Here is a 288,358-nt window from a genome sequence, read left to right on the forward strand (position 1 = left end):
TTTTTATGTTGTATGTTATTAATGTTAATAATAGAATGTATTGTGTTGAGCAGAGTGTGGATGCTCTGATGCGACAGCGAGACATAGAGATGGCTCAGACCAGGGATGTGTTTAACCGTCTGCAGGGAGCCAGGCAGGAGCTGGAGGAGAGCCTGTGCCAAACACTACAAGACAAGGACAGGTCCTTTGCACACCTACAGGTCACTCTGGACAGGAAGAACAAGGACATGGAGGTATAGGAGGACACAATTATGCTTTTGAATGCTATATTCCCCAAAAATGCTACCCAGAAGATTATGGACGTTGCATTTAAAAATGGTTTGGAGGAAACAACAACATCCTAGCGAAGTTGAACATGAGAAAAAAAAGTATTGTTCAAATTAATCTCATTCAGAGTTTCTGTCATATTGCCGGTAATATCTCTTCAGGTCATGGCTGGTCAGTTCCACAGCCAGATGGAGGAAAGCAACAGGGAGCTAGAACGACTGGAGCAGAGACTGAGAGAGACAAAGGGCATGTTGGCTCAAACCAATGCAGATAAGCAGAGCCAGCTGACTGACCACCAACTCACAGTGGAAGAGATCCAGTCTGCCACCAGTATCAATGCTCAAGTGCTAAAGGTAACAGAAACCTCATTGTTCTGCATTTTAGGACAAATCTACAAGGAATGTATGTCCTTATACAAGAGTCACGTAGACTAGGGGTCTCAAACCTAGGAACCTGTTATTTTGTAACTCTTTGTCTATATAAAACTTTAGTGCATAACTCAAGTGACTGCAGTGTAGTGGAGACCCATGTTCTACACATATATGTGACTCATTGAGTTGATAATGTAGGTACTCAACCTACTGCAATACATCTGGTGTTAAGTGATAGAACATCAGATATCATTTCAGGATTCTTATTCCTGTCTCTCTCCTGTAGTCTTTAGAGTCAGTGATGAAGGGCTTGGACCAGGAGCTCCAGGAGAAAGACTATATCATATCCCAGCTGCAGGAGGTTGTCAATAAGAACTCAGAGGATCTAGAGGTAGAGTGACAATTCTAAGTAATTATTTGGTCATTCTTATATAATTACCATTTCACAGTGTAATTTCTAGTTGTTGAATGAAAATGGGGAATGTATTGTACCTATTTCTGGACTGTTTGTCTCATCTCATTCCCCAGATCATGGTTGGCCGGTTGCATAGCCAGGCTGTGGGTAGCAACAAAGAGCTGGAACAACTTGAACAGAGGCTAAAAGAGACAGAAGCCATTTTGCTTCAGACAACCCAGGAAAAGGAGACACAGATGACAGACCATCAACTTGAAATTGAGAAACTGCAGGGTGAAGCTAAAGACAGCAACAGGAAGTTGGAGCAGCTGGAGGAGAAACTCAAGGAAATGGAGGACATTTTGTCTCATACCGCTGGCAAATATCTGCAGGACAATCAACTTACAGACAGGAAACTGCAGGGTCAAGCGGAGGACAGAGACAGGAAGTTGGAGCAGCTGGAACAGAAACTCAAGGAGACTGTGGACATTTTGGCTCAGATCACTGACGATAAGGACAAACTGTTGCTAGAAAATCAACTGGCAGAACAGAAACTACAGAGCCAGACTGAGGACAGTAGTATGAAACTGGAGCAACTGGATCAGATGTTGAAAGAGAAGGACCTGCTGTTCATGCAGAGCACAGCAGACAAGGAGATACAGCTGACGAACTACAAACTCACAGTAGAGAAGCTAATGTCTTACATCACCATCAATGAACAGATGTTCAAGGTAACGAGAATAGATTCCACCAGAACCATATATAGGTGTGCATAATACACTACCTTTGGCCAAAAGGTTCTGTCTCCTCTCTTTCCTTTAACCACACACGTTGAGACAACGCTGCCAGAAACTAATTTATATTTTCTCTTTGAAGGAGTTGAGAGAACATCACAGACAGATTCTGGCCAAGCATACGCTGGAGCTTGAGGACTATGGGAAGAGGCAGGAGAAGCTATCCACAGCACAGATTCAGATCTCTGCCTCCCTGCAAGAAAAGTGCTCAGAGGTCTCTGAACTTAGACTCCTGACTGAGAGGGAGCAAGTCATCAAGGTACTGTAGACCATCAGAACTGAGGTCAATTATATTGTAATTCAATCAATTATCTACAGTTCCCATTTCTAATTTCCTACTCTTATCAATCTTACTGTGTGTTTTTGATTAGGGCCTGGAGCATTTTGCAGTCCAAAGGGAGGGGGGGAGAACTAATCCCTGTCAGAGAGAGACTCTAGACCCTGACAACCACACCATCCCAGAGAACAGTGAAGGTGAGTTTAAGTGGTCTGTCTGTGGTCTGGGGTGGTCTGTAGCTGAAGTGTCATTGTAAAAGACTCATAAAGACTCTTACTCTCTCATTCCCCTTTTCCTTTCTTCCTCCGTCTTCCCAGTTCCTTCAACTGAGGCTGGCCCGGCCAAGTGTGAGAGGTGTCTCCAACTTTTGCAGAGGGAGAATGGCAGTCTGCTGGTCAGACTGAGGGCTAGCAAGCGCCTCAACAAGACCCTGCGTAGCCAGCTGGACCTGTGCAGATCCATTATGGCTCAGAGAGAGGGGAGTGATGGACGCAGTTTCTCCCCTTCCAACTCACTCACAGTGGAAGAAGAAATGAAGGAGCAGCTGCAGGAGATCTTGAGGCTGAGACAGAGTCTGGAGGAGAGCATCCAGGCAAACAGGAGGCTTCAGGAGCATCTGAAGAACCATAAGGCCCAGCAGGCAGCAACTCAGATTGGAGCCCAGCAGGCAGGGACAGAGATGGGCCAGAACCACCCAGGTCAGTCAGACATAGGGATCATTATTTATTTATTTAGGGGCAAATCATAACTTGAGATGCAAACTTATTTTGGACTTTCACGTAAATCATGCATTAATGTAAATGAAAGATTTACACGAAAACTGGAGTTACACTAAAGTTAATGAGCCAACAAATTATTTTACAATAACTACCTAGTTATTCAAGTGGTGAACATACTTACCTTCACACTTAACTGCTTGACTGTTCAGAGGGAATAATCAGGGGTGAACTGTTACTGTACATGCTTTTGTTCTGATGTCCAGGCGTGCATGCTGAGTCAGAGAGACTGAAGGCGTCTCTGGTTGAGACAGCCTGTGAGCTCACACGGCTCCAGAGAGAGAGTGACATGCTGAGGGAGGAGAGAGAGAGGCTGACAGAGGGGCTCGCACACTCTGAGGACAACAACAGGAGCCTGGAAAGCTCACTTAGCTCCACACAGGAAGAGATAGACAGGTTGGAGGAAGTAATAATAAGTATAGGAAATAGTAGGAGTCCAATCTCCAGACTCCTTCATCCCAGTCTTGACTGTTAGTATTCCATTGAATTATAGCCTGGGGCAGAGGTTCTTTGGCTTGACAACGGTACTGCAGAACAGATGGCTAAAACAGAACTGGCTCTCAGGCTGATCGAGTTAATGTTGACAGACAAATAGAAGACTTGATGTGAGTTTATTTCACTGTCTAAGGTTGAAGGGAGAACTCGATGCCTATCAAAAACAGCTCACCAACAGCAATGAGCTCCTCAAGTCATTTTGTGAGGAGATGCAAGGGTCCAAGCAGATGAGGACAGCTGCAGTCAACCCCACTGGTAATGTATACAAGAAGGTCCCTCACTTTTTCTCTCCATCTACAGTTATTCTTGCTAGATAACTGTGTTAGCTGACTAGCTGCTGTTGTCTCACCTGTTGTTTTAGCTAGCTCTCCCAATCAAGACCTGCGATGACTTTATGCCTTACTATATGTCTCTCTCAAATATCAATATGCCTTGTATACTGTTGTTCGGGTTAGTTATCATTGTTTCAGTTCACAATGGAGCCCGTAGTTCCACTCCTAATACCTCTGATACCTCCTTTGTCCCACCTCCCACACATGCGGTGACCTCACCCATTATAACCAGCATGTCCAGAGATACAACCTCTCTTATCATCACCCAGTGCCTGGGCTTACCTCCGCTGTACCCGCACTCCACCATACCCCTGTCTGCACATTATGCCCTGAATATATTCTACCACGCCCATAAATCTGCTCCTTTTATTTCTTGTCCCCAACACTCTAGGCGACCAGTTTTGATAGCCTTTAGCCGCACCCTCATCCTACTACTCCTCTGTTCCTCGGGTGATGTGGAGGTAAACCCAGGCCCTGCATGTCCCCAGGCACCCTCATTTGTTGACTTCTGTGATCGAAAAAGTCTTGGTTTCATGCATGTCAACTTCAGAAGCCTCCTCCCTAAGTTTGTTTTACTCACTGCTTTAGCACACTCTGCCAACCCTGATGTCCTTGCCATGTCTGAATCCTGGCTTAGGAAGGCCACCAAAAATTCTGAGATTTCCATACCCAACTATAACACTTTCCGTCAAGATAGAACTGCCAAAGGGGGAGGAGTTGCAATCTACTGCAGAGAGAGCCTGCAAAGTTCTGTCATACTTTCCAGGTCTATGCCCAAACAGTTCGAACTTCTAATTTTAAAAATTAATCTCTCCAGAAATAAGTCTCTCACTGTTGCCGCCTGCTACCGACCCCCCTCAGCTCCCAGCTGTGCCCTGGACACCATCTGTGAATTGATCGCCCCCCATCTAGCTTCAGAGTTTGTTCTGTTAGGTGACCTAAACTGGGATATGCTTAACACCCCGGCAGTCCTACAAACTAAGCTAGATGCCCTCAATCTCACACAAATCATCAAGGAACCCACCAGGTACAACCCTAAATCCGTAAACATGGGCACCCTAATAGACATTATCCTGACCAACTTGCCCTCCAAATACACCTCTGCTGTCTTCAATCAGGATCTCAGCGATCACTGCCTCATTGCCTGTCTCCGCTACGGGTCCGCGGTCAAACGACCACCCCTCATCACTGTCAAACGCTCCCTAAAACACTTCTGCGAGCAGGCCTTTCTAATCGACCTGGCCCGGGTATCCTGGAAGGATATTGACCTCATCCCGTCAGTTGAGGATGCCTGGTCATTCTTTAAAAGTAACTTCCTCACCATCTTAGACAAGCATGCTCCGTTCATAAAATGCAGAACTAAGAACAGATATAGCCCTTGGTTCACTCCAGACCTGACTGCCCTCGACCAGCACAAAAACATCCTGTGGCGAACTGCAATAGCATCGAATAGTCCCCGCGATATGCAACTGTTCAGGGAAGTCAGGAACCAATACACGCAGTCAGTCAGGAAAGCAAAGGCCAGCTTTTTCAAGCAGAAATTTGCATCCTGTAGCTCTAACTCCAAAAAGTTCTGGGACACTGTAAAGTCCATGGAGAACAAGAGCACCTCCTCCCAGCTGCCCACTGCACTGAGGCTAGGTAACACGGTCACCACCGATAAATCCGTGATAATCGAAGACTTCAACAAGCATTTCTCAACGGCTGGCCATGCCTTCCTCCTGGCTACTCCAACCTTGGCCAACAGCTCCGCCCCCCCCCCCCCCCCGCTGCTACTCGCCCAAGCCTCCCCAGCTTCTCCTTTACCCAAATCCAGATAGCAGATGTTCTGAAAGAGCTGCAAAACCTGGACCCATACAAATCAGCTGGGCTTGACAATCTGGACCCTCTATTTCTGAAACTGTCCGCCGCCATTGTCGCACCCCCTATTACCAGCCTGTTCAACCTCTCCTTCGTATCATCTGAGATCCCCAAGGATTGGAAAGCTGCCGCGGTCATCCCCCTCTTCAAAGGGGGAGACACCCTGGACCCAAACTGTTACAGACCTATATCCATCCTGCCCTGCCTATCTAAGGTCTTCGAAAGCCAAGTCAACAAACAGATCACTGACCATCTCGAATCCCACCGTACCTTCTCCGCTGTGCAATCCGGTTTCCGAGCCGGTCACGGGTGCACCTCAGCCACGCTCAAGGTACTAAACGATATCATAACCGCCATCGATAAAAGACAGTACTGTGCAGCCGTCTTCATCGACCTGGCCAAGGCTTTCGACTCTGTCAATCACCATATTCTTATCGGCAGACTCAGTAGCCTCGGTTTTTCTAATGACTGCCTTGCCTGGTTCACCAACTACTTCGCAGACAGAGTTCAGTGTGTCAAATCGGAGGGCATGTTGTCCGGTCCTCTGGCAGTCTCTATGGGGGTACCACAGGGTTCAATTCTCGGGCCGACTCTTTTCTCTGTATATATCAATGATGTTGCTCTTGCTGCGGGCGATTCCCTGATCCACCTCTACGCAGACGACACCATTCTATATACTTCTGGCCCTTCCTTGGACACTGTGCTATCTAACCTCCAAACGAGCTTCAATACCATACAACACTCCTTCCGTGGCCTCCAACTGCTCTTAAACGCTAGTAAAACCAAATGCATGCTTTTCAACCGGTCGCTGCCTGCACCCGCACGCCCGACTAGCATCACCACCCTGGATGGTTCCGACCTAGAATATGTGGACATCTATAAGTACCTAGGTGTCTGGCTAGACTGCAAACTCTCCTTCCAGACTCATATCAAACATCTCCAATCCAAAATTAAATCTAGAATCGGCTTTCTATTTCGCAACAAAGCCTCCTTCACTCACGCCGGCAAACTTACCCTAGTAAAACTGACTATCCTACCGATCCTCGACTTCGGCGATGTCATCTACAAAATAGCTTCCAATACTCTACTCAGCAAACTGGATGCAGTTTATCACAGTGCCATCCGTTTTGTTACTAAAGCACCTTATACCACCCACCACTGCGACCTGTATGCTCTAGTCGGCTGGCCCTCGCTACATGTTCGTCGTCAGACCCACTGGCTCCAGGTCATCTACAAGGCTATGCTAGGTAAAGCGCCGCCTTATCTCAGTTCACTGGTCACGATGGCAACACCCACCCGTAGCACGCGCTCCAGCAGGTGTATCTCACTGATCATCCCTAAAGCCAAAACCTAATTTGGCCGCCTTTCCTTCCAGTTCTCTGCTGCCTGCGACTGGAACGAATTGCAAAAATCTCTGAAGTTGGAGACTTATCTCCCTCAACAACTTTAAACATCTGCTATCTGAGCAGCTAACCGATCGCTGCAGCTGTACATAGTCCATCGGTATATAGCCCACCCAATTTACCTACCTCATCCCCATACTGTTTTTATTTATTTACTTTTCTGCTCTTTTGCACACCAGTATCTCTACTTGCACATGATCATCTGATGATTTATCACCCCAGTGTTAATCTGCTAAATTGTAATTATTCGCTCCTATGGCCTATTTATTGCCTACCTCCTCATGCCTTTTGCACACATTGTATATAGATTATCTTTTTTTCTTTTTTCCCCCTACTATGTTATTGACTTGTTTATTGTTTACTCCATGTGTAACTCTGTGTTGTTGTCTGTTCACACTGCTATGCTTTATCTTGGCCAGGTCGCAGTTGTAAATGAGAACTTGTTCTCAACTAGCCTACCTGGTTAAATAAAGGTGAAATAAAAAAATAAAGATGTGATGTTGATTCTGTTGAGTTGCTACACTTTCATCCAGCATCAGAGTTTGGAGGCGGTCTCCCGGACAACCCCAAGCTAAATCAACTCCTCTCTGAGATCCAGCGAATCAGAGCACAGCTTGCCGATAAGGACACAATACAGACTAAAGCCACAGAGGAGAAACACCCTGAGCATTCTGGTTGGCCCGAGTGCCCTCCAAAGATCATCAACATCAACTATGTGGAGTGTGGAGCATCCAGACATTCAAGCAGGAGCAGTCCTTCAGGTACAAGTAAGAACTGTGAAATGTCTCAGTGATCATTATGTATTGTGATGGCGTAAAAAGAAATGGCAGCATATTTTCAATCGAAGCTTCATTGAAATGGCTTTATGTCCCTCATATCACCATCAAGATTACATACAGTAAATGTAACACTAGTAATCAAATTAGCTGTCAAAGATAGGTTTCTGCTTAGGAAAATCAACACATTGGTTGACTTGAATGGCAAATTCAACTAAATTCAGTGACTTTATCACAAGTGTTTTTATTATTCAGGGAGAAGAGATCATGCCAAGAAGGACAATGACAACCTCTCACAAAGCAGCCTTACCTCCAGCATAGATGACTCGGTCCCATCCTTATTGAACAGTAGCCTATCCTCACTGTGGGCAAATGACAAGAGCCCTAATGTCACTGGCCAGGAAGATGATTGCATCAACCTGCAGAGACTGATATCAGAAGGGAAGACAATGACCAATAAGATGAGTAGGCTACTACAGGAGTGCCACAACAACAACTCCAATCCCACGTCACAGTCAGCAGTGAGTCCTTCGGAATTTGAATGTATTGTTAGTGGTCCCCAAGGGGGAATTGAAATGCCACAGGTTTCAATATTATGATTATTAATATTTTCCCCAAACCACATTTGAGATGTTATGCTCACGTGATTAAAGCAGTGCTCAGTTTTCATTTCATAATTTTATCTCACACTGGTGCTGTTTGATGTCACTCCGATTCAGGTGGACCAGAAGTACATCAAGCATCTCTCATCTACCATCAGTGCCTGTCATCTTCTGAGGCTCCAAGAGAGGCGTTCTCAGAGTGACTCTGTGAATATCTACCAGAGCCAAGAGGTAGAGATCTTCCCCATGTATCACCAGTCAGGGTTTAAATGTGAACACTGCAGCTCACCTCACATGCATTTTGTCTGAGCAACATTGTCAGTGAAAAATATAGATTTTATAACAGCAATGCATATTCTTAGCTTGTATTCTCTACATGTTGGTTTTCCCCTCAGGATTTCTACTTGGAAAACCTGAAACTGAAGAATAAAATTGAGATAATGAAGAGGGAGCAATCTCAAAACAAGAAGATGCTTTCTGAGGCCGTCAAACGACTGAGAAGAGTGAACCTGGGGAAAGTAGAGAGAGTGAGTGAATAGCAGCAAATGATCATCATTCCACTAAGCCAATCTTTGTTTCATGGATTCAAATAGAAAGAATGAGAGCTTCCCTCATCAGTCTTAATAAAAGTTTGCATTGCAATGCTGTTGTTTCTCTCAATTCTGTGTTGTATTTTTGGACAGATTAATCCATGTAGAAATGTGCCATATAAATTTGACGCACATGATAAGCTTATGCACTGATGCCGCGTTCACGTGCTAGTCGGAACTAGGAAACTCCTAGTGAACAGCATATGAACGCGGCATGTAGCGATTGAACTCTGCTGCTGTGTTTTTCTGCTGCTTATTAAAAAAAAGGATTTCAGTCTTGGGGGTGCATTTAATGCATTTAATTCATTAATGTCTACATTCATTTTTAACAAGTATATTCTATTACAGACACCTAAATGCATAGTTTTAAATTATAATATATGAACTGAACATAAAAATAAAACAAATATATAAAAACGTATTCCTCAAAGTATTATTTTTAAGATAGAACTAATGTTACTGTCCACACTACAACAAAGAAATACTTAAAAACATTAAATTTAGCCTAGATAATTGTTTGTACAGTATGTTGACTTTGGTGTCTATTTCAGATCTTATGGCATTTTCAAGGATGAACATAAGAGCATTGAAAGGGGAGAAGACCACTAGAAGTCTGGCCATGTGGAGAAGTGCAGCTATAGTGAGGGCCAACTTACCGGTTTGGTCAGGGCCAGCATGAGGGATAAAGTTTATCCTGTGTTATGAGTGTAGCTATTAAGTTAAGTTTGAGCATCTTAGCAATACAATGTGTTCTACACAGCTGTCAACATTCTACAAAGAAAAAGACACTTAATCAATTATACTGAACAAAAATATAAATGCAACATGCAACAATTTCATTGACTTTACAGAGTTACAGTTCATATGAGGAAATCAGTCAATTGAAATAAATAAATTAGGCCCTAATCTATGGATTTCACATGACTGTGAATACAGATATGCATATGTTGGTCACAGATGCCTTATATTAAAAAAATAAAATGGGCCTCACAATGGGCCTCAGGATCTCGTTACGGTATTTTTGTACATTAAAATGCAATTGTGTTCGTTGTCTGTAACTTTTGCCTGCCCATAACCCCACCTCCACCATGGAGCGCTCTGTTCACAACGTTGACATCAGCAAACCGCTCGCCCACACGACGCCATACACGTGGTCTGCGGTTGTGAGGCTGGTTGGACATACTGCCAAATTCTCAAAAACGACGTAGGAGGAGGCTTATGGTACAAAAATTAACATTCAATTCTCTGGCAACAGCTCTGGTGGACATTCTTGCAGTCAGCATACCAATTGCACGCTCCCTCAAAACTTTGGAGACATCTGTGGCATTGTGTTGTGTGACAAAACTGCACATTGTCCCCAGCACAAGGTGCACCTGTGTAATGATCATGCTATTTAATCAGATTCTTGATATACCACACCTGTCAGGTGGACAGATTATCTTGGTTGGCAAAAGAGAAATGTTCACTAACAGGGATGTAAACAAATTTGTGCACAACATTTGGGAGAAATAAGCTTTTTGTGAGTATGGAAAACTTCTGAGATCTTTTATTTCAGTTCATGAAACATGGGACCAACACTTTACATGTTGCGTTTATATTTTTGTTCAGAGGTATATTATCATTAACCAGATGACCATGGATGCCAGACTTGGATGAGTGATAACTCAGTTCTAGAATGTTGTCGTTACCCCAGATACCAGCCTGTATTATAGTTTTATGACCAGAGACAAATCTTCAAAGGCACAGTATATATGTATTTGGAGTGGTACATGCATTCACACAGTCTTGATTTATAGGATCTTTCCCACTATATGATTGATATGTCAAGTGATAAAATCTGAAGTTATCAATTAAGAGTTTATGGGAAAACTGCACTTGTCCTCATGTGTAAATTACAGTTTATTAAATATTCTACAGCTGTCATCAATCAAATCAAACTTTGTTTATATAGCACATTTCTTACAACAAATGCATTTCAAGGTGTTCATAGTCATGCATTGAAAGGCATGTGGCACTTAACATCCTTCCTCTTGGCAGGTCTCTACCCAGTAGGTGACAAGGGGATTGTCTGTACCATATGCGAATGCCTCCTTGGAGCCCAACCAGGTGCAGTCAGTTGAGGACCTGTACACGGCCGAAGACTACAAGCCTCTGTCCCGAGAGCCCACAGAGGAGGATCTTCAGTGACTAAGGAACCGTCTCCGGGACAGGTTCAGTGGAATGGAATGGCTCCTTGAACCTGAGCCAGAACAACCGTTAGCCTCCCTGTCATCCCTGTCTGTACCAGACATTGTTAAAAAAACAATGGCACCTGGGGCATGCAGGGATCCTAGCTGGCATGGTGCTGTCGGTGGAGCAGCAGGAAGCTATACGGCAGGCAACAGTTAGACAGCGCACCAACACCAACTGGCACACCATGAGGAGAGGGAGGTTGACGGCCAGCAGTTATGGACCAGTGGTTAGGGCCATGCACGTTACTCCATCGCTGCTAAAATTGGTCCTCAGATCACAGTCGTTGGATGGGGTGTTCTCTGTAAAGTGAGGCACAGATAACGAAGAGGAGGGCATCAAGGCATTCAAAATGGTTACGGGATGGCTGTTCAGGAGTCAGGGCTTAGGGTCACGGGGTCTTCTTCTTCACCGGATGGTCTGGTGGGCACCACAGCAGTGGTGGAGGTCAAGTGTCCCGATGGTGTAAGAGGCAGTCGAAGGATTTCTATATCAAGGAGGGAGGGTCTTACCGCCTTCGTGAAGACTATCCTTACTGGCACCAAGGTCAGCTCCACATCACTGGAAGGGACATCTGCTTCTTCATTGTGTGGACCACCAAAGCCTCCATCACCATCCCCATCCAGCGTGACGGTCTCTGACAGACTCATAATGCTCTTCCTGTCAGTATCTGTTTTCAGGGAAGCCAATGGTCCAAAAATATTCCACATAGTTCATATACACACACTAGGCTCCCAGAATAGGTTATATTACATATTAGTGTTGCTCAAAGCAGCCATCTAAAGTAATGTATTTACCTTTATCATGGGCACAGTGGGAATTTATATCTGTGATGTTCAAATGATTTTTTACTGGCTGAAGGCCCCAGCCTGTACCTGACATTGTTGAAAAACAAGTGAACAATGAATAAATATCATGTACAAACAATAGGCTCCTAGAATAGGTTATATTACATTCAAGTTTTGCTCAAAGCCACCAACTAAAGTAATGTAGTTAAGGTAAGTTAAATCACTAAGGCTGGTCTGAGTGCATCTTCTCACAGTTTCATTCAGTAGTACAACACAATTCACATTGCATTTTATCATGGGCACAGTGGGAATTTATAAATGTGATGTTTAAATTATGTTTTACCTTGCATGTCACGCCTCATGTCTAAAACATAGGGAAAAGGGGACATTAAGTAAAAATGTTGATGCATCTACAAATTCAATGTTTTACACAATATCATATCATATTTGATGAGTTACTGACCTGTCTGTCCATAAGCTCGATGTACTGTACTCTCCACAACTGCACGCTTGCTCTCGGATTACACTCCGCACAGGATGTCCATGCACCGGATGGTCTGAGGGATGCAGGGTTGCCATGTCCATGACTTTCCAATTCAAATTGGACTACTATGAAAACGATGCAGGTGAAAATGTATTGGTCGTGGGTTGAGGACATATTGGGCTACTTCTCAATTGCAACACAATTAAATATATAATTCACTCTGACCTGCTGCTGCTAACTATCAGGTAGAGATGCATAGTTGTGCACGGGTCAGCTGTTTGTTCACCTACACTCGCCAGCAATTGCTAATAACTCATCCGCAACCGCCCAACTACGGCCTGCACCCAACCCTAACCCGCAAATATAAAACATGTGCTATAGGCTACAGTCAAAGACTGCAGAATTGTTTGGGACAGTGGGTGCACAACTTTCTTTTGACTGATTTAGATAAGTTTCTGCTTATAATTTCCAACATTTTGGGAGGCTATTTGTTAGTCAACTTAATAATTAGATACATGTAGCTTCTCTTTTGTCTTTATATGTTGCCCTAGAAGACTAAATAAACCCTTGCTCAACAGAATAATGTAATAGATCGATAGAATGAATGCTTCTAGTTGACATCGGTGAAGTTCTCTGTCATCGCACGAGACTAATATTATCAGAGGACTTTGGAGTTTGCCAAAAAAACAGTAGTTTATTCTGGTTAGTCAATATCCAGATTTCAGTTTCCATTTAACCCATCTAACCAGTAAGCTACAGTTCCTTTAACATTTCCTAAATGATATCATAACCGCCATCGATAAAAGACAGTACTGTGCAGCCGTCTTCATCGACCTGGCCAAGGCTTTTGACTCTGTCAATCACAGCATTCTTATCGACAGACTCAATAGCCTTGGCTTCTCAAATGACTGCCTCGCCTGGTTCACCAACAACTTCTCAGATAGAGTTCAGTGTGTCAAATCGGAGGGCCTGTTGTCCAGACCTCTGGCAGTCTCTATGGGGCTGCCACATGGTTCAATTCTCGGGCCAACTCTTTTCTCTGTATATATCAATGATGTCGCTCTTGGTGCTGGTGAGTCTCTGATCCACCTCTACGCAGACGACACCATTCTGTATACATTTGGCCCTTCTTTGGACACTGTGCTAACAAACCTCCAAATGAGCTTCAACGCCATACAACACTCCTTTTGTGGCCTCCAACTGCTTTTAAATGATAGTAAAACTAAGCACATGCTCTTCAACCGATTGCTGCCCGCACCCTCCCGCCCGACTAGCATCACTACTCTGGATGGTTCTGACTTAGAATATGTGGACAACTACAAATACTTAGGTGTCTGGTTAGACTGTAAACTCTCCTTCCAGACTCACATTAAGCTTCTCCAATCCAAAATTAAATCTAGAATCGGCTTCCTATTTCGCAACAAAACCTCCTTCACTCATGCTGCCAAACATACCCTCGTAAAACTGACTATCCTACCAATCCTTGACTTCTGCGATGTCATCTACAAAATAGCCTCCAACACTCCACTCAGCAAACTGGATGTAGTCTATCACAGTGCCATCCGTTTTGTCACCAAAGTCCCATATACTACCCATCACTGCGACCTGTATGCTCTCGTTGGCTGTCCCTCACTACATATTCGTCGCCAAACCCACTGGCTCCAGGTCATCTATAAGTCTTTGCTAGGTAAAGCCCCGCCTTATCTCAGCTCACTGGTCACCATAGCAACACCCACCCATGGGACGCGCTCCAGCAGGTATATTTCACTGGTCATCCCCAAAGCCAACACGTCCTTTGGCCGCCTTTCCTTCCAGTTCTCTGCTGCCAATGACTGGAACGAATTGCAAAAATCACTGAAGCTGGAGTCTTATATCTCCCTCTCTAACTTTAAGCATCAGCTGTCAGAGCAGCTTACCGATCACTGTACCTGGACACAGCCAATCTGTAAATAGCACACCCAACTACCTCATCCCCATATTATTACTTACCCTCTTGCTCTTTTGCACCCCAGTATCTCTACTTGCACATCATCATCTGTACATCTATCACTCCAGTGTTAATGCTAAATTGTAATTATATTGCCTCTATGGCCAATTTATTACCTACCTCCCTACTGTTCTACATTTGCACACACTGTACATAGATTATTCTATTGTGTTATTTGACTATACGTTTGTTTATGTGTAACTCTGTGTAGTTGTTTTTGTCGCACTGCTTTGCTTAATCTTGGCCAGGTCGCAGTTGTAAATGAGAACATGTTCTCAACTGGCCTACCGGGTTAAATAAAGGTGAAATAAAATGTTTTTAAAAAAACATGCCATAAGCCTATTTGAAGTCCCGTCTTGCGACTGTCAAATTTGTATAGAGCCTCACAATCATCACACATAACATAGCCGGCACTGCTATCATCCTCTACCACTTCACCAAATCTTTTCGGACCCCTCCTTCTCATTATTTTCAACTCTCCTTTAGCAGCTTTTCTTTTTGAATTAAACTTCAACAATGTCCTTTCTGCCTCCGTGGTTTGATGTTCATTTTTCTGTCCTTCCCAAAAACATTATTTGGGGATTGGCTGTTGAGCTTGTACAGTTTAGCCCTAAAGTTTAGATTTGGCCGGGGTAGGCCGTCATTGTAAATAAGATTTTGTTCTTAACTGACGTGCCTAGTTAAATAAAGGTTAACTAAATAAAAAATGCAGTATTAACAGATAGCATAAAATAATTAAATAAAAACCTCAATGTAGCCTATATACTGTAAATTGCACACTAATTATACATTTATGGATTTTTAAAGGAATTGTTTGTCTTTATTCAACCTGCCCGCCGAATGTGGAGAGTGATACATCTGTTGGCCATTAAGTATCCCATTCATTTATATGCAGGCTACTGTAGCCTACCATTTGATACAATAAATATGCTGAAATGGCGATATCACTGGAGTCATTGCAAATCAATTTGTCCCACTTGTGCAGCCTACCTGGAGCTGGCAAACAGATTAAATAAATAGCCCATAACTCAGTTTATTGTTGTTGTAGCCTTGCGTTATTATGCAGTTATTAATGACCATGTTTAGTTAATTAAATTGGAAGTGATCATGGTCACAGTTCTATCGCAAATGCTGATCAGCTGTTGCTAGAATGCATTAGATTGAAGGTAACAGTCTGTCAGATTAGGCTACAGGTAAAAATAAAATAAAAACACTGCTGTTGTTGACAAGCATATGCCTATTAAGTTCATATCCATATAATTAATATATGATTCAGTGATTTAAATCCTCAGTAGCATCTTCTAGCAGGCTATTGAGTAACAGAAGCACTTCTTACCTCAAAATCGCCTTGCTATTCATGTTAAATAAATGAGTCAGTCAATTTGACCTAAGCAAGCTGCTAAATCGTTCATTTCACATAGCCTACAGTAGACTAGGCTATCAGGGGCAATAGGCTACCTGCATTTTATTTGTTTATTTTTATTTCACCTTTATTTAACCAGGTAGGCAAGTTGAGAACAAGTTCTCATTTACAACTGCGACCTGGCCAAGATAAAGCAAAGCAGTTTGACACATATAACAACACAGAGTTACACATAGAGTAAAACAAACATACAATCAATAATACAGTAGAAAAATAAGTCTATATGCAATGTGAGCAAATGAGGTGAGATAAGGGAGGTAAAGGCAATAAATAGGCCATGGTGGCGAAGTAAATACAATATAGCAATTAAAACACTGGAATGGTAGATTTGACAGGAGATGAGTGCGCAAAGTAGAAATACTGGTGTGCAAAGGAGCAAAATAAATAAATAAATACTGTAGGGGAATGGGAATGGCTTTTTGCCATTCTCAGTGCAAGTGGTACATAAATCCCTGAAATCCTTAGATCAAAGAAAGCCTGCAGGTCCTGATCTTTTGGATCCCTGCTTTTTAAATCTGGCAGCTGATTTCATAGCTGAACCACTTACATATCTGTTCAATCTAACCCTGGAATGTAATGAAATTCCAAAGATCTGGAAATCAGCATTTGTCCTACCACTTTTAAAAGGGGGAGATCCAACTCTTTTAAATAATTATTGGCCATCTCAAAGCTGTCACCCCTGGTGAAAATACTTGAAACCCTTATAAGTGAACAGCTAAAAGAGTTTTTATTTACTAACTCTATTTTATCAATGTACCAATCGGGCTTCAGGAAGAAGCATAGCACAATTACAGCAGCCATGAAGGGTTTAAATGATATCACTGAAGCCCTTGACAAAAAACAGCACTGTGTCTCACTTTTTATTGATCTCTCTAAGGCTTTTGATACAGTTGATCATGCTATACTAAGGCAGAGATTGTTGAGTGTAGGTCTTTCGGAGCATGCAGTTGCATGGTTTGCTAACTATCTGTCTGATAGAACTCAGTGCACTCAATTTGATGGGCTTATGTCTGTTAAATTGTCTGTCCTTAATGGTGTGCCCCAAGGCTCTGTACTTGGTCCTCTCTTATTCACTATTTATATAAATGATTTAGACACTATTTAAATGTCCAAAATGCACAACTTCATTTTTATGCTGATGATACTGTTATTTACTGTTGTGCCTCGTCTCTTACAAAAGCTTTCAAGAACTTGCAAACTGCTTTTTATACTGTTCAACATACCTTGTGTCAATTGAAGCTTATCCTCATAACTGACAAAACTAAACTAATGGTGTTTTCTAATGCAAGAAATAGACCTCTGAACCTTTCACCTATTACTACCTGTCAGGGCAAGGAGATTGAGGTTGTAACCTCATATAAATATCTTGGAATTCTAATTGATGACGGCCTCTCTTTTAAATTGCATATTCAACAACTTACAAAAAAATTGAAGCTGAAATTGGGATTTTATTTTAGGAATAAGGCCTGTTTTTCTTTTGAAGCCAGAAGGAGGCTAGTATCAGCTACATTTATGCCTTTACTAGACTATGGGGATATTTTATATATGAATGCTTCCGCTCAGTGTTTGAGATCAATTGACACTCTTTACCATGGCACTTTGAGATTTGTTTTAAACTGCAAAACCCTTACGCACCACTGCACTTTGTATACCAGGGTTGGCTGGCCTCCTCTAATCACTCGTAGGCTCAGTCACTGGTATACTTTTATTTACAAAGCCATTTGGGGTTTACTACCTTTTTATTTGGGCATTTTTATTGTTCAGAAATGTGGTGGGTACTCTCTTCGTTCGCTGGACTTTATCCTGCTAACTGTTCCAAATGTCCGAACTGAATTTGGTAAAAGGGCTTTTATGTACTCTGTGCCATCGTCTTGGAACACCTTACAAAATACTTTTAAACTGGAAGAACTTGTCCCGACTGGTGTTTTTAAATCACCGATGAAGGATTTTGAGACTGATTCCCTGACCTGTCAATGTTTTTAATTTGCTGTTTTTGATTTTGTTATACTCTTGTGAATTCAATGGTTTTTACTAGATTACTTGTAGTTTTTCATGTTGTCTGTCTGTAATTTTTGTAATGACTTGGTGCTGCCTATCTTGGCCAGGACGCTCTTGAAAAATAGATTTTAAATCTCAATGAGCCCTTCCTGGTTAAATAAAGGTTAAATAAAAAAAATAAAAAAAGTTGTACATGACTAATCAAATGACCTGGGAAGTCCGTTAGACATGTCAGTCCCTTTCAGACGAACCCTCAACCACTGCTGTTCCTCCTTAGTGATCTCACGGCTCAGAGGGTTTTAACTTTCCTCTTGAGAATCAGAAGTACAGTCGTATAGCTCATCGCAAGACTTCACGTCTTTCGGGCAAATAGTACACTAGACTGCCCTGTTCATCAAGTTGAGCATTGCAGGAAAATCCTCCATCCTAGTAGGAAGGTCCCATCCACATAGTGAGTACTCATATGGTTTTTCAGCTCAGCATTCTTAGGGAAACATTTGCCGCAAGTGGTGTTCTCTGTGTTCCAAGTAAATGGAGTGAGTCAACCCCTTGTGTACTGAGAGAGGCTTGCCTACATAATGTTTAGTTAGTAGCCTAGTTGTGGTTCACTTCCACGAGAAGGACCTTGTATTTCCCACCAGGTGTTTCTTCAGGCTGTTGAGGATGGGCTCAACATTTTTTCCACACAAACGGTTTTGTGCCACAGTGCATCTGTTGAACATGACTAATCAAGTGACTGACTTACTTGACTTAAGCTCATGGCATAGGCCAGTTGAGGCCCTTCTCAGTCATTTCTGCCTGTACATCTCTCCTCCATGTGTTTCTAGGTCTCCCTCTGTTCCCTATGGTGCAAGGGACCTTACCATTGAAGAGGCATTGAAGTTGAATGATTTATATATCCTGGATGAGGGAGGGTCTTAGCAGGTCTATGCTGCCCATCACATTGCTTTCCTGTCTGACTTTAAGGTTTGATGTGTTAACTGGATGGTCATTGACATTACTGACGTACAAATTGATACTCTAAGTCAGATGTACAGTTGAAGTAGGAAGTTTACATACACTTAGGTTGGAGTCATTAAAACTTGTTTATCAACCACTCCACAAATTTCTTGTTAACAAACTATAGTTTTGGCAAGTTGGTAAGGACATCTACTTTGTGCATGACACAAGTAATTCTTCCAACAATTGTTTAAAGACAGATTATTTCACTTATAATTCACTGTATCACAATTCCAGGGGGTCAGAAGTTTACATACACTAAGTTGACTGTGCATTTAAACAGCTTGGAAAATTCCAGAAAATGATATCATGCTTTAGACGCTTCTGATAGGCTAATTGACATAATTTGAGTCAATTGGAGGTGAACCTGTGGATGTATTTCAAGGCCTACCTTCAAACTCAGTGCCTCTTTGCTTGACATCATGGGAAAATCAAAAGAAATCAGCCAAGACCTCAGAAAACAAATTGTAGACTTCCACAAGTCTGGTTCATCCTTGGGAGCAATTTCCAAACGCCTGAAGGTACCACGTTCATCTGTACAAACAATAGTACGCAAGTATAAACACCATGGGACCACGCAGCCATCATACCGCTCAGGAAGGAGACGCGTTCTGTCTCCTAGAAATGAACGTACCTTGGTGCGAAAAGTGTAAATCAATCCCAGAACAACAGCAAAGGACCTTTGCTGGAGGAAACAGGTACAAATGTATCTATATCCACAGTAAAACGAGTCCTACATCGACATAACCTGAAAGGCCGCTCAGCAAGGAAAAAGCCACTACTCAAAAACCACCATAAAAAAGCCAGACTATGGTTTGCAACTGCACATGGGGACAAAGATCATACTTTTTGGGGAAATGTCCTCTGGTCTGATGAAACAAAAATAGAACTGTTATGTTTGGAGGAAAAAGGGGAAGGCTTGCAAGCCGAAGAACACCATCCCAACCGTGAAGCACGGGGGTGGCAGCATCATGTTGTGTGGGTGCTTTAATGCAGGAGGGACTGGTGCGCTTCACAAAATAGATGGCATCATGAGGCAGGAAAATGATGTGGATAGCAACATCTCAAGACATCAGTCAGGAAGTTAAAGCTTGGTCACAAATGGGTCTTCCAAATGGACAATGACCCCAAGCATACTTCCAAAGTTGTGGCAAAATGGCTTAAGGACAACAAAATCAAGGTATTGGAGTGGCCATCACAAAGCCCTGACCTCAATCCCATAGAAAATATGTGGGCAGAACTGAAAAAGCTTGTGCGAGCAAGGAGGTCTACAAACCTGACTCAGTTACACCAGCTCTGTCAGGAGGAATGGGCCAAAATTCACCCAACTTATTGTCTGAAGCTTGTGGAAGGCTACCCGAAGCGTTTGACCCAAGTTAAACAATTTAAAGGCAATGTTACCAAATACTAATTGAGTGTATGTAAACTTCTGATCCACTGGGAATGTGATGAAAGAAATAAAAGCTGAAATAAATCCTTCTCTCTACTATTATTCTGACATTTCACATTCTTAAAATAAAGCGGTGATCCTAACTGACCTAAGACAGGGAATTTTTACGAGGAATAAATGTCAGGAATTGTGAAAAACCGAGCTTAAATGTATTTGGCTAAGGTGTATGTAAACTTCTGACTTCAACTGTAACTGCAGAAGCAAACCTACTCTGTGTACCATTCAATGCACTCCTTCACGCTACTCCTGGGAGTTGCACCTAATGGGGTGGTATCATACAGCAGGGACATATATCCAGGATCTGTGTCGGACAACATTGGATATATAAAAACAACATTGAAACAACAACCATACACATATACAAGATAATGGGATCAGTACTTTTCTATAGTTTTCATATGAGGACTAGTGCAGTTTTTCCATGAACTTTTAATTGATAACTTGGGATTTTATCACTGGGAAGGATCATGCAAATTAAGACTGTGTGAATGCATATAGCTTTAAGACAGTGGTTCACAACCAGGTACAGGTACAGGACCCCTGAGGGTACTTCCACAGGGGGCACTGGTAAAAATGCACATGAGGTAATACTTCAGGGGTGCTCCAGGCAGAGCACAATTCAATTGGTGTTACAGTAACAGAACATTTTTGGGGAACTACTGCTTTATAACAGACCAGTCCTAAAAAGTGAATACTGTGATTTTGAAAATTTGTCTCTGGATGTCTTAACAATACATGTAAAAATTCTGAATGTAAATATGTCAGTAGATTTTTAGATTCATTCTCATCAATGACAACCTTCTAGAACTGTTATCACTTATCTAAGTCTGATATCCAGGGTAATCTGGTTAATGATTATATAATTGATTATTCCTTGTAGAATGTTGACACCTGTACAGAACACATTGTATTGCTAAAATGCTCAAACTTTGCTTAATAGCTACACTCACCGACACAGGATACATTTTATCCCTAATGCTGGCCCTAACCAAACCGGTAAGTTGCCCCTCACTATATACCCGTCGCACGACCCACTGGTTGATGCTTATTTATAAAACCCTCTTAGGCCTCACTCCCCCCTATCTGAGATATCTACTGCAGCCCTCGTCCTCCACATACAGCACCCGTTCTGCCAGTCACATTCTGTTAAAGGTCCCCAAAGCACACATATCCCTGAGTCTTTTCAGTTCGCGGCAGCTAGCGACTGGAACGAGCTGCAACAAACACTCAAACTGGACAGTTTTATCTTAATCTCTTCATTCAAAGACTCAATCATGGACACTCTTACTGACAGGTGTGGCTGCTTTGTGTGATGTATTGTTGTCTCTGCCCTTCTTGCCCTTTGTGCTGTTGTCTGTGCCCAATAATATTTGTACCATGTTGTGTTTCTACCATGTCGGGGTGTGTTGCTACCATGTTGTGTTGTCATGTGTTGCTGCCTTTCTATGTCTTAGGTCTCTCTTTATGTAGTGTTGTCTCTCTTGTCGTGATGTGTGTTTTTTCATTTTTTCCCCCAGCCCCCATCCCTGCAGTTGGCCTTTTGCCCTTTGGTAGGCCGTCATTGTAAATAAGAATTTGTTCTTAACTGACTTACCTAGTTAAATAAAGGTTAAATAAAAATGTAGATATATATATAGCTGCTTTCTCCACATGGCCAGGCTTACAGTGGTCTTCTCCCCATTTAATGCTCATGCTCATCCTTGAAAAATGCCATAAGGTCTGAAATAGATACCAAAGTCGACATACTGTAAAAACAATCTATGCTAAGTAAAACAAAATATTTTGGTATCTACTAGCTAAAGTACAGTTGGAGGCTATCTAAGAGAGAGAGAAGGGGGACGGAAGAAGTTCAACACTTAATTAATCAATTAATTTCACTACAACATATGGATTCTGCATGGATTGGGCACAGAAGGTCTCGCTGGGGAAATGTAGCTGACTGTGTCAGCTAGAGATGACTTGCAGGAGCTTCCTGCAGGAATTTGTAGTCTTGTATGAGGTCTTCTCTGTTGCTAATTAGCATTTAACTTTAAAAAAAAATTAAATGTAGCCGATTATATTGATAAAACTCACCTAGTCCAAGTGAGAATTGTACGGTTATCAAAACGTCACAAGGTAAGCCTACACCAAACACATACTTAATTTGAAGTGCTTCTAAAATCTGCAATGGGAAAAATTCATGGTGAAAAAACGATTGGAACCATTTCCGTGTTTGACCGCTAGGTTTTATGGGCATTATGACAGATCCTCTGTGGGGTTCTATGGTGAAAATGAATGGTGTTTTGAAGTGATTTTGGATAAACGCAGAAAATAAGGTATATGGCAAAAACAGGCGTGGAAGATCTCATACGTTTTGTTTTACGATATAATCTTCATCAGCTAACGTCAGTTTTTGTGAATTCTGAAGAATGTATGTAATAAAAAAAGCACATAACCTATATGAATTATAAAGCCTATGTTAACTGACTGCTATTATCTTATAGAACAAAACGTATAAGGTCTCCTAAGCCTGTGTTAACCTCAGACCTTATTTTCGGCGTTTATTCGAAAACACTATTCTTTGCCCATTAATTTTCTCCATGGGGATAGCTGAACGAACCAGAGGTATCTCATTCCGGGTTTTAGGACTACAAACTGGAACGCTCTATACAAAGATGGTTTAGTATAAAGACGTACAGAAACTGCTTCTCCAATAGAAATCCCCGACCTTGGCTAGCTAAACTCATGCGCAGAAACACGTAATCGGGTCTAACGGTCGTCTCGCGTCGAATTGCGCATGTGCAAGCCGTAAAATCAAAGCACTCCTTCGATATACAGTTGTTTTTGACGAAAATTAAAACGTGTCAGTTTGTCATTTTCACAAGGCTGGAGTAATGACATGTTCAGCTACTTATTACATTGGATCGAATCTAGGTCGTGCCTTTAGATTTCAAGAAAATGTACAACTAAGGAATCCTTTTTGACTTCTCTCATTGTCTTCTCAAACTCCTAACCCGGCCTGCTTGGTCTGTTTCGCAAGCAATCTCGCAAGTCTCGCTATGTTGCGCCTCTGGGTTTAGAAACTCTCCATGCTCTTTGTTTATTGTATAAAAAAACGACAGAAAAAAAAAAAACTACGCCACGCTCTGTCAACGTAAGCACTTACACGTTCGCCGCCATTGCAAGCAAAACGAGTGCACAGATGACGAACAACACACAACACTTCACAACATGCGATTTGGCTCGCTTGTTTGAACCAAAATTTACCGATAACTTTACCTGAATGTGTTTCAACAAAAGTTCCAGCTTCAGCAGATAAAATGTCGGCTTTTATTGTAAGTATTTCGATTGATCAGTCACATTTCTAAAGCGTCTCAAGTCTAGTCTTGAAGGCCACATGATGGATGGACAGTCTTTATCTAGCTAAAACGTTAGCTAGCTGGAACTGCTACACGCATCCAAACTAGCGCCTGTAAAGTTGTTGATTAGCAAGCTATTTAAAGTGTCAATAAGCAGTAGAAACAATAACAAATCCGGATCCCCGTTTCAGTTTCGATAACAATAACTGAGGGATGGCAATTGTCATTCAGCTCAGTATGTAACTAGTGATTAAAATAATATAGCTACTAACTACATTAAAAATGTTGTTAAAATGACAATTGTATGAGGATTAACTTGCAACAGTTATCCTCAGTCTACCTGAATCTCCTTGCCGTGCTGTTTCAGGCCCACCCTTCGGTGCGGATCAGGGGCACAGAGCACACCTACAACCCAGTGTTGTGTCAGGACGACGACTGCTCAGGCAAGGACAAGGGCACTCATATGCACTGTCCTCTCTGCACTGTGGTCGAGGCCTATCACGACCCTCTTATCCTACGGGCTCATTACCGCATTAAACATGTTGACAAGGGCATCGACTTTGCTGGTGAGAAGCTTTTCAACACGTATACATAAAAGTACACATCAGATGCTAGATTCAGTGGTAGTATGACTTTGCCAAAAGGTTTCAGTGAGAGATCTTTCACTCAAATCAGTTAAAATGTTTAAAGAAATAATCAGGCAGGCTCTTATTGATTGTTAGAAAATACATGGGACCTACAACTTAACAGTAAGCTTTTTGTCTTCCCTTCAGGCCTAAAAGTGCTTCGATGCTGCAACCACTGTGAGATCGTGGGCACCATCAAAGGGGAGAAGAGGTTCAAGGGTGCACACTGGCACTGCTACCGCTGCCGAAACGGCTTCAACCGCCGAGACGAGGCCATCAAACACTATAAGACCCACTTCCGGAACCCCCACACCACCTTCCAGATACAGGTCACACAGGTACTACCACCAAACTACTGTAATAGAACATACATTCACCATTGAACACTGTGAGTATGAAGAGTAAACAGACAGGGCACTTATTCTCCATATATACAAAAATAGTCTGAGTAGGAGTGCTGATCTAGGATGAATTTTGTCCTTTTAAATCATAGTCAATAAGAGTCCTGAATTCTAATACTTGATTAGCTCGCCTACTCTGAGAATCTTTGTGAATACGGACCAAGGCAGATATCTCACAATCCCCTCCCTGTGCATTCAGGAGGTGAACAGCCGACAGTATTATGACCAGAGTCCGGAGGCCCACCCTAAAGCCTATGGAGGGCTGGAAGTGTGTACGGGCTCTGGGGTGGAGGGGGGAGACATGGGGACTATCATGGCGCAGCCAATCCTCAACACAGCCAACACGGAGACTCTGCTCACTGTGGAACCCAAGGTGTCATATATGTCTCATGATTTGTGGTGGGTAAATGTGGATAGTAGGGATGTAGCAATTCACCGATACGCATCTGTCCCAGGTTCAAATGTTTAAGTTATATGTGCATAGGTCCTAGGACCCCAAACCGTTCCAAATGTAGCACGCATCGGTCAGAAAATCTATTCAAACGTTACAAGTCGCTGGTTCACGAAAAAATTTGGCCTCAAATTACTTTCTACCTTCCGAAAACACCTAATCTTTTGTGACAACTGTGTCCTGTCCTTCAGTGTCGAGCTAAGCATGTCATTGATCTACAAGTCATTTTGCATGCCGAACAACCCCAGGCAATATTAGTAGCCTAGTCAAACTGTGTGCTGCTTCGTGTGCTGACAAACAAGAGGTAGACCTATTGCTGATTTTGCGCATCACCTTCAGAATTCAAATGTTTGTATTGTCAAATGTGCTGTTAAATTGTTTTACCGGAAGAAAAGTATCCTAAGCTACCACCAGAGACACAGCTCTCATCTGGCTCTACATGCTGAACGGGGCTTACATTGGATTCATTTAGATTTCAGGTTCACCATCAGCAAACATTTTACTTGAAACAATCAGTGTATGGGGTATTTTTTAGAAATACAGGGTAAAGTTGATCATTTCAATACGAGGACAACAATCACTTGCTACCCGCACTGCATGGGCGACGCAAGAGAAGCTCACTCAGTCTGTCAACTTGTAAATGGTCTAAACCATTCGATTAGGAGACGGGTGAAATCCAAAGTTGTGCTATATATTCATTGGCTATGTCATAGCATAATTGTGTAAATGATAAATATTGATAAATTAAAACTCTAAAAGTTTTAATCTGCAAAAGTTACTAATTAATTAGTGAGATGGTGATTTCAGATCAGGTGTGTGGGGGGGGAGACAGATCAAGTTCATGTGCGCCATCAGCAGCAGATTTTAATTTAGAAATGAAAATGAATGTGCTTATGCAACAAATATCAGTGCATCGAATCTTATCGCATCAAACTAAATCATTTCAAACTAAAACGTATCGTTCCTGTATCAGATCTATAAAATTGTCTTGAAAGGGATAGATGCACATCCCAAGTAGAGAGGGTTGTGGTGGGTTGATATTGTGAAGTGGTGTAAAGTGTGTAAGTTGTATTGTGTGATCTGTACAATATGGCCTGTTGCTTGTGCTATCAAAGTTTATATTGGTGTCGCTGAATCTTCAATAGCGGTAGTGTCACCAGTGTTAAAAAGGTTCATCTCAAGCCCAGCACAGGAGGTGTATATGTCAAGTAACTTGTTTCTGGTCATTGTATGGTGATTGGTGCCTGCTCTGGTTGAAGGACAGCAGCGTGAACAACGGGATCCTAGTTGCGGCCGAAGAGGAGGTGGGGCCTTCCCAGCATACCCTGGACCAGACCCAGACGCTGGTTCTCATGGACCCAGATGGACAGGGAGGCAACCTGATTTACGAGGAGGCGGCCAGCATTATCTCTGAACAGGTGTCTCCATTGAGTTATCTTGCTAATACTGTGCTTTAGTAAGTTCTCACATCCAATGTTTTTCTTACCAGTATCAATTACAACCCTCATCAATCTACATACTTTTATGCAAGCAGCCTGCATGCCCTAATGCTAACCTCTGTTACCCCTCTACCCCCTTCATGCCATGATACTAACCTTGGTGTACCTGTGGTTGTCTATTGTAGGGCGGGGAGAGTCTGGAGCAGGCCCTACATATAGAGAAGCATCTGCTGGAGCTCCACCAGCAAAATGTGACCTTGCGGCAGGAGAAGGACGCCATGGAGAAGAGGCTAAGGGCAGAGATCCACAGACTTAACGAACAGGTACACTAACAGCAGACTTGTGAGCTGAGATACAGACTCAAAGACCAAGTACACTGACCAGCACACACATTATGTAACCTCAAAGAAAGGTTATCAAAACAAGATGGCTTTTTTGTGTAGGCTAAGATGCTTTGTATGGTGAACTTTGTGTGAAGGATAGATATTAGATCTAGAGAGATACAGCATCTCAAAGACCACCAGGTACAAAAATGGGTAACTTAACGTGATATCTTTTTGTGAAAGAAACTTATTTGTATGATGAACTTGTCATAATTTGTGTCTGTGTGAAGAATAGATGTGTTCATTTTTAACATGTTTAGCGGCAGGAGAGGACAATTGGAGAGGTGGATGGAGGCAGAGATGCCGAGATTCTTTGAGCTCATTCAGGAACAGGTATTTTTGGCACCCAGAAGCAAACCTTGCGTGTGCACTGGCTGGCCAGAGACTTGAGGGTAGACACAATGACAGAAGGCTGAAGGCAGAGATGCTTACAATTCTAGACTCCAGGCACACAATGTTAGTAAATGGCAAAACACCCATGGTTTTCAACACTCCCCCTTTCCTGGCTTTGCACTGATGTTTACGAGTGTTTTAACTGGGGCAAAAAGTGTGAAAATTAAGAGTTGTGGGAGTCACTCAATAAATGCAGCAAAACACTTATGTGAAAGATGGATTTCAAAAACGTATAGGCCAGAATCATTCAGCAATTGACCGGGGAAAGGATACGCAATCTCGATCAGCAGGTACACTGACCACGGTATGGAGCAGCAAAGACATGGTTAACTTATCAGGATAACTTTTTATTTTATTTATTTTTGGCGGAGGAAACTGATTTGTATGTGGATCTTCTAAAAATGTGTATTTGTGTGAAGGATAGATGGGAGTTAAAGCGCTTACCTTATGTCTCTTCTCGTAAGTCCTCCATCCTTTCTGTATTTGACATTCTTGGTGGAATGGAAAACAGACCATTCTGACGTGACCATGTTGTCTCCCCTGTGCTGAGGTGCCCCCAGGTAGCCAGTGTGGTGCAGGCCAACATCAAGATGTTTGAGGAGCTAAAGCTGTACCGCTCTGCAGAGAACAGCCAGCAGAGAATCGATCAGCTGGTGAGTGGACACTTGTAACTGCTACTGTAGTGATGATCCTAAGTGATTGTTAATAGGGGTTAGAACTGAAATTATTTTCCAATTGTTTCGTTCTGAACAGAACCACCATTTTTTTTGTTCCGTTCCACTGTTCCGACCAGAAAAATAAACCAAAAAACTACGGTTTTATATCGTTCCCTTTTCAACCTATGAAATCAAGTTTTTTATATTTAGCTCATTAAATTACATCACCGATCAGTGCGGATAGAGCAGGCAAGCTAGTTGTTTACATGCATGATGGACAGACTAGTGTAGCCTATGGCACACGATGCAACTGAAATTTTGCGGGTGGGGAGAGATCGAGAGTGGGTTAAGGAGGATGCTTGAAGTGCTGGGCATCTTGTTATGACATGCATTATCTGACTTGGGTCCACATAATTATACTTATGGAAGAGTGGCTTCTATGAAGGAACTTGAATGTCCTTTGAGCTAGCTAACAAGCTTGTGTGTGCAGAGCGGTACCAGAATTAAAGACATGTCTTACCTTTTTGTAGTTAAATACAACGTGATAGGCCTATGGTATCCTTATCTAGCATTGGAAAAGTTAATCCATTCTTTAGCTAATAAAAAAATCCTTCTGCCTATCTTCTGAATCACGATTGTAATGTCAGTTATGCTCCGTAGGGGGAGGGGCAGGTAGCCTAAACGCATACACACTGGCAAAGATTTTCAGTTTGCAGGCAGACACTGGAATACGTTTCTGAGTGACAGAGTGGGGGTTTGCATAGGCGCTTTGTTGCATTTTTTTGTGGGACTAGAAAAAATGACTGGAACGTAAAATAATGTTATTAACCAGTTCCCATGCTTTTAAAATAATGGTTCTGTTCCTGAACAGTATGGATCACTTTCGTTTCTGTTCCTTGAAAATGTTCAATATTTTCTGGTTTTCGGTTCTGTTTCTAGTAGGGCTGACCCCATTTAATCAACTGGTTGATTGTTTGGTCGATAGGCTGTTGGTCGACCGAGATTTCTTTAGTCGAGCAGTAGCAAAAAAATATATAGATCTATCATGGTGTACAAGACACCTGTCTAATTCGCGCTGAGTGGACTGATCCATTGTGGGGATGCACAGTCCATCAGTCTAAGACATGTGCTACTGAAATTGTATATGGTTATATTACATAAGAACAATGGTGCAACACTAATAAAAATAATAGTATTTAAAAACAAATGCGCTTTCTCCCTCGTTGGATAGCGGTCGCTGTCTCTGCTTCTGAAACACATTAGTGCGCTGTTGAATTGGCGCCTTTTCCTAGACCATGTTGCTATGTGGATAATAGCAACGTTAACCAGCACATTGGTGTTGAGAGCAATGCCGCAGAGGCATCAGCAGAATGAGGAGATGAGAAAACAGCCCTTGCCTTATTATCTAAGAAAAGTGTGGAGAGGGGAAGCCCAAACTTTATTAGGTATATAATCAATAGCCTAACTGTTAAATGTGCCTGGCTTTATAAAACAGCAATATATCTACAGAAATAAGACCGTGTTTATTTAATAGCCTACTGATTTCGCCTCAAGCAATGACATGTCAAGTAAGCAATTTCACAAATTGGGCTGTTTTTAATCTTTGCTTTACTGTAATAAAGGCTTTACACAGCCTCTCTGGTATTATTTCTAATTTATGTTTACACTGTTCCAAATTGCCTGAAATTATATTTATAATAATAATAATGCTCCATTTTCTTGATCATCTTATTATTATTAGAATAAGAAATGTCATTAGTAGGCTTAGTATAGCAGCCTTGTATAACCACCATTGAGCTGTAGGCCTAAGGGCACATCCTGTTTAGTCTTAATACTATAACTTAGGCCTGTATGTCAATATATATAGGCTACTGTATCAATCAACCATTCATTTGTTCATGTCATCACACAGCATTTGAGTCATTCATGATTTGAAATGCAATCAAGCATTTTAGTTTTAAAATAAAGCGGGCCCAGGGGGCCTCCCGGGTGGCGCAGTGGTCTAAGGCACTGCATCGCAGTGCTAGCTGTGCCACCAGAGACTGGGTTCAAGCCCAGGCTCTGTCGCAGCCTGCCGCGACCGGGAGGTCCATGGGGCGACGCACAATTGGCCTAGCGTCGTCCGGGTTAGGGAGGGTTTGGCCGGTAGGGATATCCTTGTCTCATCGCGCACTAGCGACTCCTGTGGTGGGCCGGGCGCAGTGCACGCTGACCAGGTTGCTTGGTGTACGGTGTTTCCTCCGACACATTGGTGCGGCTGGCTTCCGGGTTGGATGCGCGCTGTGTTAAGAAGCAGTGCGGCTTGGTTGGGTTGTGTTTCGAAGGAAGCATGGCTCTCGACCTTCGTCTCTCCCGAGCCCGTACGGGAGTTGTAGTGATGAGACAAGACAGTAACTACTAACAATTGGATACCACGAAATTGGGGAGAAAAAGGGGGTTAAAAATGTAATTTAAAAAATAATAAAGCGAGCCCTGAATAATTAGCTTAAGCAATAAATAAACCGTTCCATTTCGGAAATTGCATTCACAAATTAGTGCGAATGTTTTTAGTCTTTGCTGTAATAAAGACTTAACAAAAAATGTTACAACAGGCTCTGGTACTCTTATACTTTATTTAGTGTTAACATTGTTCCAAACGGTCAGAAAAAGTATATTGCAATCTATACAGCACCTGTTTGGCACACACAATATGCACACAGCACTTGCGCCTTACCTTGTTTTTCTTGATCTCTAGTATTTTCCACAATTAGTCACATTTATTCCACACATCTGACTTTCCCTTTAACTCCTGAGCAATCTGTTAATATTCCCCCGTTTTGAGGTTTATTTGTCACATCCTCTGCATCCATTTTGCTGTCACGTGTTACAGTTTTGAGTATAAAAAAATATATATATATATTGTTTTTTTGGGGGGGGGGGTGTAGATCAGCTTTGATGGAAGCTACAATATTAATGTAATTGTCTGCATCACTTCAAATCACCCATATCCTTTTTTGCAAATACGCATACATATACACATACAGTACCAGTCAAAGGTTTGGACACCTACTCATTCTATTTTTTTTCAACTATTTTCTACCTTGTAGAATAATAGTGAAGACATCAAAACTATGAAATAACACATGGAATCATGTAGTTACCAAAAAAGTGTTAAACAAATCAAAATATATTTTAGATTCTTCAGAGTAGCCACCCTTTGCCTTGATTACAGCTTTGCACACTATTGGCATTATCTCAACCAGCTAGGGCAAGGAAACACGAGCAAGCTACATTAGACTGGTGGAAATCTGTCCTTTGGTATGATGAGTCCAAATGTGAGATTTTTCGTTCCTAATGCCGTGTCTTTGTGAGACGCAGAGTAGGTGAACGGATGACCTCCGCATGGTTCCTACCGTGAAGCATGGAGGAGGTGTGTTTGTGTGTGGGGGGGCTTTGCTGGTGACACTGTCAGTGATTTATTTCTGAGGCTGGTAACTCTAAAATAGTAAAAATAAAGAAAAACCCTGGAATTAATAGGTGTCCAAACTTTTGACTGTATGTGTATGTATATATTCCATTAACTTTCTAACCCTAATTGGAGTGAACTAGTGAACAATGCTTAGACCTCTACTTACAGCTTATACATTTTATGGACAGTCTATTTTACAGTAGATCGACTTCCTTTGTTTTTACTCCTGTCCTTCCTCAACCTGTCCCATCTATTTCTGATGTCCATCCGGTTTGATTTCTATTTGCCATATCTTTCAAACTTTTCTCTTTCACAAAAGTTTCACAATCTATATATGTTTTTTGGACACAGTATGTTTTACATTAGTTATCTTGTTATTAGTCCCAACCTTCAGCTCCATTCTACCCATCTATCTCTTAACACCATCCATATTGGATTTATATTTGACCTATCCTTTTCAACTGTGCTGTGATGTTTCAGAAAAGTTCTGAACCTTTCTATTCTCATTGTTTCTACATATTGAAAATAAAACATTTTGCAAAGTATTTATTATTAGGGTTGCACATTTTGGGTAATATTCAGAGGTGGAAACTTTCTGTGGGAGTATATGGGAATTACTGGAAACATATGCAAATTAATAATGTTTAAATGTAGATGTTTTTTGCATTGGATATATTTACCATATCATATGGAGACAAACAAACCTTTTACCTTATCATAAGGAGACATAACTGCAAGTGATTTAAATCCTTCTGATAGAAATTTAAAAACAATTTAGTTACGAATTGAATTTTAATTGAGTTGACTCTTCACATGGGATTATTTCACTGAACAACAAAAGGGAATATTGAATGATCCATCGCATCTCCCAAAAACATTTTCAACATACATCTGTAAAATGATAGTCTAGAAACTAAAGCTTTGGTTGTCTACCTCTCAGGCTTCCATGTCTTCTCCCTGGACCTCAATGTCCACCTCTTGAACATCAGACTCTGGGGCCTATTCTTCACTGTCACTTTCCAACCTTGTTGAGGATGGCTCGTTGTCAGGCTCAAATTTGCCCGGATGGACACCAATTTTTCAACCCTTGTATTGGTCAGCCTGTTGCGTGCTTTGGTGTGTGTGTGTGTTCCCAAACAATGACCAGTTGCGCTCTGAGGTGGCTGATGTTGGTGGGATTTGGAGGATGATGGAGGCAACAGGGGAAAGAGCCTCAGATCCACAAAGTCCCTTCCACCAGGTGGCTGATGAGATATGTTGGCACAACTGCCATATTGCATCTCCATCCCAAAGCCCTTGCTTGGAAGTGTACTTCGCCAGACCATGGCCTCATCCAGGCCAAGGTGGCGAGACCCGGTAGTGATGACACCATTGGCCTTGTTGATCTCTGCACCAGACAGGATGCTCTTGCCAGCATACTTGGGGTCCAACATGTACACTGCGGCGTGTATGGGCTTCAGGCAGATGTCTTCACCCTTTTTTATGTATTTCAGAACTGCAGTTTCCTCTGCTTAGAGCAACAGTGAAGTGAGCAGGGCAGTACAGATTTCTTCTCTTACATCTGCAAGCAGAGTCTGAACATCAGACAGGATGGCATTGTCTCCCTCAATCCTTGCAATGGCTACTGCTATAGGTTTCAGGCTGCTTACCACTCTCCCAAAATACATCATCCAGGAGGATCCTCTTGATGGGGCTGTCCAAATCGGCAGACTGGGATATGGCCATTTCTTGGAGAGACTCCTTCCCCTCCAGGAGACTGTCAAACATGATGACAACACCACCCCAACAGGTGTTGCTGGGCAGCTTCAATGTGGTTCTCTTATTCTTCTCACTTTGCTTGGTGAGGTAGATTGCTGCTATAACTTGATGACCCTTCACATACCTAACCATTTCCTTGGCTCTCTTGTAGAGTGTATTGTTTTCAGTGGCATGATGTCCTTGAGGAGCAGATTCAATGCATGTGCAGCACAGCCAATGGGTGTGATGTGAGGGTAGGATTCTTCCACTTTAGACTAAGCAACCTTCATGTTCGCGGCATTGTATGTCACCAGTGCAAATACCTTATGTGGTCCAAGGTCATTGATGACTGCATCAGCTGATCTGCAATGTAGAGACCGGTGTGTCTGTCCCTTGTCTGTGCTCTTGTAGAATACTGGTTGATGGGTGGAGATGATGTAGTTAATTATTCCTTGCACACGAACATTCGACCACCCATCAGAGATGATTGCAATACAGTCTGCTTTCTTTATGATTCGCTTGGCCTTCACTTGAACTCTGTTGAACTCTGCATCCAGCAAATTAGTAGATAAAGCATGTCTGGTTGGAGGGGTGTATGCTGGGCGAAGAACATTCAGAAATCTCTTCCAATAGACATGCCTGTGAGCGTCAGAGGTGAAGCAGTTGCATACACAGCTCGAGCAAGACATTCATCAGTATTTCTCTGACTACGTTCCTCTGACTACTTCTTATTCCAGGAGGACCATGAGCTGTTGCTATCGTTAAGGTGTCTGATTCATCATTTTTCAACCCAACTAGAAGTAGAGGGACTTTTGTCAAGAGTTTGCTTGTTGTGAGCACTGAGGGAACTTTATGCACTTGGCCAGATCAAATCAAATTTATTTATAAAGCCCTTCTTACATCAGCTGATATCTGTAAGTGCTGTACAGAAACCCAGCCTAAAACGGCAAGCAATGCAGGTGTAGAAGCATGGTGGATAGGAAAAACTCTCTGGAAAAGCCAGAACATAGGAAGAAACCTAGAGAGTAACAAGGCTATGAGGGGTGGGCCAGTCCTCTTCTGTCTGTGCCGGGTGGAGATTATAACAGAATATGGCCAAGATGTTCATAGATGACCAGCAGGGTCAAATAATAATAATCACATTGGTTGTCGAGGGTGCAACAGGTCAGCACCTCAGGAGTAAATGTCAGTTGGGTTTTCATAGCCGATCATTCAGAGTATCTCTACAGCTCCTGCTATTTCTAGAGAGTTGAAAACAGCAGGTCTGGGACAGGTAGCACGTCCGGTGAACAGGTCAGGGTTCCATAGCCGCAGGCAGAACAGTTGAAACTGGAGCAGCAGCACGGCCAGGTGGACTGGGGACAGCAATGAGTCATCAGGCCAGGTAGTCCTGAGGCATGGTCCTAGGGCTCAGGTCCTCCGAGAGAGAAAGCGAGAGAGCATTCTTAAATTCACACAGGACACCGGATAAGACAGGAGAAATACTCCAGATATAACAGACTGACCCTAGCCCCCCGACACATAAAATACTGGAGGCTGAGACAGGAGGGGTTGGGAGACACTGTGGCCCCATACAACGACAGGGCCAAACAGGCAGGATATAACCCCACCCACTTTGCCAAAGCACAGCCAGGAATCACCACTACAGGGATACCTTCAACCATCAACTTACCATTCTGAGACAAGCCCGAGTATAGCCCACAAAGATCTCCGCCACGGCACAACCCAAGGGGGGGGGGGGGGGGGGTTATTCTGATGATTCTGCATCTTTGTTGCACTCTTCACATGATTTGGGACATTATTTGCAAATGTCCACAGCTTCTCTTTATACATTCGCTGCAGTGAAATGTCTCCACACATCAGATAGTGCCCGTGGCATTTTCCTGTAGAGATTAGGGGAAAAAATTGTAAAAAAAAACCCAAATACAATTCCATGTATAGATAGATAAATAGTAAAGCAGTTTGATTAAACAACTCCTTTGTAAGATAAATGTTTTTAAATGAAACATGTATGGAAATAGGTAAATTAACACTCAGTTAGCAGGCTCAAGCAAGCTAAAACCCACATGGTAGCAAAAACGAACTAGCAGAAATTGTTAACAAGTTATAAATGATTTAAACACACTTTGCTGTAGGCTACTATTTACTAGTTAAGAAAAAATATTGTATGTCATATAAAATATATTCACCCCACCCAATATTGTAATCAAAACTTACCAGAAAGCATGTAGTCCTTGGCTCAATAGTATCTCATTAGCATGTAAGATCTTGAGAATCAGCTGTACATGTGATGGAAGAGTGCACTGTGCATGCAGACAGTTGCAATTCCATTGAATTGGGGATAGTTTAACCAAAATATACCACAAGACCGAGAATTGCCTTATGTGTATCCAACAACAAAAGGTGCACTGTTATAAGTGAACTTTTTTGATAAGTTTAAGCAAAATTCCAGGGCTTAACTTCCCATGAGAAATTCCGGAAATTTACAGTCAAGTTTACAACCCTTTTGCAACCCTAATTATTTTATTATTGATCGATCGACTATTCCGATCACCCAGTAGTGCTATCTACGGTTTTCAGAGTTTGTTTTAACGATTTTATTGATGTGATTATGTAATGTTATAGGTCAGGCCCTATTGTGCCGTATTCGGACAGGATTGGTTTTACTAGGGGAGGTGGAGTTGTGTTTTGTGCTCGTGCACATAATTACATATCTGTCATTTTAGTCCCGTCCGAATTGACATCCCTGTGTTGAGAGAAATCTCTGAGTTTGACAGGTGTTGCTCGCGGTTTGCACAATAACTGATGTGATAAATTGAACTAAGTGCTGCGCTTAGCCTTTATACACTGCTCAAAAAAATAAAGGGAACACTAAAATAACACATCCTAGATCTGAATGAATGAAATATTCTTATTAAATACTTTTTTCTTTACATAGTTGAATGTGCTGACAACAAAATCACACAAATTATCAATGGAAATCAAATTTATCAACCCAAGTGGAAAACCACATTACAGGCTGATCCAACTTTGTAATGTCCTTAAAACAAGTCAAAATGAGGCTCAGTAGTGTGTGTGGCCTCCACGTGCCTGTATGACCTCCCTACAATGCCTGGGCATGTTCCTGATGAGGTGGCGGATGGTCTCCTGAGGGATCTCCTCCCAGACCTGGACTAAAGCATCCGCCAACTCCTGGACAGTCTGTGGTGCAACGTGGCGTTGGTGGATGGAGCGAGACATGATGTCCCAGATGTGCTCAATTGGATTCAGGGTTGGGGAACGGGCGGGCCAGTCCATAGCATCAATGCCTTCCTCTTGCAGGAACTGCTGACACACTCCAGCCACATGAGGTCTAGCATTGTCTTGCATTAGGAGGAACCCAGGGCCAACCGCACCAGCATATGGTCTCACAAGGGGTCTGAGGATCTCATCTCGGTACCTAATGGCAGTCAGGCTACCTCTGGCGAGCCCATGGAGGGCTGTGCGGCCCCCCAAAGAAATGCCACCCCACACCATGACTGACCCACCGCCAAACCGGTCATGCTGGAGGATGTTGCAGGCAGCAGAACGTTCTCCACGGCGTCTCCAGACTCTGTCACGTGCTCAGTGTGAACCTGCTTTCATCTGTGAAGGGCGCCAGTGGCGAATTTGCCAACCAAACGTCCTGCACGGTGTTGGGCTGTAAGCACAACCCCCACCTGTGGACGTCGGGCCCTCATACCACCCTCATGGAGTCTGTTTCTGACCGTTTGAGCAGACACATGCACATTTGTGGCCTGCTGGAGGTCATTTTGCAGGGCTCTGGCAGTGCTCCTCCTGCTCAAAGGCGGAGGTAGCGGTCCTGCTGCTGGGTTGTTGCCCTCCTACGGCCTCCTCCACGTCTCCTGATGTACTGGCCTGTCTCCTGGTAGCGCCTCCATGCTCTGGACACTACGCTGACAGACACAGCAAACCTTCTTGCCACAGCTCGCATTGATGTGCCATCCTGGATGAGCTGCACTACCTGAGCCACTTGTGTGGGTTGTAGACTCCATCTCATGCTACCACTAGAGTGAAAGCACCGCCAGCATTCAAAAGTGACCAAAACATCAGCCAGGAAGCATAGGAACTGAGAAGTGGTCTGTGGTCACCACCTGCAGAACCACTCCTTTATTGGGGGTGTCTTGCTAATTGCCTTTAATTTCCACCTGTTGTCTATTCCATTTGCACAACAGCATGTGAAATTTATTGTCAATCAGTGTTGCTTCCTAAGTGGACAGTTTGATTTCACAGAAGTGTGATTGACTTGGAGTTACATTGTGTTGTTTAAGTGTTCCCTTTATTTTTTTGAGCAGTGTATGAAGGGCCTACATGTATCAACTTGCACAGTGAATGCTTTTGTTTATATGTTTTGTGTGTATGAATTGAATATTGCCAAATGCATAATAAAAAAATATTGTGCCTATTTAATGCAACCCTTGCTGTTAATAGATCGCAAAGCAGCAGCATAGAACTGACCTAAACATTTGGAAATGATAAGTGAGCTTTTTCATCCATAGCCTTAAAATGCATCTCAAGTGCAATCGCACGGTTTAGCTCACATCTGAAGGCTGGAGGGAATTTAGGACGTACTGCGGATCCCTAAAATATCCTAATGATTATAATCACACTTCCTTAATTTACATATTTTGGCAACACTATAGGAAAGATGGTTTAGAAACTTGGGAACCAAGCTTGAGTTATCAGTGTGGCCCTATCAGCTGGACATGTTGAAATGCTTTATCTTCACACCTAGAATAAAAACCTCCAGGCTTCTGTCATAACTGTCAATTTTTATTGGAGTAAAAAATAAATAAAGAATTACAGGGTGCAGTTTGGATAAAATGAATCCCGTGGAATAAAGGACATTCTGGAGTAATAATTACATAACCAACTTTCTCTAGTAATTAGGGATCAAATTCAACAACATCCGGTGAAATCGGAGCGTGCCAAATTTCAAAATACAAAATCGTAATATTAAACATTCATGAAAATACAAGTGTCATATATGATTCTTTAGCTTAGAATCTTGGTAATCTAACTGTGTTGTCAGATTTCAAAAAGGCTTTACGGCGAAAGCATAGCATTCGATTGTCTGAGGACAGCGCCCCATGTCAACATATCTTTCAAACCAGCACTGGCGACACAAAATCACAAATGGCGATTTAAAATATATCACTTACTTTTGAAGATCTTCCTCTGTTTGCAATCCAAGGGTCCCAGCTACACAATGAATGGTTGTTTTGTTCAATAAAGTCCTTCTTTATATCCCAAAAACGCAGTTTAGTTGGCGCCATTGAATTCAATAATCCAGTCCTTCAACATGCATACAAAGGATTCCAAAAAGTTACCAGCAAAGTTCGTCCAAACGAGTAAAACAATGTTTTTTATTAATCCTCAGGTTGTTTAATATCTAAATAAACGATAATATTTCAGACGGAGATTACTATGTTCAATAGCAAAGGAAAAGAACGGAGAGCGCTCCCACGTTCACGCTCGCAAAAATAATACTTTTGCCCTGGCGCTCAACTTGGAGTGACTACAAATACTTTTTTTTCTTTTTAAAGCCTAAAACCTTGTATAAAGATTGACATCTAGTGGAAGCCATAGGAACTGCAATCTGGGAGGCGGAAATTAGATCTTTCAATAGCATTGCATTGGAAGTCATTCCAAGCTCAAACAATAATAATTCCGGATCGATTTTCCTCCCGTTTTCGCCTGCTATATCAGTTCTGTTATACTCACAGACATTATTTTAACACTTTTAGAAACTTCAGAGTTTTCTATCCAATTCTACCAATTATATGCATATCCTAGCTTCTGGGCCTGAGTAACAGGCAGTTTACTTTGGGCACGTCAGACAGGTGGAAATTCAGGATACTGCACAGCCGATGCGCTAGTTTGACAAACACTTTACTTGCTAGCTACTTGTATGACTGAATAATGGAGAATGCTAGTAAGGGGCTTTTAAATGGCCAATTTCAAATCACTCCCAGATAGCTCTGTGTATAAAACCAAAGTAAATTGCATCTACTGCAAGGCTGAGTTACTGCGCACCACATCAATGGAAACTGCATTCACACGCTCTGGCTGTAGTGAAGACAGAGGCACTATGCTGAAACGTGCGCCGGGCATTTCATGGCTCTAGCAAAGCAGTGGAACATTGAAACAAAGTTACCACCGTTTGCATAGACCGTGCACGGAACATGATTGCAGCTGCCAGACATATGCCTTTTTGAACACCTGCCCTGCATCGCGCACAGTCTCCAAAGGTCCATCACAGTGTCCCTACAGAACAGAGGGTTTGACAATGCCATAGCTAAATGGTGAAAAATTGTTAGGCATTTCAAACACAGCCCACCAAATGCTGCAGAGCTAGGACATCAGCAAATGGACTGAAGGCGTCACTGGCACACAACAAGATGGAATTCCACTCTGGAATTGGTAACGCGTGTCCACAGAAACCAACAACCACTGAGAGATCACCAACAACCAACAGAGAACCATGCCAACCACAGCTGAACTGGAGAAACTGTAGAAGCTGGAGGCACTACTGGAGCCCTGCAGGTAATATTCTTTGTATCACTATTAGTGTTATAATAAGGTGTGTGTAAAGTGTGAGAGAGTCTGGGCATAAGTCTCTCACAATTGACAAGTGATTTTGATTGATCTTTCACTGCAGATACTTGACTGAACTTCTGGGAGGAGAGATGTACATTTCCTGCTCAGTGGTGTTGCCTGCTTTGTCATCTCTTTCGGGTCATTGAGAGCTCCAACGATGACCCTGCCTAAATGATAAGATTCATGCTGACATTCACAACAGACCTGGAGAAATGCAAGGAAAACGCCAACCTAGCATGGCTGAAGGTTGCCACAGCACTCGACCCAAGGTTTAAGGACCTGAAGTACCTTCCCAGACCTGAGAGGGGTGAGGTTTGGGAAGGCACTTCAGGTCCTTAAACCTTGGGTCGAGTGCTGAAGGAAGAGAGGACTGCACAGCAACTGGATAAAGCAACAGAGTCATAGCCACCAAAGACGAAAGCTGCCCTTTAGTTGAGTTCTTCTGAGTCCGATGAAGAGGAGGAATCCATTGAATGTGTGGAGTGTTACAAAGCAGAGCCCAGCATCAACATGGAGGACTGTCCACTACAGTGGCGGTCACAGCATGCAGGGGCACACCAGGCTGGCCTGCATTGCACAAAGGTACCTGGCAACGCCTGTTACATCAGTACCTTGTGAGAGGTTGTTTTCACACTCTGGGCATATTGTACACAAGAAGAGAGCAGCTTTATCATCTGAAAATGTCAGCGGGCTTGTTTGTCTTTGCAATTGGCTCAGTGAAAAGAAATGGAGGAGGATGACTGGAGTGTATGGTCACAGGTTAACGTTCTGAGGGATTCCTGACATTGTTGTATAGGTTTATGTTCTTTGTATCCATTTTTCTTCTTATAGCCAACCCTCCAATCAGTAATTGGGAGAACTATAATTTTGTGTGTTTACTTACCTACCTACTGGGAGCATTAGTAAGTTCCAGGTCTTTTGTATTTAATTTGTTTATGGTGAATATGCCATTAAAAACATTCTGATACTGAAATATTTTTGTTTTCAGTCCCTCCCTACATGCCTATTACTCAATACACTGCTTTTTTTAAATGGAAAAATCTTTATTTAGTACCAAATTTGAGAAAATGAATGATTAATCGCAGAATTTAATGCAATTAATCGCAATTCATTATTTTGATCGTTTGACAAACCTACTAGTTCTGTGTGAATAGGTCTTTGGTCACATGCATGCGATGCATACATGTGTCACGTAAAAAGAGCAAGGGTTGAGAGAATAGGGAATGTTTTTCCTAAACAAATGAGGGATTTCGGAAACAGAACTTTTCAGTCAGAGATGGCTGTAATTATGTTGCAGCTTCAGAAACACGGACAGCGCGATAAACACTTTTGATGTTCTGTGGTGGTCGCTGCAGCAGGGAGGAGAGCGAGACAACGGGTGCTAGTCACTGTCACTCCCTGTTTTTTTTTTTCTTACACAGCACAGCAAGACTGAACCCGGCACAATCAAATAAATTGCTGGTAGGACTCCCTCTAGTCATTTGTGTGTTTTGATTATTTAATCAAACCGTGTGCTTAAAGCATCAGACAAGCTCAGTGAATATAGTTGATTTGATTAAAATACATAGGATGTGTCAATATATGAAAAAATACATGTTAAAAATGTAGACCAATCGATTGGTCGAAAGATCAGACTCTTGGTCGACCACTTATTTTTTTGGTCCGGGACAGCCCTAGTTTCCTGGACCGGTTCCAACCCCTGTTCTTGAATATTCTCAAGATCATATGCCAGATTAAAAACAATGCGTAAAGCCTCTTAGAAGAGCCTCTTGAAAATCTACAGAGCTATGCATATTCTGTATGGTTAGTAAAAAATGACTGAGCTTCAATAGTATTCACGAGCTGGAATGTCAAAGGGCCTTATTGCCCACTGAAGCAAAGTGGTTTCTCGTGTAAAATGCTTGTATACCAATATACATGTAGCTTCCCTGGAGCCATCCTTTTATAAATCTACTGAACATCACTGACAGTCGTTGGATGGTATAAAGCCCTATTCGGACGGGATTAGTTTTACTGGGGGAGGTCGGGTAATATAATTAAGTGCACGAACACAATACACCACATCTGTCATTTTAGTCCCTTCCGAATCTGTCAGTAATTTTACATGGCAGAAGAGTAACAATTTCAGACAGAATAACTCATTTTTTTGGCAAACTCTAAAGTCCTCTGACAATATTAGTCCCCCCGTGCGAATTGACATCCCTGTGTTTTGAGAAATATTCCTGAGTTTGACAGGTGTTGCTCGCGGTTTGAGCAAGTAAACCATAACTGATTCTATAAATTGAACGAAGTGCTGTGCATAGCCTTTATATGAAGGACCTACATGTATCAACTTATACAGTGAATGCTTTTGTTTGTTTTATGCGAAGGAATTGAACATTGCCAAGTGCATCATTAAAAAACAACATTAAAAGAAACATTGCTGTTAACAGATTGCAAAGCAGCATAAAACTGAGCTAAATGTTTGGAAATGACAAGTTCACTTTCTAGTCATAGCCTAACAACACATATCAAGTGCAAGTGTGCTGTTCGGCTCACATCTGAAGGCTGGGGGGCATTTAGGATGTCTTCTACTGAGATTCGCTAAAATATCCTAATGAATATGATCACACTTCCTCAATTCAAATATTATGGCGACACTATACCAAAAATTGTTGGCATGGTTTAAAAACTTGGGAACCAAGCTTGAGTTATCAGTGTAGCCATGTTATCGTGTGGACTTGTTGCAATATCTTCACTCCTAGAAAAAAATAACTCCAGGCTTCTGTCATAACTGTCAATTTATTGAAAAAAATTATAATTACAGGGGGCAGTTTGGAAAATGAATTCCGTCTGAATCGTCCTCTTGAATAACAGACATTGGGGTAATTAATAACATAATCAACGTTCTCTAGTAATACTAGTTCCGCGCAAATAGGGCTTATGAGACTCTTTGACCACTGATGATGCCTGTCTTTCTGTTTGGCAGGTGAAGAGTCTGGAGATGCAACACCGCACTCTCATCCACACCCAGCTAGCCTCCCTGAGGACGGAGCTTCTACGGCAGGCTGAGAGAACAACGCCCGTCAACGGCCACACAGAGCTCACAGTCAGCCTGGTTGGTGAGATAGCCACTCACCCTGGGGAGATGGCCCTCTTTGAGGAGGAACAGACTGAAACAAGGGTAGAGAGGGAGGAAGAAGCATTAACCATGGTGGTGGTTCAGATGGGCCCTGACCCAGGGGACTTGGTACCGATATCGGGTGATGCATGTTTGGTGGCTGGGAAGAATGAGGAATCATCGGTCCCTGAGCTGGACAGTGTTGACTCTGGGGCAGAGCCCTTCAAGAATGCTACAGAATCCCTTGAAGACAAAGAGGGGGAGGAGAAATCGTCAAGGAAGCGCAGCCCCAAAGAGGAACCCGGGGGGGAGAGTGAAGCCAAACTGCAACGCATCTGTTGAGATAATAGAGACGGTGGTCTTTATTACTCTCATCTGTTTTTCCCTTTGTCTCTCTCCAGTCTTTTCCTGGTAGTACTTGTGAGTTTCTTTAAGGGAGGGTAACTTTCCCACACGGGGTTCTAATAGTCTGCTGCAGACTGAGCCAGGCACAGTACAGCAGTGTGGGAAAACCTCAACTGAGAAACCAGTCCCTAATATGGCTGTGAAAGTCAATGCATCCTCCACTCCCTGCAGTGTGTAAGCTGTACATAATGCTACTCCACTAAACCTACTGACTTACTGTTTACCAGTCTGCTCTGTACATTAGCTCTGTTTTAGAAGCTTCATGAAGGATGACGGTCTGCAGTGAATTAGACCTATTCAAAGCAAATAACCAAGTCATGTTATTTTGTTCTGACTGAAGTTTTTGCAATGTGTTCCAATGTTTTCATAAAGCTTGTTTGTTCAACAGTTGGTTCCATTGTTCTACTAAACATTATTTTTACAGACTGGAGGTAACTAACCATCTGTCTTGACGAGACAGCCACTTGTCACACTATGCAATTGTAGTTTGTTATACAATGTGTTGCTCATTAACTTGCATAAGATGTATACAGTACATAGTCTACAAATCATATCGGATACAACAGTACATCTCAAGCCTATGAATTTGCTTTATTTGAGAAAATGACTAAACAAAGCTACTGTGTAGTTTATTGCTTACCGGTATTCAGGCATGGTTTTTCATCCCAAAGTTTTAGACAAATGAAAAGCAATCCCTTGACATGAATTTGTAGTTGCTGAATAAAGAAAACAACAATGTGAAGAATTCTTTGTCATTCTGTCAGGGATCTGAATGCATTCAAACCTATACACCACTTTAACATATTTAATTGGCAGTATTTGTTTTATATGATGTCTATGTATTTATGCATTTAATGGGGAAGAGGTGGAAATACAATTTGACGTGACACCTGTGTACTACAATGCCAACACGAGGGATCTCCCAAAATTGTCCCTCTGCGTTTCCTATAGTCAGCTGATATTGCCAGGTGAAAGTTCAACCGAACTCTGAAGACAAAATGGAAGTAAATCAGGCAAAACAAGAGCATCTACTTGCTTTAAAAGGTATTTTACGGAGTTAAATAAATGGTAACCGTGTATAAAATAATGGCTTAAGCAATATACTCGCTAGGGTTGCGTTAAACATTTAGCTAATGTGGATATCTGAAAAGAGGTTGTTTACATCTGACACTGACAGCTTGCTAACGTTAGCTGATCATGGCTACTGGCTTACAAGCTAGCTGCTAAGCGAACGTCAAATAAGCTTGCTAACTGAACGATAATGAACAAGCTAGCTCGCTGCCGCTGAATACCTAGTATCGAGTGGTGTTGACGGTGTCTTTTTTCTGTTCATTTTCAATAGTTAGGTAGCTCAAATGACCGAATTGTTGTTGATCTGATGAGCGTTTCTTACCTGTCCACTACTTAACTATTCACTCTAAAAGTTAGTTTCTTTGAGACCTCAACGTAGCAACAGTGTGCTGAATACACAAGTCTCAGACATCTTGATAGACCCATTCAAATAGCTAGCTACCTGGTATGTGTTACGGTATTATGACTGGTTACCCTAATATTATCACAGATGGAAGGGGAAGTTATCTTTTGGTATTGTAATAAGCAGCAGCATAATAGAGGATTGGGTGTAGCTAGAACTTTTCCTAAATTATTAATCAGAGAACACCTGACAAAGAAAGACTGCTGTGGCAAGGAGGAATTCTAACATTTATTTGGATAGTAACCTTCAGATGGTTTATAGATCCTCAACTAATCTATCAAATAACTGAAACTAACCACTGATTTGAATCATCTAATCGGGAAAACACTAACCCTAGACCCCTTATTTGAACCTAAACCTAATCTTAGCTATAGCCTCACATGCAGTCTATTTACATGCAACATCTTGCATGCAAGTGAGTTACAGTTGTTAGTTTGTTGATAGTTTGACCATCCGAAGGCCATCTAGGCCTATAGGGGACTATCCAAACAAAGTATGGCCTGAAAAACTTTGTCTGGAAACAATGTTAAAGGAGGCTGTTCTTATCTGGCAGACATTAGGATATCTAGGCTGTTTGAGAGAGGTCTAGATTACCCATGGAATTTCCATCTAAAATTGCAAGCAAGTAAACTAGCCTAAGCCTAACTGAACAATCTTTGCTCCCTTGGCTTTCACAGTGATGCGGTTAACAAAACCCACTCTCTTCACTAACATGCCAGTAACATGTGAAGATAGAGACCTCCCAGGTAAGCCTTGATTTATTTTACCCCAACATGTAGTAGAGTTGTAGAATATTTATTAGGCCTATCCAATTTGCTTTGCTGCAGTGATTCGAAATACATTACATAGGCTATGGCTATAGATATAAATATAGAACATAGAACTAATAGGCTAGTTCCTATGATTCTGTGTGGCTCCTGTGTTGCTTAGTTGGTAGAGTATGGCATTTGCAATGCCAAGGATCGTGGGTTCAATTCCCTCTGGGGCACCCATATTTTCTTTATACACTCATGACTGGAAGTCGCTTTGAATAAAAGTGTCTGCTAAATGGCATATATTATATTTCAAGTCCACAGTAGGCTTATGGTAAAAGCATTGATAGAACTGACTACTTCCATGTAGTGCTGTAAATCCCTGGTCCATAACAACACATTCACATGTCATATTTCTCTTTGAAATCAGTATTCCTCAGAGAGAAAAACAGATGCACGATTCTACATTTCACTACCCATGGGAACATTATTTATTAGAAAACTGCATGCAATCCTATATTCATTGGAACGATATGTATGAGGACATGTAAATCAGCTAAGCTTTCCTTTACTGGGGTTAAGCCTCCAATTAACATTCTAGGCATGACGACAGTGAAATGAATTGAGCCAATACATTAATTAACCTGGGGAAATTATGTGAAGTCGGCGATCAGTATTAAAGCCAGGCAGCCACATCTGTCTGCCTCCTCCACTGACTCACTAAGGGATCCCAGGAATGGCTTTGTCTAACCGGCTCCCAAGTTTAGTCGTGCAGGCCTAAAGAGAATTTACAGTGTTTATTTTTCCTTCTGCCGGAGACCTACCTACTGCAATGTGAGCGCTGTGCTGGTAACCCAACTCCACTGAACCCATAAATCACACTGACACTTCTGGGTAGGGATGCTATTTATACAGGGGGGAGAATAAAGGCATATCTGGCTGTAAATCGAAATAAACTACTAGAACACGATATAGGAGAAATAAAAATAAGTTGTGAAAGTTTTTATGCCACCCAGCTCTCGTATCTCCCACGCTGCTCCTCTAAAGGCTGCCTTTCACTCAAATATTTAGAATGTTGACATTGATCATCAATATTAAAGCTACAAAACGTACAGGGCCCATATGAGGAGACTGACTGATAATATCTGGGAAAAATGTATAGATATAGTCAAACATTTCTGGCATTGTGTCAAGTTCTTTATGTGCCTCAACAACACTTAGCTAGATGCAGTGCCTTCAGAAAGTATTCTCCAAAATGTGTTACAGCCTTAATTGAACATTTATTAAATTGAGATTTTGTGTCACACAGTACCCCATAATGTCAAAGTGGAATTATGTTTTTAGAAATGTTTACAAATTCTTTAAAGATTAAAATAATAAATGTCTTGAGCCAATAAGTATTCAACCCTTTTGTTATGGGTGTGCGGCTCTCCTTTATTTTTAAGTTTTCTACTCCGCTAGCCAGCACCTCGCCTAAATAGGTGTGCGTTTCTTTTTCTTCTAGCCTAAATAAGTCACAATAAGTTGCATTGACACACTCTGTGCAATAATATTGTTTAACATGATTTTTAAATGACTACCCCATCTCTGTACCCCACACATACAATTACCTGTAAGGTCCCTCAGTAGAGCAGGGAATTTCAAGCACAGATTCAACCACAAAGACCAGGGAGGTTTGCAATGGTTGGCAAAGAAGGGCACCCACCTATTGAATAAAAAAATAAATAAAAAAAACAGATATTGAATAGCCCTTTGAGCATGGTGAAGTTATTAATTACACTTTGGATGGTGTATTTATACACCCAGTCACTACAAAGATACAGGTGCCCTTCCTAACTCAGTTGCCAGAGAGGAAGGAAACCGCTCAGGGATATCACCATGAGGCCAGTGGTGATTTGAAAACAGTTACAGAGTTTAATGGCTGTGATAGATAACTAAGCATGGATAACAACATTGCAGTTACTTCACAATACTAACGTAAATGACAGATTGAAAAGAAGGATACCTGTACAGAATAAAAATATTCTATAAACATGCATCTTGTTTGCAGTAAGGCACTAAAGTAATATTGCAAAAAATGTGGCAAAAAAATGGTTTTGTCATGAATACAAAGCATTATTTTTTGGGAAAAGCCATCACAACTCATCACTAAGTACCGCTCTTCATATTTTCAAGCATGGTGGTGACTGCATCATGTTATGGTTATGCTTGTCATCGCCAAGGACCAAGGAGTTTTTCAGGATTAAAATAAATGGAATCGAGCTTAGCACAGGCAAAATCCTAGAGTAAAACCTGGTTCAGTATACTTTCCAACAGACGCTGGGAGACAAATTCACCTTTCAGCTGGACAATCACCTAAAACACAAGGCCAAATATACACTGGAGAGTTGCTTACCAAGACGACATTAAAAGTTCCTGAGTGGCCTAGTTACCGTTTTGATTTAAATCTGCTTGAATAGCTATGTCAAGACTTGAAAATGAATGTTTAGCAATGATCAACAACCAACTTGATACGGTGCATTCAGAGTATTCAGACACCTTGATTTTTTCCCACATTTTGTTACGTTACAGCCTTATTCTACAATGTATTTAAAATAAAATAAAACATTCTCATCAACCTACACACAATACCCCATAATGACAATGCGAAATCAGGTTTATAGACATTTCTGTAAATGTATTAAAAATAAAAAAACAGAAATACCTTATTTACAAAAGTATTCAGACCCTTTGTTATGAGACTCGAAATTGAGCTCAGGTGCATCCGGTTTCCATTGATCATCCTTGAGATGTTTCTACAACTTACATTCAATTGATTGGGCATGATTTGGAAAGGTACACACCTGTCTATATAAGGTTCCACAGTGGACAGTGCATGTCAGAGCAAAAGAGATGGGAGAACCTCCCAGAAGGACAACCATCTCTGCAGCACTCTACCAATCAGGCCTTTATGGTAGAGTGGCCAGACGAAAGCCACTCCTCAATAAAAGGCACATGACTTCCCGCTTGAAGTTTGTAAAAAAGGCACCTGAAGTACTCTCAGACTCTGACAGAATCTCTGGTGTGATGGAACCAAGATTGAACTATTTGGCCTGAATGCCAAGCGTCACATCTGGAGGAAACCTGGCACCATCCCTACGGTGAAGCATGGTGGTGGCAGCATCATGCTGTGGGGATGTTTTTCAGCGGCAGGGACTGGGAGACTAGTCAGTATCAAGGGAAATATGAACGGAGCAAAGTACAGAGAGATCCTTGATGAAAACCTGCTCCAGAGCGCTCAGACTGGGAAAAGGTTCACCTTCCAACAGGACAACGACCCTAAGCACACAGCCAAGACAACACAGGAGTGGCTTCGGGACAAGCCTCTGAATATCCTTGAGTGACCCAGCCAGAGCCCGGACTTGAACCCGATCGAACATCTCTGGAGAGACCTGAAAATAGCTGTGGAGCAACACTCCCCATCCAACCTGACAGAGCTTGAGAGGATCTGCAGAGAAGAATGGGAGAAACTCCCCAAATACAGATGTGCCGAGCTTGTAATGTCATACCCAAGAAGACTCGATCGCTGCCAAAGGTGCTTCAGCAAAGTACTGAGTAAAGGGTCTAAATACTTATGTAAATTTAATATTCATTTCCCCCCCCCCCCAAAATCTAAAAAACAGTTTTTGCGTTGTCATTGAGGTATTCTGTGTAGATTGATGAGGGGGGACTATTTAATCAATTTTAGAATAAGGCTGTAGCATAACAAAATGTGGAAAAGGTGAAGGGGTCTGAATACTATCCAAATGCGCTGTATATTGTACAATCCAAGTGTGCAAAGCTCTTAGGGACTTACCCAGAAAGACGCTGCCAAAGTTGATTCTAACGTGTTGACTCAGGGGGTTGAATGCTTATCTAGTCAAAATATATTAGCGGTTTTCTTTTTTTTCCCACATTGACAATGTATTTGTGTATATTGTTGAGCAAAAATTACAATTATGTACATTTTAATCCCACTTTGTAACACAACAAAATATGGAACAAGTCAATTGGTGTGAATACTTTCTGAAGGCATTGTATGAGAGTAATTTGTATGTGTGTGTGCATACCTGCGTGCACATGTGTGTATATGTGCGTGCGTGCATTCTACAGGGGATTTGTTTGGTCGGCTAATGAAAGAGGACCCATCCACTATTAAAGGAGCAGAGGCGTTAATGCTGGGAGAGATGCTCACACTACCTCAGAACTTTGGGTAAATAACACTACAGCAACAATCGTTTGAACTCTTTGACATATAGAGCAGGATGAAACATGTAGAGGCACACACAACTAGCATTTAACAATCAGACTGGCAGTTTAAATCTTTCATTCCCCCTGGCCGATCATTTCTGTCAGTATCTCTTGATCTGTTTCAGTATAGAATCATCACATTTCTTGCAAGACAACCTTTCACAGGAATACTTAGCCTTAATTTTGACCATCATTTTCACCGAAAAGCATTGTCTCGTTTTTGTTCTTCAGTGGGCATGTGAGTCCATTATCTTTGTGTGTGACACTTGCGTAACAATTGTCCTCTGCACAGAAATATTTTCCTTGGCGAGACCTTCTCAAGTTACATTAGTGTGCACAATGACAGCACCCAAGAGGTCAAGGACATACTAGTAAAGGTACAGTACAGATATACATCAATCCAATGAAAACATGTTTAACCAATCTCTTTCTCATTGATGAATCCACTTGTCCTATTCATACAATTTTAAGTGAAATCCCCATTTTTGTCATGTCTTACAGGCAGACCTTCAGACCAGCTCTCAGAGGCTAAACCTATCAGCGTCCAACAACACAGTCACAGAGCTGAAGCCTGAGTCCTGCATCGATGATGTCATTCACCATGAAGTCAAAGAGATTGGAACTCACATGTATGCTTTCCTTTCTGACATGGACTAAATCAGAAATAACATACTTTTGACCATTGCCCTATGTAATTCTGGGAAAGGGGTGTCACTCGAGACAACAATGGGCAAGATTTACAGCAACACATCTGCAAAGATGGTTAGGAGTTCATTTGAATGCTAATATTCAAGGAATTTTGGTCTCTCTATTCTAGCTTGGTTTGTGCAGTCAGTTATACCACACAGGCGGGAGAGAAGCTATACTTCAGGAAGTTCTTTAAATTTCAGGTGAGTTTCAAAGCGTCCTTTATATTTGCTCCCCCATGCTCCCACAGAGTTATATTAGAAACCAGACCTCAACTCTGAGCAATGTCACAGGTCCATGACAGAGAAAAGGCAATTAGCAGTAGCACACAAGCTTTGGCTTTTGACTACCGAACTATCTCACTACCTACTTACTGTCCTCAGTCTCAGAAAGGATCTGCTCTAAGTCACACAAAGAAACTAAATCCAACTTCTCTTACAGTAACAATACGTTTTGTATAAGCTATACTGACCGTTTTTAAATCAAATTTCTTGGCTCATGGATTTGAGCTTTTTCAGAGATAAATGGTGTTATTTTCTAATTTTGTGAAGGGAGGTTTATTGTCGCTGTTGAATGGAGGAATCTTTTGAGAAATCATTTGAGAAATCGGCGTCATTTAGCTTGCAATCTATTCTCAATCAGGTTTTGAAGCCGCTCGACGTCAAAACCAAGTTCTACAATGCAGAGGTATGTTTTTTTCCCTCTTTCTCTCAGCTGCACTTACCTCACTCTTTTATTACCTGAACCAAAACAATGACAAATACAGTCATCCTACCGACTTATTCAACTTTCCACCTTTGTCAACATGCTAGCTATCTTCACTCATACATAGTCAGATCTTTTTCCATACATTTCCACTATCAATTCCACCTCTGGTTTTTAGATGACATCACAAACATAGAGTTTGCTGTATATCATGTTTCATTCCATGGTCAGGCATTTTCCATTGGCGACACATAGTCAAATTAGCTTTTTATTCTCTCATTTGCATATTAGTAGCATTTCATTTGTTAGCGTATGAAACAAGATGTATTGTCACTTTCATTTGGCATGTAACCTTCATTTGTTTATGGTCTCTTGTGTTTTTATTTTCTCCATTAGAGTGACCTCAGTTCCGTGGTAATCGTTTTTCTGTTTTCATTGCTCTTAACTCTCGCTTTCTTAATCCTTTTTGTTGCAGCAACCTCTGTCTGTCTTTCTCTGGAGCCAATGAACATGAGCAATGGCAAAATAAGGGAAAAGCATGCAGGGGGAAAAATATGAAGAATAAAAACCCATATAGTAAGACTTTACTTCTCACAAAGGAAACAGATGTGTGATGCTGCTTTAGTAAAGGGTGATCAATGCTTTTCCCACTATTTGGCCGTTACTCTGTTTTTTTTCTCTTCGCCGCTTGAGCCCTCTCGCTAACTCATCTCTCACAGGACTTGTGCAATTGGGTAGTAGGTGGGCGTGATGCCAGAGAGATTCATGGGAAATAGAATGGAAGCGCATTGATCAAACAATCCATCCTCATAGGGTGAAATCAACATCATGGGTCTAGGTTAGGGCTCTAAATTGTACCCTATTGCCTATATATGCACTGCTTTTGACCAGGGCCCGTAAGGCTCAAAAGTAGTGAACTATCTAGTGAATAGGGTGCCATTTCAGACATAGCCTAGGTCTGTATGATTGTATTGGGGTTTCCATTTCTACAGGTCTTTTGAATGATTGGATTCAAATGTAGATTTGAATGATGGTTTTCAATCAAAATCCAGTACCAATCTCTGATGGGAAGGGATGTTCATTTTAATGATGATTTTAGTGTTGGTGATTATTAATCTGATTTTATTAATTTATATGTTCACTCTTTATCTAAAATAAACTCTTTCAAGAGTCTGAATAAATCAGATCAAGTAAAACATTCTTCAAATAAGGCTCTGGACAAAAGCTATTTGAGATGTGTCTGATCAGTTTTTTGTGTTGGGTTTGATGACAGGTCTGTCTCGGCATGGGAGATGTGGAGAGGTGCTCTGCTCTGTAACAATAACCCCAGTCTGTCCGTCCGTCTGGCAGAATGTTTCTGTCCATGGTCCCTACTTAATCACTAGCCTTTGAATTTCAGGCATGAACTAATCTCTGAGCACTCCTCTGTTCAGTTGAGTACTAATCCACTCCTCAAAGGTAAACTGAGCAGACTTTGCTACTCCATTTTGGCCCTGCTGGTTGATTTTGATAGGACTGACGAAGGTATGAAAACCCTGTCTTACCGGGGTTCTAATGATGTCTGAATATTTCGGACACGTTCATACATGCCAAAATCTAGTGTAAGTTATACAGGTACCTCATGGTGTTTTCTAGAATCTAACTGTATAAATCACATGCTTTCAGAAAAATCTGACACACACTAGGCCTAAATGAAATCTACAGTTTCCCCTTGAGGGGCCAATATGTTGTAAAGTACATTGAAAGGAATTGAAGTCAAAGTGCTGCCCAGTTAAGTCCTTTTGAGGAGGTGTTCCTCTAGTTAGCGTTAGCGGCTAATGTTAGCGCTGACCCCTTACCCCCACCCCCAGACAGACGAGGTGTTTCTCGAGGCCCAGATCCAGAACATCACCACGTCGCCCATGTTCATGGAGAAAGTGTCCCTGGAGCCCTCCATGATGTACAATGTCACCGAGCTCAACACCGTGGAGACTGGGGACGAAGGGTAAGGGGGACACACACACACATTTTAGTGTTATGTTTGTATTGTACAGTAAAAAGGCAGTAATATAAGAAAGATAAATGTGAAGAGGAGAAAGCGAATTCGACGAGAGTTTATCTGTATAGATTATGCTAGCATGATATCTTGTGTTTTTCTAGTGTACATTTTTTGTGTTATTTTACTGCTTTTTTTGTTGAGACATTTTGACTGTGAAAGCTGTATGACTATTCTGATTGAAGTCTATGCTGCGTACAAGATACAGCATTCACCAGGTCTTCTCACTGTAGGTCAAGGCGCCCCTACTATGTCAAAGGTAATAGGTTTTCAGTGTCAGCTCAGACTTCTCCACCCTGACTGTGTTCCAGAACTTCTACATTTGGGAAGATGTCTTATCTGCAGCCCATGGACACGCGCCAGTACCTCTACTGCCTGAAGCCCAAATCTGAGTTTGCAGAGAAGGCGGGTGTCATCAAGGGCGTGACGGTCATCGGTAAACTGGACATCGTGTGGAAGACCAACTTAGGAGAGAAAGGAAGGCTGCAGACAAGCCAGCTACAGAGAATGGTACCAGAGCATTCTCAGTTACATGATATGGTTCTTAGTTATAGTATATGGTTGTTGCATAACAGGACATCCTCAGTCTCAATGCTGTGGTTGTCTTTGTTGAGTGGTGTTGATGGTCTTGTCAGTCATACCTGGGCTGTTGACAAAATGTGAGTCATTGGACAATTACAATGACATAGCTCAAAATGAAGATTATATTTTCAATTGGATAATGTAGTCATTCTACAGTTTCCAAATTTGTCAAAATTATGCAAAATGTGATGTCATGAAGCCTGTTGCCCAGGGTTTACCAACCAGACAACCACCCAAAAATACAAAACACAGTGCAATCATGGTCCCAGACGATGCGCTTCTTGTGAGCCTAAAATAAAGAAAATCGGTCCAAAATGTATCTGCTATTGCCTGGATCAGACAGTGTAATAATTACATTTGTGTTGACCCAGCATGAATTGGTTTTCCTCTTATCTCCTTATTAAAAAAAATAAAAACTCCAGCATACCGGTAATCTGGATGCTTCCAACAATATAATGGATCTTATTTATCAACGTTTTGGTCTCAGTCGACCTTCAACAAGGTATTGTTTTTCCACTTGTCTCTGCCAGGCTCCAGGTTATGGAGACGTCAGACTATCACTGGAGATGATCCCAGACACCGTCAACCTAGAGGAACCCTTCGACATCACCTGTAAAATCACCAACTGCAGGTATAATCATATGGATGGATGGACCTACAGTACCTGTCCAAAGTTTGGACACACCTACTCATTCCAGGGGTTTTCTTTCTTTTTACTATTTTCTACATTGAGAATAATAGTGAAGACAAAACTATGAAATAACACATATGGAATCATGTAGTAACCAAAAACGTGTTAAACAAATCAAAAGATATTTTGTGTTTGAGATTCTTCAAAGTAGCCACCCTTTGCCTTGATGACAGCTTTGCACACTCTTGCCATTCTCTCAACCAACTTCATGAGGTAGTCACCTGGAATGCATTTCACTTAACTTCTCTGGGATATGTGGGACGGTAGTGTCCCACTTGGCCAAAAGCCAGAAAAAAATGTAGCGCGCCAAATTCAAATATATTACTATAAAAATCAATCTTTCATGAAATCACACATGAAAGACACCAAATTAAAGCTACATATGTTGTGAATCCAGCCAACGTGTCTGATTCAAAAAGGATTTACGGGGAAAGCACACCAAACAATTATGTTAGCTCAGTACATATCCACAGAAAAACACAGCCATTTTCCCAGCAAAAGATAGTAGTCACAAAAAGCAGAAATAGAGATAAAATTCATCACTAACTTTTGATGATCTTCATCAGATGACACTCATAGGACATCATGTTACACAATACATTTATGTTTTGTTCGATAATGTGCATATTTATATCCACAAATCTCGGTTTACATTGGCGCCATGTTCAGAAATGCCTCCAAAATATCCAGAGAAATTGCAGAGAGCCACGTCAAATAACAGAAATACTCATCATAAACTTTGATGAAAGATACATGTTTTACATATAATTAAAGATACACTTGTTCTTAATGCAACCACTGTGTCAGATTTAAAAATAAATTTAAAAGCACACCATGCAATAATCTGAGACGGCGCTCAGATTTAACAACATTTCTCCGCCATGTTGGAGTCAACAGAAATACGGAATTACATCATAAATATTCCCTTACCTTTGATGATCTTCATCAGAATGCACTCCAAGGAATCCTAGTTCCACAATAAATCGTTATTTTGTTCGATAATGTCAATTACTTATGTCCAAGTAGCTAATTTTGCTAGCATGTGTAGTACACGTGTCGAAACGCTCGCGCAGATGCAGGCAAACGTCGGACGAAAACTTCAAAAAGTTATATTACAAGTCGAATAAACTGGTCAAACTAAGTAGAGAATCAATCTTCAGGATGTTGTTATCATATATATCCAATAACGTTCCAACCGGAGCATTCCTTCATGTCTGTAGAAGTTATGGAACGCAAGGCGATATCATGAGGAAAGCGCGTGACCAGGAACTGGCAATCTGCCAGACCACTGACTCATTCCCCTCCCATCCGGCCCCACAACACAGTATAAACTTCATTCAACGTTCTACCGACTGTTGACATCTAGTGGAAGGCGTAGGAAGTGCAAACAGATCCATATATTACAGGGAATTGAATAGGCGAGGAGTTTAACATCGACCAGCCTCAGAATTCTCACTTCCTGTTTGGATTTTTTGGGGATGTTATACTCACAGACATCATTCAAACAGTTTTGGAAACTTCAGAGTGTTTTCTATCCAATAGTAATAATATGCATATATTAGCATCTGGGACAGAGTAGGAGGCTGTTCAATCTGGGCACGCTATTCATCCAAAAGTGAAAATGCCTCCCCCTATCACAAAGAAGTTAACAGGTGTGCCTTGTTAAAAGTTAATTTGTGGAATTTCTTTCCTTCTTAATGTGTTTTAGCCAATCAGTTGTGTTTTGACAAGGTAGGGGTAGTATACAGAAGATAGCCCTATTTCGTAAAAGACCAAGTCCATATTATGGCAAGAACATCTCAAATAAGCAAAGAGAAACGACAGTCCATCATTACTTTAGGACATGAAGGTCAATCAATCTGGAACATTTCAAGAACTTTAAAAGTTGTTTCAAGTGCAGTTGCAAAAACCATCAAGCGCTATGATGAAACTGGCTCTCATGAGGACCTCCACAGGAAAGGAAGACCCAGAGTTACCTCTGCTGCAGAGGATAAGTTCATTAGAGTTACCAGCCTCAGAAATTGCTGCCCAAATAAATGTTTGAGTTCAAGTAACAGGCACATCTCAACATCAACTGTTCAGAGACTGCGTGAATCAGGCCTTCGTGGTCGAATTACTGCAAAGAAACCACTACTAAAGGACCAGTAAGAAGAAGAGACTTGCTTGGGCAAAGAAACACGAGCAATGGACATTAGACCGGTGGAAATCTGTCCTTTGGTCTGATGAGTCCAAATTTGAGATTTTTGGTTCTAACTGCCTTGTCTTTGTGAGACGCAGAGTAGGTGAACGGATGATCTCTGCATGTGTGGTTCCCACCGTGAAGCATGGAGGTGTGATGTGTGAGGGTGCTTTGCTGGTGACACTGTCAGTGATTTGTTTAGAATTCAAGGCACACTTAACCAGCAGGGCTACCACAGCATTCTGCAGCGATACACTAACCATCTGGTGTGCGCTTAGTGGAATTGTCATTTGATTTTCAACAGGACAATGACCCAACACACCTCCAGGCTGTGTAAGGGTTATTTGACCAAGAAGGAGAGTGATGGAGTGCTGCATCAGATGACCTGGCCTCCACAATCACCCGACCTCAACCCAATTGAGATGGTTTGGGATGAGTTGGACCGCAGAGTGAAGGAATAGCAACCAACAAGTGCTCAACATATGTGGGAACTCCTTCAAGACTGTTGGAAAAGCATTCCAGGTGAAGCTGGTTGAGAGAATGCCAAGAGTGTGCAAAGCTGTCATCAAGGCAAAGGGTGGCTACTTTGAAAAATCTAAAATCTATTTTGATTTGTTTCACACTTTTTTGGTTACTACATGATTCCATATGTGTTATTTCGTAGTTTTGATGTCTTCACTATTATTCTACAATGTAGAAAATAGTAACAATAAAGAAATAACCTTGAATGAGTAGGTGTGTCCAAACTTTTGACTGGTAGTGTATGTATAATTCAATTATATGTTTTATTTTACCAGGCACGTCAATTAATAACAAATTCTTATTTACATTGACAGTCTGGCAAGAGGCAAAAGGCCTTGTGGGGTGGGGATTAAAAGAAAGTGTAAGAGAAGATTGACAACATGGACAGAACAGACTTGGCAAAGTACATATACATCAGCAGACAGACAGTGGAAACAAAGCACAACAAGACAATAGACACAACCACGCTACACGAAGGGAGACCTATGGCAACAACACAACATGGTACAAGCATTAATAAGGGCAGACAAAGGCATGAGGGACAAAGTAGGCAGAGACGAAGCACATCACGACAAGAAGGGATTTCACAAAACATGGCAGACCACAATACAAGCAGCATAGCACAAATAATAGCGGTGCAAACATACAGTCGTGGCCAAAAGTTTTGAGAATGACACAAATATTAATTTCCACAAAGTTTGCTGCTTCAGTGTCTTTAGATATTTTTGTCAGATGTTACCATGGAATACTGATGTCACACCCTGACCTTAGAGAGCCTTTTTATTTCTCTATTTGGTTTGGTCAGGGTGTGATTTGGGTGGGCATTCTATGTTCTTTATTTCTAGGTTTGTGTTTCTATGTTTTGGCCGGGTATGGTTCTCAATCAGGGACAGCTGTCTATCGTTATCTCTGATTGGGAATCATACTTAGGCAGCCTGTTTTGCCACCTTAGGTTGTGGGATGTTGTTTTTTGTTAGTTCTGTGTAGCCTTTAAGACGTTACGTTCGTTGTTCTTTTGTTCTTTTGTTTGGTGTTCGGTTTTAATAAAGAAGCATGAGCACGTACCACGCTGCACCTTGGTCTCGTCCTTCCGTCGAGCGTTACAACTGAAGTATAATTACAAGCATTTCATAAGTGTCAAAGGCTTTTATTGACAATTACATGAAGTTGATGCAAAGAGTCAATATTTGCAGTGTTGACCCTTCTTTTTCAAGACCTCTGCAATCCGCCCTGGCATGCTGTCAATGAACTTCTGGGCCACATCCTGACTGATGGCAGCCCATTCTTGCATAATCAATGCTTGGAGTTTGTCAGAGTTTGTGGGTTTTTGTTTGTCCACCCGCCTCTTGAGGATTGACCACAAGTTCTCAATGGGATTAAGGTCTGGGGAGTTTCCTGGCCATGTACCCAAAATATCGATGTTTTGTTCCCCGAGGAACTTAGTTATGACTTTTGCCTTATGGCAAGGTGCTCCATCATGCTGGAAAAGGTATTGTTCGTCACCAAACTGTTCCTGGATGGTTGGGAGAAGTTGCTCTCGGACGATGTGTTGGTACCATTCTTTATTCATGGCTGTGTTCTTAGGAAAAATTGTGAGTGAGCCCACTCCCTTGGCTGAGAAGCAACCCCACACATGAATGGTCTCAGGATGCTTTACTGTTGGCATGACACAGGACTGATGGTAGCGCTCACCTTCTCCGGACAAGCGTTTTTTTCCGGATGCCCCAAACAATCGGAAAGGGGATTCATCAGAGAAAATGACTCTAACCCAGTCCTCAGCAGTCCAAGCCCTGTACCTTTTGCAGAATATCAGTCTGTCCCTGATGTTTTTCCTGGAGAGAAGTGGCTTCTTTGCTGCCCTTCTTGACACCAGGCCATCCTCCAAAAGTCTTCGCCTCACTGTGCGTACAGATGCACTCACACCTGCCTGCTGCCATTCCTGAGCAAGCTCTGTACTGGTGGTGCCCCGATCCTGCAGCTGAATCGACTTTAGGAGACGGTCCTGGCACTTGCTGGACTTTCTTGGGCGCCCTGAAGCCTTTTTCACAACATTTGAACCGCTCTCCTTGAAGTTCTTGATGATCCGATAGATGATTGTTTTAGGTGCAATCTTACTGGCAGAAATATCCTTGCCTGTAAAGCCCTTTTGTGCAAAGCAATGATGACGGCACGTGTTACCTTGCAGGTAACCATGGTTGACATAGGAAGAACAATGATTCCAAGCACCACAAGCTTCCAGTCTGTTATTCGAACTCAATCAGCATGACAGAGTGATCTCCAGCCTTTTCCTCTTCAACACTCACACCTGTGTTAACGAGAGAATCACTGACATGATGTCAGCTGGTCCTTTTGTGGCAGGGCTGAAATGCAGTGTAAATGTTTTTTGGGTATTCAGTTCATTTGCATGGCAAAGAGGGACTTTCATCTGATCACTCTTCATAACATTCTGGAGTATATGCAAATTGCCATCATACAAACTGAGGCAGCAGACTGTGTGAATTAATATTTGTGTCATTCTCAAAACCTTTGGCCTCGACTGTACAGTAAACAGACACCACAATCAGCAGCCTACATTATTTGTTTGTGTAACAGCTACAGCTGTCAGTGAAAATGTCCATGACTGAGTCCTTCAAAGCTGAGACAAAGACATAACTTTCCAGCTTAAATGTTTTTTATAAATTGTTCCAGTCGCTAGCTGCAGCTAACTGAAAAGAGGAGCGACCCAGGGATGTGTTTGCTTTGGGAACTGTTAATAGAATGTGAATAGCAGATCAGGGGCTGTAATTAGAGGATGAGGGTTGCAATGGGTATCTCAGCACACCATCTTAAGTCGTGCAGTAGAGTTTAGTCGGCTAGGGGGAGTGAGGCCTAAGAGGGTTTTGTAGATGAGCATCATCCAGTGGATTTTGCGTCTTGTGTAAAGAGATGGCCAGTTTACAGAGGAATACAAAGTACTGTGATGTGTTCTTTAAGGAGCATTGGTGGCAAATCTGATGGCCGAGTTGTGTGTGTTGTTGCAGTGAAAGGACCATGGACCTGGTGCTGGAGATGTGTAACACCCGCTCCATCCACTGGTGTGGTGTATCAGGGAGACAGCTGGGCAAAGTCAGCCCCAGTGCCTCGCTCTCTCTGCCCCTCAAACTCCTCTCCTCTGTCCAGGGCCTGCAAGTAGGTGCCCACTTCTTCACATTAGAATACATTGTAACACTAAGCATAGCCAAGGCTTATTACAGTATGTTATGCTATTACTGTTAACATTTGCAGTTGGTAATTGTAGCTAATCACCATTTGCTTGTGTTTCAGAGTATATCTGGCCTGAGACTGACCGACACATTTCTGAAGAGGACTTATGAATACGATGACATTGCACAGGTGTGTGTGGTCTGTCCATACATGAGCCGTGAGAGCTAAGACTCTTCTAGAACTGAGCACTATACATCTCAATGGACCAACTACCAAACTTTGCACCTATATCATCAGTACACACCCCAAGCTGATCATGTTTTAACAGATGTTTTTAATGTTTTCTTTGCAAAACAATTATGATTTTAAATTAATGTGCATTTAAATGTGAATAAAAAAACAACTTAATCCCTAGTTTGTTGTGCTTCGCTAAAGTCTTTATCAAGTACAAATCTGTCTCCAAAGTGATTTAATTATATGATTTCACTACAAGACTCAGAACTCAACAATGATCAATTTCAAGACATTTTATTGAGACATATATTTGTTGACCAAACATTATGCTGCTCTGTTTTACACAATATTCATTAGCTTCAGTTAAGTGTCTGACAATAAATATCAGATGGAAAAGCATGCAAAATCATTAAGGCTGAATAAGTCCCATACTATCAACATTGTTTCAGTGATGTCAAATGAAATAGAATCAAAAGAGAAATGGCATTGACATATTTGTGTGTTTGCTATGGTTGCAATCATTAGTAAATACAGGGTGAGGGTAGGGGTGCAGACATGGTCACTATACATACTTTCAAGGACACATTTCCTTTTATCTTCAAATTAGCAGTCTGATAATTGCTATCCAATGCAATGATAGAGATCCACATGATCAAGGCTTAGGGTCTTTGTTTCATCCAACAGTAACTATAACAAATAATTTGGTACAAAAATAACTGTCTGAACATGATAGGATAGAAAACAATGTAACCCTGCTGTCGTGTGTAACTCATGTAGTCATGAGAAAAAGGAATGTGCTCCCAGTTCAAATACTTCACAGATGCATCCTTTATCCCTTTCACTCCTTCCTGAACAACCCCTTCCTCCATTTCTCTCCTTCCTTAACTCCTTCCTTCCTTAATTCCTTCCTCCCTTTCACTCAATGCAATTACTGAAAGCAATTTTAAGTCAAATCCAGGGGTCAGTTCTGAAAGGAGCAATGTTACAGAACGTGAAGATGTATCTGTTATACACAATACAGTTCGTATTGCCTGTCATGTACAGTGCCTGTCCAAAGTTTGGACACACCTACTCATTCCAGGATTTTTCTTTATTTTTACTATGTTCTATTATTGTAGAATAATAATGAAGACATCAAAACTATGAAATAACACATTTGGAATCATGTAGTAACCAAAAACGTGTTAAACAAGTCAAAATATATTTTATGTTTGAGATTCTTCAAGGAAGCCACCCTTTGCCTTGATGACAGCTTTGCACACTCTTGGCGTTCTCTCAACCAGCTGCATGGGGTAGTCACCTGGAATGCATTTCAATTAACAGGTGTGCCTTGTTAAAAGTTCATTTGTGGAATTTCTTTCCTTCTAAATGTATTTGAGCCAATCAGTTGTGTTGTGACAAGGTAGGGGTGGTATACAGAAGATAGCCCTATTTCGTAAAACACCAAGTCCATATTATGCCAAGAACAGCTCAAATAAGCAAGGAGAAATGACAGTCCATCATTATTTCAAGAGATGAAGGTCAGTCAATCCGTAAAATTTCAAGAACTTTGAACATTTCTTCAAGTGCAGTCGCAAAACCCATCAACCTCTATGATGAACCTGGCTCATGAGGACCGCCACAGGAAAGGAAGACCCAGAGTTATTTAGAATTCAAGGCACACTTAACCAGCACGGCTACACAGCATTCTGCAGTGATACACCATCCCATCTGGTTTGCGCATAGTTGGACTATCATTTGTTTTTCAACAGGACAATGACCCAACACACCTCCAGGCTGTGTAAGGGCTATCTGACCAAGAACGAGAGTGATGGAGTGCTGCATCAGATGACCTGGCCTCCACAATCACCTGACCTCAACCCAGTTGAGATGGTTTAGGATGAGTTGGACCGCAGAGTGAAGGAAAAGCAGCCAACAAGTGCTCAGCATATGTGGGAACTCCTTCAAGACTGTTGGAAAAGCATTCCAGGTGAAGTTGGTTGAGAGAATGGCAAGAGTGTGCAAAGCTGTCATCAAGGCAAAGGGTGGCTACTTTGAAGAATCTAAAATGTAAAATAGATTTGTATTTGTTTAACAATGTTTTGGTTACTACATGATTCCAAATGTGTTATTTCATAGTTTTGATGTCTTCACTATTATTCTACAATGTAGAAAATAGTAAAAATAAAGAAAAACCCTTGAATGAGTAGGTGTTTCTAAACTTTTGACTGGTACTGTAGAATAGGGAATCCTATCAGCTCTATTAATTTAATTTCTATCTAAATGTTTCACCTCACTGTATACACCCCTGCATTCTCCTACGTACAATTCTTTTGGATCAGTGAAATCAGTGCGGACCAAAGGATCAACAAAATATACCAAAGTATAGGAACACGGAAATGGTTTCCACGTTGCTACTACAACACACTATAGAAAAACACAGAAATCCATTTGGAATGGAACATTATTGAGGAAAGATTAAATATTTGCTGTGCACTGGGTTGGATATTTAGAATAATTAGTTGAGACTGTCTCCTGATTGGGTCTCGAACTGTGTAGAATATTCTTTCTCCAGATTGGTGGGAATGTTTTTGAAACTAATTGGGTGTCTAGAATGTGGTTGATACTCTATTTCCTGTTTGAGTATCTACATAGAATGTGTTGGATACTTTCTCTTCTTATTAGGTATGTAGAAGGTGTAGACTGTTTCACATCTCTCCCGTCCTCTCTGAAGATACAGTCCCAGTAAAGTGCCATCATCCCCATCTCCGTCTGTCTCTTCATTCCAGCTCTGCCGGTGATGTGAGTTTAAGGAATGGGTGTAGAGATTGTAATCACGACATATGGTTGCCCTTCCTCTATTGAAATGTAAGCTGAAGGGAAGAAACATGCATGTTATTCAAACATCCTTTTCACCTTGTGTAACAACATTGTAATAACATTTTGTCATTAATAACCAGATCCTGATCCATCTATTGCTGCTAAAACAAAAGCACACGTAGAATCTCTGCTATTAATATAACTGGACAGGTAAAAGCAGGTAAAATCTCCATGTTGCTTTTCACCATTCCATTAGAGCACATGAAGGGGAGGAAGCCTCTTTAGACTATGGAGATGCACCCTGTAAAAGTGAGCCCTAACCTCTGTGTTCTAGTACACAGACCTGTGTGGATCACGAGTGCTCCTCAGCGCTGCCACTGAAGGAGCGGCTGCGGATGTGGTTCCTCAGCTGTTCGATCAGTTCTGGGTTCTGCTGCTGGATCTGCTGGGCAAACTGCTGACCACTGCAAACAGAGGCCAGCCGGGCTGGCATTTAGGGTTTCTCTGCTTTACATACTAGGTTAATGTGGTCCTTGTGTCAAGTAGATTATCATACAGATAGATGAAGCATGCTACTTTGAGTCCCTCACAATTCTGAGCAAAAGAAATGTTGGACCAAAATTTAGCCTTTACTTTTAGGTAATCCTTGATCTGTCTGTTGCTTTTTAAAATGTGTAATTTGAGCCCTAAGGTCAGGAGCAGAGAGTCCCTGTGTATGTTACAGTCATGACCCTGTGGTGCTGACGTACGCTTCAATCAGGCTGGAGATGTCAGACAGTCCTCCCACTCCTGCTGCTGGACCCCCGACCGCATTGGACATCATCCCTGACATACTGCCCACAGAGAGAGCGAGGACGAGAGAGAATCCAAGAGTTATAAACGTGTCACACGCCATTTCAACAAAAACATCTGAGCATAATTGAACAGTAATTCCTCAATTCTGACTTAAAGCAATGATAACAGCATTATGAATTAGGGGGATGGAGGGTATTTTTGTAAACTAAAACATCTTGATGGGCTGTGTCTCAATAGTTTCAGTGGGGTGTCTTTCATCTATTTAATAATAACACTTTTGTGGGCGCTTACATTTGTCCTACTTTCACACAAGTGTGTTTGTAGCATATCCCACCTCTGAGACACCCTCAGAGAGTGGGGGTTATTTATCATAATCAGTGCAGATTAAGGAAAAGTTGAGGATGTAGCTTCACACTATTGAGCCACACAGCCCTGGGTATGCTGCTTAAACATGCAGAACACTCACAGCTGTTGCACTTGTTGGTTCTGCATCACACTGGCGGCCTGTGAACGCGCACAAAGCCAGCAGAAAATCACCATGTCGCCCATTTAAATGTGTGAAAAAGACAGTTAACAGTGTTAAAGAGGAACGAGATGCATTCTCTAGTAGCATGGCTACTTAGCATCACAACAATGTCATAGCTGTCTAGTAAAACTATTCAAGGTTTCAGCCCAGCTGCTTCCATGAAGGATCGGTATGCTTATAAAGACATGCACTCTGCCTGGCAGGCATTCCTACTGCCAACTGTTCAATCAACCAGTCATGATCAGCCCCTTAAAAGTCCCCTGGCCCCTTGACAATGGCATTGGTGGAAAACCAGGCCAACCGTGTCAGGCATGGGGTCAATTTTAGGAAGCATTCTTCACTAGTAACTGTATCACAAACACTCATAAAATAAGTATGAGGAACCAATGTCTAGGATTTGTCTAGACAAGGGATGGCCCTGGAAAGACTGCAATGTGCGTCAGACCTGGGTCAAATATAGTATTAGTTTTCTTTCAAATACTGCAGGTAAGCTTGATTTAGCTTGCCCACTGTGATGGAACCAATGGAATAGTCCTAAAGTGCATGCCCCCACCTACCACAACTGGTGCACCGTGTAAGCACACCTAAAGTACCTTAAAGTAAACTAAATATTTTTCCACCCAGGTATGCTGTGTGCAGTTGTTTATTCTAGCCCATCACTAATCTCAGTCTTACCATGCTGATGAAGGCAGGGTTGTTGATAAGGCTGGCCATGTCAAATCCCAGTCCCATAGCCATCTGTAACAAGAAAACATTCAAAGGCTTCGTTAAGTTAAATCTGACAAGATAAATCTGTCCGTATATATAATATCATTACTTCACACTGGAAGAAGTTAAGCTACACTAAAGCTACCTAAATATAGTTTACTGAACTAAAGTTACTTTGAAATAGTAGTTCACTACATCCAAACTACTAAATCTGAAATGTTATAGACTACAAATTGCAAGAACAATTCACTCTGGAGTCAGATGTCAACAGAATGTGCAATTTAGCTTATCAAACACAAAAATTATGTTTCAAGTAATAATTAGGCATGTCTGATGCCATAAAAAAAGGAAATTCTTGCCTACTTCACTCATATTTTCTTTTCAAGAAAAAAGTAATGTGTAGTTCCAGTGATTTCTACACTGCTCCATGGCAAAAAATAAATGAACTACTAAAAAACACTACCTAGAGTTGAATTTAGTTCAACTACCACCAAGCTACTGCTAAATGTAATTAAATTACTAGTTGAACTATATGTAGTTCACTACTCCCCAACACTGGCTGTTGACACAACTGGGACATCTTGATACACTTGGGTACCCGTGGGATATAAGATAAGTGTAATACATGAAGAATCCTTCTGAAAGTTTTGTTCAAATGTAAATAAAGTGTATATTCTTGGAGGTGTAGTGACCGTATTTGTAGGGGAGTAATGACACATTATTACATGCAGTGTTAATGCTAACAATGTGAAATTGAGTTAAAAACTTCAGCAGCACTACTTACAGGACTGGATGCCTCTTTTTGTTTCTGCTCAGCGATCTTCAGGTTGGATTTGTAGGTGTCATTCTCTGGATCTAAAACCAGAGCTTTCTTGAAGTAGGAGATGGCCTCTGGGTACTTATTCATAGCAGTCAATGCCAATCTAGAGAAAAATGGAATAAGAGACATTGGAGCAGTGCAGTGAGTTTAACTCCTGAGCAAAATAATGACTATTTTCAAGCCATATTCTTGCTCTATCATCTCATACGAACCATACCAGTCAACAGATGCTATTGCTCCTTAAACAGTACCAAAAAGAAATGTCATATTCCTCAAAAGATACATGACCACAATGGAAATAAGTCCTGACTTTGTGTGTTATCTTGGTGATTTTACTCATGTACATGTATGCCTTTTTCAAGTTTTATGTATGCTTGTTTTTAAAATTGTCAAAATAATAAACTAAATTAAGACCAGACATTTCCACTCCCTCCCATGTCTAACTCACCCCATTCTCCCATAGGCTTTACTGTAGCTAGGGTCGATCCCTATGGCCCTTTCACAGTCTCCCGTTGCCTCTGTGTAGTTCCCCAGTTTACTGTGTGCTGCAGCCCTGCGGTGATGATAACAGCAACAGCCAGCCACACAACCAGACGCACTGGTTCATTTATTAGGACTCAGATCAATAAGGCATGCAAAGGCTGCAGCAGCTTGGTGTTCCTATAGCTAGTAGTCTAGTTCACCAGACCTACTGTATGTCTGACAAGGCACGCGAGGCTGTTGTGTGCCATGTCTTTCAGCTCAAACATACAGCAATTATGAGGGCATTGTGTATGCATGAAACAAGTCTATCGTAAGAGTTATACTCCAACTGTTCACAATAGGGACTTAGACATACATACACTACCGTTCAAAAGTTTGGGGTCACTTAGAAATTTCCTTGTTTTTGAAAGAAAAGCTATTGTTTTTGTCCATTAAAATAACATCAAATTGATCAGAAATACAGTGTAGACATTGTTAATGTTGTAAATAACTATTGTAGCTGGAAACGGCTGTATATTTATGGAATATCTACATAGGCTTACAGAGGCCCATTATCAGCAACCATCACTCCTGTGTTCCAATGGCACGTTGTGTTAGCTAATCCAAGTTTATAATTTTAAAAGGCTAATTGATCATTAGAAAACCCTTTTGTATTTATGTTAGCACAGCTGAAAACTGTTGTTCTGATTAAAGAAGCAATAAAACTGGCCTTCTTTAGACTAGTTGAATATCTGGAGCATCAGCATTTGTGGGTTCGATTACAGGCTCAAAATAGCCAGAAACAAATAACTTTCTTCTGAAACTCGTCAGACTATTCTTGTTCTGAGAAATGATGGCTATCCCAAGCGAGAAATTGCCAAGAAACTGAAGATCTCGCACAATGCTGTGTACTACTCCCTTCACAGAACAGCGCAAATTGTCTCTAACCAGAATAGAAAGAGGAGTGGGAGGCCCCGGCGCACAACTGAGCAAGAGGACAAATACATTAGAGTGTCTAGTTTGAGAAACAGATGCCTCACAAGTCCTCAACTGGCAGCTTCATTAAATAGTACCCCCAAAACACCAGTCTCAACGTCAACAGTGAAGAGGCGACTCCGGGATGCTGGCCGCCTTTTCTTTCAAAAACAAGGTTATTTCTAAGTGACCCCAAACCTTTGAACGGTAGTGTATATAATATAGGTGTTACACATATGTTCTGCATTTCTCATTTGAGTACAGTGTTAAATCTTGACCAATTCAGAAGTGCTTATGTGTACCTGTTACAGTAGTAGACAGCGTTTCGGAGGTCTAAATCGATGGCTTTTGTGTAACACTCCACCGCACAGCTGTAGTTCTCCTCTTTCATATGATTGTTCCCTGCGTATGAAATGGAGGTATCGCTTTTTGAGAGAATGCCAGTCTGATGATCAGATCACGTCTACTGACAAATGTTACTACAAAATTACCAAACAATGTCACTATGCAAACAAACTGTAGTACACTTGAACTTATCCAACGTGTATTTATCAGAAGTCTACAATACATATTCAAAGTGTCAAGTACCTTCATTCTTCAACTGTTCTGCCCTTTCTGTGTCTTCTGGTGACGGGGATGTCTCTGGTAGCACCAGGTTATTCTGGTCATTCTAATGAAATGCAGTCACATTTGTCTATCAAGCATTATACACACCTTTCCTTTTGTAGTGTACTGCATTTGCGAGATTACAACTGAATTGAGCATGATTGATTAACTGCACACAGACAGATGCATGTTGTAGATTGGGTAAAAGAGTTTGAAACAAGGTAGTGAATCAGAGAGTAACCTTCCCACCTTGAGGAGAGAGTTGAGGAATATTTCAGTGAGAGGTTGTGGTGCTGCGAGATGACAGTCACTGGAGTTGATCTTGAAGGTGGTCTCCAAACATTGTATGGCAACTCCAAGGGCAAAAACAGTGTTGCAATAGCATAATAGTAAACACTGAGTAGCTTCGATTCAATTGAACTGTTTATATTATGGTTATAGGTCCATCAGATAACATAGTGCATATGTTATTATAGTCCAAATGTGTTTACAAATCCTTGAATTGGAGAGAGCTGAATGCAGTATTTTATAAGCAGTTTTAGCAAAAACTTTGTGAACAGACAGTGATCCCACACTGACCTACCTTCGAGGCTTTCCTGCTCATCGGAATTCAAAGCAACACAGTGTGTTTGATCTCGCAGGAACTGCACAATAGAGAATGCCAAGCGCTTCTCCACTGCCATTTTCACTTCAAACAACTGGGCATGAGAGGTTTGGAGATAAAGAAGAATAGAATAGAATATTAAAGTTTGGGGACACATAGAATAGAATAGTATAGGAAATGTAAGGGATACATACAATAGAATAGAATAGAATACCACACAGTGAGAGGCTGCAGAGTTCCTTCAAACTAAAGAAGTGTCATGAATGGTTGTTTTATGACAGTTGAACAGTTCTATGGTTACTGGACTCCCTTACTTATGGTATCTCAAGTCACTGTAATGTGGTATGTTGGACCCAAGTTGTTAATACATGGCACCAAATATAGTATGTTACTCCCAGCGGAAAGATGCAAGTCTGTTTCCAAGACAACTCAAGGGAAAATTGTGTGTGTATAAGCCATTCTGTATAAGCAAAACACAGTTCAGTAATCATGAAACCCTCGGTATCATACACACATCACACACATACATTTGATAACTCTTCACTTCACTGTAGATTTCCCAAAATACGTTACTACTGTTACTTGCAGCTGGACATTCAACGGAATTCAGATTTTGATGTGATACACATTCCACGTGATTTGATTGTGAGATATTGTATTACCGTACACTACAGTAATATAATTACTGCACTGCATAAACTTGCCAGGGGTAACATGTGCCATTATAAATTACACATAACCTACACAACAAGGGTGGGAGAGACGGACCCCATGCTTTCCCATATTATAAGATAAACATGGCTTTGAAATAAAATATGACAGTATACAATCAATGTGTGGCAAAAAAAACAACAACTTTGATTTCAATTAAGTATCTCTTGTGTGATCAATAGTTTTGCAACCATGCATAATAACCTCACAATGTTGACATTTGAAAAGTATAAAATTCATAATCATGCCTGTTTGACATTTCAAGAACAGGCAACCTCTGTTCTGTTGACATAGTCCCTTCTAATAACAAAAGATGTAGTGTTGACATGGGATGATGCTGTGTAGCTATGTGATGTAATGCCGACTAGGGACTTGAGATGTCATCATGTCAACCTAATGCATCATCATCTAAAGTAAATAGCAGTCGTTGATGACAGACATATATTGATTATTTACATAGCGTGTCCAAATACATCATCATCCATGATGATCACCGACAGTGCGCCCCTCTACCCATAGTCTGCAGCCTATAATAATGACTGAGCATCGCTATAATGAAGCAGCCATTCACCGGAGAAAAACAAAGGCAGGCTGATATCTCTTTCCTATCCTTCTAAATATAGTACTGTAACATTGTAAATAACAACATTGATTCAAGGGATGTCATTCGACGCCCCCGCCCACCTACCTGAGATATTTTCCAGCAGACCCCGCTATGGTGTCATGAGAACTTCTGTCAGATTGATCGCATCTCCGGCGCCTGCGCATTTCACAACGGAAGTGAACAGATTCATAATAGCACGACTGGGGCTCATTTTAGTTCAATGCTGGAGCTGTCAAGTACAGCAAAGGTTGGAGGAGAGAGGGTTTGCGAATTGCACGCAAAAAACTGCATGAACTAGCTGTTGGCATGTTTTTGATAATAATTGTAGTGTGCCGAACACCTTGCAGGTAGGCTACTGTCAAAGTCGTGCTCGTGTTTGTTAATTCCACATTAATTATTGATGTTGCTGTGTTACTAGTTGCCATAGCTAAGGGAGGTACTATAATTAACCAAAGGCATGAATCATGTGTGACTTTTATAGGCATACCGTGCAAGCTATGAAACAAGAGAACTATGAGCTCTCCAGGTCTTATAAAGATTTAATGTATGGAGAGTATAACATTATTTCGTTGTTGTTAAAGCCGTAAAACTACACCTTACAAGTCCAGTTACCATTTTTTTTTGAAAGATTGGACATTGAGTATGTAATTTATGTACGCCAGTCCATTTTAAATTTTATGAGCGCATATCAAGTTTCCATCTCATTGCTGTTGAGGTCATGCCAAATAAGTCGGCTGGCTGGCTGGATGGACATCGTTAGCCAGGAAAAAAATGCACAGCATTTGTCTGTATTGGAGTTGTTGGGTGGTTCAAGTTCCGTGGCTTTGCCTATGACCTTTAATAATGTATTGTTTGTTTACTTAATCGGTTTCGCAATGACTCAAGGGTATATAGAAGCTACAGGCGCTTACACTTGATAGGATACATGTGCTTGATATTACAAAAACTGTGTTAGAACTACTGTGTAGTACATTGTTAGAACTACTGTGTAGTACATTGGCAATGTTACATTCTCTTAAGCCCACAGAACAGCCCAGAGACAATCTAACAGTAAGTTCTCACACTGCACTGCAACACTGTAGAGCTACTAGTTGTTACAGTGTAGCTAAAACAGTTAATAACAGTGTTTCATCATATATAGCTTTTATAACCTTGAGTCATTTGAGGTAAAAAGGAGAGACACTTTTTCTGTGTACTGTAACATTGGCAATGTCACATTGTCTATTCTTGGAATGATCACACACTGCAACAATCTAATTGCTATCCCTTTCTGTCTGAAATGACTGCTACAGTAACCTATGGCAACTTAAGCTACATTTAATTCATTTTATTTTATTTTAACAGCCAGTACAAAAGCACAACAAAGCCTTTTTATGACATAGACTACTATAATCTCAAGGTTATCTAGGCCTGTAACCATTTTCACTAATATGTGTTGTGGGATCAGTTATCTGGGTAAATGTAACCAAGTGGTAGTGACGATCGTGCGAAAGTCTTAAAGGCCATTAAATAAAAGCAAATAGCATCTGACAGTCTGTAAATACTTAATATTTTCTAACCCAGTGGTCACTTTCTCAGTCAAAAAGCAAGCCAATATATACCGCTCAGATTAAAAAAAAAAAAAACATGACTTAAACAATGTAACATTAACCTAATAAAAACTATTCTGTAGGAATGAGGTTTGTGCAGTAGGCCTAATACATTATCATAGCATATTGGCTATATGCCTAGCCTGGCAATTGTTCTTTGTTCTTCAGACCAAAAATATATTTCAAAACTCAAGCTTTGATATTAAAATAGATCAGTTGGTGTAGCACTTGCAAGGTACAGCTGAGGGGGACGGGGGACGAGGTCAAATCATGACGTCAGTGATCTTCAGCTCGGAAAGTCGGAGCTCTATAAAACAATCCAGTTGTCTTGAATGCACTGACGTCGGAAGTAGAGGATTTCCGAATTCCCAGTGGTTTTGAACATGGCATTAGTCTCAGCGGAGGGAGAGAAAGAGCAGCAGAGGGTCCGCCTCTCACGGTTCTTGTTCTATCCTTCCTTTCCTCCGGTGAGACTGACCAGAGAGCGGACACCGTTTTCCACCAGATGGCGAAACTCGAGTCGCACGTCATCTGCCTCATGCACAACTTCATGTTATTCCTAAAACCAGAGAAAGTGAAATATTCCTCGATATTAAAATATACATGACGAGCTGCTAATAATAATAAAAACGCAGGGCTATCGATACACTTGTCTGCTCATTGATTGGACGTAGGGAGACGCGCATTTTATGTTTTGCAGCCAAAAACATTAATGGCCTCTTTAATGTTGAATAAAAACAGTATTGACAGTGCTGAATAAAAAGATAGACATGTACTGACTCATAAAAACAGCAACTCTTTCCTTTATTATTTGACAGTCTCTCTCTGGTCATGGTTTTACAAGTCACGAAATTTCAGGTAGGCTAGTATCAAAACTTTGGCGCGGTGATTTGAGATATGCGATTGGCCAGCGCAGGAGGCGCACTCGATTTAGCCACAGATCTCCCGGTCCACCCGGTAGCCTGAGTTTGTTTTTTCAGACAAATTAAATGGTTCCAAATGGGAACACTTGGTCTCACCGGTGTACAGGGCTTCTGAATCAAGTGCATCTACGACCAACAGCGCAACACGAAAAAAAGGAGCGCAAGCCTTTGTCGTTGGCTTTTCTACAGAAATATTTGGTGATTGACTAGGAATGCCAGTCGCGATCGATCGGTTGGTGACTACTGTTTTAACCTAACGCAATCGTTGCTTAATATGGACTGGTGCCATTTAGTCTAACTATGGGTGTGTGTGAAGATTAGAGTTTAAGATACATCTTTCCTTGTATTTCTTAGCATTCCAGTATGTTTCCTAGAATTTACAGTATTTCAAGTTAATTAAATCACCCTGAGGTTATATGAAATGTACAAAAAGTTGCGAATGTCATGCACATGATTTTGTCGTTTTTTGTAATTATTTTATTTTCTCCAGAGTGTTTGGTTCTAAACCCGGTGTGAGAATGACGCTGCAGAATGGGCTGGTGTTACCTGTTACCAAAAACTGTTCCCATGCAGTCGCAGTAGCTAGCACAGCAGACTACAACAACAGGAACACCCTGAGATGGGACCTGACCCCAGACCAGATCAAGACCATGACAGAGAGCCTGGTCCAGAGGATCAAACAGGTCTACGATGACATTGGATCTCTGGACATAGAACAAGTGTCCATTGAAAACACCTTAAAAGCCCTGGCCAATGCCAAATTAGAATATGCAGGTAAGTTATTGTCTGATCTGGGCCACACTGATCTTGGTTAATTAAAAGGTCACAAACGTGTTTTTAATGTTGAAACAGTAAAATCAAACTTTTTATATAGAGATGTCTCTCGCTTCACATTTTTTTATGCAGTAATTACACATTTTTAGACAACACTTCTGCTCCAGTTGTTTGAACTCAAAGCTCTTTTTGTTTCTTCCCTGGACCACTAATCTATAATGTATTTCTATAGTCTTCCCTGGACCACTAATCTATAATGTATTTCTATAGTCTACCCTGGACCACTAATCTATAATGTATTTCTATAGTCTACCCTGGACCACTAATCTATAATGTATTTCTATAGTCTACCCTGGACCACTAATCTATAATGTATTTCTATAGTCTACCCTGGACCAGCTGAATATGCCACCTTTATCTTGCCTGCATTTGTTCCCCAGCACAGCGCCATGTTCTGGATTTCCCCCAATACGTGTCTGCTTGTAAGGAGGTGCGCTCAGCGAGCACAGAAGCAGACAAGAAGCTGTCTGACTTTGATGTGGAGACAAGTATGAGGGAAGATGTGTTTCACAGAGTGATTGCCTTGCAGGTACAATTAACTAATTAACTACCTATTAACTAACTAATGTAGGTACAATATATACATACACATATGGCCTAAATAATTTATGACAAAGTATGGAGGGAGCCAAATAATATTTATTTCAAGGTCATTTTGAGGTGTTATGTAATTAAATTGTTGGCTTTGGCTAGTTGGTAGCGTAGCATACTGAGTGTTCATTCGTTCTAAATGTGCCCTCATTTGATACCATTGGTTCATATTTAGCCTACAGTAATTTGATCCCGATAACGGTCTGGCACCAGCTGATGCCAAGTGGCTTGATCCCGCTAAAAAACACTGTTAGTCCACTGACCATCATTTTCACATATCATAGATAGTGAACTGGTCAATCCACACATTGACACATTATTTCATAATCAACCAATTGATTTGGATCAATAATCTGGAAGAGGTTTGTACTCCCAAAACACTGAGATGAGACAGTGTTCTCTCCAGACTATTTATTGCCCTTTGTAATGAAGTTGTATCCATGGCCACAGCTATTTCATTGAGAGACCAGATTAAGTCCTCACTGTCATTGGGGCCCTGGAAGCAGTCAAGGTACCGACAGACATTTGACGGTGGAGACCCCTCCAACCGCTGCCAGGTGGAGGCCTAGCGGACTGACAGAACCACACAAACACACACACCACACACAGACAGACAGACAGACACACACAAACAAACACACACATAAATCACACCAAAGGTAGTCAATGGGACATATAGGTAATATTAAATGTTCTGCCAACATGGCACAAGTGCATCCTCAGAGAGTGGTCTGATTTTTTTCTTGCAGGAGAAGCAGCTGGACAATCTAACGCCTGAGGCCAAGAGATTCTTAGACCGTCTTATCACATTAGGGAAGAGGAATGGATTGCACTTGTCAAAGGATATACAGGAGGTAATACAAACTGTGGAGTTTCATACACATAAGGGAAAGGATTCCTCAGTGGCGCTTAAGTGCTGAAAACAACATTACATTTGTTTGAAGATTTGATATGAGGCTGTTATGTGATTTGTAGCGCTGAAAGGCAAACAGTCTATACTTTCGGCATTGTAGAGTTCTCATAACAATGTGGTAATTTCTTCTCTCTCTAGGAAGTCAAAAGATTGTCAAAACTCATCAGTGAACTCTCAATCGACTTCAACCAAAATCTAAATGAGGAAAACACGTATCTAACATTCAGTGAAAATGAACTAAGTAAGCAGAACCAGCACTAAAAGAAATGAAACGACTATCTATGATTGTCCTTCATACAGTGCATTCGGAAAGTATTCAGACCCCTTGACTTTTTCCACATCTTATTACGATACAGCCTTATTCTAAAATGTATTAAATTAATGGTTTTCCTTATCAATCTACACACAGTACCCCATAATGACGAAGCGAAAACAGGTCTTTAGACATTTTTGCAAATGTATATATTATGAAACAGAAATGTACATAAGTATTACATAAGTATTCAGACCCTTTGCTATTAGACTGGAAATTGAGCTCAGGTGCATCCTGTTTCCATTGATCATCCTTGAGATGTTTCTACAACTTGATTGGAGTTCACCTGTGGTAAATTCAATTGATTGGACATGATTTGGAAAGGCACACACCTGTCTGTATAAGGTCCCACAGTTGACAGTGCATGTCAGAGCAAAAACCAAGTCATGAGGTCAAAGGAATTGTCCGTAGAGCTCCGAGACAGGATTGTGTCGAGGCACAGATCTGGGGAAGGGTACCAAAACATTTCTGCAGCTTTTAAGGTCCCTAAGGACACAGTAGCCTCCATCATTATTACATGGAAGAAGTTTGGAATCACCAAGACTCTTCCTAGAGCAGCAGGGACTGGGAGCCTAGTCAGGATCGAGGGAAAGATGAGCAAAGTACAGAGAGATCCTTGATGAAAACCTGCCACAGAGCTCTTAGGACCTCAGACTGGGGCAAAGGTTCTCCTTCCAACAGGACAATTGCCCTAAGCACACAGCCAAGACAATGCAAGAATGGCTTCGGGACAAGTCTCTGAATGTCCTTGAGTGGCCCAGCCAGAGCCCAGACTTGAACCCGATTAATCATCTCTGGAGAGACCTAAAAATAGCTGTGCAACAACGCTCTCCATCCAACCTGACAGAGCTTGAGAGTATCTGCAGAGAAGAATGGGAGAAACTCCCCAAATACAGGTGTGCCAAGCTTGTAGCGTCATACCCAAGAAGACTCGAGGCTGTAATCGCTGCCAAAGGTGCTTCAACAAAGTACTGAGTAAAGGGTTTGACAACTTATGTAAATGTAATATTTCTGTTTTAGATTTTTAAAATAAATTTGCAAAAATATCTAAAAACCTGTTTTTGCTTTGTAATTATGTGGTATTGAGTTAAGATCAATGAGGGGGAAAAAACAGTTTAATCCATTTTAGAATAAGGCTGTAGTGTAACAAAATGTGGAAAGTCAAGGGATCTGAATACTTTCCCGAAGGCACTGTGTATTCTTGTCATAATATGTTCTTCATATATCCTTGATATATCATTACCATGTTTCTCCGAATATTTGGGTGTTGACTCCTGCTTTTTGCCTCAAAGGTGGCCTAGCGGATAGCTATCTGAATGGTCTGGAGAAGACTGAGGACAGGCGGTACAAGGTAACCTTGGCATACCCTCACTACTACCCCCTGATGAAGAGGTGCCACATGGCTGAGACCAGGAGGAAGATGGAGACTGCTTTCCATAGCAGATGTAAGGAGGTAAAACCACCTGCTCTTGGTCCACATGTATTTTTAAAAAGAGTTATCCAAATAAAATGTGTAATGGATCAATATATTTATTTATTGTTTGTTTGTTTGGTTGGTTGGTTGATCAATTGATTGATTGATAGTTTTTTTAATCAGCAGTGTTGTTTTGCCACTTGGCATCAATAACAACGTTTGGAATTATAAGGGTGCCAAGGTGTGCAGTTCCTTCAGAAATCAAGGCACCCTAAAAAAATGCAATATTATAATAAGTTTAACCAACTTTTTCAGGGCATCCCCAAGACCAGTTTACTTATTGACAGAGTTCAGAGAGTTCTCATGAAAGTCAACATACAGTGTTTATGACCACGTGTGCCAGACTTCCTGAAAGTTTTCTATTTCCAGGTAAAAGATTGTCTTGTTGCAGGTAAACACAGTCATTCTGGAGAAGCTGATTGAGCTGAGGTCAAAGGTGGCACAGCTACTGGGTTTCAGTACCCACGCCAACTGTGTGCTTGATATGAACATGGCCAAGAATACCAACAATGTGGCATGCTTTCTAGGTATGACCTCTTACTTGACTAAACAACTTGACCCTCCACTGTGTGTCAATATGGCAAAAACTCTTATTGCTCAACAGTAACCTCATAGAGTTGGAAACGTATTATATCATTTTTCTGTATGCCTGACAAATATCAATAAATCAATGTAGAACTTTATTACACAGTATTCAGATATGTAACAAACAGGTAATGCCTTACCAATAGTCAGATTCGAAAAATGTTGGTCAGTCAGCTGCCTCTGTTATTCAAATTGTGTGCTTCATTAACTTCTCTAGCACTGATAACAAAAACACAAAAAACACTTTTTGAAATTGAGGTGAGGTGTCATTCACTCAATTTTGATATATTTTCCATGTCCCCTACTTCACAGATGAGTTCTATGCGACACTGAAGCCGGTGGGAATCAAGGAAAGGAAGTATATCCTGGCCCTGAAGAAGAGGGACTGTGCCATGCGGGGAAAGGCCTTCGATGGACAGATCAACGCCTGGGACCTGCCCTACTACATGAACCAGGTGGAGCAGGTGAAGTTTGCTGTAGACAAGGACAAGCTGATCGAGTACTTCTCTCTGGAGGTGGTGACGGAGGGGTTGCTCAGTATCTACCAGGAACTGCTTGGCCTCAACTTTAAGCGGGTAAACAGCGCCCACGTGTGGCACGACAACGTCAGCCTCTACTCTGTACTGGACACGGCCACTGGGGAGGAGATTGGCCGGTTCTACTTGGACCTGCATCCCAGGTGAAAGGCCAGGGAAATATGAACATCAGCAGGACTGTGGGTGCTATCGGGGCTATAGTTGTACACTCCTGGTAGGGATACAGGGTTAATTGCTCTCGTTGAAGCTACCATAGCACACTATTGTGGCTAATTTTAAGGTTCAGAGTGTGATTCACACTGTGCTTGATGTTGAGTCATTTACCTTGTGTCCTCTCTCCAGAGAAGGGAAGTACGGTCATGCTGCCTGCTTTGGGCTCCAGCCGGGCTGCCTGGGGCCTGATGGGAAACGTATGCTGCCGGTTGCGGCCATGGTGGCCAACTTCACCAAGCCTACAAAAGGCTGGCCCTCTCTGCTGCAGCACCACGAGGTGGAGACCTTCTTCCATGAGTTTGGCCACGTCATGCACGAGCTCTGCTCTAGGGTAGGCTTTTCTGCTGGGGAGTGATATTCAGTAGCATATCAGTAGCATATATTATGAAGTCAAGCACACATGGGGTGCATACGAAACACTAGCCTCGATTAAATTATCACCAGCATGGTCCTGAAGTGATACAGTGTATTATGATCTCCACGGCCCTCCCTAGACGACGTTCTCAGAGTTCAGTGGGACCCTGGTGGAGACAGACTTTGTGGAGGTGCCATCTCAGATGCTGGAGAACTGGGTATGGGAGAAGGAGCCCCTGAGGAGGATGTCTCGGCACTACAAAGACGGCAGCCCCATCCCTGACAACCTGCTCAACAAACTCATCGCCTCCAGAGTCGCCAACACAGGTCAGGGATCACACATACACTGTAATAAGGTACCTAAGAAGGGTAGTAGTGCATTTATCCCATTGGATCTATCGTACTGGATATACAGTGCATTCTGAAGGTATTCAGACCCCTTGACTTTTTTCACATTTTGTTACGTTACAGCCTTATTCAAACATGTTAAAAAAAAATGTATTCCTTCATTAATTTACACACAATACCATTGCTGCACAGCTATTTTCAGGTCTCTCTAGAGTTGTTCGATCGGGTTCAAGTCCGGGCTCTGGCTGGGACACTCAAGGACATTCAGAGACTTGCCCCGAAGCCACTCCTGCGTTGTCTTGGCTGTGTGCTTAGGGCCATTGCCCTGTTGGAAGGTGAACCTTCGCCCCAGTCTGAGGTCCTGAGCGCTCTGGAGCAGGTTTTCATCAAGGATCTCTCTGTACTTTGCTCCTTTCATCTTTCCCTTGATCCTGACTAGTCTCCCAGTCCCTGCCTCTGAAAAACATCTCCACAGCATAATGCTGCCACCACCATGCTTCACCGTAGGGATGGTGCCAGGTTTCCTCCAGATGTGACACTTGGCATTCAGGCCAAAGAGTTCAATCTTGGTTTCTTCAGACCAGAGAGTGCTCAGGAACTCAGACTGGGGCGATGTTTTACCTTCCAACAGGACAACGACCCTAAGCATACAGCCAAGACAATGCAGGAGTGGCTTCGGGACAAGCCTCTGAATGTCCTTGAGTGGCCCAGCCAGAGCCTGGACTTGAACCCGATCGAACATCTCTGGAGAGAATTAAAAATAGCTGTGCAGCGACACTCCCCATCCAACCTGACAAAGCTTGAGAGGATCTGCAGAGACAAACGGGAGAAACTCACCAAATACAGGTGTGCTATGCTTGTAGCGTCATACCCAAGAAGACTCAAGGCTGTAATCGCTGCCAACGGTGCATCAACAAAGTACTCAGTAAAGGGTCTGAATACTTATGTAAATGTGATATTTCAGTTTTTTTTTTTTGTAAATTTGCAAAAATATCTAAAAACCTCTTTTTGCTTTGTCATTATGGGGTATTGTGTGTAGATTGATGAGGGGGAAAAAACTATTTAATCAATTTTAGAACAAGGCTGTAATGTAACAACATTTTGAAAAGGTCTAGGGGTCTAAATACTTTCCAAATGGATAGCATCCATAGTCTTTGGTAGCATGCATTTCTGTTCCCTTCAAATCCAAAATATTTGTTAAAATACCATTAAAATAACTTGACATCCAATAGACTCCCACTCATGTGCCTGTCTTGTTCAGGTCTGATGAACCTGCGTCAGGTAGTGCTTAGTAAAGTGGACCAGTCTCTGCACACCAAGTCCCATGCCGACACTGCCGAGGTGTTCGCCAAGCACTGCCAAGACATCCTGGGGATCCCCGCTACTCCAGGTCTCACACCAGTGATAATATAATGCCATTTAATTAGAATATTAATGTACATTACAATTCAAATATTAAAACAATGTTCCTCCCGTAAGGATTTATTGTTCTTTAAGAATACAACATGATTATTTTTTACTCCAGGTACAAATATGACAGCTAGTTTTAGTCACTTGGCTGGGGGCTACGATGGCCAGTACTATGGCTACCTGTGGAGCGAGGTCTATTCCATGGACCTCTTCTTCAGTCGTTTCAAAAAGGAAGGAATCATGAACCCCAAGGTGTGGAAAAATCAATCCACTCCCCATTCATCTTGAGTTAACATATTTAAAAATTGGTATGCTTCTATACTTTTCATAAAGAAAGAATTTAAGCCTTCAAGTTCCATTTGATTGGCAAGCATCTTTGAGTGCTACCTTGTGTGTGAGTAATATTACACCATTTATCATACTCTACTCTTATGTACCCAAAATGTACTTGAATTTAAGCCTTAAAGTTTGACTGACATGTTTTGTATGCCCATCTTATCATCAGGTGGGGAAGGAGTACAGAAGGGTGATTCTGGAGGCTGGTGGTTCTGTGGATGGAAGGGACATGCTGAAGACCTTCCTGGGTCGTGAACCTTGCCAGGATGCCTTCTTTCAATGCAAGGGATTGGCCAAAGCTGAGGGAACACTGAATGGTCGTCACTGACTCCCTCTCACTCCACATTAAAAGGATATTTTGGGATTTGGGCAAAGAGGCTCTTTGAAGAACTTCCTTCAAACTGACAATATGATGACAATATTTTTTGCTTTTTGTACAGTTTATATACATGCCTTCAGAAAGTATACACACCCCTTGACTTTTCCAAATGTTGTTGTGTTACAGCCTGAATTTAAAATGGATTCAATTTAGATGTTATGGCACTGGCCTACACACAATACCCCATTATGTCAAAGTCGAATTCAGTTTTTCTATTAATTAAAAATGAAAAGATGAAATGTCTTGATTCAATAAGTATTCAACCTCTTTGGTATGGCAAGCCTAAATAAGTTCAAGAGTAAAAATGTGCTTAATAAGTAACAAAATAAGTTGCATGACTACCTCATCTCTGTACCCCACACATACAATTACCTTTAAGGTCCCTCAGTCGAGCAGTGCATTTCAAACACAGATTCAACCACAAAGACCAGGGAGGTTTTCCAATGCCTCAAAAAGAAGGGCACCTATTGGTAAATGGGTAAAAATAAAAAAGCAGACATTGAATATCCCTTTGAGCATGGTGAAGTTATTAATTACACTTTTTGTCCTGAATACAAAGTGTTATGTTTTGGGCAAATCCAATACAACACGTTACTGAGTACCACTCTCCAAATTTTCAAGCATAGTGGTGGCTGAATGTTATGGGTATGCTTATAATCGTTAATGACTGGGGAGTTTTTCAGGATAAAAAAGAAACAGAATGGAGCAAAGCACTGGCAAAATCCTAGAGTAAAACCTGGTTCAGTCTGCTTTCCACCAGACACTGGGAGACCTTTTTTAAATTTTATTTAATCATTTTTTACTTCAGTTTATTTTAGTAAATACTTTCTTAACACTTTTTCTTCTTAAAACTGCATTGTTAAGGGCTTGTAAGTAAGCATTTCACTGTAAGGTCTACACCTGCTGTATTCGGCGCATGTCACAAATAACATTTGATTTGATTTAAGACACAAGGCCAAATCTACACTTGAGTTACTTACCAAGAAGACAGTGAATGTTCCTGATTAACCGTTTTCACTTAAATTTACTTGAAAATCTATGGCAAGACCTGGAAATATTTATCTAGCAATGATCAACAACCAATTTGACATGGCTTGAGGAATTTTGAAAAGAATAATGGTCAAATGGTGCACAGTCCAGGTGTGGAAATCTCTTAGGGACTTACCCAGAAAGACTCACAACTGTAATCGTTGCCAAAGGTGCTTCTGCAAAATATTGAAAACTTATGTAAATGAGATATTTCTGGGTTTTCATTTTCAATAAATATGAATACATTTCTAAAAACATGTTTTCACTTTGTCATTATGGGGCCTTGTGTGTAGATTGGTGAAGAAAAAAATCTATTTAATCCATTTTCAATTCATGCTGTAACACAACAAAATGTGGAATAAATCAAGGGGTATCAATGCTGTCTGAAGGCACTGTATCGGTTGTTATTGTATTGGAGTTGCCATGTTTAATTTTAGCTCCCGAGTGGTGTGCGGTCTAAGGCACTGCATCTCAGTGCTAGAGGCGTCACTACAGACCCTGGTTCGATTCCAGGCAGTATCACAACTGGCCGTGATTGGGAGTCCCATAGAGTGGCACACAATTGTCCCAGCGTCGTCCGGGTTAGGGGAGGGTTTGACCGGGTAGGCCGTCATTGTAAATAAGAATTTGTTCTTCACTGACTTGTCTAGTTAAATAAAGGTTAAATTAAAAATTAAAAAATTATAATTCTGTTAATTGTTTGAGTGCCATACAAGATGGTGCCGAAAGAGATAGCAGCTTCGATTCAAGTCCTTAGGAAAATGTGTAGTATTTCGTTTTTTTATGTATTATTTATTACATTGTTAGCCCAGAAAACCTTAAGTGTTATTAGAATTATTTGATATCAGAGAGACGTCAACTTACCAGCACAACCAGCGCCATGACCAGGAATCCGACTTTCCCAAAGCGGATCCTTTGTCTGCACCTCCCAGGGCATTTGAACAGATTCCAGAGGCCGACCCAAAACAACGCCGCCGGAGGAGAAGGTGCCGGAGCGGTCTTCTAGTGGGGCTTCGGATGCGAGCACACAACCCACCACTCCTGTGTATATTACTCACTAATGTCCAGTCCCTAGTTAGCAAAGTCGACGAAATCTGGCCAAGAGTTGCTTTCCAAAGAGATATCCGGGATTGTAATATACTCTGTTTCACGGAAACATGACTAGCGGGGGACATGCTGTCGGAGTCCATACAGCCAACGTGATTTTCAGTGCATCGCGCCGACAGGAATAAACATCTCTCCGGTAAGAAGAAGGGCGTGTTTCATGATTAATGACTCATGGTGTAATTGTAACAACGTACAGGAACTCAAGTCGTTTTGTTCACCTGACCTAGAATTCCTCACAATCAAATGCCGACCGTATTATCTCCCAAGAAAACTCCTCGGTTATCATCACAGCCGTGTATATCCCCCCGCAAGCGGATACCAAGACGGCCATCAAGGAACTACACTGGACTTTATGCGAACTGGAAACCATATATCCTGAGGCTGCATTTATTGTAGCTGGGGATTTTAACAAAGCTAATTTGAGAACAAGGCTACCTAAATTCTATCAGCATATCGATTGTTGTACACGAGCGAGTAACACGCTCGACCATTGCTACTCTAACTTCCACGATGCAAACAAGGCCCTCCCCCGCCCTCCTTTTGGCAAATCTGACCATGACTCCATCTTTTTGCTCCCCTCCTATAGGCAGAAACTTAAACAGAAAGCGCCCGTGCTTAGGTCTATCCAACGCTGGTCTGACCAATCGGATTCCACACTTCAAGATTGCTTCGATCACGTGGACTGGATATGTTCCGGGTAGCCTCAGATAATAACATTGACGTTAACGCTGACTCGGTGAGCAAGTTTGTAAGGAAGTGTATAGGAGATGTTGTACCCACTGTGACTATTAAAACCTTCCCTAACCAGAAACCATGGATTGATGGCAGCATTCACGCAAAGCTGAAAGCACATTCCACCGCATTCAATCATGCCAAGGCGACTGGAAATATGACCGAATGCAAACAGAGTAGTTATTCCCTCCATAAGGCAATCAAACAAGCAAAGTGTCAGTATAGAGACAAAGTGGAGTCGCAATTCAACGGCTCAAACACGAGACGTATGTGGCAGGGTCTACAGACAATCACAGATTACAAAAAAGAAAACCAGCCCCATCGTGGACATCGACGTCTTGCTTCCAGACAAATTAAACAACTTCTTAGCGCGTTTTGAGGACAAAACAGTGCCATCGACGCGGCCCGCTACCAAAGACTGTGGTCTCTCCTTCTCCGTGGCCGACGTGAGTAAAACATTTAAACGTGTTAACCCTCGCAAGGCTGCCGGCCCAGACGGCATCCCTATCTGCGTCCTCAGAGCATGCGCAGACCAGCTGTCTGGTGTGTTTACAGATATATTCAATCAATCCCTATCCCAGTCTGCTGTCCCCACATGCTTCAAGATGGCCACCATTGTTCCTGTTCCCAAGAAAGCTAACTAAATGACTATCGCCCTGTAGCACTCACTTCTGTCATCATGAAGTGCTTTGAGAGACTAGTCAAGGATCATATGACCGCCTCCCTAACTGTCACCCTAGACCCACTTCAATTTGCTTACCGCTCCAATAGGTCCATACACTGCACACTGCCTTATCCCATCTGGACAAGAGGAATACCTATGTAAGAATGCTGTTCATTGACTACAGCTCAGCATTCAACACCATAGTACCCTCAAAACTCATCATTAAGCTTAAGACCCTGGGTCTCGACCCTGCCCTGTGCAACTGAGTCCTGGACTTCCTGACGGGCCGCCCCCAGGTGGTGAAGGTAGAAAACATCTCCACTTCACTGATCCTCAACACTGGGGCCGCACAAGGGTGCGTTCTCAGCCCCCTCCTGTACTCCCTATTCACCTGTACTCCCTATTCACCCACGACTGCATGGCTATGCACGCCTCCAACTCGATCATCAAGTTTGCAGACGACACAACAGTGGTAGGCTTGATTACCAACAACGACGAGACAACCTACAGGGAGGAGGTGAGGGCCCTCAGAGTGTGGGGTCACCTCTCACTCAATGTCAGCAAAACAGAAGAGATGATCGTGGACTTCAGGAAACAGCAAAGGGAGCACTCCCCTATCCACATCGACAGGACAGCAGTGGAGAAGGTGGAAAGTTTTAAGTTCCTCTGTGTTCATATCACCGACAAACTGAAATGGTCCACACACACAGACAGTGTGGTGAAGAAGGCGCAACATCGCCTCTTCAACCTCAGGAGGCTGAAAAAATGTGGCTTGTCACTGAAAACCCTAACTTTTACAGGTGCACAATTGAGAGCCTCCTGTCGGGCTGTTTCACCGCCTGGTACGGCAACTGCACCGCCCACAACCAAAAGGTTCTCCAGAGGGTGGTGCGGCCTGCGCAACGCATCAACGGGGGCAAATTACCTGCCCTCCAGGACACCTACAACACCCAATGTCACAGGAAGGCAAAAAAGATCATCAAGGACAATAACCACCCGAGCCACTGCCTGTTCACCCCGCTTCCATCCAGAAAGCGAGGTCAGTACAGGTGCTTTAGAGCTGAGACAGAGAGATTGAAAAACAGCTTCTATCTCAAGGCCATCAGATTGTTAAACAGCCACCACTAGCACAGAGAGGCGGCTGCCTACCTACAGACTTGATATCAATGGCCATTTTAATAAATGGAACACTAGTCACTTTAATAATGCCACTTTAAGAATGTTTACATATCTCGCATTACATATCTCATATGTATATAATGTATACTGTATCCTTCACTATTTATTTTTTACTATCTATTGCATCTTAGCCGCTCTGTCACTGCTCATCCATATATTTTATACTTATATATTCTTATCCCATTCCTTTACTAGATTGTGTGTATTAGGTTTTGTTGTTGAATTTGTTAGGTATTAGGCTTTGTTGTGGAATTGTTAGATATTACCTGTTAGATACTGCTACACAGTTGGATCTAGAAGCATGAGCATTTCGTACACTCGCAATAAAATTTGATTTGATTTAGTAGTAAGGTGGGAGGAGTGTTCCCTCACATGAAAGGGCTTGTTTTTATGTGAGAAATTCTGTCCTACCTTGATATTTGACGACTATATAGTCTTATATACTGGCAAAGCTGGGAACAGAAAAGGCAACTGCAAAAGTATGATCATTTTTAATTAGTCAATGTGAAAAGGTACAGTATCTCAAAAAGATGACAATACTTGGACATACCTCAATTGTTATTTGTGTGTCCACAAGAGGGAGACAAAACATCATACATCATCACATTACACTGACCATTGTATATTTGGGCCAGTTTCCAGGGTCCAGACCCAGATTAAGCCTATTCCTCGACTAAAAAGCACTTCAATTGAGATTCTCAATTGGACATGCTTTTCAGTCCAGAGTTAGATGTAATCTGGGTCTTGGAAACTGGCCATTGGTTTCCACTAGGTTTCCAATAGGCTAGGCTAGGCTGGAACATCGTGACAGAATCCTCTCTTGTAATGTAATTTGCCCACGAGGTGATGTATAAATCATATTCTTTCAAATGCTGTTCATATTCGTTCAAATACAGTATATGCTATTGCACTTGTAGCTACATTGATGGTCTTCAGTCGCTCTGTTGTATTTGGGAGTCATTTATTTAACCAAATGTTTAGGATGATCCCAGTCCTTCTAGGCACTAGTCTAGTAGACGACATTTGATGTATAGACGTGTCAGCCTCAGAATTTTTATGTCATGTCACAACAACCCTTATTCCCCAATTCATCTTCACAGGCGGGACACCTTTACATGGGTGACATTTTCCCTACAAGAGGAGATTATAATTTATTCACAAGGCCCTGTTCCAATATGGCTGTGTTCAGACAGGCAGCCCAATTTTTTTTCACTAATTGGTCTATTAATGAAATTGGTCAAAAGGCCAATTAGTGGAAAAAAATATCAGAAAGCAGCCCAAGATCCTTTTCCATTTCCTTACATCATTCCCTCCTTCCTCTTTTGAAGCTATCACTGATGTGACCTTATAAAGGATTGATGAAAGCTATGCAGTGTATCATTACTTTAATCTATTGAAATGGTATCAGTGATTACGTCAAGGAAGGGAGGAAAATCTAGATCATGCGTCAAATTATTATTGGAACATTCCATCACCACCATCACTTTACTCTGGGATAATCTCAATTGAAATCTTCTCGTGTCCTCTATCACTGATGTGACCCTATAAAGGATTGATGAAAGCTATGCAGTGTATCATTACTTTAATCTATTGAAATGGTATCAGTGATTACGTCAAGGAAGGGAGGAAAAATCTAGATCATGCGTCAAATTATTATTGTAACATTCCATCACCACCATCACTTTACTCTGGGATAATCTCAATTGAAATCTTCTCGTGTCCTCTCAGCGCCTCCTTCTCAAAACCCATTGGAGGAGAAGATCAGAGGGGCGGGACCTCTGGGTTTCTCATCCAATGGGTTTTGAGAAGGAGGCTAGGAGAGAGGAGGCGCAATAGAGATTCTTCCACTGAGTGAATGTACCCTATGTCATGTCTCTCACTGGAGCTAAAACAAGTCTTGTTCACACAATACCAAATGTACATTATTTTCTGTTGTTAAAATAACCTTCCAAATAATTGTGAGTATCAATATAGCAGCAAATAATCAACTAAAATATGTCCTACCTCTCCACAAACCGTATTGGTGAACATAATTTACAAACGACTAAAACACAATTTTCATTGGTTATATTAACATGCCTATCAGGTAAGTGCACTCAGATGCAAGGTTGTCGCCGTACTGGGCCAACGATACAGCAACATACACTGGTGTTGGCTCGGTAGACTGTGGCCAACGCTGTGTTCTTACTACAAACGAGATGTATGCATACATTTTTGAATTACAAAAATAACAAGAGATTAGGACTGAAAACATTTGGGTGCGGCGTTCTTCAGAAGAAAGGATTCTGCTTTGGATGTGGTGATTTTTTTATTATTTTGCCTTCTGTATTTCCTTGGCTGTTGTGGACATTTTGGATTCCTTTTTAGTTTTAATGTTCGTTTTTATATTTTTACCCAAATACAATTATTTTTGATAACTATTTCCCCCGTTGATTTTAGTAATCGCTTTTTGTTTATGTATTGTTTGCCTGGACACTTTTTCAGCGAGACGCAAACTCTGAACAATAAACAACTTTTGAGGGGATTGGTCTCGCGAAAGAATGCGTCTGACTGATTAGCTAGCCAGCTAGCTAGCTAGCTAGGTAGGTGTAGTTTAAGTGGATGCTTGGAAGAAACAAACCTTGTCGGCCAGCGAATTTCTACAGTTTAAAACGTTCGTGGATTTAACCATTTTCGGACTATATATCCAATGAGAAACTAAATCGACACCATTGTATGGTAAGTGAAGTCTAACGACACTCGTTATCACTGTAGCTATATAGGTAGCAGTTGGCTAGTGTGTGTGGTCGCGAACAAACGCTTAAGCTAGTTACCCAGTCGGGTCGCTAGCCGAGGGGGGGTGTATTCCCGCTAGCTTGCACTCTTTACAGGTGGATTTCCTTACGAATGGTGTTGGCTAACTAATAATTACTAATGCCGTGGCGTTGGTTGGTTATTGTGGTAAAGCAAACTAGATAGTTTGATGGTTTTACAAGTGGCAATATCACAATCTGGCAATGAACGTTACTCGTTTACTTGTTTTGTTTTCTTACACTGGAATGTCGTTAATGTAACTACTGTTTACTTTCCATTAACGTTAAGCTATCTGACATTAGGTACTTTAATAGCTAGCTAGAAGGCTACCAACCTACAGCCCAATTCATTATCTGACATTGTCAATAAACAGGACTCGTGCCTCTAAACAATCATTATAATGCGGAAATAAGAGGCCAGCAAACTGTAGCTAACGAGATTCAATGTATGTTGTTCATCGCTTCCTGTGTCGCACACCTTCAGTTCGTATTCGAGGACCGATATCCTGCTGCACTCGGCATCTTGGCATTTTCATTTAATTAACTTTTCCCTTTGTTAATACGATTAGCTATCTAGTATCCAAACTAGCTAACTTCAATCAGTTGGCTTTGATCATGTGTTATTGACCCGAGACAGTGAGGCTAATCTCGCGACGGATGTATCTGAAGGTGATAAGAACGTATCTAATGGCATTCTCACTATAGCTACCTAGCTAGAATGATTAGAACCCTGCAATGACTGGGATCTTGGTGGTAGGTGAAAATTCTATCAAATCTTATTTGTTAACCTTTTGTATTTACCCTGGATAAATAGGCTATTACTAGCTTTACCTGTGAGCCATCCTATGCTTAGGTCTATGGAGTAAAGGCTGTCTTTATTTTCTTGAAATAAATACAACATTACTGGTTTGTTACTTTTGTGGTTAGTGAGCCTAGAGAATTAGCAGGTGAGGAATCTAACAGGATATGTTCGAGGCACTTGGTAGGCTCATCTTCACTGTGGATTATCAATTTCACTACTCTGCACCACAGCACCTCCAGGTTATTAGAACTATCCAAAGGTGAACCTGTTGACCTGACAACCTGAGCTGTTCATTATTGTGTGACAACTGGGGAAAATGCCATCCCATAAAGAGCTTTCCTGTGAGGTTGCCATCCTCTTACAGGTAGTCTCTTTACCACACCTGCTGTCTCGACCTCTGAATGCTCTGCTACGAAAAGCCAACTGACATTTACTCCTGAGGTGCTGACCTATTGCATCCTCTATAACCACTGTAATTATTATTTCACCTTGCTGGTCATCTATGAACATCTTGAAGAACAATCTGGCTGTAATTGCTATGTACTCTTATCTCCACCAGGCACAGCCAGAATAAGACTGGCTAACTCTCAGAGCCTGATTCCACTCTGGGTTTCTTCCTGCCTTTCTCGGGAGTTTTACCTAGGCACCGTGCTTCTACATCTGCATTGCTTGCTCTTTGGGGTTTTAGGCTGGGTTTCTGTGTCACAAAGTGCTTACATCTGCTGATGTAAAAAGGCTTTATAAATACATTTCTTTGACATACAGCAGCAGACGAGTGATCCTTTCGAGGGGTTTTTGACTGATCTTGTTGGTTGGATTGATTCCTTTTAACCATGCCTTGCTATAAAGGAAGTAGGCTATTTGCATTTTGGTTAGTATAATATGGTAGCCAAAACAATCTGACGATTCTGTGATATTTTTTCCATGGCAAAAGGAAAACATGAAGCAGATATTACATTTAAATGTAAGAAAAGCAATACATTTGCACATAAAATAAATGTATTCAAATTGGTAACATTTAACAACAAATCATACCATAACCCCACTGCCACCATTGGGCACTCTGTTCACAACGCTGACATCAGCAAATCGCTCACCCACACAACGCCATACACATGGTCAGAGGTTGGCTGGTTGGACATACTGACAAATTCTCTGAATAAAATTATGTTGGAGGTGGCTTATGGTAGAGAAATTAACAATCAATTCTCTGGCAACAGCTCTGGTGGACATTCCTGCAATCAGCATGCCAATTGCACACTCCCTCAACTTGAGACTTCAGTGGCTTTGTGTTGTGACAACTGCACATTTGAGTGGCCTTTTGTCCCCAGCACAAGGTGCACCTGAGTAATGATCATGCTGTTTAATCAGCTTCTTGACATGGCACACCTGTCAGGTGGATGGATTATTTAGGCAAAGGAGAAATGCTCACTAAAAGGGATTTTAGACAAATTTGTGCGCAAAATTTAAAAGAAGCTTTTTGTGCATATGGAAAATTTCTGGGGTATTTTATTTCAGCTCATGAAACATGGGACCAACACTTTACATGTGTTTATATTTTTGTTTAATGTAACAACTGTATTGACAATAGAATTAATTGATATAAAATTGATATTGTGTGCCTGGGTGTGTGGGAGAGGGAGTTCAATTGGGATTGTGTACAATCCTAGATCTATGATCAGGGGCAACTTTTCAGGGTAAGGTGGTTCAGAGGCCGTGAAACAACTGGGCTGGAGAGCATCCAAGTGAGAAAAGTCAGCACAGCATCTTCTCACCCTTAATTTGAATAAGCATAGAAAAATAAAGAATAGAATGAGAGACAGAGTGCACCAGGGCTGTTACTCTGTGGGTAAAAAGACTGGAGAGACCTGAAAATAGCTGTGCAGCAACACTCCCCATTCAACCTGACAGCTTGAGAGAATCTGCAGAGAAGAATGGGAGACATTCCCCAAATACAGGTGTGCAAAGCTTTTAGCGTCATACCCGAGAAGACTCGAGGCTGTAATCGCTGACAAAGGTGCTTCAGCAAAGTACTGAGTAAAGGGTTTGAATGCTCATGTGTAATGTGATATTTTAGTTTTTTTGTATTTTATACATTTGCAAAAATGTCAACCTGCTTTTGCTTTGTCATTATGGGGTATTGTGTGTAGATTTATAAGGTTGGAAAATATAATCAATTTCAGAATACGGCTGTAACGTAACAAAATATGGAAAAAGTCAAGGCGTCTGAATACTTTCCGAATGCACTGTTTATCTAATGTAGTTTATGAAATCAATTGAGACATTGAGCAAATACAAATATGGCCGCTACATACACCTACTTCAAACCCTACACAATAACACTGATTATTTTACCAGACACAGATTTTCCTTTTTTTCCCTGTGCCACCAAAGTTTAGCATACTACTGGTATCATGAACAGGTTTACTAGTTCTGTAACATTATATGGAACAATGTTTAAATTGAACAAATGGTTAGCGGGGAGAGGCTATACAGACACTCCTGGCCTGCAAAGCGATGATGTATGTCGCACAGCTTAGAGCCGAGTGAACTGAATCACACGGTTGTTGCCATTCATTCTCTCCCCATTGAGTAGACTATATCATAGTGACATGTAGATGGCTACCAATATTAGTTATTTCTTGAGTAGGCTGCTATCCTACTATCTAATCATGGTAGGGTAATTTTTCTCTCTCACGATACTAACTACCGCAGACAACACTGATAGGCTACAGTTTCACCTGAGGTTGGTAGGCACCTCACAACACCGGTCATTCAATTTCGGCTTTAGGGTTTGCTTGTAGGTGGCCCACAACATGGTTTGTGGCCCGTCAATCTGGAAAAACGTTGCGCCGGTAATTTATGGGTCATATATTTTGAACTGCTAGAAACAAGTCATTTTCTCTAGTAATGGTAAAACCATACCTGTCACTTTTTCTAATTCGCACAAAAATATATTTACGAGCAATTTAGAGCAGACCAACTTGAGCAAGCTAGCTTAGAGGTACCTACCCAGCAGCTGCTGAAAATATTATTTCACTTCACAGCCGTTTCAAGAAAAGGTTTACTAAAATAGTCTGAGCTTCATGTCTCCCCCGAAAGCATGAGGTTAGCGCCTGAAACGGATCATTTAAATCTACAGTAGGCATAAGCAATTACTGTAAAGAAATACAATATCTTAGACTAGTTTTTACAGTAGGTTTCCAATTACTGTGAAGTCTTTTTCAGCATTTTACCCACAATGCAGTGCAATCTACAGCATAAATGCTGTAAAACAAATTTACGGTATTTTACTGTTCATTCTACATTGTTTTACTGTTGAAATTCCAGAAAGTCTTAGTGTACCTTTTGTTCATGCCAGTTCCACTGGCTCGGTAAATATCCAGCTGTATAAAATGATTTAAGTGGAGAGATTTGATGTGAAATTGACTTGAATTTGACAAGACTCTCCACAAAACGCAACAAACAGTTCTCCAGAGGACACATCGTAGGCTATTTTTGGCAGACTCGCACATTTCCAATTTGAGGAAGATGATATTGTATGCTCGATCGCAAAGAACTTGTGATGGCCCGTATTTCTCTAACAACCCATGCATGTCAAGCAATAGGTTAGTTGCAAAACAACTTAGAAGAACATCAAAGGACATTTCCAAAATAGGACAATCGATGGAGCAAGGCCTGGGTGATATATCAACATAGTGGACAGGCTAGCATGCTGTTCAAACAGTTTGAGACAGACAGAAGGGGTGTGTTCTTAACAATTCAAATGTTCCACCTTGGTAGCTAGCAAATAAATCTGAATTGGCTAAACTTGAAACATATTGAACAAAATTATAAACGCAACATGTTAAGTGTTGGTTTCATGAGCTGAAGTATAATTTTGTGCACATTTGTTTACATCGCTGTTAGTGAGCATTTCTCCTTTGCCAAGATAATCCATCCACCTGACAGATGTGGCATATCAAGAAGCTGATTAAACAGCATGATCATTACACAGGTGCACCTTGTGCTGGGGACAAAAGGCCACTCAAAATGTGCGGTTTTGTCAAATAACACAAGGCCACAGAAGTCTCAAGTTGAGGGAGTGTGCAGTTGGCATGCTGACTGCAGAGGAATGTCCACCAAAGCTGTTGCCAGAGAATTGATTGTTCACTTCTCTACAATAAGTCGCCTCCAACGTCGTTTCAGAGAATTTGGCAACCAGTCTCACAACCGCAGACCATGTGTAACCACGCCCCAGAACCTCCAAATACGGCGGCTTCACCTGCGTCTGAGGGAGGATGGGTAATTAATTGTCTATTGACTGATTTCCTTATATGAACTGTAACTCAGTAAAATCTTTGAAATTGTTGCATATTGTGTTTTATATTTTTGTTCAGAGATTTGTTTATGAGACCTGTGTTTATTTTCTATAATGCCTACTACAATAAGGTAGTCATTATTAGTGAATGTGAATTGTGCATGGTTCTGGTTAAATTTGTGACAAAAAGGGCATTTTCATAGACTGACTTGAAAGCCAGATCAGTGATTATTGTGAAAAAGCAGGTTAAACTATTTTGATAAAATAACAATTGTTTGTGGAAGGCTGATGTATGGCCTAGGTATAAGTTAACAAGCTCTGACTTCATTAGATTATAGCTGACTGTTTTAAATGCAGTGGATTTGACCATTTTAATTGTACAACAAAGCTTATTTAGAGAGAACATTTAAAAAAAACGGAGATGTATATTGTGAATTGCCCATGAGTTTGAGATGATTTTCAGGCCATATCGCCCAGCCCTACTACACACTAAAAACAAGACTGTTATGTCACTGACAATGTTGTAAGCACACCCTGTGTATTTTCCCCTTTGCCTTGCTCATGATGACTAACAATCATAATAAGGTGAAATGGATCGGTCTCCTGTCTCGCTCTCAAAACAAATAGTTTGAGATTCATTGCTTCCTTTGCATTGCAAGCAACTGACAAGGCAGGCAACAATGATCTTTAGGAGTTAAGACCCCTCTCACTGGTCAAACCTTACAGTATTTTATTTTTATTTATTTCACCTTTATTTAACCAGGTAGGCTAGTTGAGAACAAGTTCTCATTTGCAACTGCGACCTGGCCAAGATAAAGCATAGCAATTCGACACATACAACAACACAGAGTTACACATGGAATAAACAAAACATACAGTCAATAATACAGTAGAAAAAAAGAATAGAAAAAGTCTAAATACAGTGAGTACAAATGAGGTAAGATAAGGGAGTGTATGGATATATATATTTACCCCAAAAAATATGGGGGATTGGAAATGATGCAGACATTTACATTGGAAGCAACATTCTTTCCGCAATATTAAGCTGATCCACCCCTAAAAAAATAAAATAAAAATAAAAAAGATAAGGGAGTTACGGCAATGAACAAGCCATGGTGGCGAAGTAATTACAATATGACAATTAAACACTGGAATGGTAAATGTGCAAGTAAAGATACTGGGGTGCAAAGGAGCAAGATAAATAAATACAGTATGGGGATGAGGTAGATTTTTGCAGTTCGTTCTAGTCATCGGCAGCAGAGAACTGGAAGGAAAGGCGACCAAAGGAGGAATTGGCTATGGGGGTGACCAGTGAGATATACTTACTGGAGCGCGTGCTGCTATGGTGATCAGTGAGCTGAGATAAGGCGGGGCTTTACCTAGCAGAGACTTGTAGATAACCTGTAGCCAGTGGGTTTGGCGACGAGTATGAAGCGAGGGCCAACCAACGAGAGCGTTCAGGTCGCAGTGGTGGGTAGTATATGGGGCTTTGGTGACAAAACGGATGGCACTGTGATAGACTGCATCCAATTTGTTGAGTAGAGTGTCGGAGGCTATTTTATAGATGACATCGCCGAAGTCGAGGATCGGTAGGATGGTCAATTTTACGAGGGTATGTTTGGCAGCATGAGTGAAGGATGCTTTGTTGCGATATAGGAAGCCGATTCTAGATTTAATTTTGGATTGGAGATGCTTAATGTGAGTCTGGAAGGAGAGTTTACAGTCTAACCAGACACCTAGGTATTTGTAGTTGTCCACATATTCTAAGTCAGAGCCGTCCAGAGTAGTGATGCTGGACGGGCGGGCAGGTGCGGGCAGTCATCGATTTGAATAGCATGCATTTAGTTTTACTTGCATTTAAGAGCAGTTGGAGGCCACGGAAGAAGAGTTGTATGGCATTGAAGCTCGTCTGGAGGTTAGATAACACAGTGTCCAAAGAGGGGCCAGAAGTATACAGAATGGTGTCGACTGCGTAGAGGTGGATCAGAGAATCATCAGCAGCAAGATCGACATCATTGATGTATACAGAGAAGAGAGTCGGCCCGAGAATTGAACCATGTGGCACCCTCATAGAGACTGCCAGAGGTTCGGACAACAGGCCCTCTCCGATTTGACACACTGAACTCTATCAGAGAAGTAGTTGGTAAACCAGGCGATGCAATCATTTGAGAAGCCAAGGCTGTCGAGTCTGCCAATAAGAATGTAGTGATTGACAGAGTCGAAAGCCTTGGCCAGGTCGATAAATACGTTAATAGTTAATAGTTAGTAGTTAGTAGTAGTGATTCATGGCATTTTCCATGGAGCCCTCTTCTGCTTCACAATGGTCCGATCCGTCCCCCAGGAAAGGAAATATTTAGACGGATCCTCCAGATCCGTTCCACCAGGGCCATGCGTCAGGACTAAGTGTGTGTGAAAATGCTATGGAATGTTTCCATTAAGACGTAGAGAGCCCGGTCTCTCGAGTGCTACTGTATATTCACTGCCTGACTGTATAGCCATGCTTATATCACATGTTCTTGGTACAGACTGAGCATCAGATATACTGTAGATCATTTTATGTTGGTGAGTAAGAAGAAAGCACCTCATGAAACCTAGGCCGTACCCATTGGTAAGTTATTGGTTTTGTGTTGTTTATTACGTGCCACTTGGAAACAACAATAATTTAGAACGATATAATCTTGAAAAGAAAAGGAAACGTATTCAATATGAAGCCTCTGAGGCTGTGTAGCCTAATCTACCCTGTTTAAAGCTCAGTAGGTGACTTGGTTACTGTCATGAGGAATCGATGTGTATTGGAGCATGACTCCAGTGTCCTTAGATTGACCTTCATTGATTACCCACATTTGTGGAAATTGGGATGGTTATTTTAAAGAGCTCTATATTGGGTGCTTTATATATCACCCATTTGACTGTTTTTTTATGTATTGAGCGAAGGGCAGATGGACAGGGAATCAGTCAAAGGGCTGACGGTGAACACGACACTGTCAAAGCCAAATGGAACTGTTTTGGAACAGTTTGATTTTCATCTGCATCCTGAGAATAAGCTCAAGCATGCTCTCTCTTATTCCCTGTCTCTCTTTAATCTGATTCACTTCAGAAATGACACTGAAACCCCTTTCATCATCTATGGGGAGTGGGGGCTGGCCTTTTGGACTGCTAATGTATCTGAGCCCTTCCCCCTCTGGTACAGCAAAGTGACTGTTCCCCCAGTGGCTTCTCTCTAGAATATTTCTATGGAGTTTTTCCTAGCCACCGTGCTTCTACACCTGCATTGCTTCCTGTTTGGGGTTTTAGGCTGGGTTTCTGTACAGCACTTTGAGATATCAGCTGATGTAAGAAGGGCTATATAAATACATTTGATTTGATATCAGTCCATTTGGCTTTGACAGTGTCGTGTTCACCGTCAGCCCTTTGACTGATTCCCTGTCCATCTGCCCTTCGCTCAATACATAAAAAACCAGTCAATTGACATTAATCCAACTGGATTAATGGCCCCAGAGAATGCTTTTTATCTCTATTTTCACTGAGTTGTGTGGTATTGACACAAACTACTACATATCTATAGGGAGACACCATGACAGTTTATTTTTGCTCCTTGTCCCTCTGAGCTGTGTGGGGGGGATTTTGCCCCAGCACTAGGTCTCGACGATTAGTAAAAACAGGTGTTATAGGCTAACGCTAGGCTTGAAGTGGACCAAAGCCTGCATACACCTAACAGCCTGCATAAACTCACAGGACAAGGCGTCGAGTAAACCCCATAGGTCTACTGCTACTGTCTCACAGTCAAGAGAAAGTCAGTTGGACAGTTTCTGTTGATGTCTGGCTTGCTGGTGTGAATGGAAACCTCATACCTCCATCTCCCGAACTTACTCTGAGGATGTCCTAAAACCAGGGCATTAATGCTATTTTCTTGTTGCTGCGGGAGAGCGGCCGTGTTAAGGGGGTATAGGAGGAAAGGGCAATCAACATTTAGAATGGTTTTCATTGTGAGTTTGTGTGTGTGTTGCCAAGACAGCAGGAATGGGAACGGTTGTTGGATTAGTGAGGCGAGGGCCTTGTTCGGTGTAGGACTCAGACCCAAAAGAATCCTGAGTCGGACTAGGACGGCTCCACCACATACACTGACCCTAATGTTGCTGTTTGACAAAATGGCAGTAAGCATGATTATACAGTAAACATCAGTATATTCATTGATAGCAGACACAAAATGTGTCTCTTTTGTAGGACATTTCCGAGAGTGATACTGGGACAGCAATGGAGAAGACCCTTTGATGTGTTTTGTATACAGAGATGAGCCAGAGGCTTTGAGAGAGCTCTGTTTATGTCGGTGTGAAGATGATGATGTGTGTTAGGAAGGGTGGCAGCCTTGGTAGCTGTAGACAAAAGTGGTTGTTGGAGGCAACACAAAATCCCCCTCAGTTTTCTGTATTCGGGCGAAATAAACCATGATCTCACAAGATTACACTGTCAGAACTAGGGCTATGGTGGTCATGACATTTTGTCAGCTGGTGATTGTCAAGCAAATAACTGCCGGTCTCACGGTATTTGACTGTTAATTAACATAAACACTTAGCATCTCCTTTGGAACATCTACATTTTAAAAAGTTTAAGTCCACTTAATATGACCTACACCATAACAATAAATCCATTATTTATTTTAGACAGGTCTAAAGAAACATGATATTAATGAAATGTAGTCTATTTCAGAAGAACAGAATAGCATACTCTGAGTGTCCTTATGTTAGGCCCTGATCTGGCTGTGGTCTGCAAAATGAACTAGTGTAGCCAAGATTTGCTTACAATTCCATGGCATTATTTTGTATTATTTTATAGTATGAAGAATACAATTGAACAAAGCTGAATAAAATAGAAAGGATGTTTTCTCCAAACAATTTCTGAGGGTGCAGCTAGTCTGTGTTCTGCACATGCAGCTAGTCTGTGTTGAGCGTTTAACAAAAACAGGTCTTCCTATCTTAATTTAGAGTTATTTATGCAACTTTAGTTGTGAGGCAAACTTGGGCTATATATTTAGATTTTTAATCCATTTTAAGGCTGCATGATGCGACTAACAATGATTGGAAAAAAGTTGCATGAAAGGAATGAGCTCTGCTTGGTTTCTTGCACAGGCTGTACACACTTCATCAGTCTCTCATTCACAATTTGACAAGCACTAGATAATGCCTCAAATTTCCCGGCGGCATCCACCTAGTGTGGCCGTAATACCCCATTTAAAAAAAAACATCAATGCCTTTTGTGGCCAGTGGCAATTGTGCACTTGGACTGAATATAATAATTATAATTCCCTTCTCCTGGCTGCGTGTTCCGAAGCACCTCTCACTCACATGGCTCTCTCAGATATCTCAAATCTTATTAGCCAATGCCCGTCACGTGATCGGGTTCTCACAGGCATCTGTCTCAGCTCCGAAGAAGGCTTCAAGTGAAGACGGAGACATCGGGACGCAACTGCGTAATTCGCTACGAATTCCGAGGGCATATTGAAGATGTTAGAAGAACTATCCACACTTACTTTTCGTCAGCCAACAACATGAGAAGGCCTAACGAACCGCAAAAGGACTAGCTTATGTCAATCTACTATCTCCCATAGTACAACAGTTTACCTATTCTATTGGCTAACTTGTCATTTTGTGTGAGAAAGACATATCCCAAACATAGTCTGGGAAAGTCCGGGGATGCGATAGATCCCAAATTAATACAAACACTCGCATCAAAAAAACTTTTAAAAGCAATGAGGCTGATGCAACAGATCAGAACTTTGTTCCAAAATGCAATCAATTAACGGGAAAACAGCATTCACAAAAGTGACCATAAATGCGATTATGCATATAATGCTTAATTATAAAGGTGTATTTTTATGGTGAAAATGATATTCCCCAAACTTGAAACTCACACTATGTATGCCAGTTAGGCTCTACACCGGTTGTAAAGCGGGTTATTTTGCTTCAGTTTAAGAAGTGATTTGGCCACTTGAGTTGTGATACAAAGTTTCAAAAATATTTAGGCCTATGGACTAGGCTACATGAGGTGTGGGACTATGATTGGAAAGAGTCAACAACAAAAAAAAGGCATGCACAGTTTCTTGCCTTACTGCACACAAGCTTGGCATCATTCGCAAGTGATAATATACAATTCACAAGTGATAGGCTAATATTGTCACCCATCAGACTATTCTTGATTTAATTTTGTCTTTACGTATACTAAATAATATATGTATTTTTTTATTTTATTTAACATTTATTTAACCAGGAAGGGCTCATTGAGATTTGAAATCTCTTTTTCAAGAGCTTCCTGGCCAAGATAGGCCTCACCAAGTCATTACACAATTACAGACATACAACATGAAAAACTACAGGTGATCATAGAATTCACAAGAGTATAACAAAATCATAAAACTGCAAATTAAAAACATTGACAGGTCAGGAATCAGCCTCAAAATCCTTCATCAATGATTTAAAAAAACCAATCGGGACAAGTTCTTCCAGTTTAAAAGTATTTTGTAAGGCTTTCCAAGCCGATGGCACAGAGTACATATAAGCCCTTAGAATGGACCATTATCATGCACCTGTCTTGGAACAGGGGCAGAGGAAAAAACTACATGTCATCTATGCACTTAAATAGCAAATGGAGGACACTTTTCCCTTGGTTCATTTTCATGCCAGCCAGGAAGGCTTTACTCCTGTTGTAAAGCGAAGCAATGTGCTTAATATTAGGATAGTTGAGAAATAAATATAGTAGGCCTAGCCAATAGAAAGCTGATGGGAACCTCTTTTTAATAGAGGCCATCAAAACTCTGTTTTCTCACGCAATTGCATAACCTATAGAAATAGTGCGCAACATGAGCTCATGGGCTCTCATGAAGTATATGATTTTCGATTACAGTTGAAGTCGGGAGTTTACATAGCCGTGGTATATAGGCCATATACCACAAACCCCCGAGGTGCCTTATTTCTATTATAAACTGTTTACCAAAGTAATTAGAGCAATAAAAATACATGTTTTGTTATACCTGTGGTATATGGTCTGATATACCACGGCTGTCAGCTAATTAGCATTCAGGGCTCGAACCACCCAGTTTATAAATATATACAGTTGAAGTCGGAAGTTTGCATACACCTTAGCCAAATACATTTAAACTCAGTTTTTCACAATTCCTGACATTTAATCCTCGTAAAAATTCCCTGTCTTATGTCAGTTAGGATCACCACTTTATTTTAAGAACGTGAAATGTCAAAATAATAGTAGAGAGAATGATTTATTTAAGCTTTTATTTCTTTCATCACATTCCCAGTGGGTTAGAAGTTTACATACACTCAATTAGTATTTGGTAGTATTGCCTTTAAATTGTTTAACTTGGGTCACGTTTCGGGTAGCCTTCCACAAGCTTCCCACAATAAGATGGGTGAATTTTGGCCCATTCCTCCTGACAGAGCTTTTTCAGTTCTGCCCACAAATTTTATATGGGATTGAGGTCAGGGCTTTGTGATGGCCACTCCAATACCTTGACTTTGTTGTCCTTAAGCCATTTTGCCACAACTTTGGAAGTATGCTTGGGGTCATTGTCCATTTGGAAGACCCATTTGCAACCAAGCTTTAACTTCCTGACTGATGTCTTGAGATGTTACTTCAATATATCCACATAATTAACAACCTCATGATGCCATCTATTTTGTGAAGCGCACCAGTCCCTCCTGCAGCAAAGCATCCCCACAACATGATGCTACCACCCCCGTGCTTCACGGTTGGGATGGTGTCCTTCGGCTTGCAGGCCTCCCCCTTTTTCCTCCTAACATAACGATGGTCATTATGGCCTAACAGTTCTATTTCTGTTTCATCAGACCAGAGAACATTTCTCCAAAAAGTACAATCTTTGTCCCCATGTGCAGTTGCAAACCGTAGTCTGGCTTTTTTGGTGGTTTTGGAGCAGTGGCTTCTTCCTTGCTGAGCGGCCTTTCAGGTTATGTCGATATTGGACTTGTTTTACTGTGGATATAGATACTTTTGTACCTGTTTCCTCCAGCATCTTCACAAGGTCCTTTGCTCTTGTTCTGGGATTGATTTGCACTTTTCGCACCAAAGTACGTTCATCTCCAGGAGACAGAACCCGTCTCCTTCCTGAGCGGTATGACGGCTGCCTGGTCCCATGGTGTTTATACTTGCGTACTATTGTTTGTACAGATGAACGTGGTACCTTCAGGCATTTGGAAATTGCTCCCAAGGATGAACTAGACTTGCGGAGGTCTACAATTTGTTTTCTGAGGTCTTGGCTGATTTCTTTTGATTTTCCCATGATGTCAAGCAAAGATGCATTGCGTTTGAAGGTAGGGGGGGGGGGGTGTGTGCATATACACAGTGTGTACTTTATAGGCCTACTGAATATTAATATTTCTGACAGGTTTATAACATCGAGCACACAGCCATGCCATCTTCGTAGACAAACATTGGCATTAGAATGGGCTTACTGAAGAGCTCAGTGACTTTCAACGTGGCACCGTCATAGGATGCCACCTTTCGAACAAGCAGTTCGTCAAATTTCTGCCCTGAAAGAGCTGCTCCGGTCAACTGTAAGTGCTGTTATTGTGAAGTGGAAACGTTTAGGAGCAACAATGGCTCAGCCACAAAGTGGTAGGCCACACAAGCTCACAGAACGGGACTGGCGAGTGATGAATCGCGTGCCGTGTAAAAAATAGTCTGTCTTTGGTTGCAACACTCACTACCAAGTTCAAAACAGCCTCTGGAAGCAACATCAGCTCAATAACTGTTCTTCGGGAGTTTCATGAAATGGGTTTCCATGGCCGAGCAGCCGCACACAAGCCTAAGATCACCATGCGTAATTCCAACCGTCGACTGGAGTGATGTAATGCTCACCACCATTGGACTCTGAAGCAGTGGAAACGTGTTCTCTGGAGTCATTAATCACGCTTCACCATCTGGCAGTCTGACAGACAAATCTAGGGTTTGGCGGATGCCAGGAGAACGCTACCTGCCCGAATGCATAGTGCCAACTGTAAAGTTTTGGTGGAGGAGGAATAATGGTCTGGGGCTGTTTTTCATGGTTCGGGCTAGGCCCCTTAGTTCCAGTGAAGGGAAATCTTAACGCTTCAGCATACAATGACATTCTAGACAATTCTGTGCTTCCAACTTTGTGGCAACAGTTTGGCAAAGGCCTTTTCCTGTTTCAGCATGACAATGCCTCCGTGCACAAAGCGAGGTACATACAGAAATGGTTTGTCGAGATCGGTGTGGAAGAACTTGACTGGCCTGCACAGAGCCCTGACCTCAACCCCATCGAACCAGGACTAATCGGCCAACATCAGTGCCCAATCTCACTAATGCTCTTGTGGCTGAATGGAGGCAAGTCCCCGCAGCAATGTTCCAACATCTAGTGGAAAGCTTTCCCAGAAGAGTGGAGGCTGTTATAGCAGCAAAGGGGGGACCAACTTCATATTAATGCCCATGATTTTGAAATGAGACGTTCAACGAGCAGGTGTCCACATACTTTTGGTCATGTAGTGAATGCGTGGAGCCATTAGTAAATCCATGATACTTAAAGATTGTATTATGAAATAATACTTTTTCCATAACCAACGATATTGTATTTTCAGCTGTTTTGAAACTGGTGTACAAAAAATAAAGTAAAGACGTAAAAAACTAATCTTAAGAACGGGAAGCATAGAAATAGTGCACATAAAACAGATCCACCGCTTCTTAGACTTGCTTTCGATAAGAATGACAGATCTAAAACACACATTTCTATGTGAATTTGGTTGGGTCACCCAAAAAGTTAGCTATCGCAGCTTTAAGAGAGAACTAAAAGCCCTCCGAAGGAAGTGGAGCAGAAAGTGGCAATGATGATGCAGCCCAGTAGTGTGCTCAGCTGACTGACACACACAGACAGTGTTGGGCTGCACTGTAGCTCCATTGTGCTGTATGGGCTCAGGGAGAGTCAAGGCAAGGGGGGGATGAGCCCAGCGCTGATTGGGTTTGTCTCCGATCAGCTGGCAAGGCCACAGGCCGCAATGACATGTGTAGGCAGACAATACTGGTCTGATGTACTCTGGGTTTAGAGGAATAATGATGAACCTATTGAGGCCTTGTGTGGATACACTATGTAGTCTATAGCCACAGTAGATTAGGCCTCACTGGCTACACTCTAGGCTGTATGCTAATGCTACTTTATTTCTGTGGCTTTCCAAGAGGTGTAGGCTATGTGCCTATAGATCCTTTTCCAGTGCACAACACACTAACGTCATGGACAAAGGTGCTCGACTCTTGGCAGCAGTAAGAAAGCCATCTCCATCTGCGTCCATTCAACATAGCCTAGATTTAAGTTTTTATTACTTCTAAACAAAACCCTTTTTGGGCTATCATACGCTTACAATTATGTTTTGATTCTTTCTTGAACAGTCGCTAAGATTATTTTTGTTTGTGATCTTTGCAAAATAACTATTTTGGATGCAGCCGTTGTTAGCTAGAATGATAACATTGATATAGGCTTTAGCAAAAGCTAGCCATTTTACTTGGAAGTGTTTCTTAAGTATAATGCATTTGATTTGCAATGATGACACAAACATTATATTAAGCAGGACATTCATACGAGCCTTAAAATCCAATTATAATCCAAAAGTAGTGTGAAATGCATTCATAAGCAACATGTAAATAGAGGCTTTTTTTGCTGCCGTTCTATAAGGTAGTTTAGGATAGGCCAAAAGCATACACTAGCCTCATTCTTGACAAAACAGACACCCAATCTAGCAATGTTTTTCAGACCGCAAACAACAAGATAGATGCACCCTAAACAAGCCAAATTGTTCCTCCATAAAATAATAACTAAATTGATAGTATTAATTTGTCCACAACAACAGTGGAGGATTATTTTAGATTAGATTTCTTTGTGTTGTGACAAGTTAAAATGATGCAGCAGTCCTGTCGGTTGCATACAAAACAGAGATGTCATGCGTATTTCCCACTCCCTGCCTTAGTCATAATAATACAGCTATTGTCATCTGACATCTCACAAATGTTTCATTAAGCAATAGTCTATTCATGCATGTCCTTACAAAAATACAATAATGGGCAAATTGAATTACCATTAAACTCACATGAATTTAAGATTGATTCTAGGAATGTTAATGGTTAACCGTTAATCGGTTAGCTGGAGAAAATACATTTGATCAGTCATGCTTATCGGTCTATAGGGTCAATTTTGGCGCATATGTGTTTTTGTTAGTCGTCATGCATTTTATTTATCACACGCCTACAGCAAACAGAGAGCCGAGTTTGAGGAGTGGAATAGTCTTCCATCTGCCCTACTGCACAAGAGTAGCTCCTCAAAGCCTGAAGACTACTGAAGTGAAACCTGCTTTTGTAAACCCAGTCATTGCGCAACAAATAACAATTCTAAATGCAATTGCGTGTAAAAAATGTTTAATTTAAAAGGAGCTATTTTATCTCTCAATCTCAACTCGTAATTATAGCGCACCGCCCATTCGCCATTCGGGTGTATAGGCTATAGCCTGCCTACCGTTGACTATCAGCGCGTCACCCACCACTTTGCAATGTGATCTTGAGGCAGTATAATCAAAGATTTTTATAACTAACCCAAGATAGACCACACACCGTCGTTTCAAATGGGAACAAATGAGTAATAGTGGGCAGAACAAGCAAGGAGGTGGGCAGAGCCAAGCATGAGCTAGTGAGATACATGTGGGTAGAGTTATTAAAGTGACTATGCATAGATGATAACAGCAAAGCGTAGCAGTGGTGTAAAAGAGGGGTGGGGGGGGGGGGGGGGGGGGGCAATGCAAATAGTCTGGGTAGCCATTTGATTAGGTGTTCAGGAGTCTTATGGCTTGGGGATAGAAGCTGTTTAGAAGCCTCTTAGACCTAGACTTGAAGCTCTGGTACCGCTTGCCGTGCGGTAGCAGAGAGAACAGTCTATGACTAGGGTGGCTGGAGTCTTTGACAATTTTTAGGGCCTTCCTCTGACACTGCCTGGTATAAAGGTCCTGGATGGCAGGAAGCTTGGCCCCAGTGATGTACTGGGCCGTTCGCACTACCCTCTGTAGTGCCTTGCGGTCGGGAGGCCGTGCTGTTTCCATACCAGGCAGTGATGCAACCAGTCAGGATGCTCTCAATGGTGCAGCTGTAGAACCTTTTGAGGATCTGAGTACCCATGCCAAATCTTTTCAGTCTCCTGAGGGCGAATAGGTTTTGTCGTGCCCTCTTCATGACTGTGTTGGTGTGCTTGGACCATGTTAGTTTGTTGGTGATGTTGACACCAAGGAACTTGAAGCTCTCAACCTGCTCCACTGCTGCCCCGTCAATGAGAAGGGGGGCGTGCTCGGTCATCTTTTTCCTTTAGTCCACAATCATCTCTTTTGTCTTGATCACATTGAGGGGTTGTTGTCCTGGCACCACACGGCCAGGTCTCTGACCTACCTATAGGCTGTCTCGTCGTTGTCGGTGATCAGGCCTACCACTGTTGTGTCATCGGCAAACTTAGTGAACAGGGAGTACAGGAGGGGACTGAGGATAGCGTGGCGGATGTGTTGTTACCTACCCTTACCACCTGGGGGCGGCCCGTCAAAGTCCAGGATCCAGTTGCTGAGGGAGGTGTTTAGTCCCAGGGTCCTTAGCTTATTGATGCGCTTTGAGGACACTATGGTGTTGAACGCTGAGCTGTAGTCAATGAATAGCATTCTCACATAGGTGTTCCTTTTGTTCAGGTGGGAAAGGGCAGTGTGGAGTGCAATAGAGATTGCATTATCTGTGGATCTGTTGGGACGGTATGCAAATTGGAGTGGGTCTAGGGTTCCTGGGATAATGGGGTTGATGTGAGCCATGACCAGCCTTTCAAAGCACTTCATGGCTACAGACGTGACTGCTACAGGTCGGCGTGATCACACAGTCTTCCAGAACAGCTAGTGCTCTCTTGCATGTTTCAGTGTCATTTGCCTCAAAGCGAGCATAAAAGTAGTTTAGCTCATGTCACTGGGCAGCTCTCGGCTGTGCTTCCCTTTGTAGTCTAATGGTTTGCAAGCCCTGCCACATCCGACGAGCGTCAGAGCTGGTGTAGTACGATTTGATCTTAGCCCTGTATTGACACATTGTCTGTTTGATGGTTTGTCGGAGGGCATAGCGGGATTTCTTATAAGCTTCCGGGTTAGAGTCCTGCTCCTTGAAAGTGTCAGCTCTAGCCTTTAGCTCAGTGCAGATGTTGCCTATAATCTATGGCTTCTGGTTGGGGTATGTACGTACAGTCACTGTGGGGACGACGTCATCGATGAACTTATTGATGAAGCCAATGAATGATGTGGTGTACTCCTCAATGCCATCGGAGGAATCCCGGAACATATGTCAGTCTGTGCTAGCAAAACAGTCCTGTAGCTTAGCATCTGTTTCATCTGACCACTTTTTTATTGATCAAGTCACTGGTGCTTCTTGCTTTAATTTTTGCTTGTAAGCATTTCCGTTAGGGAACGCATACTCTGTGAAGTGCTCTTGTGCAATTACTCAATTTGCCTTTGCACTCCTAAACAACACATAGTTTTTTAAAACTTTGGCAATGGGTAAAGTCTACAAAACTTAGTCCACTCTGTTCGTAACAGATGGTAGTTTTGGGAACTGCAAACTGTATTGAGATCAAATGTTAATCAATGAGAAAATTAGCAGAATGTCGGCCAAAATCCATCTCGTTCCATCTTCTCCCACTGCCGGCCACTGGGCTTCCTCTCACTACCATATATTTGGTAGTAATATCTGTCACATTGCTCTGTCTGTGGTTTAATTGTTTGAAACCTGAACGTTTCACTTTACTTCAAATAGTGAGGCATGTCTTACCTTGCTTCAAAGTAGCCTTGCAAAAATCCATCCGTAGAAACGAGGCAATTATTTTATAAAGACTTCCTCATGCCATTAACCAGAATTTCTCTCCTGTTCTATTGGATTTCATATCAACTTTCTTTCATTGTCCAGAAGCCAAAGCAGAATCTTATATTAGTGTTACGAATCCCTTTGGCCCTGCAGTCTAGGGGGGATGGCAACGAGACCCGTAACATAACTCATGCAAATTATAACAGTGAAAAAGTAACAGTGAGAACGAAAAACCACAGACAACTTACATTTACCGTCAAACACTAATGGTTTATCTTTAAACACACAATAAAGGGGGGTGGGAAAAGGGGCTGAGCTGGACCCAAGGAAAGAAACAAATATCCCAAAACACCCCTAAGCTAGACTAGCCTGCTTCAATACAGCTAACTACCTAACCAATAAAATACAGCGGGTGGTCCGCCCAGTCTTAATGAGGGTATTTAGACAAAGTATTCCTACGTGTAATGTAGGCCCATGGGCGACTTGGCTTGGTACCCCCTTTTCCCACCATCAAACAAACAGTCAAACACCATAAAACAATACTCACAGGATAACAGACAAAGTGACATGTAGTTGCAAAAACAGAGAGATCTCTGCATACAAAAAGAGAGAGGGAGAGAAACAGCGAGAGATTGAGACACAGAGAGATTGAAACACAGAGAGATCGAGCTCCAGAGAAAACAACTGACTGGGTTTTTAAACCAAGGGAAAGGGGAAGTGATTGGGTAAGGGAAAAGGAGCATAAGTCTTCTGATTGCCGACTGATTGGGGAAGGATGATTGCCACCTGTGAGGGGAGAAGGAGAGAAAAGAAATACACACACAGGATACACACTCAGGATACCTGTATCCGTAACACTCCCACCCTTAAAAGAGCAACCCTAGATTGCGACCAAAGTATTTACAATGAATACCCACAAGATCAACAAACAAAGTCAACCTTACGAAACATACAAAAATCAGTTTTACACACGAGACAAAGCATCTGCTACTACATTATCAGAACCCTTTTTGTGGCTAATCTCCAAATTATAATTTTGCACAATAAGCGCCCAACGCATAAGGCGCTGGTTCTGGTTGTACATCCTGTGGAGAAACACTAAGGGGTTATGGTCAGTATATACAATCACTGGTAAGGCACTGGAACCAATATATACTTCAAAGTATTGCAGAGCTAACAACAAAGCTAGAGCTTCTTGTTCAATGGTTGCATAATTTGCTTGACATTTGTTACATTTTCGTGAAAAATAACAAACAGGATGATCCACTCCACTCTTGTCCTGCTGCAGTAGAACAGCACCAGCACCTCTGGCACTAGCATCTACCTCAAGTTTAAACGGTCGTTCAAATTCCGGAGCAGCAAGTACAGGGGTATTACATAAGTGTGCTTTAGCAGTATCAAAAGCTACCTTACAATCGGGACCACTCAAACGATCTTGCCGGACTGAGCAAATCGGTCAATGGAGCAACTACCGCAGAGAAGTTTTTACAGAAACTACGGTAGTAGCCAACCATCCCTAAAAAGCGGCGTAGCTCTCGTCTGGTGGTAGGTGCGGGGAATGCAGTTATAGCCAAGACCTTGGCATACACAGGGCGCACCTGTCCATGGCCGAGATAGGTAACAGTAGCCTTCCCAAACTCGCACTTTGCCAAGTTCAGGGTTAGAGAAGCAGCTGCCAAACGTTCACATACTACCCTTAGAGAGTTAACATGATCTGATCACTCTGACTAATAAATCACTAGATCATCAAGATAGGCACTACAATTGGGAATGCCAGCTAATACGGAGTTAACCAGTCGTTGGAAAGTGGCTCGTGCATTCCGCATATCAAATGCCATGACAGAGTATTGTAGGAAGTTAACCCATCATAGTTGTTGCTATTAGATTCACCCTTTTTTAAAGTTTCTAACCGAGATTTCAATTACTCTAACAACTGCTCGCAATAGGTTTAGAACGGTGTTTTCCGAGAACTGCATTTTGGCAAATGTTTGAAGATTACGTTTTATTTTTCATTGCAAGAGTTGCAAATTCAATAATAGGCAGTAGCCTTTTGAACAGTAAAACAAAAGGCTTGCTATTGTTGCATGTTTCCATTAAGCTCTTAATGAAAATTGTCCAGTCCTTGTATCATGCATAGTATCAGATAGGAAGAGGCAAAGCGGGAGGTTTCACTCTCACCAAAATATGTCCAAAATAAGCCCAATACATTTATATGGGTTTATTTTGGGCCTAAGCTTGTCGCCTGCCTGACAGCCTTGGGAAGACTCCCATTGTCAGGGCAGAAACATAAGCATCTCGTCATTATATACAGATCTCTGATAGTATTTTCTGTTGGTCTCTTCATTTTACTGTTTGAAAGAAATGTTAATGAGGGTCAGTTAGTCGGCCGGAATTTGCATCCCTAATTGATTCAAAAGTCAATGTAGCCTAATAAGCCATTTGTAAATGTTGCCCAAGATATGGGTTGTGGTGCATATTTTAAGTATTTTTTTTCAAATTGGAGTCTCACAAAAGTTTATGTAAAACGACACGAGGCCTATGCACTGCCTCAGAGAAACTGTTTATTTTATGTGCATAGCCTCAGAGTGGGGTATGGTGGAATTCTGGACTCCTAGCTCCGAAGTATCACTGAATGCAATGAACAAAAACAGCTCTTTTGCAAAATCCTTACATCACATAACCCCCCCCATCTTTCTCCATGTTGGTTTAAGTAGATAAAGATAATTTGGCTTGGATAATCCTGTCTAATAAGGGTAATGGGCCAATAACGGGCCATTTAGGCTTAACCCTAAGATTATGAGAAGATTTAGCGTAAGTATTTCTGTACTTAACCAACGTATCTGCTTATTCCCTTCTCCAGATAAACACCTGTGCTGCTGTTGGGTCTCTCACCTGCCACCAGCTGGGATCCAGTAGCCCGGGTCATAAATGACAAGGTAAGGTAATGAATGGCCTGCTAGGCTTGACTTTGAGCCCTGCTCTGTGTAATGGCCTGCTTGGCTTGACTTTGAGCCTAGCTCTGGCTAACATCATGACTCTGATCAAGGCTGGTTGATGAAATGTGGTGGTTTTTAATGATAAAGAAGGGTTTTTCGGACAACCTCCATTTGACCCCCCAAAGTGGCTGAATAGACTACCCCTCATGGATCTTTTCGGTAACATGGCAATCTTTGGATCCTCCATAGCCTTCATTGCCTTGCTCTGTTACTTGTCTGACTTTAGCTTTCTCAAGCATATGGAATTTGCAATAAGGCCTGGAAAGGGTTGTTAACATGCTTGTTTCTGTGTTCGCTCATCTACATGATCAAGAGGTCTGACTCAAGACTGCTCTCACGCCTGTTAAATCGGTAATTTAAGAGACTTTGGCCGGGCAATGTGTCCTATCTTTTGACCTCCAGGAGAACAGGGTGGGGTGCTGCTCCTGTTGATGCTTTTCAGTTTTGGGCTCATGTTTTGCATAAGCACGCCAGCAGCACTCCTCTGAGCCTTTTGGGTAAAACACTGCGGTAAATCCTGTTTTGAAATGTGCCATGGTGGTGGTACATTTCCATACAGGATTTACCACAGTGTTTTACCCAGAAGACTCAGAAGGTTTCCATCTATACATGCCAGCATCCGTGTCTCACTTGGCCAAGGCTCCGGCGAACCTGCTCTCACTTGGGGCCAAAGGCAGGCCACTGGTTATACTAAGTCATCGAAGTCCTCCAGGGTGAAATGAGCACCACATACAGTAGACGTGCGCACGGTTCCCATACTCCAATCCGCTCGCTTCAACTGGACAAACCGTTCCGACTTCAATGCTTGCTTCTCATTTTTGGCCACAAATGAGTCATAACCCTGTCCTTGTAGGTATTACTGCACTAGCTACAAATGAAGGAAAACTACTACAACACTCACTTGCTCGATCGACTACCACTACCAAACGCACAGGAGAAAAATAGTTTATATGGTTTCTTCTTCGTGGATGTACATAGTAGCTCACCAGCGCCAAAACTTGGTTTGGAATGTAAATGGAATTACATGCTAACATCGCTAGTAGCTAACGTTAGCCAGCTGGAACTAGCTTCATAGCACCGGTTCTCCATATGACGTTGAGAAATAGTGGTTTGTGGGTAGTATCCGGAAATAAGTTAATAAATATGTAAAAACGCTAAAACATAACAATGTTTAGATATAGGTAAGTCTTTGACCACACTGTGTTGTTACTTTGGTGAGTAAAGACTCATGATTCCCTTTAAGAGTCTATTCCAGGCAGATGGTACTGTAGGCTACACTACAGTACTGTTACTGTTCTATCTGTGGCAGCAGCTGAAATAAGCATTTCTGCCCAGGCCAGAGATTCTCCCCCATGTAGGCCTGCTCCAGAGTGCCCAATTGGACTGGTGTTGCTGACCAATCAGCACCTTTCCGAGAGCCCCACCTGGCCTAATGAATGAGGCTGTACGGGAGATCAAACACTCTGTAAAAAGAGTAGGCCTAGGGGCCTATATGAGGACGGAAGATACATTAAAGCCGGGTCACTGTGAAGCACTTCATGAGAAGAATGTAAATTAATAACATTTGATTGATTGATTGGTAGAAGAGTTCTGTTTCTCCTCCACAATGTTGTTTCTACATTTTAGGCACTCTCACTCCCTTATTAATCAACAAATACCCTGCGCTGCACGTCAAACGCAGCCGGCTTCTCCAGAGATGAATCCTCTTAAGCCACTGTTTAATTTCAAACTTGTTGTTGGCTAAGTGCTGGGCTGCTGAGAGACAGTGATAGTGGGAGAGAAAGGAGGAAAGAGCAGATGAGAAGGAACAATGAGGAAAAGCACAAGATGGAGGAAGAGCCGGGGAAAAGAGCACCAGAAAGAGACGAAGAGACAAATTGAGAGAAAGAAACAAACTGTGGTTGAGATCCAGGTTGAATGCATGGGGTTGCTGCTGAGGAATGCCTTTGCATTAGAAGCTATAAATCCCAGCGGGCCCTTTTAGAACAGCAGCAGCTCCATAGCAGCTCCTCCGTGATGACAACAGAGATCTCTTTTATTATTTTTTTATTCAATAAAAAAAAAAAAAAAAAACATTTTTCTCCTCAATTTCGTGGTATCCAATTGGTAGTTATAGTCTTGTCTAATCCTGTCTAATCGCTGCAACTCCCGTACGGAATCGGGAGAAGCGAAGGTTGAGAGCTGTGAGTCCTCCGAAACACAACCCACACTGCTTCTTGACACAATTCCTCACAATTCCTCACTTAACCCAGAAGCCAGCCACACCATTGTGTCAGAGGAAGCACTGTACGCCTGGTGCCCGGCCCGCCACAGGAGTGGCTAGTGCGCGATAGGACAAGGATGTCCCTCCCGGCCAAACCCTCCCCCAACCCGGACAATGCTGGACCAATTGTGCGCCGCCCCATGGGTCTCCCTGTGATGCAGTGCCTTAGACTACTGCGCCACTCGGAAGGCCCCGACAACAAAGATCAGTGCTCAGTCCACCCTTCCTCACTACACTCCCGTCCAGTGTATTTTCCATTGCAGGAGGTTGCCTGGCCTGGCCTCAACACTGTTGAATATTAACCAGACGTGGTGTTGTGGCTGATCTACGGACATGTTGAACTCTCAGGATACCACTTGATAGACCAGTCGCGGCACACTGGTGTGCCCTGAGGATCACTCAGATGTGCTGCGAAATGCATATGGAATGTTGACTTGTAAGGCTCAGATAATACATTAAATAGCAAATGGTTACATCTGTATCGTTGTCCGTTGCACTCAGGCTCTGAGATTTGTATCATTTGAGCGTCGTGCATCACAAGCAAAGTCATTTGTATCAATTTACTTTGCCTGGCTTGTGAGAATCGTTAGCACAGGCAAGTCTTTTTTTTAAAAGTGCATAGATTACATGTATTCTTTTCCCCTGCCCCTATTTCGACAGGTGCATGATAATTGTCTATTCTAAATCAAAACGAATTTCACATACAGTACCAGTCAAAAGTTTGGACACACTCATTCAAGGGTTTTTCTACATGTTCTACATTGCAGAATAATAGTGAAGACATCACAACAGATTCTTCAAAGTAGCCACCCTTTGCCTTGATGACAGCTTTGCACACTCTTGGCATTCTCTCAACCAGCTTCACCTGGAATGCTTTCCCAACAGTCTTGAAATAGTTCCCACATATGCTGAGCGCTTGTTGGCTGCTTTTCCTTCACTCTGCGGTCCAACTCATTCCAAACCATCTCAATTGGGTTGAGGTCGGGTGATTGTGGAGGCCAGGTCATCTGATGCAGCACTCCATTACTCTCCTTCTTCGTCAAATAGCCCTTACACAGCCTGGAGGTGTGTTGGGTCTTGTCCTGTTGAAAAACAAATGATAGTCCCACTAAGCGCAAACCAGACGGGATGGAGTATTTCTGCAGAATGCTGGGGTAGCCATTCTGGTTAAGTGTACCTTGAAATCACAGACAGTGTCACCAGCAAAGCACCATCACACCTCCTCCTCCATGCTTCACGGTGGGAACTACACATCTCAAATTTGGACTCATCAGACCAAAGGACAGATTTCCACCGGTCTAATAAAAGCAAGTCTCTTTTTCTTATTGGTGTCCTTTAGTAGTAGTTTCTTTGCAGCAATTCGACTATGAAGGCCTGATTCACGCAGTCTCCTCTGAACAGTTGATGTTGAGATGTGTCTGTTACTTGAACTCTGAAGCATTTATTTGGGCTGCAATTTTGCAGGGCCAGAGCCCTGCAAAATGACCTCCAGCAGGCCACAAATGACCTCCAGCAGGCCACAAATGTGCATGTGTCTGCTCAAACGGTCAGAAACAGACTCCATGAGGGTGGTATGAGGGCCCGACGTCCACAGGTGGGGGTTGTGCTTACAGCCCAACACCGTGCAGGACGTTTGGCATTTGCCAGAGAACACCAAGATTGGCAAATTCGCCACTGGCGCCCTGTGCTCTTCACAGATGAAAGCAGGTTCACACTAAGCATATGAGCACATGTGACAGAGTCTGGAGACGCCGTGGAGAACGTTCTGCTGCCTGCAACATCCTCCAGCATGACCGGTTTGGCGGTGGGTCAGTCATGGTGTGGGGTGGCATTTCTTTGTGGGGCCGCACAGCCCTCCATGTGCTCGCCAGAGGTAGCCTGACTGCCATTAGGTACCGAGATGAGATCCTCAGACCCCTTGTGAGACCATATGCTGACACATGCACATTTGTGGCCTGCTGGAGGTCATTTTGCAGGGCTCTGGCAGTGCTCCTCCTTGCACAAAGGCGGAGGTAGCGGTCCTGCTGCTGGGTTGTTGCCCTCCTATGGCCTCCTCCACGTCTCCTGATGTACTGGCCTGTCTCCTGCTAGCGCCTCCATGCTCTGGACACTACGCTGACAGACACAGCAAACCTTCTTGCCACAGCTCGCATTGATGTGCCATCCTGGATGAGCTGCACTACCTGAGCCACTTGTGTGGGTTGTAGACTCCGTCTCATGCTACCACTAGAGTGAAAGCACCGCCAGCATTCAAAAGTGACCAAAACATCAGCCAGGAGGCATATGAACTGAGAAGTGGTCTGTGGTCACCACCTGCAGAACCACTCCTTTATTGGGGGTGTCTTGCTAAATGCCTATAATTTCCACCTTTTGTCTATTCCATTTGCACAACAGCATGTGAAATTTATTGTCAATCAGTGTTGCTTCCTAAGTGGACAGTTTGATTTCACAGAAGTGTGATTGACTTGGAGTTACATTGTGTTGTTTAAGTGTTCCCTTTATTTTTTTGAGCAGTGTAGTTTTGATGTCTTCACTATTTTTCTACAATGTAGAAAATGGTAAAAATAAAGAAAAACCCTTCAATGAGTTTGTGTCCAAACTTTTGACTGGTACTGTATATATTTAGTATATGTAAAGATAAGAAGTCTGATGCGTGACAATATTGTCATTTGTGAATGATGTATTATCACTTGTGAATGATGCCCAGCGTGTGTAGTAAGGCAAGAAATAGCGAATGCCTTATTTTGTTGTTGACTTTTTCAAATCATAGTTGCACACATGTAGCCTCAGTGGTGGAAAAAGTACCCAATTGTCATACTTGAGTAAAAGTAAAGATACCTTCATAGCAAATAAAAGTGAAAGTCACCCAGTAAAATTCTACTTGAGTAAAAGTCTTAAAATATTTGGTTTAAAAAATACTTCAGTATCAAAAGTAAATGTAATTGCAAAAATATACTTACACTAAGTATCAACCGTAAAAGTATAAATTATTTCAAATTCCTTATATTAAGTAAACCAGACGGCACGATATTCTTCATTTACAAATTAAGCATTTGTGTTTAGTGAGTCCGCCAGATCAGAGGCAGTAGGCATGTTCTCTTGATAAGTGCTTGAATTGGACCATTTTCCTGTCCTGTTATAAGCATTCAAAATGTAACGAGTATTTTGGGTGTCAGAGAAAATGTATGGAGTAAAAAGTACATTATTTTCTTTAGGAATGTAGTGGAGTAAAAGTTGTAGTACAGAAGTACAGAAACCCCCCAAAATGACTTAAGTAAATATACTTTAAAGTACTACTTAAGTACTTTACACCACTATGTTTCCTAGGCCATAGGCCTATATGTTTTGATAAGATTTGTATCACAACTAAAGTGGCCAAATATCTCCAAACATAGCCTATAGGCCTAAGACCCCTGGAACACGGATAGAGACCACATAGCCTACAGTGCCTAGTGAAACGTGTTCTTATACACCCAGTCATTGTGAAAACAGTTTTGACCGGCCACTATTTAAAAGAGGATCCCAACTTTCTCGTGCTGCTATATTTATTGCTAAATTCTTCAAATGTAATACATTAATCCGCTTTACAACCGGTGTAGCCTAACTGGCATACATAGGTGTGCGCGTGAGTTTCAAGTTTGGGGAAGATAATTTCCAACATATAAATGCACCTTTATAAATAAGTATTACATGCATAATCGCATTTGCAGACTTATGAAAGAATTCGTAATGTGATGAGTATATTTTATAGTTATAAAGTAGGCTTTTTTTATAGGACAAATTAAAGGGTAGCCTACTCTGCTGATAGTGGCAAAAATATCAATAAAAACGCCTTTGTCCATATAATAGGCCTATGAGAAGGGGAGACACCAATATAATGTGACGTCCATCTAAACTGGAGGAGGAAATTACTGTCCAAAAACAAACTTTTAAGTAGCACTGACCCAACAATAATAAATGGTGAATATGTGCAGTGCGCACTCACCGGGGATATTGCTGATGCTCTCCACTGGTGTTAATAAGATGGGCTATGCTGTTGTTCGCTCAATTAAGTTGAGAATTTTGATAACAAAAAGACTAATCTGTCTTTTAGTTGTCTTCTCTTTACAGCAATAACCATTTTTTCCCCCCGCAGTTGTATTTTGAAATATTGCGATATTCCTGGTTTGGCCTCTACTTTTTAACAGACAGTTGAAACTCAATAATAATCTGCCCAAATAGTGCGCAGTGCCTTTCCTTCCGACTGTAGGCAATGAGATTTAAAACAATCCACAACTTATTATTTTTTTTACAAAGAAGCTAAATATCCTTTCTGGCCAAATCATTTTTTGGTAGCCTATTTTGAATGATTTAATTTATTTCTGTATAGACAGGAGTAGGCTAATTAATTTAGGAAAATGTCCCTATCCTTATGGACGCGCTGCCTATGCTTGCATATTAAAAACGTAACTGCATGTTACCTCCATTCACTACTCGAGTCCAGGGTATGGATGACATGGTTTTTTTTGTGGGCCATTCTAAATCCAAAATAATTACACACGTGCAGTATATTAATAGGCTATATGTAAAGACCAAATTAAATAACAAAAGTTTGATGGGTGAGAATATTGTCTTTGTGAATGCGAGACTGATGAAGTGTGTGCAGCCTGCAAAAGAAACAGCAGAACTCATCATTAGTCGTATCATGCAACCATAGAATGTATAAAAAATCTAAACATACAGTGCATTCTGAAAGTTTTCAGACCCATTCCATTTTTCTAAAATAAGTCCCCTCATCAATTTACACACAATGCCCCATAATGACAAAGTGAAAACAGGTTTTTAGACATTTTTGCAAATGTATTAAAAATAAAAAACTGATATCTTATTTACATAAGTATTCAGATCTTTTGCTATGAAACTCAAAATTGAGCTCAGGTGCATCCTGTTTCCATTGATAATCCTTGAGATGTTTCTACAAGTTGATTGGAGTCCACCTGTGGTAAATTTAATTGATTGGACATGATATGTAAAGGCACACACCTGTCTATATAAGGTCCAACAGTTGACAGTGCATTACAGAGCAAAAACCAAGCCATGAGGTCGAAGGAATTGTCAATAAAGCTTCGAGACAGGAATTATGTGGAGGCACAGATCTGGGGAAGGGTAGCAAAACATTTCAGAGCAAAAACCCAGCCATGAGATCGAAGGAACTGGATTGTGGATTGCTCCGAGACAGGATTGTGTCGGCATAGATCTGGGGAAGGGTACAAAAATGGCCTTGGTCAGGGAGGTGACCAAGAACCTGATGATCACTGACAGAGCTCCAGAGGTCCTATGTGGAGATGGGAGAACCTTCCAGAAGGACAACCATCTCTGCAGCACTCCACCAATCAGGCCTTAACGGTAGAGTGGCCAGATGGAAACCACTCCTCAGTAAAACGCACATGACAGCCCGCTTGGAGTTTGCCAAAAGGCACCTAAAGACTCTCAGACCAAGAGAAACAAGATTATCTGCTCTGTTGAAAACAAGATTGAAGTCTTTGGACTGAATTCCAAGCGTCATGTCTGGAGGAAACCTGGCACCATCCCTACGATAAACGGTGAAGCATGGTGGTGGCAGCATCATGCTGTGGGATGTTTTTCAGCGGCAGGGACTGGGAAACTAGTCAGGATCGAGGGAAAGATTAACGGAGCAAAGTACAGAGAGATCCTTAATGAAAACCTGCTCCAGAGCACTCAAGACCTCTGACTGGGGCGAAGGTTCACCTTCCAGCAGGACAACGACCCTAAGCACACAGACAAGACAACGCAGGAGTGGCTTTGGGACAAATCTCTGAATGTCCTTGAGTGGCCCAGCCAGGGCCTGGACTTGAACTCGATCAAACATCTCTAAAGAGACCTGAAAATATCTGTGCAGCGACGCTCCTCATCCAACCTGACTGCGCTTGAGAGGATCTGCAGAGAAGAATGAGAGAAACCAAATACAGGTGTGCCAAGTTTGTAGCATCATATCCAAAGACTCGAGGCTGTAATCGCTGCCAAAGGTGCTTCAACAAAGTACTGAGTAAAGGGTCTGAATACATATGTAAATGTGATATTTAAGTTTTTTGCAAAAATGTCTAAAAACTGTTTTTGCTTTGTCATTATGAGATATTGTGTTTAGATTGATGAGGAAAAAACTGTAATGAATTTTAGAATATCACAGCTGAAATGACTATGAATAACTCTAAATTAAGCATATAGGAGGGCCTGTTTATTTGTTAACACAGAATAGCAGCATGTGCGCACTCCCTCAAATAGTTTGGAGAAAACATCCTTTCTATTTTATTCAGCTATGTTCAATTGTATTCTAAATAATACCACGAAATTCTAAGCAAATTAACTATTGTAGCCCACAGACATATGGCATAGCCAGATCAAGGCCTAACATAAGGACAACTCAGAATATGCTATTCTGTTCTTCTGAAATAGGCTACATTTTCTTCATATCATGTTTCTTTAGGCCTGTCTAAAATAAATAATAGATTAATTGTGATCGTGTAGGATTTATTAGACCTTTTAAAATGTAGATGTTCCAAAGGTCTTCATCAGTGCGTGGCAGCCAGGGGATGCTAAATGTGTTTATGATAGTTAACGGTCAATTACAATGAGACCGGCAGTGATTTGCATGACAATCACCGGCTGACAATTTCATGACTGCCACAGCCCTAGGTACACACAAATTAATCATCATGAGTAAGGAACTGTGAAAATAGTTCAAATAAACCCTATTTAATCCCCCAAAAAAGTTTCTCACAGAAAATGGATGATTTGCAGTATGGAACAGATGAGATGGAGGTCATTACAACCAAATAAATTAATAGGGGAATTTTAGGTGTGCCTCAGATTTTTCTTCATCCCATCAAGGTGTGCCACGGTTAAAAAAAGGTTGGGAACCACTGGGATAGACTGCTGATCCTGTCGTATGGAGGGATGCGATTCCCTGCAGCTCCAATGGCTGGGCTTGAAAGTCATCTGTCTTGGGAATAAAGGTTGAAACTACCAAACAGCGGATCAAAGAAATGTGCAGAAATAAACATTTGTGCAGGTGTAATTGTTTGATCAGTGTCTTTTTTTATTGGTTTAATTACATACAGCAAGCAACAACACACAGCAGCACTGTAGAGTTAGAACTAGCCTATGTGTGTCTTATCCTGACTTTCTGTGAGTTGCCTTTGTTTTGCATAATCTGCATCCAGTATTGTGGACTGCAGTGAGGCCTCTTGTTTTAATGCATGAACATGCATGATCCATGAATGAGCTGTGCTCTGTCTGTCAATAAACAGTCAACAAGGCCGAGGCTAGGCTACATGCATTGGGAGACAACAAAGACAGCTAGCTGTGCTGCTTATCTGAAAAGGAACTGGCCAAGAACATGACACCTGGCATTTAATATTAGGCCTAAGACTAGCCTGTATGTTGAATATATTTACAAATGTGAATCAGTGCATACATTTCTTAACTTAATGTGCCAACTGGCTAGCGATAGCGTCTAGACAGGCTGGACACATTTCAGGTGAATGAGTTTGTATCCGTGTTGCCTGATGTATTAGAGGGAGGACTTTTTAGGCATTTGGATATCAATTCTGACCGCAAACTCCAAATGTCTTTCTTTACCCTGCGAAATGAACTTGAAGCAGAGAATATGTTCCCATTGGAAGTCTGAGTCTCTGTGTCCCCGGATTGGGTTTCTGCTGATGCTGTTCTTGTGTGTGTGTGTGCGTGCGTGCGTGCGTGCGTGCGTGCGTGCGTGCGTGCGTGCGTGCGTGCGTGCGTGCGAGACAGACATATGCCTTGGGCTGTACAGAAGTGTGTGTACAAGCCAGACAACCAAAGCTGTCTGCGGACTGGCCGAAGGGGCCGCACAATCAATGGACTTAACAGATGTCAGTGTGTACTCGACTGTGTGTGTTATTTTCCCATATAGGATAATCGACAAGAGAAATGTGGCAATGTACAGATCAAATATATTTATAAAGCCCTTCTTACATCAGCTGATATCTCAAAGTGCTGTACAGAACCCAGCCTAAAACCCCAAAAGGCAAGCAATGCAGGTGTAGAAGCACGGTGGCTAGGAAAAACTCCCTAGAAAGGGCAGAACCTACGAAGAAACCTAGAGAGAAACCAGGCTATGAGGGGTGACCAGTCCTCTTCTGGCTGTGCCGGGTGGGATTTATAACAGAACATGGCCAAGATGTTCAAATGTTCATAGATGACCAGCAGGGTCAAATAATAATAATCACAGTGGTTGTCGAGGGTGCAACAGGTCAGCATCAGCAGGAGTAGATGTCAGTTGGCTTTTCATAGCCGATCATTCAGAGTATCTCTACAGCTCCTGCTGTCTCTAGAGAGTTGAAAACAGCAGGTCTGGGACAGGTAGCATGTCCGGTGAACAGGTCAGGGTTCCATAGCCGCAGGCAGAACAGTTGAAACTGGAGCAGCAGAATGGCCAGGTGGACTGCGGACAGCAAGGAGTCATCAGGCCAGGTAGTCCTGATCCATGGTCCTATTGCTCAGGTCCTCTGAGATAGAGAGAAAGAAAGAAAGAGCGAATTAGAGAGAGCATACTTAAATTCACACAGGACACCGAATAAGACAGGAGAAATACTCCAGATATAGCAGACTGACCCTAGCCCCCCGACACATAAACTACTGCAGCATAAATACTGGAGTCTGAGACAGGAGGGGTCGGGAGACACTGTGGCCCCATCTGACGATACCCCCGGACAGGGCCAAACAGGCAGGATATAACCCCACCCACTTTGCCAAAGCACAGCCCCCACACCACTAGAGGAATAACTTCAACCACCAACTTACCATCCTGAGACAAGGCCAAGTATAGCCCACAAAGATCTCCGCCACCGCACAACCGAAGGGGGGGCGCCAACCCAGACAGGAAGATCACGTTAGTGACTCAACCCACTCAAGTGGCGCACCCCTCCTAGGGACGGCATGGAAGAGCACCAGTAAGCCAGTGACTCAGCCCCTGTAATAGGGTTAGAGGCAGAGAATCCCAGTGGAGAGAGGGGATATATATATATACAGAATATGGTGGTGATTAGGGCTGGCACAATTACTGTATAATCGTGTAACCGCCGATTATGGATGAAGACCGCCATGGAAATAAAATAACCGTAAAAACAAAAAAAGCCTGGCATTTGTGAGGTTAAGTGCATTTGACTGACCAATAACCGTCATCCAAAATTCCATGACCATCACAGCCCTAGTGGTTAGGCTGTACATTTCCTTACTTAAGCTGTGTTCAAATACCCATACTAACATACTGTATACTACATACTTAATGAGTATATACTACATACTATTACTATTAGTAATAGTTACTATTAGTAATAGTTATTACTATTAGTTCATTTTAGTATACTGTAAATTTACCGTATCGTTTCAGTTGAGCGTACTAGAGTTTGCCTGTCTACTGGAAGTTGATGCTGTTGCTATGCAACCTCTTGCTAGCTTGTTAGCATAACAAATGACTAGTTAAACATTTTACGTTTTCGGGTGTGTTCGTGAATTCAATCTGGAGTGCCAGAGTGTTCTCTGGGTGTTCGTAAATCCAGAGCGTTGTCAGATTGTCTGTTCGTAAATTCAGAGCGTTTCGACTCTAGGAGCGTTCAGAGTGCACACTGCTGGACGCTCTGGCGAGGAGTAGGGTTGATCTGAGCATTCAACGGGAGTCAAGCACCAAAGATAACTGGCTAGCTACTTCCAGACACAAATGAGAGAACACCTCACTCTGCCCATTTTACTCGCCCTAGCAGAGCTGGTTAGGCTGTTTTCATGTTATCCGGAGCGTTTGTAACTGTGCTACTGGCAACAATTTAATTAAGCTTTTTTTTGCCGACGTTTACTGACGCGGGCCGTACTTAACGGGTGTTGAGCATTCGTAAATTAATTAGTTATTCTGCGCGAGAGAAATCGGATTAGATTGCCATTGAATCGCACGACTATACCACTTAGCTAAGAATTATGTAAATAATCCAGTCAATAAATGTTGGGATGTTAATTAGAAAGCAGAGAGTTAAACTGCCTGGCAAGTTCGATGTATTAGTAGCCAACTAACGTTAGGTAACTAGCTAACATACCGGTACATACTGCTGTAATGCTATTGTTCGTAAGGATAGCGTAGCTAACAAATTGTCAGCCAACATAACATGTAACGTAACTTATTTGAAAAGGCATTACATTATTACATTTTTCAAAATGTTCTTAACATTTGTCATAATTAGTTAAAGCAATGAATTTGTATCCACTCTCGTCGTACTTTCTTCACATCTGAAAATGTATGAAGCCACGCCCATTTTCGAAGAATTACGTTATGGGCCCTAAAAGCACAGAAATAGTGTCCACTGCATGTATACTTCGTATTTTGGTGAATTTAGTATGTCATCCGGGAACTTTTGGCATACTAACTATATCCATACAATGACAAATAAGCATACTATATACTCAATTCACGTCACAAATAGTACGGTTAGTGTAGTTAGTATGAGTATTCGAACACAGCTTAAGTCTTTTTTTTTGCAGAGCCTACGTGGATATTGTCTTGGCCTTCTGTCTCTGTTCATACTACTCTGAATAGTGGTGAAGTTTCACATCCATTAGCCCCTCTGGACTGCTGCTAATGCATCCATTGACCTGCTTTTATGTAAGCTTGGTGATCATAATGTTGCTTAACCTCAGAGGCTGTATTTATCACTAGTGTTATGTAGACAGACTGTAGGCCCCTTGACAAACAAGTCAATGAATCGTGCTTAGCGTGATGTTTCTCTTTTGTCACACAGGGCCAACCAGGAAATTATCATTCCCTCCCCTTACTAGCTCAGGTAGCATATACCCACACCAGTCACTGAACATAGTGAGAGGGTTGTCATTAAACCCTTGTGGGCAGAGAGGAGGAGCAAGAACAAGAAGAAAATAAAGAAAGTGTGACTGCAAGAAATAAAGAAAAAAAGAGCGAGGTAGACCTAATGTGCTCCCCAGTGTTATGGCTGTGTTCAGGACCAGAGAGCGAGTCAAGCTTTCCTCCTCGAGCTAATCACCTGCCTCTTCATGGCCTCTGGCTTTACTGAGCTTCCTACTCTCATCTCTGCTGCTCAGCTTCCTTCTCTCCTTTCGACATCTTGACTGGTGCTCCTCTCCAAATCGAGACTCCAGCTTAAGCAATGTTCTCAATCTTTATTTCTTGCTTACGGTAGAGGTTCCAACCACAGAACTAGGGTCAGTTTTACACAATATACAATCCTTACCGTAGCCATTTAGGCAGATTAATATAAATACAATGGGGAGAACAAGTATTTGATACACTGCCGATTTTGCAGGTTTTCCTACTTACAAAAATCCAGAAAATCACATTGTATGATTTTTAAGTAATTAATTTGCATTTTATTGCATGACATACAGAAACCTTTGTTTGCAATTACAGAGATCATACGTTTCCTGTAGTTCTTGACCAGGTTTGCACACACTGCAGCAGGGATTTTGGCCCACTCCTCCATACAGACCTTCTCCAGATCCTTCAGGTTTCGGGGCTGTCGCTGGGCAATACGGACTTTCAGCTCCCTCCAAAGATTTTCTATTGGGTTCAGGTCTGGAGACTGGCTAGGCCACTCCAGGACCTTGAGATGCTTCTTACGGAGCCACTCCTTAGTTGCCCTGGCTGTGTGTTTCGGGTCGTTGTCATGCTGGAAGACCCAGCCACGACCCATCTTCAATGCTCTTACTGAGGGAAGGAGGTTGTTGGCCAAGATCTCACGATACATGGCCCCATCCATCCTCCCCTCAATACGGTGCAGTCGTCCTGTCCCCTTTGCAGAAAAGCATCCCCAAAGAATGATGTTTCCACCTCCATGCTTCACGGTTGGGATGGTGTTCTTGGGGTTATACTCATCCTTCTTCTTCCTCCAAACACGGCGAGTGGAGTTTAGACCAAAAAGCTCTATTTTTGTCTCATCAGACCACATGACCTTCTCCCATTCCTCCTCTGGATCATCCAGATGGTCATTGGCAAACTTCAGACGGGCCTGGACATGCGCTGGCTTGAGCAGGGGGACCTTGCGTGCGCTGCAGGATTTTAATTCATGACGGCGTAGTGTGTTACTAATGGTTTTCTTTGAGACTGTGGTCCCAGCTCTCTTCAGGTCATTGACCAGGTCCTGCCGTGTAGTTCTGGGCTGATCCCTCACCTTCCTCATGATCATTGATGCCCCACGAGGTGAGATCTTGCATGGAGCCCCAGACCGAGGGTGATTGACCGTCATCTTGAACTTGTTCCATTTTTTAATAATTGTGCCAACAGTTGTTGCCTTCTCACCAAGCTGCTTGCCTATTGTCCTGTAGCCCATCCCAGCCTTGTGCAGGTCTACAATTTTATCCCTGATGTCCTTACACAGCTCTCTGGTCTTGGCCATTGTGGAGAGGTTGGAGTCTGTTTGATTGAGTGTGTGGACAGGTGTCTTTTATACAGGTAACGAGTTCAGACAGGTGCAGTTAATACAGGTAATGAGTGGAGAACAGGAGGGCTTCTTAAAGAAAAACTAACAGGTCTGTGAGAGCCGGAATTCTTACTGGTTGGTGGGTGATCAAATACTTATGTCATGCAATAAAATGCAAATGAATTACTTAAAAATCATACAATGTGATTTTCTGGATTTTTGTTTTAGATTCCGTCTCTCACATTTGAAGTGTACCTATGATAAAAACTACAGACCTCTACATGCTTTGTAAGTAGAAAAACCTGCAAAATCGGCAGTGTATCAAATACTTGTTCTCCCCACTGTATCTGACATACCAGTGGTTGCTGGTTATGGGCTCTGCTATTCTTTTGCATATTATATAGTCACAGTAGACTTCTGACACCATGTTCTCTGTCTTCACTTCCTGTTAGTGGTAGTAGCAGAAGTTTTTTTTCCCACAGAAGTGTTGACAGATCAGCCTCAGGCCTCAGCACTTGTCACTGTACTGTACATGACGGTTGTGGAACACTGAGGGCCATTTATAAGTCATAAGCTGCCAACTAGGGGTGTTGCGTTTAAATGAAACAAATACCTAATGTAACAATCCTGTAACCTTAGTAGGAGATATGCATCATTCAAATTATTTTTCACTGATATAAAGCGGTCCGCACGTCATCCTCGTTAACAGTTAAAAAATAGCAGAGCGTGAGACAGGGAAGCGACAGCAGCAAAGTCCTCTATGGCAATACTTTGAGAAGTTAAATGAGAAGGTTGTGAAATACAAAATTTGCGAGGTGGAATTGAGCTACAGCCCAGACAGTACACATACATCTCGCTGACGATGTAGTATGGAGAGCGTTTGCACATTGGCAAGATGTCGCTGAGACGTCGGCATTAGATGGCATTTGCCATTCAGCCGCTGTTTGGACAATGCATGTCAAAGCTACTAAATTATACTGGCAATAATAAAAACATTATGCTTTACATTTTTCTCATTTAGCATACATCAGTAATGAGTGTATACATTTTCATACTTGTATTTTTTCATACTTCTCCCCCATGGGAATCAACCCACAATCCTGGCATTGTAAGCGCCATGCTTTACCAACTGAGCTACATGGGACTATAGTACAAAGTGATTTTGTTTGTGAGTAAAATGAAGAGAGAAAATTCAAGTTAATGTCAAGTTTATTAGGCTATTGCTATACCATCAAGTTCTTAAAAGAACTCCAGCACAGAGAAGAGAGAAACAAGGAACAGATAAACAGAAACATCACATTTTACAAAAATATAGCTTATGCAGAGGGTCTGCAGTTAGTTCAGTGAAGATGGAATTAAGATTTAATTACAGGCTAAGAGATTAATATATTTATAATTTTTTTAATGTATTTTACCTTTATTTAACTAGGCAAGTCAGTTAAGAACAAATTCAAATTTTCAATGACTGCCTAGGAACAGTGCCTTGTTCAGGGGCAGAACGACAGATTATTACCTTGTCAGGTCGGGGATTCGATCTTGCAAACTTTCGGTTACTAGTCCAACGCTCTAACCACTAGGCTACCTGCCTACTACAGTTTTTTATATAAAAAAGGTAACATTTGAGCCACGTAATGAAAATAATTTATGGGACAAGTACTGTAATCAGAAAATGGGTTTTTATACATTTATTTAAGCCTATAGGCTTTATACATATTTTCTGATAAAAGTATTGCCAACCAGGACCCCAAAATGTTTGACTGTCCATGGGTATGCCTACAAGATGTGAAACGTGCCCCCGTGGGTGAGGAATGATTATGCATCGAGAGAAGGCAGCATTGTGACACTCGTCCCCAGTCAGCAAGTACACATTTGGCCGACGTATCAAAATGCGTAGGGAATATCAATATTTTTCACATGCGCCGAATACAACAGGTGTAGACCTTACCATGAAATGCTTACTTACAACCCCTTAACCAACAATGCAGTTCAAGAAATAGAGTTAAGAAAATATTTACTAAATAAACTGAAGTATAAAATTAAATAAAGAAAAAAGCAACACAATAAAATAACAATAACAAGACTATATACAGGGGTACCGGTACACTGGTACAGAATCAATGTGCGGGGATACAGGTTAGTCTATGTAATTTGTACATGTAGGTAGGGGTAAAGTGACTATGCATAGATAATATACAGCGAGCAGCAACAGTGTAAAAACAAGGGGGGGTCAATGTAAATTGTCCCGGTGGCCATTTGATTAATTGTTCAGCAGTCTTATGGCTTGAGGGTAGAAGCTGTTAAGGAGCCTTTTGGTCCTAGACTTGGCAGTCTGGTACCGCTTGCCGTGCGTTAGCAGAGAGAACAGTCTATGACTTGGGTGACTGGAGTCTTCAACAATTTTTTGGGCCTTCCTCTGACACTGCCTAGTATATAGGTCCTAGGTGGCAGGAAGCTTGGCCCCGGTGATGTACTGGGTCGTACACACTACCCTCTGTGGCGCCTTACGGTCAGATGCCCAGCAGTTGCCATACCAGGCGGTGATGCAACCAGTCAGGATGCTCTCGATGGTGCAGCTGTAACACTTTTTGAGGATGTGGGGACCCATGCCAAATCTTTTCAGTCTCCTGAGGGGGAAAAGGCATTGTCGTGCCCTCTTCACGACTGTCTTGGTGTGTTTGGACCATGATAGTTCGTTGGTGATGTGGACACCAAGGAACTTGAAACTCTCGATTCGCTCCACTACAACCCTGTCGATGATAATGGGGACCTGTTCGGCTTTTTCTGTAGTCCTTTGTCTTGTTCACATTGAGAGAGAGGTTGTTGTCCTTTCACCACACTGCCAGGTCTCTGACCTCCTCCCTATAGGCTGTCTCATCGTTGTCGGTGATCAGGCCTACCACTGTTGTGTCGTCAGCAAACTTAAGGATGGTGTTGGAGTTGTGCTTGGCAACGCAGTCGTGGGTGAACAGGGAGTACAGGAGGGGACTAAGCACGCACCCCTGAGGGTCCCCAGTGTTGAGGATCAGAGTGGCAGATATGTTGTTGCCTACCCTTACCACCTGGGTGGCGGCCTGTCAGGAAGTCCAGGATCAAGTTGCGGAGGGAGGTGTTTAGACCCAGGGTCCTTAGCTTAGTGATGAGCTCTGTGGGTACTATGGTGTTGAACGCTGAGCTGTAGTCAATGAACAGCATTCTCACATAGGTGTTCGTTTTGTCCAGGTGGGAAAGGGCAGTGTGGAGTGCGATTTGAGATCTGTTGGGCCGTTATGCGAATTGGAGTGGGTCTAGGATGATGGTGTTGATGTGAACCATGACCAGCCTTTCAAAGCACTTCATGACTTCTGATGTGAGTGCTACGTGGCGTTAAGGCAGGTTACCTTCGCTTTCTTTGACACAGGGACTATGGTGGTCTGCTTGAAACATGTAGGTATTACAGACTCGGTCAGGGAGAGGTTGAAAATGTCAGTGAAGACACTTGCCAGTTGGTCCGCGCATGCTTTGAGTACACGTCCTGGTAATCCGTCTGGCCCCGAGGCTTTGTGAATGTTGACCTGTTTAAAGGTCTTGCTTACATCGGCTACGGAGAGCGTGATCACACAGTATGTAGATTGGAGAACGTTTGCACGTTGGCCAGATGACGCCGAGACATCAGAATAGAATGTTGATGCCTGGCCGACGTATAAACAATGTAGAACTGTATAATTTCCAATGTAGACATTCTAAATACATCTGCAAGACGTCTTGCCAATGTGCTAACGCTCTCTATACTACATCTTCCTGATGTGTCATGTATATGTTGTGCCTTCGATGGGCAGTGCATTCGGAAAGTATTCAGACCCCTTACCTTTTTCCACGTTTTGTTACATTACAGCCTTATTCTAAAATTGATTGTTTTCCTCATCAATCTACACACAATACCCCATAACGACAAAGCCAAAACAGGTTTATAGATTATTTGCTAATTTATTAAAACAAAAAAACTGAATTACCTTATTTACGTAAGTATTCAGACCATTTGCTATGATACTCAAAATTAAGATCAAGTACATCCTGTTTCCATTGATCATCCTTGAGATTTTGCTACAACTTGATTGGAGTCCACCTGTGGTAAATTGATTGGACATGAGGCAAACACTTGTCTACGTAAGGTCCCACAGTTGATAGTGCATGTCAGAGCAAAAACCAAACCATAAGGCCGAAGGAATTGTCCATAGAGCTCCGAGACAGGATTGTGTCAAGGCACAGATCTGGGGAAAGGTACCAAAACATTTCTACAGCATTGAAGATCCCCAAGAACACAATGGCTTCCATCATTTTTAAATGGAAGAAGTTTGGAACCGCCAAGACTCTTCCTAGAGCTGGCCGCCCGGCTAAACTGAGCAATTGGGGGAGAAGGGCCTTGGTCAGGGAAGTGACCAAGAATCCGATGCTCACTCTGACAAAGCTCCAGAGTTCCTCTGTGGAGATGGAAGAAATCAGGCCGTTGTGGTAGAGTGGCCAGACGAAAGCCACTCCTCAGTAAAAGGCACATGACAGCCTGCTTGGAGTTTGCCAAAAGGCACCTAAAGGACTCCCAAACCATGAGAAACAAGATTCTCTGGTCTGATGAAACCAAGATTGAACTCTTTGGCCTGAATTCCAAGCGTCACGTCTGGAGGAAACCTGGCACCATCCCTACGGTGAAGCATGGTGGTTGCAGCATTATGCTGTGGGGATGTTTATCAGCGGCAAGAACTGGGAGACTAGTCAGGATCGAGGAAAAGATGAATGGTGTAAAGTACAGAGAGATCCTTGAATGAAAACCTGCTACAGAGCGCTCAGGACCTCAGACTGGGGTGAAGGTTCACCTCCCAACAGGACAACAACCCTAAGCACACGGCCAGGACAACGCAGGCGTGACTTCGGGACAAGTCTCTGAATGTTCTTGACTGGCCCAGCCAAAGCCCGGATTTGAACACGATCGATCATCTCTGGAGAGCCCTGAAAATAGCTGTGCAGCAACGCTCCCCATCCAACCTGACAGAGCTTGAGAGGATCTGCGGAAAAGATTGGGAGATACTCCCCAAAAACAGGTGTGCCAAGCTTGTAGTGTCATACCCAAAAGATTTGATTCTGTAATCGCTGCCAAAGGTGCTTCAACAAAGTACTGAGTGAAGGGTCTGAATACATATGTAAGTGTGATATTTCTGTTTTTATTTGTAATAAATTGTTTCCTGTAACATCACACAGATTTCCTTGCTCCCACACAAGTTCACAGAGGTATCTGAGCCCTGTTCTGTCTACCCCAAAAGCAATAGGCGAGTATTATTCAATTGACCAAACAATATGGTTGTTTTAGCCAAAGCAATTTACACATGTATTCATTTCAGTATGACCCATGTAAGAATCCAACTGTTGCAAAACACCATGCTCTAATCAACTAGGACTAGGCCAATGGAACCATTAGACATGGCCGAGAATTCAATCCTCAAATGCAGAGAGATTGACTCTCGTTAGAACAGGGATTCCCTTCTTGAAAAGGGAAATTAGGCCTCTGTGTGTGTAATACCGCATTGTCAGTCTTCTGCATTGTAAATTACAGTCATTTTCCCTGAGTACAGTGTTATCCCTGCTCTAATGGCCCCTTTCAATCCAGTGACACAGCCAGGGCTAACACATGATTACAGACACAGGCCATAGGCTGCAGTTACACTGAGAAAATGACAGAACTTAACCAGCCTCAGTCGTTCACACAGCAATGTTTATCATAGGTTTGGTTTAGGCTACTTGATGTACCATATGTCTGCACCCAAATGATAAATAACTGATAAAACTTATGTTTATCATTATTGAGCGATGCTTTACTAGTACTAACTACAGTCTTGAATGATGCTGGCTGAGACCCACATCTCAATCAGTGGTGAAACAAACAGATGCTGAATCCAAGAGAAGTCACGATGCAACCTGACACCCATACAAACCGTGTCATGCAGATGTAACCCTGGGATAATATTAATAATACAGACAGTATTACTGCTGCTTTTCAAATGCAGCACATTCCCACAGGCAGGCTGAAGTTGGAATGAGAAAGAAAGGCCTAATGGCTTTGATAATGAATGCATTTCAGTGAATACAGAGGGATCAATTAAGTATATCTCACTGTCTGCGCAGCTTTGATGGCTGTAAACAATGAACCTTTTATCGCTTTGAATGTTATTTGTTGTTAATCCTTTCAGCATAATGTGAGTGGCTCCATCGTGGTGTGTTGACAGTCTACTGTCAAAGCCTTGTTTAAATCAAATCACATTTTATTGATCACATACACATATTTAGCAGATGTTATTGCAGGTGTAGCGAAATGATTGTATTCCTAGCTCCAACAGTGCAGTAATATCTAACAATTCACACAAATCTAAAAGTAAAATAGTGGAATTAAGAAATATATAAATATTAGGACGAGCAATGTCAGAGTGGCATTGACTAAAATACAGTAGAATAGAATACAGTATATACATATGACATGAGTAAAGCAGTATGTAAACATTATTGAAGTGTCTACTGTTCCATTATTAAAGTGACCAGGGGTTCCATGTCTATGTATATAGGGCAGCAGCCTCTAAGGTGCAGGGTTGAGTAACCCGGTGGTAGCCGGCTTGTGATGGCTATTTAACAGTCTGATGGCCTTGAGATAGAAGCTGTTTTTTAGTCTCTTTGTCCCAGCTTTGACGAACCTGTACTGACCTCGCCTTCTGGATGATAGCGGGTTTAACAGGCCGTGGCTCGGGAGGTTGATGTCCTTGATGTTCTTTTTGGCCTTCCTGTGACATCAGGTGCTGTAGGTGTCCTGGAAGGCAGGCAGTGTGCCCCCGGTGATGTGTTGTGCAGACCGCACCACCCTCTGGAGAGCACTTTGGTTGCGTGCGATGCAGTTTCCGTACCAGGCGGTGATACAGCCCGACAGGATGCTCTCAATTGTGCATCTGTAAAAGTTTGTGAGTGTCTTAGGGGCCAAGCCAAATTGCGCCACCTTCACCAGACTGTCTGTGTGTGTGGTCCATTTCAGATCATCAGTGATGTGTTCGCCGAGGAATTTTCCTCCTTCTCCACTGCGGTCCGTCAATGTGGATAGGGGCGTGCTCCCTCTGCTTTTTCCTGAAGTCCACGATCAGCTCCTTTGTTTTGTTGACGTTAAGGGAGAGGTTATTTTCCTGGCACCCCTCCGTCAGGGCCCTCACCTCCTTCCTGTAGGCTGTCTCATCATTGTTGGTAATCAGGCCTACTGTGGTCGTGTCATCTGCAAACTTGATGATTGAGTTGGAGGCGTGTGTGGCCACGCAGTTATGGGGGTACAGAAGGGGGCTGAGCACGCACCCTTGTGGGGCCCCTGTGTTGAGGATCAGTGAAGTAGAGGTGTTGTTTCCTACCTTCACCCCCTTGCCGACGGCCCGTCAGGAAGTCCAGGATCCAGTTGCACAGAGCGGGGTTCAGACCCAGGGTCCCGAGCTTAATGATGAGCTTGGAGGGTACTATGGTGTTGAAGGCTGAGCTATAGTCAATGAACAGCATTCTTACATAGGTATTCCACTTGTCCAGGTGGGATAGGGCAGTGTGTAGTTCATTGGCAATTCCATTGTCTGTGAATCTATTGGGGCGGTAAGCAAATTGAAGTGTGTCTCGTGTGATCCTTAACTAGCTTCTCAAAGCACTTCATGATGACAGAATTGAGTGCAATGGGGCAATAGTCATTTAGTTCAGTTACCTTTGCTTTCTTGGGTGGGAGGAGAGTTGTGTGTTTGTTGTGTACTGTATTCTGGTGTGACACATACTGAGTGGTTCATTCTATTTGTCATGAAATATTAATTGTGTTGCTCCAACTGATGCAAGGTTGTTTTGGAGACTATAGTGCTTTATGTTGTTGACGATCAGTCAGAATGACGACTTTGTCGGTGCTTCATAAACCGTTAGAAAAGTAGCCTGTGATTTCGAACTAGGCACTGGAGGAAATATAAGCTGTTTTCTGGTCTCATACTCAGCAGGATTGTGAGAAGTCGTGTGTGTACGTGCGTGTAAACGTTAGCCTGACCTGAATGTGTCTGACCTGGTTACGGAGACTGGGGGAACTGCATCTCTCTCTCGCTCCCCCTGTCTCTCGCTCCTCCTCTCTCTCGCTCCCAAACACATATACACACACACACTTCTGAACTGCATCTTGCTTTCAGTCACTTCTAAGGAAACATCACAGAGGAAGCATTGCCAGGAAAGATTTTTTTAGAGCTGCTTTCACAGTTAGATCCATCCCGGGGTAGTAGAGTCTCTCCTCAGCCTCAGCTCTAAAAGCGTGGAGCTACAGTGCAGGGTTTGAGGGATGTTTTGATTGGTAGGGAAATTACTCCTATGTCTGGTTTGCATACCTTCCAATCAATTCTCTCCAGCTTGCTTGTTCAGTCACAGAGATACACTCAGTCACTCACTCACTCACTCACTCACTCACTCACTCACTCACTCACTCACTCACTCACTCACTCACTCACTCACTCACTCACTCACTCTCGTCCTGGCCCCTGTGTCGGAGTGGATCATCAGATAAGAGCCCCTCAGGTAATCAGTATGAGCTCCAGGCAAGGTGGGCCTCTCTCTTCCACGCTGCTGGTCACTCGTTCACATCATACTGCTACCCAGATGATTAGGTTGTCACTGCCTGGTTGTATTCCACACTGCTCTTGAGCACTCACACTCATATCCCAGAGACTATGTGCACTCATGCACTGACTGCAGTCTGCCTTCCTCCCTGTGTCTTTGTAATTCAAAACAAGCCAGCCAGCCAGTCAAGCCAGCCAGGCGAGGTCTGAGACTGTCATATCATGTGTAGCAGAGATCAGGCCAGCCGTAACATCTGAGATGGGAGGATGTCGTGAAGTTATGTCCTCTCTTGACCCTTGCTTGTTTGTACACTTCAGGATCATTGGTGTCTGCTTGCTCCGTGACTCTAATCTACCTGCATGGGACTCCAGGTATCCATAGGCCAGTGTTGGATGTCTGCACTTAAAATACTGTAACTGGCTATAGGCTATATATTTTTCATACAAGATGAGCCATAGCCAGGATGTTTTTTTGGCATTCAAGCCATTGCCAGTGTGTTGTGGTTGTCCATTCTGTCTCATGTTGACATACTGTCTGCCTCTATGGCTGCTGGTGAAAGTGTTTCTCGTTCACAGATCGCAAACTGACGCAATGATTCATCATTTACCCCCAAAATGGACTCCAGTACTAGTTTCCCGAAAGCCCCTTTTGTTGTGATGACCTTGCTGTTGAAAGCAAGTTATTGTTTATAGGTCTCTGTTTATGCAGCAGGGGCGAGGTGAGCCCATAGGCGGTTGTTTCTGTACGGACACCCGCTCCCTGCTTGGCATCGAACTAAATCGCATATTTAATTAAGGACTTCCCGGCAGAAGAAGGGCTTTTAAACCGGCTGCTATTTATGGACAGCACAGCACCACGCTGTTCTGCTCTCTTTCTCTGCCCAGACATGGGTCTCAATGACCGAGGGAAGGAGGTGAGAGAGAGAGAGAAAAGTGTGTGGGGGGGACTAGCTAAATAAGGCAGCTCTCAATTGATACGGCAGCACAGCACTGCGGGAGCAAAGGGGTCAAATACCTTGTGCTGAATGCTGGTGTAACCCTGTTAATGAGCATATGCTGCCCTGACTGCAGAGGTTGTCGCTACACACAGCGTAAAGAATAGCAAGCAGATGGAATCATTCATGCATTCATACTCCTTTCACTTGCCATAATAAGGCTTTATACATTTATTCCAACCTGGATCCTTTTCTGCTATTAGTAATTGGTACAGTCAATTCAGAACATACAGTAAGTAGTATGCAATGTCTTCAGATTGTCATGATGGATATTGTATGTGTATGACATTGCAGAAATTTGGAGCAAGTAGGTTAAGTACATTTTTTTATTTTAATGCTGTATCGAACTGCAATGCATTTAAATGGAGTTTGCACTTAGACCTAAATGTTGGCCAGGACTTGACTGTACACACTATTGATGGGCGTGAGTACTTCAATACTCGGTAGAAGGTTTGTATTCGATTTACCTATAATCTAATACAAGTACTTAGAATTTACAAATGTAAATAGTTAATCTTGTCAGATACCAGAATTTTGACTGCGATACCACGTTTAGTATCACAGTACTCCATTCCATCCCGATACTCAATACCAAAACGATACCACAACAAACAAAAAAAGAGCATATTAGCCAAAGTCACAGAACGGCACTTGATCCAGACAGATGAACTCAGCTTCTGCTCTTTTCAATCGTTGGGCATCTTTTGAGTTCAATATTATTATATTTTATTTACTTTAAAAAAAAATCAGAGACAACAATGTATGCATTAATGAATCAATTATACAATCATACAGTCAATTTTACTTTGTTTTTACCAATCTAACTACATAACAACATAATGGTAATAATTTAATTGAATGGTAAATCTCTATTGATAAACTGATGTAGCCTAGACCTAACCACAATACAGGCGGATTCATATTCAATAGGAGTGTGTGCATGTTTCCCATCCATTTGGGACTTATTTTATTGTACTCATCAACATTTGCATAGAAGTAGCTATTTTTATAAAAATGTGCACTGTCGCTTTAATGAGTAATGACTTCATTCAGGGAGTGATGTAAGAGAGACCAAATAGGTGAATGAATGGAGGTTTTGGTGGAAATCAGCTTTGAAATCAGCATATTTTGCATTGTGGTTTAAATATCACAAACAAAGTACCAGGGTAGTGAATTTATGTTAGCTTTAGCTGTCAGCTAGCAAGAAAAGTTAGCCTACACATCTGGAAGCTACTAGTATCTTCTTGCATTGTAAAGTTTTCTAGCCTGTATGCCATATCGCATTATTCAAGTGTGTTAACTTCTGTGTAGCATGAGTGGGGAGCTAACATGATGCAGCCCAGACTCACAGTGCAGGATAGCAGTGAGTACGTGGAGCAGGCAGGGTGCAGCCCAGACTCTCAGAGCAGGATAGTAGTGAGTAAGTGGAGCAGGCAGGGTGCAGCCCAGACTCTCAGAGCAGGATAGCAGTGAGTACGTGGAGCAGGCAGGGTGCAGCCCAGACTCTCAGAGCAGGATAGCAGTGAGTACGTGGAGCAGGCAGGGTGCAGTCCAGACTCTCAGAGCAGGATAGCAGTGAGTACGTGGAGCAGGCAGGGTGCAGTCCAGACTCTCAGAGCAGGATAGCAGTGAGTACGTGGAGCAGGCAGGGTGCAGTCCAGACTCTCAGAGCAGGATAGCAGTGAGTACGTGGAGCAGGCAGGGTGCAGTCCAGACTCCCAGTGCAGGATAGCAGTGAGTACGTGGAGCAGGCAGGGTGCAGCCCAGACTCCCAGTGCAGGATAGCAGTAAGTGGAGCAGGCAGGGTGCAGTCCAGACTCCCAGTGCAGGATAGCAGTAAGTGGAGCAGGCAGTGTGCAGTCCAGACTCCCAGTGCAGGATAGCAGTAAGTGGAGCAGGCAGTGTGCAGTCCAGACTCCCAGTGCAGGATAGCAGTAAGTGGAGCAGGCAGGGTGCAGTCCAGACTCCCAGTGCAGGATAGCAGTAAGTGGAGCAGATAGGGTGCAGTCCAGACTCCCAGTGCAGGATAGCAGTAAGTGGAGCAGGCAGGGTGCAGTCCAGACTCCCAGTGCAGGATAGCAGTAAGTGGAGCAGGCAGTGTGCAGTCCAGACTCCCAGTGCAGGATAGCAGTAAGTGGAGCAGGCAGGGTGCAGTCCAGACTCCCAGTGCAGGATAGCAGTAAGTGGAGCAGGCAGGGTGCAGTCCAGACTCCCAGTGCAGGATAGCAGTAAGTGGAGCAGATAGGGTGCAGTCCAGACTCCCAGTGCAGGATAGCAGTAAGTGGAGCAGGCAGGGTGCAGTCCAGACTCCCAGTGCAGGATAGCAGTAAGTGGAGCAGGCAGTGTGCAGTCCAGACTCCCAGTGCAGGATAGCAGTAAGTGGAGCAGGCAGTGTGCAGTCCAGACTCCCAGTGCAGGATAGCAGTAAGTGGAGCAGGCAGGGTGCAGCCCAGACTCCCAGTGCAGGATAGCAGTAAGTGGAGCAGGCAGGGTGCAGTCCAGACTCCCAGTGCAGGATAGCAGTAAGTGGAGCAGGCAGGGTGCAGCCCAGACTCCCAGTGCAGGATAGCAGTAAGTGGAGCAGACAGGGTGCAGTCCAGACTCCCAGTGCAGGATAGCAGTAAGTGGAGCAGGCAGTGTGCAGTCCAGACTCCCAGTGCAGGATAGCAGTAAGTGGAGCAGGCAGTGTGCAGTCCAGACTCCCAGTGCAGGATAGCAGTAAGTGGAGCAGGCAGTGTGCATTCCAGACTCCCAGTGCAGGATAGCAGTAAGTGGAGCAGACAGGGTGCAGTCCAGACTCCCAGTGCAGGATAGCAGTAAGTGGAGCAGACAGGGTGCAGTCCAGACTCCCAGTGCAGGATAGCAGTAAGTGGAGCAGACAGGGTGCAGTCCAGACTCCCAGTGCAGGATAGCAGTACGTGGAGCAGGCAGTGTGCAGTCCAGACTCCCAGTGCAGGATAGCAGTAAGTGGAGCAGGCAGGGTGCAGTCCAGACTCCCAGTGCAGGATAGCAGTAAGTGGAGCAGGCAGGGTGCAGTCCAGACTCCCAGTGCAGGATAGCAGTAAGTGGAGCAGGCAGTGTGCAGTCCAGACTCCCAGTGCAGGATAGCAGTAAGTGGAGCAGGCAGTGTGCAGTCCAGACTCCCAGTGCAGGATAGCAGTAAGTGGAGCAGGCAGTGTGCAGCCCAGACTCCCAGTGCAGGATAGCAGTATTTGACAGACGTATCAAATTCTAGTACTGAACCGTTTTAAGGTTCTAGTATCAAAAAAGTACCAACGTTTTGGTATACCGTGCAACACTACTAGTTAGCAGGTTTAATTTATAAGCACTGACAAAATGTCATACTGTAAGATGTGTTTTATTGTTTGGAGTATGTCAAGTGCAGTGACAATTTTAAGTTTTGTTTTCAGTTGTGTATCATAAAAACGAGTAATTGAATCAAAAGTAGCATCACCAAAACATTTTTGCCTTCAGACCCCTTTCACGCTAACATACGAGTACCGGTACTCAAAATAATTTTCATGAGTACTCAAATTTTTTCTGTGTACCCATCCCTAGTACACGCACCTGCTTTCTTTGAAAACTGACATTTATGTTACTGGTATTATGGTAACATATTGAGAACCAAAGTGAAATCTACTATAGTTGAGGACCCCTGCTGCGTGCTTATTGTTGCCCTGCGGAACTCACACTCTCATCAATGTCTGGTAATCTCAGATAGGAAGTGGTCACAGTGTCACACACGAAGGTGGCTCTGCTCAACCTTTAGGCTAGATGTTATGCAGTCGTCATGATGAATAATCTGTATGTTTGTCTGCCAACTAGGATAAACATTTGCACTCTCAGAAAAAGAAAGACAGAACATTTGTGGCCGCCTCATGTTTTTGTATTTTCTTGTTTGTCAAGTGCATGATCTTTTTTAACGTAGGCTAATACTCTTTCAAAAGCTGCATTTCATATTGCATTGTTTTAACAGATGAAGCACTGTGTGTTGTGCAGAGGGAGTAGGCTATCTGTGCAATAGACACCCCATTGGCATTTAGATCTGTGGATGAGATTCAGTGTGATTTGATGTGCTCCCTCTTCTCATCTTTCTGTCTGTGGCTTTGGCCTTTGGAGATAATTTAGTGTGACTGGCCAGTGCTCTGGTGGTTAGCTTACCTTGAGACAAACATTGTGTTACTGTAGAGCTGGGATGATAAACCGAAAATTATCGACACCGACCACTTATCATGAAAATGTTGCTGATTTTGTTCATTACGATAAATAACCTATAGGGCCCTACTAGAGAAATTAAATGTTTGCCAATAGGGGTGATTATTAATGGGACAATTGATAGCTAGAACATTCAAAGTAGGGCTTACCCCAATTAGTCCACTAGTCGATTGTTTGGTCGATACGCTGTTGGTATAAATGGATCACGTTTACATAAGTATTCAGATCCTTTACTGCTGCTGCAAAACATCCCCACAGTATGATGCTGCCACCATGCTTCACCGTAGGGATGGAGCCAGTTTTCCTCCAGACGTGACGCTTGGCATTCCGTCCAGAGTGTTCAATCTTGGTTTCATGAGAACAGAGAATCTTGTTTCTCATGGTTAGAGTCCTTTAGGTGCCTTTTGGCAAACTCTAAGCGGGTTGTCATGTGCCTTTTACTGAGGAGTGGCTTCCGTCCGGCCACTCTACCATAAAGGCCTGATTGATGGTTGCCCTCCTGGAAGGTTCGCCCATCTCCACATAGGAACTCTGGAGCTCTGTCAGTGATCATCGGGTTCTTGCTTATTGCACATTTACAAAACACAGACTAGACAGCTAGTATAGCACTTCGATCACATCGACAGTGTCATTGCATTTTGGTAGACCAGAATGACATTAATTTCCAATGAAACACTGCGTTTGCCTTGCAGCATTGCATTGCAGAGGCAGTTGCAGTGCATTCGGTGTGGTGCGTACGTTGGATTTATCAAATGTATGCGTCAAACTGTCTGCGTAGAAGGCTTGACAGAAATGGTAGCAGAAAGTGAATGTTGGACTACATATCCAGATGATGCTGCATACTATTTTGTGCAATGACGCTGTCGGTGTGTTCGAAGCGTAACAGTCTTTGGCTTAAATGCTGCTAGCGGAACGTGGTACCCCAATGCCCCGTGTGACAAACTGAACATACATTTTCCAGAATCAATGTTCATTGATACTCCTGTTTTAGTCATGTCTGCTCTGCACGCAATTTGAGTAGTTGAGACATAAAAAGGGTATCGTCAGAAAGGTAAACTTGTCCTCTATTACAATGAAATAATGTCTCAATGTGTTTACGACCGATTCTGTTCGACCAAACCTCAAATGCTAATAGCGAGTTGAAATCACTTGTCAGAAAGGAAGATGTGATCTCTCAACGTTGTTGGTGTAAGAGAGGCATGGGGAGGGGCTTGGTGTATGTGTAAACCATAGAGGAAGCGAGAGGTTTCACTCTTGTTAAAATCTATCCAAAATAATACCAATGCGTTTCTATGGGCTTATTTTGGACCTAAGCCTGTCACCTGCCTTCCCGCCCTAACTCCCATTGTTAGGGCGGAGACGTGCATCTCGTCATTATATACAGATCTCTGGTGTAAATGGGAAGGTGCACACAGAGGAGCGAAGGAGACGAGACCACAAATACAACATGAGAACAAGCGGACATAAGCGCTCATAAAAACGAAAAATAACAAAACCTTGATTCTTGCAATACAGGCATTTGAAATATCGCGCAAAAACATGAATTCTAATTAATTCAATATATCACCTAATTCTACCCTGATTGCGTGTCTTGTAGGGTATGTATAGGTTTTGAGCTGTGTGTTAACTGGCTGAACTGACAACTCTGTACTTTCAATACTTCTTACAAAGACCAGCAGTGATTCATTCAATCTCTCCTCCAATCTGAACCAGGAGAGTCTGACCTGCATGTTATTGACATTGGCCCTCTGTGTACATTTGAGGGCCAGACATCCTGCTCTGTTCTGGTCCAGCTGCAGTTTTTCTAGTTCCTTTTCTGCTGCACCTGACCATACAACTGGCCAACAGTCAAGATGCAACAAAACCAGAGCTTGCAGGACTTGTTTGGTCGCATGTTATGTTATAAAAGCAGAGCTTCTCCCCATCTTTACAACAATAGACTCAATATCCTTTGACCTAGACAGTTTACTATCTAATATAACACCAATAAGTTAAGTCTTTAGTGGAAAAGATAAGCACCACAAATCTGGAAATGATTTGGTGCTCATCTTTTCCATTCATTGGATTGTTTGCATACACCTGAGTTGGATCTACAAAACAGATGGTCTAGGTTGGGGACATTTGTTGACAGAAGACCACTTTTGAATTCTGAAAACATCAGACAAACTTTACATTTTTAAGTGTAATGTGCCTTTAAATTCTACATGTTGACTCAGTGTTTCCCCTATAATTGTTTTTAGCAGTGGTCATGGAAGGAAGGGTGTTCTTCTGATTTTTTTTCTCTCCAACTGTTTTCTCTCAATCACACTTTCCTAGCTAAATTTGACATGCTAACAATGCTTAAACCATGTAGGAGACCATAAAAAAACGATAGTTACCCTTTAATTCAAGTGTGCATGCACCTAACACTGTTTGGTTAGCTGTGTATCTGTTGCGCATATAGTGTGATGGAATTACATTGTATGTGCATCAAACAGTTTGTATCATTACTCTAGCTGAACTTCTAATTACAATAACAGATGACATGGTAATAAGAATTGGTCATTACAGTAATGAGAAACTCTTAGCAAATTTAGGTAACAGTGGCATGAACCATTATTATTCGGCAAACAAAAAATACACAATAAATTGGTACTCTTTCTAATCTAATATTCTGTAAATAGTTTAATCTGTCTTTGCTCAAACATCAAGTATTACACAGTTATAGTAATGATCATCTAAAATGGGTAAATGTGGTGTACGAGGACAATTATCACATTTAAACATAATAAAAGAGAAAAGACTAGCTTACCTTGTAGCCATCTTTGATCTTCTCTGTTCTTAGTAATACATTATGGGTCGAAAAAGATTTATAAAAAAAACACTACTTTGTACAGGAACTTAAAGAAATTCTACAGTAATGAAAAAACATGTTTTTGTCTAAAATATGACTAATTTGTAATGTGAATACCCAGAAATGATAACTGTCTTTGAATATGTACCACTTTAAACAAATTCATTGGTTTTAATTAAATGTTATTTTTATATAATCTGATTAGACAACAAGCTCCAGAATACTAAATATTGTCACTGGTCTGGGTTGGATCTGATATGACTGTCATGGGTCTCGAGTATGTGTAATTTTAACTGACTTGTCCGGGTCTGGGGTATTCAGTTGGATCTGTGAAGACCTCTATCTTACTGTCTGCAAACAGCTAGTTTGTCTTTTCTTAGCAAGTTGTGGCAAAAATAAAATGTTGGCCACTAATGCTAATCGCTAGTTAGCTGGCTAACTAGTTAGCAAATAAATGTACTGAGTCAGAGCAAACGTAGCTAGCTAATAGTGCCTGATACCAGGCATGGTGTCGACCTAAATCAGCATGTTGTTTGTGCAACAGTATCTTCTAAATCAAAGAGGAATAGGAAAGGCATGAATAGAAGTAGCTAAGAAAAAAACATTTATTGTAACCAAAGATTATATGGTCCCCTAGGAAACACTGACCAACACTTTGGTTCCTACCCTGTCACAATAACTCCTCCTTGGCTTTTTCACTCGTTGTCATGTCAAACAACACTGTATTCAAAGTTCCCACTATTATATTTCCATGATTCCAACAGTTCACCCAAGTGTTTTGATCTAAATAGCAAATCAAATTGTAATTGCAATATTTATAAGGCCTAGATTTGTTGCCCATTTCATGCAGCACTACGTGGCAGAGTGGAAATGATCTCATGAGTGCAGGAAATGCAGAAAATAATTTTTGGTTGAAGTTTGATTGTTTTATACTGTTCAATCTGAATGGAGAAAGCCCCATTTAAACGACTTAGAATATATTTGTTGCCACCCTAGGGTCATGCTCTACTCATAAATCAAACTTAGAACTTTTATAATAAAAATATTTAAATATTGTGATACGATATTTTGACCATGTCGCCTTACATTATAGTCACTATGTTTATGCAAGTTTTCGGGGACATGGAAATAATCAGTATGATGCTAACTAGTTTTAGAAAATCACAAGGGGTAACCCCCCCTTTAATATTATAAACGTATCATTCAATTTAGCGTTATAATGATAATTCAGTTAATTTATCGTGATATGGACTTTTGTCCGTACTGCCCAGCTCTATGTTACTGCTAGTAGTAAGTCAGAAAGGACCCACACACAGTGGGCATTCACAGCCTACAAAAAAAGATTGACAGGCTCTTAGTCAACCAGCCTGATTCATGAAGTCTTCACGTTTGATTGACCGATCCTGTGCCTGTGTATCATCATCGGTCTGTGGGCTGCTGTGACATCCCGGCGACCCCATACGTTTTGAGAACCTGGGCCAATGAGGTGAACTCTATGAGGCTACATTCCTCTGCCTGGGGGCAATAACCTAGTGGGAATTATTATTCAGAGTAATTATGAAAAGCATCTCAAAGGAAATTGAAATGAAGGCGTACCCAGGTCAATTTAGGCAGTATTGGAAATCTTATCTTGTAAGCTAGGCTAAATTGTTGTTGTAAATCGAATATACTTTGTGTTTGTCAACCAGATCAGATTACTTAGCCTCATTTTACCAGCAATTCAAAGGAAAACAATCATGGTTTTGTTTTCCCCCGGTCATGTAAGACCGCAGAGAATCGAGGACACTGGTGAGAACCAAAACCTGAAGGGTCTGGAAACTGGAAGAGCCGGTTCCGCTAGGCCCATGCCCCTGCCACAAATACTTACAACAGTGTCATCTTTCCACTTTTCCATTTAAATTAATTTCCATTTTCTCTACTCTGGAACCTTTCTAGTGGATTCCCACGTCTTCAAGTGCCTCGGTGGAGACTTGAGTGCGGTTGTGTTCTTAGCCAGAGTGGTAAGCTGAGGAAGAACTGGAGATGCATGTGTACTGTGTGTGTTTGTGGTAGTAGCCCTACCAAGTGTTATTAGTCTTATGTACAGGATACACATGGTATACACTGTACAAAAAAAGTATTCAATGTAAACACTGCATGAATCCGGCTTGTTGACTAACAACCTGTCAGTCTTTTTTCTAGGCTGCGGATGCCCACTAATACGGATTTGATTCCAATGCTCAAAGCGCTGTACGTTGCAATGGAGGGAAATCGCCTCAGCCACCATAATGCAACATTAACCTGAAGCCTTTCAATCCGGCTTGTACCCCCAAAGCTCAAACTAGCCTAGGTTATATCCATGTGTGTACATTGGTGTGTGGGCCTCCAACCGAGTATCCTCCCTTGAATTATTTAGGAGCTGACTGCACCTCTCCCGCAGTGCCCACTGGCGGTGAATTCCGGTACAAAGGTAACACACATCAGGGTTCAGTGAAAAACACACACCTCCATCATTAGTAGCATAGAGGTAACACACCTGAAAACACACACCTCCATCATTAGTAACATAGAGGTAACACACCTGAAAACACACACCTCCATCATTAGTAACATAGAGGTAACACACCTGAAAACATACACCTCCATCATTAGTAGCATAGAGGTAACACACCTGAAAACACACACCTCCATCATTAGTAACATAGAGGTAACACACCTGAAAACACACACCTCCATCATTAGTAGCATAGAGGTAACACACCTGAAAACACACACCTCCATCATTAGTAACATAGAGGTAACACACCTGAAAACACACACCTCCATCATTAGTAACATAGAGGTAACACACCTGAAAACATACACCTCCATCATTAGTAACATAGAGGTAACACACCTGAAAACACACACCTCCATCATTAGTAACATAGAGGTAACACACCTGAAAACATACACCTCCATCATTAGTAACATAGAGGTAACACACCTGAAAACACACACCTCCATCATTAGTAACATAGAGGTAACACACCTGAAAACACACACCTCCATCATTAGTAACATAGAGGTAACACACCTGAAAACACACACCTCCATCATTAGTAACATAGCGGTAACACACCTGAAAACACACACCTCCATCATTAGTAGCATAGAGGTAACACACCTGAAAACACACACTTGTTTTCCAGAGCTCTTCACACAAGAGCCACCTCAACCTTCTCACCACATCACATCGCATGACCGTCTTGACACATGCCTTCCTCAAGTTAATCGTCTAGATGACGAGATCACAACCTGAACAAGTAGGCCAGATCTAATGTCACCTAACATTAGCCTCATTTTGATTTCATTCAGCTTTGCTTTAAAATGGCTGCTAGTCTGTTTTTACTTTAGCCATCTTCTAAAGAATTGTTTGGCATGGCAGACGTTTCAATGAACATGTACTATAGTGTCTGTGAACAAGTGTCAAGAAGACTGCATTGTCTGCAGTCAAACCATGAATCCACAGGGCAGCCAGGCCTTCTAGCCAATGTCACACTGCTGTTCCTTCACACGTGCCAGATGGAGATGACTCCATTATTATCCAGCAGCCCTCCTCCTTCCGCAGGATGTTTTCTAGCTTTTTCTCATCCCATTTTTTCCTCCCCTTGTTCCTTTTTCTCTCCCTTTTCTTTGGCCTAATTCTCTGGGTGCCGAGTTTCGACATTGACCCAGCAGGCAGGCAGCATTACTGCAGCAGCCTACAGTATCAGGATAAAAAAGCTCCTTTCATAAGACTGTAAGATTTATAGGCTAATCACATTCCAGCATATTAATCAGATGAGTACTACTGCCTGCTATAAATAATACTATACTGTCACATAAGACCTCACATTTCCGCTCCCCACACACACACGTACACATACTACTTGAGATGACTCTCAAATAGCACCCTATTTCCTGGTCAAAAGTAGTGCACTATAAAAGGAATAGGGTGCCATTTGGGGAACAGCCAGGGACACCCAGTCTCTAGCTCCCCCTAGGGTTAGGTTGTAAGGGTCTGGGGAGAGGGGACAGACGGAGCACTAGATCAAATCAAATTGCATTTGTCACATGCTTCGTAAACAGCAGATGTGGACTAACAGTGAAATGTTTACTTAGGGGCCCTTCCCAACAATGCAGAGAGAGAATATAGAGAAATAGAAAAGTAAAACATGTAAATATATATACACTGTATATATAAATATACAGTGAGTTGCGTTAACTTTGCTACCGAGTCAATGTGCAGGGGTACGAGGTAATTGAGGTAGATATGTACAGATAACTAGGAATAAAGTGACAGATAATAAACAGTAGCAGCAGCATATGGGATGAGTAAAAGGGTCAATGCAGATAGTCCAGGTAGCTATTTCGTTAACGATTGAACTATTTAGCAGTTTTATGGCTTGGGGGTAGAAGCTGTACAGGGTCCTGCTGGTTCCAGACTTGGTGCATCGGTATCGCTTGCCGTGCGGTAGCAGAGGGTGTCTATGAATTTGGTGGCTGGAGTCTTTGACAGTTTTTAAGGCCTTCCGCTGATACCGCCTGGTATAGAGGTCCTGGGTGGCAAGGAGTTCGGCCCCAGTGATGTACTGGGCCGTACGCACTACCGTTTGTAGCGCCTTGCGGCTGGATGCCAAGCAGTTGCTAAAACAAGCGGTGATGCAGCCAGTCAAGATGCTTTCAATGGTGCAGCTGTAGAACTTTTTGAGGATCTGTGGGCCCATGCCAAATGTTTTCAGCCTCCTGAGGGGGAAGAGGTGTTGTTGTGCTTAGCGTGGATGTTGCCTGTAATCCATGGCTTTTGGTTAGGATATGTACGTACAGTCACTGTGGGGACAACGCCGTCGATGCACTTATTAATGAAGCTGGTGACTTCACAATGCCATCGGAAGAATCCCAGAACATATTCCAGTCTGTGCTATAAAAAAAACAGTCCCGTAGCTTAGCATCCGCTTCATCGGACCACTTCCGTATTGAGCACGGTACTGGTACTTCCTGTTTGAGTTTCTGCTTGTAAGCAGGAATCGGGAGGATAGATTTATGGTCAGATTTGCCAAATGGAGGGTGAGCTTTGTGTGTGGAGTAAAGGCGATCTAGAGGTTTTTTTCGCCTCAAGTTGCACTGGTGACATGCTGGTAGGAATGAGGTAAGGCGGAGTTCAGTTTCCCTGCATTAAAATCACCGGCCACAAGGAGCGCCTCCTTTGTATGAGCATTTTCTTGTTTCTCTACGAAAAATATAGATGAAAACTAAATTGGTAAATAGTAGATCATGGTCTACAGCTTATTATGAGGTATACAAGATGGCGCCAACAGATAGGGCAGCCGTGCTTCTAGTTCCTAGGCAACTTTGCAATATTAATTTTTTTTACATTATTAGTCCAGAATTATTTTGTGTTATTATATACAGCCGGAAAGAACTTTTGGATATCAGAGTGGCGGTAACTCAACAGCATTACCAGGATTACAACTTTCCTGAATTGGATCCTTTGTTCATACCCCCCCCCCCCAGGACAATTGAACTGATTCCAGAGGCTGATCCAAAACATTAGCGGCAGAGAAGAGGTATCCGCAGTGGACTTCTAGTCTGACTCAGGAGGCGCGCACAACCCACCGCTTTCGAGTATATTACTCGCTAATGTTCAGTCTCTGGAAACTAAAGGTGACGAGCTCAGGACGAGTATTTCCTTCCAGAGAGACATCAGGGATTGTAACATACTCTGTTTCACAGAAACATGGCTCTCTCGGGATAAACTGTCTGAGTCCGTACAGCCAGTTGGGTTCTCAGTTCATCGCATGGACAGGAATAAATATCTCTCCGGGAAGAAGAAGGGCGAGGCTGTATGTTTCATGATTTAACTACTCATGGTGTGATTGTGATAACATACAGGAACTCAAGTCCTTTAGTTCACCCGACCTAGAATACCTCACAATCAAATGCCGACTGTACTACTTCATAAGAGAATTCTCTTCAGTTCTCTTTCAAGTATTCGTTCTGGTATTTCACTTATGGGGTACGCCCCCAGCGTATTCATCAGGAGCCTTTATTACACTACACCTGCCATGATTGGTTGAGACGTGTGCGTTGGGGAAGGGTGTCGTCCTACCTTATAATAGGTCCAACGCAGCATCTCTGAGTCATTCTAATCTCTTCTCGCTTTTCATCAGAAAGCTTACCTCGACACGATTGCATTTTATAGAACTAGCTAAACTGTCCACAGACATGAGCTTACAACTCGCTCGCCGGGCGCTATTCTCTGGACTGTGCGGTGGAAAATTATTAGAGGGAGGAACGGGTACAGCTGTGACACAGCTATCTCGTTCACGACCAAGTTAGCTGTACCCAAACAGTGACTAGTTGTTAGCAAGCTAGCCACCACGCTAGCTAGCTTTTGTGGTTTTACTTCAACAAGAAAAGTTTTTTACTAGCTACACCAAACTGTCTGTTGTTTCGGAAATGATATCCGGCCATCACACCGAGTGCCACAGTCAGAGATAACCTACTAATCGCTAGCTATCGTACTAGCCTACCACGCTAGTTATTTTCTGACAACTAAAAACATAGCATCCAAGCTATTGCAACATAAGCATCTCCCGCTTGCCATGGGCTGCAACATGCCAAGGAAGCCTTAGCCTCCCCTGGCTCCTGTCCACACTGTGCCCTCTTCACTGTGAAGAGCCTCCATCGCAGGCTAGCACGCCTGAGTCAACAGGACCCTAACATGGGGTTCGGTGTCCCAGATGGCTCACCAGAGGCGTTGGATATACAGTTGAAGTCGGAAGTTTACAACCACCTTAGCCAAATACATTTAAACTCAGTTTTTCACAATTCCTGACATTTAATCCGAGTAAGTATTCCCTGTCTTAGGTCAGTTAGGATCACCACTTTATTTTAAGAATGTGAAATGTCAGAATAATAGTAGAGAGAATGATTTATGTCAGCTTTTATTTATTTCATCACATTCCCAGTGGGTCAGAAGTTTACAGACACTCAATTCGTATTTGGTAGCATTGCCTTTAAATTGTTTTACTTGGGTCAAATGTTTTGGGTATCCTTCCACAAGCTTCCCACAATACGTTGGTTGAATTTTGGCCCATTCCTCCTGACAGAGCTGGTGTAACTGAGTCAGGTTTGTAGGCCTCCTTGCTCGCACACGCTTTTTCAGTTCTGCCCACAAATGCTCTATGGGATTGAGGTCAGGGCTTTGTGATGGCCACTCCAATAGCTTGACTTTATTGCCCTTAAGTCATTTTGCCACAACTTTGGAATTTTGCTTGGGGTCATTGTCCATTTGGAAGACCCATTAAGAAGACCAAGCTTTAACTTCCTGACTGATGTCTTGAGATGTTGCTTCAATATATCCACATAATTTTCTACCTCATGATGCCATCTATTTTGTGAACTGCACCAGTCCCTCCTGCAGCAAAGCACCCCCGCAACATGACGCTGCCACCCCCGTGCTTCACGGTTGGGATGGTGTTCTTCGGCTTGCAAGCCTCCCCCTTTTTCCTCCAAACATGATGATGGTCATTATGGCCAAACAGTTCTATTTTTGTTTCATCAGACCAGAGGACATTTCTCCAAATGTCCCTATGTACAGTTGCAAACTGTAGTCTGGCTTTTTTATGGCGGTTTTGGAGCAGTGGCTTCTTCCTTGCTGAGCGGCCTTTCAGGTTATGTCGATATAGGACTCGTTTTACTGTGGATATAGATACTTTTGTACCTGTTTCCTCCAGCATCTTCACAAGGTCCTTTACTGTTGTTCTGGGATTGATTTGCACTTTTCGCACCAAGGTACGTTCATCTCTAGGAGACAGAACACGTCTCCTTCCTGAGCGGTATGACGGCTGCGTGGTCCCATGGTGTTTATACTTGCGTACTATTGTTTGTACAGATGAACGTGGTACTTTCAGGCATTTGTAAATTGCTCCCAAGGATGAACCAGACTTGTGGAGGTCTACAAGGTCTTGGCTGATTTCTTTTGATTTTCCCATGATGTCAAGCGAAGAAGCACTGAGTTTGAAGGTAGGCCTTGAAATACATCTACAGGTGCACCTCCAATTGACTCAAATGATGTCAATTAACCTATCAGAAGCTTCTAAAACCATGGCATAATTTTCTGAAATTTTCCAAGCTGTTTAAAGGCACAGTAAATTGAGTGTATGTAAACTTCTGACCCACTGGAATTATGATACAGTGAAATAATCTGTTTGTAAACAATTGAAGGAAAAATGACATCCTAACCAACTTGCCAAAACTATAGTTTGTTAACAAGAAATTTGTGGAGTGGTTGAAAAACGAGTTTTAATGACTATAAACTTCAGACTTCAACTGTATAAGAACATTCCAAGATTGCCTAGCATTGTTTCGCAGAGGGAACCTGGTCTCTTTCAAAACATGCCTGAGGCTGCTGGGTTTGTTGGCATCGGCTTTAGTAGTCATCCCATTAGGACGTTTGAATATGATGGGGTTTCAACGCTGTGTCTCTTCTCTAGGTCTGAGCCCAATACGTCACAAACATCACCGTGTACAGATCTCCATATACTGCATGGTAGCACTGCACTCCTGGAGACACCGGACGTTTCTGTCACAGGGTGCCCAGATGGGCACGGTTTTATCCAGAAAAATCATCACGATGGACGCATCTCTCTCGGGTTGGCATGCGACTCTCGAGGGCAGAACAGTCAACGGGGTGTGGGGGACCCCCATCTCCATTCTACTCACATAAACTACATGGAACTCCTTGCAGTGTCCCTAGCATTAAAGTCGTTCCTCCAATTTATGGATTGTCGTCATGTTCTAGCCAGAACAGACAATACCACTGTTGTGGCTTACATAAACAGACAAGGGGGACTGCAATCCTCTCACTTACACACACACTGGCACATAGACTGATTATGTGGAGCAGTGTGCATCTCCAGTCACTGATAGCTACTCATGGACCGGGAGTACTGAATCTGGGGGCAGATTTACTTTCCAGGGGGAACCCTCTATATACAGAGAGTGGAAACTCCAACCAGAGGTAGCCAATCAAGTTTGGATGCACTTCGGCATGCCAGCAGTGGATCTTTCTTTACGCGGGTACGGGAGAAGGGTCTATCTCTCATACTAATAGCACCACATTGGCCAGAGAAACACTGGCTAGCGGAGATCACTCAACTACTATGCGGTAATCCGTGGCCCCTGCCCCTATGTCGGGACCTACTGTGCCAGGCGCGAGGGGAGATTTTTCCAGCCTCACCCGGAACGGTTGGCACTCTGGGCCTGGCCTTTGTATGGTTCAACTTGAACACTGCCGTGCTTCCCCAACATGTCATTTAGACTATTCAGAGTGCTAGAGCCTCCTCCACCAGGTCCCTTTATAATTGTAAATGGCGCGTGTTTGAGGAATGGTGCTCTAAATCACAGACAGTGCCATTTCAGTTCTCTGTCCCGGTAATCCTGTTGTTTCTTCAGGAATTATTAGAAAAGGAAAAGGCTTTTTCTACTATTAAGGTATATCTAGCAGCTATTTGATGTGGGTTATCATGTGGGTTTCAGGAGCGCAACAGTGTGGCAACACCCCCTTGTTGCCTGTTTTATGAAGGGTGCACGTCGTTTGTGTCTGGTGTCTAAACAGCTTGCCCCGTCATGGGATGCTCTGTGCCAATAGCCTTTTGAGCCTCTGGATCAGGTGGAACTGAAGATGCTTTCATATAAGATCGCGCTAATACTAGTATTGGCCTCCGCCAAGCGTGTAAGTGACAGTCACGCACTCAGTGCACTCGTCATGTGTACAATTTGCACCCGGAAACAATAGGGTATCATTGTGGCCTAATCCCACCTTTAGCACTAAGATTATTAACACATCAATGTCTTCCCCTTGATCTGGTAGCTTTTTATCCCCCACCGTTTTCCTCTCCGGAACATCAACGGATGGACTACGAGATTTAGAAAATGTGATCAGTTGTTTGTTTCCTGGGTGAAACCTCACACATGTAATGCGCTCACCAAACAACGCCTTTCCCACCGGATCGCTTTGGCCTACACAAGTAAGGGTCTAGTCTCCTGCTGGCCTATGGGCTCATTCTACTAGAGGAATGGCTATGTCCTGGGCTTTATTTAAGGGCATATCTATCCAAGATATTTACTCAGCAGCGAGTTTGGCTTCACCTCAAACATTTGCAAAGCTTTATAGGCTCAATGTCACTGCACCGACCCAGGCACATACTGTTTTACGTGTAGGATCTTCTGAGGGGCAAAGTCAATTTGTGTGATATATCGCACAGGGCGGTCGGTCGTCGGGATAAGCTTGTCCGGCAATACGGGAGTCAGTATATCCCGTAAGTGAACTACCGAAACAAATGCTTGAAAGAGAACTTTAGGTTACGAACATAACCCCGGTTCTCTGATAGTATGAGTGTGCTATTTCACCAGACCATCCTCCTTACATGAGCGAGGAAGAGGTGTTGCTTTTTTTTTTATGACTCAGAAACGCTGCGTGACCTTTATAGGGTAGGAGGACACCTTTCCCCGACACACACGTCTCAACGTTCAGCCAATCATGGTTGGCGTAGTGTAATAAAAGGTTCTGACGAATACGCTGGGGGCATATCCCATAAGTGAAATACCTCACTCGTACTATCAGAGAACCGGGGTTACGGTCGTAACCTAAAGTTATAGTCTCATCCGTGTATATTCGCCCTCAAGCCAATACCACGACGGCCTTCAAATAACTTCACTGGACTTTATGCAAACCTGAAACCACATATCCCGAGGCCTTATTTATTGTTGCTGGGGATGTTAACAAAGCAAATTTGAGGATAACGATACCAAAGTTCTATCAACACATTGACTCTAGTGCTTGCGCTGCTTAAACACTCAACCACTGCTACTCCAACTTCCGGGATGCCTACAAGGCCCTCCCCCGCCCTCCCTTCAACAAATCTGATCACGACTCCATTTTGCTCCTCCCTTCCTATAGGCAGAAACTCAAATAGGAAGTACCCGTGCTAAGGACTATTCAAAGCTGGTCTGACCAATCGGAATCCACGCTTCAAGATTAGGAAAAACAGCTAGATGTACACTACCGTTCAAAAGTTTGGGGTCACTTAGAAATGTCCTTGTTTTTGAAAGAAAAGTACATTTTTTGTCCATTAAAATAACATCAAAGTGATCAGAAATACAGTATAGACATTGTTAATGTTGTAAATGACTATTGTAGCTGGAAACGGCAGATTTTCTATGGAATATCTATATAGGCGTACAGAGGCCCATTATCAGCAACCATCACTCACCAACACTCACTGTGTTCCAATGGCACGTTGTGTTAGCTAATCCAAGTTTATCATTTTAAAAGGCTAATTGATCATTAGAAAACCTTTTTGCAATTATGTTAGCACAGCTGAAAAGTGCCGTGCTGATGAAAGAAGTAATAAAACTGCCCTTCTTTAGACTAGTTGAGTATCTGGAGTATCAGCATTTGTGTGTTCAATTACAGGCTCAAAATGGCCAGGAACAAAGCACTTTCTTCTGAAACTCGTCAGGCTATTCGTGTTCTGAGAAATGAAGGCTGTTCCATGCGAGAAATTGCCAAGAAACTGAAGATCTGGTACTGATCAGCAAGTCCCAGTTTGCCGGCAGAGACTGTTGGAAGACTGCATGCGCCCGGAGTGCGCGTGACACACACACAACAACATTATGAAAGATAAGGAGGTGAATGCCTGGCCATGATCTGCAGAACAAACAGGAAGCTCAATCTGCCCAGGTTCCAGCTGCAGCCCCTCCTGCTGTCTTTATCACCCTGCCCTCTCTGTCCAGACCATTGACTCTAGGACCCTGGATGTCTGTCCGATAGCACTACAGTACTACAGTGGGAGATACCCTCCCATGCTCTTTCCTCCTGCATCTCACCTTGCTACATTTAACTGCCGAAATACACACCAACATAAAGTGTCTTAATAGGGTGTTGGGCCACCACAAGCCAGAACAGCTTCAATGTACCTTGGCATAGGTGTCTGGAGGTGATGCGACACCATTCTTCCACAAGAAATTCCATAATTTGGTGTTTTGTTGATGGTGGTGGAAAATGCTGTCTCGGTGTTCTCAAGTGTTCAATTGGGTTGAGATCTGGTATATTTCTCAATATGCATCCTACTGTACTCCACAGTCATGCTCCGATTGCATTCTTCAAGGACGTTCTCTACAGTACTTTCATGTGAGGACGAGAGTGTAGAGAATGCATAAAACATTACATTTGACAAGCACTCGCGCTCCCCCTACTGTATTACCTCATGTTGCACCTCCCTATTCACTGAATCTTCACCCAGCCAGGACAATGGCAACAATAGAGACTAAACAAGATATACACAAAGCAAACATTTTACCTTATAATTATCAGCTATGTGAATCTTAATAATCTAGCTAGCCAGCTAGGTAAACAGGCAAAATGACCTAAAACAATGTTATGCAAGGTAGATGTCAATTCTTTGTGGCTATCTGGCTAGCTAACAGTAGTAGCTAGCCAGTTAGCCCTATTTACTTACTATGGGCTTGCGATCTAGGCACACTACAGTGGGTATTGTAGGCTGGTAAACATGCCAAAAGGAACACTGCATGCATTTATTAACATACAGTATCAAGATAAAATATTGTAGTCGGGCAACATTTGAGACGTGAATAGGCAACATTTTATTCCGAAGTTGGAGTGCATCTTCTCTCGCTTCAACTCAAATAATGGCCGCCATTGATTTCAAGAAATGTTGCGTAATTTATTACCCGCATGCATCACATTTTTGTGCATACTTTCCGTTGAAGCTTGCATTAATGCATGATTTTTTGCCGACGTTTACTGACACCGGCCATATTCAACGGGTGTTGAGCGTTTGTGAATTAATCCGTTATTCTGCACTCTGGCACACTCAGACGAGAGTGCTCTGAAATCGGAGTAGATGACCAGACTGAATTTAGCTAGCTAGCTAAACAACGAACCATAATCCCAACTCATGACATTACTACCCTGCATGAATCTGCAGGTAGCTAACCAACCAGGTCCAACGTTAGCTAGCTAACATTAGGCTATAACTAGCCAAGCAAATGGCCCTGAGATACGAATAATACGTTCATAAACGTAACATTAGCTAGCGAGCCAGCCAGTTAACATTAGCTACCTAACAGTACATTTTAACTTGAAATGAAACCACTTTCTGTCAAAATTAGAAATTTGTAATATCTGAAAATGTAGCTAGATCTGAAAATGTAGCTATCTTACCCATATACATTATGGATGGATGCGTCTCCTGTCGGATGCCATGGTTGCCCTTAGTTTGGAGATCCGGAGACAGGTGTTTTCTCCATCTCCTTAGCTATCGTCCTCGAATTCCACTGATTTCAGAACTCAGTCCTCCAGAAAGTGGAGAGCAACATTTTTACATTAAAAAAAGCAGCGTTAGACAGGATTACCTAGATATACTGACCAGCTCAAAATGTGGTGACCAATCCAAACTCATCTCTTGGCATCTTTGGGCATTGCCAGGGACCTCAATATACGATATTATCATGATACTTAGGTGCCGATACGATATGTATTGCCATTCTCATAATTCTATATGTATTGCGATTCGAAACTATGATTTTATTGTGATTCGATGTCGGTTAGGACATCTACTTTGTGCATGACACAAGTCATTTTTCCAACAACTGTTTACAGACAGATTATTTCACTTATAATTCACTGTATCACAGTTCCAGTGGGTCAGCAGTTTACATACACTAAGTTGACTGTCTTTAATCAGCTTGGGAAATGCATGCCTTTAGAAGCTTCTGATAGGCTAATTGACATCATTTGAGTCAATTGGAGGTGTACCTGTGGATGTATTTCAAGGCCTACCTTCAAACTCAGTGCCTCTTTGCTTGACATCATTGGAAAATCAAAAGAAATCAGCCAAGACCTCAGAAAACAAATTGTAGACCTCCACAAGTCTGGCTCATCCTTGGGAGCAATTTCCAAACGCCTGAAGGTACCAGATGAACGTACCTTGATGCGAAAAGTGCAAATCAATCCCAGAACAACAGCAAAGGACCTTGTGAAGATGCTGGAGGAAACAGGTACAAAAGTATCTATATCCACAGTAAAACGAGTCCTATATCGACATAACCTGAAAGGCCGCTCAGCAAGGAAGAAGCCACTGCTCCAAAATCGCCATAAAAAAGCCAGACTACGTTTTGCAACTGCACATGGGGACAAAGATCGTACTTTTTGGAGAAATGTCCTCTGGTCTGATGAAACAAAAATATAACTGTTTGGCCATAATGACCATCATTATGTTTGGAGGAAAAAGAAGGAAGCTTGCAAGCCGAAGAACACCATCCCAACCGTGAAGCCCGGGGGTGGCAGCATCATGTTGTGGGGGTGCTTTGCTGCAGGAGGGACTGGTGCACTTCACAAAATAGATGGCATCATGAGGTAGAAAATTATGTGGATATATTGAAGCAACATCTCAAGACATCATTCAGGAAGTTAAAGATTGGTCGCAAATGTGTCTTCCAAATGGACAATGACCCCAAGAAAAATTCCAAAGTTGTGGCAAAAAGGGCAATAAAGTCAAGCTATTGGAGTGGCCATCACAAAGCCCTGACCTCAATCCCATAGAACATTTGTGGGCAGAACTGAAAAAGCGTGTGCGAGCAAGGAGGCCTACAAATCTGACTCAGTTACACCAGCTCTGTCAGGAGGAATGGACCAAAATTCACCCGACGTATTGTGGGAAGCTTGTGGAAGGCTACCCAAAACGTTTGACCCAAGTTAAACAATTTAAAGGCAATGGTACCAAATACTAATTGAGTGTATGTAAATTTCTGTCCACTGGGAATGTGATGAAAGAAATAAAAGCTGAAATAAATCATTCTCTCTACTATTATTCTGACATTTCACATTCTTAAAATAAAGTGGTGATCCTAACTGACCTAAGACAGGGAATATTTACTCGGATTAAATGTCAGGAATTGTGAAAAACAAGTTTAAATGTATTTGGCTAAGGTGTATGCAAACTTCCGACTTCAACTGTATGTATTCACCCTCTTTGCTATGAAGCCCCTAAATAAGATCTGGTGCAACCTTACCTTCAGAAGTCACATAATTAGTTAAATAAAGTCCACCTGTGTGCAATCTATGTGTCACATGATCTGTCACATGATCTCAGTATATGTACACCTGTTCTGAAAGGCCCCAGGGTCTGCAACACCACTAAGCAAGGAGCACCACCAAGCAAATGGCACCATGAAGACCAAGGAGCTCTCCAAACAGGTCAGGGATAAAGTTGTGGAGAAGTACAAATCAGGGTTGGGTTAAAAAAAAAACTGAAACTTTGACAATCTCACGGAGCACCATTAAATCCATTGTTAAAAAATTGAAAGAATTTGGCACCAGAACAAACCTGCCTGGGAGGGCCGTCCACCAAAACTCACAGCCCAGGCAAGGAGGGCATTAATCAGAGAGGCAACAAAGAGACCAAAGATAACCCTGGAGGAGCTGCAAAGCTCCAAAGCGGAGATTGGAGTATCTGTCCATAGGACCACTTTAAGCCGTACACTCCACAGAGCTGGGCTTTACGGAAGAGTGGCCAGAAAAAAGCCATTGTATGAATAAAATAATAAGCAAACGCGTTTGGTGTTCGCCAAAAGGCATGTGGGAGACTCCCCAAACATATGGAAGAAAGTACTCTGGTCAGATGAGACCAAAATTGAGCTTTTTGGCCATCAATGAAAACACTATGTCTGGCGCAAACCCAACACCTCTCATAACCCCGAGAACACCATCCCCACAGTGAAGCATGGTGGTGGCAGCATCATGCTGTGGGGATGTTTTTCATCGGCAGGGACTGGGAAACTGGTCAGAATTGAAGGAATGATGGATGGCACTAAATACAGGGACATTCTTGAGGGAAACCTGTTTCAGTCTTCCAGAGATTTGAGACTGGGAGGGAGGTTCACCTTCCAGCAGGACAATGACCTGAAGCATACTGCTAAAGCAACACTCAAGTGGTTTAAGGGGAAGCATTTAAATGTCTTGGAATGGCCTAGTTAAATCCCAGACCTCAATCCAATTGAGACTCTGTGGTATGACTTAAAGATTGCTGTACACCAGCGTAACCCATCCAACGTGAAGGAGCTGGAGCAGTTTTGCCTTGAAGAATGGGCAAAAATCCCATTGGCTAGATGTGCCAAGCTTATGCAGACATACGCTAAGAGACTTGCAGCTGTAATTGCTACAAAAGGTGGCTCTACAAAGTATTGACTTTGGGGAGGTGAATAGTTATGCACACTCAAGTTATCAGTTTTGTTTTCTTATTTCTTGTTTGTTTTACAATGAAACATATTTTGCATCTTCAAAGTGGTATGCATGTTGTGTAAATCAAATGATACAACCCCCCCCCCCCCAAAAAAAAATTCCAGGTTGTACGGCAACAAAATAGGAAAAATGCCAAGGGGGTGAATACTTCCGCAAGCCAATGTATATCGTCAAATGACGTGTAAGTGTATAGATTATTTTCTCCCATCACTAACACACACACACCTCCCCTCTTATATACCTGATTACTCAGGTGAGTGCGTGTGTGTGTGTGCACACTACAGCTGTTAATGGCTGAAATGTTAATAGTAAATAATCCTCAGTCTGCCAATAATTGGGTCCTGACAGGCCAGTTTATCTGGAAAAACCCCTTGGTAAATGATGATACGGGTAGTTTTCAGTAACAGTAGGTCAGAGAGAGGGAGAGAAGCGAGAGCGGGTAGAAGGAAGTATGGTGATGAGTCTCTGGGCAGTACCGACTGGTACATGGGTTCCTCGGAAACCCCGGAAATATTTGTTATCTGATTGTTATGTAAGGCTGCGACCTCTTTACTCCAAGCCACTAACTTCACTCTGTTTAGCCCTCCGTGTTGACAGACATCGGTGGCCCAGCCAAGTGTGCGTGTGTCACGCCCTGACCTTAGAGAGCTTTTTATGTCTCTATTTTGGTTTGGTCAGGGTGTGATTTGGGTGGGCATTCTATGTTCATTTTCTATGTTTTGTATTTCTTTGTGTTTGGCCGGGTGTGGTTCTCAATCAGAGGCAGCTGTCTATCGTTGTCTCTGATTGAGAACCATACTTAGGTAGCTTTTTCCCACATGGTTTTTGTGGGTAGTTATTTTCTGTTTAGTGTTTTGCACCTTACAGGACTGTTTCGGTTTCAGTTATTCTCTTGTTATTTTGTTATAGTGTTCTGTTCTAATAAAAAAGCATGAACACTAACCACGCTGCGCTTTGGTCCGACTACTCTTCTTCAGACGATGAAAACCGTTACAGCGTGTGTGCTAGCGTGTGTGCTAGAGGTCGACCAATTAATCGGAATGGCCGATTAATTAGGGCCGATTTCAAGCTTTCATAACAATCGGAAATCGGTATTTTTGGACACCGATTTGGCCAATTAAAAAAAAAAATTTTTTTTTACACCTTTATTTAACTAGGCAAGTCAGTTAAGAACACACTCTTATTTTCAATGACGGCCTAGGAACGGTGGGTTAACTGCCTTGTTCAGGGGCAGAATAACAGATTTTTACCATGTCAGCTCGGGGATTCAATCTTGCAACCTTACAGTTAACTAGTCCAACGCTGCATATTTAGTTAATATTGCCTGCTAACATGAATTTATTTTAACTAGGAAAATTGTGTCACTTCTCTTGCAACAGAGTCAGGGTATATGTAGCAGTTTGGGCCGCCTGGCTCGTTGCGAACTGTGTGAAGACTATTTCTTCCTAACAAAGACAGCCAACTTCGCCAAACGGGGGATGATTTAACAAAAGCGCATTTGCGAAAAAAGCACAATCGTTGCATGACTGTACCTAACCATAAACATCAATGCCTTTCTTAAAATCAATAGAAAGAAGTATATATTTTTAAACCTGCATATTTAGCTAAAAGAAATCCAGGTTAGCAGGCAATATTAACCAGGTGAAATTGTGTCACTTCTCTTGCGTTCATTGCACGCAGAGTCAGGGTATATGCAACAGTTTGGGCCGCCTGGCTCGTTGCGAACTAATTTGCCAGAATGTTACGTAATTATGACATAACATTGAAGGTTGTGCAATGTAACAGGAATATTTAGACTTATGGATGCCACCCGTTAGATTAAATACGAAATGGTTCCGTATTTCACTGAAAGAATAAACGTTTTGTTTTCCAGATGATAGTTTCCGGATTCGACCATATTAATGACCTAAGGCTCGTATTTCTGTGTGTTATTATGTTATAATTAAGTCTATGATTTGATAGAGCAGTCTGACTGAGCGATGGTAGGCACCAGCAGGCTCGTAAGCATTCATTCAAACAGCATTTTCGTGCGTTTTGCCAGCAGCTCGTCGCTGTGCTTCAAGCATTGCGCTGTTTATGACTTCAAGCCTATCAACTCCCGAGATTAGGCTGGTGTAACCGATGTGAAATGGCTAGCTAGTTAGCGAGGTGCGCGCTAATAGCGTTTCAAACGTCACTTGCTCTGAGACTTGGAGTAGTTGTTCCCCTTGCTCTGCATGGGTAACGCTGCTTCGAGGGTGGCTATTGTCGATGTGTTCCTGGTTCGAGCCCAGGTAGGAGCGAGGAGAGGGACGGAAGCTATACTGTTACACTGGCAATACTATAGTGCCTATAAGAACATCCAATAGTCAAAGGTATATGAAATACAAATGGTATAGAGAGAAATAGTCCTATAATTCCTATAATAACTACAACCTAAAACTTCTTACCTGGGAGTATTGAAGACTCATGTTAAAAGGAACCACCAGCTTTCATATGTTCTCATGTTCTGAGCAAGGAACTTAAACGTTAGCTTTCTTACATGGCACATATTGCACTTTTACTTTCTTCTCCAACACTTTGTTTTTGCATTATTTAAACCAAATTGAACATGTTTCATTATTTATTTGAGGCTAATTTGATTTTATTGATGTATTATATTAAGTTAAAATAAGTATTCATTCAGTATTGTTGTAATTGTCATTATTACAAATAAACAAAAAAAAATGGCCGATTAATCGGTAGCGGTTTTTTGGGTCGTCCAATAATCGGTATCGGTATCGGCGTTGAAAAATCATAATCGGTCGGCCTCTAGTCTGTGCGTGCGTGTGTGTGTGTTAAGACTGATAAGAAGAGGACCTCTTGAGACGGGCCTACTTTCCCTCACTTAGGCCTTCTCGTTCCATCTTATTATAGGCTACTCTATTGTTTTCTATTTTTTAACTTGCATTCTAGCATCCTACTTGCACTCAGTCAGTCACTCACTCACTGGCTACGTTTCTCCACCCTTCTCTCTCCTTTTTTCTTTCTTTCTCACTTTTCATTTTATTTCTCTCTCTCTCTTCTGCTCACTTTTCTCCCTGAATTATGTGGCCATTAGTGTGATTGTAGATAATCCAGTGAGGAGCGGTGGCAATGGAAGCCTTATACAGTGTCTAATCCAGGAGATCATGGAGGGGAGCTGACAGACCCATGTCTCTACAGCTTAGAGATGGCCATGCACTAGCCCTACATCACCACACACACACGCAGACTCTGGGAATCAGACAGTCTGCGCTACGATGCAGTTCCCAGCTGAAGATGAGGGGAGGAGGAGAAAGTCATATTCTCTAAACACTCCAGTGAACAAGGCCTCCATTAACCAGAGCACATTCCATAGTGCAATACTGTACTACCATAAAGCCCCCAGCCATAGCCAACTCTGGCCAAAGACTTATCAGACCCATAATATCTACTGTGAATCATGTGGCCCCTTTAAAATAAGCAAGTGAAGAGCGTGCCTTGAAAAGAAAAAAATGCCATTCTTTCTTTCCAATCCTCACATTCGTTTCCTCTGGTTTTCTGTCCCTCAAGGACGAGCAATCGAGTATCCCTAGTACAATACACGATATCAGCCCTTTCATACCTGGGCTGACTTTGTTGTTCCATGACAAAAGACGATAGTCAAGGAACTGGATTCTCTGGAGGATGACTCGCATCACAATGCTGTTGGTGTTCATCCTTTGCTACAACACAATTAGGCCTACAGCCATCTGCGCTATTGAGCTGCTGAATGGGCTGCTTGCTATGCCTGCTTGAAAGTGGTGTTTCATTGGATGCGTTCCAAGGGGAACTGCTCTCTCCTTTTTATAACAAGAGGCTCTCACAATAGCAGAGATTGCAGTAATAAAGCCATTAGTGGAGGAAGAAATAGCTGAGATTTAGATTTAGTATTCTGGCCTCAAAGAGCTGATGCTCTGTCGACTTTCACCTTCTAGATGTTTCTCAACCTCAGGTCCTCGGAACAGCACTGGTCCCTGAGAAGATGCTGAGCGGTGTCTCAGATGGTTAGCTGACACCAATTTAGTGCGTTCAAGTGTTAGTTTTGATAGGCCAATAGACCGAAGCAGTCTTTCATGGAGGAAGGACACTAGCGCTCCACTCCCTGCTATTAAACAAGCTTGAGAAACACTGAACAAATGTTTGTTGTTTATCAATACCTTGTCAGACAGCTTTTACACCTTAATGAGATGCTACAGGGATCAGTACTAGGCCTCTGACCTTTTCATAGGTTTTGTCTTAGATAGGTGTATCTTAATGTCCTCATCCACTGAGTGGAGATACATTGTCACTGCACTGATGAGCAACAGCGTACGTGCCAGCTAATTGTCACCGTTTATACCTCAGTTAAAATAATGGGGAGTCGGGGAGGCAAATCCATGAGGTATGCTTTGTTTGTCCAGATAGGACTCTTGTCTCTGGGCCAATGAGTGCCACTGCCCTACTGTGCTGTGCTTCTGTAGCTGTATAGGAAGTAATGTGATACTGTTGTAGCGCTTGCTTTCATTATCCAGTGATGCTTTGGACCCACATGTAAAATCTAAAGAGATTTTAAAGAGGCCCATTTATCTGTAATGAGTTTCCACACTAATCAATGCTCTGAGGGCATTGTGTTGATGAAAGCTGGCCCTTTGTTCTGGCACTGTCAATGCAACACAGTTGTAGCCTAAATGAGCATGCATTGCAGATCCTGCTTACGTGTCAATATGGACACTGAGAACAAACGATTATGTAACTGCTCACAATGTAATTTATGCCAGCAATTCAAGAGGGCTGTGGTAAACAAGCTATCATAACGTATACTGCCTTAGATCCTCTTTGTAACTGGTGGTAAAACCTCTTGGACTGTTATTGAAGTGAGCAGAACCATACAACAAACTGTTAAGATTTTTTTTTAAATAAAGTTGACCTATCTACTCTCTCTAACCAACGACCTACCCCTAAACCAACCTGATGTTGTGCTGCTGACCACATCTCCCTCCCTTTTAGAAAACACCCAGAGTCTGACTTCCCTTCCTGTTTGATTACTTAACTTTGACACTTATCTCTCGGGCTTAGGAGGATACCTGTAGTAGCTTTAGCCCCAAGAAGCAGCAGTAGTTTACTGGCCTGTCTTGACACTGACTCTCCTCTCCTCCCCCTCTCTTACTCTGCAGTGCCTGAGGATGTCTAGCAAGCGGAACCTGTTTGTGCGGCTTGTGCCGTGCCGCTGCCTGCGGGGGGAGGAGGAGACGGTGACGTCACTGGACTACTCCCACTGCAGCCTGGAGACAGTGCCTAAGGAGATCTTCAGCTTCGAGAAGACCCTGGAGGAGCTCTATCTGGACGCCAACCAGATTGAGGAGCTGCCCAAAGTAAGAAGCAGAGACAGACACACACACACACACACACACACAAGATGTACAAACAGACCTACACGTTCATAATAAGTTCATACTGAATTACCCACACAAATCCCTGACATTGTTTATGACTGTGTTATAAGGAAAGGTGGTCTTGTTATGTAGCTATATAATGGTTTATAAACATGAACCTGTCAAAATTGCAGTAACCGCTCTCCCTGGCAAACATTGTATCTCAGTAGAGTGACATAACGAAATCAGTCCATAAGGATAAGGCTATAGGTCTTGATCAAGTTGCAGCTTCTGATTTAATTTGGGCCTTATCCTCCTGCTGCTCACAGCAACAACATTGAGTGCATTACCAAGGGATGACTATAGTGTTTACTAGGGATGCACGGTATATCGGTGAACATATTGGAATCGGCCGATATTAGCTAAAAAATGCCAACATCGGTATTGGCCGATGTCTAGTTTAACGCCGATGTTAAAAACCGATGTCAAAGCTACCGTGCATACCTATATAACGCCACATAAAATGTTGCGCTACTCGTGCAACACAGCATTCCTAACCTAGCCCACAATGTCTGCTGTGTGGATCGAGCAGTCAACAAGTCGAGCAATCATTTGAAAGAGTAAGAACATTTCAGCGAGACAACTCAATGGCGAAATCCATTGAAGCCAAGATAATGGAATTCATTGCCCTTGACAATCAACCTTTCTCTGTCGTGGGTGATGTTGGCTTTCACCGACTGGTTGAGCACCGATACACACTACCAAGTGCGCTATTTTTCAGATGTTGCCCTACCGAAGTTACACAGTAATAGTGTCGATGCTAATAGCTTCACGACATACATACTATGGAACGCCGTTTGGGTCTTTGCGTGTCAAAAAAGATACAGTACTGTAGTACTATAGTACTGTCAAAGCTGTACAAAAAAGTCTGCAGACAAGCAAACACCGGCCACGAATGATGTGTATACAGTACCACGTTGGTAATAAAGCATTATTTGTTTGTTCGCCTATTGAAATTGAACTTCAGTTCATGAAAATAAATAGTTACACAGCTACTTAACCCTGTTGCCCAAAGCTAACGTTATAAGTAGCCAGCTACCTTCATTTGGCTAGTGATGCTCGACCGGACCGAGTTATGTGTTGTGAAGCTAGCCACAATAAGGATTAGGCACAATAGTGGAATTTGCGGTTTGCCTTCAAAATAAAAGTATGTCATTGACAGTGATGCAAATTAATACAAATAGTAGAATTATGCCATACTTTTATTTTGAAGGCTAACCGCAAAGTCCACTATTGTGGCTAATCCTTATTGTGGCTCGCTTCACATAGATCGTTAGCTAGCTAACTATAGCTACTGAAACAGATTATGTTGTGTTATTTGACATGCAAAGACCCAGACGGCCTTCCATAGAAATCCTGGTTGAGAATGAAACGACTGAACTAATGAACAACGAAACAGCACAGCAAGTAAGTGAAAGAAATAGGTTTTGATTATGTTTTACTGGTAATGGGGACATGCGTAAATGCCAACAAAATAACTTTTTGGTCAGTGTGGTGTGTGTGTAACCTTTATTTAACTAGGCAAGTCAGTTTAGAACAAATTCTTACTTACAATGACGGCGCGGACGACGCGGGGCCAATTGTGCGCCACCCTATGGGACTCCCAATCACAGCCGGATGCGATACAGCCTGGATTCGAACCAGGGACTGTAGTGACGCCTCTTGCACTGAGATGCAGTGCCTTAAGCCGCTACGTCCATGTGTGTGTGTTAGCTATTTAACTGTACTAGAATGCTTAACAGGCCGCAAAAAAAAAATTATATCGGTTGTCGGTATCGTTTTTTTTTTTGCAAGGAAAATATTGGATATCGGTATCGGCAAAAAAGGTCATATCGGTGCGTCACTAGTGTTTACGGAAGGTGAGAGTATCTGCCGATTGAACAGAGCCAATCCACAATGCAGCCCTGTGCTTTCCCCGTTCCCTCCACACTTAGTCAGTCTATTATTCTCTGAGTGTTTGTGACTGAGTCAGCATTTGCTGTGAATGAACTGTAGCTTTCTTTACAAACCGGACTCCTGCCTGAGTCATACTGTGAAATCAACTTGTCTTATTCTCTTTCTCTCACTCTCTCGCTCTCCCCACATCTCTCTCTCTCTCTCTCCCCCTTCTCTCAATTTCTCTCTGTCTCCCTCCCATCATAGCAACTGTTCAACTGCCAGATGCTCCACCGGCTGAGCATGCCAGACAACGACCTCACAGTGCTGCCCGCGGCCATCGCCAACCTCATCAATCTCAAGGAGCTGGACGTCAGCAAGAACAGTAAGCAAAATGACCACAGAATGACTACAATGACCACTCTCTCAATACAAGAGTATGACCAGAATGACCACTCTCTCAATACAAGAGTATGACCAGAATGACCACTCTCTCAATACAGGAGTATGACCAGAATGACCACTCTCTCAATACAAGAGTATGACCAGAATGACCACTCTCTCAATACAAGAGTATGACCAGAATGACCACTGTCTCAATACAAGAGTGTGACCAGAATGAACACTCTCTCAATACAAGAGTATGACCAGAATGACCACTCTCTCAATACCACTCTCTCAGTATGACCAGAATGGTTTTGTTGTGCACTTTTAAGAGTTGCAGTCTACCCCTTTTCCCTTTAGAAGATAGTATTTATGCTCAGAATAACTACTGTCTCATCTTCACCATTTACTTTAGGGCTCTCCAAAGTGGAGTTTGACTGAAGAGCCATCTTACTTAAAGAAAAAAATGTTAAAGTTGACAATGCCTTGTCAGGGCAAACATAGAATCAAATCAAATTTTATTGGTCACATACACATGGTTAGCAGATGTTATTGCGAGTGTACGAAATGCTTATGCATCTAGATCCGACAGTGCAGCAGTATCTAACAGGTAATTTCTAACAATTCTACAACAAAACCTAATATCTAACAATTCCACAACAAAACCTAATACACACAGTCTAGTAAAGGAATGGGATGAGAATATATAAGTATAAAATATATGGATGAGCAGTGACAGAGCGGCTAAGATGCAATAGAGAGTAAAGAATAGATAGTGAAGGATACAGTATATACATATGAGATGAGTAACGTGAGATATGTAAACATTCTTAAAGTGGCATTATTAAAGTGACTAGTGTTCCATTTACAAAGTGGCCAATGATATCAAGTCTGTAGGTAGGCAGCCGCCTCTCTGTGCTAGTGGTGGCTGTTTAACAATCTGATGGCCTTGAGATAGAAGCTGTTTTTCAATCTCTCTGTCCCAGCTCTGCTGCACCTGTACTGACCTCGCCTTCTGGATGGGTAGTGGCTCGGGTGGTTATTGTCCTTGATGATGTTGTAGGTGTCCTGGAGGGCAAGTAGTTTGCCCCTGGTGATGCGTGGTGCAGACTGCACCACCGTCTGGAGAACCTTCCGGTTGTGGGCGGTGCAGTTGCCGTACCAGGCGGTGATACAGTCCAACAGGATGCTCTCAATTGTGCACCTGTAATAGTTAGTGAGGGTTTTTGGTTACAAACCAATTTTTTTCAGCCTCCTGAGGTTGAAGAGGCGCTGTTGCGCCTTTTTAAACTTTTTAAATAATTTGTTTGCCCTGACAAGGGCGCCTTCTTCACCACACTGTCTGTGTGCGTGGACCATTTCAGTTTGTCGGTTATATGAACACTGAGGAACTTAACACTTTCCACTGCTGTCCTGTCAATGTGGATAGGGGGGTGCTCCCTTTGCTGTTTCCTGAAGTCCCACGATCATCTCTTTTGTTTTGCTGACATTGAGAGGTTATTTTCCTGACACCACACTCCGAGGGCCCTCACCTCCTCCCTGTAGGCTGTCTCGTTGTTGTTGGTAATCAAGCCTACCACTGTAGTGTCGTCTGCAAACTGTCAGAGATTAATGGTTCAGTAATAGTTCAAGACTGTTCCACCGTCTCTGGCCTAGTCTCACGTGCCAGACAAAGAGAGTAGACAATTCATGCCAGCATGAAGTGGAAAAGCCCTGCACTTGGATTCTCGAAGTTCGTTTTAAGTCTTTTCAAGTACCTATCTGCAGTGTGATGTTCAGTCTATTCAACTAATTGCACCTTACTCTCCATCTTGTTGTCAAAGGAAATTACTGAAACGTTAAAAAGTAGTTTAGATTAAATTATTTAAAAAGTGTCCCTGCATCGGTTACACAAACTCTCCAATCTCACGTTGAGATGGAGAAAATCTAGTGCCAATACCACACAAAAGTACTGTTTCACCATACCTTGATTTAAACATAATAGTAGATCACACAGCTGACAAACCCTTATGTAATAAAATAAGGAAGTTAAGACAGGACAAGTCAGACTTCAAAATAAATACTGTATGCTAGAATACCTAGTCCTTGCACTACCATACAACAGTTATTGCCAAATCTCAAATGACACCATAGTCCATGTATAGTATAATGTAGGGATGTGCACAGTAATTAAAATTTCCAAACGAACGTTAGCATTCGAATACTTGCGTGAGTTTTCATTTTTGAAAGAAAATACATTTTAAGCCTTTTTTAACCACATTTTAAAACTGAAAATGTTAGTAAATTAAAATATCCATGTGACATTGTTACATAGAAGTATATACTATGAGATTAAAAATTATTATTTTAATAAAACAACAATCTTTTCAATTTAGTTTTTATGATGTGCACGGTGCGGCACATAAAAAATACAGGTAGCCATCTGGTAGCCTTCACGTGTGTAGCTTGTTGTTTATTTTGGCCAATCAAAGCATCAAATAGGTAGAAGACCAAGGAGCTCTCCAAACAGGTCATGGACAAAGTTGTGGAGAAATACAGATTAGGGTTGGGTTATAAAAAAATATCAGGAACTTTGAACATCCCATTAAGAATATTAAGAATTAAGAAAGTTCCTCTGTGAAAATGGGAGAACCTACTAGAAGGACAACCATCTCTGCAGCACTCCACCAATCAGGCCTTTATGGTAGAGCGCCCAGACGGAAGCCACTCCTCAGTAACAGGCACATGACAGCCTCTCTGGTCTGATGAAACCAAGGTTGAACTCTTTGGCCTGAATGCCAAGCGTCACGTCTGGAGGAAACCTACTGACTTGAACCCGATCAAACATCTCTGGAGAGACCTGAAAATAGTGTCAAGCTTGTGCCAAGCTGGTAGCATCATACCCAAGAAGACTCGAGGCTGTAATCGCTACCAAAGGTGCTTCAACAAAGTATTGAGTAAAGGGTCTGAATACTTATGTAAATTTGATGTTTACGTTTTTTAAAATTTATAATACATTTTCAAATATGTCTAAAACCTGTTTTTGCTTTGTCATTATGGGGGGTGGTGTGTAGATTGATCAGGGGAAAAAACAATTTAATCCATTTAAGAATAAGGCTGTAATGTAACGAAATGTTTAAAAGGTGAAGTGGTCTGAATACTTTCCGAATGCACTGTATATGTTCACAGAGCTCTCCTGCTGTAGAAAGGCTCTCGGACAAGCTCTCATTATCCCCTTTTCATATTATTTGTCATTTTCTTGTCACATCATCCTTTTGTTTTCTTACTTTTTGCTCCTCTGTCCACCACTTATTGAATCATCCTGCTTTACAAAGATTGGGGACAGTCTTTGAAATTGTAGGCCTAAATGGTCAATTACGGTGGACAGATCTGTATGTTCTTTGTGTCAACGCATTACATATAGGTTCTGATCAGTATATAATAAAACAAGATTTATGTTAGCCTACTACCTTTTGATAAACATTAGGCCTAATTACGTACCTTCATATATATGCTACTGTAGAAGCCCTAGATCATCCAGTTTAATACGAAAGCTGGGGTTGAATGTGGGATATGGAAAAGATCAAGTAAGTTATACAATTTAGAGTCAATATTGCTCTTTGATCTAGGAGATATGAAGATGTTTCATCTTGCTTTGTGGCATATCCCCCAGGAATGGTAATATATGTTTAAATAATTAAACGGCTTATATGTTGACATGCTGTAATTGTACATCTGGTTTATGTTCTAGGTATCCAGGAGTTTCCAGAAAATATCAAGAACTGCAAAGTCCTGGCTATTGTTGAAGCAAGTGTGAATCCCATCTCCAAGTGAGTTTGGTACAAGTTATTTGAAGTCGCACCTGTATATTTACCTACACATGCATAGGGTACGAATCTGCCTTGGTATGTTAAACACCTACGGCTAGACCATTCACTAAATGGTGATTTATATTGTTCTCACGGATCTATGCGGCAATCTTACGTAAATGTTTTCTCTCTAATCGCTCTTGCCAAATAGGATTTTAATTTGAGCTGTTGATACCACTGACAATGAGTAAAGATCATATTCAAACCAAGATGTATCGAACAAGGATAATGCTTGAGAACTATAAAGAGTTGGCAGACATTCACTTTCTTTTCATTACAAAGATCAGATTAACGGTATTGTTCCCAAAGGGAAAAATGTCTTGGACACGCAGTACATTTTGCTTGGCTCCTGTGCCATATTTAGCCTAGAATTGATACCATAATTCCTCTCTTTTTACGATGCTAAACTTAAAGGCCCAGTGCGGTCAAAAACATGATTTGCCTGTGTTTTATATATATTTCCACACTGAGGTTGGAATAATACTGTGAAATTTTGAAAATTATGATAATGCCCTTTTAGTGTAAGAACTGTTTGAAAAGACAACTTTAAATTTCAGCCTGTTTTGGTGGGATGCCGTTTTGGCCTGCCTGGCGACATTAATTCATTAATAGACCAATAAGAAAGAGAGTTCCAAACCTCTCTGCCAATAACAGCTAGCTTTCAGTTTTCTCTCTCCTAAGAAGCTATTTTTGTGTCTTTTTGACCATTTTCATTTAAAATAATCACAGTAAGGTACTTAATGTTCCCCATAAATGATTTGATATTGATATAAAAACGGCTGCATTGGGCATTTAACACCCTCAGCGGGCAAGGTAATAAACCGATGCAACTGGTTTTCATGGGAAATGGACAGAGCCTGTGACGTTACTTCCGCTTTTGGACGTTAACAAGGCGACACCCCATCTTAACTCCTCTACATTTATGGATTGGTTCGAAAGTGCAGAAGAGAACCTTCTCCTGACCAGTTTTATTTTTTATCTTCAGGACCAGAAAGAATCGCCGCTCAGGCATTTATTTTACGCCTGCTACGTTAGTTAGCCCTTTAATAACACCTATTGCTTCAGTATAGATGTTTTGTCTGTCTCCTTGATGATGTTAGTGATGAGGCTAGTAATCTGACCATGTTGCTCCTGTCTCCCCTGCAGGCTCCCAGAGGGTTTCACCCAGCTCCTCAGCCTGACACAGCTCTACCTGAATGACGCCTTCCTCGAGTTCCTACCAGCCAGCTTTGGCAGGTAAGATGTCAGACAATCAATCAAACACAATTCATATATATGAAATATGAATAGAAATAAATATTCGTATACACATATTTTGCACAACCACCATTACCCAGGCCTAAACCCTCATAGAGCAAACCTCAAAACAATTACTCTGTATTTTTTGGCCTATTTGTACATGCAAGGAAGCAGACAGGTATTGAAAATGTGGGTATTGGGTATAATGATATCTCCTCGGTCAGTAACAATAGCATGATGAGGTACTGTAGGTAATTTCCTCGAGACAGGAAGTCTTACAGTGATGTTGGAATGTCAGGCATGAATCTCATCTTCCTTATCTCATCTTCAGAGTAGGGGAGCTTAACCTCCACATGGAAATGCTTTAAACTGGGAAAAGCCTGAAGTCAGGAGAGTGTGTGTTCGTGTGTGCGTGACGTTGCAGTGTGACATTATAAGTCAGAGGAACCAGTGTGTGAATGCAGTGTGAAGTGAAAGTTTGAGATAAAATCAACTGCTACAACCATTTTTTCCCCCAATTGCTTCAACTCCCACCAGGGCCTAAAATGAACACCCATAAATGCAGGTAGATTGGCTGGTAAGAATGTATATCTAATTCAGAAGCCACGTTGGCAGGTGGTCACACTCAGGGCTCTATAGTTACCAGCATTTATTAAAATAGTCAAAAGTCAAGTATAGACACATGTGCGAGTTGTGCTTTATAGCTAAATAAATGCTGCAGTAGCTGTTTTCAAAGTATTTCTGCCGTTTTGTTTCATATCTCGTAATGCACAAAGAAATATGAATCATACCGTCATCCCACCTTGCGCAGCAACACAGCCTGGCTGGGGCACAGTGCGCACTGTGAGTGAATGCTGAAAGATTTGTTTTTCGAAGCAATGTGCACAGGCATAAAATTGTCTAACTACCAATGTAAAACTTTATCCTGGTGTTTCTCTATATATTTGGATTGTTTTGTTCACAAGTTAGGTTGTTTTTCAATGCTTGAGTTTGCTTCCACTACTGCTGAAGAGCAAGACCTCATCGGCCTCTACTAGTCAGATTCTCACAACCACACATGAAGACTTGAGTGGCCCAGTTACCACGGTAACCTTAAAGGGGCAGCTGAACATTTTTGTCCCATCTGTGATATTTTGGTTAGACTCAGGTCACAAAATATTAAATTGAGCAATATACCACATTACTTCTTACTAGTATTGCATTCCTTGTTTTGGAAACATTACTAAGCATGCTCATCCATTTTGTTTTGTGTTTTTTGCTGTAATTAATGCAGAAAGAATATTTGGTCTGACTTTAGGCCCTGACTCCCACACACTCCATTACATCTCCCCTGTCTCTATAGACTCACTTTTTGTCATATGATGGTTCTCTCTCGTGGTAATGGTACTTCATTTAAACCATAGTATTTATATACGGTAGAGTGCGTATACATAAATCATCTGGCAAACCATGCTACTGACCCTATGTAGCTTTTTCTTGGGCTCAATTTCCCCACTTTATGGCTGAATCACAGCTGGGTTTCAAACTAGTTGTGTGGAATCTAGAAAAACATATCTGTAGGGCTCTCATCATTGGCCAGACCCCAGTGATCCAGCCCCAGGAAAACCTTTTGTTTTGTGTCAAAACCATCCAGTAAAACGACACTATCCCTGAAAGCGAGTATCAACATTGAGTGTTATGTCATTGACTTATATTTTCTGTCTGTCTCTGTCTCTCTCTTTCTCTCATTCTCTCTCTCCTCCCCTTCCTCTCCCTCTCTCTCCCTCTCCTTCAGGTTGACTAAACTGCAGATCCTGGAGCTGAGAGAGAACCAGTTAAAGATGTTGCCAAAGTAAGTTGTCCCCGTCTCTGTTTCACGTGTTGTTTTCCCCACATCAAAGCCCTTACAGACCTCACAGGGACTCAGAGTCCCCAGACAAACGAGGTGGCTCTTTGTGAGCGACCATGTCTCTCTCTCTTCCCTAGGCACTCTTGCTTTCTCGGTTTGTTTCTCTCTCACCGTGTTTCTCTGTGGCATTGAATTCCACCGTGTTATATAAGAGTGCTACCTCTGTTGCGAGCTGTGACAGGTTTTATAATCCAGAGTACTCAGACTGTAGCTCATGTTCCGTTTCGCCTTTTGAAAGCCTCCACTACCTACCTACCTCTGTGTGTATGTGTGTTCACTGCCCAAAGAATCCATTGATTATGATCCTGAGTGCTGCAGGTGGTTTTGGAGTCTCATCTCTTTCTGTCATGCTCTTTCTCGTTGTCTCTCTCTTTCCCCTTCGCTCTTCCCCTCTGCTCTCTTTGTCTCATGTCCCCTCTCTCTTTCTTTACCCTCTGTCTCTCTTCTCTTGATCGTTCTGTGTCTAATTGACGCCCACCTATCTAGGTCCATTTCTTCTGTTGTCCCCTAGCTGGCTGGTCCTCTATGCTCTGTGTGTCTATGAGACAGCAGCCAGGCATGTTAGGGTCTGTTGCTCTGACAAACAGAAGGCCTAATGGCCAGGATGGATGCCAGAGAGACGCAAGCATCCCAGGGATGTAAATAAACACAAACACACACAAATTGCAAGCGCAAACACACACAACTGCCCGTACGCACCCTCACACACGCACCCCCCCCCCCCCCCCCCCATAACAACACTCATCCTACCCCAGACACTTTTTGGCGACAGCACCGTCGCGCGTTCCTCACTAATTTCTCTGCCACTCTGTACAGACCCCAGTACCGAGCACTCTGTACCGACTCCAGTGTCTCTGAAAGCAGCTTTGAAACGGAGCCTGGCACTCCTCCTAGCCTGCCAATCACAGGGCAGGAATGTTCCGACGCTCAGCGTGCTATCACCGTCCAAAAATACTGCTGTGTTTTTATATCCAACCCAACATTTATTACGACGGCAACCCTAGAGGTCGCCGTGAAACCGCCTCGTTGTACAGTTTGGTTGTACAGACGGAAAGGTATACATGGTATGGATTAAAGGGTGATGTTTTGAGGAGCAGCGAAGACAAAACAGCCTCCACAGGGGGAAGAGCATTACTGTTAACCCCCAGTACCGAGCAGTGTTTGGTTTGACTGGGAGTCTTGAGGACTCGGGCTGCGTCCCAAATTGCAACCATTTGTCTATATAGTGAAGTACTTTTGACCGGAACCCTATGGGCCGTGGTCAGAAGTAGTGCACTATAAGGGGAAAAGTGTGCCATTTGGAAATCAGCCTACAGGTTCATCCCCACTGAGAAATGACTTAGCTGATCTGTTCCCAAATATAACCAAGCCCTTTTCTTCTATTTATCTTTTATTTCCCCTAGTAGTAGCTGTCATATTAAATAATTAGCCTAACACACTTCATCTGATATTATAGGTTGTGTTTAGACTTTGTTGTTTGTCTAAGTAACACATATATGTATTATCATGTTTTGTTTTATGTAATGGTAATTCATGTTGTAATCATCATATAGCATCCGGCTCTCCTATATCTGTGGGTCTACACAGCATGTCAGCGAAGTGTGTGATAGATGTTGAAATTATCTTTGATATAATGGCTGACCTCACGGTTGTTATATCACCCATCAGTATTATATCACCAATGGTATTGTGTACCAAAGCCCTGTATGAGTACTTCACAGGAGTGTGCACTTGTACAAGGACACTCAGATTAGTGCCACAGAGTGGGACAGGGACTAATGCATTGTATTATGCTCCTGGAGTCCCCTGGTTCTTCCTCTTGTGGTCTCTAAGCTCGCCCCATCCAGTGTGCACTTTAGTGTGTGTGTGTGTATGTGTGTGTGCGCGCGAGAGAGCGTTAATGGGTAGAGGAAAGGTCATCTCTAAGTCATCGCTGTAGGCATCTGGGCCATCAGAGGAGAGGGGAATCTAGTTGTTTGCCCTTGTGGTGATGGTTTGAGTGTACACATCCTTAGACCATTGACAGAATATCCCTTTTAACCTTACATATCATTGTCAACTACAATTGACAACTGTGGCCAAGCACGACTCCAACACCATCATTAAGTTTGCTTACGACACAACAATGGTAAGCCTGATCACCGACAACGATGAGACAGCCTATAGGGAGGAGGTCAGCGATCTGGCAGTGTGGTGCAAGGACAACAACCTCTCCCTCAATGTGAGCAAGACAAAAGAGATGATCGTGGACTACAGGAAAAGGGGGGCCGAACCGACCCCCGTTGACATTGACGGGGCTGAAGTGGAGCGGGTCGAGAGTTTCAAGTTCCTTGGTGTCCACATCACCAACAAACTATCATGGTCCAAACACACCAAGACAGTTGTGAAGAGGGCACGACAGCACATGTTCCCCCTCAGGAGACTGAAAAGAGTTGTCATGGTTCCCCAGATCCTCAAAACGTTCTACAGCTGCACCATCAAGAGCATCCTAACCAGTTGCATCACCGCCTGGTATGGCAACTGCTAGGCATCCGACCGTAAGGCGCAACAGACGGTAGTGCGTACAGCCCAATACATCACTGGGGCCAAGCTTCCTGCCATCCAGGACCTATATACTAGGCGGTGTCAGAGGAAGGCCCAAAAAATTGGCAAAGACTCAAGTTATAGACTGTTCTCTCTGCTACCGCATGACAAGCGGTACCAGTGCGCCAAGTCTAGGTCCAAAAGGCTCCTTAACAGCTTCTACCCCCAAGTTATAAGACTGCTGAACTATTAATCAAATGGTCACCTGGACTATTTATGTTGACACCCTCCCCCTGCTTTGTTTTTACACTGCTGCTGCTCGCTGTTTATTATCTATGCATAGTCACTTTACCCCTACCTACATGTACAGATTACCTCGACTAACCTGTACCCCCGCACATTTACTCGGTACCGGTGTACCCCCTGTATATAGCCTCGTTATTGTTGTGTAATTTTATTGTGTTACTTTTTATTTTTTACTTTAGTTTATTTAGTAAATATAAATGCATATGATATCCCCCAGACCTGAAGAGAAATCTGAAAATCTATTGCTGCCAATTTGTTAGAAATCAATGAAACTCAAAGCAAGCCTGGATGTGGAGGAAAGTGTTAGACCAACATCACGTCCATCCTTATTTGAACAAGTCTTTTTTTTTCTTATTGAATATCCAAAACATACAATATACTTGCAGTGAAGCCACTCAACAACTACACCACCCCAGTCATCCAACAGACTCCCATTCAGAGCGACACACAGAAGCATCCAGGATCAATGCCCTGCTCAAGGGCACGTCGAAGAGATCTCCCACAAGGCCAAAAAAAACAGGGACGTTCCCCATAGCTGTCCCTCAACCATCCGAGACCCCACCCACAGTCACCCCCCCAAGAAAAAATGTAATAAATAAAATAAAATGTATTCCATTCTCCACCCCCAAGAACCCCCCCAATGCACCAACAACCAAGAAAATGAACTCATGAGACAAAATAAAACAGAAAACAACAATTAAAAAAAACAAAGGACATCAAGGACAACTAAAACCATAACAGCAAGGCCAACTGTATATGTTTGAGTGCATGTCTGGCACTATTTACATATGTGTGTATATGTGTGTATTTGAATGAGAGTGTGTGTATATGCATGTGTACAAACACCTGCAAGGCATCAGCCTCAGGCAAATGAGCATTAGCTGTAAAAACACTGCCCTTCAGTGTCATTCAAACTTTTTATTAATTTTTATTTTGACTTTATTTTTTAGACTTAATCTTTGACCATCATTCTATCTCCCGCCCAGCAACTCCACTCCCACTTGTCTCCAATTCCACATCCCAACCCTGAACAAACGTCTTTGCCATGTCGTTAAATTCTTCATGCCCCCCTGGTGTAACATAACCGTCTGAGTATCTGTGTGAAATGTTATGCTGCTTTTTGCTGTGACGAAATCGGCCTTAAATGTGTGAGAGCGAAGCCTGGGCTGGAGACTGCTATAACAGGCCATGGGTGATATACCACATAAAGCAGTCTTTTAAGAAACTAGACTACAGGGACACTGTTTATATATATATATATATATATATATATATACATATACATATACATATACACACACACACACACACACACACACACACACACACACACACACACACACACACACACACACACGAATGAGCACACAAATGCTGCTGTTGTGGTTGACTCCTTGTATTCCCAGCTCCTTTGCTCAACATCAATCTCTTTCTCTCTCTTTTTCCCTTTCCCTCTGCAGAAGCATGCACAAGCTCACCCAGCTGGAGAGATTGGACTTGGGGAGTAACGAGTTCACTGAAGTGGTGAGTGTCTGTCTGTCTTTCTGTCCTCCCAAGGCTGAACCTCAGTACTCTGAAGTCAGTGTCTTCATCTCCCCATCTTCGTTCACTGATCTGGAGATAGAAGACAGGTGACAGCAATATGGAGACAGGCCCTACGGGGTAACCCGTCTGCTTCTCTCAGATCTGTGTGGAGGAGGGAAATTAGTCAAGAAGAGGTCACTTCAGACAAATTATTTGCATCCCTTTAAAGTGTCTGAGAGACTGTATGGCTAATTGTAGGGCTAATATACACAATTATTCCTATATGGTTGTAAATTAATTGATCTAACATTTCTCTCCCTTACCGTCTCTCTATGCGTGTCTCTCTCTCTCTCGCTGTCTCTCTTTTGCTGTCTTGCTGTCTCTCTGTCTCGTTCTCTCTCCATCTCGCTGTCTCACTCTGTGTCGCTCTCTGTGTCGCTCTCTGTGTCGCTCTCTGTCTCGCTCTCTGTCTCGCTCTCCCTCTCTCTTTCTCTCTATATTTTTTCCAGCCTGAGGTATTGGAGCAGCTCACTGGAATCAAAGAGTTGTGGATGGATGGAAACAGACTGACATTCCTACCAGGGGTAAAGTGATGAACTGCCATTCAACTCCCCGTAGGCTAAGTCTTCCTGTACAGTGCCTCAGCTTTCATAGTGTCTGTCCTGTCTTCTCCTACCTACAGTATGGTGATGAGTCATTCCCCAGAGCTGTCATTATAAATAAGAATTTGTTCATAATTAACCTGCCTGGTAAAATTAAGGTAAAATAAACTGTTTTGATCAACATTGCTTTGTTCAAGCAAACATAGTACTATATTATTATAGACGTGAACGATGACGATAATGCAATGGCAATGTTATGGCAACGTTATGAAGTTGTAATAATGCCTCTGTTGCACTCTGGGTAGTTTCATGTCACGAATGACGAAGCCACAGACCAATTAATCTGTTGGTTCAATGTCATTCAGTGATAATTCAAACGATTGTGTTTTGTTATGGTTTACACACCTTCTGTTGTGTAAGGTCTCTCTCTTTCCCCCTCTGTCCCTCTCTTTCTTTCTCATGGATATGCCGAGCTTGTTTGGTAAATAGGTCATAATTAAAGCATTAGCGCGCCGCTAGCATTTTGACAGCACCACCACCAACCCCGTAATTATAGGCTATTCCTCTGTTAAGATTACTGAATTGCAGGCTTTCGGGTTCCTATGTTCAGATTGGTCAGGCCAGGGGTATTCCTGTGACTGTTTTAACCCCTCGATATAATTCCAAGTTTAATTAGCCCCGTCAGCCTCAAACCTCCCCGTTTCTCATTTCAGTAGAGATCAATGCCCTATATATAGCCTAGTGCTAATCTCACCCCATTTGTACTTTCAAGGGAACCTTCGAGAGATTTGTCAAAAACAGTAAACAATATCTAGAAAGGACAAAGACACAAAAGACATTACTATCTCTATGGAACGTAATTTAATAAAGGATTCTGTGTGTGTGTGCGCGTGTCTGTGCCCCTGTGTGTTTGTATTCATACCTGTGTGTGATCTCCAGATGCTAGGCGCTCTGAAGCAGCTGTCCTACCTTGACGTCTCCAAGAACAACCTGGAGATGGTGGACGAGCAGATTTGTGGCTGTGAGAGCCTGCAGGACCTACTGCTCTCTAACAATGCACTCACACAGCTGCCCGGATCCATAGGTGAGCAGCTACATACACACGCGCACACACACACACACACACACACACAGACTGGCACAAATACAGACACTCACACAGACACACACACACAGAGAGACTGACACAAATATGCATGCACAAACATACACATACTAAGTGCCCATCTCTTTACCCCATAATAAAGTCTGTTTGACGTAGCCCAGTGACCAGACATAGGGCCACTGCATCTGTCGTGCCAGCCATTGTGTGTCTAATGAACAGCTTGGTTGTTATTCTGAAGTGAAGAGAAATATTGTGTGTAATAGAATTTCCTTATGGAATGAATGGCAGAAATATACTGTGTATTTGGAAAGTATGCAGAGCCCATGACTTTTTCAAAATGTTGTTACGCTACAGTTTTATTTTAAAATTGAATAAATACTTTTTTTTCTCATCAATCTACACACAAAATCCTATGATGGTTTTTAGACATTTTTGCAAATGAATTACAAATAAAAACTGAAATATCACATTTACATAAGTATTCAGACCCTTTACTCAGTACATTGTTGGAAGCGATTACAGCCTCGAGTATTCTTGGGTATGACGCTACAAGCTTGGCACACCTGTATTTGGGGAGTTTCTCCCATTCTTCTCAGCAGATCCACTCAAGCTCTGTCAGGTTGGATGGGGAGCGTCTCTGCACAGCTATTTTCAGGTCTCTCCAGAGATGTGCGATCGGGTTCAAGTCCTGGCTCTGGATTGGCCACTCAAGGACAGTCAATGACTTGTCCCGAAGCCCCTCCTGCATTGTCTTGACTGTGTGCTAAGGGTCTGTTGGAAGACAAACCTTCGCCCCAGTCTGAGGTCCTGAGCGCTCTGGAGCAGGTTTTCATCAAGGATATCTCTGTACTTTGCTCCGTTCATCTTTCCCTCGATCCTGACTAGTCTCCCAGTGCCTGACGCTAAAAAACATCCCCACAGCATGATACTGCCACCACCATGCTTCAACGTAGGGATGGTGCCAGGTTTCCTCCAGGCATGACGCTTGACATTCAGGCCAAAGAGTTCAATCTTGGTTTCAATGATGGAGGCCACTGTGTTCAGCTTCAACGCGGCATAATTTTGTCTGATGTGGAATAGAGTTCCATGTAACCAAGGCTCTATCAAGTACTGTGCACCTCCCATAGTCTGTTCTAGACTTGGGGACTGTGAAGAGACCTCTGGTGGCATGTCTTGTGGGGTTTGAATGGGTGTCTGAGCTGTGTGCTAGTAGTTTAAACAGACACCTTGGTGCATTCAGCCTGTCAACACTTCTTACAAAAACAAGTATTGATGAAGTCAATCTCTCCTCCACTTCTAAAAAAAAAAAACAGGAGTTTATTGTGTTACATTGTGTTGTGAATTATATTCTGTGAGTGGCGAGGCAGACATAAGGCTACCAGCCAGCTACGCATTGAGAGTGTGTGGAGTCGGGAACTGTCCCATATTTGTGTGGTGCTAAAACGTTCTAATTTGTACACACGTAGAGATTATGTTCCCCCTCCCCACGTGAGAATACGACTTGTTGCCAAGTTTACTTTACCTAGATTGCCTAGCTCACACGAAAATGGCTAATGTAGGCCTAACCGGAGAAATAAAAAGAAAGTGTATGATAAGCGAATAGGCTACAACACCTTCGTGGAGTCAGGTGCTGCACAAGTGAAATCCCCAGTTTGGAAGGACAACAACACAGTAGATGGATACACAGGCTGCACAAAGTGCATAATTCAGTTCATTATCAGTTCATTATTACAAGACTTTAGGCTTTCGTTCATTAGACCATACGCAGGCCATATAAAGTGTAAACCAGTGCGGCTGGTAAGTTTGATTCTACTAAATAAATGTAGCCTATTTTTGCAGCCTATATTCCCCTCAAACTCAACTTTGGACCTCGAAGTCAGTTCCACTGCATTTTTTCATTGTTCCCCTCTAATCAGGGACTGATTTAGACCTGGGAAACCAGGTGTGTGCAATTAATTGTCAGGTAGAACAGAAAACCAGCAGGCTCCGGACCTCGTAGGTTAAGAGTTGAGTACCCCTGTATTCGATTCTGGTAATTCCCTCCCTATAGCTCTCGTAACTTGAGTGCGCTTTGAATAGAATTCAAAGTGCCCTGCATTATAAATATTTTCTGATGTTCCATATTTTATTTGCGTGGCGCAATGATTTTGTCTTGGCGCAGCGGCACAGCTAAATTACTGCAGTGTAAGCACTGCCTCTTGTTATGATATGTTGGTGTCACTCTGAAAAAAAGAGATACAGGGCATGCTCTGCTTTCCCCATCAAATAAGATAAAGCATTGCATACAGTTGGAGTCCGTCTGCAATTTATTCGGCCCCAATCTATGGTCATAAACCAGTTACATAAACCAGATGGTGGTATAAATTCATCTATTGCGTAACTGTAAAGGATACTTCTCTTTAGGTGATGCAGCTGAGAATCAGAATCAATATCTGTGTGCTGTAGCTTAATGCACTATTTATCTTTCTCTCTCTGTCTTCCTACCTCTCTCTTATTCTCTATCTCACTCCTTCCCTCCGTCTCTCTCTCTAACACCCCTCTCGCTGACTTCTCTCTCTCTTTCATGCTCCCCTCTTTCTCCCTGTTCCTTCCCCCTCAGGCTCCCTGAAGAAACTAACCGCCCTAAAAGTGGACGAGAACCAGCTCATGTATCTGCCAGACTCCGTCGGAGGGTGAGTACAATTAAAGCCATAGGTTTTAAACAACTAAACCCACCCTGATTGGTTTGCATTGATCATCTTGGTCATCCAGACATATCACAGAACACTGCAGTACACCAATGTAGGGCTAGGTTTGATTAATTGACCTGTTTCTACAAACGCGCCAGATATGAGACGATTGATGGTTGTGATTGAGGCGTTAGTCCCAATTATATAGGTGAGTGATCTAAGCCTGGCTCCTCCATTGTGAATGGAGACAATGGTAATCCTGACGTGAGGAACCTCCGAATACCGTATTGACAGATTAAAGCCCCTGTTTAATTCTGCTTGGCCAACACTCATTGATTTATGACAGGTGAGGAGGCCAGCTATTGGTTATTGACTGCTGCTGCCAGGGGTGTAATCATTAGCCAAACAGTTTTGCCACTAAAACAAGTGTTTATTGGAAAAATGTGGGTAGGTCCCTCCCCGTTCTGTTTTGTTCCTTTTAAGAAATGTTTTGCATCAGAATTGGAGTATTGATTATGCCCCTGGTAACACAGTCAATACAGGCGGGGGTTAACACTTGATCTCTGACCTCTCACTATAGATGTGATCATTCATATGGAGCGACAAATTCATTTTAATCCACCAACATCTTTTGTGTGGTAGCCAACTAGCATTTCAAGATTGACTGTTTTAAAATGGCCACTTGGTTTATGCTTTATCTATGTTTTAAGTTTGATAGAGTTATAATTTTATAATTTTTCCTTTCTGGTCCATTTTAGTTGTTTTTGTTTTTTGTTTCCAAACATTGCCAATTACCCTGTATGTTAACTTATATTTCCTGGTCCCAGATTAGGAAAAGCTTCTGGGCAGGATTATGAATGTGATTTCAAGGGGAACTGTGGTTTTATCCCAAACCAGGATTGTAAAGCATACTGATTAAATGTATTTAATCATCTTGCATTTCATTACATTTGCTTTACATTTTGACCAATATCGTCGTCGGTTACCTACGCTCTTGTTTGTCCCTGGTCTTGACTTCTGAGAAGCGGACTCAGATTCCTCTCTTTACTCAGTTGATATTGAGCATAGATTGGCAACAGCCGACCCGCGCTCCAAAACCGTCCAGCAAGTGTTTTTTAAAGTTTTTTTTTTAAGTTTTTTGTAAAAAAAATCTATAATTAGGACTGTAAAATCAGCTGAACATGTATTTAATTTAGGAAATAGGTTCCCAAATCCAAGTATTCCCACAAATAAAGAAATATACACTACATGACCAAAAGTATGTGGACACTGCTCGTCGAATATCTCATTCCAAAATTCTGAACATTAATATGGAGTTGGTTCCCCCCTTTGCTGCTATGTCAGCCTTCACTCTTTTCGGAAGGCTTTCCACTAGATGTTGCAACATTACTGCGGGCACTTGCTTCCATTCAGCCACAAGAGCATTAGTGAGGTCGGGCACTGATGTTGGGTGATTAGGCCTGGCTCGCAGTCGGCGTTTCAATTTATACCAAAGTTGTTCGATGGGGTTGAAGTCAGAGCTCTATGCAGGCCAGTCAAGTTCTTCCACATTGATCTTGACAAACCATTTCTGTAAAGACCTTGCTTTGTGCATGGGGGCATTGTCATGCTGAAACAGGAAAGGGCCTTCCCCAAACTGTTGCCACAAAGTTGGAAGCACAGAATTATCTAGAATGTCATTGCATACTGTTGTGTTAAGATTTCCCTTCACTGGAACTAAGGGGCATTAGCCCGAACCATAAAAAACAGCCCCAGACCATTATTCCTCCTCCACCAAACTTTACTTTTGCCGTTATGCATTCAGGCAGGTAGCATTCTCCTCGCATCCGCCAAACCCAGATTCGTCCGTCAGACTGCCAGATGGTGAAGCGTGATTCATCACTCCAGAGAACGCGTTTCCACTGCTCCAGAGCCCAATGTCGATGAGCTTTACATCCCTCCAGCCGACTCTTGGCATTGCGCATGGTGATCTTAAGCTTGTGTGTGGCTGGTCTGCCATGGAAACCCATTTCATTAAGCTCCCAACGAACAGTTCTTGTGCTGACGTTGCTTCCAGAGACAATTTGGAAGTCAGTAGTGAGTGTTGCAACCGAGGACAAAAGGCAGTCCCGTTCTGTGAGCTTGTGTGGCCTACCACTTCACGGCTGAGCTGTTGTTGCTCCTAGACGTTTCCACTTCACAATAACAGCACTTACAGTTGCCCGGGGCAGTTCTAGCAGGGCAGATATTTGACGAACAGACTCATCCTATGACGGCGCCACGTTGAAAGTCACTGAGCTCTTCAGTAAGGCCAATGTTTGTCTATGGAGATTGCATAGCTGTGTGCTCAATTTTATACACCTGTCAGCAACGGGTGTGGCTGAAACAGCCGAATCTACTCATTTGAAGTGGTGTCCACATATGTTTGTATATATTGTGTATATTTTTAGCTGTTTTATTCTAGAAACAATCAGTTTTCGCTGTAGTAATGGTGCAACCATGACAGTAACAAATCTGATCTCACTTTTATCTTTAGGGCACTTAAAAACAACGGTACAAAGCCTATTCATTACAAAAATTATTATCTGGGTGATTATTTTTCTAGGAGCACGGTGCTCCCAAAGTATAATGTAAGGGCGCACAGAAAAATATTTAGTAGCATATGTGACCAAAATGGTCGCACTTTAGAGCCCTGTCTGCAGTTGATAAAAACTATTCTAACTGACCTTGGCCAGCCATTTAAGTTAATGTTGGAATTTTTTATGATGTGAATATAGGCCTGGGCCCGAATTCACAAAGCATCTCAGAGTAGGAGTGCCGATCTAGGATCAGATTCCCTTGTCCATATAATTGTATTCATTATGATCTAAAAGGCTAAACTGATGCTAGATCAGCACTCCTTCTCTGAGATGTCAATATGGCCCTGATCTTGTCTGTTGTTGCTCCATCTAAGAGGATATTGGGTATCATTGTACCTGTCCTTATTTTAACACCAGAGCTCCCATTGGATTCCAGGAGGGAAAACTCTGGCTCAACTCCATCTTAAATTCAGGTCCACATGAATAATTTATGCACAGTATGTATTTTTAAATGAATGCTGGAATAGCAACCCTAGATATATTCAGAGAATGCTGACTTGCATATTCCTGAGCCAAACTCCAAACAGAATAATGAGAACCAGATCTGGAAGAGTCTCAGATGTAGAGTAACCTCTATTCTCCAGCGAGTATCTTTCACTCTTTTTTCCCCTTCTTTTTTTCTTCATAAAGGGTCATGTGCAGTCCTAGACGATATTGGAACCTGACAGTTAGTCAGAAGATTCCTCGGAATGTTGGCTAGTTTGAGCAGGAAAAATACCTTTTTAGGACTTCCATCTTCCCCCACTCGCCCCTTGCGAAAAAACGCCTCTGGAATCAATGAGACATAAACTCTGTTTAGTTGTCCTAAATGAAAAGCCCTCCTCCTCTTTTTCCCCTGTTTCTTCCTCCTCTTTTTTCTCTATAGGCTGGCAGCCCTGGATGAGCTGGACTGTAGTTTTAACGAGATCGAGGCTCTGCCCTCCTCCATTGGACAGTGTGTCAGCATACGCACTTTTGCCGCTGACCACAACTTCCTCACACAGCTGCCCCCAGAGGTGAGCATGGGGGTCAAACACTGTGTGTGTGTCAGTGGGTGTTGGTGTTATTGTGTGCACGCTGTGCTAATGTGTGCTTATTTATAAAACATGAATGCGTGTGTGTGTGTGCGTGCGTGGGTGCGCATACGGCAATTTATTGTGTCCAACCTCAGCTGTGTGCTGATGTCTCCTGGTCTCGCTCTCTTTCTCTCTCTCTCCTCCCCACATCACCCAGATGGGCAGCTGGAAGAGTGCCACTGTGCTGTTCCTGCACTCCAACAAGCTGGAGTCTCTACCTGAGGAGATGGGAGACATGACCAAGCTCAAGGTCATCAATCTCAGCGACAACAAGTGAGTCTAGCCTCCGCCTTTCTCTCCCCCAAGTCTCAGCCCCGTGACAGTCCAGTCAGATTGTTGATGCAATCTGAAGAGCAGCCAGACAGGCAGGAGACCAGATTTGATGGTGCCTCTTTAATTTACAAAGTTTAGCTTCATCGCACAGTCTTATGATTAGTTTGGGGCAACTCATCCGTCTCACTCCCCTATTTTGCCCCTGTCTCTCCCCCTTTTACTCCTGTTTTGCCCCCTGTCTCACCCCCGTCACCCCCATCTCCACCCTGCTACACCCTTATCCCAGATAATACAGGGGAACATGAATCACCATAACACAGGGGTAACAAATTTGTAGAGGCATTGTTGAAAATATTGCCATATACTGTAGGTTGCAAGTTAATCTGTAGTACTATCAGCATAAGGTAACAGATTTGTCAGAGTTGAATGAAGAGTCACATACACTGCAGGAGAGGCTATGCCCGTCCTCTCTTTCTCTTGCTCTCTCTCTCTCCAAACTTGACAGCATCACATAGTGTTTCCCCTATATTAATTTAGCAGATGCCCCCAAGTCCTAAAATTAACACCAGCCACCTGCCAAATGCAGGTAGATTTTGGCAAGATGGTAAGATGTCTATTTTACCAGCCAAGTTGGTGGGTGGTCAGGGCTCCACAGTGCGAACATTTAACTCACATTTGTGAATAAAAATAGTCAAGTATGATCACATTTATAGTAAAATAAATGCTGCAGTAGCAGCTTTCAAAGTTTTCTGCCATTTTGTTTCATAGCTGGTAAATTAATCTCACAATGTCAAAGAACTACAAATCCTATATTGTCTATTCCGACTCGCGCTGCAACACTGCCTGTCTAGGGGCTGTGTACACGTGAATAGCTGAGTGAAAGATCATTTTTAGAAGCGCTGCGCAGTCATGAAAGTTGGTCTAATTTACTTGAAACGAAAGTCTACTTAAGTGGAACTTTGTCCTTGTGTTTCTTGACTATTTACATTGTTTTGTTCACAAGCTAGGTTGTTTTTCAATGTTTGAGTTTCAACTGCTAGGAAAGAGGAGACATCGCTTCTACTACATGCTGACTAGACCGGGCATGCTCGTGCGCCATCGCGCACATGTTGATGACTTTGTCCATCCACACCAGACGTGCAGGTTGAAATATAATATAACTCTGAACCACCTACGGTGGGGAGAACAAGTATTTGATACACTGCCGATTTTGCAGGTTTTCCTACTTACAAAGCATGCAGAGGTCTGTAATTTTTATCATAGGTACACTTCAGTCAGTGAGAGACTGACGGAATCTAAAACAAAAATCCAGAAAATCACATTGTATGATTTTTAAGTAATTAATTTGCATTTTATTGCATGGCATAAGTATTTGATCACCGACCAACCAGTAAGAATTCCAGCTCTCACAGACCTGTTCGTTTTTCTTTAAGAAGCCCTCCTGTTCTCCACTCATTACCTGTATTAACTGCACCTGTCCACACACTCAATCAAACAGACTCCAACCTCTCCACAATGGCCAAGACCAGAGAGCTGTGTAAGGACATCAGGGATAAAATTGTAGACCTGCACAAGGCTGGGATGGGCTACAGGACAATAGGCAAGCAGCTTGGTGAGAAGGCAACAACTGTTGGCACAATTATAAAAAAATGGAACAAGTTCAAGATGACGGTCAATCACCCTCGGTCTGGGGCTCCATGCAAGATCTCACCTCGTGGGGCATCAATGATCATGAGGAAGGTGAGGGATCAGCCCAGAACTACACGGCAGGACCTGGTCAATGACCTGAAGAGAGCTGGGACCACAGTCTCAAAGAAAACCATTAGTAACACACTACGCCGTCATGGATTAAAATCCTGCAGCGCACGCAAGGTCCCCCTGCTCAAGCCAGCGCATGTCCAGGCCCGGCTGAAGTTTGCCAATGACCATCTGGATGATCCAGAGGAGGAATGGGAGAAGGTCATGTGGTCTGATGAGACAAAAATAGAGCTTTTTGGTCTAAACTCCACTCGCCGTGTTTGGAGGAAGAAGAAGGATGAGTATAACCCCAAGAACACCATCCCAACCGTGAAGCATGGAGGTGGAAACATCATTCTTTGGGGATGCTTTTCTGCAAAGGGGACAGGACGACTGCACCGTATTGAGGGGAGGATGGATGGGGCCATGTATCGCGAGATCTTGGCCAACAACCTCCTTCCCTCAGTAAGAGCATTGAAGATGGGTCGTGGCTGGGTCTTCCAGCATGACAACGACCCGAAACACACAGCCAGGGCAACTAAGGAGTGGCTCCGTAAGAAGCATCTCAAGGTCCTGGAGTGGCCTAGCCAGTCTCCAGACCTGAACCCAATAGAAAATCTTTGGAGGGAGCTGAAAGTCCGTATTGCCCAGCAACAGCCCCGAAACCTGAAGGATCTGGAGAAGGTCTGTATGGCGGAGTGGGCCAAAATCCCTGCTGCAGTGTGTGTAAACCTGGTCAAGAACTACAGGAAACGTATGATCTCTGTCATTGCAAACAAAGGTTTCTGTACCAAATATTAAGTTCTGCTTTTCTGATGTATCAAATACTTATGTCATGCAATAAAATGCAAATTAATTACTTAAAAATCATACAATGTGATTTTCTGGATTTTTGTTTTAGATTCCGTCTCTCACAGTTGAAGTGTACCTATGATAAAAATTACAGACCTCTACATGCTTTGTAAGTAGGAAAACCTGCAAAATCGGCAGTGTATCAAATACTTGTTCTCCCCACTGTATATTAATTTGGGGACAGGTATAAACGCATGAAACATTCATGGCTCAAGCATTATGTGCGCGAGCGTTGCAAAATAAATGTACACGGTCATGTTATTCAATAATTTCATCCAAACTGCTCTTTGCGCATTAACGAGCGTCTGCGTAGCCAGGCACTAAAATAGAACATGGTTCTATTTTTTACGCTTGATGCGCTGCAAGTCCCGCCTCTCCCATCTCCTTATTGGTTATTAGGAGCATATACTGAGCTGAACTGAGGTCCACACTCCAGTCGGTGGTGATAATGCACTTTAAAGTTGGTTGCCAACCGCCATATAAAGTCAGAAAAAAAGTAAACTGATGGAGGAGAGATTACTAGAAACTAACTAGGTTTACCCTTTTTTCTCTGTGGGTTAATTGTCAGACTAGAGGACCTTGTGCATTTCAGGACAAATTTGCTAGCAACAGGAAGCTAGCTAAATGGCCATGAATATTTAATGCATTTCGACCTGTCCCCAAATTAATATAGTATGTTCAGAGTTTGTTTTGATATTTCAACCTGCATGTCCTGATCTCGTCTGGTGTGGGTGGACAAAATCAACATGCACACGATGGCGTACCGCATAGCCGCCTAGTCAGCATGTCAGTCTCACAGGCACAAAGTTGTTTCAAGTTGCGTTACCACGGTAACCCCTCCCCCCCTTAAAGGGGCAGGTGAACATTTCTGTCTCATCTTTGATATTTTGACCTCACAAAAAATGAAATGAATCAATATACTGTAGCACATCACTTATTACTAGTAATACAATTATTGTTTTAGGAACATTAGCATGCTCATCTGTAGTTTTAGCAAAATATAACAATTTTTAAATCTACCTGCCACAGTGGCTGGTGGACCAAAAAGTAAATGTTATGTCCTGGACGCCGCTGCTAAATTGTTACTGCCAATCCCAAAAATAAGTCTAAAACCTGATATAAAGTATATCGAAAAGATAATGGAGCAATATATTTTCATAATTTAGAACTAAGAACCACCAAAATATAAACTAGACAGTAAGGAAGAATAAAACATATAGAACAGGATCACTGCATTAACCATGGCTAAATGTGTAGAATTGCAGGAAATTTGCTTTAAAACTGCGCCAGAAAGAATTCCTGGGGGAAACACTGCTAACCCAATCTTTAATCGACACAACTCTTTTTCTTGCTTATCGCCGTAAACATCAGTCAATTCAATATGATTAATTATTTCTGGTGTTCTCAGAGCATTTCATTAGAGCGCTCAAGTAGTCGACAGACTAGTTTAATACAGTAGTTAAAATGGCAGCAGTCTCCCAGCTGCTCCCTTTGTTGTGCAAAGCCACGCTACCGTTGCCACATGTGCCTTGTAAAACATGTCCATCCAGCTTATTGGAACCAGCGCTGGCACCAGAGCAATCTCCCTCTGCTGCGCCCGCCACCAAAGTGGATTATATAAGGCACTAAAAACACACACACACACGGGCCGTGTGTGTCAACAATAGAGGAAAACAATGTCAGAATCAGAATGCATTCCCCCACCTTGCGCATGAACACACATTCACACACTTACACACACACTCCCTGAGATCGTGAAAGTTAATCATTGGTGCATAATGATACAGGAATTAAAGCCTAAGTTTGGACCAGGAAGATTAAGTGGATTGATTTAAGACACTCACAAAACCCCAATTCATTCCTGATGGAGGTTATTTCCAGGGTTTTTTCCAGGCAGGGCCCTAGAAAGAGACACAGTGGCCATGGCCTCTCCACTCGCTAACAGAAGCACTAAATAGTTTTTACCATGACTCGGCAGTAACCCTGCAGCCTGCTGTAATTAAGTTCCCATCCTCCAGTTTTTATAGAGAGGAAGAGACCCGTTTATTACCCTGGGACCACTCGTTTTGCACTCTCCACTTTGGCGTTGGAGACACAACACCTGTTTCCTACCTGTTCAATATGTACTGTAGGCTTATCTGATTCTCTGTGCGCTTTAGAAAGTTATCCTATAGATGTTAGACATGATACTCAAAGATTTGGGCCATTCTTAATATCAGACAGCAGTATCTCTCAAATAAAGTGTGGTTAAAGTCATTATGGATACAGAAACATGGTCATGTGCATAACTTTTATTTGTCAGTTGAGATCTGTCCCATATCTTTCTGAGGTCGGTAATGTGCTTCATGACTTTTACTATAATGCTTTTCTCTGTGTTTCTCTGTCCAGATTGAGGAACCTTCCCAACAGCTTCACCAAGCTTAACCAGATGACTGCTATGTGGCTGTCTGAGAACCAGGTGTGTACACAGCCTCTTGGCTTTCACTATGGGGCTTTCAGGGCTTTATTCTGTTTTTCATACAGGCTTATTTCTTTACTGGTAGGGAAATCTCTTCAGTGAGTGTGGTTACATGCACACAATAATGTGATTATTGTGGCTAGTCAGATTAATATAATAGTTTGATTAAAACGTTTACATGCTTTGCAAGAAGAACAATTCCCCTAATAATTCTGTTCAAATCAGGGTACCTGATGGCAATTTAAAAATGCAGAAAATCACCAACCAAAACAAACGTTCTACCACAGTGAACATTTTATTTTTGGGAAGGATATTTTATTCTTAGTTCAAACATATAAAGTTTGTATGTGAAAACAACTTCTACCTTCAGTTGTTCTGAACACACTTTACTCGTGCTAAAGAGGGAGGCTCGTTCGACTGCTGCTAGCACATGCACAGATCAAATACACAGCTGGAACGCCGATTAACGTGTTTACATGTCCTAATTTGAAAGATTGTTCAGAAAACCAGGTGTTTTAATCGGCGAATGCTTACTTCGATTTAGACCTTAACGCTGATTTAAGATAAGCAGAGTAAGGTGTTTACATGACTATTGCATAATCTGTCTACTGCCATAATCAGTTTAATATCTAATTATTAGTCTGCATGTAAACTTACTCATTGTTTGTATGGAGCGTCGAGGTGCTTGTTGTTTTATGACCCTCTTATTTCAAAATCCTCCCTCGAGTGTCATCAGAATGGTATGAGTGGGAGGGAGAGCTGTAATTGAGTATCTGACACACACACACATACACACACACACACACACACACACACGAGTGGCCACTGAGCTGCTCTCAAACGTGTGGACGGCAGTGCACTTCCTTGTCTCTCCGCTCCTCAAATGGTGTAATGAAACATTTGGCACATTTGGCACCCCTACAGTAACTGTTTCTCGGGGGTTCGAGAGCGGCAAAGTGTAGTTGTGCAACCAGCAGCTCCCGACAGCCAGCCTCAGACTAATCCCATTGGACACAGTACAACCTGTCAAAACACAGCTTAAACCCAATAAAACACTTCCACGGTATCTAATTCCACACACCATATCGCATGGAGGGCCTTTCTCCAAAGCCCCAAGCTAACAGCCATTGACCACTCACTGTGCTGAGAGGATTTGACCAGAGACTGGAGAGAGAGAGGCTCCCCTTAAAACAAAGAGATATGTTTTGATTGAATATAGGTTGGATGGACACGTTAGTCCAGCAGTCCACTTTTTCAGAAGAGTTGATGTTTTAATTGCAGCCCTGGGCCCCTATTCACAAAGCGTTGGAGTAGTAAGGGTGCTGATCTAGCATCATTTGTGCCTTTCTAATCATAATCAGTAAGAAAGGAGAGACCTGATCCTAGATCAGCACACTTTGTGATTACAGGCCCAGTTCTTCCCCAGTGGGTTTTAATTAGGAGGTTGTGGTAATGATGTGAACGGGGGGTTAGCTCCTGCCAGCTGGGTCCTTATTGATTGTTATCTACTGTGGTTTAATTGCCCAACAAAGTCAGAAACACACACACACACACTACAGAGTTTAATAATCAACCCGGATGTCTCTGGTTGAGGTCAGCCACGCTGAGGAAGGCCTACTTTTCCCTCCTCCAGGGAAATAGAGCTCTGATCATCTCCTAATGCTACTGTCCAAAGCCCTTAGTGTACCTGGAAACCAAATTAAATGGATGATTTCCACCAGTGAATATGTAGACCTATTCATGAAAGATTACCTTGGACTGTTCTCTCCCTTGCTTATTTGACAAACTATTATTTGTCAAGACATTTTCATGACAGTTTTCAAAAGCCATCGGGATATTCAACATGTATTATTATACCACTGTCTTATGTTCTCTCTCTCCCCTCCGCCACAGTCGAAGCCCCTCATCCCTCTGCAGAAGGAGGAGGATCCAGAGACCCACAAGACGGTTCTCACCAACTACATGTTCCCCCAGCAGACCAGGACAGAGGACTGTGAGTACTAGACAATCTGGAGTTTTAAACTAATACAAAGACCTACTATCTATGGGCTAGGTCCTGTTCTAACACCTTTACAATACATCTCTCCTTGTGGTGATCACTGATCTATATAGTATGTGTTTAGATACACAAATGTCATGTTTCCCCTCCTATTTCATTAGTCTTTCTATGGCAGATCAGGGATCATTGAAATAACTGGGCCACCATCGAGGTCGGTCACATCCTACTAAATTCCAGGCTGACTGTGTTGTTTCAGTGCCGAACTTCCAGTGTAATCGCTACCACAATGATCATATTTCATTATCTGCTTCTCATTCTTTATCTTCCTCCAATCATAAATTTGATCATGTGATTCCGGCAACCAGGAAGTGATTGTCTTGGATGGTTGTTGTGTTGGCCACATTATCTCCTTTATCTGAGCAGGAGGAGGGGGGGTAGAAACACAATCCGTTACCCCTCCTTCTCTACATATGTTACCTTGGGCACTAGGTTTACTATTACATCGGTTAGCATGGCTGCTCCCTCTTCCTCTCTCTCTGACCTCCTGTTGGGAGAGGATACTGCATCTTACAGGTGCTAGGCCTTGGAGGGGAAATTGTGAATCTTTTATCAATTCACTGCTATTGCGTCCCAATTTGTTTTTGGGGCACCCGCCAGATCTAGCCAGCCCCTTAATTGGAATGTCGGTGCTTTGAACATTTTGGGCCTGAAACAAGCTCTCATTGTTTGCCGGGAACAGGGGCAAATCTCCAAAATTGAAACTAAATGGATTCAGGAGGGGGTGAGATTAAATAGTCTTAACCTGTTTCCTAGCAACACAACTTTTGTACTGCTCTGAAGTGGAATCTTGGCTTCAAACACAGCCCAGGCTTAGAGAGAACTGGTCCGGAAATCATGACTGAGTTGAGTTGTCAAAAACAAACAGAATTCTCACCTGTATTTTTAATACTCTATTAACTTAACTCACACAACCATGTTTGGATATCAAGTGGTATTGATAACACAAACATACATTTACAAAACTGAGAATGTGTTAATTAGTGGTATATAACTGTGGTAAGGTTTCATAACATTTTATTCAATTATTTTATTTTATCTCTAGATGTATGCATAACAAATGTAATTGGAATACTACATAAAGGTTTGTGCAGCTAGAAAGAGGATGTGTGGTGTGTCTCCTCCTCAGGCATCCCTAACTCTGACAGTGAGAGCTTCAACCCCTCTTTGTGGGAGGAGCAAAGGAAGCAGCGGGCCCAGGTGGCCTTCGAGTGTGACGAGGACAAGGATGAGAGGGAGACGCCTCCGCGGGTCAGTACTCAGCCCACACATACACACACTTGCAGACAGCGAGAGGCACCCGCTTACGTACATAAATGCACACACGCTGATACACACACTTACAAACACACACACTTGTGTACACAGTATCTACACACCTCTCTTTCCTCACTGTGTTGTAGATTGTAGCTAGTGTGGTTGACAAAGTGTCAGAGGGTGATATTATGCAAATGTGAGCTAATGAAAGTAGATGAAAAACGATGTCCAGTTAGCGTGCGATGAAAATGAGGGTCAAATAACCTTGCTCTGTACTCGCAATGCTTACGCACATTACACAGTCCTCATTACTAAGTTGTCAAGGTTGTTGAAACACTATGGCAAGGGATACAAATCGACTTTCTGGTGTAAAAGCACGTTTTTTTGCTGTCTCCTGAATGTAAAATCTAGTTCTGTTGAGTCACCTTATGTATCAGAAGGCTTCAAGCTACTGCCACATTACCTATCACAGATTGGCCTTTCCCTCTTCCCTTGTATTAAAGAGAGATGTCTGCATGTTACTGCCTGTACCGGAGTCTCTAAGGAATGTCCAGTTGTCCAATGTCTATTGTCTCACACTGAAATGGAAGCTGCTTGCAGTTCATAGTGAGGAGGTTCTGAATAATTTCTTTCAAACCAATTGTGGTGTTTCACACAGTCTCACACAGTCTCCAACGTGTGCCACTGACACAATATGGCTGTCTGGCTGCAGTGTCTCTCCAGCAGACTGGGAGGACGGGCCTGCTGGGAAGGGCACACTGCCTCTCAAGCTGTCAGTCTGACTGAGGAGCAGCAGTGTCACCTCCATTGGCAGCTGAGCCCAACTGCTCCCCCTCCCTCACCCAAGTCCCTCTCCCCACCCCCTGAGGAACCCTCCTGGTTCACTGTATTTTCGTTTTTTTTCTCTCGCGTTTGCGTCTCTTTAGGAGGGCAACCTGAAGCGCTACCCGACACCGTACCCAGACGAGCTGAAGAACATGGTGAAGACGGCCCAGTCGATCGCTCACAGGCTGAAGGAGGACGAGTCGGGCGACGAGTCGGGGAAGGATGCCAGACCTAATGAGCGGATCCATGTGGGAGTGCAGGACGTGGGAGTCAAGGTTGAGCCTATTGTCTGTAAACACTGGCAAATGTGCAAACTAGACACACACACACACACACACAGACACACACACACGCACACACACACACAGGCAACAAACAACTTGGATACAGTGTGTTGTATTGGAAAATAACCTAAGATAAAATGAAGACTGCTCCACGTGGTGTATGGTTTCACAAGTATTTGCATATTAACATATTCTATTGGAAATATAAGGAATCCCAATGAACCTATTGTACATTAATTCACTGTTACACTTTATTACAGTTCTGTCCAATATTTACTTGCCACCTAATTACAAGTTAGATGGGTAACAAATGACATAACAACAACAACCTAATAATGACTCTGTAATAGAAACAAGTCTGCTTTATATAACCTTCTGTTGGTTTGGGGTTTTGACCAGGTGATCGAGGCTCCCCGCGCCAATGGCAAGCCAGTAGAGATGGAGCCCAAAGCGCCTGTCTGTGTCCAGGACTCCACAGTACCCCTGGAGACCTCTGAATCCTACACCTCCCAGAAGACCTCACTCCGGACCTCGGACAATACCAAGACCATGAACCACGAGGACACCCTGGAGGTACGCTACTCTGAACGGTGCTACACATCACACCTCATTGGCCATACACATTGTGACTCTTGCACATTTATTTTGTGGTCGTTTGTGTCAAGTCTTTTTCTCTGCAGGATTCTGAGGAGCTTTCATCTGAGGAGGAGATGAAGATGGCGGAGATGAGACCTCCTCTCATTGAGATCTCCATCAACCAGCCCAAAGTGGTGGCACTTAGTAAAGACAAAAAAGGTATCACGGCAGACACATGGCTCCTTTTAGGATTAACAACTGGTAGAAAGATGGTTAGACGATGGTTAGACGGTTAGAAAGATGGTTCTACAACTATGTAACTACTGACAAGTAGTACACCCAGAAATCATCCAAAACCCTCTCAGAACTATGAATGTGTACACACTGACCGAGTTCTCCTCTCTTGGTTGGACAGATGATGGTAAAGACGCTGACTCGTTGCTGGACGAGACAGTGGCCAACAGCAATCAGAACAACAGCAACTGTTCGTCCCCGTCACGCATGTCGGACTCTGTGTCTCTGACCACGGACAGCAGTCAGGACAACTCCCTGTGCACCCCCGAGAGAGAGGCCAAGATGCCCTTCCTACCCAAGAGCAGGTGGGTGAAGTCTAGTTTTTCTCAGGGTTTCTTGAGGATGGAGGGTGGGATTTACTTGCTATTAGGGATGTGATTTCTTTTAAAATAGAAGCTCTAAACATCCTAATCAAAAGATCACTAGGGAGCATAGAACAGTGAAGGTTTTTTTCTCATTTGAAATGTTGGCTCAACTAAGGAAATAACTTTGGATGTGTTCATACTAGATCTAACTAAGAGGGTTGGATTTCCTAGTCATTGCGAATGTAGGCCGGGGTTCCTGCGCAGCTGCCATGCTTATACTCTGAATGCCTGAACACTCGACAACAACAACAAACCATTATGTTGTGCTTTCTGTTCCAGGCAAGAGGATGAGAACATGAATCAGCAGAAGGTAAGCACCCCTCTCCTCCAGAACGGCAACGGCCCAGACACGACCCTGCAGGCCCTCCTGAAGAACCAGCAGTGCTACGAGTCCAAGCCAGAGAAGATTGTGGGGGACTACGACCTGTCCATGGAGGAGAGGCTGGCCTTCATCAAGAAGGGCATCAACAACGGCATGGGCGACGGCTACACCCAGTGGGACCAGATCAACATGAACGTGGCTAAGCTCCCGCCGCAGCCGGACAACATGGTGGTCCAGCTGGATGACTGTCCGAATGGCACAAGCACCAAGGAGGCCTTTCACCATTTGCCTCCGCCGTATAACAACAAAAACTATACGGCGCCCATTACAGACCACTTGGAGAACGGCAGCCAGCTGGGCGACCACTTTAACGGCCGCTCCAGCGAGGGATTGGCCGTGTCGCCCATGAGGTTAGACTCTGCCACGTCGGTGGTACGGACTGCTTCTGCGTGCGTGACGTCCAGCAGTGACATGTCACTGTCTCGCAGCACAGAGGAGCTGTCCCCGGTGGCCAAGGCTCAGAGCATCACCAACATTGAGACAGGGGAGATGAAGCTGTACTCCTTGGACACTGAGGGGGGCTCCTACGAGGGTGGCGTAGTGGGCAGGATGGCCGGAGCCGTACCGGGGTCCCAGGGTCAAAGCATCGTCCGCAGCAAGTCAGCCTCCCTGCTAAACGACCAGCCCTTCCAGGTCTATCCCGGCTCTTCAGCCTCTTCCTCCGACCTGCTCGCCAGCTCCTCAAAGCCTCCTGTCAGCACCGGCCGCTACCCCGTCCCCTCAGGCATGGCCATAGGCCCGCCGCCCCAGTACAACGTACAGTACACCAGCAGCGCCTTGCCCAAAGAAGGCCTGTGGACCCATAGGACCCTCGTCCCCCCTGACCAGGGCTACCTCCCTCCACCCCAGCACTCTCTGGCCAACACCAACTACTCCAACCGCAACCAGGCCCCTCCATATCCCCACCAGGCCCAGCAGAGAGGCCCGCCTATGGGGCCCAAGCAGCCCGGTGACATGTGGGCTAAGGAGAGACACCTGCCCCCCGGTGGTCAGCCACGGAGCAGCACCCTGCAGAGGCAGAGCAGCAGCTCCTCCACGGCCTCTATGGGGGACCCCCGGCGCATGCAGGTGCCCGAGGGAGACTACATGACGTACAGGGACATCCACACCCTGGGCCGGGGGCCGCTGGCCATAGCCCAGAACATGCAGAGGCCTCTGTCGGCCCGCACCTACAGCATCGACGGGCCCTGTGCCCCCAGGCCTCACAGCGCCAGGCCACAGCCCCACGAGCTGCCCGAGAGGACCATGTCGGTCAGCGACTTCAACTACCAGCACGTCAGCCCCAGTAAAAGGCCCAATGCCAGGGTGAAGTCTGAGCAATCGCTGTTGGACGGGCCAGGAGGACCGGGAGCAGGAGGAAGGGTACCAGTGGATTGGAGAGACCAGGTGATGCGCCACATCGAGGCCAAGAAGATGGAAAAGGTAGAGTATTTGACAAATATTTAATGAGCAATCTATTTGATTGTACTTTTCATTCGGTATGATTGATAATAATCTTAATGGCCAATCTTAATGGCATATCCCACGATAGAGGTCACATCTGTTTAAGTGGGAACATGAGTAAGAATATCGCATGGTTATGGTGTTAACAGCCTAGGTTGTTATTTGGTCATTTTTTTCTTTGATCATGTGTTAGCTGAGATGACCTCACACCGTCCATTCAGAAACCTCATGAACCACATTATAGTGGTGTTTCTGTTTCATTATCCATCTTCATGACCTGTCCAGTTCCTTACATGAAAATAGCCACTTCAGACTATTGACCTCAGCCCTGGCTCCAGGGTGACCATAGCACGACGCCAGCTGACTTGAGACTTGAGTCTGGGGGGGTGTTCCTTAGTGTCTCTCCTTTGGGCCGTAGATAGCACAGGTTGGTGGGAGCTACAGTCTACAGTCTCAATGGCCACTTCATCATCACAGTTACTGTGGGCACCTTTAGAACGCAGCCTTAAAAGTGGCATGGAATAATCAGTAGCTGGGTTTCCATCCAATTGGTGACAAATTTTCATGCTAACTTTCTAGGATCTGTATAAAGAAAATATGCACCTTTTCCCTCCAGTAGTGTGTTTCCACCAAACACTTATTGCGGATAAGAATCAGTGCATGATGACCTAGTGCACACAAAATGTACTTTTTCGCTAAAATGTTAATGTATTGAAAACATGTTTCCATCGCATTTTCAACTCTTTTGATAGTTTTGTCACAAAAACTATTGTATTATTGGCACATGCGCTCTAGCCAACAGCTCGCAGATACAGTACGGGTAGGCTGTGCAGGTAGGCTTCTCTACATGATGAGATTATTATGGATAATTGCGAGAATATTTGTATTTGTCAAACGGCAGTCAAGCATCGATCACCATGTCAAGCAGAATAAGACCCTTGATATTTATTGGAAAGGAGCATCGAGATCACCGTGCACTTTCACCACCCTGTGAAGTTCATCATCTTATTTTGTCTGTAGCCTAATAAACTGCATGGTTTCCTGAGTCGTAGTAGGAGGACCAAACACCAATATAGAAAATAGTCAAAATAAAGAAAAACTCTTGAATGAGTAGGTGTGTCCAAACTTTTGACTGGTACTGTATATACTGTATAAATGCATTACAAGTGACTACCTCATGAAGCTAGTTGAGAGAATGCCAAGAGTGTGCAAAGCTGTCATCAAGGCAGAGGGTGGCTACTTTGAAGAATCTCAAATATAAAATATATTTAGATTTGTTTAACACTTTTTTGGTTACTACATCATTCCATATTTGTTATTTCATAGTTTTGTTGTCTTCACTATTATTCTACAATGTAAACAAAAAATAAAGAAAAACCCTTGAATGAGTAGATGTGTCCAAACTTTTGACTGGTACTGTATATAAATGATTGTTTCCCTAAGCATGTCTATGTTGCATCAGTATGTTTGGAGTAACAAGCAAACAAGCTGCTACTAACACAATGTACAAATGTTGTTGAAGCATGTGGAATATTAGCATTAACAATATTATTTACGTTATTTTATTAATCATTACTACTTGGTGAAATGCATGTCCACTAAAGTGTGTGTCTGTGTGTGTTGGCTGTATGTGTGTGTGTGTGTGTGTGTGTGTGTGTGTGTGTGTGTGTGTGTGTGTGTGTGTGTGTGTGTGTGTGTGTGTGTGTGTGTGTGTGTGTGTGTGTGTGTGTGTTGCCTGTATGTATAATGTGGTGTGTCGCCCTCCTCTGCTCAGTATGCCCTGTCTCTGTCCTATAATTCCAATTATGCCCCGCTGAGCTGCTCTCACTACGGCAGCTCTAGGGACGTGCACCACACAGGCAGCCAAGGCTCTCTGGTCTTTAGTGCTGCCGCAGACGGACGGCCCTACGGAGCCCAGGGCCTCTGTGTGAGTACTGGACTGTACTGGGGCTGGACTATAGCTCAGCCTCCTAGCTCCTAGCCTCCTATTACCCAGGCAGATCTGATTGCCGTCTCCTACCACTTTTCAGCTTTGGCCCCGTTCCAATACTTTTAAAAGGACTCTTTGTCTTCCACGTCTTTCAATTCCGAAAAACAATGCCCTCCTCAGTTAAGATTGAGCATTTTTGTGATATCCCGTCCTTGAGGTTGTCACTGATCTGTGCGTGATGGGATGAGAAATGAAAACAAGGTTTCTCTCTACACTCTGTTTGCGACCATCACTCCAACCCTCAGATCTGGGATGACCTTACAGAAGGATGCATTTTAGAACTATTGGGACAGGGCCTTTGTACTGTATAGCTCCTTATTGTGACGGAACCTATTTTGTTTGAAAAGGGCATCTTTTGTCCGTGCACATTAAGGCCACTCTACCATAAACTGTAGGCAAACTCACGGTTTCAATCTCTATCAGGGATTCAAGTAGAGGAAACTCCTAGCTGTGTAGAAATGCATCCTGCAAAAATCAATTGAGACCTGGCATATCTAGCACAATGCTTCTGTTGTATAAGTTGAACATTTTTGTAGTCTCTCAATTTACAGCAGACTAGTACCTTATCCAAACAGTAGTAGGGTTGAAGAGGGCTGAAGCACCATTGTATTTTCCGTATGAGTTTTTCTCTACTTTAACCTATTTTTTGTCAGACAGTAGCTGTGTGTCGTTATAGGCCATATGATAGGATACAGTTGGCAGTGAGATACTGAACACGGATTCCACTGGCTTGGTGTAGTGGAATCTAATTTATACAATTAAATCACTGAGTCTGAAGCCTTTGATAAGCAGCATAGGCTACAAGTCCCTCATCTCTGCCCTGAAATAACATCACGTTGCATATTACGGAGTCGGATGTGTATGATAATAGTAGCATGTTGCATGGTACAAAATGCCCCTTTTTAAACCTGGCTTCCCTCCCAATCTATGATTCACTTATCCCAGTGCTTTATCCTACCCACACACCTTCCAGCACTCCAATCAAAAAGTAGCGCGCCTCCCTCGCTAGTCAAAGACTGATTATTCTTCCGAAAAACTGATTCTCCCCTTTAACAACACCTTGACTCATCATTTCGCTTAATGCCTCCTCTTTTGATCACTTTAGAATCACCTCTTAACCCTTTCACTTCTTTGTGTGGAGATGAGCACTGTGTTTGTCCAATGTAAGTATGGGGTATGTAGTTGAAAGAAGAAGTAGTTGTGGTGTTAGATTGAGTCTTAGTGTGGAAAATGGCTGCAAACTCTTTCATTTGCACCTGGTGTTATTATGGTGTCTGTGTACTTGTGGTCTTATAAAATGAAAAACCATTCTTTCCTTTCCTATGTATTATTTATATAGGACACTGCTTTTGGCTATGTAGTCCCCAATGTAGGGAAACATCATCCCCATTGTTAAATGTTATCCTTAGATATGATTTTCATAGGTGTTGGAATTACTGTAGAGAAATTTCAGAATTAATGGTTAACACAACATATAAAAAAATTCTTAACCGAACATGTAACTAACATTATTATCCTCGATCAGATCATGGTCAACTAATTCACCTAAGACATGAAGAATTACATTCCATTTACATTTGATTAATTTAGCAGATGCTCTTATCCAGAGCGACATACAGTTAGTACATTCATCTTAAGATAGCTAGGTGGGACAACCACATATCACAGGCATAGAAAGCACATTTTTCCTCAATAGAAAGTACATTTTTCCTCAATATATCAGTAGACTGCTATATTGAGGAAAAATGCACTTTCTATGCTGTGATATGTGGTTGAGTGTTTTTTTTTTTTAAATTGCATAGAAGTGTGTTTGTCATCGACAGACAGTGGTCAGCACATGGTCTTTGTTACTAATCACCTGTCATTGTTCCCTCTACAGGATGACGTGTTAGGTCCTCAAGGACAACAGGGCTACACCATGGACACCCTCCGAAAAGTAAGTGCACACTAGAGCCATATGTAGAGCATAGGACACCCATAAACCAATCTCAAATTGGTGTTTATTTTCCTACTGTATGATATTAGGAATGCAGACCATAAAGACCAGGGGGTAGTTATAGGCCTACACGGTATTGAAGAGTTTGTTAACAGAACGGTATTTGACAATGTATTCTTCAAGTGAAATAATTTTTCAAATCCATCATACAGTGCCAGCCTGTCTGTCCCATTTCAGCACATGCATTCCCGACCACTGTAAGTAGAGCGTGGGCTAGCCCAGTCCAAGCAGCCTGATTAGAGAGCTGGCTGGCTGAGGATTGAGGTATTGACCCAGCAGCAGCAGCAGGAGTAGCGTAGCAGCACCATCCTCCTCCCCACCAGTGATTAATGAGTTCTAATTAACGAGATCTGCCTTGAAAGAGATTACTGTTCAGGCCTATCTATTCTCATGGGAGATCTCTGCATCCACCAGGTCCCCCGGTGTCTCACAGAGAGGGTTGGAGGAGCGTTGCTTCAATTATACTGGTATTAAGAACTAAGCTGGGTGGAATACGGTGTTGGAAGCTTAGAGCGCTCATAAGCCCAGTCCACTGAGTGGGCGTCTTGACCTTCATCACTAGGCTAGATATACAGTATGGTGCGGTGTCCGTGGACGTTTCGAGGAATTGAGATTTATAAAGCAAGTAATATGCAAGATATAGGCAGAAGAAACTATTAAAAATGAGTATTCTACCGTATGTACAGTGTTTCTATATGAAACCTTCTCAGTCGAGGACTGCATGTAAAGATGCTCATTGGAAATATTTGATACCCAGAAATCTCCCCCTATCCATTACCTGTGAAATAATTATTTCAACATAGGCACAATAAAATGCAAATTAATTACTTAAAAATCATACAATGTGATTTTCTGGATTTTTGTTTTAGATTTCGTCTCTCACAGTTGAAGTGTACCTATGATAAAAAATGACAGACGTCTACATGCTTTGTAAGTAGGAAAACCTGCAAAATCGGCAGTGTATCAAATACTTGTTCTCCCCACTGTATATAGATTAAATCAACTGGATAATATATATAGATTAAAAGCAGAAGGAGCCTTTATTAGATCTAGGAATAAATGGCTTGAGGAGGGAGAACAGAATTCAACCTATTTCTACAAATAACACTATCCATAATTTAAACATTGATGGTGTTATTACAGATGACCAAAAATGTATCGCAAACTAGTGTAGCAGTTTTTACAGGAAATTGTATAGCGCTGCGTACTCTCAGGAATCCACAGATATGTTTTTTGACTCACTGAATAGTGTTCACTCTACCAGTGATACAGAATCTAAACAGTGTGATGAACCCATCATACTTGAAGAGATAATCGAGTCTATCAAACATCTAAAGAACGATAGATCCCCAGGTATTGATTGAATTACGGCAGAATTTTACAAGTTATTTTCTGAACAAGTAGCTCCATTCCTACTTGAAGTCTTTTTAGAGAGTATTAAAAACAATGTTCTCCCTCCTACAATGACTCAGGGGTTAATGACACTGATACCTCAGTCTGAAAAGGAAGTGCTGGATACAATCATTGATGGAACACAGTCTGGCTTTATGAGGAACATACATATTTCTAACAATATCAGACTAGTATTAGACATACTTGACTACTCAGACCTAATAACCGAGGATAGCTTCATATTATTTTTTGATTTTTATACATGTGGTGTTTTGTTTGTAAATTTACATTTGTGAAAATGAAATTTGGCCAAAAGAATAATGAAATGAAATACATAAAATTGTTTCAACTTATTTATATCGTAAGTAAAGAATCCAAGCAGTACATCTCTCCACAATAATGTAAAATCTTCATAAATGTGTTATAAATCTACTGATGTCTTGCCACAGATTCCTTACATGAATACAGTGCCAAAAAAGATGCAACACTGTTTCAGGGTGGTCATTATAAAAGGTACAATTTGAATTTGTTTTTTTAACAGATATTATCAATAAAACAATTCCAATAAGGCATGACATAAGGTATAGATACAACATCTTGTTGTAACAAGGTTCGTTTAGCTCTATTGCTGTTGAATGGACTAAAAGAAAAACAAATCTTTCCTACTGATGCGTCAACATGGTTAATTGTAGGTATGTTCTGAGGGTCAGGTCTTGACACGTTCCTGAATAATAAAGCAACACCTGAGGCAATGGCATCTAAAACAATTGCAAAATCTTTAGGTGTTACAGGGATCTTGTAAAGTAATAAGAATTCCTTCAAATTAAGTAAAAGACCCTCTCCATTTACAAGTTGGCTTACCAACAGGAAATTATTTCGGAACCAATATTCTAAAAACTAAGAAGTATTTTTATATCCAGGCAAAACTAGAAATGGTCCTTCACACCTGGCATTAAGAATTACTCTTGAATCACACCATAAAGAAAGCCTTTGCTTATATAGTGCACTTATTTTGACCAGAACCCTAGCGTATCCTACCCTATTCCATAGAATGTAGGGAATAGGGTGTAATTTCAGATTTTACTCTCATCGTGGAGAAAACCCAAACCACTGCCGGCCCAGCGTGTCCACCCCTCTGTCCTCCCTTCATTAATGGAACCTGCCAATAACCGCAGCACCACCACCATCTAATAAAACTTAATGAAATTATCTCTACGCTTCATCCTCCACACTAGTCAGAGCCAAATGATTTCCATGGCTTAGAGAGCGGTGGCGAGCCTGCTGCTGGACACACAGCCAGTGTCTCTAAGACAGAGCACCTTGCTGGTGCTAAATCAGCAGCTTCTGCTGAAATCACACTTTATTCTGTTACATCATGTTATTCTGTATGCCAGTCCTGCAGTTTATCTTATCCTTTGGCCAAATTGGACCAGTGAGGGCTTTTCTCTTGCTGGATTATAGCCTAGTATTTGTTTTCTTTAGTTTTAGAGGGTTATGGTAACCAAGGTGGTGGGAAAGTAGGGATTTTAGTACTATGAAACCTCACGCAGTGTATTCCCAAACCATGCTGAAGTTGAAAGCTTATTTATGGATGAGCCTTTTAGATATGCACTGACAATCCATTTTGTTGTTGGAATGTTAACTCTATAACAATGTCTGTATCTTTGTTTCTGTGTGTCTGTTTGTGTGTATGTCTGTCTGTGTGTATGTCTGTCTGTGTGTTGCCCAGGTGCCTTTGATGAATGGTCAGATGGGCGGTCCAGTGCGAGGCCAGATGACGTCGTGCCAGGCGCCCATGGCCCGCCACCCCTCCAGAGAGCAACTCATCGACTACCTGATGCTTAAGGTCTCCCATGGCCAGCAGCCCCAGGGACCCCCTCCGCCACGGGCCACTCACGACACACTGCAGCAGGAGGTAGGATGGCGGGATGGATGAGAGACGGAAGAGTTGCAGTAAAACAATGCTCCCCCATCCCTAGCCATGGAGAGTTATAGGGTGTCAGCCCACAACTAAAAACCTAATTTATCATCAAAACTTCCATTAACACCCCCTAGAGTCTATTGACGCACCGGTCCATCAATCTAAGTAACATAGTAAAAAAATTCCCATCAAATGCTGTCAGTATAAGCTAGAGATATCTGTTTTTTTGCATTGGCTGCATCTCAATCCACCACATCCGCTTATGGCGGCCTTCTGCAGCTGTGTTTGCCGGACTATTATGACCACTCTATGGAAAGATGAGACTCACGAACACGATAGTGGTCCATTTTGCTCTACCACCCCCACAAGTGTCACGGTCTTGTCTGAAGGTAACCGGTACCGGTTAAAGATTCAATGGTAGTATGGAGGTACAGTAATTTTGTGCCTACCCCAAAAAGGGGTTAAATATGACTGTCTTTTTTGCCATTCATGAATGTGTAATCATGCTTTTCCATGGGATTTGGTAGTGAAGGCCAAATTCTAAATTTTATTTTAAAAAAGTTATATATATATATATTATACCTAAAGGGGTCCTAAAATTCAGAATCAAATAGCTAAATGACCATCTTAAAACAATTCTATATGTCATCTTATAACCCCCCCCCCCCACCCAACCAAATCGATTTGGTCAAACCCAGATAGGTGTTTTAGTGCTGGGCTTGAACTATACCATGTAGCGCTCGAGGAATAGGGTTGGTGACACTGACCACCAGGTTAAAGCATGCGTAACATGGTTTTGTTGTAACCTGAACTACCTGAATAGAATGAATCCTCCACAGTCTTATCCAATATTTTTCTCTGTGACTGTGATGTGTGTGATTTAGGATTGCAAAGGGTCGGTCAATTTCCTGGAAATTTTCCATGGGAAGTTAAGCCCTGGAATTTGGGGAATTTTGCTTAAATTCCTCAAAAAAGTTAGCTTATAACAGTGAACCTTTTTTGTGGGATACACATAAGGCAATTCTAGGTATTGTTTCATATTTTGGTTAAACTATCCCCAATTCATTTGAATTGAAACCTCTGCATGCACAGTGCATTCTTCCATCACATGTACAGCTGATTCTCAAGATCTTGCACACTAATGAAATGCTATTGAGCCCACACTACTATACTGTCTGAGCCAAGGACTACATGATTTCTGGTAAGTTTTGATTGCAATAATCTCTACAGGAAAATGCCACGGGCGCTATCTTATGAGTGGAGACATTTCACTGCAGCTAATGTAGAAGGAAAAGCTGTGTACATTTGCAAATACCATGCCAAATCATAGGTGAAGAAAGCAACAAAGATGCAGAATCATCTGGCCAAGTGCATAAAGTTCCCTCAGCACTCACAACAAGAAACCTCTGACAAAAGTCCCTCTACTTCTATTTGTGATGAAAATTATGAATCAGACACCTTATCGATAGCAACAGCTCATTTTTTTTTACTCAATTGAGGAACATAGTCAGAGAAATGCTGATGAATGTCTTGCTCGAGCTGTGTATGCAACTGCTTCACCTCTGATGCTCACAGGCAATGTGTATTGGAAGAGATTTCTGAATGTTTTATGCCCAGCATACAGCCCTCCAACCAGACATGCTTTATCTACTAATTTGCTGGATGCAGAGTACAAGTGAAGGTCAAGCAAATCATAGAGAAAGCAGACTGTATTGCAATCATCTCTGGTTGAATGTTCGTGGGCAAGGAATAATTAACTACATCATCTCCACCCATCAACCAGTATTCTCCAAGAGCACAGACACAAGGGACAACAGACACACCGGTCTCTACATTGCAGATGAGCTGATGGCAGTCATCAAGGACCTTGGACCACAGAAGGCATTTGCACTGGTGACAGACAATGCTGCGAACATGAAGGCTGCTTGGTCTAAAGTGGAGGAGTCCTACCCTCACATCACACCCATTGGCTGTGCTGCTCATGCATTGAATCTGCTCCTCATGGCACTGAAAACATAATGGCACTGAAAACAATGGATACACTCCACAAGAGAGCCAAGGAAATGGTTAGGTATGTGAAGGGTCATCAAGTTATAGCAGCAATCTACCTCACCAAGCAAAGTGAGAAGAATAAGAGCACCACGTTGAAGCTGCCCAGCAACACCCGTTGGTGTGGTGTTGTCATCATGTTTGACAGTCTCCTTGAGGGGAAGGAGTCTCTCCAAGAAATGGCCATATCACGGTCTGCCGATATGGACAGCCCCATCAAGAGGATCCTCCTGTATGATGTATTTTGGGAGAGAGTGGTATGAAACTCCTGAAACCTATAGCAGTAGCCATTGCACGGATTGAGGGAGACAATGCCATCCTGTCTGATGTTCAGACTCTGCTTGCAGATGTAAGAGAAGAAATCCATACTGCCCTGCCCACTTCACTGTTGCTCCAAGCAGAGGAAACTTTAGTTCTGAAATACATCAAAAGTGTGATGACTTCGTCCTGAAGCCCATACACGTCGCAGCGTGTGTATGGGCTTGCACCCCAAGTATGCCCAAGTATACTTGGACCCCAAGTATGCTGGAAAGAGCATCCTGTCTGGTGTAGAGATCAGCAAGGCCTATGGTGTCATCACTACCGTGTCTCGCCACCTTGGCCTGGATGAGGGCAAGTTTCTTGGCAGTCTGGCGAAGTACAGTTCCAAGCAAGGGCTTTGGGATGGAGATGCAATATGGCAGTCGTGCCAACATATCTCATCAGCCACCTGGTGGAAGGGACTTTGTGGATCTGAGGCTCTTTCCCCTGTTGCCTACATCATTCTTCAAATCCCACCAACATCAGCCACCTCAGAGTGCAACTGGTCCTTGTTTGGGAACACATACACCAAAGCACGCAACAGGCTGACCAATACAAGGGTTAAAAAATTGGTGGCCATCTGGGCAAATTTGAGGCTTTTTGAGCCTGATAACGAGCCATCCTCAACAAGGTTGGAAAGCGAGAGTGACGATGAGGCCTCAGTCTGATGATCAAGAGGTGGCCATTGAGGAGGTCCAGGGAGAAGACATGGAAGCCTTAGAGGAAGACAACCAATGCTTTAGTTTCTAGACTATCATTTTACAGATAGATGTATGTTGAAAACGTTTTTGGGAGATGCGATGGATTATCGGGGATCATTCAATATTCCCTTTCTTTTGTTGTTCAGTGAAAACATCCCATGTGAAGAGTCAACTCATTTAATTAAAGTTAAATTCGTAACAAAAAAAATATTTTTTCTGTTAGAAGGATTTAATCATTTGCAATTATGTCTACTTATGATAAGGTTTATGTTTGTCTCCATATGATATGGTAACTATATCAAATGCAAAAAACATCTACATTTAAATAGTATTAATATTAATTTGCATATATTTCCGTTAATTACCATATATTCCCGTTAATTCCCATGGAAAGTTTCCACCTCTGAATATGTGCAACCCTAGTGTGACTCATATATATTCAAATGTACAGTTTACAGTAAAGTCCCCTGTCAGGTGAGTAATATGTCTGTGTGTCTATTTCAGATCTGTGTGAAAGTGGAGAAGAACCCTGAGCTAGGGTTCAGTATATCAGGAGGAGTGGGAGGACGGGGAAACCCCTTTCGTCCGGAAGATAATGTATTTACGCTCATCAGCCCTCTTTTTCCCATAACAATGTAGTGTTGTCTATTTTTGCAGCCTAGTGCATGTGAAATTGATTGTAAACAGTTTCACAGGTTTAACATAGCATATTTATTCAAATATGATCCATGAGTGTTATCAGTCAGAATATAATTGTTAGCTGTGCTAGCAATTTAGCTTGTTGGTGCATTTTTACTGATTTTGGAACAGTATCAATTAGAGGTCGACCAATTATGATTTTTCAACGCCGATACTGATTACTGGAGGACCAAAAAAAAGCCGATACCGATTAATGGGACGATTTAAAAAAAAATGTATTCGTAATAATGACAATTACAACAATACTGAATGAACACTTATTTTTACTTAATATAATACATCAATAAAATCAATTTAGCCTGAAATAAATAATGAAACATGTTCAATTTGGTTTAAATAATGCAAAAACAAAGTGTTGGAGAAGAAAGTAAAAGTGCAATATGTGCCATGTAAGAAAGCTAACGTTTAAGTTCCTTGCTCAGAACATGAGAACATATGAAAGCTGGTGGTTCCTTTTAACATGAGTCTTTAATATTCCCAGGTAAGAAGTTTTAGGTTGTAGTTATTATAGGAATTATAGGACTATTTCTCTCTATACCATTTGTATTTCATATACCTTTGACTATTGGATGTTCTTATATGCACTTTAGTATTGCCAGTGTAACAGTGTAGCTTCCATCCCTCTCCTCGCCGCTACCTGAGCTCGAACCAGGAACACATCGACAACAGTCACCCTCGAAGCAGCGTTACCATGCAGAGCAAGAGGAACAACTACTCCAAGTCTCAGAGCGAGTGGCGTTTGAAACGCTATTAGCGCGCACCCCGCTAACTAGCTAGCCATTTCACATCGGTTACACCATCCTAATCTCGGGAATTGATAGGCTTGAAGTCATAAACAGCTCAATGCTTATAGCATTGCGAAGAGCTGCTGGCAAAACGCACAAAAATGCTGTTTGAATGAATGCTTACGAGCCTGCTGGTGCCTACCACAGCTCAGTCAAACTGTTCTATCAAAGCATAGACTTAATTATAACATAATAACACACAGAAATACGAGCCTTAGGTCATTAATATGGTCGAATCCGGAAACTATCATCTCGAAAACAAAACTATTATTCTTTCAGTGAAATACGGAAACGTTCCGTTTTTTATCTAACGGGTGGCATCCATAAGTCTAAATATTTCTGTTACATTGCACAACCTTCAATGTTATGTCATAATTACGTAAAATTCTGGCAAATTAGTTCACAACGAGCCAGGCCGGCCCAAACTGTTGCATATACCCTGACTCTGCGTGCAATGAACGCAAGAGAAGTGACACAATTTCACCTGGTTAATATTGCCTGCTAACCTGGATTTCTTTTAGCTAAATATGCAGGTTTAAAAATATATACTTCTGTGTATTGATTTAAAGAAAGGCATTGATGTTTATGGTTAGGTACACGTTGGAGCAACAACAGTCCTTTTTCGTGAATGCGCACTGCATCGATTATATGCAACGCAGGACACGCTAGATAAACTAGTAATATCATCAACCATGTGTAGTTATAACTAGTGATTATGATTGATTGATTGCTAGTTTTTTATAAGATAAGTTTAATGCTAGCTAGCAACTTACCTTGGCTTCTTACTGCATTCGCGTAAAAGGCAGGCTCCTCGTGAGGCAGGTTGTTAGAGCGTTGGACTACCGTAGTTAACCGTAAGGTTGTAAGATTGAATCCCTGAGCTGACAAGATAAAAATCTGTCGTTCTGCCCCTGAACAAGGCAGTTAACCCACCGTTCCTAGGCCGTCATTGAAAATAAGAATGTGTTCTTAACTGACTTGCCTAGTTAAATAAAGGTGTAAAAAAAATATTGGAAAAATATATATATATTATAATAAATTTTAAAAATTCGGCAAAATCAGCATTCCAAAATTACCGATTTCCGATTGTTATGAAAACTTGAAATCGGCCCTAACTGATCGGCCATTCCGATTAATCGGTCGACCTCTAGTATCAATCAATGAAATGGTGTAATGGGTGTTGTTGACCAAATGGGTGTGGTGCTCTCTCTCTTCTCTCTCAGGGCATCTTTGTGACGAGGGTCCAGCCTGAGGGACCTGTGTCAAAGATCCTCCAGCCTGGAGACAAGATCCTCCAGGTAAATCCAATACCATTACCTCTATATCCTATCTAGCATAAATCTGTACAGTATAGGTTCTTTGCTGAACAGATGTTTACCTACTATGAACCCACTACAAACATCTGTAGTGCAGAGCCTGTGATCTAGCGGTAACGCCCTCTGTGACTCCCAACTCTATGCACGGGTGTGCAACCCCAACGGTGTCTAGGGTTCAATCTCCACCTTTCTACTTTGTTTCTCCCACTTGTCTTCCCCTCTGATTTCAGTACAGTCTCAAGAAAGTGTTAAAATAGTGATAATAATAATAAACATTGAATGAAACATCAAAGCCAAAGTTGCTATCTTGGTGTTTCGCTAAATATCCACAAATCTCTAATTAAATCAATGAAATGTATTTATAAAGCTCTTACTCCTTTTCTACCCAGGCGAACGGATACAGCTTTGTGAACATTGACCACGGGAACGCCGTAGCCCTGCTGAAGACGTTTCCCACCACTGTGGATATGATCATCGTCCGAGAGGTGACAGCGTAGAGCGAGACAGACAGGACTGTGACCTCCGATCCAGACGAAACCACACGAGAACTGAATGTCCACTTCCTTCTTATTTTTATACACAGATGAGCCTGGCAAACTGCTTTATGGTGAAGAGAACCTTTAAGAGCTTTTGGGATAACGGGGGCCGAACCACTGCATCAAGTGGACTTGGGGGGGATAGCCCGTCACTGTGGGATAGCCCGGTTATTTTTTACTCAGAGGACGCAGCAGAGAAGGCGTGTGCTCCAATGACACAGAGATTTTGTAAAGACTGCTTTCTGTAAAGACTTGTTTTTTCAAAGAAAATAATTCACCCTCATCATTGCAGTTTCTAGTTGCTGTAGTTGAGCATTAACTGTAGTTGACCACTAGAGGACAGGGCTACCTCTCTTTCTCTCTTTATCGCTCTCTGCTTACATCTGATTTGCCTTTATTTTTAAGTCATGTTATTATTATTTTTAAGAAGATGCTGAAACCACTTGTTTGACTTAGCCGAGATGTGATATGGGGGACAATGTTATGTGCTTTCTTGTGGAGACAAATGTAGTACTGGATTGCGCTTTCGGGGAGAGTTTCTTTTCTAAAATTTCCCCCCTGCCTACTTACAATTGTGACAGTTTTTGGAACGAGTTCCATACATGGTGGATATTTCAGAAGGACAATTTATTTGCCTCTGCCTCCATAGCACCTGTGAGCCACACTGCATACATCCAGTATCTGTACTGTCCTCATTTTAGCATAGGAGCAGTTTCAGTAGCCTCCATGGCACCACTGGCTTGAAATATCCCTCACTCACCTCTTAACTCCTGAACAAATCCTCCGTCACTGAATCAACCGCCCCGAGTGCCGACTACTTGGATGCTGTAAAACGCTCTCTGTATGTGAAATGGAATTGGGACTGGGATATGGAACAGATCATGAGAGGATGCCTTTGCTTGGCCTTAGTTAGCCTAGCCAGAATGTGATGTGAGAATGGGTCAGAAGGCGGAGTGGTAAAGGTAGGTAAGCTAAGCATGTGTGGGGACCATGGCCAGGGGTGTATTCATTACGCTGATTTTGTTGCAAAACATTTCTTAAACGGAAGCAAACTCAACGAAACAGGGAGGGACCTAGCTGAAAGTGTCTAATATAAACTGTTTTAGTTGCAAAAAGTTCAGTTTTGCAACTGTTTGGACGAATGATTACACCCCATGTGTTGGAGGTGCTGCTGGGAGTGACACCCTATTCCCCATAGAGCACGCTACATACTAGTGGTGAACTGTATACAAAAGGATATAGGGTGTCATTTCAGATGCAGCCTGTGTCAGACTGAGCAGGTATAGGCCTGGTCTCTGTGCCCCTTTCACTCATGTTGGTAAGACTCTAAAGGGCTTCTCCCCGAAGGCAGCCATTGGTGACTAGAAAACACTCACACATGCTTTCAGATTGAAAAGGGGTTTCTGTCTGTAACATTTTTTTTAAGTGGCGGAAAATAACATATTTTTAGACATCATGCATCATCTCTTTTTGTGTTGAGATAGTGTTTCATATATGGACTCTGCTCTACGCTGGATCAAATGAACTAGGGGGGAGCTGTCAAGTGCCATAGACCTTGAACTGTTAGAACAAGGGGAGGGAAGGAGTGACTACCCTGACCCTCAAGCAATATTCACGTACTTCGTTTCACAACAAACTAAACGCTCTCCTCTTGAGTACACGCCGCGTGACTTGTCATAATGGTTAAATAGCAATAGGATTTGTTTTCATTCAGAAAGACATCCGATTGCATTTTTAATAACCTGTAATAAAAAATTGTTACACAGGATTTATATTGTGAATCTTTTTTTTAAATAAAAACATATCTTTAGCAAAGAAACAAACATTTTAGTCTGCATTGTATAATAGTGAATGGTCTTGTGGCACTCTGCCCTTACAAATGAGTTTCTAGTTTTCTCAAGCATGACTGCTCCGAAAACAGTTCAAACCAGCTTGTTATGTTGTGCAAACATGATTCACTTTTACACCAGTGTAAAATGAAGTCAATCAGAGCTGCAAAGGCAAAAAAACAAACAGTCATTTGTAATGTTTAATTGAATTGTGTCAAATTATAAAAAATATTTTAAAAGCTACTCTGCTATGTCCACTCGGTGTGATCAAAAGTTTATAGATGTATGTGTTGTTTGCATGAAATCACCCTATGAATTGTCTATTTTGTGATTTAATCCATGAAAAAATGTGTGTATTTCCTACAGAAACTAAAAGGATCCAATTCAAAGATATCTACAAGTTATGGCCCCAGTGAAATTAGTTTACAAATTGATTGTAATGCAAACACTGAATTGTGACTCGGAATATATAAAGTTATGACGTTGTCATTTATGTCATCCCAATACCTAACAAATTTGTAAATGTATAGTCCTGTATGGCTCAGTTGGTAGAGCATGGTGCTTGTATCGCAAGGGTTGTGGGTTTGATTCCCGGGACTACCCATATGTAAAATCAATGCATGCATGACTGTAAGTCGCTTTGGATAAAAGTGTCTGCTAAATTGCATATATTGAATAGTACAAATTTAAAATGGTATGTAATCTACTGTACCTGTATGTATTCAATTACTTCATGCATACAGCTAAAGATTATGCTCACGGTACTGTCAACTTGTGGCTCGAATGGAAAACACTGTGTCAATGATGTTTGCTCCCCTCTTTTCCATTTTGAATTCCAACTGAACATTGCGCCCAACTGAAACAGTCCTAGTTTTTTTCATCAACTGCCCCAGTGGCACGCTCATAATAACTGCAGATATTTTTGTCATTGGTCAATGTTCGCCTCAAGCGGTAACATTTAAGACTTCTCCTGCATTTCCCCCTCAAGATTAGTTTAAGAAACATTGTAATAGTTTTTTGTGCTGTTTTGTTGTGGGCACTGTTCTTTTACTTTTTGATCTGCGAATAAGAACAATCTAATGATTGTCAAGGTCATATTTTTTTATATTCATGGTAAAAGAAGGAAAAGAACTGTCCAATAGACGGTAGACAATCTGGGACTAAAATCTCGGGGCTCACCTGTTTTCCATATCCAACAACAACTGGTCTCTTCACGTTCACACCTTGTTTTTATTTATTTAGCACATTTTCCTGTGACTTTTTAGACATTACTAATCAAAATGTAAATACTTTTAAAAAGTTAAGAAATTAATTAATCATGGCATTAGTCACTCTGAGTTTGTAAAACTAGCAATAAGTTGCAATGCAGACACAACCCTTTTAATGTATAGCTATTTCAAAGGTTTCTCTGGAAACAGCTACAGTAAGATGATTGATATGCATTTATTCAACATTCCAGATTTTGTATATAATTATACTGTTTCTGAGGTAACCTGTGGAAAACAAGAAATAAACTAATGCTCTTTAAAATGTTTTCTTCATTGAATGACACTCAACATGATTTTCCAAAGGTTTTGAATAAATCAGCACCCCATGCCAGAGCATGTGTGGATATTAACAGTAATATGTTTAACACAGGAAACTGCTGAGGGGAGGACAGCTCATAATAATGGTGGGAATGGGGTGAATGGAATGATATTAAACACATGGAAAGGGTGTTTGATGTGTTAAAAACCATTCCATTGATTCCGTTCCAGCCATTACTATGAGCCTATCCTCCCCAAATAAGAGGAGGACAGAATGGAGGCTTGTCTTCTTATGAGAATGTGTCTGTAACTATTGTATCCCTTATCTTGACCTAGTATATGACCTAAGAGGCTCACTGTCTTTTCTGATCTTGTCCAGGAGGGGGTCTATTTGAGATGGGCGTATCTAGAATTGACAATTGATATATGCCATTGGATGAGGTAATGTTTTGGTCCTAAGTGGTACCAAGAACGAGATTTGAATATCGTCTAAAGAGACCAAACTGAACGATAATTTATAGCTAATGCTATCTGGATGGGATACTCCTCTTTCAAGTAAAAGGTTCTTTGTAATGTTCCTAAGATCTGTTATTCGTCATGTGAGTTGAGAGGGGTGTGTCTTGGCTATAAATGATACTAAGAATTGTTTTGTAAGCACTCTCAGAGAATTCATTTATAGACACTGAATTGATCTGAGAGTCAAAAAGGGCTATGGTGAAACTCATATATAATTAAAGATGGACTTTATAATATAACTCTGACTTGTGTGCGGTTTGCTCTCTCAATGTTTAGTAATACAGGAAATTACCACGACAATTGGTGGCAGCGGTGGGATGTGAATCTTCACTCGGTGACCGCTCCTGACGATCTAGGGAAATCGTGCCCGAGGGATCCCTAAAACTTGGGATCTCAGGGAAACCAACCTTTGATCTGAGAGGCAGCGAGCCGAGTGGATACCACATCTCGAACTGAGTTTTTTTTAAAGAAAGAGGTGAGCGAACCACACACACTTGAAGTGAAGTTTTTAGATAAGCCTCTGTTACGTGGGCTCTGAGTGTATTCCTTTGAAAGAGAGGGTACCTTGGAGGCGTAAACAGGGCCGAGTCAGAGGAGAGTAATCTGAAAGTTTGCGGACTCAAAGAATACTCTGCTATTGTTCGGTTGCGGGCGACTAGAGCCGTCCCGACACTGAATTGATCACAGTGGGGATTGGTGCAGTCTGTGGGGGTGAGGGGCCAGGGGGACTGTGTGTTCTGTGTGAAACATGGTACTTGGTGAAGCCCTATTGGAAGAAGGACCTCATTCTGAAAGAGTCTGTGTGACTGTCTAAGTGACCCTCAGAAGTGGTGAATTCCAATTATTTTAAATGTACTAGCCAGGTATGCCCTGGGGTACTCTGTGTTAGTATTTTGTTATGAGAATATCACTAGGTAATATTTGTATAGCGTTCTGTGTGAGCGGGGTTAGGTTGACTCTGTGTGGGTAACCTTTTAATTATGTTCTGTGTGAGTATCGGACCAGTTCTGTGTGAACATCTGACCAATCCTGTGTGGGGGATCCTTAAAGTTCTGTGTGAGTACCTAAGCATTTCTTACGTTTTATATGGATTCTGTGAATATATGAAAACATGATAAATTGTATGTGTGTATAATCGATTACGAGAGATTTGATAAAGTAATACTGAGAATATAATTAGATACAATTTAGACCACCGATTCGTAGACGTATGTAGGTTTTGAGTTGGTATCTTTAATGAATAATTTGATAAAGATGAGGTTTTAAGCACTATTAAACTAGTCTACAAAATCTGGGAAATTGAGCTCTAGAAACTGATTAGAGTGTCCACTTTTGGTTATTTTACCCTAACGATGGAACTATAAAACGCTTATTGGATTATCTCCGTCTGGGTACAACATTTGAAATAAAACTGCCCTTAAGGTCTGAAAAGGTTTCGTTTTTTCTTTCCAGTATGAGAGGAGTTGCGGGATTTATTGAATAAACCGTTTTCCATAAAGTTATAGCGAATTAAGAGGGAATCTCAACGTAATTTATAATGTCGTACAAAGCCTAAGGTTTCCATCAAATGAATTATCATTGTGTGATTAATGTGATGTAGTAAAGTAATGTTGCATGAGTAAACATAATCTACTTTTTTATTAAAAGACGCAAGATCTGTTTCCTGGTCCATAAATGTCGATTTTATTCTTTGACTGCTAATCTATTAATTTGGCATGGGAGAAACATAGCCGGAATAATGCTTGGACCTTTAAATTAGGGCTATTTTTGGGGGAATTGTATCGATAGTGACGTGTCTTGATAGTACGATTACAGACAATTGTAAAGTGGGTTTATTTGCGGAGAGTCTTAGTCATTCAAATAGCATTGGTGGTTCAGTGGTTAAAATAGCTGCCTTCTAAGCTTGAGACCCGAGTTCGGTTCCCGGCAAATGCTCTGACTGAAATCTGAGTTTTTGATTGTAATTCAACTATTTGTATGTTTTGCCTGGAAAGATACGGTTGCTAGTGTTTCTATAAAATATAAACTGAACGTTTTAATAGCTTGTTTGGTTCAAATTGAAAGAAAGGATAAATTGAACTTTTTAATAGATTGTTAAGGTTAAATTGATAGACTAATTCATTCAAAATAATAGCGAAGCAAATTTCGGTGCAAGACGGTGTCTGTTGCCTAAATGATCTGCTGGAATAATGTATTGAGTCGTATTTAAATTACTGTATCATAGAGGAGACCGTTACCTAAATTAAAGAAATTCTAAATAATAGCGGAGAGATAATGGCGATAGAGTAGTGCCCACCGAAATGTTTTTCATTCTTATGGATTGACTGACATATGTTATAAATTTGGCAGTGCGTGTTATTTTTAAAGTATTAGACATTTCATAAGTGGAAAGAGGAAAGAAGAGAAAGTGTTAAAGTTTGGTTTTCATCTTACGATAAGAGGTAAGACAAAAACGTTGTTGGAGAGGGGTATATTTTTGCCCAACAGAAAGAAAGAAAAATAGGATATGTTAAGCTGAAAGTGATTTAGGTGTGAGTAAGGAAACATTGTGATAATGTATTCTGATGGTTATTGATTCTTGGTTTGATTGTTTAGTTAACACCAGTGAATTTGAGCAAAAAGTTCATGTAGTCTAACATTGTAATCTGTTTCTATTACGTGGAACAATGTCAGGTCATTGAAGTTGATTGCAGTTTGAGTCGTTTTTATTTTTTCAGGGACAGTGCATCATTAATCACAGTTGTGTGTGTCTAATGGCAGGGTATTCCAGACATGGGAAGCTCTCACACTGAAAGCAGATTGACTAAAAAGGTACTTTTCCTTAAGGGAACTATACAGTCATTTCTCATGGCGGATCTTGTGGATCTGTTGCAATAAGGTTTGGGTTTTCTGTTTAACAAAAGTACTGAGAGAGAGGGAGCCTGGACATTTAGAATCTTGAATACAAGATAGGCATCAGCATATTGCATAAGATTTTTTCCAACTCAGGAGCTTATGCATTCTATAGCTATTGGGTTTCCTATCAAGTTTGAGAGCCTGTTTGCAGAAGACTGAATGGGTATTAATGTTGAAAAAGCAAGCTTGGGCCATACTAGTAAGGTAGTATGTTAAGTGGGGGAGTATCATAGATTTTAATTATAGTTTGGTTACCTCTATATTCAAAACAATTTCATATGTTTTGGGAAATTAGCTAGGTTGAATTTGGTTATTTGAGCTTTTCTCCTGATACATAGACATCTGTCTCAGGGGAATCAGTTGTTTTCTTTGTGAGGAACATGCAGACTGTGGTTTTATTTTATTGAGATGCAAACATGAGTCTTAGAGCAAGTTTGTCATCTGAACCATTATAGTAGTGTGTTCTTGTGTAGCTTGTTGTTTGTTATTTGCATGCATTTATCACTGTATTATCTGCATACTTTGGAACTTCAGACCCTGTACAGACAGAAGGAAGATCATTGATGTAGGAGCTGAACAGTATTGACCTTTGGGGAATGCAAACCTTGTGGATATGAGTGGAAAAAAGTTTGTTTTGATATTTACGCTGATGAGACAGCGCCAACTTTTGAAAGATTTTAGATTTGTTAAAAAGATCAGGATAGTTTTTACTAAACATATCAACAGGTTGAAATTATTAGATTGCTGATTAAAGGGGTTATGGGTTTGTTTATTTGTTTACTGTTTATTGTTGATTTTAGGTGTTGATTTTATTTAATTAAACATTGTATTATCTGATGTGTTTGAGTAGGATTCTTTCTTCCAGGACGGATGGAAGTTATCTAAAGTATGTAAGTTAAAAGGAGACATGGGAGAACACGTCTACATTTTTATTAAATGCCTGGGATTAAATATCACTGATTTCTTACGCTGAGAAATGTACTACATTTGCGACAGAGGAAAAATTATTACATTTAGATAGTAATGATATCAGGATAATTGTATCTAAGGGTAGCATGTTCACTTAAGCATACATATACATTGGTGTAGATTAAAATGTATGATTAATGATTGGAGGAAGTACAATGGAATTATCACTATTTTTAGGTTGACTTAAGTTTTTATAGTTAACTTAAGTTTTTGTGTGTTGTTACCTTAAGGTTTGCAAATACACACACACAAAACATTTGTTATGACTAGTTGTTGGTGTTTTTAAAATATGTTTGATTTGTTTTAAAATTTGTGTTAGTGCTAAGGTATCTTAAAGGGGCACGCACGCACATGGATTTTTTCTGAGTTTTTAAACAGGTGAATTCTTTTGATAAAGGAATGTTCTGGGAACTGGGATACAACATGTAGATGTTTGACTATTTTTGTAATTTGTCTAATATAGTAAAATAAAAAGACTTCTTTGAAGGGTTTTGTATGACCTATGACCTCTATCATGACTTTCCGTTGTGGCTTGATCACCCTCATTGGAAAGCCATTTGAAGAATGAATTTATGGTAATTTGTAATACTGATTTCAAGGTAATTTGTGTAATTGAAAAATATAGTTCTTAGCCATATTAACTAAGGCTGTTTTAATTCTATTTTCCGATGACCATATGGATTAAAACATTTTTCTTTGTGGAGTTTTTCAGAGTCGTGATTTTAATTTGATTAGGTTATTTGAAATTGTGTTTTATCTTTTGTACCAGTAGTAGTTTTGTTTTATACATTATTCTCATACTGAGAGATATGTGTTAAATAAAAAGTGGGGGAGGATTCAGTTCTTTGAGGTTTTGGATTGAAGTTTATATACACCTTGAGTGATATGTGAAGGAGTGTATTGTATTGTTGTGTTTGTTTTGTTCTATTCCCGAGGGGATATAGGTCTAACTTCCTGATCCTTTGGCTCTACGATGGAGTTAACAGTGAAATGGGGAGTATAAGCTAATTTGAAAGAATAGTTTCAATAGAATGTGTGGATATTCTCTTTGAAATATGTTTAGAATTGTATTAAGAATAATTGGTAAAAGTAATCATTTATCATGTAATTAATGAACTGAACTAAACTGTTGTTCTGATCTGTTCTTTCGAGGTTATCATGAAAAGTGACATCAGACGGTATCTTAATGCATGGAAGAGATAATTGGACCGAACAATGTGTGTACCTCAAAAACCCCTCTAACTGGCTGAAGAAGAGTGACAAAGGCATTGAAAAAGGCCCTGTCTGGACCACTTCTACCGGGAGAAAGGAACCAAGCCAGAAATTGGTGTACAGTATCCGATCTAAGCTATCAACTGCTTTTCTCTCATGTTTCTCTCAGGAGTGTGAGAGGAGTCCACGTGGAGTGAGCATGGAGAGAGATCTGTTCTAAACTTTTCTTATGTTGCTGGTATATTGGTTGACGAATGGACAAGACATAATGAGTGGTAAAGGTGAGACATTGAAATTGGGACATTATCATGGGCCATCCACTTTGAACTGTAAAGTTATCTGAAGAAGAACGAAAAGGATGCCAGAAGAATCAGTGCCTGAAGGACTTTTGGGGTATCAGGTTGATTGTAGAGGTCTACACCACATACAATTATAGTCATTTAGATTAAGAATGCATTAAGATACTGATCTGTATTATAAATCGTGATTAAAAAGTTAATAGTAGAATTATGGGATAATTATACTGAATGTTAATATGAAATTCTGCCAATATTGATGTGTGTTGAGGAATGTCATTCTAAATTTTGGTTTGATAATTAGTTGGGTTGAAGCTATGATTTGGAATATGAATGATTTCCCTGACCTATTCTTTATTCTGGGCATAAGGACTTAGACGGAAGACTGTCCTATATGTTGTGATACTGGTTCTCATGTAACTTAGGGAGCATTTCTATGTTCTGTTTTTTATTTTTATTTTTCTCAACAATGGATTATTCTGTGTGATTAAACCTGTGCAAGTCTGTCTTGTAGAAAAAAGGTTGTAAACTTAGTTTCAGAAGGAAGAAAGCTTACGTATAAGCTAAGGTACTTGACAATGAAGGGATTTGATTCTTTATTTTCTTTTAAATATATATATATTTTTTTAAATGCATATACTGCAACTACTGTTAGATACATGTGTAAAGTTAATGTTCTGATTCTCCAGAAGGGACAGTGTCCCTTGAGAGGGAATGTCGTGGCTGAATCAGAATTAGTTAGGTAACATAGATAAATAAGATGTTTTATTTTATTCTTGTCATTAGAATGTCTTCTTTTGGACTATACTGTTGGCAGTTGCAGTTATCCCTTCTCAGCTAGAGCTTAGTCACTTGGGGCCCAGAGAGGGGAGAGGTCAGGCTTGTCTTCATATGTCAATGTATCTGTTAAACCATGTGATTAAACCATGTCAATGTATCTGTTAAACCAGCATGATCATTACACAGGTGCACCTTGTGCTGGGGACAATAAAAGGCCACTCTAAAATGTGTGGTTTTGTCACACAACATAATGCCACAGATGTCTCAAGTTTTGAGGGAGCGTGCAATCGGTATGCTGACTGCAGGAATGTCCACCAGAGCTGTTGCCAGATAATTTAATATTAATTTCACTCCCATAAGCCACCTCCAACATCCTTTTAGAGAATTTGGAAGTATGTCCAACCGGTCTCACAACCACAGACCATGTGTATGGCGTCGTGTGGGCGACCTGTTTGCTTATGTCAACGTTGTGAACAGAGTGCCCCATGGTGGCAGTGGGGTTATGGTATTGAAAAGGCATAAATTATGGACAACAAACACAATTGCATTTTATTGATTGCAATTGGAATGCACAATAATACCGTGATGAAATTCTGAGGCCCATTGTGAGGCCCATTTTGTGGGGCCCACCCTGGGTCTCGACCCCGCCCTGTGCAACTGGGTCCTGGACTTTCTGACGGGCCGCCCCCAGGTGGTGAGGGTAGGATCAACATCTCCACCCCGCTGATCCTCAACACTGGGGCCCCACAAGGGTGCGTTCTCAGCCCTCTCCTGTACTCGCTGTTCACCCATGACTACGTGGCCATGCACGCCTCCAACTCAATCATCAAGTTTGCAGACGACACTACAGTGGTAAGCCTGATTACCAACAACGACAAGATGGCCTACAGAGAGGAGGTGAGGGCCCTCGGAGTGTGCTGTCAGGAAAATAACCTCTCACTCAACGTCAACAAAACAAATCAAAGGAGATGATTGTGGACTTCAGGAAACAGCAGCGGGAGCACCCCCCTATCCACATCGACGGGACAGTAGTGGAGAAGGTGGAAAGTTTTAAGTTCCTCGGCGTACACATCACGGACAAACTGAAATGGTCCACCCACACAGACAGCGTGGTGGAGAAGGCGCAACAGTGCCTCTTCAACCTCAGGAGGCTAAATAAATTTGGCTTGTCACCGAAAACACTCACAAACTTTTACAGATGCACAATTGAGAGCATCCTGTCAGGCTGTATCACAGCCTGGTACGGCAACTGCTCCGCCCACAACCGCAAGGCTCTCCAGAGGGTAGTGCGGTCTGCACAATGCATCACCGGGGGCAAACTAACTGCCCTCCAGGACACCTACACCACCCGAGCCACTGCCTGTTCACCCCGCTATCATCCAGAAGGCGAGGTCATTACAGGTGCATGAAAGCTGGGACCAAGAGACTGAAAAACAGCGCCCGGCCTCGACAACATCCGGTGAAATTTCAGAGCGCGAAATTCAAAAATACTAAATTCTTAATATTAAACATTCATGATAATACAAGTGTTATACATTGGTTAAAAGCTTAACTTCTTCTTAATCCATCTGCTTTGTCAGATTTCAAAAAGGCTTTATGGCATAAGCATACCATGCGATTATCTGAGGACAGCGCTGCACGTACAAAAGCATTAAAAATATTTTCCAACCAAGCAGATGCAAATGAATCCCAAAAGTTACCAATAAACTTGGTCCAAACAAGTCAAACAACGTTCCTAATCAATCCTCAGGTACCCTAATATGTAAATAAATGATCAAATTTAAGACCGAGAATAGTATATTCATTTCCAGAAATAAATAACCACCGGAGCACGCCAAACATTTTCCAACCAAGCAGATGCATCACGAAAGTCAAAAAAAGCTATAAAGTAAATAATTTACCTTTGAGGATCTTCCTCTGTTTGCAATCCAAAGGGTCCCAGCTACATCACAAATTGTTGTTTTGTTCTATAAAGTCCTCCTTTATATATAAAAAGGCAGTTTAGTTGGCGCGCTTGACTCAGTAATCCACCGGTTTCCCTCGTTCAAAATGCATACAAATGAATCCCGTAAGTTACTAATAAACTTCTTCAAAACAAGTCAAACAACGTTCCTAATAAATCCTCAGGTACCCTAATATGTAAATAAACAATCAAATTTAAGACGGAGAATAGTATATTCATTACCGGAGATAAATAACGAAGTGTGCGCCCTCACCGGAACGCGCTACAAACACTACAGCCAAAAAATGGGAGCCACCTAAAAAAACTACAAATTCTAGCTAATTTTTCAAAAAAACAAGCCTGAAACTCTTTCTAAAGACTATTGACATCTAGTGGAAGCCCTAGGAACTGCCATATCAGTTCTGTTATACTCACAGACATTATTTTAACAGTTTTGGAAACTTTAGAGTGTTTTCTATCCAATACTACCAATTATATGCATATCCTAGCTTCTGGGTCTGAGTAACAGGCAGTTTACTTTGGACACCTCATTCATCCAAACTTCCGAATACTGCCCCCTATCCCGAAGAAGTTAAACAGCCATCACTAACATTGAGGGGCTGCTGCCAACATACTGACTCAAATCTCTAGCCACTTTAATAATTAATAATTGGATGTAATAAATGTATCACTAGTCACTTTAAACAATGCCACTTTATATAACAGTGGGGCAAAAAAGTATTTAGTCAGCCACCAATTGTGCAAGTTCTCCCACTTAAAAAGATGAGAGAGGCCTGTAATTTTCATCATAGGTACACTCCAACTATGACAGACAAAATGAGGGGAAAAAATCCAGAAAATCACATTGTAGGATTTTTAATTAATTTATTTGCAAATTATGGTGGAAAATAAGTATTTGGTCAATAACAAAAGTTTATCTCAATACTTTGTTATATACCCTTTGTTGGCAATGACAGAGGTCAAACGTTTTCTGTAAGTCTTCACAAGGTTTTCACACACTGTTGCTGGTATTTTGGCCCATTCCTCCATGCAGATCTCCTCTAGAGCAGTGATGTTTTGGGGCTGTTGCTGAGCAACACGGACTTTCAACTCCCTCCAAAGATTTTCTATGGGGTTGAGATCTGGAGACTGGCTAGGCCACTCCAGGACCTTGAAATGCTTCTTACGAAGCCACTCCTTCGTTGCTCGGGCGGTGTGTTTGGGATCATTGTCATGCTGAAACACCCAGCCACGTTTCATCTTCAATGCCCTTGCTGATGGAAGGAGGTTTTCACTCAAAATCTCACCATACATGGCCCCATTCATTCTTTCCTTTACACGGATCAGTCGTCCTGGTCCCTTTGCAGAAAAACAGCCCCAAAGCATGATATTTCCACCCCCATGCTTCACAGTAGGTATGGTGTTCTTTGGATGCAACTCAGCATTCTTTGTTCTCCAAACACGACGAGTTGAGTTTTTACCAAAAAGTTCTATTTTGGTTTCATCTGACCATATGACATTCTCCCAATCTTCTTCTGGATCATCCAAATGCTCTCTAGCAAACTTCAGACGGGCCTGGACATGTACTGGCTTAAGCAGGGGGACACGTCTGGCACTGCAGGATTTGAGTCCCTGGCGGCGTAGTGTGTTACTGATGGTAGGCTTTGTTACTTTGGTCCCAGCTCTCTGCAGTCATTCACTAGGTCCCCCCATGTGGTTCTGGGATTTTTGCTCACCGTTCTTGTGATCATTTTGACCCCACGGGGTGAGATCTTGCGTGGAGCCCCAGATCGAGGGAGATTATCAGTGGTCTTGTATGTCTTCCATTTCCTAATAATTGCTCCCACAGTTGATTTCTTCAAACCAAGCTGCTTACCTATTGCAGATTCAGTCTTCCCAGCCTGGTGCAGGTCTACAATTTTGTTTCTGGTGTCCTTTGACAGCTCTTTGGTCTTGGCCATAGTGGAGTTTGGAGTGTGACTATTTGAGGTTGTGGACAGGTGTCTTTTATACTTATAACAAGTTCAAACAGGTGCCATTAATACAGGTAACGAGTGGAGGACAGAGGAGCCTCTTAAAGAAGAAGTTACAGGTCTGTGAGAGCCAGAAATCTTGCTTATTTGTAGGTGACCAAATACTTATTTTCCACCATAATTTGCAAATAAATTCATTAAAAATCCTACAATGTGATTTTCTGGATTTTTTTTCCTCATTTTGTCTGTCATAGTTGAAGTGTACCTATGATGAAAATTACAGGCCTCTCTCATCTTTTTAAGTGGGAGAACTTGCACAATTGGTGGCTGACTAAATACTTTTTTGCCCCGCTGTATATACTGTACACTATACCATCTACTGCATCTTGCCTATGCCGCACGGCCATCGCTCATCCATATATTTATATGTACATATTCTTATTCATCCTTTACATTTGTGTGTATAAGGTAGTTGTTGTGAAATTGTTAGATTACTTGTTAGATATTACTGCACTGTCGGAACTAGAAGCACAAGCATTTTGCAACACTCGCATTAACATCTGCTAATCATGTGTATGTGACCAATAAAATTTCCCAGTTATGTGAAATCCATAGATTAGGGCCTAATGAATTCATTTCAATTGACTGATTTCTTCATATGAACTGTAACTCAATCAATTCTTTGAAATTGTTTCTTGTTGTAATTATAGTTTCGGTCAGTGATACAGTATGAACACCATCGTTTAAATGTATTTTTTTGTTTGCTTAATTCCAGTTCAAGCACAGAACTGTCAGCCATGTGGGCCATAATGAAAGCCAGTGAGAGCCAGATAGAGGAACTGAAGAGAGAGAATGCAAGTAAACGTGTGGATGTGAATTCATTTGAGAGATAATTTTGTTCAATGATATGAAAATTATTGAGGTGAATGAGCTGAAGAATGCAGGGTAATGTGTGAAAAAAGTATTTAATTAATACTTAAACAATTGTTTATCATTTGGTATCAGATCCGATCAAGAGTTCCAAACATTTTCTCTCTGTAATTGCAGCCATAAGGGCCAGAGTGACAGACAGTGAGAAGAGATGGAAGAGCTGCAGAGAGAATGCGAGTAAGATATTTTTTATACTGTGACAAGATGCTTTTTGTTCCCCAACTAATTCTACCCCCAACAATTAACCCTTGTAAACAGAAAAATATTTTGACTAGTTGTGGATATGTCATTAGAAGTTGTTAGCAACACCTCTGTAGACAGACATTCAGAGCCTTGTCATATATTATTTAACTAACCTATTATTGTCATCCAATAGTTATATTATCATTATCTGTTACCATGTAAGTTAATGTCTGATTGTTTATATTTCTTATTATACTGTAGTAGTGTGTAGGATCATTTCATTCATTTACCTCTCAAAATGTAGCATAAGTAACTCTTTAAACAATCCCTTGGGCTCTATACCTCAACAGTATTGAAGGTATTGAATGGTGTGATGGTAACACTGGTTGGAATCTCAGGTCCACCGTGACAGACATGGACCACATTACAGTAACACAGTATATTATGTGCTTGATTCTACTGTACAGTACAGTTATTGAAAATAAACATGTTAATCTGTTGTGTTCACAGACCGACCAGGTCGTCGCAGTTGTAAATGAGAACTTGTTCTCAACTGGCCTACCTGGTTAAATAAAGGTGAAATAAAAATAAATTAAAGACCAAAGGTGGCATTCTCTGTCAGTTTGAGAACTTAATCAGCGTATGTAGAACCCCTAAGTGGTGCAACGACGCTGATCTTCACCAAAGTCTACACTAACATCAACCATGAGTACAGCCCAGTTTCAGGTACTACTTACTTACACACTTTTCAAAATCCAATGAGATTTCTTGGGGTCATGATCATTATTTCTTATATTCATATACAGTTGAAGACGGAAGTTTACATACACTTAGGTTGGAGTCATTAAAACTTGTTTTTCAACCACTACACAAATTTCTTGTTAACAAACTATAGTTTTGGCAAGTCGGTTAGGACATCTACGTTGTGCATGATACAAGTAATTTTTCCAACAATTGTTTACAGACAGATTATTTCACTTATAATTCACTGTATCACAATTCCAGTGGGTCAGAAGTTTACATACACTAAGTTGACTGTGCCTTTAAACAGCTTGGAAAATTCCTGAAAATTATGTCATGGCTTTAGAAGCTTCTGATAGACTAATTGACATTCTTTGAGTCAATTGGAGGTGTACCTGTGGATGTATTTCAAGGCATACCTTCAAACGCAGTGCATCTTTGCTTGACATCATGGGAAAATCAAAAGAAATCAGCCAAGACCTCAGAAAAAAATTGTAGACCTCCACAAGTCTGGTTCATCCTTGGGAGCAAATTCCAAACGCCTGAAGGTACCATGTTCATCTGTACAAACAATAGTACACAAGTATAAACACCATGGGACCACGCAGCCGTCATACCGCTCAGGAAGGAGACGCGTTCTGTCTCCTAGAGAGGAATGTACTTTGGTGCGAAAAGTGCAAATCAATCCCAGAACAACAGCAAAGGACCTTGTAAAGATGCTGGAGAAATCACGTACAAAGGTATCTATCCACAGTAAAACAAGTCATATATTGACATAACCTGAACGGTCGCTCAGCAAGGTAGAAGCCACTGCTCCAAAACCGTCATAAAAAATCCAGACTACGGTTTGCAACTGCACATGGGGACAAAGATCGTACATTTTGGAGAAATGTCCTCTGATCTGATGAAACAAAAATAGAACTTTTTGGCCATAATGACCATTGTTATGTTTGGAGGAAAAAGGGGGAGGCTTGCAAACCGAAGAACACCATCCCAACCGTGAAGCACGGGGGTGGTAGCATCATGTTGTGGGGATGCTTTGCTGCAGGAGGGACTGGTGCACTTCACAAAATAGATGGCATCATGAGGTAGGAAAATTATGTGGATATATTGAAGCAACATCTCAAGACATCAGTCAGGAAGTTAAAGCTTGGTCGCAAATGGGTCTTCCAAATGTACAATGACCCCAAGCATACTTCCAAAGTTGTGGCAAAATGGCTTAAGGACAACAAAGTCAAGGTATTGGAGTGGCCATCACAAAGCCCTGACCTCAATCCTATAGAAAATGGGGGGGCAGAACTGAAAAAGTGTGTGTGAGCAAGGAGGCCTACAAACCTGACTCAGTTACACCAGCTCTGTCAGAAGGAATGGGACAAAATTCACCCAACTTATTGTCTGGAGCTTGTGGAAGGCTACCCGAAACGTTTGACCCAAGTTAAACAATTTAAAGGCAATACTACCAAATACTAATTGAGTGTATGTAAACTTCTGACCCATTGGCAATGTGATGAAAGAAATTAAAGCTGAAATAAATAATTCTCTCTACTATTATTCTGACATTTCACATTCTTAAAATAAAGTGGTGATCCTAACTGACCTAAGACGGAATTTTTACCAGGATTAAATGTCAGGAATTGTGAAAAACTGAGTTTAAATGTATTTGGCTAAGGTTTATGTAAACTTCCGACTTCAACTTTATACATACACAGACACACTACCGTTCATAAGTTTGGGGTCACTAAGGAATGTCATTGTTTTTGAAAGAAAAGCACATTTTGTCCATTAAAATAACATCAAATTGATCAGAAATACAGTGTAGACATTGTTAATGTTGTAAATGACTATTGTAGCTGGAAACGGCTGATTTTTAATGGAATATCTACATAGGCGTACAGAGGCCCATTATCAGCAACCATCACTCCTGTGGCACGTTGTACTATCTGAGGGAGACAGAATGGCTGTAGCTTTTCCTAGCGGAAAAAACTCTGCCAATAGTGTAATATACTATGTCTATAGTAAACACTGCGCAATACTGTATAATAGTAAAGATTACTACGAACCTACAATATCAGCCATTGTCTCATACACTATCTAAAGGAGACATGACTGGAGTGTGAACTGCTTGACCGTGAAGGGGCAGGGCATTGTAACTCACACATGCTTACAGTTTATTTCTTGCTTCACACGTGTGGGTCGGCTGTAACTGACACCACGTTTATAGCATATTTCTTGCTTTATACATGGGGTTTGAGGTTGGCAGGACTTAAGAGAAAGTGTGTTTATAATTGTGCTCAGTAAGCATGCAGAGCCTATTTTGCATAGTTGGTTCACGGTTGAACACACAAGAGTTTAGGCAAGATTTCTGTGTCCTGTGAGAGATGAAATCTTGGTGTGCCTTGCAACACCTAAAGGCTCTGCATGCTCTGCATGGTCAATATGGGTTCTGCATGGTCATTCCGGGTTCTGCATTGGCCATACAACATTTATGACAATACGGCCTCTGCATGAGTCATGGTATTCATACTTCTTGCACTTCGCAGAGCAGTTGAGCAGAGCTATTGTGAAGGAAGTTCTCAAGGAAGTGAGTTTGTGTTTATACAGGATCTACCATTGCCACCAACCATCAACCAAATCAAATCAAATGTATTTATATAGCCCTTCGTACATCAGCTGATATCTCAAAGTGCTGTACAGAAACCCAGCCTAAAACCCCAAACAGCAAGCAATGCAGGTGTAGAAGCACGGTGGCTAGGAAAAACTCCCTAGAAAGGCCAAAACCTAGGAAGAAACCTAGAGAGGAACCAGGCTATGAGGGGTGGCCAGTCCTCTTCTGGCTGTGCCGGGTGGAGATTATAACAGCACATGGCTAAGATGTTCAAATGTTCATAAATGACCAGCATGGTCAAATAATAATAATCAAAGTAGTTGTTGAGGGTGTAGCAAGTCAGCACCTCAGGAGTAAATGTCAGTTGGCTTTTCATAGCCGATCATTAAGAGTATCTCAACCGCTCCTGCGGTCTCTAGAGAGTTGAAAACAGCAGGTCTGGGACAGGTAGCACGTCCAATCATGTCAATGCGGAGCCCTCCACATTTAAAAAAAAATATGGGTGTGGTGCCATTAAAATGCTCTGCATGGTCAATCCGGCATCTGCAGTGACCGTACAGCATTTACTGGAATGCTTCTCAAATATAATGTTTTATGCGTTCTCCACACTCGCTGAGCCACTCACATTGAACAACCATCTTTCCTGTAGTGTTTTGTCTTGCCAACGTAGTGGTGCGCACACTGAACAATCTGGCACCGACAGGGTGTCACACACTGTAAAATTCTTTACTTGGTCGTGAGGATTCTCCATACCACCACGCTGTCTCGCCAAAACAATGATGTGATTCGATTGTTAACGTAACTAGAACGAGCTGTGGCTCAAAGCAGCCTCAAAGGAGTTGAAATTTCGTGCCAACATTTTGAATTGAATAACATTGCTTGTGAACTTCAGAGCTGTAACAATTTTACTCTGTGGCTCTTTGATAAAGGCAAGTAGAAACGCATACTAATAGTCATCGCTCCTACTCGAGTCTACACATTCTAGGGGATGCGAAACATCGTCATCGTCTCACTGGCTTCTTCTCTGGTGAGCTCTCATTGGCTATTGCTGATCACGTTCTCAAAACTTGTCGTTGCACGTCTCACACTACAAGAGCGTTGCAGATTTTGTGCTGATAACATCAAACATGTTTGAAAATATCGGGACGTCTGGGACTGCTCAAAGACCGGATCGGTAGCCCCAGATTGCGTTTCTGACCCGCTCACATTAAACGAGCGTCATTGATGGCCACGCGTCCCAAGTAGGCAACAACAAGGCGGGGGGCTTTGTCTCCGATCTCAAAAACTTGTCTGGGACAGCTAAATCGGGGCCAAAATTGTGTAGTGTACATCCGGCTTAAGAAAAACCCTAACCACCGCAATACTGGTCGACCAAACCGAGTATTGCCCAATTTCGAAAACTGTCACAAGTAATAAAAACAAGGACAAAACCCAAACAAGATGGCACAAGTCAAACCGATGGGGTGACAGCAGACCACCCAGATGGAGAGGCTAGCTAGCTAGCTTGCTCCAAGCTATTGAATAGCTGCAGGTATACTTCTGCGCTTATACACTCTTACCAAGCAATACTCTCACGAATGAGCCGAGAAAAATCAAGAGGTGGAAGTTGTGCGGTAGCAGCTGTTTAAGGGGGTCAGCAGCAGCCTTAGCACTACCTGGGACACGGGAAATATAGTGCTACATAACACCGCTTAATCAAAACCGTCTAACCCAGGGCTCTCCAAACCTGTTCCTGGAGAGCTACCGTCCTGTAGGTTTTCGCTCCAACCCTAATCTAGCACATCTGATAAACTGAATCAAGTTAGTCACAACTAGGGTTAGAGTGAAAACCTACATGGGGGTAGGTCTCCAGGAACAGGGTTGGAGAGCCCTGGTCTAACCTATAGCAGAGCATTTGACACATCCACTCCTTTTCACACGCCCAATACTTTCCTTTTGATACACACACTCCTCATACTCCATTTGCTATTTTGACATGAAGCTACCCCCTTCCAGCCCCCTTCCTGTTTGTGTAACAGTATAACTTTAAACCGTCCCCTCGCCCCGACACGGGCGCGAACCAGGGACCCTCTGCACACATCAACAACTGACACCCACGAAGCGTCGTTACCCATCGCTCCACAAAAGCCGCGGCCCTTGCAGAGCAAGGGGCAACCCTACTTCTAGGTTTCAGAGCAGTGACGTAACTGATTGAAACGCTAGTAGCGCGTACCCGCTAACTAGCTAGCCATTTCACATCCGTTACACTTGCTTACTAACAAAATGACACTCATCGACCACATATTGGAGGATATAGGACAGAGGATGGACTTTTGCCCAAACAAGAAAACCCCTTAGTTTCAGCAAGTTCACTGTGCCATTAAGTAAGAAAGGGCGCACAGCTCCTACTTCTTCCAGATGTATAATATTTTGGTTCCACCTTGGCGATCCATTTTTTGTTTTGCCATGGAAACGTCTCCAATGTAGATTTTATTTAGTAATTATAAAGTTTCCCCTCTGGGTTTTCTCATTGGGCAAAAGTCTATCCTCAACTGTCCTCTCTTCTCCATGACCCGAAACCATCCACTCGATAGCCAGCTTTCATCGAGGATACTCACGTGTACCGCAGAATAGTTAAAAAAAATTCCACACCCCCTTTGAATCAGCTTTTGTTTCATCAGAGAAAAACATATAGACTTTTAAAAACAATATTCTACTTATAGTTTTATCTATAAAATGTCTTGCACAACATTTTTTTTGCACTTTATACTTTTATTTTGGGATGCATCCCTGTAAACTTAATTTGCCTAATGATGCCCCGAGCAGAGAAGGACCGGCTCATTTCAAGCAATAGCATTTCCATCCACGTTCAGTCTCCTCGATTAACTGTGACTTTTTTCAAGATGAGAGAGGACGCAGTCTGGTGATGATATCTAATTGAAAAAAGACCCTTGATGTGAGACATCCTTGACACATGAAGGCGCTGTTCGCACAGCAATCGGTGGAGACATCAAGATCTTTCAGCATTACTGTCAAAGATTTGCTAAACTAACCCAAGATTGACCATAGCCTGTCGTTTCCAATGGGAGCAAATTAATCAGGGTGGGCAGAACAAATAAGGAGGTGGCCAGAGCCAAGCACGAGCTAGCGAGATTATATTGGCTCGTTCTAGCATGTGTTTGCATATTTCCGGTTAGGGTACGCCTACTCTGTGAAGTGCGTGTGTGCAATTGCTAATTTCGCCCTTGCACTCCTTTTAAACAACGCCATTTTTGGGGGAAACTTTGGCAAAGGGTAAAGTCTACAAAACGTAATCCACTTTGTAACAGATTATAGTTTTCTTAACAGTATTGAACTCAAATGTTTCATTGATGAGAAAATTAGCAGACTGTCGTCCAAAATCCTTCTCGCTCCATCTTCTCCCACAGCCGCTTCCCCTCACCACCATATTTGGTTGTGAGTGGGACACGCCAACCGGATGCTTCAGATTTATACATCCGGTGAAACGTCTGGTTCACTGTTCTATCTGTGGTACTGTCTTTGCTGCCCCTGTAACCATTTTCTAGAATTAACGTTCAGTTAGTCATAAAATACGATTTTCTGTACATTTTCAAGAGGAAGCATTGCGAAAAATGAGTGGAATTCCAGGCACCGCTGTCATTCAAATCACCAATCTGTCGTCTGCCGTGAGTAGTGAGCAGATGCGCACTCTCTTCGGCTTTCTTGGGGACGTCGAGGAGTTACGTCTTTACCCCCCGGAGTAAGCGCTATCAATTCGGCATGCCCAATAAAGAAAGACCCGGGATCAAGGGCCTACTCCGCACGTTTACCATTGGTGCAGTTAGCTACCGGAGTTTACTTAATGTAGATAGATAGGCATGTATAACTAACGTTGACTTGTAAATTGTGTTCATTCAACATCCATGTAATTTCTAATACATGTCTGTGTTCTCTTACAGCAATGCACCACTCCCCTTCTCGTCCAAAGTATGTTACATAAAGTATCGAGAGCCTTCCAGTGTTGGCGTGGCGCAACATTTAACCAACACTGTATTTATTGACAGAGCTTTGATCGTAGTCCCATGTGCAGAAGGTGAGTATGCCCAAGTTCATTCAAGTGATGATGTTGACATAATGAATGTTTTGTGTAGTCAACACACTTCCTGTGAAATTGTGTTGTCTAGTGGTTGGTGAAACCGCTGAAATTCTAACGTTAGTGTCCTACATTCAAATAGCAGGTACATGCAAGTGTTTCTTTCCAGTGTTTTGCTGTGTTGGTTTCCATTAGGAATACACATGAACACAAATGCACTTGCACTGTATCCCAGATCCAAGATGGCCTAATCCACATTGAGCACTCAATTTATCCTAAGCACCTGTCACAACTAGCTAGATATAAGCAGTGTGTTTTGTCATGGGGCTTTACACAATATGAAAATAACATGATCATTTGCACGGACCATGGAAGGCACATTGTAGTAGTAGCAGGAGCAGACACTTAGAGTAAAATCATAGACTAGTACCACATCACTGTATTCAATGACAGTTTATGCTGGTCTGGCAATACATCATCCATATTCTTGCGAAATAACACTTGACTCGGATTTTGATGTTCATGACAAAGGTTGACGTGATTGTTATGGGTATAATGCATAGTGATATGGAGGTGATTTCAAGGATATGGTAGAATAACATACTAAATAATTAACTACTTCTTTTCTCTCTTTTTATTTTGTTTCATATTTTTATTTTTTTTGCTTAATCTCCCTGTTTTCTAGAACCTTCTCTTGTTCCGTTATTTAGCGTATAGCTTCTCAAAAAAATAAAATAAAAGTGGTCTCACCTTATCTAACCGATTCTCTCACTTGAAATGCTTTTTTGTCCACGTTAACTTAGTGCTGGATGGCTACTGAGTTTATTAATTTGGTTTTGTATGTTTTTTCTGTGTGATTATGTGTGCATATCAGATGACTAGACTGGCCCAGCTGTTACACTACACTAGCCTGAGTCAGGCATTGTTTTCCAAGCCACTATCCCCGCTGGGGCCACCGCTGCCTTCAAGGGGGGAATGTGACCAAGGAGAATAAGCCCGCTGAACCTTCCAAGATGGACACCTTGTCTCTTTTTATTTATCTTTCTTTTCTTTCTTTTTTTTGGTTGGTTTCTTTTAGTTTTTACTTTCACATGTTGTCCCTTGCCTTGTCTGCTCCCTCTAGACTCTAGCTACACTATTGCATTATTCCTAGCATATTGTTTTTCCGTTTATTATTTTTGGGTTTTCCTCTCTCTTTCTCTCACCTCTTCTCTTTCTTTCTTTCGCTCATTCTCTCTCTCTCCTTCCACAGTCTGTGATTGAGTTCTGTCCAGGTTGCCATGGCACCCAGGTGGAATGTGTATCACACATGGGCTGCCATGAAGATGACTAACACATTTTACTTTCTTTGTCTCCTGCTCTTGGTCTATGGTTAGGATTTAAAATATAGGGCTCATCTAAACCTTAAACTCACTAGGAGAAAGTATCATTAACTTATAATAAGTAGTAGAATAGAATAGAACCTTTACATTTTACATTGGTAACATGATGCTTATACTGATAGTATAAGAATTTGATTACATGGACTTTTTGTTGCTTTTGCCCTTAAGCCTTAAAATATTTGTAATTGTTTTTTTTTCTTCTCTAAAACAAAGCCACTAGATTCATTGAAAGACCGACTGCGCCCTTCCCCTTTTCCATTCAGGAACGGCAGATTGAACCAGTAAAAAGAAAGGGAAAGATTTCAAATCCGTTGTCTTTAGGTTTTAAGTTTTGGTTAACGTTTGGGAATTTCTCAAGATTCTTAAAAAATGTTCTTCTTTTCTGTATCTGATGTTCTGTGTGCTATTAGTGATGCAGCCATCATGAACGGTTGTCTTGTGTTGCACTCCTTTCCAACACTGCGAAACGATCGCCCTACGGGAAAAGCGCCCATGCTTGCTATCGTATGGTTCATGACCAATATGTTTCCAGTACAGGTGACCCATACCTCAAAGTGTTCTCTGCATTATTTTTTGAATCTATGAAAAAAAGAGGACAAAAATCAGGATTTTCCTTTCGTTTGTGAGGAAGAAGTCATGTTAACGTTTTTGTCTGTTCATAGCCTGAATGCTAAATGACTGACTTATTACAGTAAATTTGAGAAGTAGAGGGAAACCGCACTGGATGCTCAACCTTTTTTTAGCATCGGCTCTGTTAGACTCCTCAGTAACTAGCCAATAGAGCTAGGTCTTTGTATGAAGAAGGAATGTTCTCTCTCTCTCTAGAATACTGGGGCTATAATACTGCAGTCATAGAGGACGCAGAAGGGTTGTTTCCTGCCATGACCTGCTCTAACTCCTCCCCTTGTCCCACAGGGAAGATCCCAGAAGAAGCCAAGGCCTTGTCTCTCTTGGCACCTGCTGCCCCCCCTGCTGTACCCAGCCTGATGCCAGGCGCCGGCCTGCTGCCCCTTCCCACCTCGGCCCCCATACAGACTGTGAGTTTGGGATTAATAGACCGTACCAGGGTGCTCAATTTCCAGTCCACGGACCGACTTTGGTCTCTGGGATGTTGCCGACCAGTCCCACAGAATAGTTGTGACAAATATTTAGTCAGTTCTCAAGTGTTAGTTTTAATATAAGTAGTCTTCCAAGAAGTGCCATAGCTAGCCAAGCCTCTGGTACAAAAAAAGATTGAGAAACACTGTGCTATACAATTTTTGATCAGTAGGAGGTGTATTGCTTTACCACAGACATTTATTAAGCTCTACAGCACCTGTGCAACATTTGGGCCTTTTATTTTCAGAAGGGAACAAATGGCAATCAAACCTAAAGATATCTTCAAACTGTTTCTATGTGCGGTACATCTTACCTGAAAATCTCTCAATCTTTATTCCACCTCTCCATCTACCTAGTAAACCTTGCTCTGTTTGTGTTACTGCAGCAGCTGAGTGTCCCTATAGTGAGCCTGGCGGCATTGCCGGCTGCCCTGGACCCTGCAGTGTCGGCCCTGGCTGTGACTGGAGCAGGTGGGGTGTCGTCCTCCACCCAGCCCCCCCTCATGGGGAACGTGGATCCCTCCAAGGTGAACGAGATCAGAAGGACTGTCTACGTTGGCAACCTCAACTCGCAGGTAACAGGGACCCTAAGTGTAACTGAAGTTCTGTCACATCTATTCATATTTTCATATATATTTCCCATTGACATGAATGCATGATTTAAGCGCAAAAGTCAAGTTAGGGTTTAGCACGTGGATGAAGCTCTTTCTCTGTTATATTTTTTTTATAGTTGAAGGGTTATCATCTGTCATAGGATGATGCCATAATCTTATGACGATTACAGATATAAGATCTTAATTTGAGCCAGTTTGCTACAGTAGGAAAATTATTCTGCTGCAAACAGGAAATTTGAATTATTATATGGATTCTAATTCATGGATATTTTTGTAGGGGTTGATACATTTTACTTTAGGGCAAATCAAGTCTGTTTTTTAAGGCTTTAGAAGCCTTTTTTAACGTTGAATACACTACCAATTTTCATCAATAAAATTGTGATCACATTAAGATCTGTATCTTATTGCATTAATGTTAAAATGTGCTCTCTTCTCCCTCCGTAGACCACTACTGCAGAGCAGCTGCTGGAATTCTTTAAGCAGGTGGGCGACGTAAAGTTTGTGCGCATGGCAGGGGACGAGACGCAGCCCACACGCTTCGCCTTCGTGGAGTTTGCCGACCAGGATTCAGTGTCCAGAGCGCTGACCTTTAACGGAGTCATGTTCGGAGACAGACCCTTGAAGTAAGTCTCATAACGTTTTTATTCTATAGAAAACGTTATATGTTGAGTATCTCGTCTAAAAATAATATTAGTGGGGATACACCTATGTGTTACCCTGTTCACTGTTATCGTGGAATATTGATTGTAATGATTGTGCTTCTCTCCAATTTCAAATTAAATGACCTGCTGACATTTTTTGTGGTAGTACTACCGCACGTTGCTCAATACTGTGCTGTCTTTGGAATCGACAAACGTAGCAATTGAAAGTCTTATGCCTCTTAAGTGAATTGTTTTCCATGTCTGTGATGATTTGACTTTCTGTGTTGTGACTTGATGTTCACTAAGTTGCGTTAATGTGATATAACGTTGTGTTTTGGTCAGGATTAATCATTCCAACAACGCCATTGTGAAGCCCCCAGAGCTGACCCCTCAGGCTGCAGCCAAGGAGCTGGAGGACGTAATGAAGAGGGTCAGAGAGGCCCAGTCCACCATCGCCGCCATCATAGTAGAGCCAGGTCAGAGGTCAACCACTGTCATCCTAACGGGGACCCTTGTAGCTTTTTTCGTGTGAAAATGGTTAGATGGTATGAAAAGGATTATGCCCAAGCCAAATGCATCCTAAATTGGATTTATTTAAAAGCACAACTCAAAGGTAGGCACAGATTTAGTCAGCAATAAAAAAGCTCAGGCTTAACTGCAGATGGAAATACAGGTATAGGAATAGATACAGGAGTGACGTTTCAACATCACATGATGTCTTTCACAGACATAGATTGGTCTGATGGTATGATTAGTCTGACCAATCACTTCCTGTTACAGAGGAGGTGAAGAAACGCTCATCCAGTCACTCCCGACGTTCCAGGAGATCCAGAACACGGTCACGATCGCATTCCCGTTCGAGAACAAGGAGGAAGCGGTCCCGTTCTAGGCAGAGGTACGGTCCGGGATTGAGAATTCCTCTCACAGGCAAATAAAGTGAACTTGATTTGGTCTAATAATATAAATTCTCCCCTTTTTTGCTTTCTCGTCTCCAGAAGCAGGCTCTCTCAGAGGTCGCGGCCCAAGGTCAGCGAGACCCACGTCTCTCGGGGGATCCACAAGAGACTTTCACGCTCCAGATCACGGTAGAACTACTGCAGTCTGTTGTTCCAACTATTTTACCTTGAGATAAGCCTGAAGGCTTTTGTAAATAAAATAAAGCTGTTAGGAAATCTTTAGTCATGAGGATGGCATTCATTCAAGCCAAAATGTGTATAGTTTATATTATTTTGTTAGTCTGCACATCACCTTAAATGGTGTGCATTCTTTGTTTCTTTAGCTTTAAGCCAGGACCCAACATTTGGTAAATACTTGGAGGACTGTGTTTTAGCAGCAGTGCCAGTATGATGTTGAGTTTACTCATTGAATCACTAGGCTCCAGTCTCTCTGTCATGGATTGTACCAGCTTGCAGATCAAAGGCATCTAGGAAAGGAGGGAGTGACACACTTTCTGGTGTACTGCAGGGACAGGCGGAAAGAGAGAGAGCAGAGAACGAGAGGAAATGAGGATATATCTCGGGTTATAGAGGATAGGAGGCAGAGGGAGAAAAAGGCCAAAACACCTCCAAAAAGCTACAGTGCATCCCGAAGGTCCAGGAGCACGAGCAGGTCAGCAGAACACCATACTATACATGCTTCCTGAATGTACTCAGTTGCCAGTTTATTAGGTACACCACCCCTTTCACACAAAAAATGGTTTGCTTCTACAGACAGTGAGTCATGTGGACCTGGCTTGTTATATAAAGCAGGCAGACGGGCATTGAGGCATTGTAACGTTAGAATGGGCAAAACAAGTGACCTAAGCGACTTTGAGCGTGGTATGATCATCGGTGCCTGGCGCGCTGGTTCCAGTATCTCAAACGACCAGCCTCCTGAGCTTTTCACCCCAGTGCGTGAAAAGGACATGTAAACACGTTAATCGGCGTTCCAGCTGTGTATTTGATCTGTGCATGTGCTAGCAGCAGTCGAACGAGCCTCCCTCTTTAGCACGAGTAAAGTGTGTTCAGAACAACTGAAGGTAGAAGTTGTTTTCACATACAAACTTTATATGTTTGAACTAAGAATAAAATATCCTTCCCAAAAATAAAATGCTCACTGTGGTAGAACGTTTGTTTTGGTTGGTGATTTTCTGCATTTTCAGAGTGCCGTCAGGTAGCCTGATTTCAGATGTGTCCATGTAGATAACAAAAACATGAGCTGACGCACCCCCAGAATAATAGTTTGTGTGGAGGTGCTGACTAATGGCGAATAAACTATAAACTATCAAAATAATGAAAGTCGCACACTCCATGTGTAATCTCCCAGCAATTTAATGGGTATTTACCAACGTTTCGGCATCACTGTGTGTAAACAGAATTATTAGGAAATTGTTATTCTTGCAAAGCATGCAAACGTTTTAATCTAATTATTATATTCATCTGGCTATTATTGTGTGCATGTAACTGCACTCAGTGTCAAGTGTTTACTGTAAATGATGCAACAAACAAAAAACCTCCAGTAAGCGGCAGTCCAACTCGTTGATGAGAGGTCGAAGGAGAATGGCAAGAATTGTGCAAGCTAACAAATGGGCCGCAAATAATGGCACAGTACAACAGTGGTGTGCAGAACGTCATCTTGGATAGCAGAACTCGTCAGTCCTTGTCACTGATGAGTTATTGCAGCAGACCACACAGGGTTCCACTCCTATCAGCTATGGGCATGCAATCACCAACACTGGACAATTGAGGAGTGGAAAAACTTTGCCTGGTCTGAAGAATCTCGGTTCCTGTTGCGTCATGTTGATGGCAGAGTCAGGATTTGGCGTAAGCAGCATAAGTACATGGCCCCATCCTGCCTGGTGTCAATGGTACAGGGTGGTGGTGTAATGGTGTGGGGAATGTTTTTCTGGCACACGTTAGGTCCCTTGATATCAATAGAGCAACGTTTGAATGCCACACCTTGTGGAATCCATGCACTGAAGAATTCAGGCTGTTATGGAGGCGTACATAATAAACTGCCCACTGAGTGTATATAGTATATCAAGCTGAATCCTTTCTAATTGATTTATAGTAAAGCACACAACTTAAATTAGGGTAGGGCCTGTTGATGGAACAAAAATAGACCTATTTGTTCAGCTAACACACTATATAAAATGAGGACTGAACTTATGTACACACAATAATAAAATCCATAGGCTTGTCTGAGAGCTCTCGATATTGACTAAAACTCCCAGTTAATATTAAGAAATGTTGGTGTAAATTATTTTCAGGGGCCACAGAAGGAAGAGCAGGGATCGTTCTAGGAGTCCCAGAAGGAAAGCCAGGTCTCCCTCACCAAAGAGGTACAGTAAAACAATGTAGTACAACGGGACCATTCAACACAATCAGCACCACCACAACCAAGCCCATAGGGTGGGAATCCTAACTTGAGATACACATGTGTAACTTAAATCTTGCATTATGGTGGTCTCTGGAAGATTTGCACAAGCAAGACTTTGGATGACATTACTCTGTCGATCATTAAGGGTTGTGTTGACATTTACATTTGCAGGGGGAGGAAAGACAAGAAGAGGGAGAAACCAAGGGATGGCAGCAGGGAAAAGAGGGAGAGTTCCAACTCCAGGAAGAAGAGCAGCAGAGATAAAGAAAAGATGGAGCTCAAGGCCAAACCTATGAAGGTGAGAAGACTAATGCTATAGTTGCTGACTTCTGAATCCACTCCTGACCTTAAGTGCACTTGTCAGAAGTTGACTGTATTTGTCTATAATCATTGTCCTTTAGGGTAATGTCCTTATCACTGTAATTAGCATAATATCTGCACGTCGCCAAGCCTGTCTCGGAAAAACACTGGCCTACTTCTCACTGACTGCACTAAAGATCAAATCTCTGTGAAACTCCACTCTTCAGAATTGATAACAATCTGCAGACAGCTTACTCGGGGTTCCTCACAGTAAACTTTGTTTGGCGACTTTCAACCATGGGGGACTGTTTTGTACAGTGTGTGTGTAGTATGAACAATGTTGCGCATAGCTATATTCTAGTTTTGAGATTTTGGGCCTCGCCCATTCTTTCCTGCAATATCCCTTTGTAGTTTTTAGTGTTAAATTGAGGTATGAAATACCAAGAAAAAGTATGTGGTGTGCAATAGAGTAGTTCAGATCAATAGTCTGAGGTGAGGCAAACTGAAAGGTAAGGACTGAGTTTGGCAAGAGAGCTTTTAGACATCCTGCCCCATCATCCTGTACCTCTTTGCAAAAATTGAATTACAATTGAGGATTTAATCACACTAGAATGTTTTTTGTACCATGACTCCTGCTCTTTCTATTCTCTTTATGACAAATGATTGCACAGTTTTTACATGCCAATTTGGGTTGTACAGTTCATTCGGGAAGTATTCAGACCCCTTCACTTTTTCCACATTTGTTACGTTACAGCCTTACTGTAAAATGGATAAAAAATAAATAAATACAAATCCCTCCTCAATCTACACACATTATCCCATAATGACAAACAGTAAAAAAAAATGTTTGCAATTTTTTTTTTAAATAATAAACATTTTTTTTGCATACAGTACCAGTCATAAGTTTAGACGCACCTACTCATTCAAGGGTTTTTCAAAATAGTGTTAAACAAATCAAAATATATTTTATATTTGAGATTCTTCAAAGTAGCCATCATTTGCCTTGACGACAGCTTTGCACACTTGGCATTCTCTCAACCAGCTTCACCTGGAATGCTTTCCAACAGTCTTGAAGGAGTTCCCACATATGCTGAGCACTTGTTGGCTGCTTTTCTTTCACTTCTTTCACTTTCACTTTCAATTAGGTTGAGGTCGGGTGATTGTGGAAGCCAGGTCATCTGATGCAGCACTCCATCATTCTCCTCCTTTGTCAAATAGCCCTTACACAGCCTGGAGGTGTGTTGGGTCATTGACCTGTTGAAAAAATCACAGACAGTGTCACTAGCAAAGCACCATCACACCACCACCTCCGTGCTTCCGTTGACATACTCTGCGTCTCACAAAGACACAGCGGTTAGAGCCAACATTTTCAAATTTGGACTCATCAGACCAAAGGACAGATTTCCACCTAATGTCTATTGCTCGTGTTTCTTGGCCCAAGCAAATCTCTTCTTATTGGTGTCCTTTAGTAGTGGTTTCTTTGCAGCCTGATTTCATGCAGTCTCTTCTAAACAGTTGATGTGTCTGTTACTTGAATTCTGTGAAGCATTTATTTGGGCTGCAATTTCTGAGGCTGGTAATTCTAATGAATTTATCATCTGCAGCAGAGGTAACTGGGTCTTCCTTACCTGTGGCGGTCATCATGAGAGCCAGTTTCATCAGAGCGCTTGATGGTTTTTGTGACTGCACATGAAGAAATTTTCCGGATTGTCAATCCAGTCGTTTTCCGGATTGACTGACCTGCATGTCTTGAAGGAATGATGGACTGTCGTTTCTCTTTGCTTATTTGAGCTGTTGTTGCCATAATATGGACTTGGTCTTTTACCAAATAGGGCTATCTTCTGTATACCAACCCTATCTTGTCACAACACAACTGATTGGCTCAAACACATTAAGAAGGAAAGAAATTCCTCAAATTAACAGTTAATTGAAATGCATTCCAGGTGACTACCTCATGAAAGCTGGTTGAGAGAATGCCAAGACTGTGCAAAGCTGTCAAGGCAAAAGGTGGCTAATTTTTGCATACTACATGATTCCATTGGTGTTATTTCATTTTTGATGTCTTCACTATTTTTCTACAGTGTAGAAAATAGTAAAAATAAAGAAAAAACCCTTGAATGAGTAGGTGTCAACTTTCGACTGGTACTGTTAGTATTCAGACCATTTGCTATGAGACTCAAAATTGAGCTCCGGTGCATCCTCTTTCCATTGATCATTCTTGACATGTTTCTACAACTTGATTGGAGTCCACTTGTGGTAAATTCAATTAATTGGACATGATTTGGAAAGGCACATACCTGTCTATATAAGGTCCCACAGTTGACAGTGCATGTCAGAACAAAAACCAAGCCATGGAGGTCTACGGACAATTCCTTCGACCTCGAGACAGGATTGTATCAGGGCTCAGCTCTGGGGAAGGGTACCAAAACATTTCTGCAGCATTGAAGATCCCCAAGAACACAGTGGCCTCCATCATTCTTAAATAGAAGTTTGGAACCACCAAGACTCTTCCTAGAGCTGGCCGCCCGGCCAAACTGAGCAATTGGGGAAGAAGGGCGTTGGTCAGGGAGGTGACCAAGAACCCTATGGTCACTCCGAAAGAGCTCTAGAGTTCTTCTGTGGAGATGGTAGAACCTTCCAGAAGGACAACCATCTCTGCAGCACTCCACCAATAAGGCCTTTATGGTAGAGTGGCCAGACTGAAGCCACTCATCAGTAGAAAGCACATGACAGCCCGCTTGGAGTTTGCCTTAAGGACTCTCAAGACCATGAGAAACAAGATTCTCTGATCTGATGAAACCAAGATTGAACTCCTTGGCCTGAATGTCAAGCGTCACGTCTGGAGGAAACCTGGCACCATCCCTACGGTGAAGCATGGTGGTGGCAGCATCATGGTGTGGGGATGTTTTTCTGCGGCAGGGACTGAGTGACTAGTCAGGATCAACTTAAAGATGAACGGAGCAAAGTACAGAGATCCTTGATGAAAACCTGCTCCAGAGCACTCAGGACCTCAGACTGGGTTGAAGGTTCACCTTCTAACAGGACAACGATCCTAAGCACACAGAAGGAGACAACGCAGGAGTGGCTTCGGGACAAGTCTCTGAATGTCCTTGAGTGGCCCAGCCAGAGTCCGGACTTGAACCCGATAGAACATCTCTGGAAAGACCTGAAAATAGCTGTGCAGTAACACTCACCATCCAACCTGACAGAATATGAAAGGATCTGTGAGAGGTGTACCAAGCTTGTAACATCATACCCAAGAGGACTCAAGGCTGTAATTGCTGCCAAAGGTGCTTCAAAAAAGTAGAGTAAAGGGTCTGAATACTTATGTAAATGTGATATTTAAGTTTTCTGTTTGTAATAAATTTGCTAAAGTAAAAAAAAAAACTGTTTTTGCTTTGTCATTATGGGGCTGGGGGTGTGTGTGTATATTGAGGAAAAATAACAATTTAATCAATTTTAGAGTAAGGCTGTAACGTAACAATATGGAAAAAGTCAAGTGGTCTGAATACTTTCCGAATGCACTGTTTTTGTGTGTTATGGTGTGTGTGTGACTAAATGTGCTGTTTTCTTGGCCAGGGCGTACTTGAAATATAGATATCAATCTCAATGTGACTTTCCTGGTTAAACAAAGGATAAATATAACTGAAGTACAGTGACATGAGGTCCTGTAGTCAGTAACCTTAGCTCTCAAATGTTTTCACTGTGTCCCTAGTGTTTTCTGTTGATCCACCTAGTATAGTAAGGCCTGCTCTATTTGAAATTAAATTTTGAACGTGATCCTTTGATCAGGTGGAAAGGGACTACGACAGGGAGGAGAAGGACTACCAGAGTGACAGGGAGGGGTCGGCAACACCAAGCGATGGTTTGACATCACCCTGCATCCAGCACAACGGCAGCTACAACACAAACACAGAGGATGACGCGGCCTCGCTCGCCGACAGCACTGAGTGATGGGTGTGAAACCAGGCAGAACCATGGGAACGAGACAGTCCACTATGTATCCAGCTCCTGTGATCTTTACCTTGGTATAACATACACACACACCCCTTCCTGTTCCCTAGGCTGGCACAAGTGTGCCAAAAACCAATAGATCTTATCTGATTATTTTCCTAGTTCCATTTTCTTGGTGTGTGTATTTAGTGTAAGACTATATAAGAGAATGCTGACCCCCTATGCCCATTGCTGTGAATCTGTTGTCACATGATATTCATATTGAAAATAGACCTTAACGTGCACAGCTTGTTTTTATAGATGTGGAGAATGTGTGCTTTTCCTACAGTAAGAACTGTGTTGAACATAACATGCTTGTGGTTGATTTCCTGTTTCTTGGTTAATTTAGTGTTTGTGCTATCGTGCAACACTTAATCTATTTTGGTTACTACTAGATGCAAGGTCTCTGTTTGTGCACAATATCTTAGTTTGCACCCAATGTAAGAAATGCTGTTATTTACAAATTCTTACAAAATCAATATTTCTATAAAGTAATATTATGTGGAAGATCTTATAATGCAAGATGTCTAGTGTCTGTTGCTGTTAGAAAGGTCTTTTTCAAGGCTTCAACCAGCTTCATGGTTCAGCATGCCAACCCTACATTATACAGAGGTTGAACTTGCTTGACACACAGGAATGAGTTAACAATTCCCTGGCAGACAAGTCAAAGTGCTAAGACTGAAATTGTACAAAAATACACTAATAATAAACTTTATGAAGTTATTGAGATGCAAGATGAAGACGTGTTGGTATTCTGCTTAAGCAATTGGGAAAAGTTGTTAGATATGAGTGGTGTTGTCTTGGATACAAACAGCAAGCGTAATATTCATAAAATCTCAGTTTTACCAATCCTAATTAAGTTACATTTGTAGTTTTGCGTTCGTTAGTTGGTGGTGGTGGATTCCAGTGTTTTGTATGAACCCAGTGGCCATGGGGAACCCTGCAGTACAAAGTGTTCAATTTAGCTCCAATTTATCAGCAGTATTTTCTTTTGAAACAGAGTTTTTATCAAAGCTATGTATGTGTTGCAGTGAGTATGTATGTAGTACAAGTTGATTCAGGAGTGAGTGAACATGGTTTTCTCCTCACCAAATGGTGTTTACGTATACAGTATCTATGCTTCGGATTGAAGGACCTCATTTTTGCAGAGTTAAGAGATACATAAGGCATTGGTCTGAGGTGTTTTATCATTTACATTGTCTTAATGAAGGGTAAAAAAATATATAACAATCCACAACATTCATGACTGACATTTGAAAGGATTGTGTAAAGAATGTATTTTTTATATTCATATAATGCATTCGGAAAGTATTCAGACCCCTTGACTTTTTCCACATTTTGTTAGGTTACAGCCTTATTCTAAAATGAATTAAATACTTTTTTTTTTCTCAGCAAGCTACCCACAATACCCCATAATGACATAGCAAAAATTGGTTTTTGGAAAATGTTGCTAATTTATAATTTTAAAATGTGAAATCACTTTTACGTAAGTATTTAGACCCTTTACGCAGTACTTTGTTGAAGCACCTTTGGCAGTGATTACATCCTCGAGTCTTCTTGGGTATGATGCCCCAAGCGTGGCACACCTGTATTGGGGAGTTTCTCCCATTCTTCTCTGCTGATCCTCTCAAGCTCTGTCAGGTTGGATGGGGAGCGTTGTTGCACAGCTATTTTCAGGTTTCTCCAGAGATGTTCGTTCGGGCTATGGCTTGGCCTCTCAAGGACATTCAGAGACTTGTCCCGAAGCCACTCCTGTGTTGTCTTGGTTATGTGCTTAGGGTCATTGTCCTGTTGGAAGGTGAACCTTTGCACCAGTCTGAGGTCTTAACCTGCTCCACAGCACTTTTATCAAGGATCGCTCTGTGCTTTGCTCTGTTCATCTTTGCCTCGATCCTGACTAGTCTCCCAGTCCCTGCCGCTGAAAAACATCCACACAGTATGATGCTGCCCACCACCATGCTTCATCGTAGGGATGGTGTCAGTTTTCCTCCAGACGTGACGCTTGGCATTCAGGCCAAAGAGTTCAATCCTGGTTTCATCAGACCAGAGAATCTTGTTTCCCATGGTCTTGAGAGTCCTTTAGGTGCCTTTTGGGAAACTCCAAGCGGGCTGTCGGACCTTTTACTGAGAAGTAGGTTCTGTCTGGCCACTCTACCATAAAGGCCTGATTGGTGGAGTGCTGCAGAGATGGTTGTCCTTCTGGAAGGTTCTCCCATCTCCACAGAGGAACTCTGGAGCTCTGTCAGAGTGACCATCGGGTTCTTGGTCACCTCCTTGACCAAGGCCTTTCTCCCCTGATTGCTCAGTTTGGCTGGGCGGCCAGGTCCAAACCTCTACCATTTTAAGAATGATGGAGGCCACTGTTCTTGGGGACCTTCAATGCGGCAAAAAAAATGTTGGCTCCTTTCCCCAGATCTGTGCCTTGTCCTGTCTCGGAGCTCCACGGACAATTCCTTCGACCTCATGGCTTGGTCTTTGCTCTGACATGCACTGTCAACTGTGGGACTTTTCTATATAGACAGGTGTGCCTTTCCAAATCATGTCCAACCAGTTGAATTTATCATGGGTAGACTCCAAGTTGTAGAAACATCTGAAGGATGATCAAGGGAAACAGGATGCCACTGAGCTCAATTTTGAGTCTCATAAAAAAGGGTCTGAATAGTTATGTAAATTTAAAAACCTGTTTTCGCTTTGTCATTTTGGGGTATTGTGTGTAGATTGCTGAGGAATTGTTTAATTTAATCAATTTTAGAATAATGCTGTAACGTAACAAAATGTGAAGTAAGTCAAGGGGTCTGAATACTTTCTGGAGGCATTTTGTGTTTTATATATCACACACACACACACACTGTAGGGAACGTGTACAAAAAGGTGTTGTTGGTTCACTTATGTACTTGTTAAAGATGTTGGCAACTAATGTGTGAAAATTATGAAAGAGGATATTGCAAACAATGCTTCAATGTTTTCTCTCTATTTTGTATGTTCCTCCTGAAACTGTACTTTTGACAAAGTACCTACTATAGTTCACAGACTATCCTAACCAAAAGAGATCCAATAAAGAGACTTTGCGTCAAATAAGTCTCAACTATACTTGTAATGCCATGTGATGGTATTTGTTTAATCCATTACCAAATCCATATGAAACATGGAGTAAAAGCCTGCTATAGATGATATTGATGTCTTTGTTAGAGGGTCCATCTTTCTGATGTTGTACAGGTTCACTATGTCAGTTTACATAAACCGAGAATAAAATGGTCTCTGAAAAAACGATTGGGAAATTTCTGCTCCTCAAACAATCCCTCAATACATTCTGTGACCACCGCACTGCAGGCTATCAATACACGTATTCATAGGATAACAGCATTTTAAGTTCCTGTATGTCATTGAAAGTTTCTCATTCCAGAGTTATGACGATCCAATAATGTCCAGAACTCTAAGTAGGCTAGTCAACAGGGTGACACTGATGGCAGCATCTGGCTTTTTTACATAGATGAAAGGCTGAGAATTGTTCCACAGCATCTGTGAGAAAGGCAGATTCTAGAATCTACAGTAAACATTCTCAAAGAACCGTGTAATACAACTCAGTTGGACTTGTGCTGCCTTGGGACAGGTGGAGGACAGTGTCATAGAGGGACTGGTGTATGTAATCTAACTCTGGTCTGGTCGGGGGAGAGTCTGTGTCCTCTGACTGGCTTGACTGGCCATGGGGTTCCAATGATATAGTGGCTGGAACACATTGTGTCATAGCCTGTTGGAAGAGTTCCATGGTCGTGTAATCACTCATAAAGGACAACTGCGGGCACTGGTGGGCCACCGTACTAATGGGGACAAGGTCTGTCGGTCTTGTGTCTGTGGTAGGTTTAATGGTGTCAGAAGTGGGATCTTGAGCGCTACTGTCTGTGGCTGTGTTTCTTCGGCACAAGCCCATGTTGATTTGAGGGTCTACTTCAGTGGGCTCGGCAGAGTCTGCGGTTGTCTTTGAAGGCCCTTGATTCTCCTCGTGGTCTGTGTTGAGGTGTAGACATGAGTCTGTGTTGCTATGGAGGTTGCTAACGGGAGACGTTTCTTCTCTACTGTCAACAATGTGCAGACTGTTGGTGTCCCCCTCCTCTTCCTCTAACTTCTGTCTGTTGATGGGCTCCAGGAGTTCCTATGAGAATCAATCAATCTTTATTGTTCCGGAGGGGGAAAATCTAACAGCAACACGGCATGATCTTAGACATAAATGCAATAAATCTGTCATGCATCACAATTTTCATACCAGCTCGCAGACCCCATCTATTTTCTGGATGGCATTGCTGTTACCAGGATTAGGGATACTTGGCCAAAGTAGTCTCTTTGCTCTGAAAGTACAACAAATGACCATGTAATATTTTAAAGTTTCCATTACTTGGATTCCACTGGGCAACATTTAATAGAGCAACACTAACAGATATGAATACACCTTTGACTTAAAAACATGACGACCGTACCTTTTTAACAACCAAGAGCCGAGATTAACCACAAGTAAGAGTAAAGTTGCTCCAATAACGACCCCTGCTGTCATACCACCAATAGACAGGGATACTGGGGAGGGAAAGCAGGCAGGACAGGTCCTTTAAATTAATAAAAAATGGTATTCCAAATGTGGGATATCAGAGATTACAATTACAATATAACCATTGATGAAAGATCAACACGCAAACCTGTTGACTTGGTTTCGAAGTATACGGTTGAGCTTCTCACTCCCATTCCTGCAGCAGTGAAGGCAGATAACTGGACTTGGTACACAGTATTGCTTTTTAGGTCCACCAACTCGTAGCTGGTTGAACCAGCATCCACAGTGACGTCTGTTACAGCGAAAACAATAGTCAAAGTCACTGAAGCATCAGAATAAATAGTAGTAAGACCACAATAATAATTTTAAGGAAGTTGAGACTTGAGCCTTTTGGGAACTAGACATGGTAGTAAGAATATCTGATAGTGTGCAGGAAGTCTTAACTTCTAAGAATAACTGTACATACAGTGCATTTGAAAATATGTTAAATCCTCAATCTACACACACTACCCCATAATGACGATGCGCAAACAGGTTTTTAGACATTTTTGCAAATATTAAAAAAATAAAAAACACCTAATTTACAAAAGTATTCAGACCCTTTGCAAAGAGATTTCAAATTGAGCTCCGGTGCATCCTGTTTCCATTGATCATCCTTGAAATGTTTCTACAACTTGAAATGTTTCCACAACTTGGTAAATTCAATTGATCGGACATGATTTGAAAAGGCACACACCTCTCAATATAAGGTCCCACAGTTGGCAGTGCATGTCAGAGCAAAAACCAAGTCATGAGGTTGAAGGAATTGTCTGTAGAGCTCCAAGACAGCATTGTGTCGAGGCACAGATCTGGGGAAGGGTACCAAAACATGGCTGCAGCATTGAAGGTCCACAGGAACACAGTAGCCTCCATCATTCTTAAATGGAAGAAGTTTGGAACCACCAAGACTCTTCCTAGAGCTGGCCATGCGGCCAAACTGAGCAATCAGGGGAGAAGGGCCTTGGTTAGGGAGGTGACCAAGAACCTGATGGTCACCCTGACAGAGCTCCAGAGTTTCTCTGTGGAGACGGGAGAACCTTCCAGAAGGTCAACCATCTCTGCAGCACCCCACCAATCAGGCCTTTATGGTCGAGAGACCAGACGGAAGCCATTTTTCAGTAAAATACACGACAGCCCACTTGGAGTTTGCCAAAAGGCACCTAAAGGACTCTGACCATGAAAAACAAAATTCTCTGGTCTGATGAAACCAAGATTGAACTCTTTGGCCTGAATGCCATTCGTCACGTCTGGAGGAAACCAGGCATCGCTGATCACCTGGCCGATACCATCCCTACGGTGAAGCATTGTGGAGGCAGCAGCATGCTGTGGGGATGTTTTTCAGAGGCAGGGACTGGAAGACTAGTCAGGATCGAGGGAAAGATGAACAGAGCAAAGTACAGAGAGATCCTTGATGAAAACCTGCTCCAGAGTGCTCTAGACCTCAGACTGGGGTTCTAGGTTCCAGTTCACCTTCCAACAGGACAACGACTTTAAGCACACAGACAAGACAACGCGGGAGTGGCTTTGGGTCAAGTCTCAATGTCCTGGAGTGGCCCAGCCAGAGCCTGTACTTGAACCCGATCAAACATCTCTTGAGAGACTTGAAAATAGCTGTGCAGTGACACTCCCCATCCAACCTGACAGAGTTTGAGAGGATCTGCAGAGAAGAATGGGAGAAACTCCCCAAATACAGGTGTGCCAAGCTTGTAGCGTCATACCCAAGAAGACTCGAGGCTGTAATCGCTGCCAAAGGTGCTTTAACAAAGTAATGAGTAAAGGCTCTGAATACTTATGTAAAATGTCATATTTCATTTTTACATTCGCTAAAGCTTCTAAGCCTGTTTTCGCTTCGTCATTTCGGGGTATTGTGTGTGGATTTAATCAATTGTTTTATTTAATCCATTTTAGAAATAAGGCTGTAACGTAACAAAATGTGGAAAAAGTGAAGGGTTCTGAATACTTTCCGAACGCGGATATTAGCCAAACTATAAACAGTCTACACACTGTACTTTACTTTGCTCGAATTCTATGAATACTCACTCACTGCAAGTCTCAATTGCCACCTTTTTGTGAACATCAAATGAATCAATCTTACTTGTCTCAGCGTCTGTCCTGTCATCCGGGCTCTCTGTGTAATGGAGGATGTAGCCCAGCAGGAAACCTCTGGTGTCCTTCTCAGGGACTGACGTCCACTCCAGCACCATGGAGCTCTGGGTAACATTACTGCTGCTGATGTTCCCTGGGGCGCTAATTGGGGCTGAGAGGAAAATACACTGAATATAATCACAATGCATTTATGAATAATTGGTGTGTGGGTGGTTGGTTGATTGGGACATGCAGGTACTCAAGGTGTCATGTACTCTATGTACACTGTAACAAGCTAGTAAGTACATGAAGTGGTTCCCTGTGTCTTTGCTTTTGATATGTGTTTGTGTGATGATCAGATGTTGATTTGATTTGATGTCCCTAAATCTGAGGGTGGTTTTAACCTTCTGGATTTGTACAACTCGCCACCCTAGGATTTACTTGGGACATATAGTTAAATGCACTAAAGAGGAACAATGGGTACATATTGAAGATGTGCATGCTCACCTCCAGAATCTTTTCATGTGTCTGTTTTCAAAAGATGGAGCTAAGAACATTATCTTCTATAACATTAACACTATAACTACATGGGAATTTTTTTAACGGATTCTACAAAAAACAATATTACTTCTTAAAAACAACCCTATGGAATAATCCTTGGATAGCTTTTCAGAATTCACAGATAAGGTGGAAAACTAAAGGCATAGAAACCGTAAGTGACGTTGTAATAGGAACCGTCACCCCAGTCTGAGGCCCTGAGTGCTCTGGAGCAGGTTTTCATCAAGGATCTCTCTGTACTTTGCTCCGTTCATCTTTGCCTCGATCCTGACTAGTCTCCCAGTCCCTGCCGCTGGAAAACATCCCCACAGCATGATGCTGCCACCCCCATGCTTCACCGTAGGGATGGTGCCAGGTTTCCTCCAGATATGATGCTTTGCATTCAGGCCACAGAGTTCAATCTTGGTTTCATCAGACCAAAGAATCTTGTTTCTCATGGTCTTTGGGTCCCTTTTGGCGAACTCCAAGTGGGCTGTCATGTGCTTTCTACTGAGTATTGGCTTCTGTCTGGCCACTCTACCATAAAGGCCTTATTGGTGGAGTGCTGCAAAGATGGTTGTCCTTCTGGAGGGTATCCCATCTCCACAGAAGAACTCTAGAGCTCTTTCGGAGTGACCATCGGGTTCTTGGTCACCTCCTTGACCAAGGCCCCTTCTCCCCTGATTGCTCAGTTTGGCCAGGCGGCCAGCTCTAGGAAGAGTCTTGGTGATTCCAAACTTCTTCCATTTAAGAATGATGGAGGCCACTGTCTTCTTGGGGACATTCAATGCTTAAAAAAATGTGTTGGTACCCTTCCACAGAGCTGTGCCTCGACACAATCCTGTCTCAGAGCTCTACGGGCAATTCCTTCGACCTCATGGCTTGGTTTATGCTCTGACATGCACTGTCAACTGTGGGACCTTATATAGACAGGCATGTGCCTTTCCAAATCATGTCCAATCAATTGAATTTACCATTGGTGGACTCCACTCAAGTTGTAGAAACATCTCAAGGATGATCAATGGAAACAGGATCCACCTGAGCTCAATTTCGAGTTTCATAGCAAAGGGCCTGAATACTTATAGTACCAGTCAACATTTTGGACACACCTACTCATTCAAGGGTTTTTATTTATTTGTACTATTTTCTACGTTGTTGAATAATAGTGAAGATGTTAAAACTATGAATTAACACATGGAATCATGTAGTAACCAAAAAAGTATTAAAATGAAAATAGATTTGAGATTCTTCAAAGTAGCCTTGATGACAGCTTTGCACACTCTTGGCATTCTCTCAAACTGCTTCATTAGGTAGTCCCCTGGAATGCATTTCAATTAACAGGTGTGCTTTGTTAAAAGTTAGTTTGTGGAATTTCTTTCCTTAATGAGTTTAAGCCAATCAGTTGTGTTGTGACAATGTAGGGGTGGTATACAGAAAATAGGGCTATTTGGTATAAGACCAAGTCCCTATTTTGACAAGAACAGCTCAAATAAGCAAAGAGAAACAACAGTCCATCATTACTTTAAGGACCGCCACATGAAAGGAAGACCCAGAGTTACCTCTGCTGCAGAGGATAAATTCAGTAGAGTTAAATGCTCCTCAGATTGCAGCCCAAATAAATGATTCACAAAGGTCAAGTAACATACATCTCAACATCAACTGTTCAGAGTAGAATGCGTGAATCTGGCCTTCATGGTTGATTTGCTGCAAAGAAACCACTACTAATGGACACCAATAATAAGAAGAGACTTGCTTGGACCAAGAAACACGAGCAATGGACATTAGACCAGTGGAAATCTGTCCTTTGGTCTGATGAGTTCAAATTTGAGATTTTTGGTTCCAACCCCCATGTCTTTGTGAGACGCAGAATAGGTGAACGGATGACCTCCGAATGTGTAGTTCCCACCCTGATGAATGGAGGAGGTGTGGGGATGCTTTGCTGGTGACACTGTCAGTGATTTATTTAGAATTCAAGGCAAACTTAACCAGCATGGCTACCACAGAATTCTGCAGCGATACGCCATCCCATCTGGTTTGCGCTTAGTGGGACTAGCATTTTTCAACAGGACAAATCAAATTTTATTTGTCACATCACATGCACCAAATACATATGTAGACCTTACTGTGTGTAGACCTTACTTACAAGCCCTTAACCAACAGTTAAGGGCTTAATGACTCAAAACACACATCCCAGGTTGTGTAAGGGCTATTTTACCAAGGAGGAGAGTGATGGAGTGCTGCATCAGATGACCTGACTTCCATAATCACCCGATCTCAACCCAATTGAGATGGTTTGGGATGAGTTAGCCCGCAGAGTGAAGGAAAAGCAGCCCACAAGTGCTCAGCAAATGTGGGAACTCCTTCAGGACTGTTGGAAAAGCATTCCAGGTGAAGCTGGTTGAGAGAATGCCAAGAGTGTACAAAGCTGTCATCAAGGCAAAGAGTGACTACTTTGAAGAATCTCAAATAAGAATTTGATTTAACACTTTTAGTTACTACATAATTCCATGTGTTATTTCATAGTTTTGATGTCTTCACTATTATTCTACAATGTAGAAAATAGTATAAATAAATAAAAACCCTTGAATGAGTAGGTGTGTCCAAACTTTTGACTAGTATTGTATGTTAATAAGGTATTTCTGTTTTTGAAATGGTTTATACATTTGCAAAAAAATCTAAAAACCTGTTTTTAGCTTTGTCATTGTGGAGTATTGTGTGTCGATTGCTGAGAAAAAAATTGTATTTAATCCATTTTAAAATAAGGCTGTAACGTTCAAAATGTGAAAAAAGTCAAGGGGTCTGAATACTTTCTGAAGGCACTGTACATATAAAATATGTATTTCAGACTCACATCCTTCAGTGAAGTAGGACTGGATGCTCCCGTAGGTGCTCTCGCTGTTGTTGATGAACTTCAGGTTGCAGGGCTCTTTGTCTGGCCTCGTGTGCAGAGTGAAGGTGTACCTCTTATACAGCTCTAATGGCTCTTTAGTTCATACAACAACAAGAGTGGTTTTAAATGGGGAAACGTCTTTCATCAAGACAAACAGAAAGTACTGGTCATGATAATATGCTGTATCAATCCAAATATGTGGATCCTCTGTTGTTCTCATGTTAACACAGGAGAGAGATGTATGTACCTTACCGTGCAATGGTATGACTTCATAATTGTTCTCATCCTCATAGAAGGACTTGTGAGCAGCTTTGTTTCCTCTCGTCCACCACTCCACTGAGAAGCAGGAGTAGGTTTTGATCAGGTCATCCACCCAGGAGACAGTAAAGGACGTGTTGCCATTGAATGTCAGATTCAGCTTCCCATATAAGTCTGTAGAGACAAATCAAACAACACTTCATAGTCCTTTCTCCTGCATCTGAGAGATCTCAGACATCCACTTCAACAGACTGATACCATGCTGTTACACAGGAGAGCAACTAGTAATGCATTTCTAATGCAACAATATAACTTACTCATAATACTGCTCAAGCAAAATAGTGAATACATTCTGACGGCCACAGTCTGATTCCTATATCGGAGGACAACATAACAGTTGATAGGTGTTCCTACCTTTGTCATCCAGTGGCCGTATAGTGCTCTGTGCTGCAGGTGAGGTCCCAGCCCTGTTGAGAGCTGTGATTTTGAGGTGGTAGGCTGAGTGAGACAGGGTCACTATGAGTAGGTGCCTGCTGGTGTTGAAGGTCTCAATAGGATCCTCTCCTGAGGCTTTCCCCACGGAAACACTGTAGCCCTCCGCTAACTCACTGGCTGCAAACTTACATGTACAGGACAATGGTACGATCAAGCTTTATACAATACGTATTACAGCAACATTAGGATCAGCCTCAATTCGTCGGGGCATGCACTCTACAAAGTGTCGAAAGCGTGCCACAGGGATGCTGGCCCATGTTGACTCCAATGCTTCCCACAGTTGTCAAGTTTGCTGGAAGTCCTTTGGGCGGTGGACCATTCTTGATACACACAGGAAACGTATGTAGGAGCGCATGACACCTACTACCATACCATGTTTGAAAGACACTTCTATTTTTGTGTTGCCCATTCATCTTCCGAATGGCACACATACTGTACACAATCCATGTCTCAATTGTCTGAAGGCTTAAAATTCCTTCTTTAACCTGCCCCTTTCATCTACACTGATTTGAAGTGGATTTAACAAGTGACATCAATAAGGGATCATAACTTTCGTCTGGATTCACCTGGTCAGGCTGTCATGGAAAGAGTGGGTGTTCTTTTTTTTTCTTTTTTTTTTCTCCCCAATTTTGTGGTATCCAATTGGTAGTTACAGTCTTGTCTCATCGCTGCAAAACTCGTACGGACTCGGGAGAGGCGAAGGTCGAGAGCTGTGCATCCTCCAAAACACGACCCAGCCAAGCCGCTTCTTGACACAATGCCCGCTTAACCCGGAAGCCAGCCACATCAATGTGTCGGAGGAAATGCCGTACACCTGGCAACCGTGTCAACGTGCATGCGCCCAGCCCACCACAGGATTCACTAAAGCGCGATGGGACAAGGACATCCCAGCCTGCCAAACCCTCCCCTAACCCGGACGATGCTGGGCCAATTGTGCGCCGCCTCATGGGTCTCCTGGTCGCGACCGGCTGCGACAGAGCCTGGACTCGAACCAGGATCTCTAGTGGCACAGCTAGCACTGCCTTAGACCACTGCTCCACTCGGGAGGCCCAGAGCGGGTGTTCTTAATGTTTTGTATACTCAGTTTATAGTGTAGTGCGATAAACTATTCACTTTTATAAATGTATACCTATATCAGTTTACTCAAACGTACTATTTTCACATTCTATTAACATTTTTCACATTGTCACAAACTTACTATTTTCACATTTGTATTTGAAATGTTCCTATTGTAAGGTTAAGTTACTCACGGGGAAATGAATTACCTTCCATTTTATGATCACTAATCTCCTCCCTTTGGTTTGTGGACGACTATCTTTTACCATCTCAATGACAGGCGTATCAGTAAGTTCTTAGAAAACAGAAGAAACATGGACACATATTTAGCTTATTTCATGTTATAAATCAGTAGAGTGGACAATTGATTAAGCCTATTTTGATAAGACCATTGAACAGATTTCTGGATCCCAGATTTTAGGTTTAGGTAAAAGGTCAACTCACCGGGTGGGACTGTGAAAACCTCGCTCCAGGGGCACTGGGTACATTTGTTGTTGGCCACACACTCTATCTGCACCTCATAGGACAGTGAGGAGTTAAGATTACCCACAGTGCACCTATTTCTATCCTTGGATTGCACTGGTGGCTATAGAGAACATAAATGAGAGGTTAGGTCTGTATAACTTATTTCTCTAAGGATTCTGCATTGGTCTTTTCCAGTCTTGGACTACTAGGGCTGGTTTTCCTGGCACAGATTAAGCCTAACCTTAGACTAAAAAGTACTTTCAATGGAGATTCTCCATTGACTAACCTTAATCTGTGTCCGGGAAACTGGCCCCAAGAGTTTCACTATTTATGCCAGCTTGTTTCAATTCTATAATCTAGCTCTATATGAGCTGTAGGCAGTACATTTCATATCTGACTTTTGAATCCCACCTCTTTCCATTGCGAGCTGTTCAGCTCCTTGTATCTCACAGAGTAAAGAGGGATATATTTGGTCTCCTCCTTCCTCCAGGAGGCCTGGATATCCAGCTGTCTTGAATGTCGATTCAAGTGTACATTAGATGGGGGGCCGCATCGAACTGCAATTTTTAAGATAGGCTATGTGATAAATTATCATTGTAATACTGTTATACTAAACTCAGCAAAAAAAGAAACGTCCCTTTTTCAGGACCCTGTCTTTCAAAGATAATTTGTAAAAATCCAAATAACTTCACAGATCTTCATTGTAAAGGGTTTAAACACTGTTCCCCATGCTTGTTCAATGAACCATAAACAATTAATTAACATGCACCTGTGGAACGGTCGTTAAGACACTAACAGCTTACAGACGGTAGGCAATTAAGGTCACAGTTATGAAAACTTAGGATACTAAAGAGGCCTTTCTACTGACTCTGAAAAACACAAAAAGAAAGATGCCCAGGGTCCCTGCTCTTCTGTGTGAATATGCCTTAGGCATGCTGCAAGGAGGCATGAGGACTGCAGATGTGGCCAGGGAAATAAATTGCAATGTTCGTACTGTGAGACGCCTAAGACAGCGCTACAGGGAGACAGGACGGACGGCTGATCGTCCTCACAGTGGCAGACCACGTGTAACAACACCTGCACAGGATCGGTACATCCGAACATCACACCTGTGGGACAGGTAAAGGATGGCAACAACAACTGCCCGAGTTACACCAGGAATGCACAATTCCTCCGTCAGTGCTCAGACTGTCCGCAATAGACTGAGAGAGGCTGGACTGAGGGCTTGTAGGCCTGTTGTAAGGCAGGTCCTCACCAGACATCACCAGCAACAACGTCGCCTATGGGCACAAACCCACCGTCGCTGGACCAGACAGGATTGGCAAAAAGTGCTCTTCACTGACGAGTCGCGTCATGGGGTGATGGTCGGATTCGCGTTTATCGTCTAAGGAATGAGCATTACACCGAGGCCTGTACTCTGGAGCGGGATCGATTTGGAGGTGGAGGGTCCGTCATGGTCTGGGGCGGTGTGTCACAGCATCATTGAACTGAGCTTGTTGTCATTGCAGGCAATCTCAACGCTATGCGTTACAGGGAAGACATCCTTCTCCCTCATGTGGTACCCTTCCTGCAGGCTCATCCTGACATGACCCTCCAGCATGACAATGCCACCAGCCATACTGCTCGTTCTGTGCGTGATTTCCTGCCAGACAGGAATGTCAGTGTTCTGTCATGGCCAGCGAAGAGCCCGGATCTCAATTCCATTGAGCATGTCTGGGACGTGTTGGATCGGAGGGTGAGGGCTAGGGCCATTCCCCCCAGAAATGTCTGGGAACTTGCAGGTGCCTTGGAGGAAGAGTGGGGTAACATCTCACAGCAAGAACTGGCAAATCTGGTGCAGTCCATGAGGAGGAGATGCACTGCAGTACTTAATGCAGCCGGTGGCTACACCAGATACTGACTGTTACTTTTGATTTTGACCCCCCCTTTGTTCAGGGACACATTATTCAATTTCTGTTAGTCACATGTCTGTGGAACGTGATCAGTTTATGTCTCAGTTGTTGAATCTTGTTATGATCATACAAATATTTACACGTTAAGTTTGCTGAAAATAAACGCAGTTGACAATGAGAGGACGTTTTTTTGTTGTTGCTGAGTTTAGATGTTGTATGTAACAATATAGAGGAAGGACTGGTCATATCACATCTTCTGGTTGCTGTAAACCCATAGGCTACACTATTATCACATAATGGAAGGAAAGAGATGCATACTGGAGGTAATTAATATAAACGTACCCAATTGTTGAGGTGAACCTCTGAAAACAGTCTTTGTGCAGCTCTTCAAATCACTCTTGTCAAATACATGAGCTGTCATGTTAAACTTTTTGGACAGATGAATATTCTGAGACGTCTTCGATATGTTTGCATGCATTTTGCTATGTGTTTTCCTGTGAAGAATATCAAATTGAATAAGATTTAGTAGTTCATTAATTAGATTTTTTTTTTTAAATCTCTCTTGTCTACAGAGCACCCTAAATGCAAACAATCAAATTATATAACCTCAGAGATACATTAAATTAGCCTTGTGTTCTACACTACTTACTGTTCTATACAGAGTGTGTATCTTTGTGTTTGGTGTTTTACAGGTGTCCACACACATTTCCAGCCGATCCTACTTAAGCCCAGATGTTTACCAAAGCAATCTAATTCACTGACTCCCTCTGAAAGGAAAGGTTCAAAAGAGCAAATCGATTATATTTCATTATAATAACATTTCATCAACCTCATCAACTGCAACTGAACCACAACTTGGTTTTTGGAATAGTTGTGTCATTACCTTGGGATGTGACACAGTGTCCATAACATGAAGAGATGTTCTTGCACCTACAGGTCCCTGAAATGTACAGTATTGTCAATACATCATGTATCCTAACATAATAAACCTTTCATCATGTTGCAACGGAAATACTTTGTGAAACAAATCTCACATACTGAATGTGAAGATGTAAATGACAAACTTTTAAATGGTTTATTATGTTATGCAGAGTGGTGCTATAACTACGTGGCACAGAAGGAAATGGTGTAATTGTTACAGCAATACTATATAAATTGTGTAGTGCTGTTACTGTAGCCATATCCTCTGGGTGCCAACTCTGATACCTAAAATAGATCAGCTTTGTTGCATAACTCATGCAAGGGGGTGATAAAAACACGTCTTACTTTTGCCGCCATCCAAAAAGACCACTGGACATACAGTATATACAGTGGGGCAAAAAAGTATTTAGTCAGCCACCAATTGTGCAAGTTCTCCCACTTAAAAAGACGGGAGAGGCCTGTAATTTTCATCATAGGTACACTTCAACTATGACAGACAAAATGAGGGGAAAAAATCCAGAAAATCACATTGTAGGATTTTTAATGAATTTATTTGCAAATTATGGTGGAAAATAAGTATTTGGTCACCTACAAACAAGCAAGATTTCTGGCTCTCACAGACCTGTAACTTCTTCTTTAAAAGGCTCCTCTGTCCTCCACTCGTTACCTGTATTAATGGCACCTGTTTGAACTTGTTATCAGTATAAAAGACACCTGTCCACAACCTCAAACAGTCACACTCCAAACTCCACTATGGCCAAGACCAAAGAGCTGTCAAAGGACACCAGAAACAAAATTGTAGACCTGCACCAGGCTGGGAAGACTGAATCTGCAATAGGTAAGCAGCTTGGTTTGAAGAAATCAACTGTGGGAGCAATTATTAGGAAATGGAAGACATACAAGACCACTGATAATCTCCCTCGATCTGGGGCTCCACGCAAGATCTCACCCCGTGGGGTCAAAATGATCACAAGAACGGTGAGCAAAAATCCCAGAACCACACGGGGGGACCTAGTGAATGACCTGCAGAGAGCTGGGACCAAAGTAACAAAGCCTACCATCAGTAACACACTACGCCGCCAGGGACTCAAATCCTGCAGTGCCAGACGTGTCCCCCTGCTTAAGCCAGTACATGTCCAGGCCCGTCTGAAGTTTGCTAGAGAGCATTTGGATGATCCAGAAGAAAATTGGGAGAATGTCATATGGTCAGATGAAACCAAAATAGAACTTTTTGGTAAAAACTCAACTCGTCGTGTTTGGAGGACAAAGAATGCTGAGTTGCATCCAAAGAACACCATACCTACTGTGAAGCATGGGGGTGGAAACATCATGCTTTGGGGCTGATTTTCTGCAAAGGGACCAGGACGACTGATCCGTGTAAAGGAAAGAATGAATGGGGCCATGTATCGTGAGATTTTGAGTGAAAAGCTCCTTCCATCAGCAAGGGCATTGAAGATGAAACGTGGCTGGGTCTTTCAGCATGACAATGATCCCAAACACACCGCCCGGGCAACGAAGGAGTGGCTTCGTAAGAAGCATTTCAAGGTCCTGGAGTGGCCTAGCCAGTCTCCAGATCTCAACCCCATAGAAAATCTTTGGAGGGAGTTGAAAGTCCGTGTTGCCCAGCAACAGCCCCAAAACATCACTGCTCTAGAAGAGATATGCATGGAGGAATGGGCCAAAATACCAGCAACAGTGTGTGAAAACCTTGTCATTGCCCACAAAGGGTATATAACAAAGTATTGAGATAAACTTTTGTTATTGACCAAATAGTTATTTTCCACCATAATTTGCAAATAAATTCATTAAAAATCCTACAATGTGATTTTCTGGATTTCTTTTTCTCATTTTGTCTCTCATAGTTGAAGTGTACCTATGATGAAAATTACAGGCCTCTCTCATCTTTTTAAGTGGGAGAACTTGCACAATTGGTGGCTGACTAAATACTTTTTTGCCCCACTGTATTACATATAATATCAGATGGTTTCCTATTACCAAACCATAATTGGTTGAGAACTTTTGTAGGAAGAGTGCACTTAAACTGTTTTGTCTGGAAACGATAGTTGAAACGTACCTGGAGAAACTTGGAGAAGGGAAGAGAGCGAGGTAAAATATCCAAAGAGAACACCTAAACAAAGAGAGACAGCACCAGGGCTCGACATTAATGCTTGTTCGCTCGTCTGGGACAGGTAAAAAAAGAATGTTGGACAAGAAGAATATAAATGTAAGTTGTCTGAATGGACAAGTTAAATAAAGCACACAAAAAAGTTTGCACTCTTCTCCCAGTCTCTGCACATCGTAGTTGAATGTTGGGGAGGTGTAGGTTACAATGCTCCAAGGGTTAGTGCTGTCCGGGGTCCTTGGGACATCCCTACCCCAAACCCTACCGCTACTCCTTTCCCTAACCCAGTGGCGTACCGCAGTTTCGCAGGACCCCCAACAAACCATAATTTTTTGGATTGGGGGGGTTGGGGAGCAGACAGAATTTTGCATTTTTGAAAATAATTTCTTGCAATTCTACAGATATTGCCATGGGGCAGAAAGAAACATTTGCAATTTTATAGCTAATCTCATGCTATTCTACACATTTTGCCATGCAGCTGAGAATAAAAAAAAAAAAAGATTTCCAGCTAATTCTTGTAATTGTAAAAAATAAAATCAATAGAGTAGCTTTTGGAGCTGACTGCCCGGGGACTGGGAGCACATAGTGTATGCTACAATGATTAGGCCTATAAGTTTGATTGTTTTTTTGGGGGTGGGGAGGCCTCCTGGAGGTAGGTCCTCCTGGGCCCCAGCTGTGCTAGTCCAGCCCTGCTTATTTCAATTAATTTTCTTTACTGATAGCTTTGCCATTTCCTGATTGCTTAATTAAAATCTAAATTCACCTAATTTCAGTTTATGTGACAAAACAAGCAATATACAATGAGTGTACAAAACATTAGGAACACTTTCCTAATATTGAGTTGGACCCCCTTTTGCTCTCAATTTGTCGGGACATGGACTCTACAAGGTGTTGAAAGCGTTCCACAGGGATGCTGGCCAATGTTCACTCCAATGCTTTCCACAGTTGTGTCAAATTGGCTGGATGTCCTTTGGGGGGTGGACAATCAACCCGGTGTGCCTGGCACCTACTACCATACCCTGTTCAAAGGCACTTAAATATTTTGTCTTTCCCATTCATCTTCTGAATGGCACACATACAAAATCCATGTCTCAATTGTCTCAAAGCGTAAAAATCTTTCTTTAACCCGTCTCCTCCCCTTCATCTACACTGATTGAAGTGTATTTGACAAGTGACATCAATAAGGGATCATAACTTTCACCTGGATTTACCTGGTCAATCTATGTCAGTGGTTCCCAACTCCAGTCCTTGAGTACCCCAACAGAACACATTTTTGTTGTAACCCTGGACAAACATACCTCATTCAGCTCAGTGAGGGCCTGATGATTAGTTGACAAATTGAATCAGCTTGTCCGGGGCTACAATAAAAATCTGTACTGTTGGGGGTACTCGAGGACCGGAGTTGGGAACCACTGGTCTATGTCATGGAAAGTGTTCCTAATGTTGTATACACTGTGTATACTAGAGAATCATTGCACCATAATCGCTGTGAAATATCTTTTCAATAACCAAAAATATTGTATTTTCAGCCATTTGAATCTGGTGTACAAAACCGAAAGTAAGAAACAAAAACTAAACTTAAGAATGGGAAGCATAGAAATAGCACATATAGAACAGATCTACCACTTATTCTAGTTGCTATAACTCACATACTGTATCTATGGGAATTTGGTTGGGTCGTCCAAAAAGTTACATATTGCAGCTTTAACTGTCGGGGAAAGTTGAGGAAAGAAAATGTGTTGGTGGGATAATTTTTGTCCGGTTACGATAACATTGTTGCACTGCAAATCGGCCTAGTTGCATAGCACAGACAGAAATGAGCACAGTGAAAAAGAAGACACAAAGGAATTGACAACCATTAGAAAAACAAAAATAATTTGCAAACCTCTTGAGCAACGAGGCAATAACATGCTGTAAAAGATGTGCAGGCTAAACTGCATTTGTTGTTGAATTATGTTCCTATATAAATAGTTCCTATATTATGTTGCATTAGGCCTACATGTACATTGAAGTATTATTTGCAGCTGTCACAATGAATACACCCTGAAAGGTCTTGTGTTACCACCCAGGTAGCCTAGTGGTTAGAGCATTGGGCCAGTAACAGAAGGTTGCTGGATTGAATCCCCGAGCTGACAAGGTAAAAATCTGTCCTTCTGCCCCTGAGCAAGGCAGTTAACCCACTGTTCCCTGGGTGCCAAAGACATGAATGTTGATTAAGGCAGCCCTCTCAGAAGGGTTGGGTTAAATGCGGAGGACACATTTCAGTTGAGTAACTGACTAGGTACCCCCCTTTCCCTATTAATAGGCAGGATGCAGTACATTTCAGTCATTTGGCAGAGGCTATTATCCAGAGCGCCTTACAGTAGTACTTTTGCATACTGGTCTCCCATGGGAATCTAACCCACAACCTTGGCGTTGCAAACACCATGCTCTACCAACTGAGCCACATGGGACCGTTGATCAGGTGATTGACAGGTGTAGGATTGTAGAATGATAAATGATCAACTGTACTCTAGTGTAAATGCTCACCAACATTTTATAGTCAGGTGGCGGCAGGTAGCCTAGTGGTTAGAGCGTTGGACTAGTAATCGCAAGGTTGCAAGATCAATTCCTTGAGCTGGCAAGGTAAAAATCTGTCATTTCCCCCCTGAACAAGGCAATTAACCCATTGTTCCTAGGCTGTCATTGAAAATAAGAATCTGTTCTTAACTGACTTGACTAGTTAAATAAAATGTAGCTTATAGTTTATCGTTATTGGTGTTAGCTTGGATGGGTGCTGTGGATCTCCACTATCATCTGGGCTTGATCATGTGCCAAGTCTGTAATACACCCGTGTCACCCGGCAACTGGTTCAGACAAAAAACATTCTCCATTCAGGCTGCAAAGGTTTCAATTTTGCCCTTAACTAAATTTAATGCTGAGAAGATGGAAATAAACTGCAAAAATATTTTCCACCGGCTGCCTAGGAATAGAAGTCCTGGATGTTGTGTATTGCATTAAGCCAATCAGGTTGCAGCAGTCTGTTGTTTACCCCTGGCTGAACTCAGGGTCCAACACAAAGTAGGGCCACTCTAGATAATGAGGTGGTTACCAGCAGCTAGCATAATTCTCTGGTTTGTAAAGTTTGAAAAATATGCTAAAATCCGACCTCCATCGCCACATCGTCTGCTAAAATATGCTACCCAATGTCATGCTTGGTGAGTGTAGACATTTATAAGTGAAAGTGAATCATCAATGTTATAAAACACAAAGTTGAAATCAACTAGGATGGTGAACACCAAGTCTGTGTGCATGACCGGAGAAGCAATGGCATGACCACTGCTTGATAGATTGTTTACTGAGTTGCTACAGCTTGTTAACACAACGGCAGTGACTGGGCCATTGCTACAGCACTAGCCTGTGTGCCAGTTTCTTTAGCTAACCCACTCCCTGTACTCCGTGTCATGTATTTGTGCCAAAGACACTGGCCTTTCTGCCATCTTCAAATATGAACATTCTATCATTAATGAGCTCGAGGAGAACCGAGGATTTGATCCTGATTCAATCACCCTCATAGCTATCCCCCAATCACAACGATTATGCAAAAGTTGGAATTATATCACTTTTTTCTCCCCAGAACACGTTGGTATGTAGTTGCTAAGCAACCGTTTTTTGTTTGTTTAGACAAAACCAGTCTGTCAAAAGTTGGTAGAGCACCATTAAATTCTCTAACTAAATAATACATATTGCAATTCCAACCATAAAACGTCTTAACAACGTGCCTAGCTAACAGCTAAATGTTTGTTTTTGACTTTGTTATAAATTCTAAGTCTATTTTTGAGGATCCATATGTTGTCATGGAAAATATTTGTTATTTCCAACAACCAATGAGCTCCACCGTAAATCCAGCTTGACTTTAAAATTGCTAAAAGGCCAGTCTCTTCAGCAATTACAAGGAGTGGCAAGGAGTGGAATTCTAAATGTATGAAATGTTCCACTGGTGTAAAGTGCTTCAGTAAAATTACTTTAAAGTACTAATTAAGTAGTTTTTGGGGGTATCTGTACTTTACTTGACAATTTTTTAAATGACTTTTACTTCAATACATTCCAAAATAAAATGATGTACTTTTTACTCCATACATTTTCCCCGACACCCAAAAGTACTATTTCATTTTGAATTCTTAGCAGAACAGGAAAATGGTACCACTTTACAAAAATAAAATTAATTATTTTCATTATTATTACCATACAGAGCCTCAGACAAAAATGCAGGCTACTCTGCATATTGGCTTCTTTGTATATTCAAGCCTGTCTCAAAATACAACACCGCCTCTTTAAGACATAAAAAGGCTTTTTATGAATTGAGTAAAAATAAAAACCGGAAATACAAAACAATATACAGACCAGCATACTGAAGGTCGAGTTAAAAACGCTTCCCTGTAGATATTTTTTTATCAGATGACCTTCAACATAGGGACAAAATCGGTGCTTACAGGTAAAGTAAGGTAAAATGAAGTTTGTTCAACATTCTGACTTGTAATGGGAATGTTCAGGAATGCTGAGCTACATGTTAGAAACAAGTGTGTAGAACTTTATGAATTATTGAAACATTATATTAAAACTAAAACAAACAACCAAAAAAGCAATATGATATGATGCAAACAACTTCTCTGTATCTCATAAATGAGAAAGTTATTTATTTTAAGCTAAAAAATGAAAGTAAAAAGAGTGGAATGTTAGCTAAAGAGGCTGGCACTCAGACTATTACAGCACCACATTTACATGACAAAAAAAGGTTACCCCAAATTCCATGATCGTCACAGCCCTACTGAAACATGAATATGTTAGTCTTACAATGGTATAGATAAACATGTCTTTGTAAGGTAGCTGCCTTGCTTTGAAGTAGCCCACTTTAGCCATTTGATCCCTGAATTCATTGAATGAGCTAATGTTACACCCAGTAACTCTCCAGATGGAGGTTTGTGTTTATGTGTTTAAACAGTTGCCTAACAGTGCAGTTATTTAACTTTGTGGAGGGTTAAGTGCATTGCTCAAGGGCACAATGGCAGAAGATAGTACATGGGATCAGCTGCCTTCCAGTGTCAATACCACATAATGCTTAATTTTTCAAAGACACCGCCAATTATTTTTCAGGGAAATGTGGTTAAAAGTCATGGAAAAGTCATGAATTACATCTGTCAAAATGTGTTTGAACCCTGAGAAAACCAACTATCTTGGAAAAATGTGTCAGGTAAAAAGCCTTTTTATGTCTTAAAGAGGCGGTGTTGTATTTTGAGACAGGCTTGAATATACAAAGAAGCCAATATGCAGAGTAGCCTGCATTTTTGTCTGAGGCTCTGTATGGTAATAATAATGATAATAATTAATTTTATTTTTGTAAAGTGGTTCATACAACAACATTTTCAGTCACCTTTTTTGGCCCATGGTGTTACAGACTTGAAAAAAAAGGATCGGAAAAGTAAAAAAACTTTTCTTCTTAACTTTCAAAAAAGTTAATGTCAGGCCCTGCCAACAGTTAGCCAAAGCACACAATCGAAGATCATCATCATTCCTGGAACAAGTGACTACTTAAAATTATATATAGTATACTCAGTATAGTATAGTATGAGAAAACAGTTCAAATTACCTAGCTAAAACTACAACAACCTCATTGGCATACAGTAAATTGGAGAATGGAGGATGGGATACACCAAACGATAGATGTATTCTTCAGAATAATTGGTGTGGAGATTTTTTTAATTTGCAATCTGTAACATTTTCAAACATAAAATAGTGAGAAAAGTACTTACCAAAGATTAAATAGGGCAGAGGTTTATGGAGACAATGCATTGTTGTCACAGCATCCAATTCATAGTTATGTTTTATCTCTCGCCTGGTTTTCTGTCTGACAGCCACGAAAATCTGTGGGAGTTTTAACGTGACTTCATGAAAAACAATGTGGAACAGTAGCTTACCATTTTTCATGTGCGTTCACCACCCACACACACAAGCCGAGAGAGAGAGAGAGAGGAGAGATGGAGAGAGAGCGAGAGAGAGAGAGAGAGAGATCATGTCTATTATCACTAACACAAGAGTATTTCCAGTCTACTTTCTTCACGTTCTTCTAATAATCAGTTATGATGATCAATTATCAATAGCCTAATATGGCTGGAGAACTTACACAACTATGGCTCTACAGAAGAACAGTTTCACTTCTTGAAATTCACAATATAATATTTTCACAATATTTGCATTTTTATGGATTTTGTTTTTTTTCTCAGTTTTTTTCAATGACTGGATTTAAATATATTAAGAATGGGTTTTTTCAGATAGATGAAGGAATTAAGAAATATCAACAAGAAGTCCTTTAAATTACAGTACATTCATAAATACATCTAGAAATAAATCCACCAACCAATAAAAGACAGGTTCATTATAGGTTCATATCCTGAATCATATTTATCCTCTCAATCTATCCTTGTTGTAGCGTTGTATTTTCTGCCCACATTCTCAAAATAGTCTTAGTCTCTCTCATAATACAGTATGGTGCACCTGTTATGCTTAAGTGTTTTCAATACACAGAAACTAACTGGATGAGTTGACTACTCTGCTGTATTCAGAACAAATTATGGGTAGGAACTGGGTGTGACTCAGAGCAAGACAAAGAAATGCGTATCAGCCTAAGTTTCAGCTATTTCAGGATTTTTCTCTCTGCTTTCAAGGAATTGTATTGACAATTCTCTGCAAAACATAACGATTGCCCACTGTCTTTGGTAATAACACAACACTGTGTGTGGTAAAAATATCCTTCTGTGCCCCAACGAATGGTGATATTAATTAGTGAATTGTGTAAGTGGAGGGGACACACGGGAAAGAACACCTTCCTATGAAACACAATCTCAACTGACTGTTCAACCAGCCTTTTTCAGGATTTCAAGATCATTGTCTTAGTGTTTTAATTGTTGCCAAATTGACACACACACACACACCCATAGACTGAACTGTCATTACAGTGAGCACACACAGGAAGAGGCACATTCACACTTCACTGGCTTCAGTTAGCATGAAGAGACCTCTACAGGAGCTCATGATCTCAGTCATCATGTATTACACAGTAATCTACTGGAGCATGAACACTATACACACAAAATAGGAAAGTTGAGTTATTAAATTGTTCTATATTGTTCACTTACTTACAATAAATACCAATACAGACCTAATTTTGTCCACCCAGCCGGCTCTCTCTTTGCAATTGAGCCACAGGATGAGGTTAACAGATAGTGGCCTGCCTTCTAAATTCTATGAACACACTGTACTTGATGGGTGTCCCTTTTTGTTTCCCTTGAAGGTCTACTTACTGTAGATCTGTTAAATTGCTAAAACATATTTTTTCTGTGTGGCCATTCTTTGGCTGGTTGGTCTGGTATCTTGAAGCTTAAGCATGAGCATGCCTTACCGATGGCCATTGCTTGGTAGGATCAGCTATTTGTCCCACACTTGTTTCCAGTTAGTCATAAAGTAGAGATACATTTCCCTTAAATTTCACACTTGTCAGTCTAACTAAACTGGGGTTTCATATAAGAGGAGATCACATACTCTGATAAGGTTCTGAGGAAATCAGCCATTTCCCTGTATAGTGTGCTCTGCTCTCTACATTGTGAACTCACATACTTCTGCATTAGCTGACAGGGGAGAATGAAGTAAAGAAATCAGTCATTTTACAGTAATTCCGTTTTTTTCAAATGTTGTTATTGTAGCTGGTCCACACGTTGATTGTCGATTGGTGGAAGAAATAACCCTGAAAGCACTGATTTTAATAATGTAATTTAGGGTACATTTTTTTTAAAAATGTTGAACCCTAAAAATCAAATATGTTTTTAGGGTATCCAAAAATTGGGAACCCTAACCAGCAAGTATAAGATTAGAGAAGAGGACCGTTGCTGAGGTACTCACTCAAGCAGGAAACGAATTTCTGCTAAATTCGCAACATTTCGTTTTTTCTCAACATTGTAAAAGTCCCCACCCAAATACTGTTCTTATTAACCTGGAAATCAGTGACATGTTTTTGCATGACCTCAGCTCACATGTGGGTGATTAGAAGATCCAGTAGCAAGATAAGTGGATTGTTGTATCTGTGTACGGTTCGTTTAATCAATATCCTAACTTATCTAAGACTGATAATCATTTCGACTGCATGAATTAATTTATTTTTTCTTATCTCATCCACAAGCTAGAATTAAAGAACAGAGACAGTGTGGGCGTAGAGAGGAGGGGCTGCAAAAGGATTCGTGTGCTAGCTGTTTTCAAAGTAAAATCTGTGTGACTATCTAACATTACCTGAGATTGTGTAGTTTCAATGGATGAAGTTTTGTGTCAACTGGAGGGGTGCCCATGTGAATCAGAAGTGTCCGGTGCGACAGAGGCAGGTTGAAGTGGCCAGAGTCAGAGTAGTGCAGAAGGTGTCGTATGCTGAGGCAGTGATGAAAGTAGAAGAGGATGGGTCAAGGTGAGTGATCATGAGAGTATTCCAGTGAGTAGCTACCTGCCAGGCCGGTAGGTAGCCTAGTGGTTAGAGCTTTGGACTTGTAACCGAAAGGTTGCAAGAACAAATCCCCGAGCTGACAAGGTAAAAATCTGTCGTTCTGCCCCTGAACAAGGCAGTTAACCCACTGTTCCTAGGCCGTCATTGAAAATAAGAATTTGTTCTTAACTGACTTGCCAAGTTAAATACAGGTAAAATAATATAAATATGTACCAGCACAGAGGCAGGGTTGGGGAGTAACAGATTACTAAACTGTAATCTGTTACCAGCAAAAATATTGTAATCAGACACTTTTGAAAAACTACTTATCGGATTACTTTTAAATTCAGAAAGGATGTTTGCGTAAAAAAAATATTTGACACTTCTCTGTTTTCTCAATAACATTAAAATCATAATTTAAAAAAGAAGCAAGTTTAAGTTTTATCCATCTGAGCGAGTCTGGCCACAAGTCAGAGACCACTATGATGACACAATGTGTTTGATCAATTGTGGAAAAAGAGCAAGAATAAGCTTTTGTAGGGTACAGTTCAAGCAATGTCTTCCAATGGTGCGACTGCTGTCGGCATCCAAAGATTATCCAACTTGAATAAACACTTGGAGGTAAGGATGACAGCAGTGGTGTAGTCTACAGCGATATGGATATCACTTATTATTGATATCTACATAGCACATTGATGTGAATCACACTGCTGCTCACTCATTTAGCTATTTGCACCTCACAGATTGTGGTTGTTGTGGATGGCTGTTCACAAATCTAAATGTGCAATTGAACCCATTAATGGTTGAATTCAAGAAGTTTAAGATGCCTATCAATCATTGTTTTTGGACACATGCTCAAACTTGCACACTTTTGATAGACTTAAAGGGGCAATCTGTAGTTGCTACATCCATTTTTAGACATATAAATGATATATGTATATTTATATATATACAGTTGAAGTCAGAAGTTTACATACACTTAGGTTGGAGTCATTAAAACTCGTTTTTCAACCACTCCACAAATTTCTTGTTATCAACCTATAGTTTTGGCAAGTCGCTTAGGACTTTGTGCATGAGACAATGTGCATGAGACTTTGTGCATGCCCACAAATTTTCTATAGGATTGAGGTCAGGGCTTTGTGATGGCCACTCCAATACCTTGACTATGTTGTCCTTAAACCATTTTGCCAAAACTTTGGAAGTATGCTTGGGGTCATTGTCCATTTGGAAGACCCATTTGCAACCAAGCTTTAACTTCCTGACTGATGTCTTGAGATGTTGCTTCAATATATCCACATAATTTTCACTCCTCGTGATGCCATCTATTATGTGAAGTGCACCAGTCCCTCCTTCAGCAAAGCACCCCCACAACATGATGCTGCCACCCCCGTGCTTCACGGTTGGGATGGTGTTCTTCGGCTTGCAAGCGTCCCCCTTTTTCCTCCAAACATAGCGATGGTCATTATGGCCAAACAGTTCTATTTTTGTTTAATCAGATCAGAGGACATTTCTCCAAAAGTACAATCTTTGTCTCCATGTGCAGTTGCAAACCGTAGTCTGGCTTTTTTATGCCGGTTTTGGAGCAGTGGCTTCTTCCTTGCTGAGCAGCCTTTCAGGTTATGTCGATATAGGACTCGTTTTACTGTGGATATAGATCATTTTGTACCTGTTTCCTCCAGCATCTTCACAAGGTCCTTTGCTGTTGTTCTGGGAATGAGTTGCACTTTTCGCACCAAAGTACGTTAATCTCTAGGAGACAGAACGCGTCTCCTTCCTGAGCTGTATGACGGCTGCGTGGTCCTATGGTGTTAATATTTACGTACTATTGTTTGTACAGATGAACGTGGTACGTTCAGGCATTTGGAAATTGCTCCCAAGGATGAACCAGACTTGTGGAGGTCTACAATTTATTTTCTGAGGTCTTGGCTGATTTCTTTTGATTTTCCCATGATGTCAAGCAAAGAGGCACTGAGTTTGAAGGTAGGCCTTGAAATACATCCACAGGTACACATCCAATTGACTCAAATGATCTCAATTAGCCTATCAGAAGCTTCTAAAGCCATGTCATCATTTTCTGGATTTTTCCAAGCTGTTTAAAGGCACAGTCAACTTAGTGTATGTAAACTTCTGACCCACTGGAATTGTGATACAGTGAATTATAAGTGAAATAATCTGTCTGTAAACAATTGTTGGAAAAATGACTTGTGTCATGCACAAGGTAGATGTCCTAACATATTTGCCAAAACTATAGTTTGTTAACAAGAAATTTGTGGAGTGGTTGAAAAATGAGTTTTAATGACTCCAACCTAAGTGTATGTAAACTTCCGACTTCAACTGTATATATATATATATATATGTATATATATATATATACAGTGGGGAGAATAAGTATTTGATACACTGCCGATTTTGCAGGTTTTCCTACTTACAAAGCATGTACAGGTCTGTAATTTTTATCAGATGTCCACTTCAACTATAAGAGACGGAATCTAAAACAAAAATCCAGAAAATCACATTGTATGATTTTTAAGTAATTAATTTGCATTTTATTGCATGACATAAGTATTTGATCACCTACCAACCAGTAAGAATTCCGTCTCTCACAGACCTGTTAGTTTTTCTTTAAGAAGCCCTCCTGTTCTCCACTCATTACCTGTATTAACTGCACCTGTTTGAACTCGTTACCTGTATAAAAGACACCTGTCCACACACTCAATCAAACAGACTCCAACCTCTCCACAATGGCCAAGACCAGAGAGCTGTGTAAGGACATCAGGGATAAAATTGTAGACCTGCACAAGGCTGGGATGGGCTACAGGACAATAGGCAAGCAGCTTGGTGAGAAGGCAACAACTGTTGGCGCAATTATTAGAAAATGGAAGAAGTTCAAGATGACGGTCAATCACCCTCGGTCTGGGGCTCCATGCAAGATCTCACCTCGTGGGGCATCAATGATCATGAGGAAGGTGAGGGATCAGCCCAGAACTACACGGCAGGACCTGGTCAATGACCTGAAGAGAGCTGGGACCACAGTCTCAAAGAAAACCATTAGTAACACACTACGCCGTCATGGATTAAAATCCTGCAGCGCACGCAAGGTCCCCCTGCTCAAGCCAGCGCATGTCCAGGCCCGTCTGAAGTTTGCCAATGACCATCTGGATGATCCAGAGGAGGAATGGGAGAAGGTCATGTGGTCTGATGAGACAAAAATAGAGCTTTTTGGTCGAAACTCCACTCGCCGTGTTTGGAGGAAGAAGAAGGATGAGTACAACCCCAAGAACACCATCCCAACCGTGAAGCATGGAGGTGGAAACATCATTCTTTGGGGATGCTTTTCTGCAAAGGGGACAGGACGACTGCACCGTATTGAGGGGAGGATGGATGGGACAACCTCCTTCCCTCAGTAAGAGCATTGAAGATGGGTCGTGGCTGGGTCTTCCAGCATGACAACGACCCAAAACACACAGCCAGGGCAACTAAGGAGTGGCTCCGTAAGAAGCATCTCAAGGTCCTGGAGTGGCCTAGCCAGTCTCTAGACCTGAACCCAATAGAACATCTTTGTCAGTATTGCCCAGCGACAGCCCCGAAACCTGAAGGATCTGGAGAAGGTCTGTATGGGGGAGTGGGCCAAAATCCCTGCTGCAGTGTGTGTAAACCTGGTCAAGAACTACAGGAAACGTATGATCTCTGTAATTGCAAACAAAGGTTTCTGTACCAAATATTATGTTCTGCTTTTCTGATGTATCAAATACTTATGTCATGCAATAAAATGCAAATTAATTACTTAAAAATCATACAATGTGATTTTCTGGATGTTTGTTTTAGATTCCGTCTCTCACAGTTGAAGTGTACCTATGATAAAAAATTACAGACCTCTACATGCTTTGTAAGTAGGAAAACCTGCAAAATCGGCTGTGTATCAAATACTTCTTCTCCCCACTGTATACACACTACCGTTCAAATGTTTGGGGTCACTTAGAAATGTCCTTGTTGTGAAAGAAAAGCAATTTTTTTGTCCATTAAAATAACATAAAATTGATTTGTTAATGACATTGTTAATGTTGTAAATGACTATTGTAGCTGGAAATTGCAGATTTTTTTAATGGATTATCTACATAGACGTACAGAGGCCCATTATCAGCAACCATCACTCCTGTGTTCCAATGGCACGTTGTGTTAGCTAATCCAAGTTTAGAATTTTAAAAGGCTAATTGATCATTAGAAAACCCTTTTGCCCGGGAGGTCCGTGGGGCGACGCACAATTGGCCTAGCGTTGTCCGGGTTAGGGAGGGTTTGGCCGGTAGAGATATCCTTGTCCCATCGCGCACCAGCGACTCCTGTGGCGGGCCGGGTGCAGTGTGCGCTAACCAAGGTCGCCAGGTGCACGGTGTTTCCTCCGACACATTGGTGCGGCTGGCTTCCGGGTTGGATGCGCACTGTGTTAAGAAGCAGTGCGGCTTGGTTGGGTTGTGTTTCGGAGGACGCATGGCTTTCGACCTTCGTCTCTCCCGAGCCCGTACGGGAGTTGTAGCGATGAGACAAGATAGTAATTACTAACAATTGGATACCACGAAATTGGGGAGAAAAAGAGGGTAAAATTAAAAATAAAAACATTTTTAAATTTTTTAAAAACTTTTGCAATTATGTTAGAAGCAATAAAGATTAAAGAAGCAATACATTATTAAAGAAGCAATAAAACTTGCCTTCTTTAGAGTAGTTGAGTATCTGGAGCATCAGCATTTGTGGGTTTGATTACTCGAGGCTCAAAACGGCCAGAAACAAAGAACTTTCTTCTGAAACTCGTCAGTCTAGTCTTGTTCTGAGAAATTAAGGCTATTCCATGCGAGAAATTGCCAAGAAACTGAAGATCTTGTACAACGCTGTGTACTACTCCCTTCACAGAACAGCGCAAACTGGCTCAAACCAAAATAGAAAGAGGAGTGGGAGGCCCCGGTGCACAACTGAGCAAGAGGACAAGTACATTAGTGTCTAGTTCTAGTTTGAGAAACAGACGCCTCAAGTCCTCAACTGGCTGCTTCATGAAATAGTACCCGCAAAACACCAGTCTCAACGCCAACAGTGAAGAGGCGACTCCGGGATGCTGGCCTTCTAGGTAGAGTTGCACAGAAAAAGCCATGTCTCAGACTGGCCAATAAAAATAAAAGATTAAGATGGGCAAAAGAACACAGACACTAGACAGAGCAACAAAAAATTTGCTTTTCTTTCAAAAACAAGGACATTTCTATGTGACCCCAAACTTTTGAACGGTAGTGTATATATACAGTACCAGTCAAAAGTATGGACAAACCTACTCATTCAAGGGTTGTTCTTTATTTTGACTATTTTCTACATTGTAGAATAATAGTGAATAAATCAGAACTATGAAATAACACATAGAATCATGTAGTAACCAAAGAATTGTTAAACAAATCAAAATATATTTTATATTTGAGATTCTTCAAAGTAGCCACCCTTTGCCTTGATGACAGCTCTGCACACCCTTGGCATTCTCTCAACCAGCTGGAAGGCATTTCAATTAACAGGTGTGCCTTGTTAAAAGTTAATTTGTGGAATTTCTTTCCTTCTTAATGTGTTTGAGACAATCAGTTGTGTTGGGACAAGATAGGGCTGGTATACAGAAGATAGCCCTATTTGGTAAAAGACCAAGTCCATATTTTGACAAGAACAGCTCAAATCAGCAAAGAGAAACGACAGTCCATCATTATTTTAAGATATGAAGGTCAGTCAAGCTGGAAAATTTCAAGAACTTTGAAAGTTGTGTCATGGGAATTTTAATGTTTGTGCTTTTCTTATAACTAATTTCTGTGTTCTATTCATGTCCTGTTCTATAAACCAATTTCTGTGTTCATGCAACTGGCTGACTGAACGACTCCTCACTATCAGTAGCTGCAATTTGGCAGTACGCCTAGACCTTGTTTTGAGAATGAAAGATATCTCATTTTCAAGGTCTCAGCTTAGAAAGAAGAACCCTTGTGAGGTATTGGTCTGTCATATGTTATGAACCAGTATTGGTCTGTCACATGAATGAAACAAAACGGTAATGATGAATGAATTATGCTAAATCCTGCAAATATAACTTGTCTGTGTATAGCCGTATATAATACAACTGCTGGGACTGCCCAGGCAGAGCTCCTGATTGACATGCGTACTATGGTGCATTGAGTTGGTTGGAACCTCTCCAGTGCGCTGACAATAAACAATGATTCATTTAAGATTGACTTTGAGTGTCCCTGTGTAAGAATTTCCACAACAATTTGGCGTCAACGAACAGCATGGTTGATTGTGCCTGCGGAGCCTTCCAGTGGGGGTTCTGCGAGGAAAACCGGTGGCACATTTTATGAAGCGTGAGGGAAATTCCCTTCTGACCAAAAGACGATGAGACCCGCCCAGAACCTTACTGTGAGCTGCCCAGGAGGAGACACATTATCCGGAAACAATCGAGGGACGGCAACTGATTTCAGTAAGTCAATTTAAATGAATCTTTTTATTTTCTTTTTTATAAAACCACTAAGATGTGGAAGTAGGGTACCACTAGCCTAAAAAAATAACACGAGGTGTTTTTGAAGACGGGGTGTTATTTACATGTATGGGAAGTAAAGACTATAGAGCCTATAGAGCCCATCAAATGTATGACTATATAAACTATTGATACTATGGATGCTGAGTGACTGTAGATGGTGAGGGACTATAGATGCTGTAGGGACCATAGATGCTATAACTATAAGGACTAACGATGCATTTGGGACTATGGATGCTCAGGGACTATAAATGCTCAGGGACCATGGATAATGTAGAGATTATGGCGACTGTAGAGACTATAGAGGAACCATTGAAGATACATATGACGTGGAAAAAGGCTAGAGTTAGTCTTAGAGAGAACTAGAGCGAGGGCAAGTAATGGTACCATGTCCAGCTGACAGCTGTCAGTAGGCATTCATACGAGAAATACCTACGTGGTCTGCAGCCACTGGTAGAGAATACCATAAGGTGCACTCTGTGCTATTTTATATGTATAGTGAAGATACATATGGTGCATAGGAGGTAATGACAGAGAATTGTTAAAGATGCACATGGGGTAATAAGGGAGATAACTGAGTGTTTTTGGGAATAGTACTAATTGAATGTGGATGTGAAAGTTGTGGGAGTGTGGAAAGGACATGTAAAGCTGATTGAAATTAGGATAATAAGTTGATTGATTGAAATTTGGGTGTTAAGCTCATTGGAATTTGGATGATAAAATAATTGATTGAAATGTGGATATTATGCCTGACTGTACAGAGTGAATGAAAGCTGTCAGGACACTAGCTCCAGTGTGAAAGAGGATTACTGAGTGCGTGAAAGAATGGAGACCCCAACCAGTTCTGTGTGAGCTGAGTTTTTAGATCTATAATGTTATGGGTTCTGTCCACCACCGCCTATCGATCTACAGGTAGTGAGCACTGACAGGAGAAGCCATTGAAAGATATGTGTACCTCTCGGGCTGCTGCGCTGTGATTGTTGCTGTGGTGTGGAGCTGAAAACCTAAAGATTTATAATGTTATAAAGGGATTCTGTATGGAGATATGAAAGGAGAAAGTACTATTTCCGAATATGCTGTTAAATAGAACACTAGTGAATATTTAAACCCCTGTATGAATAGAACACTGGTGTAGAGGAGGAATTTGTGATGTAGCACAAATGCATAATGGGTTACTAGAGATAAAGTAACATAATATTTGTATAATGGGCTATTAAGATGATCTGATGAAGTAAGAACAGAATAATAATAATATACAACCTGTACACCCACACGTACGTAAGTGGAGTAAATGGTATTATGTTCAGAGTGATCCCTTTATGATCATTTGATAAAGATGAGGTTAAAGCATTGTACGGGACTTGATTTACTCCAAACCATTAAAAGTATACATGTTTATGAGATTTCCTCCACCCTGGTAATGCATTTTGAAATAAGGCCAAACCCTGTTAATCAATTATTTTCTGTATTCATCTACTCAACCGTTTAAAGTGTTAGGTAGAGACTTATTATGGACAGAGCATGACATCTACTGAGGACTGAGACAGTGCCAACCCAGTTAATACATATTTATCCCTCCAATGCATTACATATGAATCTTAAAATAATAGACATTTAATAAATATTGAAGCAGAAAGTGAATATCCAACAGAGATTGGTAATAAAAATAGAGTAACTTTTTGAAAGTATACTAAAATGAAAACAATGCCTTCCAATATGGAGAAAGTTATCATGTTTGTTTTGTTTAGTTTTAAACCTTGCAATAGGGGGAAAGCAGAATATTGAGAGTGATCCGTTTGTTTAAGTAGTAGATTGAGAAGGTCTTCCTATTGGGAAGAAGGGAGTCCTAGTTGAAGGAAACAGATTATGGAGATTAGTGAAAGTAACAAAGTGAATGGTAATTGGTTTTCAGATAGCAATCCAATAATGCAATATTTTAGTAATTTGAAGGAGTAAAACAGAGGGATTGAGCATTGGGACTGATATTAAATTAGAGGTTGCTCACTCTTTAAGGCCTGGTCCACTGCTCTCGTGTTTAAGTCATCTGTTTTTTGAGTTAGAGATAACCTTCCTGTGGAACAATAGATGGCCGCCAGTACACACTGAACCCAAACAGGCTGTGAGAGACACAGTGGGGAAATTTGGGACAGTTTGTACATAATTGTATGTCAATGCAACAGGTCAAAAATACCTTTATTTTTACCAAATAAAGAGAAAATGTACACTCACCACGCTGCACCTTGCAGAGTTTTTATTTTCTCACTTGGATGGAGCTTTCAGAAGCTGACGATTAGATTGTCAGAATGGGTTGAGTTTACAATAACGGACCAGATATAGGACAACCTCAGTCATTGGGGTCTACCATATGGGTGTCATCCCAGATTTAAAAAAAACGACTTATACTAAATGTGTGTGTTACCCATTATGACAGCCTGAACCTCCTTGCCATCCAAATGAGAGTATAAACCCACAAGTAGTATAAAGTATAAAGGGAGTATAACCCCCTCATTACTGTCAAATGCTCCCTAAAACACTTTAGGGAGCAGGCCTTTCTAATCTAACTGGCACGGGTATCCTGGAAGGATATTGACCTCATCCCGCCAGTAGAGGATGCCTGGTTGCTCTTTAAAAGTGCTTTCCTCACCATCTTAAATAAGCATTCCCCATTCAAAAAATGTAGAACTAAGAACAGATATAGCCCTTGGTTCACCCCAGACTTGACTGCCCTTGACCAGCACAAAAATATCCTGTGGCGTTCTGCATTAACATCGAATAGCCCCCACGATATGCAACTTTTCAGGGAAGTCAGGAACCAATATACACAGGCAGTTAGGAAAGCTAAGACTAACTTTTTCAAACAGAAATTTGCATCCTGTAGCAATAATTCCAAAAAGATTTGGGACACTGTAAAGTCCATGGAAAATAAGAGCACCTCCTCCCAGCTGCCCACTGCACTGAGGCTAGGAAACACTGTCACCACCGATAAATCTACTATAATCAATCATTTCAATAAGCATTTTTCTACAGCTGGCCATGCTTTCCACCTGGCTTCCCCTACCCCGGCCAACAGCTCTGCACCCCCCGCAGCAACTTGCCCAAGCCCCCCCCCCCACGCTTCTCCTTCACCCAAATTCAGACAGCTGATGTTCTGAAAGAGCGGCAAAATCTGGATCCCTACAAATCAGCTGGGATAGACAATCTGGAACCTCTCTTTCTAAAATTATCTGCTGAAATTGTTGCAACCCCTAATACTAGCCTGTTCAACCTCTCCTTCATATCGTCTGAGATCCCCAAAGATTGGAATGCTGCCGCGGTCATCGCCCTCTTCAAAGGGGGAGACACTCTAGACCCAAACTGTTATAGACCTATATCCATCCTGCCCTGCATTTCAAAAATCTTTGAAAGCCAAGTTAACAAACAGATCACCGACCATTTCGAATCCCACCGTACCTTCTCCACTATGCAATCTGGTTTCCGCGCTGGTCATGGGTGCACCTCAGCCATGCTCAAGGTCCTAAACGATATCATAACCGCCATCGATAAAGACAGTACTGTGCAGCTGTCTTCATCGACTCTGTCAATCACCGTATTCTTATCGGCAGAATCAATAGCCTTGGTTTCTCAAATGACTGCCTCGCCTGGTTCACCAACTACTTCTCAGATAGAGTTCACTGTGTCAAATCGGAGGGCCTGTTTTCCGGACCTCTGGCAGTCTCTATGGGGGTGCCACAGGGTTCAATTCTCGGGCTGACTCTCTTCTCTGTATATATCAACGATGTCGCTCTTGCTGCTGGTGATTCTCTGATCCACCTCTACGCAGACGACACCATTCTGTATACATCTGGCCCTTCTTCGGACACTGTGTTAATAAACCTCCAAACGAGATTCAATGCCATACAACACTCCTTCCGTGGCCTCCAACTGCTCTTAAATGCTAGTAAAACGAAATGCATGCTCTTCAACCGATTGCTGCCCGCACCCGCCTGCCCGACTAGCATCACTACTCTGGACAGTTCTGACTTAGAATATGCGGACAACTACAAATACCTAGGTGTCTGGTTAGACTGTAAACTCTCCTTCCAGACTCACATTAAGCATCTCCAATCCAAAATCAAATCTAGAATCGGCTTCCTATTTCGCAACAAAGCCTCCTTCGCTCATGCTGACAAACATACCCTCGTAAAACTGACTATCCTACCGATCCTTGACTTTGGCGATGTCATTTACAAAATAGCCTCCAACAATCTACTCAGCAAATTGGATGTAGTCTATCACAGTGCCATCCTCCGTTTTGTCACCAAAGCCCCATATACTACCCACCACTGTGACCTGTGTGCTCTCGTTGGCTGGCCCTCGCTTCATACTCGTCGCCAAACCCACTGGATCCAGTGTCAGGATTTGGCCAGGATTGTTTTGGTTACTAGATGCCCCCATTGCGCCTTTTTGAACCTTTTGTTTTTCCCTTGTTATAGTTATTAATTGCACCTGTGCCTCATTTCCTTGTAGGTATTTAAACCCTTAGTGTTCCTCAGTTCTTTGCTCTGTGTTTGTATGTTAGCACCCAGCCCCAGCCATGCTGTGAAACTTTATTTCTCTAGTTGCATTTTCCTGAGGTACTCTGGTTTTGTTCTTGTTTATTTTTGATTATTCTTTTTAAGGTTTGTTTTTTCCTGCTGTTCTTACCACTTTGTGGATTTTCATTGTATCTTGGAGGATACTCCTTTTTTCTCTTGGCATTACTTTTGACGTTGTGGATTTTTTGCCTGAAGATCTTTTTCCTTTATTAAACCACCGTCTCTAGTACTGCTGTGTCTGCCTCATCTTCTGGGTTCTGCCGACTATTAGTGACTGTTTATCACACCGGGTCCTGACAGAAACACAGAGCCATTAAAATGAACCCAGAGGCAGCCAGTACCCAGGATTTTTTCCCCATGCTGTCCCACCACGAGGGGACTGTCCAACGCCACGAAGCTGCTCTGGTTCAGCAAGAGGCCTTAATGGCTAGACATTCTCAACTTCTGTCGGAGATGCTGACTTCCATAAAGCAGATTTCTGATCGACTTTCCCCGGCAACCGCTTCTGCCCCAGTACATCAGATTCAAGTGCCCGTGGCAGTTAACCCCCTGGCTGAACCTCGTCTGCCGCCTCCCCAACGGTTCTCAGGTGATCCGAGTGTTTGTAAGGGTTTTTTCACCCAATGTTCTCTCTCCTTCGAGCTGCAACCCTCGTCGTTTCCCACCGACCGGTCCAAGATAGCATATATCATCACCCTGCTGTCGGAAAAAGCCCTAGCCTGGGTTACTGCTGTGTGGGATGCCCAAAGTCCCTGCTGTGCCAGCTACTCTACCTTTGCTAAAGAATTCAAGCGAGTGTTTCAAGGTCCTACCAGCGGCCCTGACTCAGCCAAACAGCTCCTGACTCTCCGCCAAGGTCGGTGCAGCGTGACGGACTATGCCATCCAGTTCCGCACGGTGGCAGCAGCGAGTGGCTGGAACGACGAGGCGCTCACAGTGTGCTTTTTGAAGGGTCTTTCCGACACCATCCAAGATGAACTGGCCACTCGGGAACCACCGGACAACCTTGAGTCCCTGATCAAGTTGGCCTCGCGCATAGACCAGCGTCTGAGAGAGAGAGAACTCAACCGTAGACCTCTCACCCTAGCTCCTATCGGTCCCAGCTCCGAGTCTCCACCTTTATCCTCGCTGGCTCCACCGGAACCCATGCAGGTTGGACGCATCTCCCAGGCTGAGAGAGACCGCCGGATGAGGGAGTGATGCTGTCTATATTGCGGAAAACCGGGCCATTTCCGCTCCACGTGTCCCGGGCTCCAGGGAAACGCACTCTCCCGTGCAGGACTGGGAGGACTGTAACGGGAAACATAACCTCCTCCCATCCATCCAACTCCCGCCTGCTCATTCCAGTCACCCTTTCCTGGGACAACCACGAGCTTCCCCTTCAAGCCTTGGTAGACTCTGGAGCCGCAGGTAACTTCATGGATGGTGTCTGGGCAAAGGAGAATGGCGTTCCCTCTGAACCTCTAAGTGACCCCATGAGGGTTACTACGTTGGATGGAAGCCCTTTTGGATCTGGACTTGTCACTCGTGTCACTACCCCCTTGCGACTTTCAGTTTCCCATCACCAGGAAGTGATGAACTTTCATCTGATCTCCTGTTCCGAGTTCCCTCTCGTCCTTGGATACCCCTGGCTTCACAGCCATAACCCTCACATCGACTGGTCTGTGGGCACTATCAAGCAGTGGGGTCCTACGTGCCAAGCCACTTGTATCTTCCCGAGTTCCCCGAGTTCCCCTCCCGAGTCTCTAGAATCCATCGACCTGTCCCGAGTTCCCAAGTGTTACCATGACCTCAAACCGGTATTTAGCAAACAGAGGGCCACCAGACTACCACCCCATAGACCTTACGATTGCCCCAGCGACCTGTTTCCGGGCAACTGCCCCCCCAGGGGTCGGATCTTTTCCCTATCTCCTCCCGAACGAGCTGCTATGGATACCTACATCAAGGACGCTCTGGCAGCAGGCCTCATGCGTCCATCCACCTCGCCGGCGGGAGCAGGGTTTTTCTTTGTGGCCAAAAAAGACGGTGGATTACGTCCTTGCATCGACTACCGGGGACTCAATGCCATAACCGTCCGTAACCGCTACCCGCTACCCCTTATGGCCACAGCCTTTGAGCTGCTCCAGGAAGCAGTTGTCTTCACTAAGCTTGACCTGCGGAACGCATACCATCTTGTGCGGATCAAACCCGGTGACGAGTGGAAGACCGCTTTCAACACGCCTACTGGTCACTACGAATACTTGGTGATGCCCTTCGGCCTGACCAACGCCCCGGCTGTGTTCCAAGCGCTCATAAACGATGTGCTTAGGGATATGCTTAACATCTTCGTGTTTGTTTACTTGGATGACATCCTCATCTTTTCGAGCTCCCTTCAAGAACACACTAAGCATGTCAGACAAGTACTCAAACGCCTCCTAGACAGCCATTTGTACGTTAAGCCGGAGAAATGTGAATTCCATTCCTCCCGAGTACAATTCCTGGGATTTGTAGTGGAACCCGGTCGAGTCCAGATGGACCCCAGGAAGGTAGGGGCGGTAGCGGATTGGCCCACCCCCAAGTCCGCTAAGGAAGTTCAGCGTTTCCTGGGCTTCACTAACTTTTACCGCAAGTTCATCAAGAACTTCAGCTTGGTGGCAGCCCCTCTCTCAGCTTTAACCAAGGGTGGCAACACAAGGTTTCTGTGGGGAAAAGAAGCTGAGACGGCCTTCCAAGGACTCAAGCAGCGCATCCTCTCTGCTCCCATCCTGACACTACCGACGGCGGATGAACCTTTTGTGGTGGAGGTAGAGGTTGGTGTTGGAGCTGTCCTGTCCCAGAGGGGTGAAGACAAGAGGCTTCACCCTTGCGCCTTCTTCTCTCACCGGCTTACCCCGGCCGAGAGGAACTACGATGTGGGGGATCGTGAACTCCTAGCGGTTAAGATGGCATTGAAGGAATGGAGACACTGGCTCGAGGGGGCTTCTCAACCGTTTCAAGTGCTTACGGACCACAAAAATCTGGAGTATATCCAGCAGGCGAAGCGGTTGAACTCCAGACAAGCTCGATGGTCTCTTTTCTTCAATCGATTCCAGTTTATCCTCACCTATAGACCCGGGTCGAAGAATCTCAAACCGGACACCTTGTCACGAGTCTACGCTCCTGCCATTCGAGAAGATACTGACATGCCTGTCCTTCCTGCCGCTAAGATCGTGGCTCCGATCTCGTGGCAAGTTGAGGATACCGTGAAACGAGCTCAAGCCATCGAACCGGGTCCTAAAGGAGGTCCTGCCAATCGGTTGTTTGTTCCCAAGGCGGCGAGGTCCCAGGTCCTTCTGTGGGGGCACTCCTCTCGCCTCACCTGTCACCCGGGCATAGGTCGCACCTTGGAGTTCATCCAGCGAAAGTTCTGGTGGCCCACCATAAAAGAGGACGTTGCCACTTTCGTCAAGGCCTGTCCCGTGTGCTGCCAGGGCAAATCCTCTCACCTCCGCCCTCAAGGACTCCTTCACCCTTTATCTATTCCCCACCGACCCTGGTCCCATATCTCGTTGGACTTTATTACTGGCCTTCCTCCGTCCCATGGTAATACTACTATCCTAGTCATCATCGACAGGTTTTCTAAGGCGGCCAGGTTCGTCCCCTTGACCAAATTACCTTCTGCCAAGGAAACGGCTGAGTTGGTGATTAACCATGTGTTCCGAGTCTTCGGCATTCCGCAAGATATGGTTTCCGACAGAGGTCCCCAGTTCGCCTCAAGGTTTTGGAAGGCCTTCTGCCAACTCATAGGGGCCACTGCCAGTCTATCTTCAGGGTACCATCCGGAGTCCAACGGCCAAACCGAGAGGATGAATCAAGAGCTGGAAACCACCCTCAGATGTATGGTCTCCAACAACCCGTCCACATGGTCGTCCTTCATTGTTTGGGCCGAGTACGCGCACAACACCTTGTGCTCCTCCTCCACTGGTATGTCCCCGCACGAGTGTCAGTTTGGCTATGCTCCTCTATTGTTCCCGGACCAGGAGGCAGAAGTCAGAGTGCCTTCAGCCTTGAGGTTCATCAGACGCTGTCGGCTTACGTGGAAGAAGGCCCGTCTTAATCTTCTGCGTTCCTCACAGCGGTACCAACGACAAGCCAACAGACGTCGCCGTCCCGGGCCTACCCTGCGCCTCGGCCAGAGAGTATGGCTCTCAACTAAGAACTTACCGCTACGGGTGGAGTCTCGCAAGCTGTCCCAGAAATTCATCGGTCCCTTTAAGGTTGCCAGGAGAGTGAATCCCGTTACTTTTCGCCTGCACTTACCCAGATCCCTTAAGATCAATCCCACGTTTCACATTTCTTTATTAAAACCTGTTGTTTTTTCTCCCCTTATCCCGGCAGGCAGACCTCCCCCTCCGCCCCGTGTCATCGGAGGCCAGTCGGCTTATACCGTCCATCGGATACTGGATTCCCGCCGGGTGCAGCGGTCCTGGCAGTATCTGGTGGACTGGGAAGGCTACGGTCCCGAGGAGCGCTCCTGGGTTCCTGCCAAAGACATACTGGACCCTGACCTCATTCGTCAGTTCAGGGCCCTCCACCCCGAGAAGGCTGGTAGGAACGTCAGGAGCCGTTCCTAGGAGGGGGATTCTGTCAGGATTTGGCCAGGATTGTTTTGGTCACTAAAAACACCTTTTGTTTTTCCCTTGTTATAGTTATTAATTGCACCTGTGCCTCATTTCCTTGTAGGTATTTAAACCCTTAGTGTTCCTCAGTTCTTTGCTCTGTGTTTGTATGTTAGCACCCAGCCCCAGCCATGCTGTGAAACTTTATTTCTCTAGTTGGATTTTCCTGAGGTACTCTGGTTTTGTTCTTGTTTATTTTTGATTATTCTTTTTAAGGTTTGTTTTTTCCTGCTGTTCTTACCACTTTGTGGATTTTCATTGTATCTTGGAGGATACTCCTTTTTTCTCTTGGCATTACTTTTGACGTTGTGGATTTATATTTTTTGCCTGAAGATCTTTTTCCTTTATTAAACCACCGTCTCTAGTACTGCTGTGAGTACTGCTGTGTCTGCCTCATCTTCTGGGTTCTGCCGACTATTAGTGACTGTTTATCACACCGGGTCCTGACATCCAGGTCATCTATAAGTATTTGCTAGGTAAAGCTCCGCCTTATCTCAGCTCACTGGTCACCATAGCAACACTCACCCTTAGCACGCGCTCCAGCAGGTATATTTCACTGGTCACCCCCAAAGCCAACACCTCCTTTGGCCACCTTTCCTTCCAATTCTCTGCTGCCAATGACTGGAACGAATTGCAAAAATCACTGAAGCTGGAGACTCCCTCTCTAACTTTAAGCATCAGCTGTCAGAGCAGCTTACCTTACCAATCACTGTACCTGTACACAGCCAATCTGTAAATAGCACACGCAACTACCTCATCCCCATATTGTTATTTATCTTTTTGCTTTTTTGCACCCCAGTATCTCTATTTGCACATCATCATCTGCACATCTATCACTCCAGTGTTAATGCTAAAGTGTAATTATTTTTCCTCTATGGCCTATTTATTGCCTTACCTCCCTAATCTTCTACATTTGCACACACTGTACATAGATTTTTATATTATGTTATTGACTGTACGTTTGTTTATGTGTAACTCTGTGTTGTTGTTTTTGTCTCACTGCTTTGCTTTATCTTGGCCAGGTCGCAGTTGTAAATGAGAACTTGTTCTCAACTGGCCTACCTGGTTAAATAAAGGTGAAATAAAGAAATGTAATAAAAAGTACACTACAGAGTAAATGTAATATCTGCATAGGTCATGTGGTTTGGTAATAAGAA

The 288,358-nt window shown here is 42.2% G+C and overlaps 7 protein-coding genes across 12 annotated transcripts in view; 6 read left to right on the forward strand and 1 right to left on the reverse strand.

Moving 5' to 3' along the window:
- Nucleotides 1–11,124, forward strand: part of LOC120025514 (CDK5 regulatory subunit-associated protein 2-like) — a 17,186-nt gene extending 6,062 nt beyond the window's left edge. The window contains exons 13-26 of the mRNA XM_038970081.1: nt 54–233; nt 429–620; nt 925–1,029; nt 1,167–1,763; nt 1,909–2,085; nt 2,198–2,300; nt 2,421–2,801; nt 3,086–3,275; nt 3,508–3,629; nt 7,503–7,736; nt 8,001–8,266; nt 8,465–8,578; nt 8,743–8,874; nt 10,990–11,124. Of these exons, the coding sequence (XP_038826009.1) occupies nt 54–233; nt 429–620; nt 925–1,029; nt 1,167–1,763; nt 1,909–2,085; nt 2,198–2,300; nt 2,421–2,801; nt 3,086–3,275; nt 3,508–3,629; nt 7,503–7,736; nt 8,001–8,266; nt 8,465–8,578; nt 8,743–8,874; nt 10,990–11,124 (2,928 nt within the window). The remainder of the gene's footprint in view (nt 1–53; nt 234–428; nt 621–924; nt 1,030–1,166; nt 1,764–1,908; nt 2,086–2,197; nt 2,301–2,420; nt 2,802–3,085; nt 3,276–3,507; nt 3,630–7,502; nt 7,737–8,000; nt 8,267–8,464; nt 8,579–8,742; nt 8,875–10,989) is intronic.
- A 12,327-nt stretch (nt 11,125–23,451) lies between these two features.
- Nucleotides 23,452–44,047, forward strand: zgc:193801 (uncharacterized protein LOC564476 homolog). 3 transcript variants are annotated; one of them, XM_038970354.1, is made up of 8 exons: nt 23,452–23,609; nt 24,001–24,199; nt 24,407–24,597; nt 24,860–25,059; nt 26,376–26,529; nt 26,736–26,873; nt 27,887–27,979; nt 42,775–44,047. In XM_038970354.1, exons 1-8 carry the CDS (start codon nt 23,595–23,597, stop codon nt 43,246–43,248), a joined length of 1,464 nt encoding a protein of 487 aa, XP_038826282.1. In that variant the 5' UTR covers nt 23,452–23,594; the 3' UTR covers nt 43,249–44,047. The 3 variants fall into 3 exon arrangements, with proteins under 3 accessions (XP_038826282.1, XP_038826283.1, XP_038826284.1); XM_038970355.1 differs by having other exon boundaries at nt 26,379–26,529; XM_038970356.1 differs by having other exon boundaries at nt 23,595–23,609; nt 24,860–25,033; nt 26,371–26,529.
- Nucleotides 44,048–44,261: 214 nt separating this feature from the next.
- On the forward strand, nt 44,262–60,804 carry LOC120026025 (trafficking protein particle complex subunit 13). 2 transcript variants are annotated; one of them, XM_038970802.1, is made up of 13 exons: nt 44,262–44,355; nt 45,463–45,531; nt 49,669–49,768; nt 50,099–50,183; nt 50,308–50,435; nt 50,624–50,696; nt 51,136–51,180; nt 51,595–51,612; nt 53,049–53,182; nt 53,545–53,743; nt 54,346–54,446; nt 60,228–60,375; nt 60,511–60,804. In XM_038970802.1, exons 1-13 carry the CDS (start codon nt 44,310–44,312, stop codon nt 60,616–60,618), a joined length of 1,254 nt encoding a protein of 417 aa, XP_038826730.1. In that variant the 5' UTR covers nt 44,262–44,309; the 3' UTR covers nt 60,619–60,804. The 2 variants fall into 2 exon arrangements, with proteins under 2 accessions (XP_038826730.1, XP_038826731.1); XM_038970803.1 differs by lacking the exon at nt 51,595–51,612.
- A 2,971-nt stretch (nt 60,805–63,775) lies between these two features.
- LOC120025434 (small glutamine-rich tetratricopeptide repeat-containing protein beta-like) lies at nt 63,776–68,998 on the reverse strand. Of its 2 annotated transcripts, none has more exons than XM_038969955.1 (10): nt 68,899–68,998; nt 68,565–68,668; nt 68,298–68,370; nt 68,012–68,111; nt 66,721–66,825; nt 66,237–66,375; nt 65,420–65,482; nt 64,685–64,722; nt 64,173–64,256; nt 63,776–63,887 (listed from the first exon to the last, which is right to left on the reverse strand). In XM_038969955.1, exons 1-10 carry the CDS (start codon nt 68,996–68,998, stop codon nt 63,776–63,778), a joined length of 918 nt encoding a protein of 305 aa, XP_038825883.1. The 2 variants fall into 2 exon arrangements, with proteins under 2 accessions (XP_038825883.1, XP_038825882.1); XM_038969954.1 differs by having other exon boundaries at nt 68,298–68,379.
- A 4,266-nt stretch (nt 68,999–73,264) lies between these two features.
- On the forward strand, nt 73,265–80,981 carry nln (neurolysin (metallopeptidase M3 family)). Its single transcript, XM_038970082.1, has 12 exons — nt 73,265–73,520; nt 73,961–74,109; nt 74,921–75,025; nt 75,223–75,325; nt 76,690–76,850; nt 77,263–77,398; nt 77,769–78,135; nt 78,335–78,536; nt 78,700–78,886; nt 80,169–80,297; nt 80,433–80,569; nt 80,823–80,981. The coding sequence occupies exons 1-12, from the start codon at nt 73,265–73,267 to the stop codon at nt 80,979–80,981; spliced, it is 2,091 nt and encodes a 696-aa protein (XP_038826010.1).
- Nucleotides 80,982–87,884: 6,903 nt separating this feature from the next.
- LOC120025667 (erbin-like) lies at nt 87,885–213,570 on the forward strand. The gene is made up of 26 exons (XM_038970218.1): nt 87,885–88,461; nt 110,388–110,463; nt 163,422–163,619; nt 165,822–165,939; nt 169,669–169,747; nt 170,933–171,022; nt 172,800–172,856; nt 177,203–177,266; nt 177,776–177,850; nt 178,808–178,952; nt 181,573–181,645; nt 185,126–185,255; nt 185,473–185,588; nt 190,566–190,635; nt 192,529–192,628; nt 193,821–193,942; nt 194,875–195,048; nt 195,457–195,630; nt 195,738–195,852; nt 196,049–196,232; nt 196,572–198,096; nt 201,987–202,043; nt 205,225–205,410; nt 208,971–209,063; nt 211,174–211,248; nt 211,656–213,570. The coding sequence occupies exons 3-26, from the start codon at nt 163,431–163,433 to the stop codon at nt 211,761–211,763; spliced, it is 4,119 nt and encodes a 1,372-aa protein (XP_038826146.1). The 5' UTR covers nt 87,885–88,461; nt 110,388–110,463; nt 163,422–163,430; the 3' UTR covers nt 211,764–213,570.
- Nucleotides 213,571–233,682: 20,112 nt separating this feature from the next.
- On the forward strand, nt 233,683–246,395 carry srek1 (splicing regulatory glutamine/lysine-rich protein 1). 2 transcript variants are annotated; one of them, XM_038969985.1, is made up of 12 exons: nt 233,683–233,938; nt 234,138–234,271; nt 236,569–236,690; nt 237,137–237,325; nt 237,809–237,987; nt 238,348–238,481; nt 238,786–238,900; nt 239,001–239,090; nt 239,470–239,613; nt 241,253–241,324; nt 241,534–241,660; nt 245,455–246,395. In XM_038969985.1, the coding sequence occupies exons 1-12, from the start codon at nt 233,811–233,813 to the stop codon at nt 245,614–245,616; spliced, it is 1,596 nt and encodes a 531-aa protein (XP_038825913.1). In that variant the 5' UTR covers nt 233,683–233,810; the 3' UTR covers nt 245,617–246,395. The 2 variants fall into 2 exon arrangements, with proteins under 2 accessions (XP_038825913.1, XP_038825916.1); XM_038969988.1 differs by lacking the exon at nt 233,683–233,938 and adding an exon at nt 235,146–236,190 and having other exon boundaries at nt 234,159–234,271.
- The last annotated feature ends 41,963 nt before the right edge of the window (nt 246,396–288,358 follow it).

Source organism: Salvelinus namaycush, chromosome 31 (assembly GCF_016432855.1).
Source record: "Salvelinus namaycush isolate Seneca chromosome 31, SaNama_1.0, whole genome shotgun sequence".
In the NCBI taxonomy this organism is placed as follows: Eukaryota; Metazoa; Chordata; class Actinopteri; order Salmoniformes; family Salmonidae; genus Salvelinus; species Salvelinus namaycush.

What these genes read in the sequence shown, in the direction of transcription:
- zgc:193801 (XM_038970354.1), top strand. An exon ending in TCCAGATACAGGTCACACAG is followed by an intron (nt 24,598 to 24,859) that starts GTACTACCACCA and finishes CTGTGCATTCAG; the next exon opens with GAGGTGAACAGCCGACAGTA. An exon ending in TATATGTCTCATGATTTGTG is followed by an intron (nt 25,060 to 26,375) that starts GTGGGTAAATGT and finishes GTTGAAGGACAG; the next exon opens with CAGCGTGAACAACGGGATCC.
- LOC120026025 (XM_038970802.1), top strand. Translation starts at nt 44,310, where the DNA reads ATGGAAGTAAATCAGGCAAAACAAGAGCATCTACTTGCTTTAAAAG. An exon ending in GCATCTACTTGCTTTAAAAG is followed by an intron (nt 44,356 to 45,462) that starts GTATTTTACGGA and finishes TGGCTTTCACAG; the next exon opens with TGATGCGGTTAACAAAACCC. An exon ending in CCTCTGTCCAGGGCCTGCAA is followed by an intron (nt 60,376 to 60,510) that starts GTAGGTGCCCAC and finishes CTTGTGTTTCAG; the next exon opens with AGTATATCTGGCCTGAGACT.
- LOC120025434 (XM_038969954.1), bottom strand. Translation starts at nt 68,998, where the DNA reads ATGGCAGTGGAGAAGCGCTTGGCATTCTCTATTGTGCAGTTCCTGCGA. An exon ending in TGAGCAGGAAAGCCTCGAAG is followed by an intron (nt 68,669 to 68,898) that starts GTAGGTCAGTGT and finishes TTGCCCTTGGAG; the next exon opens with TTGCCATACAATGTTTGGAG. An exon ending in AGAACAGTTGAAGAATGAAG is followed by an intron (nt 68,112 to 68,297) that starts GTACTTGACACT and finishes TTTCATACGCAG; the next exon opens with GGAACAATCATATGAAAGAG.
- nln (XM_038970082.1), top strand. Translation starts at nt 73,265, where the DNA reads ATGACGCTGCAGAATGGGCTGGTGTTACCTGTTACCAAAAACTGTTCC. An exon ending in TGCCAAATTAGAATATGCAG is followed by an intron (nt 73,521 to 73,960) that starts GTAAGTTATTGT and finishes TTTGTTCCCCAG; the next exon opens with CACAGCGCCATGTTCTGGAT. An exon ending in CAATGTGGCATGCTTTCTAG is followed by an intron (nt 77,399 to 77,768) that starts GTATGACCTCTT and finishes CCTACTTCACAG; the next exon opens with ATGAGTTCTATGCGACACTG.
- LOC120025667 (XM_038970218.1), top strand. Translation starts at nt 163,431, where the DNA reads ATGTCTAGCAAGCGGAACCTGTTTGTGCGGCTTGTGCCGTGCCGCTGC. An exon ending in CTGCCAGACTCCGTCGGAGG is followed by an intron (nt 181,646 to 185,125) that starts GTGAGTACAATT and finishes TTTTCTCTATAG; the next exon opens with GCTGGCAGCCCTGGATGAGC. An exon ending in ACGACACACTGCAGCAGGAG is followed by an intron (nt 205,411 to 208,970) that starts GTAGGATGGCGG and finishes TGTCTATTTCAG; the next exon opens with ATCTGTGTGAAAGTGGAGAA.
- srek1 (XM_038969985.1), top strand. Translation starts at nt 233,811, where the DNA reads ATGAGTGGAATTCCAGGCACCGCTGTCATTCAAATCACCAATCTGTCG. An exon ending in CGGTCCCGTTCTAGGCAGAG is followed by an intron (nt 238,901 to 239,000) that starts GTACGGTCCGGG and finishes TCTCGTCTCCAG; the next exon opens with AAGCAGGCTCTCTCAGAGGT. An exon ending in TCAAGGCCAAACCTATGAAG is followed by an intron (nt 241,661 to 245,454) that starts GTGAGAAGACTA and finishes TCCTTTGATCAG; the next exon opens with GTGGAAAGGGACTACGACAG.